At 40.2% G+C, this 214,722-nt stretch overlaps 7 protein-coding genes and 2 long non-coding RNA genes across 19 annotated transcripts; 4 read left to right on the top strand and 5 right to left on the bottom strand.

The window, feature by feature from the left end:
- Positions 1–14,815: 14,815 nt before the first annotated feature.
- Positions 14,816–37,804, top strand: slc16a13 (solute carrier family 16 member 13). 5 transcript variants are annotated; one of them, XM_057327955.1, is made up of 6 exons: positions 14,816–15,004; positions 34,423–34,659; positions 34,775–34,918; positions 35,006–35,262; positions 35,404–35,917; positions 36,038–37,666. In XM_057327955.1, the coding sequence occupies exons 1-6, from the start codon at positions 15,001–15,003 to the stop codon at positions 36,274–36,276; spliced, it is 1,395 nt and encodes a 464-aa protein (XP_057183938.1). In that variant the 5' UTR covers positions 14,816–15,000; the 3' UTR covers positions 36,277–37,666. The 5 variants fall into 5 exon arrangements, with proteins under 5 accessions (XP_057183938.1, XP_057183934.1, XP_057183935.1 ...); XM_057327951.1 differs by lacking the exon at positions 14,816–15,004 and adding an exon at positions 30,977–33,430 and having other exon boundaries at positions 33,526–34,659; XM_057327952.1 differs by lacking the exon at positions 14,816–15,004 and adding an exon at positions 30,977–33,430 and having other exon boundaries at positions 33,630–34,659.
- A 713-nt stretch (positions 37,805–38,517) lies between these two features.
- On the bottom strand, positions 38,518–57,394 carry acap1 (ArfGAP with coiled-coil, ankyrin repeat and PH domains 1). Of its 2 annotated transcripts, XM_057327944.1 has the most exons (24): positions 56,822–57,394; positions 56,394–56,542; positions 54,985–55,042; positions 54,375–54,494; positions 54,187–54,240; positions 54,004–54,062; positions 53,674–53,857; positions 53,480–53,524; positions 53,260–53,355; positions 51,353–51,427; positions 51,140–51,252; positions 50,661–50,712; positions 49,817–49,917; positions 49,535–49,646; positions 48,764–48,969; positions 48,622–48,691; positions 48,405–48,499; positions 48,034–48,227; positions 45,837–45,884; positions 45,535–45,707; positions 45,167–45,276; positions 44,969–45,079; positions 43,590–43,645; positions 38,518–39,399 (listed from the first exon to the last, which is right to left on the bottom strand). In XM_057327944.1, exons 2-24 carry the CDS (start codon positions 56,444–56,446, stop codon positions 39,305–39,307), a joined length of 2,280 nt encoding a protein of 759 aa, XP_057183927.1. In that variant the 5' UTR covers positions 56,447–56,542; positions 56,822–57,394; the 3' UTR covers positions 38,518–39,304. The 2 variants fall into 2 exon arrangements, with proteins under 2 accessions (XP_057183927.1, XP_057183928.1); XM_057327945.1 differs by lacking the exon at positions 56,394–56,542 and having other exon boundaries at positions 56,822–57,389.
- Positions 57,395–58,370: 976 nt separating this feature from the next.
- agfg2 (ArfGAP with FG repeats 2) lies at positions 58,371–81,046 on the top strand. 4 transcript variants are annotated; one of them, XM_057327947.1, is made up of 14 exons: positions 58,371–59,201; positions 59,840–59,933; positions 62,736–62,851; positions 62,960–63,107; positions 68,090–68,210; positions 68,426–68,530; positions 68,984–69,016; positions 69,742–69,930; positions 70,045–70,129; positions 70,244–70,290; positions 78,236–78,319; positions 79,007–79,111; positions 79,777–79,909; positions 80,142–81,046. In XM_057327947.1, the coding sequence occupies exons 1-14, from the start codon at positions 59,035–59,037 to the stop codon at positions 80,173–80,175; spliced, it is 1,461 nt and encodes a 486-aa protein (XP_057183930.1). In that variant the 5' UTR covers positions 58,371–59,034; the 3' UTR covers positions 80,176–81,046. The 4 variants fall into 4 exon arrangements, with proteins under 4 accessions (XP_057183930.1, XP_057183931.1, XP_057183933.1 ...); XM_057327948.1 differs by having other exon boundaries at positions 58,372–59,201; positions 79,777–79,847; XM_057327950.1 differs by lacking the exons at positions 78,236–78,319; positions 79,007–79,111; positions 79,777–79,909; positions 80,142–81,046 and adding exons at positions 71,776–71,887; positions 71,984–72,014; positions 72,791–73,046 and having other exon boundaries at positions 58,372–59,201.
- On the bottom strand, positions 63,116–68,026 carry LOC130550472 (uncharacterized). The gene is made up of 3 exons (XR_008962427.1): positions 67,041–68,026; positions 66,908–66,933; positions 63,116–66,586 (listed from the first exon to the last, which is right to left on the bottom strand). It is a non-coding gene; the product is annotated as an uncharacterized LOC130550472 (long non-coding RNA).
- Positions 81,047–85,088: 4,042 nt separating the features above from the next.
- On the top strand, positions 85,089–175,201 carry si:ch73-335l21.1 (insulin receptor substrate 1-B). Its single transcript, XM_057327942.1, has 3 exons — positions 85,089–85,816; positions 118,373–121,708; positions 173,451–175,201. The coding sequence occupies exons 1-3, from the start codon at positions 85,468–85,470 to the stop codon at positions 173,456–173,458; spliced, it is 3,693 nt and encodes a 1,230-aa protein (XP_057183925.1). The 5' UTR covers positions 85,089–85,467; the 3' UTR covers positions 173,459–175,201.
- On the bottom strand, positions 129,153–133,245 carry LOC130550466 (uncharacterized). 3 transcript variants are annotated; one of them, XR_008962424.1, is made up of 5 exons: positions 132,926–133,245; positions 130,743–130,783; positions 130,225–130,288; positions 129,896–129,949; positions 129,153–129,663 (listed from the first exon to the last, which is right to left on the bottom strand). It is a non-coding gene; the product is annotated as an uncharacterized LOC130550466 (long non-coding RNA). The 3 variants fall into 3 exon arrangements; XR_008962423.1 differs by lacking the exon at positions 132,926–133,245 and having other exon boundaries at positions 129,155–129,663; positions 130,743–131,047; XR_008962422.1 differs by lacking the exons at positions 130,743–130,783; positions 132,926–133,245 and having other exon boundaries at positions 129,155–129,663; positions 130,225–130,736.
- Positions 175,202–179,447: 4,246 nt separating the features above from the next.
- LOC130550464 (uncharacterized) lies at positions 179,448–180,097 on the bottom strand. Its single transcript, XM_057327941.1, has 2 exons — positions 179,903–180,097; positions 179,448–179,668 (listed from the first exon to the last, which is right to left on the bottom strand). Exons 1-2 carry the CDS (start codon positions 180,075–180,077, stop codon positions 179,481–179,483), a joined length of 363 nt encoding a protein of 120 aa, XP_057183924.1. The 5' UTR covers positions 180,078–180,097; the 3' UTR covers positions 179,448–179,480.
- A 5,031-nt stretch (positions 180,098–185,128) lies between these two features.
- On the bottom strand, positions 185,129–187,389 carry si:ch73-335l21.4 (E3 ubiquitin-protein ligase-like). The gene is made up of 2 exons (XM_057327958.1): positions 186,618–187,389; positions 185,129–185,914 (listed from the first exon to the last, which is right to left on the bottom strand). Coding segments are annotated over exons 1-2 (351 nt in total). The 5' UTR covers positions 186,968–187,389; the 3' UTR covers positions 185,129–185,913.
- A 17,009-nt stretch (positions 187,390–204,398) lies between these two features.
- On the top strand, positions 204,399–205,018 carry si:ch73-335l21.2 (RING finger domain-containing protein). The gene has a single exon (XM_057327957.1). The coding sequence runs from the start codon at positions 204,404–204,406 to the stop codon at positions 205,016–205,018; it is 615 nt and encodes a 204-aa protein (XP_057183940.1). The 5' UTR covers positions 204,399–204,403.
- The last annotated feature ends 9,704 nt before the right edge of the window (positions 205,019–214,722 follow it).

Consider the following 214,722-nt stretch of genomic DNA (forward strand, 5'->3'; position numbering starts at 1 on the left):
CCTCAGACGTGTAAAGCTCAAAAGGCTAATGTCTGAAACGATGTAACGTTAGGACATAAATTGTAATCTGTTCTGAGACCAGATTTATGCAGCCCGCGCTATCGTTGTCTGCAGCCTGTGTAGTGCTAGAACGCTAGTTCCCATTACATTTTAAATACGTTAATGTGTTTTTCAAGAACCTTGTTTTTTTACTGACAATGTACATCATATAACACGGATTTGTTGTATTTGCTTTGTTTGCGTGATATTTCTGGTTCGAGTAGTGCTAATTATAAATGAAAAGCCTTTGAGGGTTCTCAGCGTAACGTTACCAGAGAGTGATTGACAGCACGACGTGATAATGTCCCACCACTTATAACGATGTATTAAAATATGGGTGCATTACTAAAAAGCTCAAATCTCAGGACATTACAAAATTTCTCCAGGATTTAAAACCCACTCGGACCCCAGGGGGGTTAAATGATTGATCTGCACATAGATGCAGCTTCTTTGCCTTCATTATGCAGACTACACATAACAGATTGTTCATAAGAGTATATAGTATATACTGTACTTGTCAACTAATAAATCTGTTATTGTGAGGTGATGCATTTTTTAATTGTTTGACATTGAATTGATAGCATGTAGAGTACTCATTTGTGCTGTAAACTATGATGCTGGATATATCAAATAACCGTATTTGTGTTCTTCTGTTACAGGTGTTGACTGAAACCACTGGAGCAAGAGACAGGGGTGAAAAAAGAGCCCTTAGTCTGGACTGTCAGCAGTTTAAGCGTTCAAAATATTTTTTGTTCAGTTGAGTTTAAAGTACCCTTTCTAATCTGAAGTCTATCAAACTATTTTTAATGAATTTAACATTTAAGACTGTTTTTAAGGTTGAGTTAAATATTCTGTGTTAAGGATCAGAAAATTATAATAAATTTGATATTGAACATCAATGTGTTTTTCATTTTCAGAATGCACCTATTATGTTTATGATGTACAGGCAAATATAAAGTAGTAGATTATTCATTTTGAAGACTAACATCTAACAAAGCAACATCCAAATGCTGCAGTTATCATTTAATGAGTAAAAATTGCATTGTATTTGGTAGAGCATAAGAATGGAAAAGGTCAATTACAAATTAGCAATAACAAAAATTGTACTGTTCAGGTAGGAAACCTCAAAAAACATAATCTAGAACCACTCAAGTATACACTATGCAGGGCTCCTCCATTAAACCATTGGTTTAATCCACATGGGCTTTATAAATTGGGACCAATATGGGTCTTATGCATGTTTCCCACTTGGGTCCCACTCAGATTCTACGTAGGATTCATATGGGCTAATTCACATAGGGCCGACATGGAACCCATGGACAAACCCACTTGGGGCCCATGCCTACATTGGCCCCACAAAAAAAATGTTGGCTGGGGAAGTGGTCAAGTAAAACATCTCGTGTGATTTGACATAAATCCTCTGTAGGTTAAAGTATCCAATATAATTTCGTGGGAAAATGAACGACTGTGCAACGTTCGGGAGCAAGAGTAAACTTTCCGCTGCTGACAGGTGGACAGACTAGAGAATAATGATAGCGGGCGCGGTTTTCTGTGAAATTGTACCGGTAAATGTAGATAAACTGTCTGGATTGCGTTTACATTACACTGAGATCCGATCACAATGCGTCCTCGACTACCTCTGGATCAGGACACGCTGATCGGATGACATACACTTGTCTTTTCAATGTGTATGTGGACAACATCCAGATACAGGTCGCATGTTAATGCCAAGTGTAAACGCACCCTTATATAGTCTTACAGTTACAACCGGTGTTCTGCCAATTTATGCATCCCTATCAAATTTTGCCCTTTGAGAGCTACCATAATACTGATGTGGCCCGGGATAATATCGAGTTTTAACACCCCTGGTCTAAGCGGACGAAATCTTTGAGATGCATATACACACAACAGTCACGAAACAACACGTAACGGTGTATATATAACCAGTGTGCAGCATATTCCATCCCCACATTCACATACCGTGGATTTAATGTCCACTGCTTTTCCAATGGCTATTTAAGTCCACCACTTGTATCATACACGCACCCAGATCGGCTCGATAACTACCACAAACACATAGTCATAAAACCAACCATGTACCATCACAAATATAAACCAAACAACCAGACTCTTTTAAAAGACCTACCGCCGCCAGCTTCTTCCAGAGACCAACCACCACCAGCACGCCAACCAATTTAACTATGGCATAACAAACGGCCACAGAGGCGGCGTATATAACAGGCCCAACGCTCCTTCTACAACTGCTATCGCATGCAGTGACAGTCCAACAGCACCGCCTACTGACTCGGTTACACTGGGATAACGAGAAATTTTTTTGTTATATATAGTTTTTCTGTTCTGTTAATCTGTTATTGTTACTATTTTCCAGTAATAATTTGGTGCAAAGTTCATGTTTGCAAATTCGATTACAGGAATAAATAACTAAATAAATAGATTTATTTGGTTTAAATTATGTCCAGTGTTTTAACATCTACATGATTAATTAGCCTACAGGCACATTAAGAGCACAAATCACAAAATATTTTAGTGGTCATAAAAATGTATTCAGATTTAGCATATTAATGATGCATTCATCTGATAAATCATGACATTTCATTTACAGGAAAGTAAATGTAAATTCAAGTGAATGCTTTTTAAAAGTAAAAAGTATTGGTATCGGTATCGAAATCGGCAATACTGGCCCTGCATTTACTTGGTATCGGATCGATACTAAATTTCACAGTATCGCTGACAAATCCGAGTACGTGTTTATATCCGTCATTGCGGTAAAACACGTCATCAGAGTGTGTGGCGCTTATCACTGTATTTACGCTAATAGAGAAGCTGCGCTATTAGAGCTTTTCATCAAGTTGCCAAAGTTATTTTAAACGGTTTACAGGTGAGAATACTGCGTTGTTATGTTTATCAGTAGTGTCTTTCTTTAAAGACCCCTTCAAGCAGTCTGTAGATATCAGGCAAGACCTTTAATTGCAAGTGTCACCTTATGAATTTTTTTTACTGAGAAATATTTCATATACACGTTAGTTCAATGCATTAATACTTTTTAGGAAGTTAAACTTTTGCATTTAAAGTAATTCTCACTATAACTACTGTAGGTTAACCATAAAATATGTAATAATTTTGAAGCAAAGTCCTACGTATTACATACCTAAATAAACATTTTTTTGTCAGAACCTCTAGTAAATTATGTATTACTTTTAGTCATCATTCAGAATCGTAAAAGAATCGCAATCTCTATTTGAAACAAAATAATCGGGATTCTCAATTTATCCAGAATCGTGCAGCTCTAGAAGTCCGCGATCAGAGACTGGTCCAGGATGTCCCGAGATGGTACCCAACTTCTCTCCTCTGCATTGAGCGCAAGTAGGGCAGGCCAACACGAACTGTCTGACATCAGTAGCCAATGACGGCCACCAAAAACGTTGACGGATGGCAGCCAACGTTCCCGAATACCTGGATGGCAGACCAGTCTGGACGAATGACCCCACTGAAGGACATCAGGATGCAGAGCAGCCGGCACCGACAACCTGCCCCTGGGCACTCTGCCGGCACTTGCACCCCTCGACCAGCCTCCGCCATTTGTCAATGCCCCAGGAGAGAGCCTCACCATTCCCTTAGAGGAGGATGGCCTCGGCCGAGAGCTCCCCCCCAGCGGCCTCGAGCTGACGAGAAAGGGCGTCTGGTTTGAGGTTCTTAGACCCGGGCCGGTACGAAAGGGTGAAGTCGAAACGGCCAAAGAAGAGTGCCCAGCGGGCTTGGCACGAGTTCAGCCTCTTGGCTGAAGGATATATTCCAAGTTCTTATGATCCGTCCAGACCAAGAAGGGCTGGGTGTTTACCTGGAGGGAGGGGGAAAAATTAGTATGTCATCTAAGTACACAAAGACAAATCTATTAATCATGTCACCCAGAACGCTATTGACAAGGCCCTGGAAGACGGCTGGAGCATTGGTTAGACCGAAAGGAAGAACCAGATACTCGAAATGTCCCGTGGGTGTGTTAAATGCCGTCTTCCACTTGTCTCCTTCCCGGATGCGGACGACGTGATAGGAATTGCGGAGGTCTAACTTGGTGAAGACCCGGGCTCCCTGCAAGAGTTCGAAAGCAGAAGACATGAGAGGTAAGGGGTACCTATTCTTAATAGTGATGTCATTCAACCCTCGATAATCAATACAGGGCCGCAGGGAGCCGTCCTTCTTCTGAACGAAGAAACCCACACCAGCCAGGGAAGAGGAGTGACGAATGAGCCCAGCTAGGAGTGATTCCTGAATATATTTGTCCATAGCCTCTCTTTCAGGACCGGATAGGGAGTAAAGGTGACCCTTGGGTGGAGAAGTGCCTGGGAGGAGATCTATGGCACAGTCGTAGGGGCGATGTGGAGGAAGAGAGGTGGCTTGCTGAACACTATGCTGAGATCGCAGTACTCCACCGGGACACCAATGAGGTCAGAGGGCTGCACCTGCGGAGCACAAAACACAGAAACAGGAGAAGAGGCAGGACCCAAACAAGACACATGACAAGACTAGCTCCAGGCTAGAATAGAACTGTTCTTCCAGTCCACGTGAGGATTGTGCTGTACAAACCATGGATGTCCCAGAACTACTGGGCTCTTAGGGGAATCAATGATGTACAGCACAATGTTCTCACTAGTGTTGTCACAATACCAAACTTCGGTACTAGTCGGTACTAAATGTGAAGATACTTGCATTTCCCACTACCATTTTGAGCGCTGTTGAACAGATTATGAAAGACCTCTGATTGGCTATTGTGTTTCCAAGCTCATCGGATATGTCTTTGAATGGCTCCTTACCGAGCGCTTGCGCAACCAAACCCGGAAGTGCTTGGAATGATCATTGCATCGCACTCTCTACCGAGCGCTTACACAGATACACACGGAAGCGTTTGAAATTCTATCAAAGTAAAAATTTTGTACCGACTGGTACCGAAGTTTGGTATCGTGACAACACTAGTTCTCACTATGGTTTCCAGATAAGAGCAGACTTACACTGGGTGTGATGTGAGTGATGGTGGTGAGGAGACTGCCCGCCAGCGACCTGGTTTCAATGGGTTCGGTGAGAGGTATGGCTGGGATCCTACACTCTTGAGCCATGGCGGAGTCGATGAAATTGCTCTCCGCCCTTGAGTCGAGTAGGGCATGGCCGGTGTGGGAAACGCCCTGGAAGAGCAGCTTGAAGGGTAACTGGGCACAGCCAAAAGGAGAGATTGAGCAAGGGATGGCGCCCACCAGGACTCTCCATCTTACTGGTGAGCACGGCCTTTTAGTGGACACCGGAGGGCAAAATGGCAAGCCTTCCCGCAGTACAGGCAGAGACTGGAGAGACAGTGTTGCTGCTGCCGTGCAAGTCAGCTCTCTACCTGAAGGGCAAGACTGCTGATTGCCTCGAGTTCGCCAGGCATGTCAAGAGCGGCCAGCTCGTCAGCAATGGCATGATTGAGACCCTGCAGGAAACGTGCACGCAGCGCGCTCGCATTTCAATCACAAGCCGACGCCAGAGTCTTGAGGCGAATGGCGTAGTCTGTCACTGAGCCCCCCTTCTGTGTTAGATGGGATAACAGAGCGGCCGCTTCATCCCCTTGAGCCGAGCGGTCAAACAGCTTCACCATCTCCGCTCGAAAGTCCTCGAATGCGGAGCAGAAGGGAGCCTTGGCATTCCATACGGCCACTCCCCACTCACGAGCCTGACCAGAGAGGAGGGTCAGCACGTAAGCCACTTTAGATGTCTCAGAGGCGTAACAACGAGGCTGGAGGGTGAAGACCAAGGCGCACTGAGACAGAAACACCTGGCAAGAGATCGGATCGCAGTCATACACCGGGGGGTTATTGGCATGGGGCTCACGGCAGGCGGCTGCAGCGGCGGCAGAACCCAGTAAAAGTTCATCGAGTCGGGCCACGAACTCCGTTATCTGGCTGTTGATTGCCCCTGCCTCTTGGACGGTTGCGTTAAGCTGGGTGGCCTGCTGTTGTCCCAGTAAAACCCCTTGTTGGGCAAGAGTGGAGCGGAGGGGGTCTGGCCCTGCTGAATCCATACTGGTCAGTCCTTTCTGTTGTGATGTAAAGGGCAGGAGTCGGATGCAAGGTCAAAAAATTATGTGTTTATTCAAACAATAGCAGCCACAGCACAAAAAGGTCCCAAAAACTCAAAAGTAAAAATATAGACAGGGCTCGAGCACTCGGCCAGGGGGAAGATAAGTAAAGTGGCCAAAAGAAACAAATAATGGTCCTTAATAAACTGGAACGAGTCCGTAAGAATCCAGGGTGACAGATGTTAAACCCTGCAGAGAGAGCAGTGGAAGATTCTGTTTAACAAGATTCAAGAAAGATTCGCTTGAACAGTCCCGTGGGGGGGGAGATGAATGCTCCGTTAGAACAATCCCATAGGGAGAGGTGAATACTCCGCTTGAACAACCACGTAGAGAAAGATGAATACTCCACTTGAACAGTCCTGTAGGGAGAGATGAATACTCTGCTCGAACAACTGCATAGAGAGAGATGAGTACTCCACTTGATCAATCCCGTAGGGAGAGAAGAATACTCCACTTGAACAATCCCGTAGGGAGAGATGAATCAGATCCCGAGTCCCCGAAGAGAGACGCCAGTGATGAGGACGAGAGCCTCTATCCGCCTGGGGAAAATCCTCCGAACAGCCAGCCAGAGAGAGTACCAAGGTCGCGGGGGCAGCAATCTGATGCCAGGTGATAAGAGGATAACGAGGAGGGCGGGGAACACACGCGTGGACTCCGAGCACATGGAGAGCTGTCAAAACAACCCCCCATGTGCTCGACAAACTCCAACACATACACCACGAAACAAAACAAGCAGGTGATCAGACCCGGGACCTGACAGATCAGACACTAAAAATTCCATGCAGAATTTTTGGGGGTTCCTCTAGATACTGTCTTGTACAAGAGAGATTCTCCAGGAACCACTTACAAGTTTACAGATCTTACAAGAACCATTTTGTAGGATTTGAGTTCCTTCAATAACCTGCAAAGCACTTTGAGGTCCCTTTGTAGTGAAAAGGTGACTCCAGAACTTCAGAACTGAATATGGGGTTATTCAAAAATCTTATAAATTCCTGGAAGAACCACAAAGACTATAGATGGTTCCACCAATAACCCTATTATGAGAAAAGGAGCTTTGAAGCACTTAAAATACAGTTTAAGGTTGTTTGAGTACACAACGGGATATTTGAGGCACCTTTTATTTTTTACAGTGTATCAGGCCTTTATTGCGTGCAGTTTGGATTATATCATATGGTAGGTTATATTATGATTTGTAGGGTCACTTGAATGAAATGTTGTTCATTAATATAAACCTCTTAAAATCAGCTATGTGAAGAGAAATACTTCTTTCAATTAAAAACATATATATATATATACATATATATATATATATATATATATACACATACATATATATATATATATATATATATATATATATACACTCACCTAAAGGATTATTAGGAACACCATACTAATACGGTGTTTGACCCCCTTTCGCCTTCAGAACTGCCTTAATTCTACGTGGCATTGATTCAACAAGGTGCTGAAAGCATTCTTTAGAAATGTTGGCCCATATTGATAGGATAGCATCTTGCAGTTGATGGAGATTTGTGGGATGCACATCCAGGGCACGAAGCTCCCGTTCCACCACATCCCAAAGATGTTCTATCGGGTTGAGATCTGGTGACTGTGGGGGCCATTCTAGTACAGTGAACTCATTGTCATGTTCAAGAAACCAATTTGAAATGATTCGAGCTTTGTGACATGGTGCATTATCCTGCTGGAAGTAGCCATTAGAGGATGGGTACATGGTGGTCATAAAGGGATGGACATGGTCAGAAACAATGCTCAGGTAGGCCGTGGCATTTAAACGATGCCCAATTGGCACTAAGGGGCCTAAAGTGTGCCAAGAAAACATCCCCCACACCATTACACCACCACCACCAGCCTGCACAGTGGTAACAAGGCATGATGGATCCATGTTCTCATTCTGTTTACGCCAAATTCTGACTCTACCATTTGAATGTCTCAACAGAAATCGAGACTCATCAGACCAGGCAACATTTTTCCAGTCTTCAACTGTCCAATTTTGGTGAGCTCGTGCAAATTGTAGCCTCTTTTTCCTATTTGTAGTGGAGATGAGTGGTACCCGGTGGGGTCTTCTGCTGTTGTAGCCCATCTGCCTCAAGGTTGTGCGTGTTGTGGCTTCACAAATGCTTTGCTGCATACCTCGGTTGTAACGAGTGGTTATTTCAGTCAAAGTTGCTCTTCTATCAGCTTGAATCAGTCGGCCCATTCTCCTCTGACCTCTAGCATCAACAAGGCATTTTCGCCCACAGGACTGCCGCATACTGGATGTTTTTCCCTTTTCACACCATTCTTTGTAAACCCTAGAAATGGTTGTGCGTGAAAATCCCAGTAACTGAGCAGATTGTGAAATACTCAGACCGGCCCGTCTGGCACCAACAACCATGCCACGCTCAAAATTGCTTAAATCACCTTTCTTTCCCATTCTGACATTCAGTTTGGAGTTCAGGAGATTGTCTTGACCAGGACCACACCCCTAAATGCATTGAAGCAACTGCCATGTGATTGGTTGATTAGATAATTGCATTAATGAGAAATTGAACAGGTGTTCCTAATAATCCTTTAGGTGAGTGTATATATTAATAATATAACAAATTTAAGTAAGCAATGAAAAAATATAAACCAAATAACCAAAGAAACAGATTCAATATCTAAACAGTATGTATGAACTATTGTTTAACTGTGTAGAACTTTATCATAAATAAAGTACAGTATTGGCTGAAAATAGTCTGAACTTTTAAATAAATATAAAAATTTATAATATAGAATTTATTGTTATTCGAACTTATCGTTTGAATGGTAGCTGTTGTGTGTTTACCAATGGCAACTGCATGATATACCATGCTATGGGAGCCTACACTGTAAAAATGAAAGGTTCTTTGAGGAACCATTTGGGGTTCTTCACATTGCCACCCGGCAGAACCCTCAGGGGAAACTCAAGGCACCGCTTATGAAGGGCGGTTCTCTGAGGAACCCTCAAGGCTTCTTGGGGATCCCTCTTATTAAAATGGTCTGGAACCATCTTGGGTGCTTCAGGCACCATTTCAGTTTATATTGCTATTCACAATATTTTAATATGCAGAAATACTAAAAGAAATACAAAGCAAACAGTTTATTGATAAACAACAACAATTTACATTGAATAAATATTCACAAAAAGTAAATATTGTACATTACAATTCTAAATTCATGAAATCAAATGTATAATTAATACTGTGTTGGTGATATTTTATAAATGAAAACAACATCTTAACAAAACTAACCAAATAATTTGCCTTAACTTTAAATATAAATACAGAAATATTTCAGGTACTTTGTACAAATGTACAATTGTAAAAAAGTCCAGCAAAAAAGTAGTCTCTATAGCAAGGCCTACACCAATGGTAAAGTTGTAATTTGCCAAAAAGCAAATCCTTGCGAGCTAGAGAAAACAATGCTGTTCTCTCCAAATGGGTTTCCTGCTATTACCAGGTGGTGTGAGGATCCAAAGTCAAAATAATTTCTATAGTGCATTTCACAATTTTGTATTGCTAAAGTAGATATGTATTTATGGCAAAAAGAGAACAGGAGCTGCGCCTGTTGGCCTTAGGTGTCCCAGGAAGTGCAAGGATGAGCATCAGGGCGGGCTGGAGCTGGGTCTGTTGGCCTTGGGTGTCCCTGGGAATAAGACATGGAGACCAAAAAGAGGGATTTAGATAACGTCTCATAAAACATTACATTTAATCATTTAGCACATCACAAATTGGTTTACAAATGTAACAATAAACAAAATATTACAATGCCTGTTAGTCACTGCTTTGGTCTATTTGGTCTGGTTAAGGAGTACAGTAGGCTATTTATATCAACAATCCACTTTATTCCGATTTTTTCATTGTCAGTGATAGGGTTGCACGGTGTTCCGGTGCTACGGTAGCATCGCGATGCTAAAGCTTCAAAATACCGGTAGTATCGTAGTACCGTAGTTAATGTTGCATATGCGCATTAATATTTATTTGAACACTTACATCTGCCTTTTTGCGGTGTTTATCTCCTAAATGAATGTGTGTTTTAAATGTCTCGGGCGAGTTGATGATTCAAATTGGCGATTTGAACGAGTTGGTTAAATGATTCACTAACTCAGTGGAAAATTGACGCCACCTACTGGCCGTTTTAGTTCTGCATTTAAAGTAAGCCTAATATTTCCCTTTATAAAGACTGCTGTATCAATTAAATTTGTCCAACATTTGAATTAGTTCCTACGTGAAAAATGATCTAGTGTACTTTAGTATTTACTACAGTAAACTACTAAAACTCATAGATACTAGTGTTTTTGAGTCTTATCATAGTAAATATTTAAGTATACTACAGTATTTACAAATGACTAAATGTAAATGTATTTGCTACAATTTATCAAATTACTACAGTTAATACAACAACATATTCTAGTGCAAAGTATAATACAGTTTACTTAGTAAATACAAAATGTTAATCTAAATCTGTGTTTTTTGTATAGATTTGAATTATATGGCACAGCATCGTGATACTACTTGGTATCGAGATACTTCAGCTGGTATAGTATCGTAAGACATGTTTATGGTACCGTGACAACCCTAGCAGTGAGTGTTTTTACATGTGCAAATATAACAAATAACATAACAATAAAAATATCATAATAAATATAATACTTACTTTTTTTGTCTACTCAACTGGAAAATACTGAAAATTCTGAGGAAAAAGGATAAAAACAGAACTGAATGATAAAAATATTTAATTACAGGCAATTTATGTAACATGGGTGGGGAAACCATTATGGAGGACTAAACCTGCAAAAATTATAAATAAATAAATGTATAAATAAATAAATATATAAACGAATAAATGTAATAATATGAAAATAAATAAAGGAATGAATGGTTTGATAAAACAAAATAATTCGTTTTAGCTATTATTGATCTTAGCTTTAACTTTTCTTTTCATTTTTTAAATTGATTTATTATTTTTTGTGTCCATTTTTAATTATTTTTAATTATTATTATTTTTTATTTTTAGATTATTTTATTTATCATTTCCTTTTATTTTTACATTTATTTATTTATACGTTTATTTATTTTTATATTTATTTATTATCGCATGTATTTATTTCCACTTTTATTTATTTATTCTTGTATTTATTCTTACTTTTCTGTGTCTTGTATGATAATTAGATGGGTTGGTCTTGCCTACTATTGGTTCAGCGTAGATTGAAGCGTTTGATCGATTACTCTTGACTTGTTTTGGACTAACGTCACGTCACTCACTGATCGTTTGCTTCGTGTATAACGTTAAGTAACTATGGCGGGCGCACAATTAGCTAGAGAGTTACAGCATTTAGCCAATGAAGTCGATAACCATGCATCAAATGACTTGTGTCATTCAGATTAGATGCACTTATTGATGATTTATTACAGATTGACGGCGAGATAAATGACAAAGTTCTCCCTCGGTTGTTAGCCTCTTTGCAGCACATTCAAAGTCTGTGCGAGTCAGAGGGTGCTATGGTGGCGTTACAGTTCAACTGGTGAAAATCATAAAGCACAAAATGTAATAAGGTTTAACTACACAGATGACTTGTAAACCGAAGTCGCAAGCTAACGCTTTGTCAAAGTGATAGTTATAAGCAGCCTTTCGGTTAGAAAAAGCGTAAAGATTTAATGTAACATGATGTAACATAATGTAAATGAATTGAGACATAGTGAACTTAAGTCACAAGTTAACACGGTAGTAATGAGCATCGTTCTTTCACTACAGGGGCCATCAAATGGAAACCATTCCTTCTAAAAAGACGTGGTTACTAAACGGTACTCGTAAACTACATTCCATAAGAGATAAATAACACAGAGGTCACAAGTTAAAACGGGCATATTCCCTTGATTCATCCAGCTGCATATTGTTGTGTGACATCTTGATATTATTGCAAAGATCCGCAGCAGCTAGCATTGCGAAATAGCTTAGTGTGATTGTTACCGTAGTGACACGCTGCCTCGCTTTATTGTATGGGTACGAATCCCGTGTCAAATCGCTTTATTTATTTTTTCACCTCGCTTCAGCCGTTACGGGCGATCATACCAATAATTTGCAATCTTAACAAGAATGTCAAAATCATGTAACAAGAAAGTCTGTGTTTATTAGACATCTTAATATCAAGTCGTCTTGTGCTTTCAGAATCGACGAATCTGCTGAGGTCGTTCATGCACCTCTTTGGCAGAGGACCTGTAACCGGAACTTGGTCACCACCTTAGCACCCCTGACTCGCACAGATTTTGAAGAACTTGTCATTTATCTCGCCGTCAATCTGTAATAAATCATCAATAAACGCACCTAATCTAAATGACACACAGTCATTTGATGCATGGTTATCGACTTCATTGGCTAAATGCTGTAACTCTCTAGCTAATTGTGCGCCCGCCATAGTTACTTAACGTTATACACGAAGCAAACGATCAGTGAGTGACGTGACGTTAGTCCAAAACAAGTCAAGAGTAATCGATCAAACGCTTCAATCTACGCTGAACCAATATAGGCAAGACCAACCCATCTAATTATCATACAAGACACAGAAAAGTAAGAATAAATTCAAGAATAAATAAATAAAAGTGGAAATAAATACATGCGATAATAAATAAATATAAAAATAAATAAACGTATAAATAAATAAATGTAAAAATAAAAGGAAATGATAAATAAAATAATCTAAAAATAAAATAATAATAATAAAAATAATTAAAAATGGACACAAAAAATAATAAATCAATTTAAAAAATGAAAGAAAAGTTAAAGCTAAGATCAATAATAGCTAAAACGAATTATTTTGTTTTATCAAACCATTCATTCCTTTATTATTTTCATATTATTACATTTATTCGTTATATATTTATTATTTATACATTTATTTATTTATAATTTTTGCAGGTTTAGTCCTCCATAAACCATTCAACACAAACATCAATAAGTTAAAAAAGAGCTATACATTCACTAAAAGTGAACATAATAGCTAAAAGTGGCTAAAAGTCATTGTTTGTCATTTAACACCAATTTAACGTTAGCCCCACAAGCTTCATCATTAACTTATATTCGTTAGCATCTCGGCTAAAACAAGCGCTGTCTACACTGTATAAAATAAGTAAACGGTTTAAACAGCCAAAAGCGGCCATACAATTAGACGTGTCAGAGTACACATTTGTATAAATAGTATATAGTTAATATATTTCAGTTATTTATATATTTTTACTTTACTTACCTCCAGTGGGACAGTCGAGAGGTTGTTGCCATCCGTTATTTTGAATTCCCGCCTGTGGCGCGAGAGGACACCGGTGAAAACTCGTACACCTCGTGTGTGCCAGTCAGATGTTTGATCGCAGACGGAACGTCGTATGACATCAAAGCACAGTGAGAGCTATTTGTGAACTGACTGCTCTGTATGCTTTAGAGATGTTATTCTAAGTCCGTATGCTTTTTGTCATAAGGTGATCGGTCTGCGCAGAGCTGGAAAAAGTTAAACACACATACTAACGAAAGCGCCACATGGCACATGCCTTGACGCTGCGACATTGGGCCAACAGCGCCACAGTACTGTGGAGGGCGAGACTGCACAATAAACACACAGAGCAGCTGCAGTTTGTTTGGATGGAAAACACCAACAACATTACATTTTCAAAAGATTTCAGTGATTTAGGATCTTATGGAATGAATAGTTATTGAATGATAGTTTTGTCTCCAGTTAATATAATATCAATATTAATAAATATAAAAGAATTAAAAGCTTGCTGAAATTTTTCAAAATAACATTTAGCCTTTTCTAATCATGTGCATGATTTTAAAATGTGTGTTCACATAGCAGGGGCCACAAACCAAACTTTGGCCTATTCTTATAAAGCATCAAAATGATCAGTCTAAAAATCCCCATTTCATGCAGAATTTTGGGGGTTCCTCTAGATACTGTCTTGTACAAGAGAGATTCTCCAGGAACCACTTACATGTTTACAGATCTTACAAGAACCATTTTTTTAGAATTTGAGTTCCTTCAATAACCCGCAAAGCACTTTGAGGTCCCAGTGTAGTGAAAAGGTGACTCCAGAACTTCACAACTGAATGTGGGGTTATTCAAGGATCTTATAAGTTCCTGGAAGAACCACAAAGACTATAGATGGTTCCACCAATAACCCTATTATGAGAAAAGGAGCTTTGAAGCACTTAAAATAAGGTTTAAGGTTCTTTGAGTACACAACAGGATATGGGCACCTTTTATTTTTACAGTGTACTTCAAAGAAAGGCATTGTTATGATACACGGATTTATGGTGTCCGAACAACATGATAATATAATAGCATTTTGCACGAAAAGCAAAAACAAAACACTCCATCTATTATAGTTACATTTGCTACAGGTGGGTGGTTGTTCACAACACGTCGCTAGAGGGCTTTATTTCAAACAACAAGGTATGTTAATCTTCTTTGCCTAGTTAAATGTTTTTCAGCATGCTGTAGTTTACCTGGTCTTTTAAACTAAATCTGCACGTTTAGTTTATAAGTAATCAGACCTGATCAAAGTACAATACAGAAAGACAACAGGAAAGTTTAGGTCTAGCAACTAGCTCGTGCACGCGCTGACGGGGCGGGGCTTCGCTGAATCCACTCCAGCACTTGCGAGTGATAGATTAGCTGTTCGTGTGGGGTCAAAAGCAAGTGACTGTCACAGTGTGACAGCGTTGAGTTTACCGAACGATAAAGGACGTATGCTTTTATAAAGAAGGGGGTTTTCTTTGATTTATTTTAAAGAAACATGACTCGACAGGAAAAAGGGTGATATCGGGTTATGGGTAAGTCTTCCGGATATTATATTTAGTCTAATAATCTGCATTTTTAAATATTTTATACGTATTTTTCATATATTTTACCGCCAATGAATGCATTTTGTTAAAGCTCATTGAAAACAACTGCTGCGCGAGAATGCACTACTGCTAATGCTTGTGTCACAGCGACGACCACGGTGAAATGATAAAACATAACGTTACATATAGACACGGACAGTACACATACCTATGCGCGAAATAAGTGAATGCTTGAATCCACCATTTTATTGTTACTGTATTGTGTCAATGGTGACAACCGTAGTATTTATTCATTTTGTCTTAGCCACACATGCGCGGAATTAGGCTGCATAGCAATGTGAGTACTGTATGTTGACAAATTAAAGGGATACTTCACCCAAAAATGAAAATTATGTCATAATTTACTCACCTTCGAGTTGTTCCAAATCTGTTTAAATTTCTTTGTTCTGATTAACACAGAGAAATATATTTGGAATAGTGCTTATAACCAGACAGATTTTGCACCCGTTGACTACCATAGTAGGAAAAATACAATGATAGTCAAAAGTGCCCCAGAACTGTTTGCTGTCCTACATTCTTCAAAATGTCTTCTTTTGTGTTCAACAGAAAAAAAACCAATAAAGTAAGGCCGATAAACGATATCATATCGAATCGCGATAGAATTTATGTCGATAACGATGATAAACTATTGGCATTTTGACTCGATATGGATTCATCTTAAAGTCTAACAGACAGCAGAAACAAACAGCAGCTTTTAGCATGCGTGTCAAAGTAGGGCTGTGCCAATAAACGATATCATATCGAATCGCGATAGAATGTATTTCAAAAACGATCAGAGATGGGAAGTACTTAAGTAGATTTTTCTGGTATCAGTACTTTACTCCACTATTTATTTTTCTGACGACTTTTTACTTTCACTTCTTACATTTTTACGCAAATACCTGTACTTTCTACTTCTTACATTTTCAAACCAGGCTCGTTACTTTAGTTTTAATCTGTATTTGATGCACAATCAATATTATTTCTTGTCATTGCGTGACTTTTTCAACCTAATGATAGGTCTGCCTAAAAGCCGAAGCGCTGTGTGAGGTGGCCACTAGCCAATCAAATGTAAGAAGGCGGGAGTTACTGTTTACAGAGCAAAGCGGTGACCAATCAAATCAAAGAAGACGGAGTAACTGTTCTCAGATCTCGAGCGTGATATTCTGCATCATGTGGTGACTCGTGAATGGTAGGGTTTTTTAGCGCGAAAGGACCAGATTTTAAATATGTACTTTAGCTATTCGCATGTTCTACAAACATATACTTCACGAAAGATGTACTGTAGTTCTGTCAGAAGTTAAGGCAGCTCGTTAAGGTAAGCGCATTATTGTTGCTGTTGTTCATTAGTATGTATGAATTGCATGTTTTTTGCTATCGTGGTGTGTGCGTTAAGTTCATGAACGAGTGAAAAATACCTGCTCATTGCGTTGCTTTCGATGAACTAATTATAGTGGGCACTTTTGCACAAAAATGCGCTAATTTCCTGATTGCCATTTGAAGTGGTTTCTGGACATATCCTATTAGTCTTATTTTCTAATTTTCTTAATGCATTTGCCTTGTTTGATCTGTTTGATCTATTTTCCTGATTTTTATTATATTTTTTCATCTTGTCATGATTAAAATTATAAGGAAATAAAAAACGATCCTTATCAACGTTGATTGACATTGCAATAAAATACTATCACATTATTTTGGAAGTTAAAATTTTGGGCTGGTTTTTGTTGGAGTGAGTAGGTTTTAGTGAGCCTTTGGGCTGGAAATCATCCACCTAATCTAGCAACACTGACATCAGTTTTAATGTTGAACGAGTGTAACGTACAATGTAAGAGGCTAAACATTTAATATTTTAAAGCGAGGCATAATTTCAAGAAATGTGTTTAACCAATCGAGAAAAACAGTAATGGTTACCAAGTAAATTGACTTGCCTAATTAATTATCTCTTTATTTCTCAGTTTTCTCTTTTTGACAAGATCTCCCAAGTGTCGTCAACCTTTGTATAATGATATGTCCATGAATGGTCTGTGCTTAAAATTTAAAGGGACAGTTAATCTAAAATTGAAAGCAGTGAAATTCTGTTATAAAATGTTTTGACAATCACAGTACCAAACAGTCATTTCCTGGCTATTACGCATCGCAGACATAGGCTAGTAGTCTAAGAAGCTGCCACGGACCAAGGCGGAAGGCAACACAAAGAATAGCTAAAATTATGGTTGAGAACTTGAGACAAAGGGAATTCTGTCACAATTATTATCAATACACTACCTAGGTAGTGGCAAATAGATTTATTCCATCAGTCTTTTTTATGCTTGTGTTCTACATAATGGTAGTTCAGTTGTGAGGTACGAGCGTGACTCTAAAACAGGTAGTAGTATTGGCTACTTTTTACTTAAGTACATTTTAGAACCCATACTTTATACTTTTACTTGAGTAAACAAGTTTAGTCAGTACTTCAACTTTTACTTGAGTACTTTTAAACATGAGTATCTGTACTTCTACTTAAGTAAAGGATGTGTGTACATTTGCCATCTCTGAAAACGATGATAAGCTATTGGCATTTTGACTCGATATGGATTAATCTTACAGTCTAACAGAACGCAGAAATAAACGCAACAACAGTCAGTCAGCGTGCAGCTTTTATCATGCGCGTCAAAGTACAAAGTCCATTTCATACTGCACTTGGCAAAGAAAACTCAACATGAGGAGGAAAACATTACTGGAAGCGGAAACAAAGGTGAAACTAACCCCGAGTTGTCATCACGCGGTTTATCAAGTGTCTTTTTTTTTCGCAATCGCCGGCTAAACAAAACAAACTTGAGGCGCAATTGCAAGCGAGTTACTTCGAAACTCAAGCACAAACGTTTTTATATCCATCGTTAACATATCTGCTAACATGAGCTGGTGCATATGAAACAAACCAGCGCTGCCCTGTACAGATTAGAGATGTAATGAAGTGAGTTCGTTTGCACATTAAAAGATTGAACCTTGTATGTAAGATGATTGCATGATTAAAGAAATGTACTACAGTTTATGTGAGATGCCTTTTTAAAGACTAAGGTTCATTGAATGCATTGAATAAAACCCACTACTCGAGCAAGACATTATTGCAGCGTTATGTATGTGCGCAGGTGCTGAGCCAATAGCGTTCGAATGTACGCAGTAACGGAGCCCTTTCATTGGTTGAATGTACTGAATGAACACTCCCTTTACTTAACGAGTCAACTGAGTCAAAATGAGACTGAATGAACTGGTACATGTTGTTTATGGCCTAATATCCTCTGTGTTGCAACAGTGCATTCATTTAATTGAATTTTAACTGGTTAAAGGTTAACTTTTGTTAATAAACTGTATTTAAAATAGATTATTTTAAATACAGTTTTTTAATTAAATATATATCGAAATAAATATCGTTATCGATCAATATTGAAAAAAACTACCGAGTTTACTTTTTTGCCATATCGCCCAGCCCTATGTCAAAGTACAAAGTCCATTTCATACTGCACTTGGCAAAGAAAACTCGACATGAGGAGGAAAACATGACTGGAAGCGGAAACGAAAGTGAAACTAACCTCGAGTTGTCATAACGTGGTTTCTCAAGTGTCTTATTTTCCTTCGCAATCGCCGGTTAAACAAAACAATCTTGAGGCGCAATTGCAAGCGAGTTACTTCGAAACTCAAGCACAAACGTTTTTATATCCATCGTTAACATATCTGCTAACATGAGCTGGTGCATATGAAACAAACCAGCGCTGCCCTGTACAGATTAGAGATGTAATGAAGTGAGTTCGTTTGCACATTAAAAGATTGAACCTTGTATGTAAGATGATTGCATGATTAAAGAAATGTACTACAGTTTATGTGAGATGCCTTTTTAAAGACTAAGGTTCACTGAATGCATTGAATGAATCCCACCTACTTGAGCAAGACATTATTGCAGCGTTATGAATGTGCGCAGGAGCTGAGCCAATAGCGTTCGAATGTACGCAGTAACGGAGCCCTTTCATTGGTTGAATGTGCTGAATGAACACTCCCTTTATTTAACGAGTCAATTGAGTCAAAATGAGACTGAATGAACTGGTACATGTTGTTTATGGCCTAATATCCTGTGTTGCAACAGTGCACGTCCAGGGTTTTTCCTGCATAAAGAAATTGGAGGCGGCCGCCTCAGTCAAATTTCGTGCCGCCTCAGACTAGTCAAAAATATGTCGAGTGTCTTCACAAAAAATACTGCGTGCATTAAACAGATTGTCATTTGTAACTGCAGTTGCAGCATTACGCCACAATGGAGGCGCTGTTTCTTTACCAGCACAATGAGACGCTGAAAAGTTCAGTAAAAGAGCTATACTAGGAGCTGTATTAGCTGTGTTTCACGGCTGTTCTGGTGTTTTACGTTAAATTTCTTGAAAAGGTTTCCTAAATTAACTTGCTGTACATCATTGTAATATTTTTAGCTGTGAAGTTGGCTCGTTGAATCAGCGTTATTCTGTACACAGCGAGTTCGCCAGTATGAACGCACATTGCGATCAGAACGACTCGCAAACAAATGACTCCTTTGAACCAATTCGTTTACAAAGAATGTAAGAGATCAGTGAATCGTTCAAAGCTCAGTGAACTACAAGAGAACGTGGGGTGTGAATGAGCTTTGCTCATATAGTTACACGGGTTACTTATGGGCTAAAAATCTTATAAAAAAAGTCTTATATTCAAATTTTCAACTTTTCTGTTTGATTGAATAAATTTAAGGCTTACACGCGAGTTGCACCACCTCCGCCTCATTTTGAGCCAGGAAAAACCCTGATGTCTAATGAGGTAATATCAATGACTCGGTTTAATTTAATTTTAACTGGTGTAAAGTTAACTTTTGTTAGACTGTTTTGTTAATAAACTGTATTTAAAATAGATTATTTTAAATACAGTTTTTTAATTAATTATTTATCGAAATAAATATCCTTATCGATCAATATAGAAAAAAACTATCGAGTTTACATTTTTGCCATATTGCCCAATAGGCGATATAGCAAATAGGGCTATTTGACAACCTCAATCTCCAGACTGTGACCACTAGGTTTTACAGATGTTTTTTTCATTTGATCAAGCCATTTGATGTCTTGGGACCTGTTGTTCATAGGGGTGTTCGGTTCTGGGTTTTTTGGAGTCGACTCCAATTCTCGACTCCCACTTTTGGAGTCGATGGAATCGACACTTCGACTCCATTTACTGTCATTCAAAACGGGCTCAGGAATACGAATACGAATATAAAATAAATGAATGAACTTCAGCTTGGGAACTTTGGACTGGCAACCAATCTCCAAAGTCACTAGCAAATACACATGCATTTGTGTAACGAACACCATTACAGAGAGTTTTTGTGCTGTCAGACCAGTTACTCCTTTCTGGTCCTAAACCGATGTGGTTTTCCAAGCGCACGCAGCGCAAGGACATGACGGCCCAGGTCTAACCGTAGCTGTAGACTTATGGTAAAGCTAAGACATTTCGTTTCCTTTATTATTTTTATAATTTTTGGATTTTGGAGAGTTACAGTTATACAAATGAATATGTTTTGTACTTAAAGACACCGCGTTTCATTGTTTTGAATTGAGGTTCCGTAAATGTGTGCTAAACAAGCCTAAAACATTTTTTATTCATTTTCGATTAAGAGTTTATATATTCACCCTAGGCTAAGTTCAACACATTTTTTTAAAAAGGCGTTGAGCCTACCTTGTGTTCTTTTCTTAATGTAACTCATTGCCTTTCTGTGTTGGGCATTTAACAATAAAAAGTATTTAAAAATATCAACATGTCATTTTAAATCCAACAAATATGCAATAATAAAAACCCAGCAACAAGAACTTAATATATGATTTGTGACTTCCTGGCTGTTGCTGATTTTTTAAGTTTTTAAGTTTGATGAAACGCTTTATAATTTGTTTCCACAAACTTGTTTTGATTTGTGTCCAGTTATGCGCACAGACTCACATTTAAGCATAGCGCGACACTTTCATTTAAAGCAACTTATAAAGTCTTAACAGTCATTTAGAGAAATAGAGTTTTTAATAAGAATTTGAGAATTTAATGTGATCAGATTTAAGGTGAAGAATGAACGGGAAATATTGCATGCCCTTTTGTGAGAGAACCAGTAGATGTCGCTCATGCTCTGATTAACGCAGTGTTTTGGATCTGATGTAAACGTGTACAATCAGAGAGAGTGGAGGTATGAATTTTACCTGATTGGTTTTTAAATGTTATTCGTTGCTTTGCGCCAATCACAAAGACAATTTAACCGATTTGAGTCAATGACAACATTAAAAATTACGGAGTCGACGAGAGTCGATTCCTGTCTTGGAGTCGACTCCCCGTCCCTTGTTCATACAGGCAAAAAGAAAACAGTAAGACACAGGCAGTTTAAGTCAATCAAATAATGGGACTGTTTTACTCCTATATGACTACACTGAATATTATTTACCTTGAACTAACTTTACAAGGATTTTGTCATTAGGATGAAGTTTATATTTTCTGCATGACTAAGCCCCGGTTTCACAGACAAGGCTTAAGACTAGTCCCAGACTAAAATTAATTTTGAGCTGTCTTAACTGAAAATAACTTGCCCTGACATATCATAACCATTGTTTTGTTGTCTATGAAACTGGGCCAAAACGCGCTAACCATATTTTTAACACTTGTTAGGTCAGAAGCATAACCTAAATTGGTGTTAAAGGTCTCCTCAGACGAGCACTTTCAACAAGTTGGTATGATTTATTAGGGTCTTCATGAAATGTCTGGAATATATTTTGCTTAAAAACACTCAATGGCGGTGTAAACAAAACCCTTCTTGCCTCGTCAAAAACAGCTATGCTCACAGCAACCCGTTTTGGTGCATGTCTCTTTAACTGATAATGAGTTACAGAGAACCCCACCCCCCTTCTGTCCTGCGTGTCAACACAACACACGTGTAGTACTGCCATGGCAATGGTTTAGCTAAATATATAGCTAATATTTCCTGAATTCCTCTGCGGTTAGTTTCGTCTTAAACGTCTCAAATCATTCGTCCGGAGACAAAAAAAAATAAGTCTCAGCAAATCTTGTGCATGTATGCTTACCTAAAATCCACGAAATCCACTGCAGATCTCAGCGGGAATTACATGGATTTTAGCGCTTGTCGTTGACAAGTTATAACGTTACACACACAACGTGAGAGCTAGTTTGCTGTGACAGATTTTTCAGCCTAAACGCGAATGATTTGAGACGGTTAAAACGAAACTAACCCCAGTGTTCGCCCCTGTTCATTAGCAAAACAAACAGCTTGCCGCAGCTAAACATATTAACGCACATAATGTATTAACATTCATACAGCTAAACTCCAAGTGTCCATCTGCACTTATATACAGTAAGTTTAACACTGGCTTTGAATGTTCTATTTAGCCCGTGACTGACTTAGCTCCCTTCGCTATCATATGCTAACGTTATCTTCCTATATATACGGTACATGTACGTCAATTCAGACTGTTGATAAATATTACTTACATCGGCAGCTTTGTCTCGTTCAGTTGGTCTCGATCCCGCTTTAGGAACAACTTTGAAGCTAATCCTGCTTGTACTGTCCCAGGTTGATAAAGCACTCCGTCTTGAAGTGATTCGCGCAAACAAGCAGGTTTTTACTCATGGTTTCTGATGGATTTCCACTAAAAATAAAATAAATCCACTCCCGTCTCTTCCTAGGTTTGGACTCTGTGCAGCGACTACATTGCATGTTATCCACGAACTTTAGCCATGGCGTCACGTACACCGCTGTCGCTTGTGAAAACAACAATGGCGGAGCGTGGTGGGTGGAACTGTGTAGATTAAGGGGCGGTAACATTATAATAAAATCAGCTTTGGACGTCACAATCGGAGTGAATTCTGAACGGCTCGATTTCTCACATGCTTGCAGGGAAAGGCACACCAAAACAAACTTACTGGGTTCTTATTTTTCACGTTTTCTGGGTTGCTAGATGCACCGGGGACCCGATTATAGCACTTAAACACAGAAAAAGTGGGGTTTTCATCTGATGTCTCCTTTAATGTTTGCTAATTCTGAGAAGCACATTTCTTCGAAGACAAACAAATTGAACTGGCAGTAGGTCAGACTGTTATGACAGTTCAAAGTCTAAGTCTATCTAAAAAATTCATATGATCAACTAATTTGACGGATAGATAGAGGTGGCAGCTTGTTATGCAACTGCAGTTTATTTGCTAGTTCCTATCATCTGTTACTGGGGTAATAACTGATAAGATCCACATGAAGAAACTCTGTAGAAAGCTCTGCCTTGGACTGTTTAGGACATATTTATTACATATTACATAAACATTTTTAAATTACGGTTGCTGCATATAATAAGATCATGGGACACCGTGTTTAAATTATGTTCAGTCCCACAGATTTTACCCAAAAATAAGTGCAGACAATGTGCAAAAAAGGCAGCAAATGATGTCAGGTCTGCTGGTAACTTGATAGCATAACTAGGCTGTAGCAAATACTGTGATAATGATAAATCAAGAGCATATCCAGCATGAACCCATGGGAACAACCTTAAATAAACCCAATTCATTTCATTGTGTGAAGATGTTTTAATGCTTTTCTTTGGTCAAAAACTGCACTCTTAAGGTTCATTCACATTGATCGTGATGCAAAAAAGCAAAGCAAATGGCCGACAAACTGATCTTTTCACATCAAGGGTAAAATGATTGACTGTCAACAGATATTTCACTCTTGTGAGATAGGTGGCGCTGATGGCCAAGCCCTTGTTTTCATTCTGACGTGTCATAGTGTCTCATAAGGGATGTGCGATACTGGCAAAAAATGATATCTAGATATTTTCTGGGATTTCCCGATAACGATAAGCAGGCGATATTTTGCATCCTATAGTCTTATGTTGTATTAGCTCCATCTTACATGTTACCAGGATAGTCATTGTTGATATTATTAATAGAGAATGAGAAAGATTTTCTCATCAAATCCTGTCATAATTTACTTATTCTCATGTCAACCTTTGTGACTATTACTTGTGCAGAACTTAGAAGTTCTTCTTTCACAGAAGAGTCATATACAGGTTTTCAACAACATAAGGGTAAATAAACGATGTTAGAATAAATTATATTTGAATGAATAGAAATGATGATATTTTGAGTAAACTATCCCTTTAACCCTTATGCGGTTTTCGGGGTCTTTTTGACCCGCAAATGACGTTCGCTAAAGTAAAAAAAAATCTTTGTCCAAATGGCATGATACTTTGGAAATGGTCAACACTTTCTAGATCTACCAAAAAAATTTGGAATGATATCTTGATTTTATGTTGGTGTGGAAAAAAATTCACACTCATGGGACCCCGCTTAGAAAATGGACAAAATTCATCCTCAAAATCAGAAACAACGCAGATCATACATAGACAGGAATAAAGTGGCACACTTCCAACAATGCAAAAAACATCCATAATGCAAAATGATCATGCTCACACGCACATAGAGAGAGAGAGAGAGAGAGAGAGAGAGAGAGAGAGAGAGAGAGAGAGAGAGTGATGAAAGGATGAGACGAAACAATTTAGTATAGACACACAGTTCTCTTACAGTTAGTAACTGATGTTTAGATTAAATTTGTAGCATTATATGAAAAACAGATGATTAAAATAAATTATAAACTCAAAAGACTGCAACTTTTCTCTTTGTAACATCTTGTTCAGGTTTGATTCTAAACATAATTTAACAATATTGAAAACTAATGCTAAACTTTGACAAAAAGTAATTTTTAATGGATATAATTGTGATTTCATAATATGTATGAATGATATGAATCCAATCCATAAAATGATTCCAACTGAAAAAAAAACGTATAAAGATAACTTTCAGTTGGTCTAATAGCACATAGGAAATAGTGTAGCTCTGCAGTACACCCCAAACGAAGACCGCATAGGGGTTAAGGAAATGGTCTTTAAATGGAATCGTTCAAGTAGAAACGCAACGCATCACGGTGAACTGTGCATGCAGCATACAAGCAAGAAGCACACTGTAATAGAAAAGTAGCCTACCAAAAGCAAACTTGTGTGGGATGCTTATGTTTTACATTAAGTTAATTGTATTGCTCTTTTCTTTGGAACAGTTTTTTCAAAGTAGAACAGCTCGTTCACGCATGCTCTCATTTGGATTTAAGCCTTATTTGTTGTAAGGTATTCAGAAGCAATAAAAGAATACGAAAACACGTGGATTACTTATGAACTGAATCCTTCTTTACTACTGATCAACACGTAGCACACGTTAAACATACACACATCTTCTTCGTTTTTACTTCACCACTCTATAGAACTCATCTCTATCTCCCTCTAGTGTTCGTACCTTAAAACAATATAATGTAGACACAACATCTCCCCTCAACGTAAGATTTTGACCTTTCTTTCTCCCGTTTATAATAACAGAATATGCCCACATAATCACACAGAATTACAGATCATGCAATCAACCATAATATCCACCTAATGCAAGTATTACGAACATTCAATGAGTTTTTCCTTTAACTTATCGAACAGGATATATTTAACTCAACAATCAACGTATAACCAGCACAGAATAGCATATATGAATGTTGTATATAACAGTACATTATGTCTGAAAGTCTTTAAGCCAAGAGGGAGCTCTGCGCATTCTTAACGGTCTACCCTCGTCACACTCTGCTGAGGTTTCCTCTACTATCGCAGGTGCCTGAGGAGGCAGTTGCACAGTTCTGGCCAATTGTGAAGAATGCCATTTTCTTCCATCCTCAAGTAAGTACGTGTTCGGACCTACTTGTTCCTCGATTACCACAGGATTTGAGAATTTGCAATGTCCCTTTGGAACGTGAAAAGGCTTCCGTACTCGCACCCTGTCCCCGGCTTTCAACACCACTGGTCGTGCACCACGCTTTCCATCCGTGTAGCGCTTCATCTGTAACTGCTTGCGAACCACTCGTGAGCGGACAGACGCAGGCTCGAGAGTGCTGCCAGAAGCATTAAGAGTCACATGCAATTTCGTTCTCATTTTCCGTCCATGGAGCAATTCAAATGGCGAAACGCCTGTAGTGGCATGTGGCGTAGAACGGTACACTTGGAGAAAGTCAGTAGCAGTACGCTTCCACGGTGTAGACTGAACAACAGCCGACTGTACGCAGTTTTTAAGAACCCTATTGAAGCGTTCAATGGCACCATTCGCCGCTGGGTGGTACACTGCCGTGCAAACTGGTGTGATTCCTCTTTCTCGCAAAAATGTCACGAATGCATCCGACGTGAATTGTGGCCCGTTATCCGTAACCAACTCCGTGGGGTAACCATGCCTACTGAAGACGCTCGTGAGGAAATCAATCACTACAGCAGTGGTCACAGACGATGTAAAAGCAACTTCAGGCCATTTGGAATGGTAATCAATTAAAGTGATAGCGTACTTACAGTCCCAAACAGCGGTATCGAACGGACCCACAATGTCCATTCCCAGTTTACTCCATGGCACAGCTGGAAATGGCACCGGTTGGATAGGGGCGGTAACCGTCCGAGCTGTTTTGTCCAGCTTTAGACACAACTCACAGGAGGAGACTTGGGCGTGAATTGCTTTATCCATTCCCGGAAACCAGTACAGTTCTCTTAAGCGCTCCTTAGTCCGCACGATTCCCTGGTGGCCTTCGTGCGCGAGCGTTATTACAGTGTGCCGTAACGATACGGGCACTACTAAGCGGTTGTCTCTGAAGATCACATTGCTTTTGACACAGAGTTCGTTCCTTAGGTGAAAGTAGGGTCGTAGATCGGCATGCACAGCTTTTGCAGAGCCCGGCCATCCTTTATTGATGTGAGCACGCACCAAGGTCAATTCCGGACACGCAGCCGAAGCTGTTTCAAACTCTGTAGGCGAGATCGCTGTTAGAGCAGTAGACAACAGAGCAACCAGCTCTGGTTCCTCATCGGAGTCGAAAGCAGAAGTGCACTGAAGAGGTAACCTTGATAGTCAGTCAGCAGCATGATTCAATGAGCCAGCACGGTACACAATGTCGTAAGTGAAGCACAGAAGACGGGCGGACCACCGCGCAATGCGCATCCCGGCCCGTCCAGCACCCCGTGTTGACAGCAGAGTGGTCAGCGCCTGATGGTCAGTGCGTAACGTGAAACGCCTTCCCCATAGGTATGTGCGCCATTTCTCGACTGCCCAAACGCATGCAAGAGCCTCTTTTTCCACAGTCGAATAGCGTCGTTCAGCATCAGTTAAAGTTCGTGAAGCAAATGCCACTGTGCGTTCGCTATGATCTGGCTGTACTTGCGCTAGTATTGCCCCCAGTCCATAATCTGACGCATCCGTGGACACTATAACTGGCAGTTCGGGGTTAAACAAAGCAAGCGCTGGACTGTCAGTTAAACAGGTCTTGACTTCCGCGAAACTTTGCTGTACCTCGGCAGTCCATTTGAATTCAACTTCGGGGCGCATGCATGCACGCAACGGTTCCACCAGAGTGGCTTAATTGGGTATGAACTTGTTGTACCATGACAGCATGCCCAGAAGAGAGCGCAGACTAGTAACATCCGTCGGCGCTGGAGCCCGCGTAATAGCGAGTAAATGTTCTTTATCAGGTTGGATACCGTCTCCGTTTACCATGTGTCCCAGAAAGCGCAGACAAGACTGGCGAAAGTTGCACTTTTTCTCATTCATTCGTAGGCCAGCCTGTCTGAGGCGTTTGAGAACTGTGTCCAGAGCAGCGTCATGTTCCTGTTGTGTATGGCCGAAGCAGATGATGTCATCTAAGTAATTCTGCACGTTAGGAATGCCTTTAAGTATGATTGACATCATTTTCTGGAATGCAGACGGAGCCGATGCGAGGCCATATGGAACCCGGCAAAAGCGAAACAATCCTTCATGTGTGATAAAGGCTGTAAGATCACGGCTGTCTGGATGGAGCGTAACCTGATGGTAAGCATTTTCCAGATCTATAGTGGAAAAGATTGTGGCACCTGATAAAGCAGCTAGAGTCTCATCCATATGTGGCAGTGGGTAGGCATCAACTATTATGGCTTTATTAGGCTCCCGCAAGTCAACACACATACGAATTCCTCCCGATTTCTTTTGCGTCACCACGTTCGGTGAAATCCAGGGCGAAGCATCCACTCTCTCTATTACACCTGCGCTCAGAAGGCGATTCAACTCCTCACTCACGGCAGCACGAACTGAGAAGGGCAGGCGCCGTAATTTTTGTCGCACCGCAACAGCTGAGGGTAAGTAGTTAACTTTGTGCATAAACCCTTTTGCACAGCCTACAGTGGCCTGAGGTGCAGACGCGGAGATTTGCATTACTGGTGTCGCGGGAAAAGAAGTAGGTGCCTGTGCCTCGGATGTTCGTGCAGAAGTGACGGAACTTCCTTCAATGCAAAGGTGGAGAGAAGTTATTAAGTCCATCCCCATTAGGGCTGTTCCTGATTCCACAATGAAGAATGTGGCGGGGCAAGTGGCATTGTCTTTTAGAACTGTCGCAGGCATACATCCAAGCACAGGAATAGGCGAACGTGAGTAAGTAACCAATCGAGCAGTCGCTGGCTGCAGATGTGTACTCTTGAATTTGTCCTCATACACAGATCGAGGCAACACCGACACTGAAGCACCTGTATCCACTGTTAAATCCACCTTTGCAAATGAGTCCGTCTTTTGAATGCCCACAGCACACTGGATTTTATGTGAAGCGCTGCATTCTCGTATTAACAGCACTGTGTACTCCGGCAATTCAACTTCTCTAACAGTGTGTGTTGGTGTTGAACGACACACCCTAGCAAAATGTCCTTTCTTTGTACAGTTTTTACAGGTTGCTCTCGATGCAGGGCAGTCCCTTGAATTAGCTAAGTGTTCGCTAGAACCGCAACGAAAACATAAACGTGCAGATGCCACAGGTACCTGGAACTTTTGAGAACTCCTTGCAGTAGACGGGGCTCTGTGCTGTTTGCGTTGAAAGACGTTCGGTTGAACTTGAACGGCTTGCACAGGAATGCTGTTCCCTTGCATGGCTCTCGCTTGTTCCGCCGCCGACTCGGCTTGGGTCGAAATCGCAATTGCGTCTGTCAGTGTGAGGCTAGATCTTAGGAGCAATCTTTCACGGATTCGGGAGTCAGACACATGCTCGACTAGTTGATCTCGGATCATATCATCTGAGTTAGGAAAATCTCACGTTGATGCTAGCTGTCGTAGCGCAGCAATGTAGTTCACTATCGACTCCTGAGCTCCTTGTGCTCATTTGCGAAAGTTATGACGTTCCACTACGACATTTATGGCAGGCGTAAAGTGTGTACTCAAAGCAGAAATAGCAGAGTCCAACGTGTCTCCGGCGTTCGGTAAGGTATAAAAAATCCTTTGCCCTTCGGTACCCATGCAATGAAGGGGCAGAGCCCTTTTCCTCTCCTCGGGCCAAGCATCACCTGTTGCTCCCACTACTAGGAGGTAATTGCGGAACATTCTTATCCACGTTGCAAATGAAATGCTAGGCTCACCTGGGCATGGCAGAAATAAATCTGGAAAAGGAACATTTAGTGTAGCCATCTTGCTGTAGATGAAGTCCGCCTCGTCGCCAATTTGTTGTAAGGTATTCAGAAGCAATAAAAGAATACGAAAACACGTGGATTACTTATGAACTGAATCCTTCTTTACTACTGATCAACACGTAGCACACGTTAAACATACACACATCTTCTTCGTTTTTACTTCACCACTCTATAGAACTCATCTCTATCTCCCTCTAGTGTTCGTACCTTAAAACAATATAATGTAGACACAACATTATTGTTCCAACATCAGAGCTCTGCATTGCGACTTTGGAAATCAAAATGGATTTATTCTTCCTGATTTACAGTATTCATCAGGAAAACCCTAATTAACTCCTCGAGTAACATCATACCTCTGCGCCCCGCACCATTTAACTGTGGGTTCACACCAACAGCGACAAAGCGAGGTAGAGCTGCACGATTCTGGATAAATTGAGAATCCCGATTCTTTTGTTTCAAATAGAGATTGCGATTCTTTAACGATTCTGAATGATGACTAAAAGTAATACATAATTTACTAGAGGTTCTGACAAAAAATTAGGTATGTAGGACTTTGCTTCAAAATTATTACATATTTTATGGTTAACCTACAGTAGTTATAGTGAAAAATTTCACCTGTAAACGTTTAAAATAACTTTGGCAACTTGATGAAAAGCTCTAATAGTATGGCGTTATTATAATGACAAATGTCGCGAGCGCATTATTACAAGGCGAGAGCGCATTCTTGTCATACGAGCGCGCGAATCTCTCCGCTCGCACGCCGATTTCCTTTGCTCGTGCACAAAACTGGACGCGCGCTTTCAACTATACGCTGCTCTCTTATGAATTTTCTCTGCTCTCGCTCAGTGAGCGTGTGCGCACTCAAAATGCGTTCCGTGCGTCCACGAATCCTTCGGTACTCTTGCTCTCGAGAGGTCCTCCTGTGTGTTCCAGGCATTATAGGCTGTCAAAAGTAGTCAACCAATCAGGGATAGGCTTCCACGGCGGGCCAATGAAAATGCGACCTCTTAACTACAGTAGGCCTAATTGTTAAAAATGCTTGATGAAGAGTTGTTTTTCGTGTTCTTTTCTACAAAAGTGTCATGTTAATGTGTAATTCTTGTAAAATAGTATATTGTAAATTGCTGAGTTTCATTCTTATAAAATCTTTTAATATATAAATCTTTTAATGAGTGGATTCTTGCGTGTGGGTAGGTGGGTGGATGGGGGGCACCATGAGGTCTTAATACGCCTCTGGATCCACCACGTTCTCAGGTAACAATTTTAATATATTTGATGCAACATTATTAATCAAATGTATATTATAAATGAACGGTAAGGGAGCGTTTGGTATATTGCATAGAAGTTCAGTTTTGTGCCCTGAACTTCTGGAACACTGAATGCAGAACACTTACAGTGTCTGTCTGCAAACGCATTAAATGCATAACCAAATAGGTATAGAATATTATATGATATTTCCAAATGCTCCAGTGCTATTATTGTTTTGATATGTACCGTTACTTGTAGTAAATATTATTTTAGAATAAAGCTAACTTAAGACACCAATCTAAATTGTTCGGTAATCAATTTAGTACTATTTTGACAATACTATGTTTAGTGTAGGACATGCATGAGGACCACATGAACTTGAGGGTGTTGGCCTGTTTTGTCTGAATAACATGGTAGTTAAACTGACGTTTATATGTAGCCTACAAAGCATCCTAATGCCCCGTTCATTTCTAATACACATTTGACTAATAATGTTGCATCAAATATATTAATATTGTTACCTGAGAACGTGGTGGATCCATCTTGCTTCGTTGAAAACGTCGAGTCACTTTCAACCAATAAGATGCCATGTAAGAGGTCGCGTTTTCATTGGCCCGCCGTGGAAGCCTATCCCTGATTGGTTGACTACTTTTGACAGCCTATAATGCCTGGAACACACAGGAGGACCTCTCGAGAGCAAGAGTACCAAAGGATTCGTGGACGCACGGAACGCATTTTGAGTGCGCACACGCTCACTGAGCGAGAGGAGAGAAAATTCATAAGAGAGCAGCGTATAGTTGAAAGCGCGCGTCCAGTTTTGTGCACGAGCAAAGGAAATCGGCGTGCGAGCGGAGAGATTCGCGCGCTCGTATGACAAGAATGCGCTCTCGCCTTGTAATAATGCGCTCGCGACATTTGTCATTATAATAACGCCATATAATAGCGCAGCTTCTCTGTTAGCGTAAATACAGTGATAAGCGCCACACACTCTGATGACGTGTTTTACCGCAATGACGGATATAAACGCGCACTCGGATTTGTCAGCGCTACAAACTGTCTGCAATCGATAGTTTCGTTTCAAACCTGTCTAGTTAAGATGTGAAGCATATTCAGAACAATGTAAGAAAGACACTCATAAGAGCAGTTTTGTTGTCAGGCTGTATTTACTCTATATGTTGGTCTGTTGTTTGGTGTGAGATTAATTTGGGCAGCGTAGGAGTTTGTAAACGCGTCTCATGCGTGTGAGTTGGCAACTCTCTGCTTTAATCCCAATACTTCTGTGATCATTGGACACAGAAATAATGATGGTGTGTGGTTGAAAAGACTGTTTTTGACGTCGTTACATACCTTATGATAATAATGCTATCTCTGCTTATGCGGCAGCACCAGCACATATTGAAGCGTTATGATTTTAGTCCGAGGTAAGTTAGACAGGAGAATCGTTGATTTTCATTAATGAGATCGCGTGGGTGTTTGAATCGAGATCGTGATCTTTTAACGATTAATCGTGCAGCACTAAAGCGAGGAGATGTCATTCATTTCAATGGAGAGCCGGCAACTTCCAGGGACCCGAGTGGTGAGTGGGTGTGTCTCGACGCGACAAAGTTGAGATTTGCTCAACTTTATGCAAATGATGAGCGACGTTCGGTAGCGACTACCAATAGGAGTAAAGCAGCGGAGCTCACGTCATCCGACTCTTGTCAGTTACACAGAGTTTGTTTTTAAATGTTACTAGAGCAACCAAAGCTAGGAACTCAACTCAACTTTATTTATATAGCGCTTTTTTACAATTTTCATTGTTACAAAGCAGCTGTACATGAGACATATTGACTATAAGCAAAACAATTAAAGTTATACCTGTAAAAACAAGAAAAATGTGAAAACACAGAAGACAGATATACCCACATACAAAACACTCCACACACACAATATGCACACGTACTAACACACATAGACACACACACGGACACGCAGACACGCGAACGCACACACACACACGTCTGGTTTACTATCCCCGTGGGGACAGTCCATAGGCGTAATGTTTTTTATACTGTACAAACTGTATATTTTATCCCCTATCCCTATCCCTAACCCAACCCCTAAACCTAAAGATCATAGAACACTTTTTGCATTTTTAGATTTTTTAAAAATATTGTTCTGTACAATTTATTAGCTTTTTTGCCCGTGGGACCTCAATTTTGGTCCCCACGGTGACACGAGTCCCCATGTGTTGGTGTGCATTCAGGTTTAGGTCCCCACCGGGATATACAAACATGAACACACACACACACACACACACAGACACTATACACAGACTATAAATTCCTATATGCAATATTAATTAACTAAAACTTTAAAATTCTAAAGCAGCCTCCCCCGGCCAGGCAAAACAGTATGCAAACGGTGGTGAGGAACCCAAAACTCTAATCGAGAAAAAAAACCTCAGGAGAACCCAGGCCCAACCAGGGGATTCCAGTTCCCCTCTGGCAAAAGCTGCTGCCTCTGCACAAGCTCGACAATGCTTGCACAACAAGGCTAAATAAAAATAAATAAACTTACTAATCAGGTAAATTATAGATTTAAGATTATCATTAATAATCTAATAGCATTTGAAATTTTGTAGTGAAGACGTGTCAAGTCACCGCGTCCTTCTTTATCCAGCTCTATCATCTCAGCTCTTGTCAGGTCGCCGCTTCCCATTCTCCGCTCTACCATCAGGTCAGGCCATGAAGACGTGTCAGGTCACCGCGTCCTTCTTTATCCAGCTCTATCATCTCAGCTCTTGTCAGGTCGCCGCTTCCCATTCTCTGCTCTACCATCAGGTCAGGCCATGAAGACGTGTCAGGTGACCGCGTCCTTCTTTATCCAGCTCTATCATCTCAGCTCTTGTCAGGTCACCGCTTCCCATTCTCCGCTCTACCATCAGGTCAGGTCATGAACTGCATCCTGCTCGCTGTGGTAACCTTGGAACAATGAGACAAGACTGGCTGAGAGTAGAGTACTGTTCTGCACTCTTTGATGCAACAAGTACATCAGTTGTGTTTTTGGTTCCGGTTGATCTAACTAATGCAGCCTAAACCCTCAGAGGATTTATATTATGGAAGTGTAGTGTATGTGAGATTAAAAAGATGCGTCTTTAGTCTAGATTTAAACTGACAGAGTGTGTCTGCCTCCCGGATAGTGCAGGGAAGACTATTCTAAAGTTTAGGCGCTAGATAGGAAAAGGATCTACCACCTGCACTTGATTTTGAAATTTTGGATTATAATTGGTGATTTTGAAATTTATGATTATAATCGGTTTTGTTGTCTTTCGTCGCATCATGCCGCTCCACGGCGTCCAGTGTAGACGGGGTATAAGTGTAGTATTTCTAGCCTAGCCTGTGGTTACACAAATGGTAATCAGTCTGCCAAAAAGTTGTTACTACACTTTTTGCTATAATAAAACCATGAATACTTTTGACACACAGTGTGTCAGTTGAGAATTACACAATCCTTCTGATTTATTTATGCTCTCTGTCTGTCTTTATCTGTTTCTGTTGTTATGTCTCTTAAACGCAGTGATGACTACGCCCCAAGAGAAACAGGAACAGCAGCAGTCCTCCCCTCAGGTGATGGCTCCTGATGGGGGTTGGGGCTGGGTGGTGGTAGGGGCTCTTTTCGTGGCTTCTGCCCTGGTCTTTGGGCTCATCCGCAGTCTGGGCATCTTTTTCGTAGAGTTTGTGCAGTACTTTGGGGAAAGTGCCCAAGCTGTATCCTGGATTACATCCATTGGGGTGGCAGTACAACAGCTTTTTAGTAAGTTCTAATGTTCTAATGAATTTATTAATTCATGTCTATATCAACATAAAATACATATTTAGTTTGTTTGCTAAAAACCATTACTCTGGTTTTCTCTTAATTATGTGTGTAGGCCCAATAGGCACAGCAGCATGTAATGTGTATGGAGCTCGGCCAGTTGTTATGATTGGAGGATTCCTCTCAGGTCTAGGGTTTATTCTGGCTTCACAGGCAACGACTCTTTCACATCTTTACCTGACCATGGGACTCATCTCAGGTAAAGAATGATGCCCTTATATGGTCTGTCCTTTAGACTATTCAACTGCAAAATTGAAGTTTTTGCTCTTATGTTTATCTTTGTCAGGTATAGGATGGGCTTTGGTCTTCACCCCTATTATTGCATCAGTAATGCAGTATTTTACCACACGACGATCTCTAGCCATGGGCCTGGGCTTCACTGGCATCGGTCTTGCCTCTTTTGCCTTCTCCCCACTTTTTCAGTATCTAGTAGAAGTTTATGCTTGGCGTGGAGCCTTGCTCATCCTGGGAGGCCTAAGCTTTAACATGATCGCCTGCGGGGCTCTCATTCGACCTATATGGAATCCAAAAGCTGTGGTAAAGGTTTGTGGTTCATTGTTTAGATCTATGGGAATGCTGCTGTTTATTAAAGTGTAAATAACATACATTACCTTTATCAGTAAAGTAGTTCTATGGTGTATGTTTTTATCTGTATCCTGACATGCTGTTTTGTGCCCTACTTAGGCTAAAACTTCATCCAACCATAACAAATGCTCCCGTATACATGAGTGCTTTGAGATCTCCCTGCTTTCACACCGTGGCTTCCTCACTTACACCCTGGCCATCACCTTCTTCAATGCGGGCTACTTTATCCCATATGTTCATCTGGTTGCCCACAGCCGTCACATCGGCTTCAGTGAGTACCAGGCAGCGTTTGTGATCTCTGTCACCGGTGTGGCAGACATAGTGGGTCGTGTTGTATCCGGCTGGGCCTCAGACCTCGGTAAAATGCGAATGCTTCACATGCTGACGGTGTGGACTGGGTTACTGGGTATATTTCTGCTGCTTATTCCTCTTGGTGTGACTTACTCTGGACTGTTGGTAGTCAGCCTTGCTTATGGGTTCTGTGCGGGAGCAATGACCCCGCTGGCCTTTGCAGTGGTACCAGAGATCGTAGGCATGGAGCGGATGCTAGGGGCCCTTGGCCTCCTGCAGTTTTTAGAGAGCATCGGAGGGCTGCTGGGAGCTCCACTTTCTGGTAAAATCCACTTACACACAATAAAATCACAGTGATATTTGTAAAAATTCTGCTAATATTTTATCAGCTATTAGATTATTCAGCGTTTCAACAATTGTCTCTTGTATTTTTTCCTCCCAGGCTGGCTGAAGGACTATACTGGGTCATATACAGTATCTTTTGTGGCTGCGGGAAGTTTCCTTGTGTTAGGTACATTGATCACATCGACTCTTCCACATTTTTGGTCCTGTACGAGCCCTTCACCTCCATCACCAAAGTCGTCACAGGATGCCTCCATGGAAGATGGACTACTGAAGCAACCTCTGCCTTCTGTTCCTGAGAAACTGTGTCCCCTGGATGATATACCTGTACTCAGATAAAGAGTGGTGCGACAGCCATCTGACGGAACTAGTGCACAAAGAAGAAGAAAAGACAGGAAATGCCATTCCATGAAATTAGCACAATTTTATAAGTCTACTACTGATATTTGACATTACGTCAAATATGATATTCGCACATGCAGAGGCATTGGAACCAAAAGTAGTTTTATAACACATTTTTATAAAGCCACAATACGTACGATTGTTTTGAACACAAAAGAAGAATGTGGGTAACTAAACAGTTCTGGGGCACCATTAACTACCATGGTATTTTTTTCATACCATGGAAGTCTGTGGTTCCCCAGATATGTTTGGAAACATTCTTCCAAAAATCTTAGGTTGTGTTCAGCAGAACAACAAAATTTACACAGGTTTGGAACAATGTGAGGGTTAGTAAATGATGAAAGAATTGTTACATAGTTTTGTTGTAGAATTTGTAGAATTGTTACAAGTGTTAGAAGTTAACATTTAGCTAGGTCTGTTCTACTAACATTTTTTCCCATTTACACTTTAACACAGATTTGTCTTACCTTGAATACAGCTGGTCTGTTGTAAAAAGCATGCAAGAATATAACTGGATTACTGTTTGCAAGGTGTTAATGTAACATTACCCACTCCTCATGAAAGGTCCTAGTTGCCTTTAGATTCATAATGCACACAATGCTGCCTTTACACACTGTTTTTACATTCCTTAAATATAAGGATGGATGAAGTAAAAAGGCAGTAGCAATGTTAAGGCCATGCAGGGATTCCCAGGGAACACATTAAAACAATTTACTTGTACTATAAAGTGCTGAAAAGAGAAAAATTGCTATAAATATGCTGCTATAAATATTGCATAACAGCAATGATTGATTACAAAAGCAAGTGGTAAATAAACATGAACATGCTTTTTGAACTTTGGCAGAACAATTGGCAGGTTAACATTTCACTCTTGTAGAAATGATCTTGTCAAGTTGTCAGAACTGTAAAGGGCATGAAGTTGCATAGTCCATAAGGCACAAATTTGATGTTAATTTATATCAACATAGTAGCTATAATAAAATGCAAAATGGAATTTGTCCATCTAATCCAGGTAATTTTCCTCTTTATCAGGGTACCACCTAATATTACAAGTCTCTACTTTGATGCTTTAATTTAAAATTTTACTTTGATGCTTTAATTTAAAAAAAGAGGCTTACAGTGTGGGTTCCAATCCAATGACACTTTGTATTTGAAGTAGGTAAGATTTGTGTTTAATATGGTTAATAAATGTTATATTTTTCCATCTTTTTGTTTTGATTATGCTTGTTCTTCTTAAAATGGACATCCTGCACTGATTTAAGTGTACAGTATGGTCGCTTAGTATAATTCAGTGACATTATTTGCGGTAACAACTAGTTGAGCCATGATACGTGACAGATGCTGTTATGATGCCACACAGAACATGATCATTTGCTGCATTAAGAATATTCAACTGTTGAATGATTGGTGCTTAGATTTTGTAGTTTAAAGACATTCAGAATAACAACTATTTCAGTGCAATCAGTTTATGTGTATAGTCAGAGACCTAATATAATTCCAAGACTTCAGGTTACAGATTACAATTTCCACCTAATCATTATGAATAATGAATATTAACTTGAAAATAAATTTTATTTTTAAGCAAATGTGTCCTGCACATTATACTCAGTACAAATAGGCTATAACATGTAAAATTTAAAACATTTATAAGAACCTAAAACACTAAAAAACATGTACCCTTTATGTCTCCACTCTTACTACCTCACAATGAAGTAATGTGATTTAATCCTTCGGAATTTTACTTGTTTTACTCAGTCCTGTTACCCTAAACATCCCCCTTTTGGTAACCTTGGAATATAGCACAAGACACATTGTCAAAAGGAAATTGTGTCATCTGGATGTTCTAAAGGCTATTAGTAAAGTAAATAAAAATTCTCATTTTGTTTTATGACATTGGAGCTATGACTGAGAGTTTAAGCCCTTTTACAAATATTTCTTAGACATTGTGCGTTTTAAAAATACAGATTTTGGTAAATGTCCTGCAATTAGCATGATAAGGGTGTGGCTATATATCATGCATTTATTAATTCTATACTAAAAATGCAGTCCTATTACAAAAATGTGCCCATCTTCTGTTAAAACATGTAAAAAAAATGAACAGATTGACCAATAAACCATTTAGAATAGTAAAATGTGTTATCAGATTCAGTGTAGTAAAAATAAAAAAGAAACAAGTCACGCAATAAGAAGTATTATTTATTTAGCTACATAAACTACCAACTACAGGGTAGTTCATTTGTACAGTAAATGTTGCTGAGAACATTGCATAGGCCTATTTATAAAATAGCAAGCAAACACTTTTTTCGGATGTTTTGCTTGGGTCTTAAAACAACAAAAAATACAATTCCATTATAAAGAACAAGTTTAAAAAGATCTCCCACCCAAACAACAGTTTACATTCAAGTTGCATTAACACTGTGGCTCTCAAAAGAATGAATTAGAGAAACTTTCATTTACATTTAAAATCATTCAAATGAGAAATGAATTCCATGGCTTGAATTCTAATTTAAAAGCATTTAAAGGTACACTTCACCTCTGGCTTGCTTAGCTATTTGTTACTTCCTTAGCATGAACCTGAAAACTTGCTCAGTTATAAATTATCAGAAGAACAAAAGTCCCTCATTAGATAAATAATGGCAATTTTGACCACAGAAATAATTGACTGTAAATAGCAGTTAACTACATGCTATGCACCGCATAGGTACAATACTAAAGCCAGAACTAGAATAAACAGCCTACGTTAAAAATCTGAATGTTTAGATTCACGCTTAAATTCTCACTTAAGGCAGAAAAACCAAACGAAGCAGCTTTTCATAGCAGGTTACAGTTTTCTGTGGTGTCGTGGTCCGCCACATGATGATTCAGCATAAAAACCATAATGAATTTATCTTGTCCTCTGATATGTGCAAGTGTGTGTGTGTGTGTGCTTGTGAGGCGTAACGCTGACATCTAGTGGCCGAATGGTTTATTTCATGTCGGTGCTACGTCGTTTAAGCTTCTCTGGGTTGTTGGAGGCCATTTGTGAGAAATCCCTGAAGATGTCATGGTAGGTATCGTCACCTGCAGTAAGAGATATGCAGATATAGAGAGAGCAAGAAATGATTAGCATTAAACAAATCTAATAAGAATAAGAATAACATCTGCACCGCAGTACATTTAATGCAATCATTTAATTATCTTTCCTTATACACTATCCTGCAATAAAAACTGTAAGAACAAGAACATGCATACATTAGACTGTACTACACTCAATGATGAAAGACAGAAAATCTGTGTGTAGCTGTTACGCATACAGTAGAGCGTACGGTAGCAGAGGTTTACCTGTAGCCTGCAGCGCAGAAGACACACACTGCAAGCAGTACAGTAGACACCTGGCCACCCATCTCAGGACATGCACATATATACACAGACACACAGACCAACAGCTAAAACAGTTTTGTATACAGAGACACAGACACAAACTACACTGAACAAGCCCCAGACCATAAAAAAACACAAGATGCAAAAGCCATAAGCACCAAAAGAGAGCTGTAAACATCTGGCATTGTGTATTTGATTCAGAGTAACAAAATCCTATTACATGTTGTGTTTGGTTATATTGATCGTAGTATCTGGAGTAATGATCTCTATTTGACTGCATTAATGGTGAGTTAATTGTAAAGATTGATTGGTGGTGATACTCCATTCAATGCCACATGTTAATGCTTATTCTATAATAGCTGAATAAATAGAAATACTTGTACTTGCAAGGCATAAAAATAGGTGTTATAAGGTTTGGAAAAATAATAAGGTCCAATAATAGAACAGAAGTGGAGCAGAACAGAAGACAGAGATTAATGATAATACAATATAGATGCATTAATAGTTAAAGGAAGCTATGAAGTTTATAAATGGCGGTGAACAGTGGTGAACATTCTAACAATGAACAGAATGAAAAACTGGTAGTACAACTAAGAATGAATTTATGTACAACAGTACGTTTGGGTAATTATAGATGATTATAAAGAAGTAAAAGTAGTAGTAATAGAGTTTTTAATACAATGTTGCCTTGCAAGCACTGCTATGACCTGCTGATGAATTAAAAAAATGTATAATTCCTTTAAATCAAGTCCCAGATGAACCTGAATATTCTAAAACGTATAGCTGTAAAGCAGACTAATGCCCCTTGCAAAAAACAAAGGTCTATAACAGATCTAGAGTGTCTTTCTATGGAAATGGTGGATGCTTTAAAACTGCTAAAATATAACTTTGGTTCATGTTGAAACTTCTCTGATTTAAAAAGACAATTTCAGAGTTACATTTGTGCGACGATGTATTTGAAGTGTAACTGTATCGCTGAATAAAACTAGCCATGATGAAGATAAGATTTGTGTAAATACACACTGCCATACTGTGATTTGAGCAATAACATGATGTAACAGATATGTAACATAAAAGTCACTGAGATGAGTCGCTGTCAACCCTTTTTACACTGCTCGTTTAAATGTGGATGATATAAGACATCAAAATACCATAACATGAAATAATATACACATGCATGGTTTACTTCTATACACAATGCATTACAATAATAGGTTCAATAAGAGAGATTCATGACTACTTGTGTTCTCATGTTGTGCTACAATGTTGCTTTATATTTTGTTTTAACTGACTTTGGTTTAAGAGTTTCCAACGAAACCATATTTTTCTACTGACATATGAGCTTTTCTGTTAACATTCAGGGGCGGTTTCCCAGACAGAGCTTAAAGTCCCCGTGAACTGGAAGTTGCAATTGTTTTTACTTCCGTATTCTGACACGTTTCCGAGTGAAAAGGAAATTTAAAGGAGAAAATTAGTGGGTGTGGCTTGCATTTTTCACTGTGAATTAAAGGTGCAGTTCTTGATTAACAGCGGCCACTAGCGATGTATTATAGAGTTGCCACAAATCGCTCAGTCCAAACACGACGGTGGCCACCACAGTACAAAAAGATGTTGTTCTCATGTTGATGCAGGGAAGAGATTTTGCGGGCATTAGAAAGACTGTAAGAGCTATGTCTTATGTATTACATAATATAAAAGGTTTGTGGATTTTAAGTTTAAAAAGAAGGATAAAAGTCAGGCAGGAGCTAGGACCTGTGTTAATACTATTAAGACCCGCGGTACTAGGGCTTTTAGCAGATATACTCATAGATATCTATATCTCTTTTACTCAATGATGAATAAACTTTCAGTTAATCCGCGGGTCACATGCGTGATCCGTACGGATCACGGATCTTCCCGCGATCCATTTCACCACGATACCACAGCGGAGAGGAAACGCGCATTGTAGAGTTGTTTGTCTGTTTAGGGCTGCTGCACAAAACATGGCAACGAATTCAATGTATGTAGGGCCGCTCTGTATGTAGATATAAACAGCTTATTCTAAGGTATTACAAACATAATGGTTCATTACGTAAGGTCTTTATACACCTCTGAAGAAATAGTTTTTTATATTATATTGCATTTCCGTCAATAGATCCTCCTAAAAACGCCGTATTGTTCCTTTAATTGGATGTGTAAAAACAGCTGTTGCATTGATTTTGAAATGAAACTGGCAGCAAACTGACAGCAGACCTGAAGGGGAGGAGTAAACGGATGCTCCTCCCAAGCAGTCTAATTTACGTCATTTGAGATGGATACTCATTTCAGGGTGGAAGTGCATTTTCAGATTTTAACTGAAGATTATGAGGGTACATGAATTTTTAAAAGAAAATTACCCACATTGATAAGCTATTTACAATAAACGCTGCAATATTACAATTTTAATTTCACTGGGACTTTAAAACTAGTCCCAGACTAACTTCAATGTTAAAGGTGTCTTTATCGAAAACAATTTACACTGACATATCTTAAAAAAGATCATTGTCATTGTTTTGTCTCGAGATGCACAGCAATAATGTTTTTGTAAGGTAAGTTTTTTTAAAACAACTTAAATATCTCAATTTAACTAAGGCCTAGTCCTGGCTTAAACTAATCTCTGTCCGGGAAACCACCCCTAAATGTTTTAAAGATCGGGTTTCATGCTATGTGTATGCATTCTAACTTCTTTACACTGTTAAACGTGCTGGCTTCTCATGCTTAACATGGTCAACTTGTTAAAAAATGAGTTGGACGTACGACATAGTATTTCTGTACTTGAAACACTACAACTTGTTTCGGAAAGTTTTTTTTATAATTCTGGATCCCTGTGTCGTCAAAGGGATCCTATTCCTTTTATTGGCCATTCTCCCGGAAAAGCACGGCAAGGTGAAAGAAAGAGCCTGCCCACGAGTGAGAATGCTTTCCATCAAGTTTATCTGCGCTGCGTCAAGATGGGCTGCGCTGCGCTGCAGCTCGTTACTCCAGTTTCACACCGCACACGTAAGCAGTGCGTAAGCAGCGCCTATTTTTTTCAGTGCACATGTTAACAGATGAGAGCATTCATACTGCACGCGTAAGCAGCGTGTGCTCGCAGAGCAGAAGCGGCGCGTAAGCAGCAATGTAGCGATCATTTTGGCGCCGAGTATATTTTCCCTACGTGCTGCTCTGCCTACGCACTGCTTACGCGTGCGGTGTGAAACGGGAGTTACTCTTGCGATAGTGAAGTTTATGTGTGTCTGTTTGTTCATGACATTTCAGTGATAGATGTTATATAAACGGTAGATATAACGCTGTATTTGAAGATCGTTTGAAACTGATAAGATGGTGAGATCCCAGTGCTAAAAGATGCCAGACATGAACTGCACGTGGTAAGTCAAACTAAGTCATACGTCTGTGTTTTGTTGGCAATCGGCGTGTACGTGCATAATGTACAAAACACGAAGGGATTAATGTGATGATGTGTTGCTTGCTCGTGGTGTAGTTCCATCCCACTCTCCCCACTAGTCCCACCTCCAGCAGCTCATGTTTTTCCGGAAATAATCGTATAGCTGTATCTCTCTTTTATAAATTTGATCAAACTAAATATTCTTCGAAGATACAATGTATGCAATACTACTGTATAGGCACTCAAGATTCATATGAGATTGGCAGAAATTGCCTGTGATACGCGATCATTAAAGTATTATACCAAAGTGCACAAATCCATATACTGTCTTTTATTTCCTTCTCTAAATCATCTAAATTTACAGCCAGTTAATTCTGGCCACCTTTTACTCGACCACTTAGCTGGTTCTTGAGAGACTGAAAGGTTTTTTTTGTCTGTCCAATCACAGCCCCAGTCCCACCACCATATCCCCACCCCTCAGAATGACCTGATGGAGTGCCGTCCATCTCCCGCATCTCCTTGTTCATCTTGGCTATCCGGAGTCTGTAAAAACCACATAAGATGACTGGTTAATGAAGTTATTTGCAGAAAATACATCATCATATGGACTGTAAGGCAATTATTGTCCTCTGTAACTGTTAATTTAATCAGCTATAGACCATTTTGCAACACTGGTCCAGAAGCACTTCCTGTTTTAGTTTTTTAACACTACACAAATGTTAGAACAAAATACAACTGAACTAAATTCAACATTTAGAACTGAATGAAAATGTTGATAGTTCACCCAAAAATGAAAAATCTGTCATGAATTACTCACCTTCACCCAAGTTGTTTCTAAACCTATTTAAATTGCTTTGTTTTGAATACAAAGAAAGATATTTGGAAGAATGTTAGCAACAGAGATTTCTGGGGCACCATTGACTACCATTAAAATGGTTGTCAAAGGTACCAGAGCTGTTTTCCCCCTAAATTCTTTAAAATTATACAAAAATGATTTGTACTATGATAGTCAATGGTGCATCAATGGTGAAGCATTCATCCAAATATCTTTCTTTGTGCTCAACAAAACAAAGAAATTTATACAGGTTTGGAACAACTTTAGGGTGAGTAATTAATGACAGATTTAACATTTTTGGGTGACCTATCCTTTTAAGACTTAATTATTTACAGTACATAAAATAAAATGCAATAAATAAAAAATACATGTGCTTCTGGCACTCAATGTAAAAAGTGCATTGAAAGAATGCATGAATTTGTATAGTCATGTGATGCTTTCTTCCACACAGACTAAAACGATTTAATAATTTTTAAACATTTCAGTTTAGTGTTGACGTACATTTGGAAAATGTCTGAATTTGAAAAATGCTAATGTGGATGTAAAAAAGGCTGTTTTCAAATGCATTTGAATGAATGTGAACCAAACCATAGTCTCACCCATTGGATATCTCCTTTTGCTGATTATTTTACCCATAATGCATACAGTTTACACAATTTAAGTAAGTTAGTGTGCACAGGCTTTGGATGGGAAATAAATTCAGACAATAGGCTGCAAAAATAGCAGTAGATTTTAACTGAATTTGACAATGTTTTGTCAAACAATCAAATCTTTGAAAGATAGTTTTGTTTGAGACACTCAGTAAACAAGCCAGTAAATGAGATCCATGAGCAATGAGCACCCCTGTGATATTCACTTTGTCATTGTTTATTTTATATTCATGATAATGACTTTATAATACTAACACACAAACATGTCAGCCATTCTTTTCCTGTGTAAACAGGAACGTTCTCTATCAGAACAAGTAAATTGCAAACACATCTGTCAAAAAAGTAAATAAATAAAAAATCTGGCTCTCTGACACTACTTACAGAGTGACGATGTCGGCATTGGCATTATCTATGGCTATGCCGATTGGGTCTTTCCCTTCATTATCTTTTGCGTTGTAGTCTGCTGCTCTCTTCAGAAACAGACATACCAGCCTATAACAAACCAACAACACATGCACGTTAGGTCATAGAACAGTGTTTGGTCGCACATTGTTTGTAATACGTCTAAGTGTGTATTACCCTGTATGTCCCAGTATGGTAGCATGGTGTAGTGGTCCTTTCCCATTGGAGTCCACCTGGTTAACATGAGCTCCGTTCTGCAGGAGGAACTCACAGGCTGCCAAGGAGTTCTGTAGAAATAAACACACAACCAAATCCAACACAATTCAAACACAACCAAACAGGCTGTTATAATGTTCTTCTTTTGAATTTAATCATCACTAGATGAGTAACTGCTGTTATATTTGTAATATTTGTAAAATCCACAAACATTTTTTAAAGGTTTTCCCAGCTTTCCGTGGGTGGTAACACAAGATTAACTGCACCAGGAAAACTGGGCAATCTATAATAAGCCTAATTGAAACACACACACATACAGGCACACTTACAGCCATAGCGGCTTGTATTAGTGGAGTTTTGCTGTCTTCTGCCACGTTGACCCAGTTGACGTCGGCGCCGTGCGCTAGAGCGTCTGCCATGAGTGGGAAATGTTGCATAGCTGCAGATCGATACAGCAAAGCCCCGGGATGAAGGCCACTCAGATCTTCCTCTTCATCATTCTCTGCAGAGAGAGAGAAAGAGAGTAAGTAAACATTTGTAATTCTATGCAGAATGTGAGAGATTCTGAAGTAAAGAATTCATCATTTTCTGCAGCTGTCTTTTATTTATCATATTTATGTGTGTGTCGAACCTTTATGAGAGCTGGAATTGTTCTTCATTATGTCACTTGGGGTCAAGCCTACAAGAAAAAACACAAATAACAGTCAACTGATTAGATCAGTGGCAAATGAAACAGACACTCATTCAGAAATCCTTCATGGCTTCTGTTTACTAGTCCATTTACTATTATTAAACTATTGTTATGTTCCAGTTCTCAAATTTGATGGGCTGAGAAGTGTTGATATTTAGTCAAACAGCACTATGACATTACATTTTACTGTTCTGCATCAGTATGTCTGCAGCGTTCCAAACTGGCTGTCAGTCAGCTGCAATGTATAGCAACAGTTTATTACTTTTCTTCTGGGCTTCTATTTGTGTTCAGTGGATCAAAGCAGTCATAAGAAACAGGAACTATTCTTAATTATTTACTGATTTTTTTAACCAGGTTAAAAAGGACTGCCTACCTATGCTGACATTGGAAGCATTTAAGGAACATATCCTCTGACCCATAAAACAGTACTATGCATTCACCATAATGCAATGTGGGGTTTAATCTGCGTGATAATATCGGATTACTGTAGTTCAACTGTTAAAGCTTTGCGCTATAGCAAGATATATACCAGAGAATAAATGGACCGATAAAATGCACAGTAAGTCTCTTATTTAAAGAATGAATGTCATAGCAACAGCAAGTTGAAAAAATGGTGGGTAAGGGACCATCTAAAAAGTTCACACATTGTAATATGACAGCAAGAGGGAAATTCCGAGAGCACGTGAAGGCAGCATAAACTGCCTGAAGACTCCATTTAAATTGATAGTTCACCCAAAAATGACAATTCTGTTACTTTTTACTCACCCTCAAGTTGTTCTAAAACTGTATAAAATTCTTTGTTCTATTGAACACAAAAGAAGATGTTTGGAAGAATTTGGAAAACTAAACACTTCTAGGGCACCCTTGACTACCATAGTAGTTTTACAAGCATACTTCTAAATATCTCTTTTTGTGTTCAGCGGAACAACAAAATTTAGACCGTTTTGGAACAACTAGGGGGTGAGTAAATTATGACAGAATTTTCACTTTTGTGTAGTATTCTATCCAGTGTTGGGGAGTAGCTAACTACAAGTAGCGACGCTACTAACTTAACTACATTTTTCTGTAGCTTGATGGTAGTTAAGTTACTTTTAAAACAGTGTAGCTTTTCCGGTAGTTAAATACTTCCACAAGCAAGTAGCGGTGTAGCATGTCGAAACGCTACTCGCTACATTCCATTGTGACAAACTTTTAAGCAATAAGCAGCGCACAGACAAAAACTTGGTCAATTGGTCAAAGACTAAAGATTATAGACAAACCGTTTTATTTACAGGAAAAAGGTCTAAAAGGCATTAAAATAATACATAATTAAAAGTTGTAGACAGCGAGTTTTCACAATATACAGCAATAATAATGCAAACATTCTTAAAGAAAAAAATGCCTCAATTACGACAAAAATGAGATATTCTAAACGTAAGACAAGAAATATGCTATTGACAAGAGACACGGATCCTCATCTAAATAAAGCATTAAAAGCGGCGTTCCTGGAATTTACCGTAAACCACTCAATATCCGCGCATCCGAATGGCTTGACCGCAGTGATTAAGAGACATGAACTTGGACAAATAAGGCTATGGGCAGTTAAAGAAGCAAACAGTAATATTTACACGTTTGTATGTATTCTGTGCAAACCAAAAATTTAAACGCTGTCTGCATCAAAGACTTCAAGCACAAATTTAAGGAAACACATACAGGTGAGTTATTTGGCCCTTTGCAAAATATATAAGTTGCATACATTTGTTCTTTTTGTTGTTATAATTATTCACATTGTCTACATTTTGCAAACTGTTAACTTGAGATAAATTTGAGTATTCAACTTGACTGTATAACTTTAACTTGAGTACTGTGTAGTTTACAAAATAAAATAACACTGAAATCATAACTGTATTGTATTACATTGTTTTAAACAGTGTTTTCTTAAAACATTTTTCATTAGCTAACTACTTTTTCAGATGGGTAGCTAAGCTGTAATTGAACTACTTTTATTGATGAGTAGCTTAGCTTATCTAACTACAGTTTCAAAGTAGCTTCCCCAACACTGATTCTATGTAGTGTGTATGTAGATTTCACAGCTGGAGTGAAATAAAAGGAATGGTTTTGTGCTTATTGAGTTTTTAGGATATATGGGTCTGTGTACCTGTAAGTCTTGGAAGAGTGGCTCGAGTGGGTTTGGGTTTAAGTGCGGGACGTGCGGTCTGTCTGTCTTCTGTGGTCGCTCGATTACGTCGAGCACTGGAACGTCGCAGGAGCGGACCTCTACCAGTCTCTGGGAGCTTGTGGATGAATTTCTTCTCCACATATTTCGAGCGAATCCATGATTCCTTATCTTGTCTGAGAGATGATCAATTGGGTTACACAGAGAGAACCACCACTAATGTTGCCAAATATAAATATCTTTAAAAAAATCACAAATTATGTTGTGAGCACTTGTATATATTTGTTCATAAAATAACTATGCAAAGGCTTGGTAGGAAACTCAAATTGTGCATGTCAATACAGAGCACCTACCTTGGACTAGAGGGGTGGGGCTTCTTGATGGTGATCTCATCTATACGCGCCTCATAGATCTTGTTTATAGCTGTGTTTCCTAACTCACACATGAGCTGAAGACAGAAAGTGATGAAGAAACAAAAGATGACAGGGCAAGAGAAGAGACTAAACAAATCGTAAAGAGTAAAAATTCCATATGATTGAGAAATATATGAAAATGTGTGTGTAGTCTTACTTTGATGAGCTCAGGTTCCCAGGAGTCCAGCGTAAGGGATCGTACCTTTGAAAAGTGGACACCTAAACTCCTGTAAACACAAAACCAAAATTTTAGGTGCACATTCACAAGATACAGTATAATGCGTATGTGTGTGTATTACCTGTGTATACCAGAGCAGGTGATGCACAGTGTGATACCCAGATTAATAGAGGCCCAGTCAGGTCCAGGTTCCCCGCAGTCACAGCACTGCCTGTTCCCCGGAATGGCCTGCACCTCTTCCAACGCCTCCCGACCAGAAGTTTCTGACTCCCCTCCACTTCCACTCAAACGCACATTTCCCCCGGACACTGAACTACAGCGATCTCTCTGAGAAACACATAAATGTTCATTTAAACATTGAGTATCAGTAAAAATCAGATACTTTGCTCATGGTCTCCTTAGTCTGCTGATCATTACGCTACTGTAAAGAAAATGAACTCGATATCTAATAAGATGGGAAAATTCGGGACTTTAAATAATTAACCATTTGCTTAAGACATTTACGTTGTAAGAATGTACTGTGAGACTTTAGATATAAAAACGGGCACTGGTGAGTTATTGTTTTATCATGAATATGTGATAACTCCCTATTAATTTAATAGAACGTTTGGGCATACCGGTAGCGTCAGTGTAATGACGTCATGAGCAATCCAGTTATTTATATAGATCAGTGGTACAAGCCAATGGTTCCCACAATAAATAACACCCTAATACATACAGCAGTAATAAATAAACACACAAAATAACGTTTACTGATTATTTCTAAAAATGGTGTAGGTGACGTGTAGGTATGTGATAGAAGACATCAGTAAGCTCAATATTCAAACAGCTGAACATAATGGAAAGTCCCCACCAAAACAAAAACAAACGTGTGAATTTGTGTATGTTTTACAGGGCTTAGAGTGTCATCTCGTCTCTCTTGGAACGCTGAGGCTATGCTGTTTTGAACGGCGTTGATCCAGCCTTGCTGCTGGCACTCTGAATCAGCCTGCAGCAAGCAGCTCCTATGGACAAGCACACATACACATTGGTATTTAGAGTTTCGGTAGGTTATGTAAATACAGAATAACATTTACAAAATGTCTACATTGGCATATACAAAAAACAAACAAACAAAGTATTGCTCTAATATACATTACATTTTAAAACACCAGCCCCACACACATAGACTCACTTAGATGGAGAGACGACCTCAAAGCAGAAACGTCTTTCTTGTTCAGTGCAGTGCTTTACTGTGCATAAACGCAAGTCCTCCACAACAACAGTGGGCTGCTCCTGTATGCAGAAAAAAACAATATGTGCCTTCTGTATGTGGTGCATGTTTATGAGGTTACAGAAAAGAACATGCAAGAACTGTGGTTTGTGTGTAGGCATATATTTGTCTCTATGTACAGTAACCATGTTTAAAGGATGCTCTTTCATTAGATTAGGAGATTTAATAGAGGTTTTGTATAAATACCGTATCAGCTAGGTCTCTTTACATTTATTCATTTAGGAGACACAGTCCAAAGCAACTTTAAAATGAGACGGCATTTAACATTTAATCAACGAAAATGATAAATGCTGATGCGCTCACTTCTTTTAAATTTAGGTCTAATGTTTTGTAAATACCTTAGTAGAAAAATAATAGAAACAAATCAGACATTTTTAACCAAATTATCTATAAAATGAAACGCTATAAAATTATCTATAAAATGAAACATGAAAATATCCAAAAAAGATGATTTGTTTTTAGAATAAATTGCTAAACATTCTTGAAGTCTTCTTTTCTTAGAATCAAATGTGAGAACAGTTGAAACATTGTTGGGATCTTCTAAAATGCTAAAAATCAGATGCAGTATCTCAGGAAAAATATAGAGACTCAATTTGCTCTTCAATTGGTTCAGTTGTTGTCTAGGATAGACAGATAATTTTAAGAGATCTCATTTTAATTTCCCGTGGGTATGTTTGTGTGAAATATGTTGTGATTTTTGTTGTTGATAAATGCTGCCAACTTCTTGTTAGACGTCCATACTTACATTATGTTTCTTTTGGTAAACCAACTGGTTTTTCTGAATGGAAAACCAACGCCTGCAACATGAACACACAGATGCACGTATCATCGCCATGTGAGGTATTAATAATGCATTTAGACTTGTACTTATGATTCACCTCCAATACCACAGAAATTCTACCTCCACAATGGACACAAGTGTAGTGAAAAAATAGGTGAAAGTGCAAATTCGTCCTCATAGACAAAATATAAAGGTATGACAAATGTTTAAAAGACTCCATGAAATGATAAATTAAATTAAAGCAAATAACTGAAACTGTGCATGGATAAAGAATTTCAACAAGCCACAACAGTACATCTATTGAATTAAAAGAATATAAATAGTTCCTAAAGGGACTAATAAACAGTAAAATGTTTGTTAAAATGTGTATGTTGTCTGACCTTAAACAAAATCAAAAAATTATTAAACTGCTCTGGAATGGGATAAAGAGTGGAAACATGTACCTGCTCCATGTTTTGAAAGCATTGCTGGCTCTCTTGTACAGGTAACCTTCCATTACGATGCCATTGGGTGCATCTGGGCTGAAGTCCATAATGGAGTCATCATACGTCACGTCCTAAGGATGCCGATACAAATAAATCTTACTTTAGAAGTGTCTTTGTGTATATTATGTACAGTGCCTATGTGTACAAATACAATAGTCTGTTTGTTACTACCTTTTTCTTGACAGCAGCATGTCTTTGCTCCATGTCTCTTTTCTCTCTTGCTGAATTCAGGACCAGTTGAGTGTACTGAGAGACAATAACACATCTATGTGACATTTCATAATTTAAGTATTATTTTAAACAGAATGTATTATCAAATTTGTACAACGTTTTAATAAACAAAACAAACTTTAACTTTCAAAATGTAGGACTTGTCAGACCAGACAGAAAATCCTGAAAAGCTAGAAACTCTTGGAGACTGAGGTTTGGATCATCTCCAGCTATGTGCTGTGACATGCATTTAGCTAGATCTTGAGCTTGGTTGTATATCATACATTTATAAACACATGGCTTAGCCATAATCACCACTTTTGTACATAGTTATTAAGAGACTCATCCAGTCATGAGCTATGACGGTGAGTGCATTATAATTGCAGTCTATTGATGGTGCTGCAGATTTTCGGACCACAGTCAGAACACATGTCAAAGTACACGTCACTCAAGGCTTAACTGAACAAGAAAGTCTGTAGGACATGCTGGGTCTTGCTTAACTTCCTGACCTATATTGAGAGAAGGCCATGAAGATAACCTCTATGTCCACCTTCACTTGTTATTCTGACTTTCCTGTTCTCTCCCATGCTTTGTTCGAGTCTGTCATGTGATTTCATCAAAACACATTTCCCTGTTTCCTTGGCTCTGTTACTACTTTTAAAAACACTCTTTATATCGTTTGAAAACATTTACATTTTCTCTTTTTTCAAATACTGTGGAGCAAAGTAATTCTTAAAAACCCCACTGCTATAGGCTCTTGACATCTCTTGACATTTGTCATGCTTAGCGTTTCACCATTTCCTTTGCTTACAGGAAGTTATGAGCAGGTTTTGTGGTTTTCGCAGGCCAGTAGAAGGTGAGTAAGTTTCCTGTCTAAAACGTCTACATTACAACTTCATGTTCCACAGCATCAAGTAACTACTTAAAAACGGATTGTTTTTCTTATTACAATATGAACATATTATTAAACTGACAACCATGCACAATTACTGTACGTTAAGAAGTAAATAATCCATGTACTTAATAATCAAAGATAACACACGTTGTGTTTCGCTTGAATTTTTACTGTTTCTTTATGAAGTTTAACATGCTGAATATGAAAATCACATTTTTTTTACCATCGACGGTACTCACAAAAAAACTAAATTTTTTTTTACACATTTATACATTTCAGTATTATTACTTGTACGCAGAAATGACATGGTACTGGCATAACATTGAGCTCAAAACAACAGTCGTCCAAAACTTCAGAAGTGTACATTTGATCGTTTTTGTTTTTTATGACTAATACTGTCCTCACGAATAAAGTTCCAGAAATGTCTAGGATTTTCTGACGGTGACAATTAGAAAATTTCTAAAATACAATAAAACATTGATACTACATGAAAATAAATATTACCACAATAATTAGCATCGCAGAATTGTATAAAAACTATAAAAAGGTCAGGTGAAACAAAATTTGTTAATAAGTTGCATGAAGAGATCTTGCACTATTAAAATCAAAATGCAGCAGTGTTTGTTTTTACTAGTAACATCGTTACGTTTTGTTCTAGCATTTTACTGTTCTGCTATCTTGAAAGTATGTGCCAACACATAAACCAGCGTGTGATGCGTACTGTTTCCTGTTGTTGCTCTCTCTGGCAAACAACTTCCTGTCATGATGTGCCGTCATGTGATCCCTCAATATGCCATCATATTCCTCTCATTAGACCCTGTTGTTTAATTCAACCTTTCCACTATTTTTACGTGACTACGTGTCAATTTCCTCTTCCGAACAACTCTGCCTTCGTCTATCAACCAGCTTGATATTTGATACACTTTTACTTTCCTTTCTGGTGGCTTGTGTATGTAGACAGATCACCTCTCACCTCATCCTTCAACTGCTTGCGATAGTTTTCCAGTTCTGTGAGTGACTGGTAACCCTGCTGGAAGAACAGAGCCTGGGCCTCCATAAGAGAAAGCATCTGACAAACCACACACACACATAAAACAACAAAGAAAAGTGACTATTCATTTCCATTTAGTCTACATTATTATCATAGAGCTCTACATTTTAATGCCTACATCACCGTATTCTATGACACATACCGCCATAAGAATTTCGGTCTTCTTCCTTGACTCTATGACATTAATCTAGATGGAAAAAACAGGAACAATAAGTGACTGGTAGCCTTGCAGTTGTTGTATTATAGAATGAGAGCATATAACATTGCTTTTATATTGTATATAATTTATGTGTGTAAATGAAAGAGTCTGTAAATGCAAGTATACAGTATGTTTACCTGTAACACATAGTCCAGTGCTCCTGATCTGAATGCTCTCCTTGCGTTCAACAGGTTATTGCTGGCATCTTCCACCTCATGCTGTTTTCCCCTTGGTGCCTGAGCGTTCCTGCCCACTGCTGCCTCCAGGTTTTCACTGTTGCGCTCAAATTCCTTACGCACATCCTTAAAACGTTTCACATCGCTTAGAGGAGGGTTGCGAAAGACATTGAGAGATTAAAAAAATGACATTTCTATTTTTTATTCAATTTTTTATTCATGCTTCAGTCTAACCCTACATCCATGCATACATTTATTCATTTACTGGCTGAATAGAAAAACTCCACTTACTCTTTCACAAAATTCTGCAGTTTTAACTTCACAGACTTCTGTGTGGTTTCAATCACCTCCTGATGGGAGAGACAGAATTCACAGAACAGTGGAAAGCAAGCCAAAAGGAAAAGTAGAGGAACACATCCACACAGACTGTTGGCATTTAGGTTGCTATGAGTAACGGTAAAAAGTAAGACTTACCTCTTGAGCACCAAGGATGTTTGACAGTTTTTTGGAAAACTTGTCTAAACACTCCTAAAAGAAGGAAACCTGTATTAAAGCTTCTGTTAAGAGCAAAACTCTTAATGTGGTGTGGCTAACCCTACATGGGTTTTTGTGTATGTGATTCTATTTTGAAATCACTTACAGTTGACTGCGAAGACACTTACCCCTATAGTGCTGTCCTCAGAACAGTGATGTCCCAGCTCTTTCAGGCCATTTACAAAGCTTTTACTGTTCTGGCAATACACTCGACCCGTCTCCAGCATAGTGTGGCACTGTTTCACCAACTACACAAACACACAGAATTTTATAGTAAGTCATAAAAAATAAAAAAAACTCCAAAACACACACACACACACATTTAATTTTGTAGGAGCTAAAAACAACTAGTAAAATTATAGAAAAGAAGAGAATGAGCTCTGTGGTTTGAAACAAGCTGGTCTAATTTATTCAAGGGAAATTGGTGCTTGTGGTCAACAGCTTTTCAATTGGTAATTCCTCTTTGTAGTTCCTCTCAGGACACGGCATTACACTGTATCTTTTTCACAAAATTTATAAAAGACGTGGCAGGAGAGAGGAACAGTAACAACAACTTCATCGCAAATTGGGGAATTGAACCTTTCAATTTTGATTTAATAAACCTTACCTGCAGCAACTGTATTTCAAATGTTATTTTATGGTGTTGGTGTAAGTACAGTATGAGGGTCTTCTCTGTTATGGTTTAAAACAATAGGCAGAATATAATTATGTGAGTCTCTCAGCATCTCCGGGTCTCACCTTTTCAAGTCTTGACTCCAATTCATTAACATTAGCCTCCACCTTGTCAATTTCTGCCCTGTTAAAACATAAAAACACATGCAACAGAATAAATGAATTAAAAGGCCTACTCATTCTAACTCAAGCTGTTTAACAACAAACCAGTATGTACTTTTTTTGCACAAAACCTGACAAATTAATGTAACACTTAATGTTTCAACTTAGAGATCAAAAACATATGTACAACATGTTTGACAACTCGGCAAAAGGGCACAGTAATTCGTTTTATATATCTATGTTTTATATACAACAGACTATTAATGCATGTTTCAGTGAGTCATCATCTTATCTGTTTTGATTCTCACAGCAAACACAGAATAACGGCTTGTGGCTCTTTGTGGTTTTTCTCTTTTTTTTACAAACAGCAACAGCATAAATGCTTCTATTCTTTCTAACTTTATAAACTCACCTCCTCTTATTAACAAAGAACAGGTGACTGAAAGGCATGACATCACTTTAAAAAATATTAAATAAAAGGCTAGTCCTTTTGAAGATACTATGCAGGTTTTACCATGCATAATCTAAGGATTGTGCACCGTGTGCTTGGATGTGGGTTTAAAATGAATGTATATATTTGTAAGTGCACAAAATGTGCATGTCTGAGAGAACTTTCCGCAGCAATCCACCCCTGAAACACACTTCCTGTCTCCTGTTTATCATTTTAGTATCTCTCCTCTTCCTGCTCCCCCACCACCATCCAGCTGTTACTTAGCAACCTGAGGCAGCTTTGGTCTGAAGTAAACTACTGTAGGCCTCAACAGTGTTTATTTCACTGGCCCTTATGCATCTTGCTTTGTGAATTTTCCTTTTCAGTTGCTTTCTGTATCTGAAGATCCAAAAATGCCCTTACATTCTGTACATATAGACTAGATCAAACCACATGTCTTGTATCTGTATTTGATAGATGAAAAGGATACTATGCGTATTTATATATGTGCAGTACTGTGACCTAATTTGCGAACTCGCTAAACCCTGCGTCTGCTCTCTCTGCAGCCACGAAGACATAGCACATGTCTTACTTTGCATTATGTGCCCACAAGTAGGCCTAAGTAGAGAGCCAAACCAAAAAAAGACATTGATGAAAGAAAGAAAACTACAAAAAAAAGACAAGTAACCGCATGGAATTATTCCTCTGTGTGAAAAATATCAGACAGCCTTCCATTCATTCCTCCTTTAGGACTCCAGTGCCGAAAGATATGTACCACACTAAACGTTGAGACGGCATTTCACGCTGATACGAGACTAAGTTAAGCACACCAATACAGTAACTAGTGAGATGAATTTTTTGAATTGTGTTACATTATTTGGTGTAGTTTGGTAGTCCTGAAAACAAATTGTATTATGTATTGACATGGTAATAATTAATTTACCTGAATCTCGGGGAGTCTTTCAGGCACTCTTCAAAGTCGAGTTTAACCGTCATTTTGGAAGAATTCAAAACGACACAACTTTTTAATTCCTTAGTGGTGGACCCAGAAAGAGATAATACACCACTTCTTCAAGATTTGTATATCCAATGCTTTGAGATCAATGGTGTGAACAGCACCAGGGGTCATTCAGAAACAAAGAATTACAACAGTATCCATTAGATGGTTTCGGTATAAACATCTGTCAGGGTGTTGATTTGTGAAAGCAAAGAGCATCCTTTAAAAAGTACCATAAATTTGTTTGATTTTTCAGGAAATTCACTGCGTTCTCAACACAACGCGAAAGAAATTATATAAATATATACTAAAATGATGAATACAATTTTATAAAAATCAAAGATCGATTGAAAAATAAATTTAGATAACCATACCAACAACTACGGCCTCAACTCTTCCTGAAATTTTAAGAGCGCGCTTTTATTATACGTCCCATTTCGTGTGTTTCGTCCATTTGTTAGTCCAGAGATTCACGGGTTTATCGATGTTCGTTTCAACTCATCAAACACCTTGTACTTGCAGATCTCCCTTGAGGGACTGGAACTTTTCGCACTTCGCAGATGAACACTTTTTCCGCCCTTGCATTTGCAGTTGGTCCGCCTCCTTAGCGCGCACTTTATTTCCGGGTTTGGTTTGATGCACCATAAACAGCAGTGGCTCTGTCTGTATTTTTTTGTTTCAAGCAGTTTGTTTAGCGGATCAACGATAAGGTCTTCAGTTGAAGAAATTAGTTTTGTTTTTGCTTCATATAGTACAAGATCAGTCAACTATTAGTTTTTGCGTCCACATCCCAGTTTCCCTTGAAACTTCTAGGGAGTGTTCTCCACATTTTCCAACATTCGTCATTAGATCTGCTAGTGTATTGTGCTTGGGTAGACCTGGTTTAACCTGTTGTTCATAAGAAAGCCCCACCTGTCAGCTGTAAAAAATCACAAGCCAAAGCCAAACAGAATCGCAAAAGCTGTGAGTCAGAGATGTAACCTTAAAGGGATACTTCACCCAAAAACGAAAATTCTGTCATCATTTACTCACCTTCGAATTGTTCCAAATCTGTATACATTTCTTTGTTCTGATAAACAAAGAGAAAGATATTTGTAAGAATGCTTATAACCAGACAGATTTTGCCCCCGTTGACTACCATAGTAGGAAAAAATACAATGGTAGTCAAAAGTGCCCCAGAACTGTTTGCTACATTCTTCAAAATGTCTTCTTTTGCGTTTAACAGAACCAAAAAAAAAGGATAAAGTAATTTTTCCTACTATGGGAGTCAATGGGGGGGGGGGAATCTGTTTGGTTATAAACATTCTTCCAAATATCTTTCTCTGTGATAATCAGAACAAAGAAATTTATGCAGATTTGGAACAACGCGAAGGTGAGTAAATGATGACAGAATTTTCATTTTTGGGTGAAGTATCCCTTTAATATAAGCCTATGTCCCACACTAACTGTACACCCACCACATTGGCACAAATACGTAGAAATAAACAAGTCTCTAAACATAATCTAACATAGTGTTGTCGTGCCATATATATATATTTATCCAACAATGCATTTAGTGTAGTGATAATTGTTGAAGCGACAATACATAAAGATATAAAGAAATCGAGAACAAATAAATTTTGCTTACCGTTAGATAATACATTGATACATTGGACAACTGCTACCTCTGGTGGTAGAAAGTTGCCATGACATTACATCTTTTACACTGCAAAACCAGCTTACAAGGCCAAAATCACATCAGCAAAACGGGAGATGCCTCAGTTAATCCAATATAATACACCAGCATCATAGTTAAATTACTTGTAAATGCGTTAGGTTTATTTAGCTGACGTTTCCAGCCAACGATCCACAAGGGATAGTACAAGCTAATTTAAGTACTTCATACAAAGAGTTAATAAACACACGAAGAACAAAATTTTTTATTTCAAACGTCACACTGAAGGGCGTGATAAAGCCTAGTAGTGTCCACGATAAGTTCTCACGTTGCTGAGTAAACCTGAAAATAAATTAGCACAAAATAATGGCAACATAGCCATCATGAACAAAAAATTAGTTAAGGAGCTTAGTGCCTACTTTTCCTGCGTCTTTTCGCTTTCCCGGGTACACTAACTAGGATCTTTCGTCTGGGTTTCTTTTCTCTACCCTTGAGATTCTGTTAATGGAAAGAAGGGTGCGCAACAGCATGGACTGTGCGCCCTGAGCGATTTTATACTCTATACATGCGAACGGATGTGAATCAACAGAACGCGTAACAAGAAGGATGCTGTGGCCGTAAACACGGATTTTTGCGCCTAGAGAAAACCGCAACAATGAATAAATAAATACGGCGGTTGTAAAACGCGCAGCGGACAGGCTGATCGCCCAGTCGTGACCACGTTAACGCGGGGGACTACGCATGTAAGATTTGTTTCATGGCATTTCAAGCCAGTGCATCAAATATCAGCCGCATAGGCGCTTTTATAATGCGGGCGTGAGGAACATATTGGATTAAAAAGGCTGTGGGGCTTAAAGTGCAACGGTGGGCCAGTTAACTGCTCTCCGACAACATCTTTAGTTCCGGGGGTGTGTGCGACACTAGGGCACTGGCATGTCGAACCGAAAGCACCGGGACAACCAGGAGATATGCGCCCGAAAGGTCCGAGAGCTCGCCCAGACGGGGGTGAACAAGCATTGCTTTGAGTGCAATCAGCCCGGGGTGACTTACATCGATATCACAGTGGGCTGCTTCGTATGCACATCATGCTCTGGAATGCTGTAAGTAATAATACACACTGTGATTTTGCACTGACATACACAAATATTACTTTCTGGTTACTCTTAAGTTATTATACAACAACTCTCGACTTGCACTGGCGCCTAAAGAGCTGTATTGTAACATTTTTTTGTGAGCCAAGAAAACGCAGAACTGTAAACGTCTGTCGAGTAGATATTTGGTGGTTGTGTTTACATTCAAGATCGCTTGTAATTACTACTTTGTCATTTTCAGGCGTGGCCCAGTCTCGCTTGTGTTACGTATCCTTTCGTCGTGATATCAGGTTTGGCATCAGTATGCCTCTTGTTTTTTGCATGTCAGCAAAGGAACTGTGCGATTGCACCAAGCGATGCTATATGGTTAGTCTGCAACTGCAAAAAACGTGTAAATGTTTTTAAATGATTGTTTGTCACCAGCACTGAAGTAAATACCTGTCTCCTAGTAAATATGCCTCCTTCACGGTTGTTTTGTGTTGTTGCAGAAGGTTGCATTTTCTACAGTTCACACAGTCCTGGCGCCCCATCACATACTGCACCATTTAATTATTTTTGTATTTCACAGGTTTTATCGTTTAGTACAAAATGAATAACACGATGAATAATGCCGATCTTAATCAAGCCGTTTGCGGTTTCTCTTTCAGGAGAGGACTAAATCCACCCCACAGAGTTAAGTCCATTTCCATGACAACCTTCTCCCAACAGGAAGTGGAGTTTTTGCAAAACCATGGCAACGAGGTGAGTGGCAGGTCTACTACACTGTAGCACACATGTGTTGCTGCATGAGTTATGGGCAAGAGACAGTTGGTATGGTATCTAATTTGTGACCCTGGATCACAAAACCAGTCTTAAGTAGCACGGGAACATTTTTAGTAAAAGACAAAAATACATTGTGTGGGTCAAAATTATCTATTTTTCTTTTATGCCAAAAATCATTAGGATATTAAGTAAAGATCGTGTTCCATGAAGATATTTTGTAAATTTCCTACCTTAAATATATAAAAACTTTATTTTTTGTGAGTGGATGGTCTGCCACAGTGCCCCCGATTAACAACTTCAAAGGCAATTTTCTCAATATTTTGATTTTTTTGCGCTCTCAGATTCCTGAGTTTAAACGGTTGTATCTCAGCCAGATATTGTCCTATTCTAACAACTCATATATCTATAGAAAGTTTATTTATTCAGCTTTCAGATTATGTAAAAATCTCAATTTCGAAAAATAGACCCTTAAGACTGGTTTTGTTGTCCAGGGTCCCATTTTATATTGGTGAAGACAACAACTCTCATAATTTCAAGCTCCTTCACAGCATCATCAAGCTATGCCTTTGTTATTGTTTTGCAACCCCTAGTAGCAAAAATTACCAATTGTACCCCTGTTTCTTTAGGCATATGTAACAACTAGTCCAGTTGTGCCTTGAAATACGCAGCTTTCTTCAATGCACTGATTTCTTCTGAAACAGGACACTAGCTTGGTTACTTACGTTTCATAAATTCTGTTCACTTATTCAATTCGTGGCCCATCATGATATATTTAATACAACCTAATTGTGCAAAATCTAGCTTTTTTAATCATAACCATCACTCAACAAATATCGGCATGCTGGTTCATTTGTATTGAAGCCTAAATGCATTTTTGGATAAAAAGACGAAGAATGGGAACAAAAGAGGAAGGAAGAAGCTACAATGCTTATTAATTTTTAAATAATAAAAAATACAGATATTGTATGTAAACTGTGACTTTGTTAATCAGGTAATGTGGTATTTATTTATTTACTTAAAGATGTTTTGATTGCTGGTAGCTCGAAATTATGTCTCCCTCATGCTGTCCTGTAAATGTCTTCCTTTCTTCAGCTGAACTTAATCAAGAGTTATATTGTGGGGATCATTTTTATTCTGGAGTGAACAATTCTTTTCATTTTAAATCCTGACTGTACCTTTTAAATTCTAATACTTCATAAATATACATTTTGTCAATGTTTTGTAGCCTTAAAGGTCCAGTGTGTAATTTTTGGAGGATCTATTGCAGAAATGCAATATAATAAACATAACTATGTGTTCCGATGTGTATAAAGACCTTACATAATGAAGTGTTATGTTCTTCTTACCTTAGAATGAGCTATTTCTATTTACTCAAAATGTTGTTGCCATGTCGCCATGTTGTTTCTACAGTAGCCCTAAATGGACAAACTGCTCTACAGAATGCATTTCGTAAACACGTTATCTCATTTGGGAAAGAAGCGAAAACGTGAAGACATCTTTGTCCTCTCTCAGCCTCCGTAGTACTTCTGAAGGGAGAAGTGGAGTGAGCTGTTGGTTGCAATTCGCAACCTCACCAACAGATGCAACTAAAAATCACACAATGATCCTTTTAGGCAAACATAATATTCAATATAAGAAAAACTTTAATTTAGATTTCTTGGGGTCTTCAAAAGCAAAAAAGTGGGCTAACTTAATGCATTGTACAAAGAGTGAGTTCTTACTACATTGCAAAGTATTCACACAAAGGTATGAGTGAACCTGTCTTTCTGGTCACTATATCTGAATAGAGTTTAAGTATAGGAACCACTCTTTCACTCCCTAACCAATTAACACACATTCATGCACTCACATTCACACCCATCATTGGCACCACAATCTTCTCCCTCAGTGTAACCGGCGTTAGACCTTGGCAAAAATCTGCTCTGACTCATTCCTCCTTTCCTGTTTCAGCAAAGATGTTCTGTATGAGATGAACAGGCAGACATGGCAAATATAAATGCTGGCAAATACATAAAATTGAATGATGAATTAAAAACTACACTTCTAAGTTACCACGAATCCACATGAAAACAAACAACGTGAGCCTGCAAAATAAGGTTATAGATGTTTGAAATGTATGGCACTTAGTTTGGATATTTTTTAATGTATGTCACGTAGCATCTGGGTCACAGTCTAATATGTTGAAATACACATCATATTAGACCACACTGTAATTAAGCTATTTGACATGCTGCTATTAAGTTAAACTGTTTTAATTTAATTAAAAACACAAACCCATTAAAACAAAATGCTAATTTAATATTACAGCAAACATCTCCCCTGAGAAGTGGATTAATATGTCATTTCCTTAAGGAAGAACTCATTAGAATGTCAATTACAGCTCGACCTGATTTTGCCAAGTGGTTGATGTCCTCAGGGCAACATATTTTGTTGACCGAAGGACAACATTTTTATAAATAAAACCTAAACCCACACCGAACCCCAACCCTAACCATAACCTACCCCTAAAATCAGAGGGAAATGATAAGTAAAAAACAATGGTCTAGAAGCACCTAATCCTGGTTGTAAAATTACATTTAAAATAAACTGTAAACTTATTTCTGAAATCTGATTGGTTGATTTAAATGTTGTTCCAGGGTCAACATGATGTTGTCTAAGGACATCAACCACTTGGCAAAATCAGGATAGCCGTCAATTACATATGCATCACAATGATTAGTAAATTTGTTACAGATTAGACCTTGTTATTGAGGATTTATTCTTGGCTGGTGGGGACTTTAGGTTGGAAGGAGAACTTGGCTCTGCATATTTGACCCAAAAACAGACGGCTGTTTTGATGCACATGACACACAGAAGCTAAAAGAGTTCCTCCAGGAAAAATATGAGAGAAAGAAATGGTGAGTACAGCACCTTGAAATTTCACATCATACCTTCAGACATCCATCCTCTGACTGCTGCTGTTTTTCTAAGGTCAAAGCATGTTATAAGTAGTGTCTGTTTTCCAGGCATTTTTCTAAAAGCAAGATTCGCAGGGATGCAGAGGCTCCATGGGGTTCAGGTGTTCAGGCTGTTCCTGCTTCACATGGGCCTGCTCAAAATCAGCCTCCATCTGGACATTCTTATAATCCCACAATCCGGCCCACTCGAACACTGGTGAGAAAAAGAAAGAAAAAATCATATGATGAAAAAAAGTACATGTATGTTATGTTAAATTTTAGTCTGGGTAAAGTTTAGTAAACCTTACTATTGATGTTTTGACAATACTATGCACACTGTAAGCCCGGATGAGTTGAGTTTACTTAAAAAAATGAAGGAAACCTGTTGCCCTAAAAAAATTTAAGTAATGATTACTTAACAACTTGAGCGAAGTTTACTTAAACATATCAGCTGTTCTAATAACTATTTTAAGTTGAATAGACTTAATGTTTTAATTTCTACTAATATCTCTGTCCAATTATTCGACTTATCTTTTTAATTGCATTAAATTATATACAAAAGCAATCAAACAACAAAAATATTTTTCTTGTACTTTTATTGAAAACTTAAAACAAGTTTGCACTCCAGTTTAAGAGAATAAGAATGCATAGTCCAAGTGCAGGTCATAAATGAGTCCAAACAGAAGATATAAGGCCTGAGGCAAGTTGTCCGGTTCCATCGCTGAATTCCCCTCCAAGAGGATACACACTCTGGAAGGGTTTAGCTGTGGACTTTCTGCATCAACGCAGAGGACTCCTACTGGAATTTGGTGGTACGAGTCCTCATCACTGACATCCTAAAAAGACAGAAACATATTCACAAGGTCATGCCAGTTAAATCATTCTATGTTGTCAACTAAAATGTATAAACTGTACAACAATAAAATCAATCACCATATCATATATTTTGCACAAAAATGTATAAAGAAAAAGCAAGTCATTGCATAAAAAAATAATGTTCTCCTTAGCTGTCAGGCCACATTTATGGCAGTTTTGCAACCAGTACTTGTAATGTATAAATACAATTATGGTAGCACTGTTCTTTAAACTCAAACTACATATACATTATTAAAGTAATCCATGTGTCTCCAGTGGTTAACCTCATTTTTAAGAAGCAACACCAAATCTGTGTCCAATAAAAGAATTAATAATAATGACACTTAAAAAATTTAATAGCTTACAGAGCAGGTCTTAAAGAAGGCAGAAGGGTCATCCCCTAAAATGACTGGCAGTCCATGAAGGCAAAGGGACCTAACATCTGTTGGCTCAGTGGTCTGGAAGATATGGCAGATATTTTACAAAACAGTTTGGTTGAGATACAGAGAAAAAATATTAAATTAAGAAATTTAAGCATGGAGAAGAGAAAAATAAAGTTACAAACAAAGTAGAAAAATGTGCACAGACAAGAAAACAATGCAAAGAAGAAATGAGAAGAAACGGGTGACAACAGGAAAGAGAAGGGGTAGATTGATGTAGACAAATAAACCCACCTTTGTTTGACGTAAAAGCTCAGCCAAAAGCTAACCGGCAAGGCCTTTCTTCTTCCTGGAGATGTTCATTAGATTTGGACAGAAACGGTCAAGATCATCAAAGAAGCTCTCTCTGAGATTTTTCCCCACAACTCTGCTGAACTCGTTATAAACCTGAAATATAAAACATGGCAAACCATATTAGGCCATGGTCAACACTCAATGATTAGTGTGACAGTACTGACCAACCCAATTGGTCATAAATATTGTCTGTCATGTATTGTCTGTTATGTATTCTAAACTAAAGTCTATGGTGTAATCTATACTAAAGTTTAAAAAAAGTAAAACAATCAAACATACTGTACCTGACTTTCTGTAAACAGAGCTGGCCATCGAAGAATCATATGAGTGATGCGTGTAAGGCACCACCCGCTGGTCCAATGACGGTATCCAGAGGCGTGGCGAAGGCTTCACACATGTTCTTGTCTTCTTTTGTTTAGTGAAACAGTATTTGCATGAAAGCACATTTCACTTAATTACCTCTATTTTATCTGACTCCAATTTAATATCTCGACTTCTCATTTAGTTTACATTTAACTTTTATCATTAATAATTGTGAAATTTGGACGGATGTCTGATTCCTCTGTTTTATTCTAAATTACACTCCTTCATCCGATTCTCAATGTCGCTTAGAGTCTCGCGCCGGCCGTTATACGTGGATCTCACGGTCACAAACTCACCAGTCTTGGTCACTGCCAGAGGTTTCTATGACTAGTAATGCTCAGATGGCCGTCTCCAACCAGCACTTCCTGAAACATTATTTGATCTAGTCCCCTTAGACTATTGACAACTTAATTAAAGTAATGATTTTTCCAACCAGAGGTAATGACCACTCCATAGAGATAAATAGACCAATCTTACTTCCTCTGATGGTAGTTTTATATAATCATGCCATAGTTTCCTATGTACACTTAGTTAGAATAATATTACAATAACCAGAGGTTTTGGTGACTTGCCCTATTTAGATTGGTCAGACAACCCATGTGCTGTTCTAAACGGAAACGATAGCCCCTACGGTCTAATTACACTTAAACTATTGCCAAGCAGTTAGCCGGAGCTCTAAAATCTCAGCTGGCGTGCCCCAATGCTCCACCTAATACAGGATTCTAGTCCGTCACTAACCTGAACGTAGATTTGCGGTAACAAAGGATATAGCGTGATCTACTAAAGTTTATAAACTCAGAACAATACAGAATGAATTCAAACATAACAATTAATTAGCCAGGTACGCATAATTCAAAATCCAGTTCAATAATCAATGGCAATCAATATAATTCAATAACAAATAATAGAAAATCATAGGAAATAAAGCAAAGAGAAGTTCAATGTTGCATACCTGGCAAGAGACGACACACAGGAATTTGTGCGGGAGATCTGGCTACAGATTCCTGATATTTTTGTCAACTTCCCTTAAATACCAAACCAGAACAAAGCATTATGTAAATATTCTTTAGAGTTAGGAATTTGGCTGTGATTGGGTCTTGTGATCCCTGGGGCTGTACTTAATCTGCATACAGTAGGTGATTGGTGAAAGTCACCAAATGTGTGAGAAATGTTCCAGCACTGAGGGAAGTTTGTTAAGTTCTTACAAAACGTTGTCATTACATTCTGTTGTTATGGGAGTGAGACCATTGTACCAGTTGCACTGAGACCTTTTGGATGATACCAAACATGTGTATGTTTTTTGTGTATGTGTCGTGTTCTTTTCTTGTGTACGGTCCTCAGAGCTTTTGGGTGTCCTGCGTTGAGTGAGAGGGGAGGAAAGGAACAGTTGGGGGTGCAGGGTGAGGTCTGCATCTGTGATTCACTTGTATGCGTCGTTTGAGATGTAGGTGTTAGCTCAGTAGGGAGTTTGCTGTACTGGAGGGAGTCCGTTGTTTCTCAAAGGAAGGTGTCCTTTTGGCTCAGGTCTGTCACTGTACTGAGAGATGCTCTCTGTCCTTTTCCCGAGATGATTATCTTTTGATCAGGAATCGGTGTGTTGTTCTTTCAGGAAGGGGCACCCTTTTGGCCTAGGTTCTCCACTGTGCTTAGAACCATTCTTTGTTTCTCAGGAGAAGAATAGTCTCTGGTCGAGACATCTTGGCTCCGACCTTACATGCGATACTTGTCGTTAACAACTTATTTTCTGCAAAGAGCAAATGTAATAGCAATTATTAATGTCCATGTGTTTCTTGACAAGTGAATCAAGTAATCAGCCTCAGAACAATACTATGCAAACCCACAAGACAGACAGCTAAACTTAACTGGTGCATTACTTGGCTGCTGACCAGACAGTTTGGTGTGAAAGTTAGATAAGTGCACTTTTAAGGCATTAAATGATTTACAAGTGCATAGACATTCCTGATGAAAACATGAAAATGGCTCATTTCTAACATAACTACCATGTTTCAGTCTATAATGTATAAATAGCTGTGATCATTTTTCACAGTAAAATAACAGTACTTACACTTCCAATGCATACCTTCTTGCCACCTGAAACACAATCAAACGTATTGTTATAAAGTGTCCAATTATGTCTGAACTTAAACATTAATGGACTTCAACTTCTATATAAAACCCTAACGTTTAAATTCACTCACCAGATTGATTAAATTGGTCGTCCTCCTGTCGCACTCTCTGCTCCACTAGATCCACAGCATGCATGTCTAACTCGAATGGGTTAAATGGGACAGTGTCAGTCGCAAGCCAGTGACTTAAGTTAACCAATGAACTGACATCTGAAAAGACAACAATCTGTTTAAAGTATGTTTTCTACGCTCGCAAACAACCTCTCGATGAAACAGCTAGAAAATACACAGACGAGAAAGACTTGCGCCGTATCCGTGTCGAACTCGCAGGGGTTAAAGAAGACCATGTAACGTTACTCGCCAAAGTGCGTAAATAGTTGCAGGTGAAAATACCACACCCTGTCTGACGTGTGTTTTCAGTGCTCGGAAAACAGCTCCTGGTCAATAACAGGGAACAATAAACAGATGGAAAAAAGGCCACGGAAACGCCACACAGATAAACAAGTGTGACCGTGTCCACCGCACGAGAGTTAACGTTAGGCGGTAACGTCTTGCAAGATGATAAGCGAAATACCCTAAATTGTTCAAAATAATTTGTATTGCTCAAAATCACCACTTTGATAATAGGAAAGAGGAAAATACAGACGAACAGCCGTTGTCATGACTATGCCTTCCTGGCGAAGTCGCCCGTTATTTCAGGTGTTCAAGCGAGTATAAAAACGAAACATACGTTACTTAATATATAAGTTTTTAAACACTTAGCCTCTCTGTGAAAAATAGACAAAAATGTTTATTACTCACCAACAACTCAACTTTGCTGCAACCACAAGACAATGGCATCGTCCAAACCCTCGCAACTGCTAACCAGCGAGGCGGTAGGGTGGGGTAGGGCGTGGTCAGTCGAAAACTTTTTTTATTGAACCCATTACACTTAAAGTTTTCCGCTCATTCGACTTTGTCTGCAGAAGTAGTAGAATATACTTACATTTTTACAGTACTGCACTAAATCTTAAATAATTTAAGTATGTTGCAATTAAACAGTTTAATTAGAAAGTGCATCTGGGCTTACAGTGCATAAATGCATATGTTTTAATAAAAAATAAAAAAACGTATTCCCACAGTCCCAGACTCAACTATCAGTATGGGACAGAGCTCCTGCTGTGTCTCCAGCTGATAGCCGTACTGAAGTGTTCACTACCAGACCCACCCGCTCTCAAAGCTTCAGAGACCCTCCCATTAAAGGTAGAGTACCACTTTAGCACTTCCTATCAACCCTCCTAAATTCTAACCTCAATCTTTTCTTTCTCTGCTCACTTCTCTAGTTACTTCTTTCCCCTTTTCTCCACTTCCATTTGTTGCATTTATTTTTTCTCATGTCCTCTACACCTGTGTACTGTAGAGTGAGTCATAATTAGAGGTTTTTTCCCTTTTAATTCTTGCTTTACTCTCTTTCTAAGACACCTTGTTGAGTGGAATGGAGAGACAGAGACCAGGGACCATTTCTTCAGGAGTTGGACCCCAGAGTCATCTCTCCTCCTTCCCTGCCCTTCCACGTCCTTCAGGTACACAGAGACACACATATGAACACACGTTCATTTAAATCACTTTCAGTCACACGTGTTCTGACTCCATCACAAAAAAGCGTGAGATCACATTGAAAATCTTAAATTTCTGTAATGTGTATTTTTTTAAACATGCTAATTTGTTAGAATGGTGTCCTACAGATCAGGCCACATCTAATGGATCGATCGTAGAAATATTATTTGGGAATCAAACCCAAGATAGCTTTTTTTTGCACAAACTTGTCAATAAAGCAAGAACTAAGAGTTCATTAAAAATCTTTAAACTAGTTATGCTATAATGTAAAGAATTTAAAAAATAACAATTTACTATTATACAAAACATAAATAGTATGTAGGGGTCCAAAATTATTTTTTTTGCAAATGAATTGGCCATCAAGTTTTTTTGCCTTGTGCCATAAGTTTCCTTTTAATTTGATATCCTTTATTCCACAGCAAGCAGCACTTTCAAAAACAGCTTCACTTTAGGTAAGTCTTATGTCATTTTGAGTTATGCTTTGCAAAAACTACAGTTATTCAGACCACCTTACTGTAATGTTGAGTAAACTAGCCATGAAATGCAAAAGAAAAAAGTGCACATGCATTAGTGTGCAATTATAATGAGTTTATGTGTGGGCTATGTGTTCAAAGAGAAAGAAATAAAAAGGTAGAGAGGCTTAAATCTCATTCGATACAATGCAAAATTCAACCCCCATGCTGTTTGTAATAAACCTAAATATGCACCATTCACATGTCAGCATCTTGTGGCCACAGTATCATATAAGCTAGTGGGCCTAAAGTAAAAAACAGGCATACAAAATATTTTCTGTTTCAATAAAATAGCGAGTATATTTAGCTCGTTACTATGTCTAGTTCAAGGAATTTTCTCAGTAAATACCAGCAGTGCCAAGCTTAATTCACACAACGATATTGAATATGTCCTGAACCCGCTTTAGCCAGCTACTTCAAAAGCCCTTACATCACAGCTCTGCCAGGTCAAGGCAGACAATCTGCTCTTTGATACTGAAAAAAGCAAAGGCTTTAAAGTGGACGTAAATTTAGAAAATAGCTCACACCAGCATCTGCTTTATCTCACTTCTCGAACATGTAACCTGTTTATGTGAAAAAATGTGTGAAACTGATGCATGTTTTATTGTTTGCATGCATTCAGAGTAAACTTGTTGATAGCCTCCAGACTCATCTCTCTGGTTTAGGTCGCACTTTGTCTACTGGGGGTGGTGCTCCATTCAGATCCTTCCCTAAATCACTTAGTTTGGATTTTGGAGGTCTAAGCCACACCCACAACACGCTAAGTACTGCTGCTCCGCCCACTGCCACTCAGGATAAATACGCAGCATTATCACAGCTTGACAAGGTGTTCTCAGACAACACTCCTATCACAGGTAAGACTCTTATGATGATGAATGTTATCAGTTTTCTTGGCATGGTGGAAGTCTATGTGCAGGATATGTTTTGAGATGCTTTTGAGCCAAGGTTTTCTCCTACATTTGTTGTAGCTGTTTCAACAACTCCCTCTGATGGACCCCCTCAGTATAGCACCCTTTTTGGTAACCGGCTGTCTTCAAGTTCCACCCCTGCAAGGTGAAGGTTTTACCACAGTATAAATAAACATGTTAAGATCTTGACTGATATCTTCATAGTCAATTTCTGTTTACTGGTATATGCATGTGATATTTATTGTCCTCTTATTTTCAGTTCCCCAGGAGTTCCAGAGGCCACCTCTGGATCTCAAACATTTGCAAGTAAGCAGTTAAAAGATACTTGTTAGGTTTTCGTTCCCCACACAAATAAATATAGCCTATTGCAGTGGTCGCCAACCCATCGATCGCGATCTTTGAGACGTTACATGTGGATCCCCGAAAGTAGGCTAACAGGAAAATGAATAGACAAATATATTGTTCCTGATCAGTGTTCAGTTTTGCAAGCGCATCTCTCTTTCTCTTCATGGTTGTATGTTTTTAAGTTCTGCATGAATCCTTTCATGGCTGTGTAAATAATGAGTTTTTAATGCGACCGTTATCATTAATCACATTTCATTGTGATGCGCGACTGCGTGTGATCGATCTTCAGTGTTTCTAATTTCGGTGGTCAGTGATCAAACGCAAAATGATTCACGCATGCAGTGGCGTCTATATCACTATAGGTCACTATACTGTAACAAACCTTAGCCACCACTAAGGGCACTAGGCCGCTTCCAATAATGTTGCTGCCACCACCTTTAATTCTAAACCGGTAAGGTCCGGAGGGAGCACTACAGAAACGCCAACCACTCAAGGATACCAGAGAAAAATATTATATTTATTTCAATAAGAGCAGCTCTGCAGCATTTGTCAACTTAATTCACAATAACACACACTGGTTATCCCCTATAACAGCCAACTACCCCAAATTGGCATAGCACACAGTAAAGATTCACAGCAACAATTCATAGTGCAAACCAACAGCACACGTCATAAATACCAGCTTGCACAGCACACGTTATAAATGTTCTTAAAACATAACCCATGCACATACGTGAAGTTAACCATCCTATAAAACGAGCATATGGCCTTGGGAGAAAATTAATTATGTCTACAAAGGAGCACAAGCACATTAACAAACACACATCATGTAAAGCACATCAATTACCCAGCCAACATTGGTATGTGGGCCCCATGTGGGTTATATCTGGGCGACATGGGCTCCACATAGGCATGGGATAAAAAAGGGCAAAATATATGGGCCCCATGTGGGATTACAAATGTGGGTCCCACATGGGTAGTTATGTATTTAATGCAAATGGAGTTTCAAATGGAGGAATATTTTTGTTAATTAATTCAGTAGGCCTGTATCAGTATTTTCTTCCTTTCACTGTCCTAACTGTATGAAAATCAACCACAATAGATAAATGTAGAAATCCAGGTCAATTTACACGAGTCTCACAAGCGACGTTCTTGCTCAATGTGATAGATACTTTCGACTTCGTACTTAGCTGCGCAGACCGACCGCCGTACGTCACACTACCGCGAGATTGATCACGAAGCACTTGCCTAGAAATGATGTCGCGGTATCTTGATGTCATAAACCGATTGCTTTGCGCAGGTGATGCATGGAGTCGAGCACACCCCTGACCGAGAACACTTTGTTCTGCTTGACAAAGTAATATACATACATAATTAAATATTATTTTGTTGAAAATGTTTAAATGACAGCTATGATTTAAATCAAATAAATAAATCAAACTGCAGAGGAGTTTCTCTATCGGCGGAAGGATATCTTTGGCAGAGCAGTGGCGCGCTGGCAACTCCACCGAGCAGCAAGTTTATCGAGTCGGGACTGGAAATAATCAAAAATAAGAAGGTAAAATTCATATTTTCTGAAGCGTGTTTTTGTTATCCGTGTTATCAAGCACCGGGAACCCTGTTTTGACCGGTATTTTCCTTTGCATTTTGTAAGCCTGCGTGTACCTGCCATTTTTCCACCTGAGGTAAAATTGAATTGAATTTACCACAGCCTATGACGAGTGACACTAATTTACTATATTTAATGCCATTCTTTTTCATTCCTCAGACGTCTAAAGCTCAAAAGGCTGATGTCAGAAACGATGTAACGTTATGACATAAATTGTAATCTGTTCTGAGACCAGATTTATGCAGCCCGCGCAATCGTTGTCTGCAGCCTGTGTAGTGCTAGAATGCTAGTTCCCATTACATTTTAAATACGTTAATGTCTTCTTCAAGAACCTCGTTTTTTTTTACTGAAAATGTACATCATATAACACGGATTTGTTGTATTTGCTTTGTTTGCGTGATATTTCTGGTTCGTGTAGTGCTAATTACAAATGAAAAGCCTTTGAGGGTTCTCAGCGTAACGTTACCAGAGAGTGATTGACAGCACGACGTGATAATGTCCCACCACTTATAACGATGTATTAAAATATGGGTGCATTACTAAAAAGCACAAATCTCAGGACATGACAAAATTTCTCCAGGATTTAAAACCCACTCGGACCCCAGGGGGTTAAATGATTGATCTGCACATAGATGCAGCATCTTTGCCTTCATTATGCAGACTACACAACAGATTGTTCATAAGAGTATATAGTATATACTGTACTTGTCATCTAATAATTCTGTTATTGTGAGGTGATGCATTTTTGAATTGTTTGACATTAAATTGATAGCATGTAGAGTACTCATTTGTGCTGTAAACTATGTGATGCTGGACATATCAAATAACCGTATTTGTGTTCTTCTGTTACAGGTGTGGACTGTAACCACTGGAGCACGAGACAGGGGTGGAAAAAGAGCCCTTAACGCAGTCTGGCACAAAACATCAGACTGTCAGCAGTTTAAGCGTTCAAAATATTTTTTGTTCAGTTGAGTTTAAAGTACCCTTTCTAATCTGAAATCTATCAAACTATTTTTAATGAATTTAACATTTAAGACTGTTTTTAAGGTTGAGTTAAATATTCTGTGTTAAGGATCAGAAAATTATAATAAAATTGATATTGAACATCCATGTGTTTTTCATTTTCAGAATGCACCTATTATGTTTATGATGTACAGGCAAATATAAAGTAGTAGATTATTGATTTTGAAGACTAACATCTAAGAAAGCAACATCCAAATGCTGCAGTTATCATTTAATCAGTAAAAATTGCATTGTATTTGGTAGAGCATAAGAATGGAAAAGGTCAATTACAATTTAGCAATAACAAAAATTGTACTGTCCAGGTAGGAAACCTCAAAAAACATAATCTAGAACCACTCAAGTATACACTATGCAGGGCTCCTCCATTAAACCATTGGTTTAATCCACATGGGCTTTATAAAGTGGGACCAATATGGTGCTTATGCATGTTTCCCACATGGGCCCCACTCAGATTCTACGTAGGAGTCATATGGGCTAATTCACATAGGGCCGACATGGAACCCGTGGACAAACCCACTTGGGGCCCATGCCTCAAGCCCATATGGGGCCTACATTGGCCCCACAAAAAAATGTTGGCTGGGTAAAACCGGACTTCCCTGTCCGTCTGACGACACCCCGTCGTCACGTTCAGCAGGTAGCCGTCTCTCGGCCGACGGGATTGAGGAGAATTATTCAAACAGTCCGCCGGTGTCCACCTATAGTCCCTTTCCTCTCTCTCACTACTTATTTTCCACTATCTACCTCCGGGCCAATAAGTGGACCCCTGGTTTTCTTCGGCGCCGGTGGTGCTAGCCAGCCACGAACGCCACAATTTCCCCGTGGACTCTACTGGCTTACTTTTCCGTGTCTCACAGTCTTAGCTCCTCCTCCTCACTCTCCTTGTTGCTCTTCTTTCTCCCCTTTTTAACATGTTACCGCCATCACTCATTGTCCACAGGTGCGTTTATCAATAACAGCCCCCTCCTTCATTGCGTCACTTATACATGACATCACTATCACTCCGGTTATATGCATTACAATACTGTTGCGGTGCATTGCAACACATTCTCACTCCCGACTCGTCACATATTTACGCTCGGTCAGCGCCCTTCGGCGTCACTTTTGAACGCGCAGGGTACCCCTTTGGGCTTTGGCGTCATTTTTCGACGTGAAGGGCACGCGAATTTTACCGTTATTATGAAAATGTATATTAGTTATAATTTGCAATGATGATGATGTTTCGGGGTTTAATTTAAGTTTAATGGCCAGGATAATTGCGTTTACATGACGCTATTCAGACAGTTTCACAGTTTGAGCAAGTAATGTAACAGTTTATTTATCGTAATATAAAACACATAATACAAGCAGCCACAATGTCGTTCAAAAATACAGATATTCCAAGGGTACGTGGAGGAACGCACATTCTCACGTTAATTTCACTGTTAGTACATCCGACCGTGAGCGTGAAAGCTGGCGTACGGAAAGGTTTTGTGTGTACGCAACATTGATATATGAGGCCCCAGGACCGCTTTCTACAAAGATCCTTACAAGTTCGTCAGTAGCATCTTTAGCAAGGAGAAAACTGGGACCCTTAAAGTACCTATAACAGATCTGGAGGAACACCTACGGAAAATGTATTCCGACAATCAGAGGCATGAGCCAACCTCCATTCCAGAGGACATGCCACCAATTCAGCTACCAGAACACCAGATGGACACAAGGCCCCCAAAATGGAGTGAAGTTGAGAGTGCAGTAAAACGGGCAAGATCAGCTTCAGCTCCTGGACCCAGCGGTATACCATACAGGCTCTACAAGAAAGCCCCTGGGGTGTTGAGGTACCTTTGGAGATTAATGGCTGTGGCATGGAAAAGCAGGTGATACCAAAATTCTGGAGAAGGGCAGGAGGCATACTGATCCCCAAGGAGAAAAACTCCTCAACTATTGACCAGTTTCGCCAAATTAGCCTCTTGTATGTGGAAGGTAAGATTTTCTTCAGCGTTGTGGCCAATAGACTCTCAGGATTCCTGAAGTGAAATAACTTTATTGACACTTCAGTGCAGAAGGCAGGCATAGGGGGTTTCTCTAGATGTTTGGAACATGCTAACATCATCTATCACCAGTTGCAAATGGCAAAAAAAAGGAGAAGAAAGGCCTGCATGTGGTTTTTCTAGATCTTGCCAATGCCTTTGGATCAGTGCCACATGAGCTGCTGTGGACAGCCTTTGACTTCTTCCACATTCCAGAGCAGGTAACAAAGCTGATTAAGGCATATTTTCAGGATCTCCAATTCTTTATTACCACACAGGATAGTACCACCGTGTGGCAACAGCTGGAGGTTGGCATAATGGCAGGTTGCACAATTTCACCACTGGCTTTCACAATGGCAATGTAAATAATAATCCGGGCATCGTGTTGGGTGGTTGGAGGAAAGCGTTTGAAAAATGGGTTGCGCCTACCTCCAATCAGGGCATACATGGATGACATGACAACCATCACAACAACCAAAGTATGTACAAAGCGGCTGCTGAATAAGCTCCAGGAGAACATTAGTTGGGCACAAATGGAGGTCAGACCCAGCAAATCCCACACCATTTCTATTGTCAAGGGCCGGCTTACCAATGACAGGTTCTGTATAAAGGGTGAGCCCGTACCAACGGTCACGGAAAAGCCAATCAAAAGCCTTGGATAGTGGTACACCACAGACCTTAAAGACGCAGAACAACTCAGGCAAGAGGCAGCCAGTGGACTCAAAAATATTAATAATACAGCTCTTCCTGGGAAGCTGAAACTCTGGCGCTTCCAATTTGGCTTGTTACCACGCCTGATGTGGCCAATTTCAATGTATGAGCTCATGGTGTCTCAAGCCAAGAACCTGGAGAGATTGGTGAGTACACAAGTGAGGAAATGGCTTGGGCTACCAAGATGCCTTAGCAACATAGGGCTGTACAGGAATGGAGCTCTCTCTCTTCCCATTTCAAGCCTTGTGGAGGAATATAAATGCACCAAAACAATGTTAGAGATGACACTCAAAGAATCCTGTGATCCCTGTGTAAGAGATGCTGCTCCAACAGTAGCAACAGGGAGGAAATGGAACCCAACAACAGCGATAGGAGATGCAAAGGCAGCCCTCAGACATAAGGACATCGTGGGACAAGTTCAACATGGCAGAGGGGGACTTTATTTACATCAACCACACCCACATGGCGAAAAGCGACACCAAAGGAACAGCGTCACCTGGTAGTGGAGGAGGGTCGGTGTCAAGAGGAAGCAAGTAGATGCGCCAGAGCGCTCAAGCCCAGCAATGCCGTTGGATGAGATGAGAAGGCATTGAACGACGCAAAATCACTTGGAGTGAGCTGTGGAGTATGGAAACAAACAGGCTAAGTTTTATCATAAGAGCTACATGTGATGCGCTGCCCTCACCAACAAATCTGCATGTTTGGTGCAGCCTGCAACCCATGTGCAGCTCCAGCAAACCTTAAACATATTCTTGCAGGTTGTAAGAAGAGCTTGACACAGGGGAGATACACATAGCACCACAATCAAGTACTAAAGTGCTTGGCTGCAGCAGTAGAGACCAAGAGTGGCAGCAAATGCCATCCCCCAAAACGTCCAAGCTAACTCACTAAAAAGGCAACCCTTTATTCGGGAGGGGCAGAAAACGTGGGCCAAGCCCTTAACCCCAGATTCAGGTCTGCTGAGTATAGCCAGGGATTGGGAAATGCGAGTTGATTTAAACCACAGACTTACTTTCCCCTTGGAAACCGCAGCGACCAACCTGCGGCCGGACATGGTTCTGTGGTCCAGCTCCAGTAGGACAGTCCTCATAGTTGAGATGACTATTGTGGCAAGGGGGGCGTGGTTCAGCACAGTCTGCACCGAGAGGGAGAGCCGGGAGAAGAACAGTAAGCAGATCAAGCGCATATTAAAAACACCTGCTTCTCATTGTAGTATTTGGCGAGGAGACGGTTAAAAGCCGGACAACAAGAGACGGGAGGCAGAGAGAGACTGGCTGGGAACCGAGAAAATGTTGCTGAGAGGAAGCCGCTGAGACGTTGCGTCCAGGATTGGAATATTGAGAGTGCTTACTGAAGAAGTTTACAGTGTTTTTGTTATGGTTCAGCAGCACCATTAAGATTTGTTGTTAATAAAGTCTGACCTCGGTTTCCCAGCCACGTCGACCCCGACTCCTTTCTTCCGGTATTATTGAACCTTGTTACAACTATACCTTGGGAAGAGGCTATTAACGAAGCATTTGAAAGAAAGAATCTCTGGTATGCCAACTTGGCAGCGGAGGCTGAAGATCGGGGATGAACAGCGGAAGTGTTGCCATACAGGACCGGCGGCACTGAGCATACATTAACGGTGCCAGTGGGACTATAACAGCCTTAGCCAACGGATTGGCACGCATGATTGCATTGATTTTGGTAATGTGTTCTAATGTTATGCCATACGGGACCGGGGGCACTGAGCACGCATTAACGGTGTGGGTAGTCGTGGCCTAATGGTTAGAGAGTCGGACTCGTGACCAGAAGGTTGCCGGTTCGATTCTCAGGGGCCGGAGGGTAATGACTGATGTGCCCTTGAGCTGCAGTGATAGCTGCCCACTGCTCCGGATGTATATGTGTTCACGACTTGCAGTGCGTGAGTTCACTACTCACTGGACGGTTTAAATGCTGAGGTCACCATAGCTGACAAATAGGTCACTCTCAGAGGACAGGTCCAGTGGAGGATAATCAAGAACTCACCATTGGTGCAGAAAGAAGAAGCCAATGGCTGTGGTTTAGGCGGATGGACACAGCATGGGCTGCCAGATGACCTTGTAACAATGCGACACACACCCAGGTCTGATCAACCTGTGGTGGGCCTGGCTTGGGTGTCTTGTGATAAAGGGCCGAAACACCCAATGAGGCTGAGGTGCACAACTGACGATGTGTCACATTGATGGGAACCATACAAAGGGCATTATCAGCAGCACCTCACCAAAGGAAAAGAAAAGAAGTCAATTGCAACTTCCGTTTCATGGTGACTTTAAGCTGCTTCTTGAAACTATACAAATAAAAGTTTATTTCTTTATACTTAACTATATTTGTCTCAGCTCTGTGTGGAACATACAGTATATAAGATCATACAGTGTGACCTCAGATATTCTCTGACCAAAGAAAGTCTGTAGGCTGTAAATGTCTGTAAATTCACAATAATTAAATCAAAAGAAGACTAAGATCCAACATGCATTTGGTGCTAATGACAGGCCTTCTGTGCAGTAAGACATTCTCTTTTTTCTTCCTGATTCAGATTTCCCAAACCCTTTCAGTTCTACAGCCAGTTGCACCCAGCCTGTTCTCTCTCCCAGTAACCCCTTCAAAAGCACAGCCACAGGTAAGAAGTTTGTGCTCCTGCCCTGTTCATGATTTGGCTTTCAGAGAACAGGAAGACTCGAAACAAGAGAGGAATTTTTTGCAATTGTATGATTTCCACATTTATGGAAAGAAAAGTTTATGCTAGATCAGCAATATTCTCTCTGAAACTTTACACACCATGTTCTTCTATTGACTTTGTCAACATTAATTTGATTCTTGGTCACAAACCCTTAGTTGTTTATTATGAAGGAAACATTGTTGCAATACTATAAATCTGACGGCGTGTGCTTGGCTTTAAAGGAACTTAATCCATAAAGCGATGAATTTGTTAATTGGAAATGTTTGTCTTCCTGTGCAGAACAACTAGACCCTACTCATAATAAATCAAACAAAATACGTACTCCTACAAAATCTAAACACTATGCCAACGCAAACAGTGAGAGTGGTTAGTTAGACATATAGGAGGATGAAGTCATGTATTTATTTATAAAGTATTTTGTATTAACTTGGACACTAAGTAATTAAAAACACATGCAGTACAGGTATGCAATAACTAATATAGTTACACGTCAAGATGGAAACACAAGTTTACATTAGAGTAGGTAAGACGAGCACACACGTTTGAGAATGAAGTCTTTGTAAGTTTCTTGAGGACATCTCAGGTTTGAGATTGATTTGAACATTTTAATCTGCATTTGATTGACAGATGACACCTCCTCCTCAACTGTGTTTCACCAGTCTGTCTCTTTTCCTGCTCCCACCACCCAAAGTGCTTTCTCACACCAACAGTCTAGTAACCAGGAAGCCAATGGTGAGTATAGCAAGCTTACGTAAATCTTTAAATTGGCTTAATGGCAGCGAACCCCTTGTCCTTAAAATACTTCACTAATCAATTAAAATATTAAGCCAGGAATTAGCACTTAAGAAAGACAATGGCCAGGGCTTCTCAATGCCACGTCCGTCTCTTTATATAGATTAATCGGACATGCGCGCCTGGACTGCAGTTAACTTCCGGTCTGTGTACGTTTATCGGTCTGGCTAGTGTATAATAATGTAACTATTTATGTTAATATTTATTTATATTATAATTTTATTGTATAATAATTGTATTAAATAAACGATTTGTTGAATTTTGTTGTATGTTAATAATTATTATTGATTAAACAATTTGTTGAATGGGTCCTGTAGTTTTGTTGCATTTAAAGAAACCGTATGGGACATTGACATCTAGCGGTTGAGCTTGGTATTGCAGTCTAAATTCAAAATATTGGAGAGACAAGTAGGGCCAAGTAACGGTTCGGTTTCTTTTGCTTGTTATCAGAAATCTACATGCACTCTATTATTTGCGAATGTGTACCAGAAGTTAAGGGCAGTCCACGAAAAAAAAGCTGATTCAACTAATTTGCTACAAAAACTTAGAAAAAATGTGTGCATATTTGAAATGAAATATGTTGATTTCATCCAATTTGTTTGTAGGTTTTAACTCGTTTCCTGTGCCTGAGTCCAAGCCCAAAGTCCCACGACCAATGTCTGTCAACCCTTTTACTGTAAGCAAGATCTTTACCAGTGTACTAACTCAGGACTGTGTGCTAAATAACCCTGTGTCTAGGTAATATAAACAATTCGCAGGTCATAGTTAGTTTGCTTGGCAATTTCATGATTAAATTACATTTAATAAATTATGTTTTCTATACCATGTTTGTATAAGCACTAAACAAGTGTGTGTGTGTTTGTGTGTCATTATGTTTATGGAAAGTCCCTACAATATATAAAAACAACGTGTGTGTGTTTTTGGGAAGGGTAGTTATGGGAGTATTTAACTTTTTCTTGACTTTTCCTAGGGGAATGTTTACCCTAGCAGAGGAGCTTCGTTGAACCCCTTCATCTGATCCTGAACCAGAGGGGGCTCAACCAGATAATAACAACACCCAACACCTGTCTGATTTTTGACTTTTGAGTTTATTGTATATGTCTGTCTGTCTGTTCATGTATGTTCAACGGGGTGGGTGTTTGTTATCATATATTGTACATGTTATTGTTTGTACAAGCTTTGTGTGTGTGTGTGTGCTCTTTTTGTACCAGATGCTAGAAAATAAAGCTGTATATGCGTGTGTGTTTGTGTGTGTGGGTTTTGCCAAATATCGGAATGTTTTCTGATAGCAGGAGAAACTCAGGTGAAAAGTTGTTTATTAGAACTATTATCAATTAAACACACACACAAGCCACTGCTTTAACTTTCAGTTACTGCCAAATGATAGAGCTCCTTGTGCCAACATTTCCCTAATCGCCTGAGTGTCTTACTTCAGCAAACAATGAGGTTGACATAACAAAAACAGTAGCATATTTAAGCTTTGGATTATGTCAGTAATGCATTTTTGCTAATTTGGTTTTTATGATCCAGTTGCATGTTAATGAGACGGCATAAATGACGTAGACGTTCCCTCACTTATCTGTCTGTGTATCTATGCCGGGTTTATTTCTATTTATTTTGACGTTGATGTTTTTCTTTACATGTTTTTAATGTAATTGTGTGTGTATTGTCGGACTGCATGCGCTTCACAAGAGCGGGAAGCTGCTGAATGTACTGCAATTTCAGTTATTATGAGGGATAAGTGTATGGACCAAAAACTGTCTAATACTGTCATGCATCCTGTATAATGTAGAGATTGTTTATTTGAAAACGGATTATATAGAATGGTCTTGTATTGAGCTGTATCCATATACATAAAGCTAACTGTTGTGTCAATGTGTTTCTGTCTATGTGATGCAAATCAAATTGAATTTGCTGCTTTTGGATTTTAATGCAATATCTTTTTAAAACAAACAGCATCATTTATATTTTTCTGTGAAGATCAATATCGCATTATGAATGTATATGCACTCTATGAACATTAGGGCTTTCAAGTATAAATTAAAAAAAATATTCATTTCAGCCAACGTGACCTAGTCTAATTTTTATGTCCGAATCATCATAGTTTATAATAATATAGTTGCAATTACTGATTGACATGATATGTCCTGCAGTGTAATAAGTACTTAGATTCCATTTTATTACTTGCCAAACCACAGGACAAATAATAGTTAACTGATAAAAATGAAAAGGCATTAAAAATGGCCTAACATCTAAGGGTGGTTAAGGGTGGTATCTAATATGCTCTGTTCTCTTATTTGTGTAGGATAAGATCAACTAAAATGGACCACTTTTTGGTTATTATCTAAAAACCTACAGCATCAAATTAAGTGAGGATCAAATATAGTGTGACAATATATAGTAGGACAATATTGTAATGATAAAGTTATGTTAACATTAGAAAGCATTAGGTCACATTAGAAAACAGTATTTACCCATAAGCAAAAAATAAAGATGATTTCTCTTTAATAGCTCAGTTATTTCTACACATCAATGAAGAAAAAAAATTAACCTCCTTAATTCTCATGCATCTCAGATATTTCTTATAAGAAAAAGATACAGAAATCTAACAAATGCCACAATTGTCACATGCAATTTGAGCAACTGTCTCATTTGTTTCTATTTTTATTTCTCTTAAGAAATCAATAAAATGAAACAATATGAGAATACTTAAATTAAACACAACTGAGCAATTATGACCAATAAAATATTCCACATGATACAGATGTAGCTACTGTCGTTTGTTCTTTTTATTTGGATTTTATTCTGTAAAAATAAACTTTGTCAATACACATTTATATATGCACATTGTTAACAAGTCAAATCGGACCCCATTTTAACTGAAAACTGGTTGCCCATTTTTATTTGGCAACCACATAAACCACATAAAATTTCACTTAAATATATACACAACTATACATTAAAAATATATAAAAAATCTGTCTGGAAGGCCGGGACGTCGGCTGCACCGCTGAACTGGACACCGGCTGCACCGGACTGGACACCGGAAGCACTGGATTGGACACCGGACTGGACGCCAGCTGCACTGGACAGGACATCGGACTGGACACCGGCTGGATCGCCAGCTGGATCGCTGGCTGCACCGGATTGGAGGCCGGCTGCATCGCCGGCTGGGACGCTGGCTGCACCGGCCTGGACGCTCCTCTGCAATGCCTCTCCCCCTTTTTCCGGACCACCGGGCCCGTGGCCGACTTGGTCGGAACCATGGAGGACGGAGGGAGTTCCACGTCGGAGGAGTCCGCAGACGTCGTTCCCGAATCTCTCCTCCCCTGCTTGCCATGGGCGCCACCAGGAGGACCGGGGGCCGTGGAGCTCAAGCCAGAGGGTACTGAGTCCCCCCGGGTGACGGCAGCCAGGACGAGGTCTTCTGGTACGACCAATCGCGGGGCGGGAGTTCCGACTGGGACCTCACTCCCGGGATCGTCCCGGTTGACCACGTACCTGACCATATCCGCAAACCCTAGAGGTCCCAGCAACCTCTTCTCAGTCGAAAATGTCTGCCTCCCGGACAGTGCATGGAAGACTATTCCAAAGTTTAGGTGCTAGATAGGGAAAGGATCTACCACCTGCACTTGATTTTGAAATTCTAGGTATTACCAACTGACAGGACGCCTGAGAGCGTAATGCACGTGAAGGACTGTAATACAAAAGGAGTTCATTCAAGTATTGAGGAGCTAAACCATGTAGGGCTTTATAGGTAATGAGCAAGATTTTAAAGTTAACACAATGCTTTATAGGTAACCAGTGCAAGGTTGACAGAACCGGGCTAATATGTTCATACTTTTTTGTACGTGTAAGAACTCGAGCTGCCGCGTTTACCTTCAACAGTCCAATAGATTAAATTCGTGAGAAAAAGTTGTGTTGAGATGTTGTGAATTTCAAAACATTCTTGATTTAAACTTATTTTACCTCACACAATAATGGTAAAAACAGTATATAGAATACTACCTTTCATGAATAACATATTTAAAAGTAGATTAATAAACAAATGCTGTTTAAAACAATACAGCCTACTTAATGCAATAATAAATGACATGCAATATGGGTGATTTCATTTTACTGCCAACCGCCAATTAAATAAAAAGAAGATTATTTCATTTTGACGTGCACAACACAGGCAGATATACACACACAGAGGCGCGCTAGGACAGTTCGTGTTAGAGCAGTCAACAATTAAATGTCATCACATAATGTTCTCTATTTTAAAAGGTAAGTGACTGTAAATGTCAGCATTATCATGTGTGTAAATCATTGAAGAATGTCGAGTGAAACAAGAGCTTATTCCGTTAGGAGGCTACGGTAAATATTTAGTTTATACATAACATTACGCTTCAACTAAGTTGAATGGTGCAACTCAAAAATACCGTTTAAGTCAAAACTACAGTAGGCTAAGTTGTAACTTATGCACAGCTGGTGCAGCCGGCTCCAGGTCAGTAAAATCAGTCTTGTTTAACTGGATTTCATTCATTCATTATGTTTTCGCAAAAGTTTAAGTTGGGGTACTGCAATGTTTATTAACTTACTTAATAAATGTTATGTTTATTAAATGTTTATTTTAACTTACTGCAAATGATAGGTAGAAAATTATTTTAAAATAATGTTAGCACATGAAAGCATTGCAAATAAATTGTTTACTTTACGTTCTTTGTGTATGTTTTTGACCAGCAAACTATGTGTAATGAAGAATTGGTGTAAATTAGAGTAGAAGTTAAAGAATTTCTGTCTGTAAGGATTTTTTGGTCACCCTAATAAAATCACTGGGTATTACCTGGCCACCTCTAAAAAAAAGTTTTGGCTACGCCCCTGCACACAAGTGTATAGTAGGTAGGCACACAAGTGTATAGTAGGTAAGCACACAAGTGTATAGTAGGTAAGCACACAAGTGTATAGTAGGTAAGCACACAAGTGTATAGTAGGTAAGCACACAAGTGTATAGTAGGTAAGCACAGAAGTGTATAGTAGGTAAGCACACAAGTGTATAGGTAAGCACACCATACATGAATACAATGGAGCACAAGGCACAATAGACATGAGGACTATTTAAAGGGAAGGAAATCAAGAAGGGACAGGTGCCTGGCATGAACTAATTAACAATCAATAACGAGGGATACAAGAGGGCGGGGACAAAGACGAGACCTGGAGAGAGCCTGTGGAAAGCCAAGTGGGCCAAAATGCTTCTCTGCACATTAAACAGGGGATCCTGCCGTGATTATGCCATAAGATCAAGAAAGACATGACAACATGAGGCAGAATCATGACATATTATCTGATTTTTAATTTTATCTCATTTTTGTTCTCCCTTTCAAGTTCTAATATTCCCACCTCATACCAAAGATATGACTTTAAACAGAACAGATGAAGTAAGAAATAACAGATTGCAATCGTTTAAATACTTCACAGGGGAAAAATGACAGGTCTCATATATGGTCTACCAGCTTAACCTAAATGTTATATAATACTTACCTGCAATGTACCAATTTTTCCATCAGATGGCGCCATTGTTATGCCATTTCAGTACGCAATCAAAATTCCTTAGCCCCTAAAATAACGGAGACTTACACGTACATTATAGAAAAACGTTCCCCTAGCTAGCTGATGAAATTTATCACAACATTTTAATGACATAAAACAATGTACAGAGTTCTTTTTAAAAATAAACCTTTTGGTTATACAGTCATTCCTATCAATTGTCCGCGATCAGATAACAATGTAATAAGGCTTAAGAAATAACGTTTGTTCAAGCAGTATTGAGTCAGAACAGTCCAGAAGCGAATGAAACCTGATTCTGGTTGGCAGCTTCGTGTTCTACAGCTATAACCTCTCCGCCCTCAAACACACACAGACGCATAAACTACAGAGGACTGATGAGTGACAGACAGCTTCACAGTAGCGCTGTTCGCTGTGAAGGAGAGGAGGGGTGACGGCGAGCTGTCTACTGTATGTTACTGTAAAAAGATTACTGAACTCTTAAAGCTTCTTTTAAACCGTAGTAGTTGCGCTATTTCTTGCACAGCGAACCGCGTGTGCCCATGTGTGCGCGGCCGTGGACTACGCGCTCACCCATTCGGCTTTCCAAAAAAATGACATTATTTTTGGAAAGAAACTGATTGTTGCGACTTTTACGCACATGCATTTTGCAGAGGAACAGAAGACGACGGAGGTTACATTAGTTGTGGTTCGCTATTTTTAAGGCTGAAAACTTTTATTTTCCGCGCTGTAGCGAAAGACACCGAACCATGGAGAACCAGACCGAACCGCAGAGCAGCACCGAGGACGTCCGTAAGAGCGGCTATCTCCGCAAGCAGAAATCCATGCACCGGCGGTACTTCGTGTTACGGACGGCCTCTGAGCGCGGCCCGGCCCGTCTCGAATACTACGAGAGTGAGAAGAAATTTAAGGGTAAAGCTCCCTTGCCCAAAAAGGCTCTGGCACTTGAGACGTGCTTCAACATCAACAAACGAGTCGACTCCAAGAATAAACACATGATCGCGCTGTACACACGGGCTGAGAGTTTTGTTGTTGCGGCGGAGAATGAGACAGACCAGGAGGAATGGTTTCAAGCGATGGTGGAACTTCAATGCAAGAGTAAGTCTAGAAAATAAGCATCAAGCAGTGCTGTGTAACAGTGATATAGCTTCTCAACAGAGTGGGGAACTAACGTGTTAACGTGGCAATTTATTACAGCTTCTGCAGCTGCGTTTATTATCAATTTCTGTAAATTTGTCTATATGTTGAAGAGAACACACGTGCAATTTGCAAATCCGGTCTTTCCCACGAAATTAATATTTGTTAAGTGGTAAAGTCTTTGGATTCTACAGTTGCTGGTGTTGTTGAAATAATAGCACAGTGTTTTCCCTGAGGCCCCCGAGTTGGACAGAGGGGCCTCCTTTGCTTTAGTGTTAAAGAAGGGAAGGACTGTTACTGAATTTCAACTTCTTCCTTATCCACAATGCCACCCTAGGAGCGCATGTTATCGTTTAGAGATCAACTTGCGCAAACAGTTAAAGGAGTAGTTCACTTTCAAAATACATTTTCATGATAATTTACTCACCCCCATGTCATCCAAGATGTTTATGTATTTGTTTCTTTAGTCGAAAATAAATTAAGGTTTTTGATGAAAACATTCCAGGATTTTTCTCCATATAGTGGACTTCAATGGACTCCAAACGGTTGAAAGTCAAAATTACAGTTTCGGTGCAGCTTCAAAGGGCTTTAAACGATACCAGACGATGAATAAGGGTCTTATCTAGCGAAACGATCTGTCATTTTCTAAAAAAAATAAAAATGTATGTGCTTTATAAACACAAATGTTCACCTTGCTCTGTTCTGCGATGCGCGTTCATGACGTCACGTAATACACAATTACGTTGAAAAGGTCACGCTTGACGTAGGCGGAAGTACCGAGTCGGTGTTTACAAGTTGAACGTGCAAGTTTTCAATGTAATTACGTATTACATGAAGTCATGAACACTACCGTTTAAAATTTAGGATCACGGTTAAAATGTTTCTCTTGATCTTACAGATCTTTTGATCTGAAGGTGTATGCTTAAATGTTTGTTTTTAAATATAAAAACATAATCGATAAAACACGTAAGCTTTTTTCATTACAAAACTAACATTTTATTAAAAATAATTATTTTTGCATTAGATTATTTCATATAACAAACAAAAGCAGGCCCAGCATGGGAACTCCTTCAATACTGTTTAAAAAGCATCTCCAGAAATCAGCTGATAAAATCTTTATTTTGGAAGTTGTTTAGTTACAACGTAATTCCAGTTACACTATATACATTGTTATTCCGTGTTATTTAATAGTTTATTGTTACAGCCTACTAATTTGTTGAAAAATATTAATAAGTATATCGTCCCACCATACATTTATGAATATATCACAGTTTCTTTTTACATCTATAAATTTTCATGCTCCATACTTTGAGGAAAGTAATATTCTTTATTAGGTCTCTATTAGGCATATACAGTATTTCCAAAGTAACTTTGCAAGACGTTTAGATGAGAATGATATGCAAATATAACACAACCTACACCTGCAAACATAAGCATGTAGTGTAAAATTGAACAGATTAAAAGTTTATTGTATTAATTGTTTTCTCCGTAATTCTGGTAAATGAACATCTCAAGTGTCTGCATGCTAAAATAATCTCACAATCTCATTGCTTTTCAAAAAGTTTGCATAATTAGCATTATAGCATTATATACTATTTCAAATATTACACAACCTGGCCTAGAAATGGCAGGTACACTAGTAAAGAGTAAACAGAAGAAAAGGGCAGTGACCGTGACTCCTGCAGCAATTATAGGCCTGTGTGTTACTTGGCTCCAGGAGATATGACTGAACCCAACATGTGACGCAACCTTTGCAAACCAATAATAAGAGTCCAAGGTGCTATTACTTAGCTAGCAATTATGTAATGATGGCATAATGAAAGCCCAAGCCATATGGCATGCAATTTTCCATCTTTTTTCTTTCGGAAATGCATACAGGTTGTGAAGATGTCATGTTTGCAAAGAGTTACTACGTTTTATTGATGTATACTTAATGCCTAGTGCATGATTTACAAATGGAACGAAAACTAATGTGTTTTATAGAGTGGGTGCAAAGGAGACGACACCATAAGATGAAAGGGTCAAACTGGATCTTCCAGTTGTCGTCAATAAACCCCCAAATGGATAACAGGCTACATTCACTGATTGGCTGATCACACATTTTGACATCTGTCTTAATTCTGTAGTCACGAGGATTCCTGCTGGGATTGAACTGTTGATGGGACTGTGAGATGACCTGTAACACGCGTTCTGTGCTTACTTTTACATACGTGTTTACTCCTTGTCTATGTTCAACTGAGAAGCCGTTCGACAGTAATCTGTCCTCTGCCGTCCAAATTATTCTGGGGATGAACGTAATTGGGGATTAAAGTAACCACTTTAATCTGCTTTGATTTTTTTTCATTTGGAGTTCAGTAAATTTCTCTTAAATCAATTAATTCATTCATTCACTTGCATCAATGTTAAAACGGCCATTCCCCGTGATGCCAATTTTCAAACTTTAGTTAGTGTGTAATGTTGCTGTTAGAGCATAAAGAATATCTGCAAAATGTTAAAGCTCAAAGTTCAATGCCAAGCGAGATATTGTCTTTAACAGAATTCGCTTTTCAAGGACTACAGAGAACGGCTGGAATCGGACTACAGCCCTATACTTCCTGGGTAAATGATGTCACTATTCTGAGTTTTTGAAAAACCTCCGCCCAAAGGAATACGCCAAAAAAGGGGCGAGGCCTTCCTTAGAGAAGAAGAAGAGCCGCTGGAGTAGTGTTTGGTTATCAGAGATTGTAAACATTTGATTGAGCTGCGCAATTAATTATTTTTGTTTTCATCACAGTCCTACAGCTGGTAATAAGAATTCAGCTACACACATTCTAAGATAACCAACGGTCAAATAACAGCTTCCATGACTTTAACATCGGCTGTGAAAGCTGTTATGTGTAATACACTGATTTTGTGTGTGTGTGTGTGTGTGTGTGTGTGCGCATACCTCTAAAACACTTCAATGAAACGTCCTTTGAAGTCCTGCTTGCAAATGTCTCCTAGTCAATCTGCTTGTTTTATTATCCAATTTAGGTCCCATATAAAAAGGCAAAACTAACGCTTCTGTTATTAGTGTTAATCAATATAATGACCCAATCGGTCCGGTGTCATGTCCCTTTACATAGTAGGGAAAAAATGCCGATCTCTAACAAAGATTGACGTTTGCACATGCACTAGCAGACCTCCGTTACACTTCGATTGAACCGCATGTGCTTACCTGATGAAGTGAAGTTGACGCCATTGTTATTGTTAATTGCTAAAAGCCAAAGCTTATGAATACACGTGCACTGAGAGGGGTACAATCACAACAGCCTGAGAAGCGTAAGCTCGCTGATATGGTATGGGTGGGACATCTTCAGACACACGCTCTAAGCGGGGAACCAATCACGACAGACCTGGTCAGCTTTACCAATCAGAGCGTTTTGGAAGGTGGGATTTTTTATAGACCGGAAGAAATCCAGTCGTTTTGTTAGAAGAGGGACAGCGGTGAACAATAGACTTGAAATATGTGAAATATAAAGTGTTTTTTTGAAACTAGAAACATGAACATCCATTGTTAAACACCCAAAAAACATAATCATAGCTTCAAAAACAGCAAAAGAATGGCTCCTTTAACATATAATGATATTTACATATCATTATTTTTACTCTAGACTTTGATCTTAACCTACATTGTGATTAAATTGGTAATCATAACCTTGCATATTTATGGACCAAGTAGGCCTAAACAATTGTGGCTAGGGAGTTCAGTGATGCAGCCGAATATTTTCCCTTTGACGTTGGTTTTGGACTTCAAACTGTATTTCATCAGTATATTCCTGACTAACCACATATGGAACATAGAAACCACAGTCATTGAGTTCACTAACTGTGGAAAGTTTGTAAAACAACTGAAGAATCTAGCTCAGCTTGAACCTTGCATGTACAGTATGTACAAGCAAAGCTGAATGAAGTTTACATAAACAATATTATCAATGGTGCAATGTATACAGTAAAGAGAATATTTTGAGAAGAACAAGATTCCTGGGATGCATTAGGGAATCCAATTAAACGAATATTGAGACTCGGAGCTGTGACATTTTATGTCGGGTATCTGTGCAAATGCTAACAGTGAGGAGAAGTTAGGGTACAGAAACCGTTTTTCTTACATTGGCACCTCTGACTGATATGATCAATATTTCCAGTTAATGGAATCTTGTATTTCAAGATTAAATTATTAAGATTAAAACCTTTTTTAAATAAATTAATAAGAAGTATTTTATTTAATCAAAAACTGCATCCAGTAGTTAGCAGTTTTGGGAGTAATGCGTTACAAAAGTAATGCATTACTGTAACATATTACTTTTTGATGTAACACAGTAGTGTAAGGCATTACTAATTAATTTTCAGTAATATTTTACTCAGTACATGTTCAGTAACGCTTGCGTTACAACAAACGTTTTGCCCGCAAGATATTAACAAATCAAAAATCCCGCAAGTAAGTTCTATTTCCTGTTCGTGAATAGACGCGTGTGGTGTCATTCATCTCCCTCTGGCTGGTGGAACTTTGTATTTTGTATTGTAACATGGCATGATTTCAGCCTCTGAGCTCGAGGTCCGATGCTATTGGCCCGCCCGGTTCACTGTAAGCCCTAGCGCCAGTGTTGCCAGGGTCTCGGTTTTCCCACACAATTGGGCTATTTTGAAAATGCAGTTGCGGGAAAAAGTATGGAGCCACGGGTTTTGGGGCTACTTTCATAATGTACTGCGGCCGCCAAAATGTTTATTTATATTCTAAGGATAAATGTAGGGCTGGGCAGAATGACGGAATATTCCATTACCGCGGAATAAAATGTCAACCGTAAGAGATTTTTCTATTCCGTGTATAAGCCCTTTTCACAATGACGTCACTTAACTTCCGCCTTTTCGCAAAGCAGTGTATCATAACATCCATCTTGCAACAAACAAGAAGAAGAAGAAGAAGCAGAACTTCCATTTTGCCGTCGCGCTGGAATTTAACAATAGTGAGAAAAAAACTGACAGAACACATATTCCTACTTATCCTAGCACCTTCGCTAACACAAAAAGAAAAGAAAACACTTACCTTCATAATCAAACAGGTACTGTTCAACAAAGAATTTGTATCCTTTCTCTAGCTTTGATCTTGTCGTTAGCTAAAATTTGTCTGCAAGACGTTTGTGACAAGCAGAGCGGGACGAGGGCCGTGAGGGAACTGCGCGTGGCCGGTGACGTGAGTGATGACGAGCATCTCTCTCGTCCCACTCTGCTTGTCACAACGTTGTACATCATCTAGCCGTATTTGTGGCAGATGTGCAAGGGACTTGGTAAACTCCATTCTGAGGCGCTAGCGGAAGTAACTTCTTCTTGAGTTTTACTGGCGGTTGGCAAACCAGCTTATAGGTGCATTACCGCCACCTTATGAACTGGAGTGCTAGCGGAAGTAACGATACACTGCTTCGTAGCAGAACGGAAGATGCGTGACGTCATGTGAAAAGGGCGTATTCCGCAGAACGTAAATAAGTAGGCGTGGTTAAATCGGCGCTCTGCAAATGAGGTGCTATTCTGAAAAAAACTAATGAATTAATCCACCCGTAACAAATGAACATATCAAACATTCTTTTGACCTTCTTTCAGTCTGTAGTTTAGTGATCCGCTCCAGTCCGGTGCTTCTCTCACCCGCAGTGCTCGTGCAGGGATCTGCACCAGCATTTAAAAAAGCTCATTCTCAACACGTATTTCAGAAGTCACTGTTAATAGTTTTATAAAGTTTAACTTCAGGCGAGCCAAGGTGAAACTTGCGTTGAAATGCACGATGATGCTCGCGAGCGCGTGAGCACTTTGATGTGACGCGCTTCTACCTCCAGTTTTGGGAGACGCGTGAGGAGTCACCAGAGACTCGCAGTGCAAAAACAAGCCCGAGAATAAACAAACGGTCCTAAAGACAGAGAGTCGCAACACTAAAATTACTCATCTAATAGAGAGTGAAGAGCGATAAAGACCTACAGTACAGACCCCATGAACACCAGTTTATAACACTAGTCATATACTGTTCTCTCATTGTTTGTGCATATTCATACTTTATTGTTATATATGTTGTCTATCTTCCTACTGTATACATATGATATAGCCAGAAGATAAATATGAATAAATAATACATTATTATGATTATGATTATCAGAACTTAATTTGATATCTTTAGTACATTTTCATAACTTGCCTACATTTTAACTATGGTGAGCATTTAAATGAACTGTAATAAATCAATTGGTTAAATCAATCTAAGAAAAATGAGGTATAAAATATAGAATTATAATGGGAGATTGTTTCATGAAATATATCGTTAAAGTGAAATAAAATTACTCATTCCGTGAAATAGATTTTTGGCCATTCCGTCCACCTCTAGATAAATGTTAATTGATGAGATTCTTAATGTGTATTCATACTCAGATCAATACCTGGCTACTCCAGGACCGGGACCCGTTCTCGAAAGTATGGGGAACGAGCGTCTGACTATGGAAGCATATTGGTTGCTATTTTCAATTTGAAATGCAATACGCAAAATGGCAATGCAGTATGTAAAATGACAATGCAATTGTGTACTTAAATATACATTTTAAATAACATATGCGCAACATTAAGTGCAAAATGAAAATAAAATGTCAATTACATCAATTACATTTGTCAGTTCCTACACTAGTTTTAATATGTTATTCAAATGGATATTTTTAATGCTCTTTAAGTTGCAAAATTAAAATGAAAATGCATTCCCTGGATTGATTATATATATTTAAGATAGTCAAGCAAAACTGTAGCAAAATGAAAATTCTAATGTTATTTTCCCTAAATGCATTAACATTAACAGCTTGAACATTTGGGATTGCATTTTCATTTACACACAGCGCGTTGGGTGTTGCAAAATTCAATGTGGACTTGAAAATGCATTTCGAGCTGGCCACGCCCTCTCCCCGATGCAGCGTCATTGTGTGAAGGCGGAGCCAGCATCGCTCGTTACATGTGTTGTTTTGAAGTGTTGAAAACATATTCCAGAGATGATAAAACCGTTAAAATCGCTTGCACATACACGTTAACATAAACACATTCAGTATTTGTTGTCTTAGTCAATATCTTAACATAATCATTCAGAAACTGTTTTTGTGGCGCAACGTTTCCGTAACTTCAGGAATCGAGTTACAGCGGATTTGTCACGGCCCAAACTGCAGAATCTGGATGAATAAGAAACCAAGCTTACTTTTCGTAAGGGCAGATCTCCACTTTGGCAATGTATTTGTGCATAATCTCTCCCCTTAGACTGCCTCCAGCACGAAAGTAGCACAGTACAGACAGGTGTTTTTTTCACGTGGATGGATCGCGTTTGTGATTGTACAGTTACTGAAGAGTGGTCTCACAAAACGACCATTTCTGAACGATTGTGTGAAGATATTGTGACAAAAAAGACAATAATCAAAATACTGATTGTGTTCATGATGAAAACGCGTGTGAGAAAGTCAACTTAAAGTGATTATGAGACATTCAACAGGCGAGCTCACCGCTTGATAAGGCAGAGAATTCTCTACGAGATGTTCTAGCAATGTAGCTACTAGTTCTATCGTCTACAGACACGTAATAATCGTAAAAAACATGCAAGTAATTTTTTGTCTGTGCTCCAATTTGTGTGTATGCGATTTAAAGAGCAGGTTTCATGAATCTCATAAAATTGCCGGCATTGCAGTGTGTAACGTAGCTTTCCTTCAATTTTAACGATCTGCAAAGTTGTTAATCCAAAAAGTCCGTGATAAATTAAGATATTGGCTTCCAAAGTAAGGAGTCGACTCCGAACCGCCCAAACAAATCGTTAGGCTTTCGAATCTTTTGAGTGTAACATCGATACATCACAGTGTACGCATCAGCACAATCCCCGCCTTCCCGCGAAACGGGAACACTCTGACCTGCCCACTAGCACTTCAGGTAGTGTTGCGTATACAACATGTCGAGGGGACGCTGTGTTTTGTGCTGTGAACGCAAATGTACTTTGTTTTCGCTGCCAAAGGATGACGATGTGAAGGATCAGTGGTTACATTTTTTTTCCACGATACCACTGCAGTACAATTCCAACCTTGTGTAATGTGCTCATTTTACCGACGCGGGATTTGCCAGCCACTTGGCCAGCCACTTGCCAGCCACTTGACCCTGAAAGATAAGTCAATACCAACTTTATTTGGACTAACAAGCGTCTCAGAACCACAAGCTGTAAGTATGATAAATACGTTATGTGTACATGTTAAATTGAGTGCTTACAATATACGTTAAAGTAATTGTGCTAATCCGTGTTGTATATTTAGTACAGCTGTTGGTTTCCAGGTAAACAACGTATAAATTAACAGTGTTACAGTTTTAATAATCCAACTCTTACCTAATAATGTGGCGGTTATTGTAGACTGTTATCATTCTACATGTCGTAGTATTGTACAAACTGTATCCCTTTATCGTTTAGTCACGGTAGCACTTTGCTAACGTGTCTCACATTATGGTTTTGTCAAGTGTGCAAAGTTTAGCTATGGTCACGATCCCCTTCAAACAAAACAGTTTGCTTGTCATTATTTTAAAAACATTATCTTTGGAAGCTCTCGCTAACTTGCTCAGTTACTCCTCTCTGTATAATCAAAGTAATGATCAACTTTTGGATAGAGCCGTTGTTGTTCTCCCACAGCTATGATGAAAAAAGATCAACAGAAAACAATAGTCTGAATGGTTTATGAAGATAAGTTTATGAAGATAAAAAACTTGTGATATGGTAATACTGATGCCATTTTTACACACAGCGTCTTTGTTTACAAAAACCTTCTTGAGATAAGAACTGTGGTAATGGGCGTGTCGTTTCTGACACGCAGTGTATGAAGAAAGACCAATCACCATTAAACCTGCTCTTTAAGAACTATAAGTGATGTAATACAAAAAACGATGAGCTGACTAGGCTGTCTAATAGGTGGAAATTAGCCGAATCTGCTCGCAAACTTACCTTCATGGCTCACGGGCTTCCTTCTGCACCGAAGCATTACAGCTATCGATTTTTAACAAAACAGACCTACTCAAATGTATCTAACCTAACTATTTTCACTCGTTATTGTCTAAAAAAACTTTCAATCAGGAGACGTAATGCCGAGAGTCTCCCGCAGAGTGAAGAAGAGGTGGAGTTACGAGACTTCTCAGACAGTTGAAGTGTCCAATGGAGTTAATAGATTTGCTCTCAAGCTATTTTCAACACTTTAGATTGGTTAATAATTTGTAAAAATAACAGACCCACATGGGGACTGACCAATAGCATCGATTTGTGAAAAAATATGAAATTGACCAAATTTGGACATAACCCTTATGTACCCCATGCTACAATATTACTTGTCCTTCCGCCCGACAGCGACGATATATAATCAATCTGGGGAATGCATTTTCATTTTGCAACTTAAAGAGCATTAAAAATATCAATTTAAATAATATATTAAAACTAGTGTAGGAACTGACAAATGTAATTCATTTACTTTTGTATTGCCTAGTTAATTCAAGAAATCAGCAATCTAATAAAGAGCTTGATTGGCAAAAAGTTTTTTTGTATTTTGAAAATACAAAAATACAAAGACATTTTGTCAAGTTCTACTTCTGTAGTTATTTTGGTGAAAGTAACTCAAAAGTAATACAGGAGTCATGTAACGTATTACAATTCTGAGACAGTAATATTGCAAGGTAAGGGATTACTTTTAAATAACAGTAATAAGTAATCTGTAATGTATTACAGTTTGGAAGTAACTTGCACAACATTGGTAGTTAGTCACACTGTGCATGAAACATAAAGGCTCTTCTGACTTTTCAGAACACTGAAATGTTTGTATAGAAACAGAAGTGACCTTTATGAAATGTTCATTGCTCAATTTGATGCTTCCTACCTTCTTTACATTTTAACCAGCAACATGGCATTGCCCCTGCTGTCCGGGGCAGTGTGTGTTTTTGTGTACACCAGTCTGTAGATGCTGCTCTGGCTCTTCCCTAATGCTCACTCATCTGCTTAATGTGCCGGCAATTATTGTCTATGCGAGATCTTGGACACGCACACGCACTCATGCATGGTAGTGAGAGCTTGTTCTATTTTAACTGCTAAATCTGATGTAACGAAGTGGATAACAGAGGGTTTGAGTCTGCTTTACGGCTGCTTACTCTGGTTTAACCCTTGTGTACCCCATGCTACAATATTACTTGTCCTTAAATGCAATTTGAACAGACTGATCCTGAAGACTGTTTATCTCCCCAACCAGTGACAAAAATATCCTTTAGGCTCCTCTGTGTGTATCAAGCTTTTCTCCTGTAATGGCTCTTGACTGTAAGATGATGTAGTCATGTTATTATAAATATAGTTGTATACACAGTTATTTAAATTTATATAGTAACTTAAATAAGGAGACCACATTTCATGGTTAAGCAAATAGAGGCTGTAAGTCTTACTGATCCATGGGAAACACCTGTAAAGTATACAGTCTGTAAAGTATCTTTACATTAAAAAGTTGGTCAGAAGTCGGCTTGATTTCTCACATCATGCACACAGACATACACATGCAATATGAGCCAAAGCTGACTTCATTTTCAGTTTCCTAATTTTATAAGCACCGTCATGAAATTGACTTCTATTGTGTGTTGTTACGGTTGATCTCTGAAGAATGTGAGGCAAAGAGAGGTTGTTGAGTTTATTTGTGCAGAAATTGATTACTTGAAAACATGATAATCATAATTAATTGATGTCGAAAAAACTAAATTAAACGGCAATTGTGTTGTGTGGAAGAAGTCACTCAGTCGCTGAGGCACCACAGAACATTTCTTGGAAATGACTGGAGTGCTCACGGCTTAACCAACAAAGCGGTACTTTTCGTGGAAATTTGCTCTCATTGTTTTTTATGGCCAATTTTGAGTAAAAAACATTTGCTTTCAGGGTGTTTAACTCTAAATTAGACACATTTCACAATGTACAAAACAGCAGAGTGGTGCTATAATATGTACAATTGCTGGCATAAAAGCAACTACCTCGAGATTCGTGCTTGGGAGAAAATTATGTGAGTGCTCAGTCTCTGGTGCTGGTGTGGACAGCAGAACTCTCGCTTGTTACATCTTTAATCACTCCAGCTCTGGTTTGGCAAAGTAAGAGCCACAAATACATTTCCATGTGGCACTGAAGCTGAAAACCACAAGCTGATTTGGAAATGTCATGATAATGCTGACCAGCAAAGTGTTCATCTGGGTTAAAATGGCAATCCTGGCATTTGTGTGTTTTGTGAGTGTGTACTGTGATAACAGAAAACACATGTGCGAAAGAAACTTTATTACAGATGCCATGTTTGTGTGTAGGGGACACTCCATTTATCTGTTTTGTCTCGGTTTACGAAATAAATAGGTTGCAGAGGGAGACTTGAGACATGCAGGGACACTTGGCTGCGAAAGGCTCTCATGCGCACATTCCCAGCTGTTTCTTTCCTTTCCTTCTTGTTTTGCTTATCTTTAATAGCACCAGGTGAAGGAAAGATCAGGACTGGACTTTGGTCTTACATAGAGCAGTTGGCTATTATTTTAAAACGCTTTGCTCACATGGATAAAAATCTCAATGTAACAGCTCTAGCCAGTTCAGGTTCAAAAGTTTCATACAACGGTTGTCTATTTTTAGCTTTGATCTGTTTAATGTGCTGTTATTTGACCTATTTTACTTTCTCCTATCTGTTTTTACAACAAAAACATAAAATCAATCTTGTGTTCAATATCACATAATTCTGAGTAATTTCAGTAAAATTGTTTATTATTCTTATTTATAGTTGTTTGACTCTTTATTTTGTATGTATAGATTAAAATGCAAGCGTCAGTATAAGGAATTAAATGTCAACATTTTATGTTTGAGTAGAAAACATTTTGAGTCAACATACTTATTTAAGCATTTATGTATGCAGACAGCTGCGGTTGTGCAGCATCTATGCTTTCAAAACAACGCTTATGTAACTGTGCCTTTTCCCCTCTAAACCCCGCTCCCCCTCCACACTCAACCCCTCTGCTGGTGTAAGGTAACACACACACTGCCAGCGCATTCTTCACTCTCCTCCTCAAAAATGCAGAAAGTGAGCATGATGGCAGAAATCTCATAGAGCTTAGCATCTTAAATTAGGTCTAGACTTGGAAATAGAACTAGACCTAGTTGTGGTAAAAAGCTCAGCTTAAAGTGGAAGTTCAACTTTGTGTGATTTTTTTACTCACCCACGTGACATTAAACATGTTTAGAGAACTTCCGGTGTCTTCGGAGCACAAATAGAGATATTTAGGTGACCTCCTCATAGAAAAGTACTAAAGACATCGTTAAATTGGTCCATCCAGGGAAGACTATTCCAAAGTTTAGGTGCTAGATAGGAAAAGGATCTACCACCTGCACTTGATTTTGAAATTCTAGGTATTACCAACTGACAGGACGCCTAAGAGCGTAATGCACGTGAAGGACTGTAATACAAGAGGAGCACACTTAAGTACTGAGGAGCTAAACCATGTAGGGCTTTATAGGTAATAAGCAAGATTTTAAAGTTAATGCGATGCTTTATAGGTAACCAGTGCAAGGTTGACAGAACCGGGCTAATATTTTCATACTTTTTTGTACGTGTAAGAACTTGAGCTGCCGCGTTTTGGACCAGTTGGAGTTTTGTAATATGCCTGCAGGGCAACCACCTAACAATGCATTACAGTAATCTAGTCTTGATGTCATGAATGCATGAATTAACTTCTTTGCATCTGACATTGACAGCATATGACGTAGTTTAGATATATTCTTAAAATGGAAAAACGCAATTTTACAGGTGTTGGCGACATGGCTCTCAAATGACAGATTACTATCGAATAGAACGCCAAGGGTTTTATTGAACATCCGTCAATAGTTAAGCAGTATTCTTGGTTGTTACGTATGGCGGTTTTCGATCCAATAAGTAACACTTCTGTTTTGTCTTTCAGTAATAAAAAGTTGTTACTCATCCAGTTTTTTATATTGACTATGCATTCCATTATTCGATGGAACTGCTGTGTTTCATGAGGCTTCGAGGAAATATAAAGTTGAGTATCATCAGCATAACAGTGAAAGCTTACTCTTGTGTCGCTTTATTATATCTCCTAGAGGTAGCATGTATAATGCAAAGGCCCTAAGACTGAGCCCTGTGGTACACCATACTGGACTTGCGATTTGCGTGACACCTCATTGTTTATTGCTACAAATTGAAAACGGTCGGATAAATAAGATTTAAACCATTTCGAAGCTATTCCCTTAATGCCGACGTAATTTTCGAGTCTATGTAGGAGTGTGCTGTGGTCAATGGTGTCAAATGGAGCACTAAGGTCTAGCAGCACCAATACCGAGATACAACCTCGGTCAGACGCCAATAGCAGATCATTTGTAACTCTGATCAAAGCAGTCTCTGTACTGTGACATGCTCTAAATCCAGACTGGAATTCTTCATTGATGTCATTCCTTTGGAGGAAGGAGCATAATTGAGTTGAAACTACTTTTTCCAGAACTTTAGATATGAAAGGTAGATTCGATATAGGCCTGTAGTTCCCTAGTTCTCTAGGGTCGAGTTGGGGTTTATTGAAAAGGGGCCTTATAACAGCCACCTTATATGCTTTAGGCACATGTCCTAATGTCAGAGATGAGTTAATAATACTAAGAAGAGGATCTAAAATTTCTGGGAGCATCTCTTTCAGTAGATTTGTAGGTATAGGGTCTAGCATGCATGTTGTTGATTTAGATGATCTAATGATTTTAGACAGTTCATCATGATCTACGGTAGAAAATAATTGCAATTTCTCCTTAAGGGCGCTGTAGTTAGTTTGTTCAGCGGGTTTCACTTCTGGTTATATAATTCTTGTTATATTTTTTTTCTCTAATATCTTGGATTTTATTTGTGAAGTGGTTCATAAATTCATCACAGTTATGCTGATATCCAGAATCTGAAGTCGCTGACGATTTATTTTTTGTTAATTTAGCCACTGTGTTAAATAAAAACCTAGGGTTGTGCTGGTTTTCTTCTATTAGTGATGAAAAGTAGGCGGATCTAGACATTTTAGGGCTTTCCTGTATTTTCGAATACTATGCTTCCATGCTGTACGAAATGCCTCTAATTTAGTTTTCTTAAAGGTTGCGCTCCATTTTTCGGGCTGCTTTCTTTAGAGCCTGAGTGTGTTCATTAGGGATGCACCAAATGTTCGGCCACCGAAAATGTTCGGCCGAAAATAGCAAAAAAAAACTCAAGTTCGGTGTTCGGCCGAATATGTGAAATGGCCGAATACATTTAACCGAACATGACTCGTGATATGATCAAGCAGCAACCAGCGCAGAGAGAGAGAGAGAGAGAGAGAGAGAGAGAGAGAGAGAGAGACACGCGTGCGCTTTATTACTGCCGCAAACATTTTGACATTTGTGTATGTGTGTGTGCGTGCGTGTGTGTGAAGCATTTTAAAATGTCAGAGAAAGACACAGCACGGGACTTGCCACACGGAAGTAAATTTCCGAATGAAAGCGTCTTTACCAGTCGGTAACTTTACTTCAGACGGAAGCGGGCGGTTTGACAGTAGCCCCGCCACTCGCGACATCCTTTGACATCATACAGTGGTCGCGTACAGTTCCCTGTACTAAACAACTTGTCAAAGTATGTTCTGTGCACCTTCTGAGAGAACAGTGACAGTCATCTTTTGTGGGCGGAGTTTGGAGGAGAGACGTGAACTGAAATGGTTGTCAGTCAGCATCAGTCAGAATTGCTTGCATTGGATGTTTTTTTTTCTCAAATCATTTTGCAATGTAGCCTATAATAATCCAACAGTTTTAGTTTATTCGTATTTTTAGCTTATAGGCCTAATGTGGAATGACAGTTTTTAATGAAATGTTTTGTTGTAGGGGTACAGAGTAACTTACATTATATTCTTTTAGCAGTCAGTTATAGGCCTAATTAATATAGGCTATTCATGAAGGGAGAGGGCTCAATTTTTTGTTTGAATTTACTTTGTTTTGCTCAATTTTATATTAAGTTGTATTGTATTTTATTGAAAAGCAAGACAAATTATAAAAAGCACATCTTGACTATTCAGTTTGTGCAATAGTGAAAAATATACCTTAATAAATAGAAGAAATGCAAAAAACCATGTTCGGTGTTCGGTATTATTTGGCCTTCGGCCAAGAGTTTCACATCATGTTCGGCTTCGGCCAAGAATTTTCATTTCGGTGCATCCCTAGTGTACATTATACCATGGTGTTGGGCTGCCATTTTTAATCTTCTTTAAACATAGAGCAACCGTGTCTAGCGTTTCAGAGAAGGTGGAGTTAAAATTTTCAATGGTAATGTCAAGATCTTCAACGTTATTTCTCATGCTAGAGATTTGAGACAATTCAGGCAGATTATCGAGAAACACATCATTGGTAGTTATTGTTATACCATATTTGTAACAATGAGTTTTATTTGCAGCCGTAGGCCAGTGAAGCAAACATAATACCAGATAATGATCCGAAATGTCTTCACTCTGCTGAAGGATTTTAACGTTGTCCACATTTATACCGTAAAACAGTATTAAATCTAAAGTATGATTACGATGGTGAGTGGGTCCTGACACATATTGACTAACGCCCATGGAGTTAAGAGTGTCTTTGAAAGCCATTCCTAAGGATTCTGTATCGTTATCTACATGGATGTTAAAGTCACCAACGACAAGGACTCTTATCTGCAGCTAGTACTAGTTCTGATAAGAACCCACCAAATTCTTTAATAAAATCTGTGTGGTGCCCTGGAGGCCTATATACAATAGCCAGAATAAATTTTGACGAAGAAGTGCTCTCGTGAACGCGCGCCATACACTGACAAGACAGAGGAGAATACAGTATATTGATTAAAGTCGGTATTTTGGTTTGTTTTTCGCACATAAATCATTCTCGTCGCTTCAAAAAAATTCAACTGAGCCACTATGCGTGGATGGAACAATTTAACGACGTCTTTAGTACTTTTCTGGACCTTGGCAAAAACTGACACCTTGATGTCTATGAGGAGGCCTGGAAATCTCTCAGATGTCACCTAAATATCTCTATCGTGAGGTAGGGCTGTGCCGATAAACGATATCATATCGAATTGCGATAGAATGTATTTCAAAAACGATGATAAACTATTGGCATTTTGACTCGATATGGATTAATCTTACAGTCTAACAGAACGCAGAAATAAACGCAACAACAGTCAGTCAGCGTGCAGCTTTTATCATGCGCGTCAATGTACAAAGTCCATTTTAGTGATGGGTCGTTCTTGAACGAACGAATCTTTAATGTGACTCGGGAAGAACGAGTCGTCTTAGGGAGTGATTCGTTCAGTCGTGCATGCGCATTGCGCAACATTCTATGGGTCCTGTACTGGAATTCAAGAAGAACGAACGATTCAAACCCGAAGACTCGAGAGGTGAACTAATCAATTCTCTTTCCGGCTCAGACTGCATTGGTTTAGCTTACGACGCTGTCACGTGATGAACGAACGATTCAAACCCGAAGACTCGAGAGGTGAACTAATCAATTCTCTTTCCGGCTCTGACTGCATTGGTTTAGCTTACGATGCTGTCACGTGATGAACGAAGGAGTCAAACCCGAGGACTAGAGAGGTGAACTAATCAATTCTCTTTCCGGCTCTGACTGCATTGGTTTAGCTTACGACGCTGTCACGTGATGAACGAAGGAGTCAAACCCGAGGACTTGTCAGATAAGTGGTGTGGAGCTAATCATAGACTAAAGACCCAGGTAAACAATGAATTAATCTTTTCTGTTTCTTATAGCATTATAGTTTTGTATTGTTTGTAATGTGATCAACATTTGCATAAGTAGTAGATGTGTTAGGAAAGTAACATGTAACATTTTAATTATATTTTGCTAAAATGAACGAAATGAACGATATGACTCGAAAAAAGATTCGTTCATTTTGCTGAACGAGACTCAAAGATCCCAGTCAGTAAAATGATCCAAACTTCCCATCACTAGTCCATTTCATACTGCACTTGGCAAAGAAAACTCGACATGAGGAGGAAAACATTACTGGAAGCGGAAACAAAGGTGAAACTAACCTCGAGTTGTCATCACGCGGTTTATCAAGTGTCTTATTTTTTTCGCAATCACCGGTTAAACAAAACAAACTTGAGGCACAATACGCCCTTTTCACATGACGTCACGCATCTTCCGTTCTGCCGCGAAGCAGTGTATCATTACTTCCGCTAGCACTCCAGTTCATAAGGTGGCGGTAATGCACCTATAAGCTGATTTGCCAACCGCCAGTAAAACTCAAGAAGAAGTTACTTCCGCTAGCGCCTCAGAATGCAGTTTACCAAGTGGCTTGCACATCTGCCACAAATACGTCTAGATGATGTACAACGTCTTGCAGACAAATTTTCGCTAACGACAAGATCAAAGCTAGAGAAAGGATACAAATTCTTCGTTGAACAGTACCTGTTTGATTATGAAGGTAAGTGTTTTGTTTTCTTTTTGTGTTAGCGAAGGTGCTAGGATAAGTACTTGAATACGTGTTCTGTCAGTTTTTTTTCTCACTGTTGTTAAATTCCAGCGCGACGGCAAAACGGAAGTTCTTCTTCTTGTTCTTCTTGTTTTGTTGCAAGACGGATGTTATGATACACTGCTTTGCAAAAAGGCGGAAGTTAAATGACGTCATTGTGAAAAGGGCGTATTGCAAGCGAGTTACTTCGAAACTCAAGCACAAACGTTTTTATATCCATCGTTAACATACCTGCTAACATGAGCTGGTGCATATGAAACAAACCAGCGCTGCCCTGTACAGATTAGAGATGTAATGAAGTGAGTTTGTGTGCACATTAAAATATTGAACCTTGTGTGTAAGATGCTTGCATGATTAAAGAAATGTACTACAGTTTATGTGAGATGTCTTTAAGGTTCACTGAATGCATTGAATAAAACCCACTACTCGAGCAAGACATTATTGCAGCGTTATATGTGCGCAGGTGCTGAGCCAATAGCGTTCGAATGGACACAGTAACGGAGCCCTTTCATTGGTTGAATGTACTGAATGAACACTCCCTTTACTTAACGAGTCAATTGAGTCAAAATGAGACTGAATGAACCGGTACATGTTGTTTATGGCCTAATATCCTCTGTGTTGCAACAGTGCATTAATTTAATTGAATTTTAACTGGTTAAAGGTTAACTTCTGTTAATAAACTGTATTTAAAATATATTCTTTTAAATACAGTTTTTTTATTAAATATATATCGAAATAAATATCGTTATCGATCAATATAGAAAAAAACTGTCGAGTTTACTTTTTTGCCATATCGCCCAGCCCTATTGTGAGGGTTAAATTTAGGGGGAAGGGTGAGGGTTAGGGGACAAAATATACAGTTGGTAAAGTATAAAAGTCATTATATCTGTAGCTGCACTGATCCAATAAATAACGGCCACGAGTCATACAGATGTCTTTTAGATGTTTTATTTTGCTCTCTCTCTCTCTCTCACTGTGGTTTCTGAAGATGCCACGGTCTATGAAAGACACCGTGAAAACTACAAAAAATAAAGACATAAACTACTTAACCACATCTCTCAGTCATTATTCACTTTCACAAATCACAATCCTTCAACAATTAGTCCCATTCACCACATCATTACATATTGTTACAAAGCAGAACACATTACATTACACACGTGAAAGCACATAAACTCTATAACACAAAATATAACAAGAAACAAACACAAACAAATACCGTGTGCGCCTCTTGGACCATATGCAGAGTTTATACGTTTTGAAGAAGCCGCACGTGTAACAGCCTGTTCGCGTCCATATTACTCTCTGACCCACAGTTCCACAGTCCTGCTCTCGTCTGAGTCACGTGACGCATTACGTTGCATTAAAGGAACATTACACACAAGAGAGCTTACTTTTCAAACACAGTTTAAACTATTTTAAATCAACAACTCTCTTTGAAACATTACATTTTTTAAATCTGCATGAACTTATTAAACATGTAGTCAACAAAAATCATTTTAACATGTCTTGAGACATTTACACTCCCACCAAATTACTATGATTTATGATGAACATCATGTAATATTTGAATAAATCTAGTAATTTCCATATCCCAATATCAGAAATCAATTAATGGCGTTTTCTCCAATTTGATTACATCAAATTAATACTTAAAATTCTTTGCATTATCGTGAACTTAAGAGATTTTTGAAACAGAATTTAGTTGTTTTCTACAAGCACAACTAACTTATGAATAGGACGTTCAAGAATAGAAACGTGATTGTGCCTTTTGCCTTCTTTAACTAGCTTTCTTTCTCCTAATTGTATTGTGGCCTTTCGCACCAATCCATCTTCATCCTTACAAACATCAAGCACTCTTCCTAGTTTCCATTCATTGCGTGGAATTCCTTCCTCTTGGAGAATGACAACGTCTCCGATCTTTACATTTCCTTTCGCCAAATGCCAGCGCTGTCTGAGTGTGATGTTTGCCAAATACTCTTTTCTACATCTGGCCCAGAATTGCTCTGTCAAATACTGGACTCTGCACCATCTTTTCCTGGAATACAGGTCTTCCGCTACGAATTTTCCTGGTGGTGGCAGCGGGACAGAAGCTTTCATGGTGAGCAAATGGTTCGGGGTAAGAGGCTCTAGGCTCTTTGGATCATTAATGGTATTGGTGGTAAGTGGGCGGCTATTTATGATGGACATGGCTTCATAGAAGAATGTTCTTAAGGAAGCATTATCTAGTCTGCCCACACTTTGAGAAAGGACCCAGCTTAAGACGCTCCTGATTGTCCTGATCTGCCTTTCCCAAATTCCCCCCATGTGACTGGCATCAGAGGCACATTAAATGTGATGTCACATTGTTTTTGGGCTAGGTAAGCAGTCAGTCTCTCTTTGTCCAATTCATTCAGCGCCCTTTGTCAGTTTGTTCTTCGCCCCGACAAAATTTGTGCCTCGATCCGACCTGATTTCTCTTACAGCACCACGAATTGCTATGAAACACCGCAGGGCATTTATGAAGGCATCAGTGGTTAGGTCTTCCAGCAGTTCTATGTGAATTGCTCTAGAGGGGAGACAGGTGAATATGAGGCCATATCTCTTGTGTTGTTTACAGCCTTGTTTTGTGTGAAATGGCCCTAAACAATCCATGCCACAAAAGGAGAATGGTGGCGAGGGATCAACACGGTTTGCAGGTAGGTCTGCCATCCTCTGTGTTTCTGATGGCCTACGTGCTCTTCTGCACATTACGCACTGCTTGATGTAGTTGGCTACAACTTTACTGCCACCAACAATCCAGTAACCATTAGCTCTCAGTTCATTAAGGGTTTGCCCTCTGCCTTGGTGTTGAGTTTTCTCATGGCAGTGACCAAAAACTAGACGTGTAACTACACCATCTTTTGGGAGGATTATAGGATGCCTCAAGTCGAGGGGTGAGCAGGCTTTCTTTAAACGCCCCCCTACTCTGAGAACACCATCGTGTAACACTGGGTCGAGCTGAAACAACTGATGGTTATTTGGCAGTTTGCCATGACTTAGTGTTTACATTTCTCCTTCGAAGGCATCCTTTTGTGCCAATTTAATAAGCACAACACTGGCTTTCATGAAGTCCTCAACATTTATAGGCTTCTGTGATTCATCTCCCTTTGCTAGTCGCTGGATCCGAGCAACAACATTCAGTGCTGTATGCCATTTTAAGAACCGATTAAATCTCTCCAAAAAATGTCCTTCGCTTTTTAAGTCTGTTTGCAGTACCTGTGTCATTTTGACTTCAGGATCTCCGACCAGGAGCTCTGGAATTGACGTTGGCATGACTATCTCTTTTTTCCACAAGAACTTGGGTCCAGTAAACCAATTTGAACTTATCAACTGTGACACATTGAGGCCTCTGGAGGCATGGTCTGCTGGATTTTGATCACTTTCCACGTAGTGCCACTGTGCAGGGTCAGTTGTTTCTCTAATTCTTTGGACTCTATTGGCCACAAAAACGTGACACCTTCGGGCTTCATTGTTGATATAGCCTAAGACTACTTTTGAGTCTGTCCAAAAATATTCCTGGTCAATTTTGAGTTCTAGCTCTTCCTTTAACATACTGCTGACTGCTGAGGAAACAACTGCAGCTGTTAACTCGAGCCTAGGTATCGTCACGACTTTAGTGGTCGCAACCCTTGCTTTCCCTATGACCAAAGAGCAGTGTACCTTGTTTTCACTCTGCAATCGGATGTATGAGCACTGACCGTACCCGTGGCTGCTCTCATCATAAAAGTGATGAAGCTCAATTTTCTGGATTTTCCCCATCTTTTCGGGTGCTAAGCATCTTGGAATCTGGAGTCCTTGCAGATTCTTTAGATCGTTTAGCCAACCTTCCCATCGTGGCTTTAATTCTCCCGGTAGTGGTTCATCCCATTCAATGCCTTTTCGGCACATCTCCTGTAGTACTTTCTTTCCAAGTAGGAGATAAGGGGCAAGGAGGCCAAGAGGGTCAAACACAGAAGCTATAGTTGAGAGGATTCCCTGCCGCGTTGCTGGTTTCTCATCCAAAGCAACTTTAAAGGAGAAGGTGTCACTTTTTACGTTCCACTTTACTCCCAACACCATTTGGACTGGAAGGTCATCATAACTGAGATCCACGTCATGAACTTCAGTTGCTCTTTCACTGTCAGGAATTGAGTCCAAAACTTCCTTGCTGTTGGAGATGAACTTATGAAGGTGCAATTTTCCTCTAGCACACACAGTTTGTGCTTCCTTTACCAGTTTGATGGCTGTGTCCACATCTTCTACACTGACAAGACCATCGTCAACATAGAAATTCATTCTTATGAAGTTGGCTGCTAAAGGACACTCCCTTTCGTTTTGTCTTGCAAGATACTTCATTCCATAATTTGCGCATCTAGGAGAGGATGACGCTCCAAAAAGATGGACTTTTATACAGTATTCCTTTGGATCAGAATTTGTATCACCCTTCTCCCACCACAAGAAGCGCAAGTAATCTCTGTCCGCCTGGGTTACATGGAACCTGTGGAACATCTTCTCCACATCACAGACGACTGCTATTGGGTATTTGCGAAACCTGCAGAGCACTCTTATTAGCCCGTTTGTAAGATCAGGCCCAACTAGCAAATTATCATTCAGAGCGGTGCCATTATATTTAGCAGAGCAGTCGAACACAACCCTAATTTTGTCTGGTTTTCTAGGGTGGTAGACGCCTTGGTGAGGGATATACCACACATTTCCTGCCTTGGGTTGGTGTTCAGCTCTCTCTGCCTCACCATCCTTGAATACACCTTCCATGAACTTGACATAGTCTTCTTTAAATTTTGGATTTTTCTCAAGCTTCCCTTTGAGATGCTTCAGCCGTAACAGAGCCAACCGTTTGTTTTCTGGAAGATGTGGGCGTGTCTTAAAAGGTAGAGGCATTTCCAGGTGACCATCTGCATTGAAGTTTATTTTTTCATTCAATAGTTGCATGAAATGTATGTCATCTTGTGATATGCTCCTTTCCCCAGGGTTGGTATCTTTGAAATCTGATTCAAGAGCTCTGATGACATTGGCTGGTGTCAATGGTGGAACTTCCTTGACGGATACGCGATGGCATAGACCTATAACCTCAGTCAACTTTGCAACCTGTGTACTGCCAACAATGCTCCACCCCAGGTCTGTCTTGATAGCATAGGGCTCATCGTCACCACCTGTGATGACCTGTCGTGGTGCCAGCGCTCTTGAGCAGTCGTAACCTATCAACAGTCCTACTTTACAACCCATCAGCCTTGGCATTTCCTGCTCTATACTGTTTAGATGTTTCCACCTTTTTGCAGTTTGAGATGTAGGAATGTGGGAACGTTCAAGTGGAATGAAATCTCTGGTATAGGCAGGTGGCAAGTTGACAGGACTTTGAGAGGTAAACCCTTTAACTCTAAGCCCACTAACTCTTTCACTCTGAATAATGGAATCTTTTCCCATCATTGTGGTAAGCTTTAACTTGACCGGCTCTAGACTTGCCCCTATCTCTTCACATACTTCTTTGTCAACAAAGGTGTTGCTGCTTTGGGTATCCAATAAGGCATACACCAGGATTTCTTTCCCAGGAGCTGTGGTCGAAGAAATCCACACGGGAACGATCATGGATGTGCTCCCACCATCACCTCTGTCTACACAGCAAGAGAGGGAAGACGTTTTTTCTTCTGATTGGATAGCATGAGAGGATGCATCTGCTGCCGTAGAAGTACGGTTTTCATGAAGTGGAGTTGGATGACGTTTCTTGCAAATGTCACAAATAGCCTTACTCTTGCAGTCTCTCGAATTATGTCCTCTCCTAAGACAGCCAAAGCAGAGATTGTTATCGAATATGAATCTTTTCTTCTCTTCCACTGGCTTATTGGCAAACGTCTGACATTTGTGGATGGAATGACTTTCTCCACAGCACAAGCATGGAAATTGGTTTGAGTGTGAGGTTGAGACATTTATTTTCTTAGATTCGTTTGATTCGTTTGAGTTGTTTTCAGCAGCACTGTTTGACTTTATCAACGCACCGAATTCATCAGATGCCTTTACATTCGTGATGAACGCATTGGCCCTTTGACGCTTTGCATCTCTTAAGGGCCTTTCTTCAGTAGACTTCAAGGCATTAAAGGATGTTACAGGGTTGCATGCTACTTCTGCTTCTCGTGCCACAAAATCAGCAAACTCTTTGAACTTGGGGTATTCCTCAGTTTCTCTTAACTGCTTTGTGACATGGCGATTCCACCGAGAGGTTACCCAATCAGGGAGTTTTTGTAGCATTCTCTGATTCTCTTCACAGTCATTTAACACCTGAAGCCCTTTGATATACGGCATAGCATTGTTGCAAGCTTTCAGAAAATCACTGAACTGTCTCAATTTAAATAAATCCCTAGAACCAATCTTGGGCCAGTTATTCAGTCTCTCTCGAAATGCCCGTTGAATTACAAAGGGATGGCCATATCTAGAATTCAATGTCTCCCATGCCTGTTCGTAGGCTTTATCATCCTTTCTAAAGAAGCTTCCTTCCAGCACACTTTTTGCTTCGTCACTGACATATTTCTGTAGGTAGAATAACCTATCAACTGGATTTGTGCATCGTCTTTCAATTAATGCTTTGAAACTTGTGCTCCATTCTAAGAATTTAAGTGGATCTCCTGAGAAGACTGAAGGTTCAGGTGCTGGAAGTCTGGAGAGAACCATTGTGTCATGCAAGGCATGTGCTAATGATGTGTCATTGTTAGTATGGTTTGTTTGCACATTTTCAATGTTCCCAAATGTCTGTTCCCCTTTTATTTCTTTATGATACACATGAGGACAATTAGCAACCTCATTGCCTTTGGTTCTGCTTTCTTCGCTAGCCTCACAAGAATCAGCTTCGGAGTACGCTTTTAGCCTTGCATCTATTACTTGAAGATCTCTTTGGTTTTCTAGTCTCTTAAGTTCCTGCCTTTGTGCAGCGATAGCCTCTTCCATCTTTATTTCAACCTGTTTTGCTGCGAGCTGTGCTGCATACTCTGCTCTCTTTTCTGCAATACTTGGCTGTTCTGAACATTTTGAATGGTTACTTTGCACAGTAGATTTCTAAATTGTACTCCCAAATATTGACTGGGCATACTCTCTATCCATTACCATATGAAGTCTGGCATTTTCTGCTTCGGCATCAAATTCCTCTAGTCCGACTTTACTCATACGTACTTTCATTAGCCTCATTAAGTCTGCTGTTACTGCTGTGCAGGAATCCATCTTTCTTCTAATCTCGGTAGAAGGTGCTGTTTGAGATCGAATGTTTTCATACACCTCTCTCACTTGTGTCTCTAGCCCCTCTACAGTACCCATCATGTCGCTTAAATCTTTGTCAGAGCACTCATCCTTTAGTTTGGAACGTGTAACTCTCACTTGATCTTTCCAGTTTTCATACAGCTTGATCCATCTAGTCTCTTTCTGAGAAACCTCTTGTTGCTTAAGTTCCAGCATTTTACACTGCGTTCCAAATTATTATGCAAATTGGATTTAAGTGTCGTAAACATTTAATTTTATATTGTTCAATTAAACTTATGGATGGTATTGTGTCTCAGTGCTCTTTGGATCACTGAAATCAATCTCAGACACCTGTGATAAGTAGTTTGCCAGGTGAGCCCAATTAAAGGAAAACTACTTAAGAAGGACGTTCCACATTATTAAGCAGGCCACAGGTTTCAAGCAATATGGGAAAGAAAAAGGATCTGTCTGCTGCCGAAAAGCGTCAAATAGTGCAATGTCTTGGACAAGGTATGAAAACATTAGATATTTCACGAAAACTTAAGCGAGATCATCGTACTGTGAAGAGATTTGTGGCTGATTCAGAGCACAGAAGGGTTCGTGCAGATAAAGGCAGAATGAGGAAGGTTTCTTCCAGACAAATTCATCGGATTAAGAGAGCAGCTGCAAAAATGCCATTGCAAAGCAGCAAACAGGTATTTGAAGCTGCTGGTGCCTCGGGAGTCCCGAAAACCTCAAGGTGTAGGATCCTCCAGATGCTTGCAGTTGTGCATAAACCTACTATTCGGCCACCCCTAACCAATGCTCACAAGCAGAAACGGTTGCAGTGGGCCCACACATACATGAAGACTAATTTTCAAACAGTCTTGTTTACTGATGAGTGCCGTGCAACCCTGGATGGTCCAGATGGATGGAGTAGTGGATGGTTGGTGGATGGCCACCATGTCCCAACAAGGCTGCGACGTCAGCAAGGAGGTGGCGGAGTCATGTTTTGGGCTGGAATCATGGGGAGACAGCTGGTGGGCCCCTTTAGGGTCCCTGAAGGTGTGAAAATGAACTCTGCAAGGTATGTAGAGTTTCTGACTGAGCACTTTCTTCCATGGTACAAAAAGAAGAACCATGCCTTCCGTAGCAAAATCATCTTCATGCATGACAATGCACCATCTCATGCTGCAAAGAATACCTCTGTGTCATTGGCTGCTATGGGCATAAAAGGAGAGAAACTCATGGTGTGGCCACCATCCTCCCCTGACCTCAACCCTATTGAGAACCTTTGGAGCATCCTCAAGCGAAAGATCTATGATGGTGGGAGGCAGTTAGCATCAAAACAGCAGCTCTGGGAGGCTATTCTGACATCCTGCAAAGAAATTCAATCAGAAACTATCCAAAAACTCACAAGTTCAATGGATGCAAGAATTGTGAAGGTGATATCAAAGAAGGGGTCCTATGTTAACATGTAACTTGCCCTGTTAGGATGTTTTTGATTGAAATAGCTTTTGATTTCAGTAAATATGACCTCCTAATGCTGCAAATTCAACAAATGACCATTTTCAGTTTTTTACAACCTATGAAATGTTTTCAAACTCTGTTGTGCATAATAATTTGGAACAGTGCATTTTGAGTTTTTCATTTTTTAAATAAATACTGTTGTCAGTGGGAGGTTTGTTCAATAAAATTCCAAATGTACCCTAACTGTTGATTACTTGAAAATTATACTGACTGTCATTTGCATCGACAAATTAGGAAAACCAGAGAAAGATATCATTTGCATAATAATTTGGAATGCAGTTTAGAGGTTAACTTTCTATCCCGTGAAGACTTTCTTGGTTCTTTCTCGGAGAGGGCAGAAGTAGACTCCTCCACTACCTGTTGCTTTCTTCCCAATTCTGCCTGACTGGACTCAATTTGCTCATCTTGTAGAGTCTCTTCATTAACTGACATTGTACTAGGCACTTTATCTGTTACCAAGAATTGTTAACTGTGCTTAAACCCTTTAGGACTTTGCGCAATACTAGCAGTAAAAATTTAAGTGATTACTTACTCCAAAAAAAAAACCTTAATGCATTTCTTGACTTTACATTTGAAATATCAGATCCAAAACACCTTTAGAAATTCACAATAACATCACGGTCAGGGCAAGAACAACAATTAAATTGCAAGACAATAATGATAGTTACTGTGACTATAGTGATAATTCAATTAAACCAACTTATGTTTGGATAAATGTTTCCTTTTATCAAAATCCTCTAATTTTCAGTGTCCTTAAATTTGTCAAGGTAGCACAGTCAAACCTGATGTTTATATGGTCGCAATGCCCGTAGAAGGTAACGTAGTAAAGCAACGCTGCACTCTGACGTCTTTCCTGAAGATTTTGCAGCACCGGAGTCTACGCAGGTAAACGATGCCCTCCTTTGGTAAATCGCGGTACTGTCTCCAATGAAGCAGCAAACCGAAGCTCCGCCCACACCAGCGATCTTGTCTTTTCTCATTGAACTGCCGTCGCTCTATACTTCTCAAATCTCGTCGACATTGGCGGTACGTTTTCACTGTAGCTGCACTGATCCAATAAATAACGGCCACGAGTCATACAGATGTCTTTTAGATGTTTTATTTTGCTCTCTCTCTCTCTCTCTCTCTGTGGTTTCTGAAGATGCCACGGTCTATGAAAGACACCGTGAAAACTAAAAAAAATAAAGACATAAACTACTTAACCACATCTCTCAGTCATTATTCACTTTCACAAATCACAATCCTTCAACAATTAGTCCCATTCACCACATCATTACATATTGTTACAAAACAAACACAAACAAATACCGTGTGCGCCTCTTGGACCATATGCAGAGTTTATACGTTTTGAAGAAGCCGCACGTGTAACAGCCCGTTCGCGTCCATATTACTCTCTGACCCACAGTTCCACAGTCCTGCTCTCGTCTGAGTCACGTGACGCATTACTTTGCATTAAAGGAACATTACACACAAGAGAGCTTACTTTTCAAACACAGTTTAAACTATTTTAAATCAACAACTCTCTTTGAAACATTACATTTTTTAAATCTGCATGAATTTATCAAACATGTACTGTATTCATGTAATCAACAAAAATCATTATAACATGTCTTGAGACATTTACAATATCTATAAAGTCTCCACAATTTATAAAAAGAATCAAGTTTTGTGTGATTACATGTGTTCGTGTTTGAAAGGGAAGTATGTGGGGGTATGTGTGTGTGCCTATGTGTGAAATACAACCATGGCAGGGGGAAACAGACCAGGCCAAGGGCTGATCTCATATTTAATCTGATCTCCAGCTAAAGTAGATTAGTCATGCAGACTTGGTGGGCAAGCAAGCGCAGTGTGATTAGATTAAAAATGAAAAAAATATATATTTGTCTTGGCTCTCTGTGTGTTTAATGCATGTGACAATTGTTCTTGCATGTGACAATGCTTCTTGGCTATGTTTAATTAATGTCAATTGACAATAGTTAGAATAAAAATGATTTGTGATTTTTTTTATTAGTGCATTGTGTAATTGTGGGGAAATAGACTATACAGTGGCTTGCAAAAGTATTCATCCCCCTTCATTTTATTCACATTTTGTTATGCTGCTGCCTTATCTTAAACTACTTTAATGATTTTTTTTACATTAATCTACACTCCATGCACAATAATGACAAAACAAAAAACAGATTTTTGACAGCTTTGCAAATTTATTAAAAATAAAAATAAAATAAAAACTCTCTCTGTCCTTTATCGTTCTGAAAAAAGACCCCAAACTCACATTATTGGTTGAGACAGACGTTGACTGATCAGTCAGACCATTTAAGCAAACAGATCAATGTTTTGATAGCAAACAGAGTTTACAGTGTTTCAGAGATTTGAACATATGAAAGACTTGCTAATATTTACCTCTGCATGTCAAGTTGGGATCGCAGAAAGTATCTTAACCTAGAATAAATTAGACACTTCCCTGTGCTATTTTTTAATAGTCTTAAGTAGATTCGTGAAAGCTTTAGTAAAATGCTGATTTATGCAAGACTCTGCTGCTATAATTTTTGGAGGTGTCATGCTAGTGTTCACTAAAGCCCTCGTAATTGTAGAAGTACTGTGAAATTCTCTTCTCATGAGATCAGCAGCCAGTTGCTGCTAAAAGTGACATGTGCACCTATTCTGGCACTAAATACTCAGCTGCTTTATTTGTTGCAATGTTGTTGATCGCCAGATGTGATTTATATACTGTATATCTTTATATTACTTTAATATTTATTGTTTATTTATAGAGAGATCCGGACGTACAGATTTTATGTTCTACAATTAAAAGTGCATTTGGACAGATAAATTAACTACTTTCAAAAAATGAGGGACAGCTGTTAAATGGTGTACACCAGGATCTCACTTTGGTATTTCACTCACGTTTCACTCAACTTTTCATCAGAGGTGTTTGCTAAGGCAAGCAAGCATTACTTTTATTGTTACTTATAGGGGGTGCAAATGTACATATTTTCACGAGTCATTGGGTTATATGCATGACTACGCTAGTTTAGGGTCATGCCCTCCTCACACTGAGCAGACGGATTTCTTAGAAGTTGATCGCATAAGGTGTGTTTGAACATTTAAACACAGCTGAATGGAGCTTAATAAAATGGAACAGAATGCAACGGCCTTTGAGTCACATTGTTTGAAATCTTAAAAGGTTAACTTAATAGCTTAAGTTAATTACACAGTACACATTGGACAGATGTAGTGGCTAAAGATATACAAATATTAGTTAATCACATTGACCTGGTGAGTCAGCACTATTCAAAGTTAAGTGAAAGTTAAATATTCTGTCATCATTTACTCACCCTCTTGTCATTTCCAACCTGCATGACTTTATTCCGCAGAACACAAAAGAAGATATTTTGAAGAATGTTGTTAACTGTCACCCATTCACTTGCATTGGTTTTGTGTCCATACAATAGAATTGAATGGGGGCCAGTGCTGTTGGGTTACCAACTTTCTTCAAAATATATTTTTGTATTTTGCGAAAGAATGAAAGTCATTAAGGTTCGAAATGACAGGAGGGTGAGTAAAAGCTGACAGAAATTCATTTTTGGGTGAAATATCCCTTTGCTTGGGGACAGTTTGGACAAATTTGACGACCTGTTCAATGTGTTGCCTAGAAAACTGTAGAAAACATAGTACCCTTTTCTCTTCCATCTTCTTCCTCTTGAAATAAAATGTAAACTGGACCTGTCTGTGTCTGAAAGCAGCTTTCGGGAGAATGCATGGATAGTCATTAAAGGGGTCATATGGCGCGAATACGTGTTTTTCTGTGTCTTTGGTGTGTTATAAGTTGCCCATGCATGTATTAGACACATAAAATTGCAAAAATTAAAGTGTCGGAACAAAAGATGCATTCTATCTAAAAGCGAATGCTCACCCAGACCTGCCTGAAACGCCTCGTGTAACCACACCCCCACAAATCTACTTCAGTTCGTGGTATGATTTGACAAAGACTGCCCAAATGTATACGCAAGTAAGGTGGGCGTACCTGTCAGTACAATTGCTTTGGAACCTGATGTTCAAATATGGTAAGAGGCGTTACATTTCCATCACATGCTTGCAGTATTCGACCAATCACTACTGGTTAACTGGCCAATCATAGCACGCCTCGCTTTTCAGAGTGATGAGCTTTTTAAAAAATCTGCAGTTTTCAGAGAGGCGGGGCAAAGAGGAGACAAAAACATGCACGGTATGTGGAAAATACAGCGTTTTTGAACCTTAAATTGTGTATACACATTGCATTACATCTAAAACAAACGATAATATTAGTTTTAGCCATGTCATATCACCCCTTTAAATAGTCATATGTCTATAACTCATCTAATGCAGGCTACCAGTTTCACAGCGGCGTACATCATATGAAATCACATACACACACAGTGTGACAAACCACGTTAGAAAGAAACGTCTCGTGTGTTTTTTCAGGACAAAGAACACACACAATTTTGTGACCACAACAGGAAAATTCTGGAAACGGTAACGAATATGTTGGTTAGACAACAGAGGAGGGTGTCCTCTCTTCTGCACGCCACAGTGTGCTTTTTGAACATATGGTTGTAATTGTTTTGTTTGTGTTGGAAGCTTTGTGATGCTTCGATTCACAGTAAGATGCTGGGTACAATGACGTGTAATGCTTCGGGGTACTAGAGCAAGATGTTTCCAAACAGTACTCAAAAATACCTTGGCAGTGTTTGACCACACACACATAAACTTCAAACGTAATGACGTACCCCAGTTTCACAAACACAACAGGACTACTAAATAGATAATATAGTGTATATTAATAAGTTGTATGACTCAGAATGAACTGAACCAGTGAAACACCAGCTTGGCTAGGCTGATATACCAGCTAGATCTGATAAACAGAAGCAAGTGTAAGATGGTTTAAGATGTTTTATTTGTCAGGTATAGGAGTTTACCTCTTGTTTCCTGATGATCTTGGGTGAAAACCTGAGAGAGTGATGGTTTCCATAAGCAAGTCTTTTGGGACAAGCTGCAGCAGATTAAGAAAAGCCCTCAAATGTAAAACAGATTTAAAGAATGAGTTCCTACATGATTATGAACATCTCGTGCTCGTTTCACAGAGCTGTTGGTTGTAGGAGATTCTGGGAAGCTTTGTCAAGACTTTTACCGTGAGAGAGTGTGAGAAAAAGAGAACAGTGAACACCTTGTCAACTGATTTGCACTGTGTAACGTTTTTATTTGGTGATTTGGGTTAGCTTTTGGAAACTTACCTTTAAAAAGGAATTTTTAAACCCTCATACATATGACCGGGAGTTTGAGATTGTATACTTTGTCAGTATGAAGATAATTTAGCAAAACCAAACAAATCAATATTAAGCTATTTCTTCCTCAGAGAGCTAATTGCCCTTAGCATTGTTCCCTTACAGTTTTGTCCAATGACTGTTTATCTTTGTTGAAAAAATCTGAGAGTTTCTTGTCTGATATTTGATATATTTGAATGTTTCCTTTTTAAAAAATTTATGACTGTACACTGTAACAAAGGAGCCTGTCTTGGAGCCTCAGACATTATGAAGTATGCTAGGCTGTTAAGGCTGGTGCACATATTTTAAACAAGCCCTGTAAGGGTGGCTTTGGAAGACTAGAAGAAACGTGTGTGGTTGGGGGGGTTGTGTTAAACAATTTGCATGTTTAAAAAACGCTTCTGGGAAGGTAATTTTGTGTTTTGTTGGAGCGCTGATACATAAATAACTACTTGTTATGGGGTTATAGGCTATTAACATAGTTTATCCTTTTTTATTTTGGTCTTTTCACCCAAAATGTGGTGCTTATGTGGATTCTCTGTACTGGGAACCCACATAAAGCATTCTCTGTCCAACATGACAGAGTTTTAACATGTTTTAACCAACCAATGCAGGTATTATTTGTAATCATTTTATTGACTAATAATGTTGACTAATGGTAGCAAGTTTGCAGATTAGCAATGGTTTATTGACTGCTTTATCAGGGACCTTTGTCCTCTTTTTCGCACTTTCTTTAACAAGTATTTTCACTTTTCTGCTTACTCAGAAATGTAAAAACAAGGAAAAACTTGGTTTGTGGAATTGATATAGTCAAAAAAACGTCATTCAAATATGCTTATTCAAGTACCCATAGTATAAATAATTTGCTCATTTATTATATGCCGTGCTTATACTTATACCTTTTTCTGCAGGTAAAGCACTATGTGACAGTGGAAATGGTGAAGACTATGGAGTGCCATCCCCTGGTCCTGCCTTCAAGGAGGTCTGGCAAGTAAAGGTTTGGCCTAAAGGTCTGGGGCAAGCCAAGAACTTGGTTGGTATCTACCGGCTCTGTCTGACTGAAAAGACAGTGAACTTTGTCAAGCTAAACTCTGATGCAGCTGCTGTTGTTCTCCAGCTGATGAATGTAAGACGTTGTGGTCACTCTGAAAACTTTTTCTTTGTGGAGGTCGGCCGGTCTGCAGTAACTGGCCCTGGAGAGTTTTGGATGCAAGTGGAAGATTCTGTGGTAGCACAGAATATGCACGAAACACTGTTGGAAGCCATGAAGGCCCTGAGTGAGGAATTCCGACAACGTAGTAAGTCACAGTCAGCTGCTGCAGGAGCAGGTGGAGGTGCCACTGCATCAAATCCTATCAGCGTTCCATCTCGACGTCATCACCCAAACCCACCACCTAGCCAGGTTGGATTTACAAGACGTCCACGGACTGAACCACCAGGAAGTACCGGAGGTGGAAATAGCAATAGCACTTCTCCAACTCCTCGACACAGCTTTCCAAGAACTCGAACATCCAGTGATGGTGGAAAAACTGATGATGTAGGTGCGTCCTGTTCAAGTCCTACCACCAATGGATCATGTTCAAATACCCCTATACTGAGATCGGCATCTGTTCGAGCTCCAACCCCAGTTAAGGCACAGCATGCTCTAATGAGATCCACCTCAACTCCAGTTGCTTCAGCTGCACCAAACCTGCCTTCCAGCTCTGAGCCTACATCTGAGTTTTGTGGAACTGTAAATGAGACAGGCAGCAGTGGTGGTAATGGTAGTGTGTATAGTCGAATACCTCTCCGGCAGCTCTCTGTCTCAGGCTCTCTCAGCGACTATGGATCCTCAGATGAATATGGCTCAAGCCCTGGTGAGCACTCTCTGCTAACACCAACAATGCAGACAGGTTCTGCGGGTAGCTCAGGTGGACATTCTCTTGGGGATGAAGCATCTAACTACATTGTTATGGGTCAGAGAGGGGCATCTAAACATCAGCTACCACACAATGCATTACCACAGACTAGGAGAGTTCTGAGACGCTCTTCTAGTAGGGAATGTGAAGCAGAGCGTAGGATAATGAGCAAGCGGGCCTCCCTCCCCCCCATGGCCTTAGAGCGACTGGCAACCCTCCGTCGAGCTGGAGAGGAAGCGTTTGAAGAGGACGACTATGCAGTTATGACCCGTACCACCAGCCAAGAGTCATTTGCTTCAAGGCAGGATTCTGGAGCAGCAGCGGGTGGAACGGGATACTTAGAGGTAGCGCCAGACATCAAATGTGATGCTGGGACAGATGGAACTGCTGGCATTGGTGGCGGTAATGGAGCAATTGATAATGGCTACATGTCTATGTTGCCGGGAGTAACAGCTTCCCCAGTATCCCTTTCACATTCTCTCTCAGTAGCAGTATCAGATCCCGAATCGAAACCTGCAGATGACTACATGGCCATGACCCCCAATAACAGCATTTCACCCCCCCAGCAGATCCGCCAACCTCCTTCTGGCAAAGATGGCTACATGATGATGTCTCCCAATAGTAGCTGTTCGCCAGATCAGCGAGGGGTTCCTTCAGCCTGGATTGGCAGTAGCAGTGCAGATAGCCGCACTGGCAGCGATTATATGAATATGTCACCTATTAGTGCCCGCTCTGCCAATAGCACACCACCACCACCACATGAGCCCTTCACACAATCTGACCTGCATCCTCAGCAGCCTCCACCCAAGATGGTATACTCATACTATTCTCTACCCCGTTCCTACAAACATAATACCACAACACACTTTGAGGAAGGGCAAGGGAGAGGGAAGCTTCTGGTTAATGGAGGTAGAGGGTTTGGTGGAGGTAGAGGACTTAGTAATAGCAAGTCCAGGCATCAGGAACCACCTGTTGGACGACATCTGTCCCTTTCATCATCCTCATACTCCTCCAGTTCAGCTAGCAATGAAAGCTTAGGTGAAGGTGAGGACAAAGCTGACAAGGTGAAAGGAGGAGTAAGTGCTACTGCAAAAGATACTGATCAGGGCCACTTGCAGCAAAGACAAGGGTCTGGAGGTGTTAAGCATTCTGGTCAGAGGGGTCGGCCACTTAGCTTGTTTGTGGACAACTCTAAAGCCAACACTCTTCCCAGAGTTCGTGAGACACCCCTTCCCTCCGAGCCAAAGAGCCCTGGGGAATATGTTAGCATTGAGTTCAAGGGTGAGAGGAACATAAAGACAGGAAGAAATGGAAACAGAGGACATAAGCTTGATACTTCTGTTCTACCTAGTGGCCACCGTCCATTACCTAGGCCAACCTCTTGTGTTGCTGGCTTCTTACCCTTCTCTCATTGCTCCTCCATCCTCCCATCAACTGCCTCTGAGTATGTCAACATGGAGTTAGGAGCCTCTCCTTCCCCCTCACCCATCTCTCTCGCACCACTTGGGTTTCCCTCATTCCCTACCCCTCCTATCACACCTGTAGCAGCCCCTAAAGCCTGTGGTGAGCATAGATCAACAGCTCTAAATGGCAAGGAAGCAGAGGTTGAAGTGGGACATATAAAAAGCAGTAAGTCATCAGTTCTACAGTCTGGAGATTCACCTACAGCTTGTGGTGACTACACAAAGATGGCCTTTAGCCTGAAGTCAGACAAAACTTTAAGTTCTACATCTTCAAAAGCCTCTTTGCCAGATCAACCTGAATCAGTAGTTCCTACCCTAGGATTAGGAATGGGGCTAGATTTTCCCTTTGCCAAAGTTCCAAACCCAGACCACGGAGCTAAAGTAATACGAGCAGATCCTCAAGGTCGTCGGCGACACTGCTCTGAAACGTTCCAGGCTCCTTCCTCACTTCCGCCTTGCTCTACGACATCATGTTTCTCTGCATTCCCTGATCACACCCAAGCTATAGTCCGTCGGCTTGGTTTTGATGGTATACTCTGGGGGAACAGCTCATCAGAACTTTCAACTCAGTACATCAACCCTGGAATACCTAGCATATCTGCTTCACAGACATCCTTCATGGAGCAGGGCCTCAATTACATAGACTTGGACCTGGCTAACAAGGAAAGCCCCCACACTAACACAGATGGGCAAGCAGCTGTCAACACACCTGCTGCTCGTCTCTTTTCCTCTGTGCTAGGTGGTGGGGCTGCAGGAGGCTCCGTGGGAACTGGAGGTTCAGGCAGTAGCACTTCAAGCCTCAACACATATGCTAGCATTGACTTCTACAAGTCAGAAGAGCTACGGACACCTCAAGGCAGCAGCAATAGCAGTAAAGATGGTACAGGTAGGATCAGTTCTAATTACAAACTGTTGTTGATTAAGAACAGTATTAAATGCTAAAATCAACATAGTCTGTATATTCTTTCAGCACAATATCATATGTTACTGTTTTTGTGTCTGATTTCTTTTTAAGCACACAACATATGTGGCTGTATTTGTACTGTTTTTATCTCAGCTTTTATTCCAGTTTAGTCAATAACAAGTTATGATAAACTGGAAACAGGGCACAGTCTGTTCCACAACAAATAACAAAACTTTATGAGGCCATGGTTCATTTTATCCTTTATTCATATTCACCTGGTGTCTCTAGATACACAAGCCGCCTGTCTGGCATTACAGTGCCAACAATACTGATCAGAGAGCTACGGGAAATTCCCTTCCACAAATTGTGTAACCATTGGTTTGTCTGCCGCCTTTGTCATTCTCTGCCCTCTTAAATTTAATTTATCCTTCAAAATGTATTTAAGAAATTTCCAGTGTTTATCTTAGACCTAAAACATTAAAGTATCCTCGATAGTTATGTTTATAGAAGGGTTAAAATATCTGAATATAGTCTTTTTAGTTTTTTTAGTTACGGTCTGTATATATTTGAGTTCCTTATGCATGTCCTTAATTATATGTATGGGATTGTGGCTATGATGTTGCTTGCCATTCAGTGATACCATGTTTGCGTAAATTGCCTTAAGCATGTGTATGAATAGTAACTGTATGTGAAGTGCAGTCTTAAGTCTAAATCTGAGTGTTCAGTTCTTATTATGCAAGATAAAAATTAAAAACTTAAATTTAAAGGAGTAGTTCCCCTTCAAAATTAAAATTCTGTCATCATTTACTCCCCCTCTTTTCATTTCAAACCTGCATGACTTTCTTCTGCAGAACACAAAAGAAGATATTTAGAAAAATGTTGGTAACAGAACAGCACAGCCCCCATTCACTTCTATTGTATCAAAAAAGAAATGCAATTGAATGGGGGCTGTTAACAACATTCTTTAAAATATTTTCTTTTGTGTTCTGCAGAAGAAAGAATAGTCATACAGGTTTGAAATGACAAGAGGGTGAGTAAATGATGACAGAATTTTCATTTGAAAGTGAAGGTGACACTCTGAGGTGTATTGGTAGAAACTTCTGATCTGAGAAAGTTTTGTCAGTTTTTCTTACAGTAGTTAAAGTCTAACTGAGCCCAAGCTTCAGTTGATAATATTGCCATGAAGAACAGAGAATGAAGCAGGCCCATCAGTGGGCGATTCGCAGTTAGTGGTCAGCATGGCATTGGCACGAGGGGGAATGCAGTAAGCTGGCTGTGAATGTTGTGAAGGGGCCAAGACTATGCTGGTCCAACATGGTCACAACTGCGAGCCCCCCTTTGCTGCATGTAATAAATGATCCTTTTGTTCATCGTCTCGCTCCTTGGCTGCCTTGTCCGTGCATGTGTGTGTCTATGCCCTTGCTTGTGTGTTTCTGCTTCAGCAAGCTTGAACTCATCGCTCCCTTGCTCTGTTTCCCCCCCTTGTGAATCGGCCATGTCTGTAATTTGTAAAGTAAAAATTCCCCCGCAAATTACCTACCATATTTTGGCACCTACTCCTTCTGAAGTCCCGGGGATCATTTTGCTCCCCAAAGTAAATAATAGTTAGAACACAACGAGAAGAGATGATATGTTACATGTTTAACACATAAACAAAACCATAGACTATCATCTTGTCATTATGAAGAAAGAATAATGAAAACATTGGAACATCTTGGAAAGAGTAACGTCCTGACCGTCACCGTACACACGCATGCTGACTGGAAATTGACAGACAGCACCAGCAGAGGTCAGAGTTTCTTAATTATGCTATATTGGTTTATTCATCACGTAAAGCTATCGAATGACATAAAAAGTGCATTGGTGGTTTCATGATAGTTAGTCCTTTTTGAAGCTTAAGAGTAATTTAAGCTGGGTCACAATCTGCAAAGGTTCACATACACTAACTTACACTAGTACAATAGCGTTAATGTAAATCATTAATGTAAAGCGTAGTGTTAAAATAAAGTAATTTATTATGAAAGTCTACATCTACGTGCCCCTCTCCCTCCGTTTGTGATTGCGTGTCCATGCTGTGATGATCCCATTCCGGTGGTAACTTAACATTAGGGGGAATTCCTCTTTCCATTCACTAACTTACTGCGTCCAAGGCTTTCGATCGCTGTTTGTTGGGTGTATTATACTTTCTTTTGTTCTGCTGATTAACTTACACACGCCCGGGAACAGAAACTGCTATTACAGCAGATAAACGTAAATAATACGACGCAACGTATTTTAGTAGTCGACTTAATCGACGACGTCGACGTGTCGTTGCAGCCCTAGAAACGTACTTTATGAGAAAATAGTTTTGTTTTACGCACGTGAATTGCTTTTTGTAAATGTATATTTATACTTTGTGCACGTAAATTAGTTTGTATTCATGTTTACGCATGTGTGTACTTGTTTTACGTGTGAATAATTAATGAGACTAAAATCGCTCCATATTTAAATGGTAAGTGACAACAGTCGATTAAAAAAAATTACACAAAATGTTATAATTTAAGTGACTTCCATTTCAATGTTTCGTTTAAAAAACGTTTAAATCACTTACTAAAACAATATGTTTGATAAAATAATTATTAATAGTCTTTAAAAGTGTATCAGGAATGAAATGTTTTAATTTTAGGTCAAATCTAGCATGCGTTTTCAGTGTGCCAATTGCAGCACGCTCAGAAATGACCACTTGAAAGATGAGTTGTGGGGCTGTTTTGAAGGAGGAAAACGGGTAGGTTTTACGCAAACTATGTCATATCAAAGTGGCAAAACAATAATTTCACTGAGCCATGCATAACCATACTGTATCATGTTCTTTTTGGCGCGATGCGGAAAATGCAGACGGAAGTGCGGAATGCAGGCATAAAACGAAAAAGTAGATAATGATCTAAAGCTACATACAGTTATTTTAACAATTACTTAATAATAATTATCAATATGTTCATATTTAAAATGCATGAAAGACAGCCCTTACGAAACTTAACCATGTTTTTTTTTTGTGGTACAAGTGTAGTTTCCATGGTTTTTTGGTGCATTGATTACTTGGGGCAAAACCATGGTTTTACTACAGTAACCATCGTTTACTATGGTTTTTACAAAAAACATGGTTTTCAAAACCACGGTTATTTTGTGATAACCATTATTTTACTATAGTTACCATGTTTTTTGGTTTTAACTGTTGCAAAACCATGGTTTTTCAATTTTAACTGTAGTAAAACCATGGTCAATTTTCGTAAGGGAGATTTACGTTATTTGATGGCAGAATGAACTGTATATGCGGTGAATGCATCTTGAGAACACTCAATAAAACTGAGACGACAATGTCTCAGCTTCTAGATTCACAGAACTTTTAAATTTCTTTGATTATAATGTTTATCACAAAAAAGCACTTGAATAAACATGATCGCTTAGCACTGTTATGCGTGTGCCCATGCAGAGTTTGCGCAGATTCCTCAGACGGAGTTATTGTTCACAAATAGAGCTGACTTTCATCCGAGTATAACGCTTGCATTTCCTCAACAAGAACATGTAAAATAATATTAATCACGGACTCAAGTGTTTAGCCTATGTATGTTCTATAAATTAGCTAATGCTTTATTAGCGGCTTTTACATTCGCTCTGCGCGAGATCAGATGTGTTCTGTACTTTTTGTCCATTGCTTTCTATTCGCTTTTTTGTTTACACACGTTGCTCTTCTTTATAAATAATAAAAACATTATATAATGTAGGCTATTTTGTTGATATGCTATAGGCCTACCCTAATTATAACTTGTAGGCTACTTAAATTGCGACATAATTAAAAAAGCAATATTTTTTCAATCAACATAATTTAAATAAACAAATAATGAAACATTCGTTTTTAAGCTTTAATTAATTGTTGTTAAACATTTTAAGTTTCATGACTTCAGTGTAATAGACACACTTTTACTAAAATTTTATATAAAAGTTCAATTAAATTATAGTAATCAAATTAGAGTCCGAAAAAACAGATTTAAAGGAGAAAATAAAATGTATTTTGTATAGGCTACATATTTTAAGCCCAGGCACAGACCAGCCAAAGCAAACAAATGCTCATCGCGTCACTTCTTGCAGCCGCTAAAACGATCCAGTCAGCAGAGGTGGGTAGAGTAGCCAAAATCTTTACTCAAGTAAAAGTACAAGTAACTAGAGAAATTGTTACTCAAGTAAAAGTAAAAGTCACTATTTTAAAAATTACTTGAGTAAAAGTAAAAAAGTATGCAATGAAAAAACTACTCAAGTAGCTAGTTACTTAGTTACTTTGTATCTGATTATATAGGCCTACTACATAAAATTTATATTAACGCCAATATTTTAATATGACATTTTAATCAATATTTTTAATTATCATAAGCGGATATCTTTGCAATATACTAGTGAGACTAAAGAATAGACAAACACAGAAGAGACAAGCATTTCTGTACATTTCATCTAGTCCTGATGTCAATGTAGTTATTTAGAATAATAGACCATGTCAAACTAAAGCATGAACTAAACTTAGAGCATTTCCTAAGATGATCTAGAACATCTGCAGTGCTCTCTTAAATGAAATACGCATTTTTGAACAAAGCTCGTGTTTTCTCGTGTTGTGTCACGTGTGTGTTGTGAAACGCTCTTACTTGTAAACAAACATTAAACAGTGAACCACACGCCCATCAACAAGTTTTCTTCCTTCTGTTCTTCAAATGTATATTTCTGCAAGCCCACGTCTCTGTGTCTGACAGGTAACGCGCATGTTGCTGTGTCTGACGAACAGGTCGCGCGGGTGCGCGCATATGGCGGGCATTTATCATTGCTGGCAAACAATATGACACATTTGCAGTTTTGATTGTATAGATATAGATTAATATCCACTTCATCCAACGCTCTTTGTGTTCTGCGTGTTCTTAAGTTTCGCGCTACGAGGAGTGAGTAATCCTGCTTCAGATGATTCAGATCGTGCTGCGAACTGAACAAATCATTTGAACTGATTCATTAGCCTATTCAAATGGTTTTGCCCATTGTTCAATTAATGCTTTCAAAAGAATCGACTCAAAAGAATCGATCACTCGGGAATGCCCGTAAAAAGAGACGACAACCTTGAAATAAACAACGCGTTTTAAAAAGCATATTTTAAATTGAAGGAACGAAGGAACGTCACGCAATGTAAGTTATGTAACGAAGTAAAAGTACAGATTTTCTATGAGAAATTTACTCAAGTAAGAGTAAAAGTACACACTTTTAATTTTACTTAAAAAGTACATATTTTCCAAAATGTTACTCAAGTAAATGTAACGAAGTAAATGTAGCGCATTACTACCCACCTCTGATTGCTGGCAAACAATATGACACATTTGCAGTTTTGATTGTATAGATATAGATTAATATCCACTTCATCCAACGCTCTTTGTGTTCTGCGTCTTCTTAAATTTCGCCCTACAAGGAGTGAGTAATCCTGCTTCAGATGATTCAGATCGTGCTGCGAACTGAACAAATCATTTGAACTGATTCATTAGCCTATGAATGGTTTTGCCCATTGTTCAATTAATGCTTTCAAAAGAATCGACTCAAAAGAATTGATCACTCGGGAATGCCCGTAAAAAGAGACGACAACCTTGAAATATACAACGCGTTTTAAAAAGCATATTTTAAAATGAAGGAACGAAGGAACGTCACGCAATGTAAGTTATGTAACGAAGTAAAAGTACAGATTTTCTATTAGAAATTTACTCAAGTAAGAGTAAAAGTACACACTTTTAATTTTACTTAAAAAGTAGATATTTTCCAAAATGTTACTCAAGTAAATGTAACGAAGTAAATGTAGCGCGTTACTACCCACCTCTGCCAGTCAGGGTTGGCTCATCAGCAAATGTAGAAATATTAATGATCATAACGTAAGGAAAGTGGAACACATATGCCTGTTTTATACATTAAATATTGGATATGAACAGTTTGATTAATAGCCTACATTCTTTAGTCTTTAAAATGTATTACATAGGCCCTACGCAAAGTTTTAGACCGCCTTCTGGGCCATTCTTAGTTTTAGACTAGTCGACTACACGGTTACAAAACTTTCGTTTAAACGACTGTCAAATTAGTCGTAGAACACATCCCTAATCCATACCTGCCAACACTGTTGTTTTGGCCAGGAGTCTCCCGTTTTGTAATTTCTCATGGAAACTCTCGTAACACGTGAGACCCGCGATCGCGGTGATCTGTCCGGTCTCAAATGCTGACAGGTATGGTCATATATCATTAAACACCATACAACTATAGGCTATACAAAATACGCAAAGCCCTGCCATCATATCCAGGAAATAAATCCGTAAATTTGAGTAAAATTACAGGCTTCACTTATCCCGTGTGAATGCGCCACATGAAATACAGATGTGGGTAGGTAATTTCTAAATCGCATGCGGTCCCCAGATAATACTAATCCCGTGGGAATAGGGTTTAAGAGTGTGTACAAAAATAGATTTTGGGAGAAACTGTTGAATGGGAAGTTAGCTACCACCCCCCCCCCACCCTTCAATTTGAGGAAGGATTAAAATGAGTGAAAGGAGGGGTGAGAAGGGGGAGAAAGAGATGGCACAATGGGAGTGAGACAAAAAGAGAGAGACAGATAGACTGGATGTGAGAAAGGCAGATGGAGAAGCAACGCGAGGTAGAGAAAGTGCAAAATTTTGTACAGATCAGGGTTAATTTGTTTGGGTTTTACATTTCTTTATATAGCTAGCTCTTTAGCTACCAATTGAGCTAGTTTTCAGTGCTATAGTGGGAATAATAATTAATGAAAGCAGTTTTTTAGCTTTCGTCTCACTGGCAAGTTCGTCCAAACTTCTAGCATTTAAGAGACGAAAAAAGAGAATGAGAATAATTACAAGTTGGATACAGGACTAAATGGATAAAAAGAGAAAGTTAGAGGGTAAAGAAAAGGAGTGGCAACAGAATGCCTATGAAATTAAATGTCTTTGGTTTAGAGTGGTATTTACTACCCAGATAGCAAACTGACTCCGGAACGGATCCGCCCCGGAAGTGTCACAAGCTCCGGAACGGAGGCGCAAAACGGGTCCGGAATGGAGTCCACTTGCACAGCGCAGCGGATCCGGAACAAATAAGGATTGCGGATCCGGACCAGATCTGGGGCAGACCCGCCCTGTATCCGCTGATAAAGCAGCTGATCCGCCACGGATCCGATCAGGACCCGTTTATAAAGCAGCTGATCCGCCACGGATCCGATCAGGACCCGTTTATAAAGCAGCTGATCCGCCACAGTATCCGATCTGGTCATTCTGTCTGGATACCTTTCAGATCCCTCATTTAAAACTAGTATTCTGGTCAAAACTAGCTAAAGAAATATTTCAAATCTAATGGACCGACATTGGATAGACTGGATTGCTCTGTAATATTTAATATGCCTGCCTTTATTAATAAAACATGATGAAATCATTCAAAACTTGTAAATCAAAATTCAGCCATTTTAGCCAGTAACAATTATTTATGTATACAATTAATAGGTATTACAGAAAATGAAATGCAACCATAAATTGTCCAAAGAACATTTTTTATTTAATGAAAAAGAACACTTTTTTAATGTAGCTCAAGAAACATTTATTCTTATTAATGTTGCACTTCTTATTTTTTTGTGTGGAAACTGGGTTTTTTGAAGATGAATAGAAACAAAACTATTTAAAGTAGTAAACTTTATCTCAACTGTTACTACTTAACTGTTAAACGAACACTTCAAAACACAGAAGTTAACTGTGAAACACCGAAACGCTACTGTTGGGTGCTGACAGTGGGACGGCTCCTTGAGTTTCCCCTATCTGCTGCCAAGTTGAACCACCGTATTACGTGTTTTGTAATGTCAGTGGCGGCACAGGAGACATGGCTCTTTCTCACAGCACCTGTGATTCACAAGCAAATTTTCATTAAACAAATTCATGAAATCACATAGGAGATACCAGATTTTTTTAAGGATACACATAACCACTGTCTTTAAAAACAAGAGTGTACAATCTGACATTTATAGGTACACTATGTAACTTTTGGAGCTCTAGCCGTTAATAAACAGAACTGCATGCGAGTTGTGAACCTCCGTGTTCTTTTTAAGTCTGTAGGCAAAGTTTACATACGTACCTTAAAGATGAAATTCTCCAAAAACAGACCAGTGGCACTTGAATGAGCTGTAAACTGCAAGAGAACACACACGCACAGTATCTTAATATGATTTAATATCTTAATATGACATGAAATAATTAGTCTACCAGAACTAAAGTTTACTGATACAAGTGGGTTTTTAAACTACGAAGTAGTTTATAAACCTAAAAACTTTTAACTTTAAATTATTGGTATAAATCTTTTGAAATTGCACATTTATTACATGTTAAAAGCTGTAGTGTGGACCATTATTAGTATTTTGACAAAATAGCTGTCTAAATCAAGTTTAAAACAGTATCAAATCTTACTTTACTCGGTTGTTTGGAAAAGATGAAATACTGCAAGACCAGTGGCACTTGAATGAGCTGTAAGCTGCAAAATAACACACACACAACAGAACACACGCGCGCGCAGTATTTTAAGATTTAATATGATATGAAAATTATCTGAAACAACATTACATGGGGAGGTGGAGAATATATGTCAAAATATTAACAAAAGACTCAAACTATACCAGAAGTTCAGTGTAAAAAAAACAGGTAACGTTAACGTTAGGCCAAACATCAGTTTATCTCGCCTGCTATTTTACTGGAAAGGGGAGAAAACATGCGCTCAGGGTTGGATTAAAATCCGATTGAATCACCCCACCTCCTAGAGAGATAAAGACATTCCGTCCAAAAAGCTTTTACTCAAAAAGCTAATGACAATGTGCTGAAACTTGGCTTGCAAAAATCACTTCAGAATTAAAAACATCAAGCAAAGCAATCAACAGTAATGTTACTGGCTACGTAACTGTACAAATAAAGCATATTTTAACTATTCTTACCGTGTTCCATCCTCACCGACCTGCCAGCTCCAGCGTTTGCACTGTGTGAGGAGATGGATTAAGTGACTGTGATATGGCGTTATTATAATGACAAATGTCGCGAGCGCATTATTACAAGGCGAGAGCGCATTCTTGTCATACGAGCGCGCGAATCTCTCCGCTCGCACGCCGATTTCCTTTGCTCGTGCACAAAACTGGACGCGCGCTTTCAACTATACGCTGCTCTCTTATGAATTTTCTCTCCTCTCGCTCAGTGAGCGTGTGCGCACTCAAAATGCGTTCCGTGCGTCCACGAATCTTTTGGTACTCTTGCTCTCAAGAGGTTCTCCTGTGTGTTCCAGGCATTATAGGCTGTCAAAAGTAGTCAACCAATCAGGGATAGGCTTCCACGGCGGGCCAATGAAAATGCGACCTTTTACATGGCATCTTATTGGTTGAAAGTGACTCGACGTTTTCAACGAAGCAGATGGATCCACCACGTTCTCAGGTAACAATATTAATATATTTGATGCAACATTATTAGTCAAATGTGTATTAGAAATGAACGGGGCATTAGGATGCTTTGTAGGCTACATATAAACATCAGTTTAACTACCATGTTATTCAGACAAAACAGGCCAACACCCTCAAGTTCATGTGGTCCTCATGCATGTCCTACACTAAACATAGTATTGTCAAAATAGTACTAAATTGATTACCGAACAATTTAGATTGGTGTCTTAAGTTAGCTTTATTCTAAAATAATATTTACTACAAGTAACGGTACATATCAAAACAATAATAGCACTGGAGCATTTGGAAATATCATATAATATTCTATACCTATTTGGTTATGCATTTAATGCGTTTGCAGACACGACACTGTAAGTGTTCTGCATTCAGTGTTCCAGAAGTTCAGGGCAAAACTGAACTTCTATGCAATATACCAAACGCTCCCTTACCGTTCATTTATAATATACATTTGATTAATAATGTTGCATCAAATATATTAAAATTGTTACCTGAGAACGTGGTGGATCCAGAGGCGTATTAAGACCTCATGGTGCCCCCCATCCACCCACCTACCCACACGCAAGAATCCACTCATTAAAAGTTTATATATTAAAAGATTTTATAAGAATGAAACTCAGCAATTTACAATATACTATTTTACAAGAATTACACATTAACATGACACTTTTGTAGAAAAGAACACGAAAAACAACTCTTCATCAAGCATTTTTAACAATTAGGCCTACTGTAGTTAAGAGGTCGCATTTTCATTGGCCCGCCGTGGAAGCCTATCCCTGATTGGTTGACTACTTTTGACAGCTATAATGCCTGGAACACACAGGAGGACCTCTCGAGAGCAAGAGTACCAAGGATTCGTGGACGCACGGAACGCATTTGATTGGTTGACTACTTTTGACAGCCTATAATGCCTGGAACACACAGGAGGACCTCTCGAGAGCAAGAGTACCAAAGGATTCGTGGACGCACGGAACGCATTTTGAGTGCGCACACGCTCACTGAGCGAGAGGAGAGAAAATTCATAAGAGAGCAGCGTATAGTTGAAAGCGCGCGTCCAGTTTTGTGCACGAGCAAAGGAAATCGGCGTGCGAGCGGAGAGATTCGCGCGCTCGTATGACAAGAATGCGCTCTCGCCTTGTAATAATGCGCTCGCGACATTTGTCATTATAATAACGCCATACTGTGACGGTTTAAAAAAGGCGCGTTCGGTCAGAGAATTCGCCCAGCGTCAGTTGCGAGTCCGCGAGTTGACAGTGCGTTGTGCGGAGGCGGGGCATATTCTGTGCGTGTGGCCGAATTGAATCTGAGAGTACAGCGGACCAGGCGACTTGAAGGCGGATCCGCCCCGAAGTCTATTGCTATCAGGGTATGTAGAGGCTGATGGATGTTTCTTCTTTGTATGTGGACAAGAAGGAAAGTAACCAAATTCATCAAAGCACCATAGGTATTTGTAATATAGCTCAATAAAACGGAAGGAAGGAGGCGGGAACCGGCGAACAATCAAACATTTTTAATTCAAAATAAATAAACAGTAAACAGCAATAAAACCGGCCGGCAGCCCCTCACGGACAACTGCCGGCCACACAAACATAAACACAAAAGTAACAAGCCGGCAGCCCCTCGCGGACGACTGCCGGCAACACGAACATAAACAAAACAAAACAAAACTTAACTAATGTCCGGGCCCGGTCCTCTCTCGCTGTATTCTCCTGCCGTTCGTCCTTTTATGCTTCCGCTCCTCCGTGAGAGATATGAGGACGGAATGACGCCCAGCTGACACTCTATCAATCGCGTCCCGGCCTCGCTTCTTCCTCCCACGGCTCTCGTCATGCCTCCCTCGTCACAGTATTATACTCAAAGTTTCATACATGCTTAGAGGCACACCTACATATCCATACACACGCACTAAGAATGTTTGAAGCTCTTGCAGGACTCCGTTCTCCTTGTGTGGTAGTGCCACGTGTGTCTGAGTGTGCCTTGAAGAGCCGTGGATTTAGACAGACACGGTTACTGGCACTTACAGAGGTAAATTCCTCTACAGTGCCAGTTTGTTAACAAGAAGAATGAGAAAGATTCTTTCACAAAGACGGCAGTCATCTAAATGGAGGGTTATGGGCAGAATATATTGAAGCTAGAGCATTTTTATCTCTTTTAATTTCATACACAAATACACATAACCTCATAATGTGCCTACGCACAGAGCACAGAGACTTGAACTGTTTTGTAACGGTCCCCTGCACTCAAATAGTTGCTTAACTTGAGTTTTTATAATGTGTTTTTTTACCTCTCTTGGGCTTTTTGCTTAACTGGACCACAGTTTAGATATCCGCTAGACTCCGCACGCAAACACAAACGCACACTTTTGGACACTCCATCCATTTATTAAAAGTCATCTGTTATTCACCCAAAAAACCTATGCATACATTTACTGTAAAAGGTACTTTGGACTCTAGAACATGCACGAATAGCCCACCACATCTGTCTGTAGTTTGATGATTTTGAGAGGCTTTGAATATCCTGTAATCCCACTTTCACAAACACTGAGCAGTAAAAGACCAGAGTCTGCTTATTTTTCGCTCAGGTTTACAGTATAGCCAGCTACATACATAAGTCATATTCCCTGGAATAAATAAAAAAACGATTTTATGATTAAATCTTAAAAACAGATTTAATCAGATATATTTATCTATTTCAAATAATTTTAGACAATAAATGTTTCTTTATTTTATAGCTATTGTAAAATTGAGTTTCCCTGTGACAGCAGCCTGTAGTAGTCCCGAAGGACCCATATTTCCAAATCTGGTTTTTGCTGGTTCAGACTAAAATAGTGGTCAAGCAGATAGAGATGGAAAGTGTGAGTATGCATTAGAGAGATGATGGAAAGAAAGATATAGAGAAGAGATGACGAGGGATTAGATTTGACAGTAATCCATGGTTATTTATGCGAGGGGTGGAGTAATGGTCCCGCAGGACTCTATGTCCTGGGCAGCGTACCCTGTGGAGCTGGAGAGTGGCCATGTAGATGTGCCACTGGATCTTCGAGGCCACAACATGTATCTTGAATAACATTAATAGGACTAAATACCGTTCAAACTACTGTAGCTCTGTCTGCACTGCACTGATACTCTCTATATCTTTATCTTTATTTTATGTTTATTGTATTGTATTTCTTAATTTTTTATACCCACAGGCCCTTATTTAAATCATTGTGTACTGTATTCTATTGTATTATGGTCTCTGTGTACTGTTGTTGCTGTTTCTGTGTTCTGGATGCTCCTGTCACCAAAACAAATTCCTTGTATGTGCAAACATACTTGGCAATAAAGCTCTTTCTGATTCTGATACAACAGTTCAGATGTCATTTGGAAAGAGGATTTTGAATCCATTTTATATATTGTGATTTATTAAATAAAGCCATGATTAAATGGTCTGATGTGCCCTTTTACAGTGTTCTATAAAACACTGCTAAATTAGGTTTGAAATTGAAGTTGTTAAATAGCACTAGTCCAGGAGGGCAGAAAGTAGGACGGGCTAGGTAAGGTAAAATTGGTTGCCCTTGTAAAGCAGCTGAGATGGAGGGACAAGACTGGTGTCTGTATGAGTTCACACCTGGACCTAATATATCTGCTCTTCTCCTGCCTGAGCAAATATGAATTACTTATACATTTACTTACATTTACTAATACTAAGACAAAAAAGTCCCCCATAATTATAATCTCAGAAATAAATGTTCAGGGTTTGGCTGTTAGCCCCTGCGCAGTTAGTCCCTTAACAAACTCTTTTTACAAAAGCTGCAATGTCTACACTCTTTGTGGAAATTACTCTTTATGTTGTCTCTGCAGTCTGTACATTAAACTGAAATGAGTGAAAGTAGACACTAGCCTAGATGAATGGAAAGCGTATAGATACTTCTCTTCAGGTTGTTTGTAACTTCTTGAAGTGCATACTGCACATTATAGCAAATGTTTTTACAATTCAGTTTGGCCAAATAGGCAGTTTATTTATTTAACTCACTTTGCCAGAATGGTCTCATTCTTTTGATTAATTTAATTACATGCAAATTAGTAGTACAGTTTTACAAGTCTTAGATCCTGGCCACTAGTGCGTTTTCATTTGAAAACTGAGTTTTCGTTTTCAAAACGCTCTTCATCCACACTAGCATTTTCAAGCGTTTCCCAAACGCTCTTCATCCACACTAGCGTTTTCAAGCGTTTCTCAAACGCTGCCCATTCACACTGAAACGTCTGAAAATGCTTACATCCATGTAAATTACTGCGCATGAGTAAATCCCAATACACGTCAGCATGTGTCATTTCTGTCAGGCGTTTATTTACTTGCATTATTATGTCGTGTCAATGTGGAGCAAAGACACAGTTTTTTAAATAGACGGACAATGCGGTAACTTAGAGATGAGTCTCCTTCAACACCCTTACAGGGGTGTCCAATGTCGGTCCTGGAGGGCCACTGTCCTGCAGAGTTTAGCTCCAACTTGGCGCAACACACCTGTTTGGAAGTTTCTAGTCTGCTTTGTGAGACCTTGATTAGCTGTTCAGGTGTGTTTGATTAGGGTTGAAGCTAAACTTTGCAGGACACCAGCCCTCCAGGACTGACTTTGGACAGCCCTGCATTAACACAAGACTATAAAAATGCAACAGCGAAAGTAAAACTTAGCTCGCGCTCCGCTGCCAAACAAGAGCTGCGAGTAATTAAATATTCCATCTCCTAAAAGAGACCCGAGCGGGTTCGGATCTAAAAGATTAACGGGTGCCTCGGACACTGGTCGGGGTATAATATTAGTGTCTTTGGGTCTCGGGTAATTTAAAATAAATACATTTTTGCTGAATAGACCCAAGAGGACAAGAACTGTCATGTACATAAACAGTGTGTCGATTGTGTGTGCGTGCAGTTGCCAAGCCCCTCATGACATCGTGTGGCTAATGGTAGGCTAATTTACGTTGAGCCAGACCTGTCAATCAAGAAAACTGGATCAAGCTGCGTATTTATATTGTTTCCGTCTTTATCCTGAGTTTTCTGTTGTGCCATTTGCCAGAGTTGCCAAGTGCAACAAGAGGAGCAAAGATTTATTGCCCTATCAATTTAGTTTTTCATATCCACTGGTTACAACTGAAAGACAAATTCTGAAATCACAATAACACAAAATATGAGCTAATCCATAAATAAAATGAAAATAAACGGAGCAGTGAGACGAACTGGTTACCAGGCCACTGGGATTTGCTTCTGTAGCCTACCTCCAATGGTCAGGCTGGTGAGTGCGGGGCTGCAGACACACATATGTCGAAGACGTTTACATTCGGGTCCAGTCGGGTTTGAAAAAATATGACACTGGTTCGGGTCGGACACGAGTCTAACTTTATTGGGGTCTGTTTCTGGTCGAGTCTTTCTTTAAAAAAATATTTATGCACGTTGGGTTCGGGTAAAAAGTGATTCGGGTCATTTCGGGTTGGGTAAAGATCTTTGGACCCGAGAAGACCTCTACTGTGCACTCACACAGGTGTCCCCGTGTGATATCCTAACACAAATTCTAACCATAATGTATTATTTAACAAATGTAATTATTATTTGCTACAATATCCAATACACATAAAGTAAAATTGTTTGTCCTGGTTATGGAGGCTCTGCTAAACAGATCAGCATAGATGACTATGAAACTAATTTGTGCTGATTTGTGCTAAAGTTGATTCATAAATAAATAAAAAAATTGTGTCGAGACAGAATGGAGTTTGAACTTGAGAACCTATCATCTCTGACTTGACTTTTAAAAGGCCAATGAAGTTGGCGAATGGCATGAGCATGCCAATATCCGCCCTGTACATACGGGTATAAAAGGAAGATGATGTGCCCCATTCATTCAACTTTTGTGCTGAGGAACCTGGGAGGCATGAAGGACAGGAAGGAAGGAAACTCTACCGAACCCAGGCCTGGCAGGGAGCCGATCCGCCCGGCTACTTGCTGGAGAAGTGCTTAGTGATGGATGGGAATGCCTGTGCTTCGCCGAGAAGGGAAGCAGGGAGGCTAGAATAGCACACTGACTCACCCGAGGGGCGAAGGTGCTTTCGCAGGCGTATGCCCAGCCGGTTGCCAGTCTATCTGTTGTACCGTGCAGGACACAGGCTGACACCAGCTCTACACGAAGGTTGTAGAATCGTGCAAATGTATTGGGCATAGCCCAACCCGCAGGTCTGCAGATGTCTGCCAGAGAGGCTCCCTGAGCCAGTGCCAGGGAAATCTTGAAATCGGTAATCCGTAGTGATGGCGTCCACGATCCAGTTCGCCAACCTCTGTCTGGAGACAACCCTCTCTTTCTGCTGAGCTCCAAAGCAGACAAAGAGCTGCTCAGAGCTTCTAAAGCTCTGTGTGCGGTCCAAGTAGAGGCGCAAGGCGCGTACTGGACACAACACGGAAAGGGTTGGGTCTTCCTCCCCAATGGGGAGCGCCTGCAGGTTCACCACCTGGTCCAGGAAGGGAGTGGTTGGAACCTTGGGCATGTACCACTGAGTGACTTACCACTGACTGGATTGTGATGAACGGCAATAGCAACTACATACACTTTCAGCGTGGAAGGGGAGAGATTGTATTCAAGTCTCTCTTGGAGGAAGGACAGCACGACTCTGATCGCACATCTCTGCGGGACTTCTCCTCAAGAAGCACACCAGAATGAGAAGAGGCACCACTTAAAGATGTATAGACGCCTAGTGGCTGGAGCCCTAGCCTGAGAGATAGTATCAGCAACCGCAGGTGGCAGGCAACTCAGGATCTCCTCGTCCCATCCAGGAGCCAGACGTGAAGCTTCCAGAGGTCTGGTCTTGGGTGCCAGACCGTGCCCTTCCCCTGAGAAAGAAGTTCCTTCATCCGGGGAATCGGCCAGGGGGGAGTTGTCGTCAGAGCCACTAGGTCTGAAAACCAAGTCTGGTTGGGCCAGTAGGGCGCAAATAACAGCAAGTGCTGTACATCAAGTGATGCTCCTCTTCCCTGACCTTGCACAGGACCTGTGCAATGAGGCTCACTGGGGGGAAGGCGTACTTCCGCTTGTCCCGCGGCCAGCTGTGTGCTAAGGCAGTGGTTCTCAAACTTTTTTGGCTTAAGTACCACTTTTTATGATTTTTTCAAGCCAAGTACCCCTTGACCAGACAACAACATTTTGCTTTAAAATACAGTGAAATGAGAGTCAGACAGTCATTATATCTGATGCCCCCGAGCAGGTTTAAGTATTAAGTATTAGGCATAACAGTTAAAGGTAAATCAATGTTTTTCAGTTTAGTAAAAGTTCATTGTGATTTTTCATTTTTTTTCAACAGTAATTTTTTTTTCAATGTGTTTCAACTAAGTTTCAGTGTGTTTTAACTAACAGTTCAGTTTTCGTAAATGTCTCTATACAAGTCTAGTATGCCCATTTGTGTCAATTTGTCAGTGATCCTTTCAATGGGATACATGGGCCTGTCCTTCTCTTAAGATCTTTGACATTCTTGGTGGCAGGGAAGCTACTGCTGTTATCAGACTATTTTCAAGGCAAAGTCTGTTTTGTTTTTATTTGAGTCATTGCTGAAAATGAGGTTTCACAGAGGTAGGTAGAGCCAAATGGGAGTAGGTGTTCCAAAGCACTTTTCCCTAGCTCAGGGTGCTCTCGCCTCACACACACCCAAAACTCTGTCAGGGAACAGTTTTCAAAAGTAGTCTGCAACCCACGGTCTGTGGATAAATCCAATAGCTCCTCCCTCAGGTGAACAGGTAGCGTGACACGGTTGCTTTGGGAAAGTGTAAATGGGGTTTCTAACCCAATCCAGTTGCTCAGACTTCTCTCTTACATCAGGGAAGTATGATTTGAAACTAGAAATCACGTTAGCTAAATGTCCATCCAGAAATGCTTTTACTGTGTCTCTCTCCATATTCTCACCTACGACGAAGCTATCAAACTGAGGAAAACAGCTAAAATTGCCCTCTGCAGACAGTCTCTTCCACAGCTCTGCTTTCTTGAGAAAACCACCAACTCGGTCATAAAGTTTCAATATCGTAGTGTCCCTGCCTTGCAGACTGAGATTCAACTCGTTCAGTTTAGTAAAAATATCTGCTAGATACGCTAGTTTGGCAATCCAATTATTGTCCTTAAACAAAGTGGCAAGAGGGGACGCATTGTCTGACAAAAAGCAACATACCTCATTTCGCAGCTCGAACAGCCTATTCAGTACTTTGCCTCTCGAAAGCCAGCGGACTTCGGTGTGTAAAAGGAGTTCGGTGTGTTCAGATCCCATGTCATCACATAATCTCCGAAACAGACGTGCATTCAGTGGTCGCGACTTTATGAAGTTTATTGCCTTGACAGCATCATTCAACACGGAATTAAGCTCTGGGCTCATCTTCTTTGATGCCAGGGCTTCTCTGTGTATAACACAGTGTGTCCACAGGATGTCAGGATTCTTCTGCCTTATGTGCGCGATGAGGCCTTTGATACGACCTGTCATTGCCGCTGCTGCGTCAGTGTACACACTGGTACAGGATTTCCAACTGATTTCATGTTCTGATAAAAACGAATCAACAACGTTGAAAATATCCTGTCCGGTTGTTCTCCCCTCCAGTGTTTTGCAAAAAAGTATGTGTTCGCGAATGTCGCTGGTATCCACATATCTCGCAAAAGCAACCAATTGTGCCTGTCCGCTGACATCAACCGATTCATCCAATTGAAGTGAAAATGATTCTCCAGCCCTGAGTTTATCCACCAGTTGCTTAACTATATCAGTCCCCATCTTGTCAATTCTACGCGAAACGGTGTCATTTGACAGCGGTACAGTTTTGATCTTGTCTGCTGCTGTTTTATCCAGCATGGTCTCAGCGAGCACAGCTGCAGCAGGAATTATCAATTCCTCAGCCAGGCTAAATGGCTTTTTAGCTTTCGCCAAAAGTAAAGATACAGCATACGATGCTTCGAGTGCTTTTGCTGATGCACTTGTGGCCTTTTTCATGTTCTCTTGGCATGATGTAAATTCACGAAATTTTCTTCTGAAAAACTCCAGTGAGTTACCAACCTGATTTGGGTGTTTAGTCTGGAGATGCCGTTGAAGATGAGCTGGCTTCATTGCGCTGTTAGCTAACAGCTCACCGCATAAAAAGCACAGTGCTGAGGGAGGGTTATGTGAAGTAGATGTAAATCCCATCCTTATGTATTCATCACGAAACTGGCGGTATTTTTTAAGCTCTGTTTTTTTCTTCTTTTTAGCATGTTCGTCTTCTGTTGGAGGAGCTTGTCCTCTTTTAAGAAGCCACCTGTCCATTTTATCGCAACCTCTCCACTTACATTATTTCGCGCCCAGACACTGCTCCTGATTCCGGGTCCGGGTCTCAATAAATAACTCTAATAAATTGAAATGCATTTTAAATGGATGAATTTATTTTTAATGCATCTTTGTGTAGTCCTAATTTCATATAAAAATACTATTATCATAATTTACTTGATTTTCATGATTTATTCTTAAATGTCAGTTTCTCTCACGTACCCCTTGCAGTACCCCAAAGTACCCCTGGGGGTGCACGTACCCCCATTTGAGAACCACTGTGCTAAGGCATCCGTGCCGAGGGAGGCTTCGGTCAGGGATACCAAAGCGGGCAATGGGTGGTGTCCAGGGAGTCGAACAGGTCCACCTGTGCCTGCCCGAACAGCTCCCAAATTAGCTGGACTGCGCAGGGGTGGAGTCACCACTCTCCGCGAAGCATGACCTGACGAGAGAGCACGGCGGCTGTCTGGTTCAGGTCGCCCAGGATGTGTGTGGCCCACAGGGACTTCACCACCTGCTGACTCCACAGGAGGAGGCACCGGGCGAGTTGTGACATCTGCCGTGAGCGAATGCCACCTTGGTGATTGATATATGCCACAGCAGTCATGCTGTCTGAATGAACCAGCACATGCTTGTCCTGAATGAGGGGCTGGAACCTCTTCAGAGCAAGCCAAGCAGCCAACAACTCTAGGCAGTTGATGTGCCAATGCAGGCGGTGGCCCGTCCAACGACCCGACACTGCATGCCCGTTGCGCACAGAATGAATGAATGAATGAGGCATTTGTATAGCGCTTTTCTGTGTATTGCTGTACACCCAAAGCACTTTACAATCATATGAGAGGGGTCTCTCCTCAACCACAGCACCCCATCCATGCAGGGAGGCGTCCGTTGTAACCACGACGCATCTCAAGACCTGCCCAAGCGGAACTCCTGTCCGTAGAAAGGGCGGCTTCTGCAACCTTCGTAAAGACTCACAGGGACAGGGCCAGACCAAAGGGCAGGACCTTGTACTGATACGCCTTGTGCTTGAAGTCGCATCCAGCGCCTACATACCACGCATCCAGCCACGAGCATTGAGGGGATGGCGGTGCCGTGCACTGCAACCCGATGCCCACGGCGGCCCAGGCAAACATGGCCGACATCTCCACGTCTGATTCGTCCTGGGCTCGACCACCCGAGGGAGGGAGCTCCAGTGAATCATCCGGGTCTGATGCCAGCAAATCGCCCTCTGATGCCGCGACAGACAGCTCATCCTCTGTGCCGTCTCGTGAGGACGGGTTAGGCGAGCCTGATCGGGTACGAATGGTCCGCGAGCCAGTGGCTGACGGATTAACGTCCATGGGAACCCCCATATCACCCTCGCTGCTCGCCGAGACGGACGGCTGCACCGAAGCGGCAGACGTCGTCGATTGGGAAGCAGACGAGGTGGTGGCTGCATTCAGACAGAATACAGACACCCATTACCGCAACACCTTGATACTCATCTGCTCGCAGTACGGGCAGGCAGTATCCACGAACGCTACCTCAGCATGCCGGAGACCCAAACATGTGATGCAGGTATCATGTGTGTCCCTGTCCAGGATGAGCCCGCCGCATCCACGAGCACAGTGGCGAGTCATGTCGAGAGACACGTTGTGGAGAAGGAAACTTGCTCTTTTAGACACCTCTGCCGAAATGCCCAGGGGAAAGTCGCAGAGAGGGGACGATCCGCTGCATTCGTCGTAAATCCAGCAGTATTTCGCTGTCAAAGATGAATTTGCTCAGCATGTAGCGTTGCAGGTTCCGAAGAACAAAAGGTGAATGAATGGGGCACGCCATCTTCCTTTTATACCAGTATGTACGTTCCGGAGATTGGCATGCTCATGCCATTTGCCAACTTCATTGGCCTTTTAAAATTCAAGTCAGAGATGATAGGTTCTCAAGTTCAAACCCCATTCTGTCTCGAGACAAAGTCGAGCAACCAACAGAAAGGGAACTTGCTGATTAAGCTTGTTAAGAAACCTGGCGTCAGCTGTTCATGTACCGGAATCCAATAATAATAATAATAATAACTTATACAGGTGACCAGCTATCTTTTTTTTAGCAGAATGAGTTTATTTAATGTTTATCATTGTAGTAACACTGTGTGTGCATGACAGTGATTGCATCAATGGCTGTTGCAGTCAGTTACACTACATGATGCCATATCTACAATCCTCAGGGTCTAGGTGCAATTCCCCTCCCCCGTTTCCACTCACATGCCTGCTTTGTGCTTCCACTCATCTGTTCAATGGCCCTGCTTAACTCAGCAGAAGTGAATGAAGAGTTGCAGTTTTTTTAGCGTTAGGCCATGCAGCAGAATAAAACGAACAGGGTAGAATTTAAACCCACACACACCCACAGACTTTGAGTCTGGATGTGTGCCCAGCTGTAAATGTATTATACAAGAGCCCAGCTGTGAGTTGTACTATGTGTGTGTGAGAGAGAGATTAGCATTGGGTAATGCTCAGGGATATTGTCTTTTGACGCTTAATCTCCCATTGACTGCACAGAGAGATAGGAAATGGCTGGATTTCAGATAGTAAAGGATAAATCCCTATTTTAGGCAAAGCGAGTGAAAGAAAAAAAGAGGTATTCTTAATACACGTCAGGGTAGAATGTAACCGCATTCATGCTGTCAGGATCGTGGTGAAGAACCCAATTGCAGGCAGCGTTCAGGGGTAACAACAAGAATATTTATTTTTAAACACAAAAACAAAGACCCACAATGGGGTATAACAAGTCACAAGAATACTAACAGGACGTAGACTAACTAACAATAAACTGGGATAACACACCAGACATAAACTAAACTGACACTTACTAGACTGCCAAGAACAGGAATCACACTCAGGGTACGAGACACGATGAAATACAAGATAACACTCCAACAAGCACATACAACATAATCCAAGAACACAAGACAAAGAAACAAGAGGGTATTTATAGAGAAATAAGAGAAATAACGAGGGATAACGACACAGGGCAGGTGTGGGTAATCAAACACTTAGGGAAAGATAACAAGGAAAGGAGAGGAATGGGGCCAATGACAAGACACTGGAGAGAACGTATATTATTGTCAAACGGACAACAATATGTTTCTCTCCACACATAACCTAAGGACTCTGCCCCGATCCCACCACACGACTAGAATTTCATAAACAAGACTGTGGGACCGTGACACATGCAATGTGCCAAACATTGTCATATGTGTACTTGTGTAGAAGGGCCAGAATGAGAAGTGAATGACCATATGAATCAATTCACTGTCATTACCCATTAGTTATAGTAACAATTGCAAATCCATCTGGAATATTGTGTCACACTTTACCCAGAGTATATACAAATACTCATTTAATGATTCCATTGTGCAACTTAGATCAAGGCCAATGACATGATGTATATATGCAAGTGTTTAGAAGGAGAACCAGAGAGAAAGAAAACGAGAAGGCCACGATGTTGTGGAGTTTAAACTGATGTCTTATTATGTCAAAGAAATTGGGTTACACATCGTTGTCATAGCAACTCTTATAAGCATTCCTCTGTTACCTTTCCTCTTTGACCTCACAAATAATTCTTGCCCAAGCTTTCTCTGCCAAAGAAAAATCTTTTTAAAAACACTTCTTTTCTCATCCACTCTATCTTCTGGCACTTTTCTTCACTCTTCACCATCTTATCACATTGAATTCATGCCATTTTTCTTTTTGCATCTACAGTTTTTGTTACATAATCTCAAACATTTTCAATCAGTCTTTAAAATCGCACAATCTTAGAGATCTCGGTAATCTCTGTACATTTCTATTATGTATGTACATAGATGTGTGGTTTTGATTGTGTCCATATGTGTGTTTGTGTCAGTGTGTGTATATCCACACACGTGTATGCGTGTGTGTTCGTGTGTGTGTGCACTGTAAATAATCTCTTTATCTCAGACCTGCCAGGGCTCATTCTGTTGAAAGTGAGGGTGTCAGCTGAGACAGCAATGACAGAACGATGGGCAGATAAGAAAAGGAAAGCAAGAGTAAGGGAATATAGGTCTAATAAGAGCATTTACTCTTTATTAGTTTGACATTATTGGCGTTAGGATTTATTCATTGTGTTGGGTACAGTCTGTATTTTCTCGTAAGTTTATGAGTGTGAAAAAAACAAGTGTATGCGTGTGTGTTTCTAATGTAACTGGAGAAAACAACACGTCAGATTCAGATCTAGTTTCGCAGGTTAAAGGTAATGGAAAGACCCACTCCCTTTATGGATTCCAGGGCTTGTTTGGGTGTGTGTGCGTGTGGTCTCCAGTCTTGTTCATGTCTCTTTGGGGTCAAAGCATTGTTCAGTAAGCACTTCTGTGAAGGTTCACATAACCTGAGTGAAGAAAATAGATTAGATCAGGGTTCCAATTGAGGGTGGCTGGGGCAGTCCCGGACCCCTCATTAACCTCATAAAGTCTAAAATAATGAACTCGGGGGTCCCCTGGTTTTTCATTAAAACTAGACTACTTAAAACCCAAAATTATTTTAACATAATTTGTCCAAATTTCATAAGACGCAAATAAAAATGACATTTTTATCTGAAAATAGCCTATCCATGCATGCTCAAGAAAACACAGTGTTCAATGAAAACATGTACGGACAGAGATGTCGCACTAAGAGTGACACTTGCAGCATGCGGATCCTCTCATATTGAGAGGAACATACAGGTGGTGGAAAAAATAGGTAGGCTAAGGGAGCGAAAATATTTTAAATCTTTTGCTTTCCCCAAGAACATTGCGTTGCTTTGCAAAACTTTTGCGTTTCCCCAAGAATATTTTTCTTTCATTATTTTTTGCATTCCCCAGAGATTTTTGCGTTCCCTTCTGCAAACATGAGCTCCGACTTTGACAAGAAGGGTACCCATCTTCTCTCCCCCAAAGGAATAACATTAGTTTTTCCTATTCTGCATTGGTTCATATGGATTATTTTCATATACTTGATCTACATTATCAGATTAATCATGTTTAAACCGCTCATACGCTTCTGCATACGATGACTGGCTGGTTTGGCAGCACTGTACAGACAGCCACCATTGACTTGGACGAGTCATCTCCCTCACTCGCTCCAAGGGATTTTTACCTTAATATTCCAAAAAAAGGGAACAGCACTGCAGTACAATAATATAAAGAACGAGAATCAAAGGACAAGAAAACAAATAAATAAAAAAAGGAAAATAAAAGGAAAGAAAAATCTCAATTAGTAAGAAAAATATCATCATAAATTTAGAAAACTTGTTATTCTTGTTATCAATAAGTTTAAGAGATTTTACAATAAGCGAAATCTCAGCAAGAAAGACACATCAAACCTAGGCAAAATCTTAAAGGTGCAGTGAACTAGGACCACAATTTTAACCTGAGCTTTTGTTATATAAGAGGGAATCGTATTCAAGCGAACATCCTGTAAGTGTCAGACCTGAAAACCCTGAAATAACAACTGTTATTGACATGAGGCTCAGTGAACGGCAGGTCCTGGAATGCATATTCTATCTATCATAGATAGGTTGAACACCGCCTCCACAGAAGAATATCAACGCCTACTTCTTGAGCCCTGCCCACTGGTTCGCGCATGACAGTACTGAACACAAGCTGCATGGATATTGTGCAGAGCCTGGTTGTGGAAGAACACAGTCGCTGCATAACCTTCCTTCGGATTCCGACAGTAGGAATGTGTGGTTGAAGTTCATTTTTAAAGACGTTCCAGCTCACGTGGGGAAAACATTGAGCGTTTGTTCGCTTCATTTCAATGCGGATTCCTTGAACAAGTCTTTGCGGAGAGACTAAAATTAAAAAGCAGTGCTGTGCCGTCAATATTGGATCCGATAGGAATGGCGCAGCAATCTTATGTGAGTAAAACATATTTGTACTATGCACTATTGCACTATGCACTATTGCTGTTAGAGATCGCTTGATATGCCATGATAGTATTAGCTGGGGACCTCTAGTCATTTGTAATAATTGTAAAATGCATCTCTGTGATTTGGCGGGCTCATATATAATTTTTCAAGGTTTTATCCACCGTTTGCAAATAATGGAGGCTGTTTTGAAGTGTTTTGATATTATTTCTGGTGCTGGGTCATTTTGGCCTGGAGTCTACCGTTTGTTTATTTATCATGAAAACTATAACATTTGAGACCAGTCATATGTACTGTCATATATCACTAAACACCATACAACTATAGGCTATACAAACTATACGAAAAGCCTTGCCATCACATCCGGGAAATAAGTCCGTAAATTTGAGTAAAATCAAGTTACGTAACGTTACGTGTCTAACCAAATTCACAGAAGGCTCCCACTAAGTCAACTAAGCAAGCTGCTATCCAATCATAGCAGTGGGCGTTTACTTCAAAGTCTTCTATGCGGCCTGCCCTTAAAAACCAAGCGTTTCTCCAGCCGGCCTCAAAACCAGGGTAGAAAATAGCCTATTACTTACTGATTTTGATGTTTTCGAATGTAAAAACCACGCGAACGTCATAAGTAGACACCAGACAATAGTATAAAACAATAAAAACAGCCAGTTCACTGCACCTTTAAGAAATTTGTTTTTGTGAATAAAAGAAGTTAACTTGTCAGGGTGTGGTAGGTAGTGTTGTCACCATACTGGAATTTCTAACTTCGATTCAATACCTAAAAAAAATCGATATTCGATACCATTTTCGATACAATGGGGAATAAACTGCCATAGCAATAAGGCCCTAATTTTTTTTTTTTTTTTTAAGTTAAATTGAACAAGACTAGACAATGAGGTATATATTTTTACATTATTTATTAATTGTTAATCTAATGTTAATTTTACGAATATATTTACTATTTAAAATCAAAGTTGTATTTGTCAGTATTAATGGACCACACCCTGTTGAAAAAACCAGCCTATGCTGGTTTGGTATGTTTTGATGCTGGTTTGTGCTGGTTTAAACTGTTCATGTGCTGGTTTAAGATGGTCATGTGCTGGTTTAAGCTGGTCATATGCTGATTTAAGATGGTTCTTAGCTGGTTTAAGATCAAACCAGCATCGATCAAAACATACCTTACCCAGCATATGCTGGATTTTTCAACAGGGGAGTTTACTTAAATAGTTGTATTTTTTAACTAACATTTAAAAGAGATTAATAAATACTTGAACAAATGTATTGCTCATTCATTGTTCGTTAATGTTAGTTAATAGCCTACATTTTTATTTGGCTAAATTGGCTTTTATTCACATAGGCACACACTATAATCATTGATCAGCGCACATATAGACAGAAACGCAAACTTAAACGCAAGAACTGTTGCAGAGACTCCGCACTGGACATCTTTCTAACATTAACAACTTTTAACCGGAGCGAATGAGACGAGTGGAAGAAATTGTTGAACAGCGCACATACATAGAGCGCTATGGTAAACACTGAAGTGCTGCAAACGTGTATCACACGTGTATCACATTATTTCAAACATCAACTTAACCAGAGCGAACAAGACGAGTGGATGAAATCATTGATGATCGTGCATTAAACATGAGAACAGTCATGGGGCAGTTGCGGAGACTCTGTACTAACATAAACAACATATAACCAGGGCGAATGAAACGAGTGGATAAAATTATTGATCAGCGCACATACATGAAGTGCTATGGTAAACTGATGTGTTACTGAGACTGGCCATCTTTTCTAACATAAACATGATTTAACTGCCACAAACGAGTCAAGTATGTGAGAGGAGGCAGGGCTCTGTTGTTATGCGTTCACGAGAAAGAGAGCGGGAACGCGCAGCTGATATCGATACGTGGGCCATGGGTATTGGAACCGTTTCAGATTCTTCAGTATCGATACTTATCGAAATATCAATATTTTTGACAACACTAGTGGTAGGGAAGAACCTAGATGCAGGCAGCGGTTAAGGGGTTAACAAAAAACAAGATTTATTTAAACACAAAACAAATACCCACGGGGGGGGGTAAAACAACAATAACAAGGAGAAATAATATGACAGGCAAACAGGAACGAAGACTAACTAACACTGGACTAAAACTATACACTTGACAAAACTACACTAGACTAGACTGGGATAACGTACAGACAGGAACAAGACAAAGACATGTCTTCAAAGACATGAATCAACTGCAGCAAACAGCAATCAAACGAAACAAGCAAATGGTACAAAACAAACGAGCACAGGACACAAGGGCATTATATATGGGGGACAGGTGTATATAACAAGGGACAGGTGTCGGGGATGAAACACTAATGGAAAGCTAAACGAGGAAACGAGAGGGGCGGAGCCAAAGACGAGACCGGAGAAAACGCACATTATGTCATAACAGACAATAATGTGCTTTTCTCCACACCAAACAAGAGGTTCTGCCATGATCAGTGTTGGGTGTAACTAGTTACTAAGTAATTTAGTTACTGTAATTTAATTACTTTTCCCTTGAAAAAGTAAAGTAAGGGATTACTCTTATTTTTTTGTAATTTAATTACAGTTACTTCTGATGTAATTAAACTAAATACTCTGTGTAATATATGTGTGTGCAGAAGAGGAATTCGTGATTTAATGTATAAATCTCACATTTGTAATTTGTAATTAATAATAATACTTTATGTAGTTTTATATTATTTATTTGAATGAATTAAAAGAGCCGTTTCATGTCTATCCTTGAATCACTGGGTGCGTTTATATTTGGCATTAACATGCGATCTGTATCTGGATGTTGTCCACATACACATTGAAAAGACAAGTGTAAACGCGCTTCTGATCGGAATGTCATCCGAGTTTTGATGTTTTACTTGACCACTTCAGCTGTATCATCGCTGTATTTGTGACTGCCATGAAGTGAAAGTGAAGTGAAGTGAAAGTGACCTATTAGTCAGATATGGTGACCCATACCCGAAATGTGACCTCTGCATTTAACCCATCCAGAGAGTAGTGAACAAACGCACAGGAAGTCGTGAACACACGTACACCCGGAGCAGTGGGCAGCTATCACTGCAGCACCCGGGGAGCAAGTAGGGGTAAGGTGCCTTGCTCAAGGGCACCTCAGTCGTTACCCGCCGGCCCTGGGAATCGAACTGGCAACCTTCTGGTCATGAAAATAAACAAATGATGCGTTTTAAGCTGGCGCTGTGTGTGCGAGTCAACGCCATTTATTGGGGGCAGTCGTGGCCTAATGGTCACGAGTCCGACTCTCTAACCATTAGGACACGACTGCCCCCAATAAATGGCGTTGACTCGCACACACAGCGCCAGCTTAAAACGCATCATTTGTTTATTTTCATGTCACAGACATGAATGGCAACACTATATCAGCTTGTTTCTAACATACGTGTGTGTGTTTACTGTAGCCTATACGTAGGTATGATGACATAGCAACCACTCATGGCGAACATTCTGTCTCAACAATGTGTTCTAAACTGCGTAGTACTGAAATGTGTGTGTCATTCAATATCTACTCCTGGCCGCCTGGTGGGAGTATGTTTTTCCTGAATACGACGGTAACTACATCGAGTGCAAACCCCTGCAGCGTTGGACACTTTGGGATCTCAGCCCTGAGGTGAATTCAGGTCACCGCGACTTTCGGAAGATTTGTGTGGCTTTCAACCGGTCCGCGGGCTTCATCTAAGCTTTGGACACTACTGAAAGGTAGGTGGACATAAATACATAGCTTTTATCTTAGTACTGACGAAATTCCATCGAAATCCATAGAGGAGAAGGTATTTTACTAAATCGCGGAAATTGGGTAGTCACATTTGTGGCGGGTAGATTAGCGAATGTACTGCAGGCGTCGTTCTAAAAATAAAAAAACATTGTCTGTATTTAACTCATTCTGACTGTGTTTTTCTTGAAATAATTACTGATGCTATGTAGCTTAATATGTATATCATGGTTTTTCTGACATACTTGTCAAAATGGTAACATAGTTTACATCACTTCGAGTTAGATTACTGAGGACTAGCCTGTAACTCTGTCTAAATTAATAGGCTAAGAACACTTGATATGACAGTAGGCCTGGGCAATTGCAATGTGGATTTGACAATGTGAACAAGCATAATATTATTTAGATCTTGTTTGCACTTTTTCATGTAACCTCTAGCTGAATATAGCAAATCTTTGCACATAATTTAAAAGTGGCATTGGATCTATATGAATGTGATCGAAAAGTGATGCTTGCTTGTTGTGTGTTAATTTTGTTTACTCTTTTATCCAAAGTATAATGCAACACATAAGCCATGTTGATTAGAACATTTTATGTCCAATTTTCTTTAATCATGTAGATTATGTAGACTTACAAACATGTAAAATGATTCTCCATGTTTATTAGGCTTCTGGTGCTGCTTATGTTAGAGAAATCCAGTGTTAATCAATGTATGTACAGTTGAAGGGCTTGTTAGCCTAATATTTGATGTGATGTCTTTACAGCTAATTATGAAAAGAAGGAGAAAGGGGCCCAACACACAGGCGGGTCTAGCCAGACAGCACCTCCTGGACAAGTACTGTGATGTACCATCTCCTCATTTTATACAAATTGCATCACAGCTGGAGAATCCAGCAGAACTGCAACTGCAAGAGAAATTATTAGATACATACCAGAAATGACTGAAGATCAGGCGAAAACTAAAGTGAAGCTGCTTGTTGAAAAAACTTTAACAAATACAGAAAGCTAACTAATGAGTGAGAATTTAGTCAGTTTGAAGAAGTATGTAGCCGAAAATTTTGTGGAATCTCCACTACCACCACAGCTCCCCGTGCAAAGTCTCCTTCTGCTGAACAAGTTCCAAAACGTAGTCCTTTGAAGACAAGACAGGTTGCTAGGACCAATTGTCCTTCTTGTACCAGATATAAGGAGTCTCTAAAAAACATGAGGCAGAAACATCTGCAGATGCAGAGAAGCAAGTACCTGGCAATTAAGACACTCAGAGCACGGCAGAAAAATAAGGGAACAATAAGGATACTTAATCAGAAAGTGAAAAGAAAAGAAAAGCAAATATCCAACTTGAAAAATCTGTTGAAATCACATGAAGCTGAAACCATCGCTAAATTAAAAAAGCAATACAAAGTGAAAGCAAGAAGTCATATGCGCCTGAAGAAATCCCTTACACACATGAGGAGAGAAGACAAATCAAAAGCTGTTGATGATGTGGAACAAAGATGCTGCGAATTAGAAGAAAGAATTAATTCAATGGACAGTGAGATTCATGATCTTCAGGTCGAAAATCTTCTTTTGGGAGAAAAAATCCAGGATTTGGAAAGTGAAAAAAAGCTTACAAAAACAGATGCGAAGTCATACTCAAATGAAATGCGATTGATGGTGTATGATGCGATATCCAATCAGGTGCCCACTGCCAACATCCACAATTTGATTAAAAAGTTCGGGCTGCGCTTCAAAATTAGTTTAAGTGATGTGCCAAAAAGGGCTACTGTGGAAGCCATGACCAGAGAACTAGGGGCAATAAGTGACCTCCAGACTGCCGAAGCACTTTTAGTGAACTCACACTGTACCCTGGGTTTTGATGCAACCACACAGGAGGGAATCCACTTAAACAGCATACATTTCACCACCAAAGAGAACTGTTATGTTGTTGCTGTAGATGAACTTCCAGGAGGCACTGCTGAGGATTACCAGATCCATATTTGTGACTCCATCAGTAACCTTGCAAAAATAGGGGTATGAATTTGATGCCCATGACAATGATGTGTCCTTCTATGCGATGGCCGCAGACATCATCTTGGATGACTTGGTTGTACAATAGCCACATTGTACAATAGCCTTTTGTGAATGACAATGAATATTTGTTGTGTACTTGTATGAATATGAATTAGCAATTAATATTGATGTGTATTGTTGTTTTCTCTTGCATTCTGAAAATAAATGTTTATGAATATGAATGAACACTTCCTCAACTGATTTTCACAATTCCGGTGTCCTCGTATAGGGAATTTTCAGCTCTGTCTAGTCATGTGATCCATTTTGAGCTTAGGGGTGTTTGGAAATTTTGTCATTATACCTACTATACGGCGTAATCAACTCTCCGGTTCCCCGAGGGCTGCTGCCGCTTGTGTCTCGTACGGCTCTCACTAAATCCTTGGTGTTTCGAGTCTGACGTCATCACCCTAACGTGTTTTTTCATCAATTTTAACAATCATGGGTAGTTTAGATGGTTAGAATAAGGTTAGGGTTAGGGTGTGGGTTAGGGTAAAGGTTTCGTAAGACTTGAAACACCAAAGATTTAGTCAAAACCAACAAGCCACGCCCACGGATCAGACTCGAAAGTACCGTCCCCGTAAAACAGATTAAGCGGGAGAGGGGTAGCTTGAAACGGAGCTCTGAATACACCGTATATCATTTACACACAGAAACAAGATTGTATAGTGTTGCTAATAGCTGATGTCAGTAAGCACGCTATTTAGGGTGCAGACCAAAGAAACGACGCGCTGTCACTTTCAGCCGAACCAACCCAAATAGACGAGTACGATGTAAGTGATCGCTTTTGATCATAGGAACTTCGGCCTACTTATATGATTATTTTATATGTCCGTGACATGAATAAACAAATGATGTGATTAAAAACACAGTTAGAGTCTGTGTGTGCGCGCTCGAGTGAAACCCGCCACAGCTCAAGTACAAAAGCTTGTGTCATTTTACAAACGTCCTCTGCTTATACTTTCACATATAAGATCATTAATCATTTTAACCGCGGTTTACTTCCCACCGCTGCCTCCAGTTCAACATAGCTGCGTATCAAATCTGTAACATGCTCATTCTCCCTGTTATACGTGTTGTGTGAAATCTCCCTGCACCGGGGCTATTTTTAAATTGCAGGCTTATTAAAATAATGGGCGGGAAACTATAGAGATCCAATCAGTTATCCAGATGTGGAAGCCACTTGTTGACAAGTGTAAACGCGCTGTGTCCTGATTGTCTGAAGATCCGATCTGCTTGTTCGGATCACCGAGATCGCATGTTAATGCCAAATATAAACGCACCCACTTAACTCATCAAGGTTGATGTAGGATATAGAAAGTAATTAGTAATAAGTAATTAAATACTTTTTGAAGAGAGTAACTTGTACAGTAATCTAATTACATTATCGAAAGTGTAATTAGTAACTAGTAATTAATTACTTTTTCAGAGTAACTTACCCAACACTGGCCATGATACTGCCAGAAGACCAAGAAAGACATGACATGAGGCAGAGTCATGACATAACTATGCAAAATCAAAAAAATGAACAGCAAGATTGAGACCATGGTCACTGCAAAAAAATAAAGAAATATATCTTTCAATCTCTTCCTCATATGGATCTCTTTTAATGGATTATCAACATTTTAAGGACATTCATGCATGTAGTGTGATCAAATTACTGTGATCCAAACTATCATGTGATTGATGCTTGTACTGGCAGCTCCGTCAAGTTTTTTTTTTTTTTTTTTTGAGTGCTGGTTTGGGGAACCCCAAGAGCTTTGACACAATTCGAACACTGGATTAGATCCCTTACACACAGAGCATACTGTACCTGAACACAAGACACAGATCTGATTAGTGCTTTTGGCAGTCAGGAAGTCTGTACACAGTAAAATCACCAGTGTTAAAAAGGTCAAAATAACTCTCACAGTGTTTATATAATCCACACTTTGAGAGTGTGGATTATATATACACCGTGACTGTTAATTTGACCATTTTTAACACTGGCGATTTTGCTGTGTAGGAGTATCTAAGCCTATAAGCCTATATATGTTATTGTGTTAGTGGAGTCTTATTTGTAGCAAAGGTTACACTGTAGAAAATTCAGTAAAAAAGTATATTTGCAGTATATTTCTGTAATTTGACATATATTACCCTATTTCAAAAGTACAGTACATGAAAAATCTGCAAAATAAAACAGTAAAATCACAATTTTGTACAGTGCATGCTCTACTGACTAACATGGGTTTTTAACTGTGATCTCGAAAATCAGCATGCCCTCTCTTTTTCGCTATTTCTGTCTTAACCACACATATTTTTTCTTGTCTTAAAGCATTGTTTAGACTTCCTATTTAGTCTTTGTGTGTGGAGGATTTGTAGGTTAAGAAATACACTCACATGCTCAATAAAATGTCCATCTTTTAAAAATGTATAGGCTAATTATATTTCATGACACACCCACTATTTAAGACATTTACCCGTTCTTAAATTAACATCTTTCTGCTGGCTTGCAAAGTTAGTGCTTTGTCAATGGAGAAAAGAACAGAGACAAGCTTATCAAAAACATCTTTTTGATAAAATACAGGCTCCGTTCCCTATCGATACTTCACTCGTACTGCGTAGCAGGACGCTATGGGGGAAAACTCCTTTTTCTCCGATGACTGAAGCTTTACAATAACGCAGTGAATACTGCACGGCCATTGGTGCTTGCAAAGTAAAACTTTGAGCCAATGGCAGCGAAGCTGCACGGACCTATGGCGATGGTGCCCACCAAAATGGGCGAGGCTTATGGCTATATAAGCAGACACATCACCGTAGGGTCCTCAGATTTCTTCTCCTTCAGCGACGACTTCTACCTCGCTACTCGGACTGATAGCTTCGCCGTCGGAAAAAGCACTGCAGCGGACTGGACCTCTCTGCTCAGCGATTCGCTGGTCTCAGCAGCACCGGTTCCTGTTCTCTGCCGCCATCCGGCGAACTCTAAAAGAGCAATTTTTCTGAGCAAATTTCCTGCGGCGTTGTTGCAAATGCCGCGCCGTCACTGTCATTCGTGTGGGATATCCCTGCACGCCGCTGATGGTCACGGCGAGTGCGTCTCATGTTTGGGAGTTTCCCATGCTCAAGACGCACTCAGAGAGACGGAATGCCCTCATTGCGAGAACATGAGTCTCTCCTCTCTGCGCTCGCGGATAGCTTTCTTTTCAGAGAGCGAATCCGCTTCTCGATCCCTCCCGCTTCACTCTACGGAGACGAAGCAGCGGGGTAGAGGAACTAAGCGCTCGGGGAAGCGCGAGTTCACGTCCCCTCGGCGTGCCTCGCCTTCTCCACAGAGAGAAAATTCGCCGGTTTGTTTCTCCCAAGCCGACCAGCGTCCGCCGGCGTCTGCCGTCTATAGAGCACAGCGAACCCGCGCCGGGTCTGGATTCCGAGCTTTTCCGGGTCCTTACTAAGGCTGTGGAGGAGCTGGGCTTAGAGTGGTCCTCTCCGGAGGAACCCGCTCGCAGCCGCCTGGACGAATGGTTCCTGCCGGGGCGCCGCCAAGCCCCTCGTCAACGAACTTCACCGTTCTTCCCGGAGGTTCATGATGAACTCACCAGGTCATGGCGCGCTCCCTACTCAGCCCGTCTACGACCCTCTTCTTCCTCCGCTCTCACCTCGGTCGACAGCGCGGAAGAAAAAGGATATCAGAAGCTACCTCCCCTGGATGAGTCGGTGGCCGCACATCTGTGTCCGCCCTCGGCCATCGGTTGGACGGCAAAAGCGACCCATCCCTCCAAGCCATGCAAAACCACCTCGGCCCTCGCTGGACGCGCATTCTCGTCCGCCGGCCAGGCGGCTTCAGCACTACATTCCATGGCAGTGCTTCAAGTGTACCAGGCCAAACTCCTCCAGGGCATGGACGGGTCCGGTACAGATATCGCGCCCTTCAAAGAGCTGCGGAGCGCGACGGATCTCGCCCTACGCGCCACCAAGGCCACGGCCCAGGCGATAGGCAGATCGATGGCCAGTCTCGTGGTGCTCGAGCGCCATCTGTGGCTGACGCTTACAGAGATCAAGGAAGCAGACAAGGTCCCCTTCCTCGATGCTCCAATATCCGCTACCGGCCTCTTCGGACCAGCAGTGGAGGGTTTTGCGGAACGCTTCACCGCAGCGCAGAAATCTTCGCAGGCCATGAAGCACTTCCTGCCCAAGAGACCCGGGTCCAGACCTGCGTCGGCTCGCCCCAAGCCAACACCAACTCAGCAGCCGGTGAAGGCCACGCCCCCCGCTGCCCAGAAGGTAACAGGAGCTGAGACGCGTCAACGATCTCGCTCCGGGAGACGTTTCCCCCACCCTCAGCGTCAGGGACCCCGGCCAAAGATCACGCTGGACCCTGCGCCTCAGGCACCATCCTGAGACCGAGGAAAGGAAGAGGAAGGGACCGTGTCTCGCTGCGGCTGGACCTCCTTCAAAGAAGGCTCTTTTGTTCGCCCAAACACCCCGTTCTGTTCCAGGTGCCGGCGAAAATGTGTTTTTGTTTCAAAATGTGAATACCGGGTCTGTTCTAACGCCCGCACAACCCACCGCTGTTATAGCGGGCACTTATATAAAACACAAACATTGTCAGAAAAAGAGCAACCTTCCTCTTCCACTCTCCACAGGAGTCAAGCCCCCGAAAGGCGGCATACCTCCCCAATGCATTCAACCCCTTGCCATACGGGCCGAGGCCTGGCGGGCCATCCCCGGGATATCGGATTGGGTAATGGGAATAATATCTCAAGGATATTCACTCCAGTTCGCTCGCAGACCCCCGCGTTTCCGCGGGATGATCACCACCCGAGTCCAGAGCGCGAGTTCACACGTTCTGCGCACGGAGTTGGTGAACTTACTGGACAAAGGAGCCATAGAACCGGTTCCTCCAGACCAAACCGAGTCGGGCTTTTACAGCCGCTACTTCCTCGTACCCAAAAAGGATGGCGGTCTCCGCCCCATCCTCGATCTCAGACATCTGAACCGCGCCCTTATGAAACGGCGTTTCAGAATGATTACACTGAAACAGATCCTCTCGCAGATATACCCAGGGGACTGGTTCTTCTCCCTGGATCTGAAAGACGCATACTTCCACATCCAGATAGCCCCCCATCACAGACGATTCTTGAGATTCGCCTACGAAGGGGTTGCATATCAATACATGGTCCTTCCATTTGGACTGTCTCTAGCTCCCCGCACTTTCACGAAGTGCATGGACGCGGCTCTATCCCCTCTCAGGCAGACGGGAATCCGCATTCTGAACTACCTCGACGACTGGCTTGTTCTAGCACAGTCAGAGGAAGAGCTAAGGTCCCACAGGTCCCTCCTCCTCAGTCACCTGGAATGCCTGGGACTCAGAATCAACCTCGCCAAAAGCGCTCTGTCCCCCAGCCAACGGATTTCGTTCCTGGGGGCGGTTTTCGATTCGAACCGTCTGACGGCCAGAATCACGCCAGACCGTGCCCTAGCCATTCAGCAGCTCGCGGCCTCTTTTACGCCCGGAGCTTCACGCTCCCTCAAGGCGTTTCAGAAGATGCTGGGTCTCATGGCCTCCGCATCTCAAGTACTGCAGTTGGGTGTTCTTCGGATGCGTCCTCTGCAGTACTGGCTGAAACCGAGAGTTCCGCCTCACGCTTGGCGTCTCGGACGCCTACGCATCTGGGTGGATCAGGTCTGCGTAACAGCTCTAGCCCCATGGAGGGATCCTCTTTGGTTGGAGCAGGGTGTGCCCCTGGGCACCACATGCAGACGAAAGGTGGTCACTACAGACGCCTCCAAAACGGGTTGGGGGGCTCTGTGCGATGGCACACCGGCCTTCGGCCACTGGTCGATTCAGGAAAGGGGCCTGCACATCAACTGCCTAGAAATGCAGGCAGTATGGCTGGCTCTTCGCCACTTCCTGCCGGTCTTACGGGACCGCCACGTCTTAGTCCGATCAGACAGCATGACAGTGGTGTCCTACATAAATCACCAGGGAGGCCTCTCCTCAAGACGCCTTTTCTCCCTGGTACTTTGCCTCTTGGAATGGGCTCAGTGCAATCTGCGCTCACTAAGGGCAACTCATGTGCCAGGCAGACTGAACCAGGGAGCAGATATGCTATCTCGGAACAACGTCCCTTCAGAGGAATGGACGCTCCACCCCAAGTCGGTTCAGAAAATTTGGGAAGTCTTCGGCAAGGCAGAAATCGACCTTTTTGCCTCCAAAGACAACACTCATTGCCCAACCTATTTTTCGAAGGACAGGGATGCCTTGGCCCACAACTGGCCCAACCGGCTCCTCTATGCCTTCCCCCCGATCGCTCTCATACCACAGACGATCAGGAGGATCAGAGAACAGGCGCACAAGGTGCTGTTCGTAGCCCCACTCTGGAAGAACCAGCCTTGGGTTGCGGAACTGTCTCAGCTGCTCGTAGCAGCCCCGTGGCCTATTCCCCTGAGACGGGACCTCCTCTCTCAGGCAGGCAACACGATTTGGCACCCCCAGCCAGAGCTGTGGGCTCTGCACCTTTGGCCTCTCGACGGGAGCCTACGGTCCTCCCCGAGAGTGTCATGAACACAATATCACAGGCTAGAGCTCCGTCTACTAGACGACTCTATACCCTCAAGTGGTCTGTCTTCTCCACCTGGTGTACAACCCGCGGCGCAGACCCAGAATCCTGTGACATATCACTAATTCTGTCCTTCCTGCAAGAGCTGTTGGATAAGGGCCGCTCCCCTTCCACGCTCAAGGTCTATGTGGCAGCAATTGCAGCCTCTCATGCCCCCATAGCGGGCCAAGGAGTGGGAAAGAATGACTTGGTCATTCGTTTCTTGAAGGGTTCCAGGCGGCTACGCCCCCCTCGCCCCCTCACCGTTCCCATATGGGATCTGCCCATGGTGTTGAGAGCTCTGAAGGGCCCTTCCTTCGAGCCTCTACAGTCTGCGGACCTCCGTCCCTTAACACTTAAAACCGCTCTGCTGCTAGCATTAGCATCGGTAAAACGTGTGGGCGATCTACAGGCGCTCTCTGTGAGCCCCTCCTGTCTTGAGTTTGGGCCTGACAACTCTAAGGTAGTCCTCAAACCTAGACATGGTTACGTACCTAAGGTGCTCTCTACTCCATTTAGAGCACAGGTAGTGACACTTTCCGCGCTCCCCTCCTCCGAGCAGGACCCGGAGCTGAATCTGCTCTGTCCAGTCAGAGCGCTTAAGATCTACATTGAGCGTTCCGCCCCATTCAGGCAGTCGGAACAGCTTTTTGTCTGCTTTGGCAACCGCACCAGGGTCTCCGGTCACGAAGCATAGACTATCTAAATGGACAATTGAGGCTATCGCGCTGGCATACTCTTCCTTGGGCCTTCTATGCCCCACGGGAGTTAGAGCCCATTCTACTAGAGGTGTCGCCTCTTCCTGGGCATTGTCTAGCGGAGTCTCCATAGCGGATATTTGTGCGGCGGCCTGCTGGGCTTCGCCTTCCACATTTACCAGATTCTACAGTCTGGACGTTCCGGCCTTACAGGCCCGGGTCCTTTCTGTTTAAGACTACTGCTGGGCTGGGGTTGCCCTCAACCACACCAGCACCTAGCACACTACTGGGACGATTAACCGGATTAGGCCACCTATTAGCTTGGCTTTTCCGCCTTCCACAAGATTCCCTGCCCCATACCTATCCTCGAGCCACGGCTTCGGGATTATATGATGTTTTCGTTCCACTTGTAGCACGGCGGGATTATACTGGTTCCCCATAGCGTCCTGCTACACAGTACGAGTGAAGTATCGATAGGGAATGTACTCGGTTACTAACGTAACCTCGGTTCCCTGAGATACGGGAACGAGTACTGCGTTCCTGGCCGTGCTTACAAGCTGCATATGGTCGTCGCTTCAGTCGAAGTAACCTGAGGACCCTACGGTGATGTGTCTGCTTATATAGCCATAAGCCCCGCCCATTTTGGCAGGCACCATCGCCATAGGTCCGTGCAGCTTCGCTGCCATTGGCTCAAAGTTTTACTTTGCAAGCACCAATGGCCGTGCAGTATTCACTGCGTTATTGTAAAGCTTCAGTCATCGGAGAAAAAGGAGTTTTCCCCCATAGCGTCCTGCTACGCAGTACTCGTTCCCGTATCTCAGGGAACCGAGGTTACGTTAGTAACCGAGTACGTTTTCTTTTAAAACGCAGTACAATTCAGTCAATATTTATGCACCTTCACATTCAAAATTTTGAACAATTTCCAACTAAATGTTTCCATATAATAGTTTACCAAACTTCAAAATGATCATAAAACCACCATGAAATAGTACATACTTCTATATTCCAAGTCTTCTAAACCAATATACTTTATATGATGAACTCTCTAAATACTTATGCAGCTATGTTTTATGTCATAGTATTTATATTGATTTGACAGCTGCATACTTGGTCTATAAGCATTTTTGTTTTATTGCTTAAAGCAGCTCCCAAATCTGTGAAAAGTTACTCTTAATAGTCACTAGGACAAGTCTCAAACAAACCTAAAATGGCTGTTGCTGGTAATTCACCACTGAACAGAAATGTTTTAGAAACATTTCACCATTATTAAAAAAGAAAGGTATCACCTGTAAGAACCAAGATACATTTGTCCTCAAAAGAAAAAGGGAGGACATGGTGATATCAAACACGCCAAATAGACCATATAACACATTTCTGAAACTTTTTTGTAGAACTGTTTTAAGGCCTTTACACCTGATGTGTCATATGTCACGGCCAAATCGTTGTTTTAAAATCTTTATTTGAATATGGCAATATGATATGTCGTTCTACAATCCTGCCCCTTCTCTAAGCTTAAGATTCTCCCCATTTTTTGTCCTTTCTGGAGCTTGCCACACAAGTTTGTATGTTCTGTTACAGTATGGAGAAAATCTGTATAAAGATTCTAGTTCAAGTCCTGACTTGTGTCCTGGGCATACCTATAGAGCTATACGTATATAAAACACTGCTGTAAAATTGCTGACTGAAGTGAGATCTTTGACACATCTTAAACTTATTTAGTACTTTTGCTGTTTTTCCTCTTTTGCAATGTTTGATAGTGCTTAATGTTTCTAATTCTATTTCACTGTTCAGTTGCTCAATACTGTCTTTAGGCATGATGACTGTTGTACTCGTACTCTGGAGAGGGGATCTTGCCTTCTCTGCACAAACACATAAACATGAGCTCACGTGCACAAACACACACACACACGCATGTATGTTTTATTATCTCCGTGGGGACAGTCCATAGACGAAATGAGTTGTATACTGTACAAACTGTATATTTTTCCCCTAACCCAACCCCTAAACCTAAAGATCGCAGAAAACTTTTTGCATTTTTAGATTTTCAAAAATTATCGCTTTTGTGCCCCTGGGGACCTCAATTTTGGTCCCCACAGTGATATCACTGCATTCACACCAACTCATTTAGGTCCCCACTAACATATAAAAACCAATCCACGCACACACACGCACGCACGCATATTATATGTTAGATCTTAGCGTCCAGTTCCTTTGCTAACTAAGTTTGTGTGTAAAGAGCTTATGGGTATTGGGCCTCTGGGAAACTGGGAAACTGATTAAGGTTTGCAAATGAATAATTTTTCCCATAGCCTGGATTTTCTGTGTGTGTGCGTGCGTGTGTGCGTCTGTGTTTGATGAATGGAATAGGATCAGGAATTAGACAAAAGTATTAAAGCACCAAACATGTTATCTAAACAACAAAAACATTATGAGTAGTAATAATAATAATAACACATTTTGTAACTAATACTCTTGAATTATACCCATCAAGGGCAATGTCAACTAACCACAAATATTTGTACATGCTCATGCATGTAATCTGTTTGCACACTTCCACATTGTGTCTATGCAGCTGTGTAAGAATAACTGTGGACAGTTTGTGTTCAGTGAATCTAGCCCTCTAGGACTGGTTTAAGCTTGTTAGGGGCTGTTTACAGAACATACTGGGCCTCAGGCTGAGTTATGTAACACTCACATACATTGAATTAACTAAATCAACCTGTATGTGCCCTTATCTGCAGTCAGAATGTGACAACTCTCCCACAGAAGCTGCTTTTTCTCAGAACCATGGCTTTGAGTACAGTGTGCTCGGAGTATCCTGTCAACCTATCAAATACTTCATAAAGATTGATGAGCTGCATATGCTCTTCACTCAGGACTCGTCTTTTTGGTCTTTTTCTCTTGCTCTATGTTTTTAACTCGGGCTTTCTGCATTATTTCAGACAGCCAAGCACCTTTGTCATTCAGTATTTTATTACTTTTCCTGCCTGTTTCTATTGTTCTAGATGTCTTTTTCGATTCCTTCACCGTACTCTGTCTCATTTCGAATAGGCAGCTAGCCGCTTACCTCAATATTTGCGTCATTCTAGCTCATCTCTATTTTTTTCCCTTTAAGCACTCTTGCTCTCCATATTTACACCTCTCCGTCCGTTCCGTAATTACATTCAGTGTTCTCTCTAAAACATCTTGTTTCTCTTGCCTGCACGTGTTTGTGATTAAAAAGGGAATAGCAAGGCTAGATTTTTTCAAACCCATGCATTTTAACACGTGCACACACTAAAGCACATGCAGGTTTAAATTTATATATTTGGCAGACACTTTTATCCAAAGCAAATTACATTGCATTGTACTCTACATTTCTATCTGAGTATGTGCAATCCCCTAGGATCGAACCCATGTCCTTGGCGTTGATAGTGCCATGCTCTAACCACTGAGCCAGAGGAAAGGTTTGATTCATAGAGATGAATAAATGGGCTTGCAGCATCTCACCATCTAGTCCTACGTGTAAGTCACTGATCTATTTAAATGACTGGATTGCACCTAGAACACTAAACCAACGGCAAGAGGTGAAGCCCCCAGAAGCGATCGCGCCGCCATTTTGGTATGCCCAGCTGACAGCGAGCGCTATTGACTTACAGTCAAAATAACGATCTAAAATAACCCGGTTTTCAGCTTAAGTTTTTAGTTCACATGTGTGTGTAAATTAATTGTTACTTATGAAGTTTTTTTCCATTGTTTATGTTTATTTCGGGAAGAATAGCGACGTATATAAATCAATGTGTAGAAGGTGAGTGTGTATTGCACACTGTTGTAATGGCACATGTGTAAATGTTTAGAAATAAGGCTTCATGACTTGAAGAACATATACAGCCTGTATTTATCTGTATTTAGATTTCAGAATAAACACATTTGTCATATGTTGAGGTCTCATAGTGTGCTGATCTCATATGTACGGTACTGTAATAAAATTGAATGTAACTCACTCTATAACTAATAAAACGGGAAAATTCCCAACTTTTAATAATGAACCATTTACATGCTTAAGACATTTGCGTTCTAAGAATGTTCTGTGAGACTTTAGATATAAAAACGGGGACTGGTGAGTTACTGTTTTATCTTTAAGGAATGGATAATGCACAGGCAGCCGGTTGTTATCGCAGAAATAATCCCTGACAGTGTGATTAGGATTTTGTATCTTGCAATTGTCGCAACTGGCCAATCAGATTCAAGCATTCCAACGAGCCGTGTAATAATATGTGATAACTCCCTATTAATTTAATAGAACGTTTGGGCATACCAACATGGCGGCACGGTAGCTTCAGTGTAATGACGTCATGAGCAATCCAGTCATTTATATAGATCAGTGGAACAAGTGCAGATTAAACCCAGTGACCCAAGAAGCGGCACATGCCATACTTGGGCATATTCTGTCTACTGTGTTTTTATCTAATCTATGTTACATTGTCTACCTGTTTGTGTTGAATGATGACTGTGTCATTCATCAGGTGTGTTTGTGGGTTTGTGTTCTTGTCCGTGTGTGTTGGCAGGTTAAATACTGCAGGGCGCATGTGACATGCTTTATGACTCACCCGACAAGATGAAAAAAATCTGATTTCATTACCACCCAGTTTTCTGCTCTCTTTAACCCTGTTTCCACACACAGGCTTACAATACAGTGGGTCTCAAAAGGATTTGGACCACATTTTAAAATGTGTGAATGTCATGCATTATATTAACAAAATATTAAACAATAATATTTATTTTGAAGACAAACAGCCCAAGCATTTCACAAAAGAAGTTTGTTGGGTGGGAAACGGTTAGAATAGCTCAATATTAAAAAGGCAATTGGACATTTTGGTCTGATGAATTTCATGTGGTTACTACAGCTCATGTGAATTTGAGGATAACTATATCATCTACTAAAATGATCTCAAGACCAACTAATGCAGTAAAATCACATTTTAAAGTGTAGCTTCAAGTTCCCATATCCTTTTTGGGCCATTGCATTTAGCATTAAATAGACACCTAGCATTAGCATTTAACCTGCCAGTTAAGTTCTTCTGAAACTTAATAGAAAACAAAACAAACTTGAAATCGAAGCATTAGTAGGCCTAAAGGCCTCATCTAGACATGTGATGGCTGTTAAAGAGATAGATACGTATAGTTGAAAAGAACAAGTGTCAGAGAGTTTGTCTTGGTTCTTTATTCCTCTTTCACAGACAAGCCACAGAGAACACATTTTTCTGTTTTTCTGTCTTTTCTGTTTTGTTCATGAATAAATATTTGTCACTGACTATTGCCTGGTGCGTGCGTTGAGCAGACAGGCTGTTAATCTGAAGTACTGAAGCAAAGTCCTGTGAATCAAAGTACTGGAGTTACATAGTATAACCTTAAACTTGCAAACGGAAAATTAGAGAGAAAGCAAGAGAAAGAAACTAATAATAACTTGTCAGTTGGTAAGTTGACATCTGTATTTTGGTTATGGTTTTTTAAGTTGGAGGGTCATGTATAAAAGCTAATTCTGTCTAAAACTCTGAGTTCATGACTGTACGCATACGCACACTTTTACTGCATTGTCTAAATAAACCCATCCCATACACTTATCTTGTTTTTGAAATCGTTCCTGAATTTTCCAAAGGAAGGTTTTGTCAGATTTAGCTTGGCCCCTCACACACACTGTCTATAAAAGTTTTCAAGACAGATTGTACACACTTATTATGTCTAATGACTTGACTTGCGCTATTTTATTACAAATGTGGCTACCTTTCTGTGCTGTATCTTTTTCTGGCATTCATTTCAAGGTTCAGTTTGCAGCAATAGTTGTGCAAAAGTGCAGTAAGCACATGCAGGTCGGTCCCTTTGAAACAGCCTGGGGTTACATGTCAAGCCTAAGGACACATCAGTGATCACAACTATGATCTCAGATCAGTTACTATTCAGGGTACTGCGTATGCTATGTGACGGTTATGTGATAGATGTAATTTAATTTTAGAGGGCTTCATGGGGATATTTAATGTATTTTAATTATAGTGACATTTTTGCTGTGCTATATTATATCCTGCCTGGATTACTGGAGAGAGAGAGAGAGAGAGAGAGAGAGAGAGAGAGAGAGAGATTTGCATGTATTTTTAAAGACTTTGGTAAAAGCGGTTGATCTTAAGGAGCAAGTTAGAGGTTACAGATGAGTCAGCAAAGTGTTTGCGTTTCGTGTTCATTGTGGGTTTTGACCTGCTCTTTTTTGCTCTAATAGAGTACTTCTGTTTCCTTCTCGCTTTACAAGGGCGTCGCAAAACTAAAGCCAGTATATTCACACAAGCAGACATAAGATTTGTACCTTGTTAACATTTACTTACAAATACTGTTTCTAACCTACAGGGAACACAATGTATTAGCAGTGCCATTATTAGCAGGACCATTTTACCCTGCTTTGATGTGTCATTTGTGTAACTTTTTTATTCTTTTACTCATTCACTTGATCTTGCACTTTATTTTGTGGACTACAACAGTGTGCTTTTGCTGAAGGAATTCTCTATGTTTTTGTGTGAGTGGGTCAATAGTGTGAGTGTTGGTGTGTGAGTGGGTGCAATTGAGTCTTACAACACTGACATAAAACAACAGCTGTGGAAAGAACACAGACACACTCTTGTGCACACACATACAGTACATACATATTCCAAGATGAACACACTATGTCACTCCAAAGTTTGATGTGAATCTGTTCAGTGATTAACAACCTCAGGTTGTAAAAAGGAACATCACTGACATACTATCATAAGAGTTTGTCACATGCTAACTTTCTCTCGCTCTCTTACGCACAGTCGCACACACGTAGCTGTCTATACATGCTTTTGTATACTGGATGCATTACATACTAAATGCCAGTATGCGATTTAAGGCCTCTCATCAGCTTTTCTTCCTGTGCACTGACGTGCACACGTGCACAGACATGCACACACTCACAGTCTGTCCCTGACTGTACTCTCTGCCCCACTGAACTAATGTGTGTCGTGCAGACAGGCGGATAAAACATCAAACATGTCACAAACCAGGCAGAGAGAGATGAAGAAAAAAGGGAGCGACAGAGAGACAGAAGGGGAAGGATGGTCCCAGAGGCATTGTTAAATTAATCAGATGAAAGAACACATGATGAAATAAGAGATGGATGGATCTGTGGTCCATCTCATTACTGTACTTGCTGCAGGAAATCAGTTTCACCTGCAGCAATGCAGCCGGGCCGCAAGCGTGTGTCATTAACATTACGTTTACAAATCCAATTATTATTCTAAGTTCTAGAGTTGGAGTTTTAATCCCCATGTTGTCTTATATAATACAAATAATACAATAATATAGCATGATGTAAATAAGGGTATATCATTTCTCATTTGAATCTGAGTAAATTTCGTATCTGTCTATCTCCATGCCTACCTCTACGATTTTCATTTGCATGTATCTTTAAATGTAAGATATGTTTGTGCATTGATGATAGCCTGATGTTTCCTTTTTTTGATTATTCATTTGGATCTCTCTGTCTCTGTGTTCCCTTCAGTACGACTTGTTCTAAAGGGACTAAATATAGTGCTGCGCTGAGAGGAAGAGAGGTGGAGGGGTCAACCTTTTAATAATTAGAGCCAAGACTAAAAAACTGAGAGAAACAACAAAAAGAACATTAGTCCATTTTCAACTACTTCCCAATGTCACACCATGTCATTTGTGGTACATCAATAACAACTTCATGTCAACTTCACTGAATTCATTTATTAAAATTTTAAAATCCTGAATAAGATGGTTTAACTGTACTTAATTTTCATTCTTAAAACATTTAACTGCATATTCCGTACCTACATAGCAATAAAAAGCAATGTTCTCTACCCCTGAGCCACGTTTTAAATTTAAGCAGGTGTGCTAAACACATGCATGATGATGAATCTATTATAATGTGGTAGTATGAGAATTGACAATTTTAACATTTTCAGCATGTGTTAATATCCATACATTTGACAGTAATTCTCCATTAGCTCAGCTCTGACATCTCATTAAATACTATTTTTCATCAAATATAATTCTTTACTCATGTTCGTTGATCATCTTCAGTATCACCTTTTGCCTTGAATTTGCAGAAATTATTTATTATCATTTTATCAAGCAACTTCTTGAGGTCTCCCCCGGCTTTTTAAACAATTTTGAAGAGTTCCCATTTATTCTGAGCTATTATTGGCTGCTTTTCATTATTCAGTCAAAGTCATCTATTTAAAAAAAAAACATTTATTAAATATAATGTTTTTTAAAGAAAAAAACATTTATGTTTGCAAAAATAACATTTTCTTCCATAATAAACTTTCAGACATTTCAGCATGCACTTCACATCAAAAGTTTTTTTTAAGATAAGGGGAAACTGAAGCGTTCTAAAATTGTTTAATGGTAGTTCCCTTTCTGTCGGTCTCTCGACGTTGTGTCGAACCGACAGAATGGGGTTTGTCTTGAGAACCTATCATCTTCTGAGTATTTAGAAAAGGCCAATGAAAATTGGCGAATGAAATTTGCATGCCGGGCTCCTCCAGCACTTCAGGCAGCCGGCGTGCTCATTCATTCACCTTTTGTTCTTCAGAGCCTAAGCATCTGATGAGCGTTCTCCAGATCTTCGCTGATCTTATCCTGCTGGAAATCTACGACGTGGTGCTGCGGACGGTCCCTTCCTGCAGCGACTTTCCCCTGGGCGTCTCGGTAGTTCCGGAAGTGTCTGAGCAATTCTTTTTTTCTAAAAGAGCAAATTTCTCCAGCGTGGCATGTCCCGCTGTTCTCTTGGGTGCGACGCGCTCATTGAGGAAGGGGATGGACATGATGTCTGTCTCAGGTGTTTGGGTCTCCGGCATGCTGAGCCAGCCTTCGTGGATACATCCTGCCCGCACTGCGGGCGGATGCCTATCCAGACGTTGCGGTCATGGGTGGCGGTATTCTTCATGGATAAAGCCACCACCTCGTCTGTTACTCGATCCGTGACGGCAGTGACTACGGCCCTGCCGCCCGCTTCGGTTAACACCGGGGGTGATATGGGGATCACTGTGAACGTTAACCCGCCAGCCGCAGGCTCACGGACCGTTCACGGCCCGTCTCGCTCATCTGACCGTTCCTCAAGAGACGGTCCTACCCCGTCTTGTTCCTCCGTCATGTACTTGGAGGTGCGTGACGAAGATGAGATGTCGATCGCAGCATCAGAGGGCGACCTCTTGGAGGAGCTCCACGAGGGCAAGACCGACCCAACGGTAATGCAGGAACTCCGTACCGCCACCGATCTCACTCTACGGGTGACTAAGGTGACGGCACGGGCCTTGGGTTGGGCGATGTCCACCTCTGAGAGGCACCTCTGGCTCAATCTTGCGCAGATGCGGGATGCCGAGAAGGTTCGCTTTCTCGACGCCCCCATCTCGCAGGGAGGGCTGTTTGGTGACACCGTTGAGGATTTCTCTCAGCAGTTCTCGACGGTGAAGAAGCAGACGGAGGCCATCAGTCACTTCCTGCCCCGCCGTGACTCGGCCGCCGTCAGGCCCTCGAGATCCCGAGCGGCGTCTGCTTCCCAGCAGCCCCGGCCCTCTTCGACTCCGGTTCCGGCTCCAGTGCCCCCTTCTCAGGCTGCCTCCCGGAAAAGGACGTCAAAGAGGAAACCGCCTCCCCGTCAGCAGCCGTCGTGGAAGCAGAAGCGGCCCTGACGGAGAGACCCCAGGGTGATTGAGACTACCACCGGGCCCGATCCCAGCCACTCCATCGCTGGGTCGGATAGGGATGGTTCCTGCCCCGTCCTACCATCAGCTGGTCCCCCCTGGGGGGCCAGCGCCCACTTCCTCACAAAAAGAGTTTCCTCTCTCTCTGGGTTTTCACAGCCGTTCCCACCCTCTGGTCGATGGTGGACGGCAACTCGACGTTGTGTCACGGCGAAGCGCAATGTCGAGTATAAACACCAGCCTTCAGCACTCTCAGACAGACAGTGCGTTGAGCCGGACAATCGCCAGGCAGGAAAAACAGCAGAGCCGATCTCCTTCCCGTGGGTCCTCCCCCGGCAAGGAATCCGTACTGCTAGCCATCAAACCACCCTCCGCGGGGGCGATGAAGCAGATCAAACCTCTAGTCCCCCTGTCTCGGTTTCTGGGAGCTTGGTCTCAGCTTCCCAGACTGTCAGGCAGGCTGAGGAAGACGATCCGTCTCGGCTACGCGATTCAGTTCGCTACACGTCCGCCCAAGTTCCAGGGCGTCCTTTTTACCTCAGTCAGAGGCAGGGATGCCCCCGTACTTCGCCCCCGGGTACTCAACTATCTCGATGACTGGCTCATCTCGGCTCACTCGCGAGATCTGTTGTGTAAACACAGGGACCTGGTGCTCCGGCACCTAGATCGGTTGGGGCTACAGGTCAACTGGGAAAAGAGCAAGCTCTCCCCCGCGCAGAGCATCTCCTTTCTCGGTATGGAACTCGACTCCGTCTCCATGACAGCGCGACTGACTACAGAGCGCGCCCGGTCAGTGTTACACTGCCTGAAGCATTTCAGGCAGCCAGCGGTCTCCCTGAAACAATTTCAGAGGCTCCTGGGGCACATGGCATCCTCGGCGGGGGTGGTCCCCCTCGGGTTGATGCACATGCGACCGCTCCAACACTGGCTACAGAGTCGAGTTCCTTGGAGAGCGTGGCACACCGGCAGCAGGCGTATGGTCATCACGCCTTTCTGCCGGCGCATCCTGACCCCTTGGTCGTCTATGGCCTTCCTACGGGAGGGGGTCCCCCTAGGGCAGGTATCAAGACACGTCGTGGTAACGACGGATGCCTCCCTCCAGGGCTGGGGTGCTGTGTGCAACGGGCACGCAGTGTCGGGGCGGTGGACGGGCCCCCGCCTGCGTTGGCATATCAACTGCCTAGAGTTGTGGGCTGTGCTACTTGCACTGAAGAGGTTCCAACCCTTCGTGCAGGGCAGGCACGTGCTGGTCCGTGCTGGCACAGACCCTGTGCAAGGTGAGGGAAGAGGAGCATCAAGTGCTACTAGTTGCGCCCTATTGGCCCAACCGGACTTGGTTCTCAGAGCTGGTGCGCCTGACAACAACTCCCCCTGGCCGATTCCCCTGAGGAAGGACCTCCTTTCTCAGGGGAAGGGCACGTTTTGGCATCCCAGGCCAGACCTCTGGAACCTCCATGTCTGGCCCCTGGACGGGACGAGGAGATCCTGAGCGACCTACCCCCGGCGGTGGTAGAGACCCTCACACAGGCTAGGGCCCCGGCCACTAGGAGATTGTATGCCTTCAAATGGCGCATCTTCTCGTCCTGGTGCTCTTCTCATGGAGAAGACCCACAGAGTTGCTCGATCAGGTATGTACTGTCCTTTCTCCAGGAGAGACTTGAGAAGAACCTCTCTCCTTCCACACTGAAGGTGTATGTTGCCGCTATAGCCGCACATCACGATCCAGTTGCTGGTAAGTCTCTAGGACAGCACGACCTGGTCACCAGGTTCCTGAGGGGCGCGAGACGGTTGAATCCGCCTCGCCCGCGCCCCGTACCCTCTTGGGACCTCGAAGTGGTCCTGGAGGGCCTCCAGAGGCCCCCCTTCGAGCCCCTAGGAGAGGCCGATCTTTCTCGCCTGTCGATAAAGACGGCCCTCCTGGTAGCGCTCGCATCCTTCAAGAGGGTAGGGGACCTACAAGCATTCTCTGTGTCCTCGGGTTGTCTAGAATTCGGGCCTGGAGACTCTCACGTTATCTTGAGACCCCGGCCCGGCTACGTGCCCAAAGTTCCCACCACTCCCTTCCGGGACCAGGTGGTGAACTTGCAGGCGCTCCCCACCAGGGAGGAAGACCCAACCCCATCCGTGTTGTGTCCAGTACGCGCACTGCGACTCTACTTGGACCGTACGCAGAGCTTCAGAAGCTCTGAGCAGCTCTTTGTCTGTTTTGGAGGTCAGCAGAAGGGGAGTGCTGTCTCCAAACAGAGACTGGCTCACTGGATCGTGGATGCCATATCCTTGGCATACTGGTCGCAAGATCGCCCCTGCCCCTTAGGAGTTAAGGCGCATTCCACTCGGGGTGTCGCCTCCTCGTGGACACTGGCTCAGGGCGCCTCTCTGGCAGACATCTGCAGAGCTGCAGGTTGGGCTACGCCCAATACCTTCGCGAGGTTCTACAACCTCCGCGTTGAACCGGTGTCAGCCCACGTCCTGCAGGGCAACAGGTAGGACCGGCAGCCGTTTGGGCGTACGCCTGCGGAAGCCCTTCCCCCTCCGGGGGGAGCAGTGGCGATCCCGCCTCACTTCTTTCCCCTCGGGTAAAGAATAGGCATTCCATCCATCACTAAGCACCCTTCCAGGGGACAGGCTGGGCAGAGCAGCCCTGCCCCCTTAGGCCGGGGAACAGTTGAGTTATCTCCCAGATGGCTCTAACCGGACCTAGTGCTCCAGATGTGGTAACCCCCCCCTCCGTGGGCTGTTCCGTCTGATGTATCCTCATGAATGGTTCCCACCTTGGCAACCCATGACCTCCCCAGGTGGACTCCCACCTTGCGGTTAACTCCTGCAGTCCGCACACCCTTCCCATGAGTTCTCCCCTGATGGTGAGACCATGTGGTGTCTCCACTAATTCCTCCCTACGGTAGGTAGTGGCCTCTGCAGCATTTTTCCCCCAGGGGCTGGGCGGCTTCTTGCCATTTAGAGAACTAGGCCTCCGCCCGTGACGGCCGGTGATAGGGGCTTCCCAACTTTGTGTGAAGCTCTGGGTCCCCCTTCCTCTCCACTGGAGGGTCATAATTTCGCGTAGCGTGTTCGTCTGACTCGCCCAGGCCAGTCAACGTCGCTCCGCAGAGATTGTGACGCGGCTCAGTGCTGGGGCGTTTTCCATAGGAACCCCATTCTGTCTGTTCGACACAACGTCGAGAGACCGACAGAAAGGGAACGTCTTGGTTACGGATGTAACCTCGGTTCCCTGATGGAGGGAACGAGACGTTGTGTCCCTCATGCCACAACACTGGCCTCCCACCCCAGCGGTCGGGGGAGGATGCTTTAGGCTCCTCAGACCAAAGGTCAATGAATGAGCACGCCGGCTTCCCTCTTATACCCGGACATCCGGGGAGGAGCCCGGCATGCAAATTTCATTCGCCAATTTTCATTGGCCTTTTCTAAATACTCAGAAGATGATAGGTTCTCAAGACAAACCCCATTCTGTCGGTTCGACACAACGTCTCGTTCCCTCCATCAGGGAACCGAGGTTACATCCGTAACCAAGACGTTAGTTTGGCCAAAACGTTAGTTTTGCTGTGTTTATCCAAATTATTTGTTCTCTTTTTACAAACAGCACAACACATGAAGGGATGTTAGGCAGAGAAACGGGTCTTGTGGAGAGGCTGAGAATGGCTCACGTGTAGGCCTACTTTATGAATAATGATCATCAATCTGATCAGCTCTGTGCTATTCAGTTTTCAGTTTTGAGAGCTCAGTGATTATATTGATTACTGAAAAAAGTTTTTTTACAAACCCACTCCTGATGTACAGTACACCTGATGTACAGTACATCAGATTATTTATATAAATGTGTCACAGAATTACACATATAGATAAATACAACATAACTGAAGTATATTTGTGCTATGTGCTTTTTCTCTTTTGTCATTAGAGGTACTTCACCTCATTTAACTTAAAACAAAAATGTCACAATCCATTTACAAATAGAACATATCTAATGATTTTCTTGCAGCTGCACATGCGTGAATGAGCTAACAAGACCTCAAAATCTTAAAATTCACTTAAAATTACTTTTACTTTTCATATTATTCTAAGATAGATAGACCCAGCAAATTTTACTCTACATTTTTTTACACTATGGTGCGAATGTTAAAGTGAAAATCCCTAATTTAAATAAAAATGTATGACATGTTAAAATGTATTTTTTTCCTTTTCAGAATGTTGATGCCTATTCATGGTACTGTGGATTTCTGGAACAAGAAATGCTGAAGCGCTCTCCTGAATGCCTGAGAAGAAAAGAGAGAGAGGAAGGTGTGCACAAGGCCCAACCAACCTCATGAGCACTTTTTAAAGACTCTTCTGAAATGATTTGTTTCTGCAACAAATGGGAACGTGCCAAAAGAGAAGAGCAACAACACATCTTTTCTGTCCAGACTCATGACAGAATAGCACAATTGACCAGAATCGGTGAGGAGATTGATGTCTGCCAACCTAGAGCCAATGGCTTTGACCCTTGATCTTCATCGGTAACTTGAACAGCGTGTGTCCAGTATTTACAACAGGGATTGAATGATTGAATGAACCCACAAGTGTTCAACATATGTATATACACAAACTGCCTTTTGATCGTAGCTTTTTGAACAGACATTGACTGAAAAACTCATGGGCTTGAAGAGAGAGCTTGATATTATATGTTTATGTAAAAAACTAAATAGGAAAAGGTCTTTACAAGCATGATTGTAAGATAACAAGAGCACTGATAGTGTTTCTGTAAATGATGATGAAAATGAACTAATTCTGAAACTCACATGATGTTTCGCTAATGTAGCATCTCGGTAATGACTTGTACATCAGTTAGCCCACTCTTACCCCAAGCTTGATATGTTCCAGCTATGCTCTAGCACTTAAGTGTCCATCTCGTTCTTTATGTGTCTCTTTTCATCTCTCTCACTACTTTCTGCTCCCTTCACAGTAGCGCCCTGAAAAGAGCCAGTACCAGACATTTGGCTCAGTGACATTAAGGGTCTATTTTTATTCTAAGGGTGGGGCAGTTCTGTGATGATGTCTGCGGTAATTTACCTCGAATGGCACGCAAGGATGCTAGCTGACCCAATCTGCACTGGACTATACCAACAATAGTCTGGAACGGGGGTGTTCATAGTTGACAATCATCCCCACACACTGTATCACAGTGACAACCATTGCTGGCCATCAGTGGTAAAATAAACAAAAATGTGTGCTAAAACTTGTGTCTGAATTTTGTGATTAAATAATAAAAAAATGAATAAACATTTTGAAGAACGAAACATGTTTGGCTCCATACTCAACCTCTAAAGGGCCTCAAACATTGAGAAACTGTGATGAATAAGTGAGTGTTTCAATATTTATGCTTTCAAGTGTGTAAGAGTGTGTGCTCATGCTAGTCTACATTTATACTAATAGTGTGTTTGTTCTTTGGTTTTACTGAACTGTTACTGGGTGTTCTGGTCTGTCTTTTAATTGCTTGGATAGAAGATGTAAAAAATACTGTTTATTGGATCCAGATTGAGCTAGTCGAACAGACAATCAATCTAACTGCATTAGACTGAAAAAGTCTTTCCCTGTAAGGACCATGACTCAAACGCTATAAAGTAACACAGGCTGCTATGCTTGACAGGCTGCTATGCTCACCCTTTTTAACACTGGCGATTTTGCTGTGTAGGTACTAAGCCTGAACATACCCCTAAATCTAAACTTATACCATGTAGTTACCTTATACTACCCAGTACTTTCTTAGGTAAGTACACTATAGGTGCACATACTGTAAAATAAATTGCAACCGGTAGAAGGCTGGGCATTTAGGATTGGAAGTAAGAGCACATATCGCTGCTGTCTCCATTTGTGATTTTTATTTTTTTGCAACCATTATTTATTTATTGCCATAAATCACCCTTTATGTTTGTCACTGGGTTTTTCAAATATCTAACCAATAAAAGTATTAAAAACAGTATTTAATCATTTAAAAGTACAGTGTTTTTCCATATCCTGAAAACAATGAATTTGGAAATTCAAGGTGTCAGTGACTGTCATTATTCAGAACACACAGTGGCCCCAGGATTGCTTTTGAAATAAATCCTAAATATAAGAAGGGCACTTCTTAAATTCTGCAAAATACTTGCCTTAGTAGAACACCCACTTGTAACAAATTTCTCTATACTTCAGCACACACAACGCTATTTAGGGAAAAGGCAGGTTTTAAGGTATGCTCCACCTGCGACCTGGTTGTAATCATTTACATTTATGCATTTGGCAGAGGCTTTGGATGAGTTACATTGCATTGTATTACACATTTGTTTCTGACTATGTGCAATTCCCTGGGATCGAACCCTTGACCTTGGTGTTGCTAACGCCATGCTCTAACCACTGGTCTAAGGCTTCTCATCCTGGTCCCTATGGCCTGTTGTTCAACACAGAGCTCAGGGTTACGGAAGAGAAGTGTGTAACTCTTCAACTTTTAACATTAAAAGAAGTCACATAAATTAATGCAAAATATTAAAAGGTAATAATGGTATATTCTAAAAACAAAACAAGATCACTAGCACATTATTATGGAAGAGTATTGGGGCCAAGCAATAAAAAAATATAAAACCGTTTTGAGATTAAAGTCATTATAATGCGAAATTAAACCCGCAGTTTTTCGGGGGGAAAAGTCAAAATAAAATGTTGAGAATAAACTCAATCAATTTCGAGAATAAAGTCGTTGTGTTTCGAGAAAAAACGTGTTAAATTTCGAGAAATAAAACTCGAAATAAAATGTTGACAATAAACTCACTATAGCCTACTTTGAGAATAAAGTCGTTGTGTTTCGAGAAAAAACTTGTTAAATTTCGAGAAAAAAGTCGAAATAAAATATCGAGTATAAGCGTTTATCCTATATCAGGGTCATGTTCATTGCGTAGTACTGAATGAGGACATGGCAGACTTGTATCACTTAGTCAAGCTATACTTTAGGCTTTCCTTCAGTAACAAAGAAATACTAGCAGCGGCTGGGTCTCTAGAAGAATTTAACACGTTTTTTTTCTCGAAATTTAACGAGTTTTTTTCTCGAAACACAACGACTTTATTCTCAAAGTATAGTGAGTTTATTGTCGACATTTTATTTCAAGTTTTTTTTCTCGAAATTTAACGAGTTTTTTCTTGAAACACGACGACTTTCCCCCCCCGAAAAACTGCGGGTTTAATTTCGCATTATAATGACTTTAATCTCAAAACGGTTTTATATATTTTTTTATTGCTTGGCCCTTCCGTACATTTTAGAAAATTAGTAAATCCGAAAGAAAAATTTAAAACAGTAAAAATATTGAACTAAGTTTAAACTAAGTGCATATTAAAGAGCACATACAAATAGGCTAGTTTATTCTTTATTCATATTATTTCTTTAGGCATAAATACAATTTATTGTAAGTGAAGCTTATGCTTAAAACAGAAAATGTTGACTTTTTTGCAAATGTTTGCAAACCTTTGCAAAAATAATTTTGTCTAGGGTAATGATGATTTTATATAGCTGGAATATATATATATATATATATATATATATAATTATTATTATAAATCATGGAACATGCACTCTCACAGTTCAGCTGCAGGAAGTCTTCCTGCTTTATTACTTCCATTTTGGCTCAGCAATGTATGGGGCCGTTGAGTATGAAAAGAGAGTGATAGAGAGAGAGAGAGAGAGAGAGAGAGAGAGATGCTAGAACTTCTGAACCTATAGGCCTATTTTCTCTTATTAAAGCCTCTGTTTTCTCCTGTTTTATAGGTTTACTTCTGGCACAGTTGTGGAGAATAATGCGTTTAATCCATAATTCTCATTGATTGCTTAGTGGTTTGCTCAGAGAGTTCAATCCAAAGTTCACCAGACGTAGGTCGATTGTCAACAGTAGTTTTGCTGTGCACTCAATGCCCACGGCAAGGAGGGTATTTATGTTTAATGCATTTTAATTCCCAGTCATTATACCCTTGTTGCCTGATTGGTGTAATGTACATTAAACAAAAACAGCTTTCACTCTGACAGTATTCCACTGGTTTAGTTTACTCTGCATCCCAGTAGACATTTAATGTATAAGCATGTGCTGTTTTCACTACAAGTGAAGTTTGGTCAAACTGAGGTTTATTGTCATCTCAGAAGAGTTTTGGAGCTATTTTATGAATGGTTAAGATTGAAGCTATCCGAAGTTGACAGTGCACTATTACACAAAGGCCGCCTGTACCCAGCAGCACCCTAAGCTGTACAGAGTGTGAATAGAACACATATAACACATAGCAGTGAGAGAGGGAAGGGGGGTCACGTCACTGTGGGCCTCTATATTTTATTTTCCCCAAGAGCTGCCTGAGAACCCACATACGCATGCTACAGAATCCCCCAGTCAGAGAGAGAGGAGGGGAAAAAGGAGGGATGAGGGAGAGAAAGAGGGTACGGTGAAAAAATGATCCAATGCAATGTGTGTGCATGCACAGTGGGATTTTTCAGCATGTTGCTTTTAAAGCTTAAAATCTACATTTGCTTGAAATTAAACAAAATTCCAAATATCAAATCCTAAATACAATTTATATCTAATCACTACAATAAGGTTTAGATTATTGCAGGGTTTGCTGCAAACTTTTTAAATAAGTGGACTGTTCCATATATAAATCGGTTTTTTTGGGGGGGGGGGGAGTGTGCTAATCCATTATACAATGTATGCAGTCATGATTGACAGAAAACCCTGCTGCTTTTTGTTTTTGTCCTGGCCTTGTGCTTAGGAAACGTGGAAGGGGTGTAGGAGATTCTTGCTTAGTTCTTTTATTAGGAAAAGTTTAAGGGTCATTCCTACAAAATCTATGCATACAGCTTTGAAACTGGCCAGTTGTAGAAACAAATTTTACATGATTTGGTAATGCAAAATTGCTCAATACAATACTATCAATATATTTCAATGCTTTAGGGAAAATAAGGCATTTTTGGTTTTGCATACACTGTTCTCTGACATCTGTGCCATGAGAACTGAAATTGTTTTTGAAATTTACACACGTGCAAGCTAAGAAATTCTAAAAAAACCTGTAAAAACATTATGTTAAGGAGTCATGAATGTGTGCTTATACATTTAGGAATACTCAAATATGTTTTGTGGTGCTTAATTAACATTGGCAGCACAGTGCTATTTAAAAAAAACACTTGAAGAAAAACACTCCACACTGAACTCTAACCCAATGAGATTGTTCTTGCAGTGCATACACCCCATCTGGTGGCCATCTGAGACATATACACTGTAATGTTTAAACAGCCCTCCTACCTACCATGTTGTAGGCAAAATAATTCATATCAGATAAAAATATAGACAAAAAATATATTTTTGAGGCACAAAAATGATCATGTTTGTTGTAGTTCATTGAAATGGCTAATCTTTCATTTTTTTCTTCATTGACATGCTTAAGATATTTGGAAGAATGTCAGTAACCAAACAGATCTCATCCACCATTTACTGCCATAGTAGGGGAAATAAATACTATGGCAGTAAGTGGGGGATGAGATCTGTTTGGTTACTGACATTCTTTCAAACATCTTCCCTTGTGTTTAGCAGAACAAAGAAATGTATATAGGTTTGGAACAATCTAATAGTGAGTAAATGATGACAGAAGTTTTATTTTGGGGGGAAACTACCCCTTTAATAAGTAAAAAATAATTTAGAAAACTTGGCAACAAAAAATAACCAACAGAATCATACATTGTTAGGAAGCATTTTGCAAAAAATATTTTTTCTTTTTTAGTTTCACAAAATCTACATGGACATTTTCAGAGCAGAAAGCCTTTGTTAGTAAGTTGAAACTTAATTGATGAGCTTTGGATAATAAACTGATGAAAAACATCATCTATCATCTATCAACACAGAAAGAAAAGGAGAGATTCTGTATAGGTATGCCTATCACATTTTTAATTTGACTATGTTAATAATGACAAATGCTTTTCAAAGCAAGTTGAAACTCTTTAAATACTAAATTTGGAGAATTTTTAAATATCATGACAACATATTTAAGTGTAATATTTTGACATGTAAACATTGTTGGAGAGTAAAAGAGAAAACTATAAAACTTAAAACTTGCAAGTTTATTTAGTGAACAAAAAATCTTTCAACAGCTCTTGCGCCATACCTGCAGAAGCATCTTACATTGCTCTGACATATGTAGCCTGGCTGATGGCAAAATACGTAAAAAACCCATGGAGTGAGATTTCAATCGGAGGTCATCGTAACAAGCGTAGTGGTGTTGGGTATCAGGATTCCCTCATAGAATGGAATAATGCTCTCTGCTGTGGGCGTGGTTTGATTCCCAGGATCTGTCTCCAGCTCAGAAGAATAGACTGTTGTTTGAGGTGACGCAGTGACTTCAGTAAATGAAAGCTCAGGGTCTGTGGTGACCGCTGTTGGCATAAATCCAGGGTTACTTATGCTCACTGTACTTTGAAGATCATTTTCAATATTTTCTTGCAAATCTGAAATCACTGTAAAACTGTCTGCTGTCATGGCAAAAAGAAGCTCTGTAATGCTTTCGTCCATCCCTGATGTGTAAGTGGAAATGTTCTGAAAACTCCTGAGAGCCATTTTTGAGACGACAGCAGACAAACTTGGTTTAATGTTACTGAAGGAGGAACTACCTGCTATTTCTGCAAACTGAACTGGTTTAAAATTCTGCAGGCCATTTGTCTGAGATGCATTGAGGTTTTCTTTGGTTGAGGCTTTCTCCAATGCTTTAACAAACTTTCCAACAACAAAGCTGCTCGTGGGTCTTAATGTCTGGGACACCCCAACAGCGCTGAGGTCAATATCCATTCCTGAGGCACTTCTGTCCGCAGAGATCCGGGTTTCATTTTTCATTAAGTCTGGTCCTACATTCGCATTAAAGATTTTGACTTTACCAAAGGGTTTGATCACAGACCTGTGTATAGTTGGCAGGTAAACAGGCTTTGCAGAGCTATTGGTTTTATGAATGCTAGCAGATCGATATATTGCTGACTGTGAAGTTGGCACAGCGTAGATAGAGTTCTTTTGAGAATTTTCAGCCTCTTTGTTGGCTTCAACCCACCTGCCAATCACAACACTGCTTGTTGGTCTTAATCGCATGACACTGTAACTTTCGTTGGTATTTAATTGTGTCAGTTCATCTGCGTTTCTGTTCATGGTTGAATTTGCGTTATTGTTCTTACGCACATCAATACTTTCTGGTTGAACACCAGGATTGAGTGGATATCCAGTCACTTTATTAGCAATAGTAGATCTATGGATGGAAGGAACAAAGTGTGATAGAAGAGTCTTATTGTTGAATTTGTCAGGTTTTAAACTGACAGTCTCATCATTAATTGACCCATGCCTAGTGGGAAGTTGAATGTTACGAGTAAAATCTGCACCTTGCAATAAACCTGTTTTAGGATAAACACTGGGGAATTCAGGGAAAGTATTTGAGATTGCAGCGCCTGTAGCCTCAGTAGAGATGTACGTGTTGAGCGCATTGCTTGCGCTGGAGCTAACAGAACTCACAATGTTAGATTTCATGAACAGGTTTCTGTATGTGTTGGGTCTAGCAAACCTGCTATTTGTAGATCTCTCTGATGTGGTAGCTTGGCTAGATTTCCATAATCCTAAAACTGCCTGACTTGTATCAAAAGCTTGAGTGGTTTGATTCCCCGGATCTGTCTCCAGCTCAGAAGAATAGACAGTTGTTTGAGGTGCTGCGGTGACTTCAGTAAATGAAAGCTCAGGATCTGTGGTGACCGCTGTTGGCATAAACCCAGGGTTACTTATGCTCACTGCATTTTGAAGATAATTTTCAACATTTTCTTGCAAATCTGAAATCATTGTAAAACGGTCTGCTGTCATGGCAAAAGGAAGCTCTGTAACACTTTCGTTCATCCCTGATGTTGAAGTGGAAATGTTCTGAAAACCCATGAGAGCCATTTTTGAGACAACAGCAGAAAAACTTGGTTTAATGTTACTGAAGGAGGCACTGCCTGCTATATCTGCAAACCAAACTGGTTTAAAATTCTGCAGTCTATTTGTCTGAGATGCATTGAGGTTTGCTTTGGCTGAGGCTTTCTCCAATGCTTTAACAAACTTTCCAACAACAAAGCTGCTTGTGGGTCTTAATGTCTGGGACACCCCAACAGCGCTGAGGTCAATATCCATTCCTGAGGCACTTCTGTCCGCAGAGATCCGAGTTTCATTCTTCATCAAGTCTGGTCCTACATTGGCGTTGAAGATTTCAGCTTTACCATAGGGTTTGATCACAGACCTGTGTATAGTTGGCAGGTAAACAGGCTTTGCAGACCTATTGGCTTTATGAATGCTAGCAGATCGATATATTGCTGACTGTGAAGTTGGCACAGCGTAGATAGAGTTCTTTTGAGAATTTTCAGCCTCTTTGTTGGCTTCAACCCACCTGCCAATCACAACACTGCTTGTTGGTCTTAATCGCATGACATTGTAACTTTCTTTGGTATTTAATTGTGTCAGTTCATCTGCGTTTCTGTTCATGGTTGAATTTGCGTTATTGTTCTTACGCACATCAATACTTTCTGGTTGAACACCAGGATTGAGTGGATATCCAGTCACTTTATTAGCAATAGTAGATCTATGGATGGAAGGAACAAAGTGTGATAGAAGACTCTTATCATTGTTGAATTTGTCAGGTTTTAAACTGACAGTCTCATCATTAATTGACCCGTGCCTAGTGGGAAGTTGAATGTTACGAGTAAAATCTGCACCTTGCGATAAACCTGTTTTAGGATAAACACTGGGGAATTCAGGGAAAGTATTTGCATTTGTGGTGCCTGTGGCCACAGTAGAGATGTACGTGTTGAGTGCATTGCTTGCGCCGGAGCTAACAGAACTCACACTGTTAGATTTCATGAGCAGGTTTCTGTATGTGTTGGGTCTAGCAAATCTGCCATTTGCAGATCTCTCTGATGAGGTAGCTTGGCTAGAATTCCATAAACTTAAAACTGTCCGATTTGTAGTAAAAGCTTGAGTGTTCTGGGCTGGAGCAAGTCTTCCTGAAGTCCATCTCTGAGATGTTTCCAATGGACCTTCATTAAACTGGGATTCTTTGGCATAGTTGTATCCTCCTCTTGGGTTGTTCTGAAGATAAAAAGCTTGGTAATTTGACCCAGTGTTTTCTGGTGTATTTGTGATACTTGGATACACTAGAGATGCTTTCATCGCTTGACCTATAACACGATGGTGCTTTGAGGTATTTGTAGAAGAAACTGTATCATGAGCTCCAACAGCATCGAATGGATCCCGACCAGACTGTTTACCGTGAATTTCTGTGAGACTGTTGGATATCAGAGGATTTTGAGCTTGTGTGAGATGCTTCTCTTCTTTTGACACACTTAGGGCAGTACGAGGATGAGCCAAAGCATATTGGACACCATTAGAAAAGTAGCTTTGGGGACGTTTTGGGCCAGAGTATGTTTCTGTTTGTTGTGCAGGTGTCTGCTCTGTAGGGAAAAGTGTAAAGCCTTTAAAAGTATTTGGCTTTTTAGAAGTTAGGTAGTACGGCCGATTTTGGCTAGTAGACATATCAGAATTTTTAAAAGTGCCTTGAATTCCAGACACAGACTGACTAATGCTCTGAGAGATTTTCATTGTGTCACCTGGCACAGGATTCTTAATAAATAATGACTGTGCTGTACTTCGACCTGAAGAGATCACATGTTTTCCTCTTCCTGTACTGTGCTGGCTTGACATCCACAGTGAAGAAGGTACATTGGCTGGGAGTTTGATTTTGGTTTTCACTTCAGTGGTTTCGGGTTCTGAAATGACCAAAGGGATCTTTGCTAGCTGGATTCTCGGAAAATGATATACTGCTTTTCCATTAGAGGCAGTGCTTAGTTTTTGCCGGATGGTTTGGATGCTGCTGGTTTCAGCTGATGGGAACCCTTTGTAAGAGCGGGGGATGTTAGCTGCTGGAGACCTGATGGCAGATGCACCTTCAGCCAAATTATCATACTTCCATTGGCTGTGAAAGTCTTGTACAGTAGGATCCTGACTATGTCCAACATTCTTGTAAGCATCTTGTGAAGCTGTGTGTGAATCATGTTGAAAGCCCTTGTAAGCATTGATGCTCACATTTGTAGGCACAAAGCTGCTTTGCTGATTTTCTTTTGGAGAGAAATTACTATTGTAATCTTGCTGTCCAACCATATCACGTAGATAAGAATTTTTTTTTGCTGTTTTCAGTGGAAGGATACTTTGGGCTCCATCTGAATGTGACTTTGTGAATGCTTGAGGCTTCGGCATAGCTGTTGTTGCAGCAGGGATCTGAGGTGCCAAATCCTTGGAAAGACCCAAAGACCTCATATTATCATTAGAAATTTGAGAAACAGCTGGTGTCCCAGTGGCAGAGGCATGTGGTGATGCTGTGTCCACCTTCTTATTTGCTCTTACAATACCAAGGGATTTGCTCACTGGTATGACTTTCCTTGACGCTTTCTCATTCTGGCCAGTAAGTGGATGGATATTATCATTCAGGATGCTTCCATTGTTTTTCTGCCTCATATCATGGTTCACATTTCTAAACATATAATCCGTAGAAATCCTCCTAGTGTGCCCTGGTCTGATGACTGGCTGGACAGAAATATTTTTCTGGACCTCGACCACATTGAAGTCAAATGGTTGTGAACTGTGGGAGTACATTTCTGATTTTGAGAACTCTCCAGACATATACACCTTTGGAACATACATTCCAGTCACCAGACCTTCTTTTTTTATGATGCCTGAGGCCGAATTAATACCACTAGTGCTTTTTAGGCTCCTTGTAAAATTAAAGACATTTGGTTTCTGTTGAATCTCTTGGAAAGCATATCTGTTCTTTGCATTTGAACGGTCACCTGTTAATTCAAGATTATTTCCACTGTTGACTTTGGGTTGGATTGCATGGTCATGTATGACATCCATGGGATGTCTTGGCTCAATGTTGCTAAAGCTTGTTTTTTTAGCATTGCTATCACTTCTTTGGCTGTATGGGACAAGGTTGACTCTGCTGTGTTGATGGTAACTCCTAAATGCAGCTAAAGTCCTTTGAAAAGTGTTTCTAATTGGAATTTGGCTTGGTGGATTTACACTGTTGGTATTTTCCAACTGTAGCGTTTCATCCACTCTGCGCAGATATTTTTTTCCACTGGCATCTCCTATGGGCATCAGTGGTATAAGGAATTAAAATTTGCCTTTACTATTTGTACATATATACACACACATGTAAAGAGTAGCATTTTACGGGCAGATTTTTTTACACATTGGGGAAAAAAGGTCTAAACTACTCCTTCTGGGATTGATTTACAAAAGTGCTTATATCATTAATGAGCCAAAACTAAATCCTTCTGGCACAAGTCCTCAATGCTTAAAAAGACAAAATCTATATATTAAGCTAATTCTTACCTACTACTGGTAGTTCACTAAAGCATCCCACAACAGAGAGTGTCAAATAAACCAATGCCACTCTAAGAAATAAATAAAAAAACATTTTTCAAAATAATCAACATAACATCATTCCTAAGAACTGTTGCATTTACATGAAGGATAAAGGGACTACCTCAGATTCTTTTGAAGAGACATCATTTAGCCTATGTGGGACACAAAGCTTGTTGCCACACCTGTTTAAAATCACCCCATCCATGTGCGCTCATAACCCTCTAACTCAACCTATTATCAATGATAGGGCACACCTGAATGTGCTTAAACCTAAGGCGCTAATTTCCTTTGCAAGCTAGCATTGAATGTGCAATAAAAATATTTATATATTAAGTCCATGTTTTTAATTTTTTATATAGGCTACTGTAAAATAAAAGAACATTACACATTATATAAATATATACTTTATATAAGTTATACACCAAATACAATACTTCAACAGGAGAGTAATTATGTAAATTATGTAATGGCTGGAATACACTACAAGACTTTTAAAATCTGAACAGATTTTTTTTAACTAGACATCATACACTTGCAGACTTTTTGAAAGTTTCAGATAGAAACACACTAACTGATCAAATTTGCAGACTGGCACAGACTTTCTGCAACAAATCCAGACTGAAAATCTGGGAAAAATCAGAGAAAAAGTCTTGTAGTGTATTTTAGCCTTTACTAATTATGTAACTTGTTTAACAACCAAAACATTTATTCAGTATATTGTTTGTCTTCATTTGATACATTAATAAATTACAGTTATAATAAATATTAATAGTTCATATGAACTCTCTATTTTGGATTTTTGCATATACAAGTTAATACAAGAAAACATGTACACAACTCTTTGAGAATAAAGCCCATAATTTTGCAACAGCAAAATTGCAGCAATGAACAATAATCCAGAATAAATATAATGTAATGTTGTACAAGTTAACCATTAAGAAATGATAAGACATTCATAAATATGTTCGGTAAACTTTTGTTTTGATGTTTGTGTTGAGATATAACAATGTCAAAATTGCTATTGTTAAGGCGAGTCCACGCAACAGCAAAAAGCACTCCTGTGCCCACAGCAATGCTGATGTGGCATGCAGCTTCTTAAGGTGCAACATCATTTTTCCACATGGATCCACTGATTCGTCTTAATTACGTCATGTAACAGGTCATCATTGCCAGGTCCCTCAAATCTTCGTCAGTCATATAGTCTGAAAGCACATAGAAAACAAGAGTTATGGGTTGGAAATTCGTGTATTAAAACATTGATAATATACAAGCCAGTTTACAGAAGAAGGTTATAGGTGAAACTCTCACTTCTTCGACTGTCTCCGATCATTTTTTTGCAGAGGCGTCTAACTAGGGTTGGGAATCGAAAGTCAATTCCAATTTGGAATCGGAATCGAAAGGCTAGGAATCGGATCGGAATCGAAAGGAATAGGAATCGGATACTTGAGATTAAAATTTGAATTCCTCTTATCAATATCTGTGTGCATATTTTCAGAAAAGTGCATGCGTTGCATGATCTGCTGATATCTCAATAAAAGCCCTTATGAAAATTATCGATATTTTTTACTATAGTGAGCATAGTTTAGCTATAGAATTTGCATTAAAGCACAGGAATCACAAATTAACCATAGTTGCATTATAGTAACTGCAGTTTAACCATGATGTAGTTTAACTATGATAATACAAACTGTAATAAATCAGAAAAGGTGTGTTTCTATGTGTAAATATACACAAAACGCTGCTCATAAATATATGTATATATATATATATATTGCAAACAAGTCAATAAGCAGGCTAAATGACCATACAGGTTGATATCTAAATGTTTTACTTCAACTGTGGAATCGAAACTGGGAATCGATAAGAATCGAAACGATTCCCAACCCTACGTCTAACAGATCTCACCAGGCGTCCTCTCGGTGTTGTCGGAGTAAACTCTCTTCTTTACGCTGGTTGGACAGGTCCTCGTTCGGCTCCTCGTCTTCATCCGCGCATTCATCAAAGCAGCCTGCCTTTACCAGCCGCTCCAGAATGTCCTCGTCTACCGGCAGCTTCTCTTTGATCGTCGCCTCTGACAGCGACGTGAAGTGTCGGCACAGCGGACACAGGGTCGCAGGTTCGGGGCTCTCCGCTGCCCGCGCGAGCGTCACCAGGCAGGCATCTTTCACAAAATGTGTGTTTGCAGCTGAGCTGACGGGGACACCGCGAGCCGGCGATGTCTGGTAACAGATTCCACACTCTGCTTCTGAAAACATGTTAGCCAGTTGTTTGTGTTTTGTGTAGTGCAGTCATGCCGATCATTTGTGCCGGGGACTCTTATACAGTTTGTTGTAGGCGTAGGGAAATGCGTAGGAGGAAGGAGGTGACGTTTTTCTCTTTTAGGGGACCGGTTTAAACCATCTTTGGTAACAGTTTACATTTATAAACAAAGGGAGGTCATTGTCTTTAAGCTCGATGATGTCATTACCTAAATGTACTTAAGCCCATCGAAAGCATAATGACTCATTAACTCAGGTCTACATGTGACCTATGAAAGTGAAAGTTTCAATCAGGGATAAACTAAAGCTTTTTTTCAGACATTTAAGATTCATGACTGAAAACGCTCATAGACATTTTTTATCAAGACATGTCTATCATGTTTCTGGGTGTTTGTATTGGTGTCACTATCTCTATTCAGTTTTAGCTAATCATATATAGAATTGTTTTTAACTAAATAATTAAATGTTTACTGTTCTGACAGTTTATTTTCATTTAAATGTCAGTTTGTATAGGTTTTTTTATAACTATAGCTTTAAAATTCATATTTATTGCTGTTGTTTATAAGTGTAGCGTTGTGGTGGGGAAATTTAACAGGACAATGCACCCCTACCAAGAGCACAATGTACTAGATAGAGCTGACTATGCCACCCCGTAAAAGCAGGGAAATAACTACCCAAACTAAGGGCACACAGGTTCGTGGGTCAAGAATGAAGGGGAGACGTGGGTAAAATGTACAAAAGTTTTAATCAAGCCTACGAGGAGTAGATATCCAATAAATATAAAAATATTGATATTCACGAGGTTGCCCAATTGGGCTAAAAATCACTCTTTGCACTTCACACAGGGATCAATAAACAAACAAACCAGGCCAAGGCCTACCAACAGGAGGGTAGGCTAGCTGAAGTGAGAATCCTAAAATTACACACGTGCATACACACAAAAGAGTGAAAAGTGGTTAGAAGCAACACAGCACTCCACTTTAGTACGACACCACCAATAGTCAACATCAGCTAGCCTCCCAACTCCAGGGCCTATCAATGCCTGCAACAAAAGAAAACAAAAAGAATCAAACCTCTTAACAAAAAAACCCAAGATTTATAATAATAATAATAATAATAATAATAATAATAATACAAGACAACTGAAAATAATGAATAACGGAATACAAAATCAATTAAACAAATCAAAAGACCAACTTAGGAAACTAAACAGAAAATCAAGATTTATCATAATCATAATAATAATACTTTTACAAAACAACTGAAAATAATGAATAACAGAATACAAAAAAAACATTACACAAATCAAAAAGCAAACTCAGAAAACCTAAAGAAAACTCGAACAAAAACAAATAACTGGCACAAAGGCTTTCCAATTCGAGCCCAGGAAACCACTATCAAATTGATTGGTAAGTGGCAACGTCACAGAGTAGAAAGACGTTTGAAGTAACGTCAGTAGGGCGACATCACGATCGCCAGTTCACACAGTCAGTAGCGTGGAAATAAGACCAAATAAAGAGACGAGCAACAAAGTAGCGAAGCAACGCAACACAGCAGCAAGGTAAACGGCAGCCAGGTAAACGGCAGAAAAACAACAGCGTCGTTCTCCTATAACAGACATGTCATAGAAGAGCATCAGTTTACTATAAAAGAAACGCAACTTAATAAAAGAATTAAAACCCCGCTCCTATTAATACGAGAAGCGATCGATAAACATACCAAAAAATAGTCGTCACACCACCTAAACCATACAATTGCTCACCGCACAGATCATGGCAGACGAGAGAATGGTACAGCAGAATGGGAATATGAAAACTACAATGAATGAAGCACATGTTAGCATAGCCATTAGCATAGCCCTAATACAAACGATCACAACTACAGCGCGAGGTTAACCTACCTGAGGATAGTGGACAGCCAACCAAAGCATTGAATGAGCTAGACCATCAGCTAGCCCAACAGCTACCAACCAAACAGTGAACGTGCACTCTACGAGGGCCGTTCCAGCAATGACGCACCCCAGGTGACATAACTCCACCCTTAAATAGCCAAGGGACATTTGCTGATAGGCCATCACTAATGGTAGCCACACCCCAAATGCAAAAACACGGATCACATCATCAACACTGCCACATAAGCAAATTGGTTTTAACACAATGACCTTTTAATGGCTTGTTGAGATACATGTGTTAATAATGCAGTTATTATTAATGATGACCGCATGTCCATATACTGTACATTTAGTTTAGTTTCACACAATAAACAAAGGATTTCAGTGCAGGAAATATAATACTCCAAAGCTGTGCAGCACCTTATACGTCTTTCCCAAACAAAACCAATCTACCCCATAGGGATTTCCCAGAATGAATGCCTACCCGCTCCCCCTCCCCATCATTCCCTTATTTGGGCTTGGGTGTGCCTTTGTTTCTAAACTGGCTTTAGCCAAAAAATACACAATCAGATTCACGTGGATATCACGTGTCTACTCCCTTGATCATCGGGCTTCCTGTTTCCTGCAGCGCTGCCGGTGGCTTGTTTGTATCAGTGCACTTACACTTCGCTCTAATATTAGTTTAGCGGCACAAATATTACCAAAGCCGCTAAGGAGCTGAGTGAGGAACTTCGTGACTCGTCAATCATCGTAACTCTTGCATCTTCCTTTTTATTTATCATTGTGAACAAAAGTAGCTACGATAAATACACGGTCAACAAAAAATATGTGCTCCCGCACTCACCCCCATCGTTCCTTCCAAACACATACCACCACAGGTGTTTAAACATGACATAATTAATGACACTCCCCCTTTCCCTTCATCACGTGACATTCATCTCCTGACATGGCTCCTACAATTAGTGTATTTTATTATTGTTAATTATTATTGTCGTTGCTAACTTATCCTGGTATCTCAATAACCCTGTTCTTGTTATTTACTTGAAGATTCTAAACCAAAAGTGATAGTTAACTTAACGCCGTTAGCATAGCAATAGCGTGTTAGCCTGCTTTCTGTTTACACTCTGGAATAACATCTTGCCTCTGGTTTGTCTTGTGTGCTAACTGTTTCTCTTTTTAAGCGAGTATACCACGATTCATCGAGCAACCTTGGTAAATTGGAATTGCACTTCAAATCCGGTGAGTTATGGCTTCTATTCCTATTATTGTTACTTGCACCTCATGTCATATGTTTAGCTTAGCCTTCTCTGTCAGCTGCGAGGGTTTTATATGCGATAAATGCAGGGAAATAGTTAGGCTGACAGAGAAGATCTTAGAATTAGAATCTTTATCTGAGGATATTAAGAGTTTAACGACGATAGAAAACACTTTCGTCGGAGCCAGGTGGTTGAGTGGTTCGTGCTCCGACATGTGGCGCCGGTGCGTCCTGGGCGACGCGAGATCGAGTCCTGGCTCGTGGTCCTTTCCCGATCCTTCCCCCTCTCTCTCATCCACTTTGCATTCTGTCCTCTCTGAAAAGAGTCTCTCTCTCTGTCAAATAAAGGCAAAAAAACGCCAAAAATAAATCTTAAAAAAAAAACTTTGGATGCGAGCAACATTAGCGCACACAGCTCCCCAGCCAACATTTTTTTGTGGGGCCAATGTAAGCCCCATATGGGCTTGAGGCATGGGCCCCAAGTGGGTTTGTCCACGGGTTCCATGTCGGCCCTATGTGAATTAGCCCATATGAATCCTACGGAGAATCTGAGTGGGGTCCATGTGGGACCCAAGTGGACAACATGCATAAGGCCCATATTGATCCCACTTTATAAAGCCCATGTGGATTCAACCAAGGCCCTGTATGTTTAATGGAGGTATATACTTGTACAGTGTATACTTGAGTGGTTCTAGATTATGTTTTTTGAGGTTTCCTACCTGGACAGTACAATTTTTGTTATTGCTAAATTGTAATTGACCTTTCCCATTCTTATGCTCTACCAAATACAATGCAATTTTTACTGATTAAATGATAACTGCAGCATTTGGATGTTGCTTTCTTAGATGTTAGTCTTCAAAATGAATAATCTACTACTTTATATTTGCCTGTACATCATAAACATAATAGGTGCATTCTGAAAATGAAAAACACATGGATGTTCAATATCAAATTTATTATAATTTTCTGATCCTTAACACAGAATATTTAACTCAACCTTAAAAACAGTCTTAAATGTTAAATTAATTACAAATAGTTTGATAGATTTCAGATTAGAAAGGGTACTTTAAACTCAACTGAACAAAAAATATTTTGAACGCTTAAACTGCTGACAGTCTGATGTTTTGTGCCAGACTGCGTTAAGGGCTCTTTTTCCACCCCTGTCTCGTGCTCCAGTGGTTTCAGTCCACACCTGTAACAGAAGAACACAAATACGGTTATTTGATATGTCCAGCATCACATAGTTTACAGCACAAATGAGTACTCTACAATCACATAGTTTACAGCACAAATGAGTACTCTACATGCTATCAATTTAATGTCAAACAATTCAAAAATGCATCACCTCACAATAACAGAATTATTAGTTGACAAGTACAGTATATACTATATACTCTTATGAACAATCTGTTATGTGTAGTCTGCATAATGAAGGCAAAGATGCTGCATCTATGTGCAGATCAATCATTTAACCCCCCTGGGGTCCGAGTGGGTTTTAAATCCTGGAGAAATTTTGTGATTTGTGCTTTTTAGTAATGCACCCATATTTTAATACATCTTTTATCGGAAATTATCACGTCGTGCTGTCAATCACTCTCTGGTAACGTTATGCTGAGAACCCTCAAAGGCTTTTCATTTATAATTAGCACTACACGAACCAGAAATATCACGCAAACAAAGCAAATACAATAAATCTGTGTTATATGATGTACTTTGTCAGTAAAAAAATAAGGTTCTTGAAGAACACATTAACGTATTTAAAATGTAATGGTAACTAGCATTCTAGCACTAACGTTACACAGGCAGCAGACAACGATAGCGCGGGCTGCATAAATCTAACAGATTACAATTTATGTCCTAACTTTAATTTACGTCGTTTCTGACATCAGCCTTTTGAGCTTTAGACGTCTGAGGAATAAAAAAAGAATGGCATTAAATGGTTAAATATAGTAAATTAGTGTCACTCGTCATAGGCTGTGGTAAAGTCAATTCGGGTGGAACAATGGCAGGTACACGCAGGCTTACAAAATGCAAAGGAAAATAACGGTCAAAACAGGGTTCCCGGTGCTTGATAACACGGATAACAAAAACACACTTAAGAAAATATGAATTTTACCTTCTTATTTTTGATTATTTCCAGTCCCGACTCGATAAACTTGCTGCTCGGTGGAGTTGCCAGCGCGCCACTGCTCTGCCAAAGATATCCTTCCGCCGATAAAGAAACTCCTCTGTAGTTTGATTTATTTTATTTAAATCATAGTTGTCATTTAAACATTAAACATTTTCAACAAAAGAATATTTAATTATGTGATATAAGAAAAATCTACCAAAACTCAGGAGAACTACTTTGTCAAGCGGAACAAAGTGTTCTCGGTCAGGGGTGTGCTCGACTCCATGCATCACCTGCGCAAAGCAATCGGGTTATGACATCAAGATACCGCAACATCGTTTCTAGGCAAGTGCTTCCTGATCGATCTCGCGGTAGTGTGACGTAGGCCGGTCGGTCTGCGCAGCTAAGTACGAAGTCGAAAGTATCTATCACATTGCGCAAGAACGTCGCTTGTGAGACTCATGTAAATTGAACTGGATTTCTGCATTTATCTATCGTGGTTGATTTTCATACAGTTAGGACAGTGAAAGGAAGAAAATACTGATACAGGCCTATTGGATGAATTAACAAAACTATTCCAGAAACTCCATTTGCATTCAATACTGTAGCGAGGAAGGCGGGGCGAGAGCCGTGGGGCGGGTAAGGCGGGGCCGGCGGCGTAAGTGGCAACGAGTGTCAGCTGTGCGACCGCCGGTCCCCGCATGCCTCACGGGGGAGCTCGGGAGGATAAGAGGACGAGCGACCGGACCATCGAGAGAGAGGACCCGGGCCCGGAAACAGGTTAAGTTTGTTTATGTGTTCGTGTGGCCGGCAGTCGACCGTGAGGTGGCTGCCGGCCTGTTATTTGCTGTTTATTGTTTATTTATTTTTGAATTAAAGTTTGTGAATGATGCCGGTTCCCACCTCCTTCCTTCCCTACATTGAACTTTTATGTATTACAAATACATAACAAAATCAGCCTAAATATCTGAGATATATTTGGTTGATAATCCTTTTAACATACAAATAAGAACTTTAAAAAGTTTAAATGCTTAATGTATTTTAAGCATGAAATCATATGCCCACTTGGAGCCCATGAAGGTCTCATATGGGCAAAGCTATGTGGGACCCATCTTGCACATATTACAAATGTTCAAATGTACGCATTTAAAGGAGTTTAAAGGCATAATATGTATTTTAATCATAAAATCTGTGTGCCCACATGCAGCCCATAAAGGTCCCATAAGGGCAAACCTATATGGGACCCACATTTTTAATCCCACATGGGGCCCATATATTTTAACCTTTTTTATCCCATGTCCATGTGGAGCCCATGTCGCCCAGATATAACCTACATGGGGCCCACATACCAATGTTGGCTGGGTCGGTTCCGGTTGAAAATCCCCCGCAGCTGGGAAACTTCGTGACTGTGAGACGGCGTAGTCGCAGGACAAAACATCACTCTACCGTTCCGATTACAGTCTCGAACAGGTTTGCCCCGCTCAGTGACGCACCGACTGAGAAACTTGCTGAAAGTGCCCTAGGTATCGGTGATTCTATTGTTCGGAACGTTAACATAGAGGCACCAGCCACCATAGTCCAATGTTTACCGGGAGCCAGAGCGCCTGACATCAAGTCAAATTTAAATGTGCTGGCTAAGGCGAATCGTAAATTAAGTAAGATTGTTATTCACGTCGGCACAAATGATGTTCGACTCCGTCAATCGGAGATCACAAAAGATAACATTAAAGAGGTGTGTGAGCTCGCAAGCAAGTTGTCAGATATTGTAATATTCTCTGGCCCCCTCACTGCTTATCGTGGTGATGAGATTTATAGCAGATTATCATCACTAAATGGCTGGTTGTCTGAGTGTTGCCTGCAGAATGATATAGTTTTTATAAATAACTGGAAGAGTTTTGAGGGCAGACCTGACCTGTTGAAACAAGATGGTCTCCATCCCTCCTGGGTTGGGGCTTCCATCCTGTCTAGAATTTTGACTTGCTGGGGCCCAGGTCAGGGAGCAGACAGTATGGCTTAACCAACTGTCTGCCGTCTCACGTCGCAGAATACACAAAATGTACAACATGTAATAATCCGTTCTCCCAAACATCACAAAATAGAGACTGTGTCTGTCCCCTGGATTAGCAAACATAAAATAATGCGTAAACCTCTTGAAAGTAATTTAATAAACGTTAAACAGATTAAACATGAACAAAATACAGATAATCAACTATTACGACTTGGATTGCTAAATATTAGATCTCTCTCTAATAAAGCACTTTTTGTTAACGATATGATAACAGATCATAAAATAGACATGCTCTGTTTGACAGAAACATGGCTAAAACCAGATGATTATATTACTTTAAAGGAATCTGTCCCCCAAGATTATTATTATAAACACGAGCCTCGTCTAAAAGGCAGAGGGGGAGGTGTCGCAGCACTTTACAATAACTCTTTTAGCATTTCCCAGAAGTCGAACTCTAAATATAATTCTTTTGAAGTCATGGTTCTTCATGTTTCAACACCTAATACTAAGGATAAAACACTTTTAAAATTGATTCTAGCTATTGTGTATAGGCCTCCAGGGCACCACACAGATTTTATTAAAGAATTTGGTGGGTTCTTATCAGAACTAGTACTGGCCGCAGATAGACTCCTTGTCGTTGGTGACTTTAACATCCACGTAGATAACGTTACAGATGCCTTAGGAATGGCTTTCAAAGACATTCTTAACTCCATGGGCGTTAGTCAACATGTGTCAGGACCCACTCACCTTCGTAATCATACTTTAGATGTAATACTGTTTTACGGTATAAATGTGGACGATGTTAAAATCCTTCAGGAGAGTGAAGACATTTTGGATCATTATCTGGTATTATGTTTGCTTCACTGGCCTACGGCTGCAAATAAAACTCATTGTTACAAATATGGTAGAACAATAACTTCAACTACCAAAGATGCGTTTCTCGATAATCTGCCCGAATTGTCTCAAATCGCTAGCATGAGAAATAACGTTGAAGATCTTGACATTACCACTGAAAATTTTAATTCCACCTTCTCGGTAACGCTAGACACAGTTACTCCTCTACGTTTAAAGAAGATTAAAAATGGCAGCCCCACACCGTGGTGTAATGAACACACTCAGGCTCTAAAGAAAGCGGCCCGAAAAATGGAGCGCAACTTTAAGAAAACTAAATTAGAGGTATTTCGTACAGCATGGAAGGATAGTATTCGAAAATACAGGAAAGCCCTAATAACTTCTAGATCCGCCTACTTTTCATCACTAATAGAAGAAAACCAGCACAACCCTAGGTTTTTATTTAACACGGTGGCTAAATTAACAAAAAATAAATCGTCAGTGACTTCTGATCCTGTATATCAGCATAGCAGTGATGAATTTATGAACTACTTCACATATAAAATCCAAGATATTAGAGAAAAAATTATAACAATGCAATCAGAAGTGAAACCCGCTGAACAAACTAACTACAGCGCCCTTAAGGAGAAAATGCAATTATTTTATACCGTAGATCAAGATGAGCTGTCTAAAATTATTAGATCATCTAAATCAACAACATGCATACTAGACCCTATACCTACAAATCTACTGAAAGAGATGCTCCCAGAAATTATAGATCCTCTTCTTGGTATTATTAACTCATCTCTGACATTAGGACATGTGCCTAAAGCATATAAGGTGGCTGTTATAAGGCCCCTTGTCAAAAAACCCCAACTCGACCCTAGAGAACTAAGGAACTACAGGCCTATATCGAATCTACCTTTCATATCTAAAGTTCTGGAAAAAGTAGTTTCAACTCAATTATGCTCCTTCCTCCAAAGGAATGACATCAATGAAGAATTCCAGTCTGGATTTAGAGCATGTCACAGTACAGAGACTGCTTTGATCAGAGTTACAAATGATCTGCTATTGGCGTCTGACCGAGGTTGTATCTCGTTATTGGTGCTGCTAGACCTTAGTGCTGCATTCGATACCATTGACCACAGCACACTCCTACATAGACTCGAAAATTATGTCGGCATTAAGGGAATAGCTTTGAAATGGTTTAAATCTTATTTATCCGACCGTTTTCAATTTGTAGCAATAAACAATGAGGTGTCACGCAAATCGCAAGTCCAGTACGGTGTACCACAGGGCTCAGTCTTAGGGCCTCTGCTCTTCGCATTATACATGCTACCTCTAGGAGATATAATAAAGCGACACGGAGTTAGCTTTCACTGTTATGCTGATGATACTCAACTTTATATTTCCTCGAAGCCTCATGAAACACAGCAGTTCCATCGAATAATGGAATGCATAGTCGATATAAAAAACTGGATGAGTAACAACTTTTTATTACTGAACTCGGACAAAACGGAAGTGTTACTTATTGGACCGAAAACTGCTATAAGTAACAACCAAGAATACTGTTTAACTATTGACGGATGTTCCATAAAACCCTCGTCGTCAGCAAAGAATCTTGGCGTTCTATTCGATAGTAATCTGTCATTTGAGAGCCACGTCGCCAACACCTGTAAAATTGCGTTTTTCCATCTTAAGAATATATCTAAACTACGTCATATGCTGTCAATGTCAGATGCAGAGAAGTTAATTCATGCATTCATGACATCAAGACTAGATTACTGTAATGCACTGTTAGGTGGTTGCCCTGCAGGCTTATTACAAAAACTCCAACTGGTCCAAAACGCGGCAGCTCGAGTTCTTACACGTACAAAAACGTATGAACATATTAACCCGGTTCTGTCAACCTTGCACTGGTTACCTATAAAGCATCGCGTTAACTTTAAAATCTTGCTTATTACCTATAAAGCCCTACATGGTTTAGCTCCTCAATACTTGAATGAACTCCTTTTGTATTACAGTCCTTCACGTGCATTACGCTCTCAGGCGTCCCGTCAGTTAGTAATACCTAGAATTTCAAAATCAAGTGCAGGTGGTAGATCCTTTTCCTATCTAGCGCCTAAACTTTGGAATATAATTTAATAATATAATTTAAATAATAAAATAATATATAATTTACCTTATTAGTAAGTTTATTTTATTTAGCCTTGTTGTGCAAGCTCTCTGGAGCTTGTGCAGAGGCAGCAGCTTTTGCCAGAGGGGAACTGGAATCCCCTGGTTGGGCCTGGGTTCTCCTGAGGTTATCTTAAATGTGTGCTCTCACTGAGCGTGTGTGCGTGTCTGTGTGTGTGTGTGTGTGTGTGTGTGTGTGTGTGTGTTCATGTTTGTATATCCCGGTGGGGACCTAAACCTGAATACACACCAACACATGGGGACTCGTGTCACCGTGGGGGCCAAAATTGAGGTCCCCAGGGGCAAAAAAGCTAATAAATTGTACAGAACAATATTTTTTACAAATCTAAAAATGCAAAAAGTGTTCTATGACCTTTAGATTTAGGGATAGGGTTAGGGATAGGGGATAGAATATACAGTTTGTACAGTATAAAAAACATTACGCCTATGGACTGTCCCCACGGGGATAGTCAACCAAAGCCTGCGTCCGTGTGTGTGTGTCTATGTCTATGTGTGTTAGTACGTGTGCAAATAGTGTGTTTGGAGTGTTTTGTATGTGGGTATGTCTGTCTTCTGTGTTTTCAACTTATTATTGTTTTTGCAGGTACAACTTTAATTGTTTTGCTTATAGTCAATATGTCTTATGTACAGCTGCTTTGTAACAATGAAAATTGTAAAAAGTGCTAAATAAATAAATAAAAATAAAGTTGAGTTGTTTTTCTTTTAGAGCACTTCCTGCGAACTCCAGTATCTTTATATCTTTCTGAACTTCCTTCTATAGGACACTGACCGTGAAGCTTTAGAGTCTGTCAACATTTAAAATTTTCTTTTTCTCTTGAATGCTTGTTTTTACACTGTAAATCCTGTAGGAGTGTGTTGGTGTTTTCCAGTATGTGCTGTGGGACCAAGTAAAAAAGGCCAAAAGTAATTTGAGGGTACAACTGAAAGTCAAGTTCAACCATTCACTGCATACAAGAGCTGTGACACACTCTTATAGTTTTACAATGATTTCACAGGAAATTCATGGGTAACAGTTTAATTATTTACTTGTGCAACAATAAACGTAAAAAAATATAAAAATATCCTCCCCCAATGGATTAATGTTATAATATTGATTCCAGATTCCAGACATAATGAATAATGATATAATGAACATTTATTTATATCCAGCAAAAAAATATTTTAGCTTTGAGGCCATGCTCTTTATGCTAGTGTGCGCCACCAAATGACAAAATGAACTTTTATTTCACTGATGTAGGCTACATTTCAGATTTATAGGTTTTTATTTAAGAAAATAGACTATTATTAAAATAGACTATTAACTGGGAAAAAAGACTGTTGATCCTAACAGCAACTAGATATGTCATAGCTTAAACTTTAAATTAGAAATACATTACAGGGACAAGACTGCACTCTTCAAAAGTGTTTCTTAATAAAACATTAAAGACTATGCACTGTAGACTATTGTAACATTTTCTACTGAGTGTGATGAAGGATTGCTAAAAAAGGCTTATGCAGAATCAGACATCAATCTACAGAAAAATCCTACAAAACAAATAGCTCTCATACTATTCCCTCTCCTAGTAACCAAGTCATCTCTTGATAATAAATGTCAGTGAAACCAGCTCCCACCCCAGTGACATAACATGGCATCAAGGGAGGGAAAGAGACTAAAAGAGAGGGAAAGAGCAATAGACATGCAAACACATGTGCATGCAGAGTCAAAATTAACTGAGTTGAACAGTGACAGGCCGGTGGAGTGTTTTTTGAAAGCTTCCCAGCTGTGACTTTACCTGGAGGATGGAGCTAATGATTATGTTTGTGTGGACTCAGAAGGTTTCACCTTCAATGAAAGCAGAGAGGCTTGACTGGTAAGTGAATTGTTTATCTTTCTGTCTTACAAACTGTGAAGCCAATGAGAGAATCAGCTGTGGCTTTCTAGCTGACAATATAAATGCAAATATTCTGTATAGTCATTAAATGTATGAAGTATACTTGTGATGCTGTGTATCTACAGTGAGAGAAAATAATTATTTGATCCCCTGCTGATTTTGTAAGTTTGCCTGCTTACAAAGAAATGAAGGGTCTATCATTTTATGGTGGGTTTATTTTAACTGATAGAGACAGAATATAAAAGAAAATCAGGGGGAAAATGTTATATAAAGGTTATAAATTGATTTGCATTTCAGTCAGTGAAATAAGTATTTGATCCCCGAGAAAAAATAACTTTGTACTTGGTGGAGAAACCCTTGTTGGCAAGCACAGAGGTCAGACATTTCTGACAGTTGGTCACCAGGTTTGCACATTTGTCAGGATACATTTTAGTCCACTCCTCTGTCAGTCTTTAAGGTTTCTTGCCTGTCGCTCAGCAAATTGGAGTTTTAGCCTCCTTCACAGATTTTATATAGGACTAGGGTCTAGAGACTGGCTAGGACATTTAATGTGCTTTCCTTAAGCTACTCTTTGGTTGTCTTGGCAATATGTTTTGGGTCTTTGTCATGTTAAAGGCACATCCACAACCCATCTTCAGTGATCTAGTTAAGGGGAGGAGGTTCTCGTCCAAGATTTTATGGTACATGGGCCCGTCCCTCATCCCCTCAATGCGGTGAAGTCATCCTGTACCCGTAGAACAGATAAAAAGCCCTAAAGCATAATGTTTCCAACATAATGCTTCTCTGTAGGGATGGTGTTCTTGGGTCATAGTCAGCATTTCTCTCCCTCCAAAAACAGGAGTCAATTTTGGTCTCACAGCAGCCAGCACTTTCGCCAAAGCCTTTTCTGAATCCTTTTGATGTTCATTGTCAAACTTCAGACCAGCCAGGCGGGCCTTCTTGGGCAGGAGGACCTTGCAGGTGCTTCAGGATTTCAATCTATTGTGGCATAGCGTGTTACCAAGGGTTTGCTTGCTAACTGTGGTCCCAACTGTCTTGAAATCATTATATTATATTATATCTCATGATCATCTTTACTCCATTGGGGAAATCTTGCAGGGAGCTCCAGACCAAGGGCATTTGATAGTTATTTTGTATTTCTTCTATTTCCAAATAATCACACCAACAGTTGTCTCCTTCTCACCAAGCTTCTGTCTGTAGCCTATTCAAGGTTTGTGTAGGTCTTCAATCTTGTCTCTGACATCCTTTAAAACCTATTTTGTCTGGACCATGGTGGTGGAGAGGTTGAATTGGTTGATACAGATTCTGTTGGCAGGCATCTTTTATATACATAACAAGCTGATTTAGGAGTACTTTTTTAAAGTGACAGGACTAATCTGCGGTCCATATAGGCACATAACCAATCTTTGGAGCCAGAATTCTTGCTAGTTGGTAGGGGATCAAATACTTATTTCACTGACTGAAATGCAAATCAATTTATAACCTTTATATAACATTTTTTCCCCTGATTTTTTTTTTAATATTCTGTCTCTATCAGTTAAAATAAAACTACCATAAAATTAAAGACCCTTCATTTCTTTGTAAGCAGGAAAACTTACAAAATCAGCAGGGGATCAAATAATTATTTCCCTCACTGTATGTTGTGTCACAGACATTTAAAGTGTGGATTATTTATTTTTACACAGATTTTAACACCTTCTCTGTATTTTAATGCATTCTAAAAACGATAAGGTTGTATAACGAAAAACAACAAGTTGGTTTGTTGATTGTTGTGCAGTGCTTAACAATGACATTTCGCTATTCATAATTTGCATAAACAATGTATTCTAATGATAATAAGAGGTAAAATGATAATAAATGTTTTAAACCAAACGTGCAGTCCTATGATATTAATGCTAATTCTACAGAGACCTGCATTGCTAGGCAGCCCCTCCTGTGAGTGATGGTTGCTTTGACTCTGCCCACTGGAGAGTTGGTTTGAGACTGCAACAATAATATAAAAACAGACAGAAGGTAAAACTGCTAATATGTCTTCCGTGAGAACATGGTTTTTGCAAGTAAATTTACTTCTTAACTTCTGTTAGTCACATTCATGATGTACACTGTAAAAAATAAATGTATTTTTACAGAGAAAAAACAGTAGAATTTAACAGTAACATCTCATTTTAATCAGAACTGTGAAATTCCATAAAAAAGCATACACTGACACCTAATGTACATTTCGCCTGTTCTTTAACTGATTAAGTGTGTTAAAGGGTCTATTTCCTTTAAATTAAAGTAATTGTTGTGTATTGTTAACATGACATGTCCTTTAAAAAATGTTCATGTTTATTTTTTGTCAGAGATGGATAAAGTGTATTTTTACTGAAAGATCCATTAGAATTTCACAGCCATATCACATTTTTATCATAACTTTAAAAAATATAAAAAAAACACACATTGACACCAAATATAGTCTTTATTTTCCCAGTTGAATTTAGCAGTGGCTACATGTACTAGTTGCCTTATATATTCTATTTACACCATGTAGAATTCACAGTTCTTTGTGATAAATGTAAATATTAATTAGATGCTATCTGTACACTGTAAAAAATAAATGTATTTTTACAGGGAAAATGCAGTGTAACGTAACAGTATTTTCACATTTTTTTATTAAAATAGTATAATTCCATAAAACGCCATACATTTACACCAAATTGACATTTTTCCATGTTACTGAAAAAAACGATTTTTTCTTTTAAACAAAAGTAATTATCATGAAATCTGAAAATGCACTTCTGTCCTCTAGTGGTGATCTTTCTCTGATGAAGTGAGTTTGACGGCCTGAGCAGAACATGTTGTTTTTATTCATCCAATCAATCACAGTAGAAAACATGAACCACACTCACTATTCTTCCTCATTCAATATTTATTTTCATTGTGAAATATGTCAGAAAACTGAAGACAATCACTATTTCTGCTTCACAGGGACTTTCACAAATCAACATGCTGCAGAACATGAATGACTTGATGTTTCATTGTTATTTAAAGTCACCATTAATGTGATCAGTGTTTACTTTAGTTGGGCTCTTCGCCCTTGATCTAATATGCTGTGCTTTCTCTTTGGGCTGGAAAATGAAGGACATTCAGAAGAAAAAGTGATCAGATTTATTTGTCTGGTTGATGATGTCATGAATTGTCATCTAGTTGATTGTTGGTATTATGTGATTCATATTTTTGTTGGGTTTTGGTTATATCTGAAAGCACAGATTTCTTGCGATGACTTTCATATGAACAGATTTTGAAAACATAATTTACATTAAAATACTGGAGCTGGTTTTTCACACATAGACATGAATAATCAATGTATGAATCTCAACAGTGGTGACATTAAATGAAAAGCTTCATGTTGCAATGCATGCTGGGAATCATGGATGAGTTGTGTGCTATGATTGGAACCCAGAATGCATTGCATTTATCTGAATAGTTTGTTAGCTATCACCATTGTTGAGATGATCAGGTTGAATCTTGATGTCTGCGTATCTCATGTTTTAGCCATTTTTAATGTGCATGATGTGTTTTAAAGTTCTTCATAATATCATTAAACACTGTAATGTCTGGGAGCATCACAAAAGCACTTATAACCGGTGAATATACATGAATGGGGACAGGCCAGTAGATGACAACTCTCACCATCAGAAAAAACATGAAATCACTTTCTCTCAACTTTTTTTCAGCCATAAAAGCTAAAGAAAACCTGAAGGTCAAAGCAAAGAGTTAAGAGCCTATGTAAAGCAAACACTGATCAGCATAATGGTGACTAAACAACAACCGTCAACGTCTAAACTTGTGTTAATTGTCAATAAGATCTTTTGTAAACCCACAACAGAAATAAAGTGAAGGTGGTGTTGTAATTTAAGGTGGTGATGGTATTTGTAGAGTTTAATGGCGATTTCTTACAGAAAAGACTGGTAGCCAGAACACTTCTGTCATAACTACAGAATTTCTCTGTTAATTTCACAGTCAGTTTGTTCAGATCACGTCACTTCAGTTCACAGTGTACAAACGTTATTTCTGTTGATGGTCAATGTTTGGCACCCTGTGCTGCCATGCAGTTCACTATTTCTTCACAGTGACATCTCTGTAGAATTAAACTGTAAATAACCTTCACATATACTGTGAAAAACTGTAGGACTTTCCCACAATTCCCTGTTTAACTCTGCACAACATGTCATATTTCATTAATCACTTAGTTTCTTTATATATTTGTATTAGCAGCTGTGTACATTTGAGTGTTTTTTAACATTATAAGTTTAGTTAATGTTTATACTATAATTTTCACGTAACGTGTGTTACCCTGATGGTGTTTTCTATTTGTGTATTTGACACAGAGCACCATCTCCATGTTTGGCGAGCTAAAGTTCTATGGTTTGTCCACTTTTGGTGGAGTTTAAGTCTTCATGTGGTTGTGCAGTCTATCACCTCAAAGTCTTTGCTTGCTTTGTACACAATTAAACAAAATAGAATAATAATAGAAATTGTGTAAACAACTCAATTAACAAAGTACTTGTTTAAAAGTAGCAAAACACACACAAAGTTTTGTCAGTGTACTTTTAAAGTTTGAATACTGTTGCTTTTTCATTTTACCAATTTATAAATTCAACCATTTTAATTTAAGTTAATTTTTCATTTAACAGACAAATCATTTCGTACTACAGTGAAAACATGTTATTTTATTGTATGGTAGACACACGTTTTCTTATGTTCACAGTTTAAACACGTTACCTCAGTTCAGGGTGTACCGTTATTTCTGTTAATGGTTTTGGCACCCTGTCCTGCCATGCATTTCACTATTATTTTACGTCTAATTTTTTTACAGTGTATGTGTATTTGTTTAATTTGGTGTGTGTCATTACTGTCACCTTGCCAAAGACAAGAGACTAACAGCAACTTCCTCAAAGCATTTCACATCACAACATTTAATGGTTAACCATCAGTTTAAGAGTATCAGAAAATGGAAGAAAATATTCAAGTGCTTGTTATTGTGAAATTGATGTCCATCCCACTTCTCATTTATAAACTAGATGAGATGTATTTAAGAAGTGTTTTGTTTATGCTTTTTATGTCTCTTTGTGTATCAACATGGTAAGGATTGAATGGCTTTATAGGAAATCAGAACATTATTATGTGTTGCACTAAAATTATAACTTTTTATAATAGGTGAATACAGGACGATTTTGGAAGGCCAAATACCACACTCTCTGTCTTTGCAACATTAAATTATTCTTCATCATGTCAGAGACTCGACTCACTCCTGTAGAAACCGAGGTGCCCAACACTGCAGAATCTCCAGAGGTGGAGTGCCCAGTCTGCTATCAGGAGTATGACCAGGACGGCAAACTCCCGCGGATGCTGGAATGCCTTCACGTCTTCTGCACAGAGTGTCTCAGGAAAATACAGCTAACTCCTCTGCACCCTCCGGACCCCAACAGCACTCATTCAATCTCCTGCCCCCTGTGCCGCCACTCCACCCCACTACAAGGTGGAGATGCACACTCACTTCCCTGCAACTCACGGATTCTCACCCAGCTCCCTCCAATAGCATTTCGTCTGCCTGTGTCAGTTTCTACCCGGCTGGCTACAGTGACCCAAAGGTTAGTGCTGTCTATGGGAGAGAGAGATACCCGCTTCATAATCTTGCCCACTGTTAGTCTGAGGGTGGAGCAGATGGGAGAAGGTACTGAAAGGGTACACCTGCCTGAGGTGCTGCATCAAGAGATGGAGACTCTGAGGAGACACAAGAAGACCTTGATGTGTGTTCAGATGTTGGCTGTCGTCTTTTGGATTATGTTTGTGCTGATTTGTGTGGTTGGGGTTGTTTTTGGACCGAGTCTCTTTCATAATTAGGAGTTGAAGGACTTTTGTGTAAAGCATAAATATGTCTATTCTGCTGTTCTAAAGTTAATGCAATTGACAACATCTGTGGTTACTCTATAGGACACCTTGGTACCAGATGGTTGAAAGTAAGTGCAAAAGTTGCGAACTTCAGAAAAGTGGTGTAGTTCTGAGGAAAGTTCTGCAATTATTTTTTGCAAATGCTGTATGATATTTTGTTTTGAATGCAATACAATGCATACTTTTTTGTGGTGCCTAAGTGTCCAAAGTCTACTGTATGTTAATTTATTTTGTTCTTATTGCACTGTAAAAAAGTTGGTTCAACTAAAAATAAGTTATCTGGTTGCCTTAAAATTTTGAGTTAATTCAACTTAAAAATATTAGTCAACACAACGAGTTTGCATCAAATTAATCGAGTTAACTTAGTTTTTTGAGTTGAATAAACAAAAACAACAATTTTTTTTTACAGTGTAAGATGTCCCTGACTATTTATGTGGATATTTATGTATTTGTGACCCTGGACAACAAAACCAGTTTTATGGGTCAATTTTTCGAAATTGAGATTTTTACATAATCTGAAAGCTGAATAAATAGACTTTCTACTGATGTATGAGTTGTTAGCATAGGACAATATCTGGCTGAGATACAACCGTTTAAAACTCTGGAATCTGAGAGCGCAAAAAAATCAAAATATTGAGAAAATTGCCTTTGAAGTTGTTAATCAGGGGCACTGTGGCAGACTATCCACTCACAAAAATAAAGTTTTTATATATTTAAGGTAGGAAATTTACAAAATATCTTCATGGAACATGATCTTTACTTAATATCCTAATGATTTTTGGCATAAAAGAAAAATCGATAATTTTGACCCACACAATGTATTTTTGTCTTTTACTAAAAATATTCCCGTGCTACTTTAGACTGGTTTTGTGATCCAGGGTCACATTTAGTAAATTAAGGGCAATAATATTCACTAAAAATGTCTTTGTTTTAGCAGCAAAGTTTTTCTTGTGGACGATGAACGTTCACATTGGATGTTTTGGAAATTCATTCATGAATTTTTTTACGTTACTAGCAACATGTATTAAGTAATCAGTTTACTTAGAATACTTTATACAGTTTATATACAGGCTATGTTACAGTACATGGTTGACATTTCTGTCCCCAAGCCATTATATGTATAAAACTGCATAAATATTAACTTTAAAATATATTTTATTATTAAGCAAAGTACCCTGCACATTAAGCTAACTGCAAATTGAAAATGTAAAATTTAAAACAAGAATAAAAACTTGTTTCAGCTAGAACACTGAAAATGGCATTTGTTTAGTGTTCTTTGTTTGTTTAAAGGTTAAATCTTTAAAAAACCATAAGTTTTCTTTTCATTTTTGTGTAATTCCATCTATGCTTTACATTTTTCTGTATATTTTATGATATTTTAACCATGACTGGAGAGGGTCAATTAAAATACACTCCTGTTACCTAAAATTATTTATTGGAAGTAATTTGTTTATTTTAAAATGTATTAATGTTATATTTTTGTGGGGAAAATCACATGTCCTCATGTTATGAACATGTTCGCCATGTGGCTATACTATTTCATGTATGTTAATTTTACGCTTAAAGCCATTTATATATTACTTGGACCCTGGGGTTATAAACATTATGCAGTTTGGTTTTCATTAATAAGTAGTAAATATGTATGTATTGTCCCCCCTGACAAGCTGACATAACATCGGGAACAATGGTCTCCCCGGCCAATTCGGCGCCACCAAAATTACTCTGTGGTTGGCAGAATTAGGGGGATTGCAGGAAATGCATAGAGTGGCACATCTTGCCAAGTATGTGCTAGAGCATCCTGACCCAGAGGGCTGGACCTCCCCGTCCATGTGAACCACAGCGGGCAGTGGGATGACTCTGCTGAGGCAAACAGATCCACCTTTGCTTTGCTGAAATGGTGCCAGATCATCTGAACCACCTCGGGATTGAGTCTCCACTCCCCCGGCAAAGGTCTGTGGCAGGACAGAAAATCTGCCACCCCATTTGATACCCCCCGGTACATGCATTGCCCTGATTCTCTGAAACCAAGGGAAGGCCCATGTCAGAAGATCTTGTGTCACCTTCAGGGACTGACTGGACCTTGTGCCGCCCTAATGGTTGATATGATTGACAACTGATGTGTGGTCTGTCCTTATGAGAATGTGACGGCCCTGTAAGGCTGGTCCAAAGTGCTCAGGAGCTAACCATACTGCTTTTAGCTCCAATGTTTTGATGTTGTTTTTAGTTTGTTCGGGTTTCCAGTTCCCCCTGGCTATCCTGTGTTGCCACACTGCACCCCACCCAGTCAAAGAAGCATCGGTCTGTACTACTTCTCGGCAGGAGGGAATCACCCCCAGAGCTACACCTCTCATCAAAAATGACCTCCTTCTCCAAGGTCTCTAGGTAAGGAGGCATCGCTCCTTCACTTTGACGAGTCTGTTCCTGTGCCATGTAGGGTTCAGGTGTTTGCATACTGTTTTGCACTATTTGCCTGGCCGTAGGGGCTACTTTAGAATTTTAAAGTTTTACTTAATTAATATTGCATATAGGAATTTATAGTCTGTTTAATATTTGACCTGTGTTTCTCTCTCCTTTATCTTAAATGTGTGTTTTCACTGTGCGTGCGTGTCTGTGTGTGTGCGTGCATGTCTGTGTGTGCGTGCTTGTCTGTATGTGTGTGTGTGTGTGTGTGTGTGTGTGTGTGCGTGCCTGCGTGTCCGTGTGTCTGCGCGTCCATGTCCGTGTGTCTGCGCGTCCGTGTGTGTGTCTATGTCTATGTGTGTTAGTACGTGTGCATATGTGTGTCTGTGTGTGGAGTGTTTTGTATGTGGGTATGTCTGTCTTCAACTTTTTCTTGTTTTTACAGGTATAACTTTAATTGTTTTGCTTATAGTCAATATGTCGTATGTACAGCTGCTTTGTAACAATGAAAATTGTAAAAAGCGCTATATAAATAAAGTTGAGGTGAGTTGAGTTGAGTTGAGTGTAGACTGTTCACCAACCTCCGATAAGGGTGTAGTGAAAGAAGACCCAGTGGTATCAATGTGGCTGCTGCCGCCAGCATGCCCATCAACCTGAGCACCCATCTGAATGGAAGCCAGATATTTCTCCGAAAACGTTGAAGAAAGAGCAAACTGAGTGACATGAGAAATCAGATGAATGACCTGTTCTATTGCTTGCTCCCGAGATGGAGCACAGAGAAGGTTATCGTCCAGATAGGGTAGCAATTGTACCTCCTGGGTCTGAATCGGGGATAAGGCAGCCGCCATGCATCTGGTGAACACTCGAGGGGACAGAGATAGGCCAAACGGAAGGACCCTGAACTGAAAGATCTGCCCTTGGAACGCAAAGCGGAGAAACTGTCTGTGCTGTGGTGCAATCGTAATATGAAAATATGCGTCCTTCAGGTCTATTGTGATGAACCACTGTTGCATCGTAACTGCCTGAAGGACATCTGTTGTACGTAGCATGTGGAATGGAAGAACTTTGAGGAACTGATTTAGACCTCAAAGGTCGAGGATGGGCCGCACACCTCCATCTTTCTTTGGTATTAGGTAATACAGTGAGTAAAATCCATTTAGCCGTGCTGACCAGTCTAATGGTTCTATGGCTTTTCCAGTAGCTCCTTTATTTGTTGCGCCAGTGCTAATGCACTGCTGGGGTCTTTTGTAGTAGTCATCTTGACCCCCGTGAAAGCAGGGGCCCGCCGTCGGAATTGCAGCTTGTATCCTTGAGACAACGTTGTTGTGACCCATGGGTCTGAGGTGGTCTCCTTCCAGGAATTGAGCTGCTTGTGAGAGAAACATCCGATAGTTGGTCTCCTGACCTCAGGCTCTGCAAACCTGGCATTTACATCCTTTGGGGGGCATTGACCCGATGCCTTACTCCTTGAAGCCTGGTTTGTTGGATGTCCGGGGGCTCTAGAATACTGAGCAGATCTGTCTAATTGCCCCGATTGACTTCTATAAGTGGTCCCTAAATGTACCAAAGGTTGTGCACGTGTAGGATACCTCCCGGAGGCCCCTTGTCTAAGCTGAGATGGAGGAGCTCTTCTTAAGTCCGTTAGCTCTTGCCTAGTTTTATCCAACTGAAGGCTATGTTCCAAGGTTTCCCGTGCCGCCGACCCAAACAGCTGGCCAGGAACTACTGGGAGGTACCTAAGCGTCCTCCTACAGGCTTCCGATAATGGGGACTGTGCCAGCCACACTTTTGTGGGTGTCGACGTGAATCTACCCAACTCTCTTGATATAAAAGCGAATGCCTGTAGCGAAGCATCGCCTAAGCTTAGTACTGAAGAATCACCCTCAATAGTCTGGAGTGATTGAGAGAGCACCAACATAAGATGGGAAAATGAGTTCCCTTTACGACCCATGCATGCTGCCCAATTATATGCGTGAACAAGATGATCGTCTGTAATTTTGTACTGCGGCCGTGGGCATTGGGCATGAGATCTCCAGGCCTCCTCTGGTGAGAAAATAAATGAGGTCATAAAAGGCTCCACCTTAGACATCTGCCCCAATCCATAAGACTCTGCATCCTGCATTGCCTCAAAAGTCCTGCTTGTACTGGTATGGTGAGTCAATGATTTGAATATTCAATCATTTCTGAAGTTCTGCAATGTAATCTTTAGATGGTGGTATACTCAGAACCAAAGGTTTTGCTGTTCCTCTGAAAAAAGCAGTGGAAGGAGTTACTATGGTAGGAGCAGTGTCCAAGTTTAGGCAAGCCAATGCAATCTGGAGGGCCTGTCTGGCACCGTCCTGGTCCATTTGTCCTCCTTCCACTGACCCCTGTACTGTGTTTATGAGCCATAAGAAATGTGAGAGTGAATTTCCGATGAAGCTTCATCTTCCTCCCCAAACTGACCTTAGGAGGCTGCCATAGACATTTAATATGGGAAAACTCAGAAGTCAGAGAATCCACTCTTTTGGTTAAGACATCTCCCTTAAGCCTTTTACTAGCAGACACACTCACTGTTTCTGCTCTCTTGCGCTTGGATGTTGCCTTGCCATGCCAAGCTCGACTATCTGACATCAAAAGCTCCTCTACACAGCCAACCTGGAGGTCCTCTGTTCCCATGACAAAGTGCACAATTCATACAAGCCTCTGACATGAGGACTTGCCACAGATGTTCTAACCCCAAGCATGACGGGCAGCAGTCGTGTCCATCATACTCCTGTAAGGTAGCTCTGCACTTGTGCATGTCAGGGTACTATTTTCCATATTGATCAATATTAAATAAATCCCAAACGAGAAGAAGAGAAGAAAAGAACCAAGGGCAAAGTGAAGTCACATTAGGAGATAAGGGAAGCTTACTAACCTTATCCAGGCAATAAGAATATTTTCCCTGTGTTTTGAATGAAACACCGTCCAGGGCGTAACAGTTAATGCACGCTGCTGTGTGCAGAATAAACAAACAAAGATTCTTCAACAGAAGAATCTTACTTAGTCCATCGCAACCTCTAGAGCAACGTGCTGCTCCAACAACCTCTAGAGCAACGAGCAACGTGCTGCTTCAACAATAAAACTGTTACAAGGTTGTAAGACGAAGCCAGTGGTACTTATGAATGAACGTTTTCTTCAACGTAAATCTTTACACGTATGCGAGAAGATTATAGAGGCAGTTTGCCGGATGTCACGCGATTAAATAGGGGTGGATCCCCATGACATTCCGGGTCATGTATGACGTTGTTGTTATTAGACTTGACCTGTGCATGAGCAAAGAGAGATAAGATCCAGTATGAATCACTGCCTCTGGCGGTCAGTAAGAATGAAATAGAACCTCTCTCAAGGCGTTTCTCAATATGCGTTCTTATCTGTACTTTTGATCTTGTGGACTTGTGAAACGTCATCAGTAGCAACCCAAGTACTGTTCCAATTCAAAGTTCACATCTAGACAAGAACGATTAAAATCCCCGGATGTGTGCTTGATCTGCCCCTTTTAGAGATGGTCCTCACTGCTGAACACAAGATCCAGGGGGTGAGTTTGGATCCAGATCCAACTCCTCCCACTTTATATACTTAGGCACAATTTGGAGAGTAAGTGGCAACTTGTGGTTGCCAACGTTTGCTCTTATCAATGTCATCATTTAGTGCAGGGGTTCCCAAAGTACGGGTCGGGACCCCCGGGAGGTCGCAAGGCCACGAGGGTGGGGTCGCAAGAGGATTTTCAGAATTTTTTTATTATTAGGAATAGCGTATTTAATCATGTTACAAAACATAAAAATATTAGTTAAGTTAAAAATAAAACCATGCAAATAAAAAGCCATCAGCCTTTGGAATTTTCTCCCCCTCGATTGTGACCCCTGAGGTGATTACATCACATTAGCAACCGTATTAGGTTAGGTGCAGAAGGTCAATTTACAGCACCAGCACCATGTTAAACATTCCCATATGAGATTATGTCCCACATATCCCACACAGATTATTTTTTCAGGCTTTAAGTTTAGGATATTTCTATTTGTCTAAATGAAACTTTGGTTAATATTGACCAGAGACAACGCAGGGAGGCCAGCGGAGGAGGGTGGAGAAGTGCTACAGTCAGAAAGGCTATCGTCCTCAGGTAGTCTACGAAAAGTCGTCGGTGTTTGCATAAAGAGGACATCCATCAACACTCGAATCTGTTTGATGAAATTTGACCATCTGTAGTAATAGTTCAATAGTTCATGGTTATGTATAACAACAAGTAAAATAGTGGGGGTCTCGAGTCCCTGGCACTGTTATTTTGGGGTCGCTGGCTGAAAAGTTTGGGAAGCCCTGATTTAGTGTACGCCTGTATGTAATGATCACAGCTAAATATTTGTTAACTTTGTTAAATCTAATAAAATCCATTATTAAAAATATGCTAATAAATAAACAAACACACTTTCGCATAAACAACTCTTAAAACTACATTTTGTGACAAAATAACCATAATATTATGAACATTGAGCTGGTTTACTGCTCCACTGCAGTTGCTGCGCAATGCCTGTCGGGAAATATAGCGTCATAAGTCCACACAAATCACCTCCCAATGCATCCTCGACAAAAGCCAGTAGGCTTGTTCGACTTGATGCGCCGCCGCAAGACTGGATCTGGATCCAACCTTGCCCCCTGGATGCAAGTAGTCCCTGTCGGTACACGATCCGGGATGCCTGCACGATCCGTTCTGCTCATGCGCATAATGACGTAGTAAACAACGTCACGGTTTCCCTACACTATTGGTATCAAGCATGCGATGAAACACTTGACGACCAGACGGCACAACTGCGGCATATTTTACATTGTGTTCTTCATTTAACAGTTCATGGCGGGTCTATTTTGATGTTTTAAAATGTAGCTTACGCTATGCATTACGATGTGTTTACGTGGTTGCCAATCCAAAATAATAAAGGAGTTGTTACATGAACATACACGATTTTGGTTACTTGTGGAATAAATTCTGAGTCTTGAGAGTCTGTCACTGCAAACCTTCAGTTTCCTCCATACTCCCCTTTGCGATTCATTGCTGCATGGCATTAGGCCTACTTAACTTGCTGTGTTTCGATCAGAGGTCAGTAGTATTGTCAAAGACGGTTTTTATTAAAAGCTGCTAATATTAGTTAACTTTAAATCGACTCATTTTGTATTAGTATGGGTCTATATATAGGCTAATATATCTATCTATATAATCTAAATGAGGAATAATCCCTTCAATGGTGTTTACAGAACACAATAAGGAACATAATATGCATTTCTGCCTAGACTATCTGCACTTACATGAAGAAAGAACTACAAACAAGTCTGGGGAAACGTTACAGAGCATTTCAACGCATAGTGTGCACACAGAAGTGACATGAGACCAGAGGTGGACAGTAGTGAAAGTCGCGGTACAAAGGTGCTCAAGCGTGGAACAGATCGTGCAGTGTCGTCGCTAACCAGAATTATCTACTACGTCATTATGCGCATGCGCGGACGGATCGTGCAGGCATCCCGGATCGTGTACCGACTGCAGACTGTAGCGCGGTGACGTCATGCATTCGACGTCATGCATGTATAAGTGCGCATGCGCAACGTGACGTACTGCATGCCTTTAACCACATGCGCCATACAGACGAAGTTTGTTTACTTCCGTGTATGAACATGTTCAAACAACACAGGGATCGGTTTCGATTTCAATGGTACTAAGTGAATGAGCATATTTATGGTGTCTTTACAATTGTGTCTTTTTGTTTACGGATTTTTATTACACTGCTGTCTTTGTCAAAGTCACAGAGAATGTCAGTAAAAAACGTTATAACATTTTGTGATACGCGTTCACATTTTAAATGGCATGGTTTCTTTTTAAATATGTTTAAAAAAGCCCTTCATTCGTGTGTGTGTGTGTGTGTGCGTGCGTGCGTGCGTGCGTGCGTGTGTGTGTGTGCGCGTGTGCCGCTTTATTGCTCCCTGAACTCTCTGTAAGTCACTTTGGATAAAAGCGTCTGCTAAATGTAAATATATAGATATATCTCGGGGCATTCCCAGACAACACAAGTTCAGATAACTGTGGAGTGTTGTGTTGATAGCAAGTCAGTGTTGTAAACAAAGTCACATGAAAAAGTTAAACTAAATATTTCCTACTTGTCAAATATGTTTGCATGTGGTGTTCTGTTGCTTGGTATTAATCAATACAAAAACAAACATTGAATTTTTCAATGACAAAAGCAATAAGCAAATTAGAGTACTACCATCTCAGAAACATAGCCAGAATCAGATGTTTTGTCTCAAAGCAAGAGTTAGAGAAACTAGTTCACGCTTTCATCACCAGCAGGGTGGATTACTGTAATGGACTCCTTACAGGTCTTCCCAAAAAGACCACCAGACAGCTGCAGCTCATACAGAACACTGCTGCCAGGATTCTGACCAGAACCAAAAAATCTGAGCATATCACTCCAATCCTCAGGTCCTTACACTGGTTACCAGTTACTTTCAGAATCAACTTCAAAGTATTATAAATTATCTATAAATCACTCAATGGTATAGGACCTAAATACTTTCCCAGATATGCTTATTAAATATAAACCAAACAGACTTCTCAGATCATCAGGATTAAGTCAGTTAGGGTTCACTCAAAACAAGGCGAGTCAGCGTTTAGCCATTACGCCACCCATAGCTGGAATCTGCTTCCAGAAGACATCAGATGTTCACAAACAGTAGCCTTTTAAATACAGATTAAAAACACACTTGTTTAGTTGTGCATTTACAACCTGAGCACTGTGCTGGTTTACATCAACTGCACTTCTATTTCTATTTTATTTTTATTTTGTTCTTATTCTTTTTATATATGCACTTATATTTTAATCAATTTTATTGATGTTTTATTGTTTCTTAAAATCTAAAGTTTTATTTGTGATCTTAAATAATTTGCATTTTAAAGATACGTCTTATTTCTCTTTGTCAATAATTTTATGTAAAGCACTTTGAATTGCCCTTGTGTATGTGTATGAATTGCCTTGCCTAAGACGCACTTAGTCAAATACTGGGATAAAGTTGGTTTGACGTTGGACATTCGATATTCGTGAATGTAGGGACCGTCTCTAAAGTTACATACACATTAAAATATTTTTTTAAAAGCTCAATAGCATTTAAAGGGAATGACTTACAGCCACAAAACTTACTGTACTGTGTTCATGTGTGTGTACTCTATGAAGCACACCTTTTAGATTTTTGATATTTAT

The sequence above is a fragment of the Triplophysa rosa genome, unplaced genomic scaffold (genome assembly GCF_024868665.1).
Source record: "Triplophysa rosa unplaced genomic scaffold, Trosa_1v2 scaffold344, whole genome shotgun sequence".
NCBI classification, from domain to species: domain Eukaryota; kingdom Metazoa; phylum Chordata; class Actinopteri; order Cypriniformes; family Nemacheilidae; genus Triplophysa; species Triplophysa rosa.

Coding starts and splice junctions, on each gene's coding strand:
- agfg2 (XM_057327947.1), top strand. CDS start 59,035: ATGTCGAACCGAAAGCACCGGGACAACCAGGAGATATGCGCCCGAAAG. Junction 68,531..68,983: donor TGCCCTTCCACGTCCTTCAG/GTACACAGAGAC, acceptor TTTATTCCACAG/CAAGCAGCACTTTCAAAAAC. Junction 79,112..79,776: donor TAGTAACCAGGAAGCCAATG/GTGAGTATAGCA, acceptor ATTTGTTTGTAG/GTTTTAACTCGTTTCCTGTG.
- slc16a13 (XM_057327951.1), top strand. CDS start 34,371: ATGCTCTCTGTCTGTCTTTATCTGTTTCTGTTGTTATGTCTCTTAAAC. Junction 34,660..34,774: donor GGCAGTACAACAGCTTTTTA/GTAAGTTCTAAT, acceptor TTATGTGTGTAG/GCCCAATAGGCACAGCAGCA. Junction 35,918..36,037: donor GCTGGGAGCTCCACTTTCTG/GTAAAATCCACT, acceptor TTTTCCTCCCAG/GCTGGCTGAAGGACTATACT.
- LOC130550464 (XM_057327941.1), bottom strand. CDS start 180,077: ATGGATATTGACCTCAGCGCTGTTGGGGTGTCCCAGACATTAAGACCC. Junction 179,669..179,902: donor TCAGTTTGCAGAAATAGCAG/GTAGTTCCTCCT, acceptor TTATGCCAACAG/CGGTCACCACAGACCCTGAG.
- si:ch73-335l21.4 (XM_057327958.1), bottom strand. CDS start 186,967: ATGTTTTCAGAAGCAGAGTGTGGAATCTGTTACCAGACATCGCCGGCT.
- si:ch73-335l21.2 (XM_057327957.1), top strand. CDS start 204,404: ATGTCAGAGACTCGACTCACTCCTGTAGAAACCGAGGTGCCCAACACT.
- acap1 (XM_057327944.1), bottom strand. CDS start 56,446: ATGACGGTTAAACTCGACTTTGAAGAGTGCCTGAAAGACTCCCCGAGA. Junction 54,063..54,186: donor ACATCCTTGGTGCTCAAGAG/GTAAGTCTTACT, acceptor CTCTCCCATCAG/GAGGTGATTGAAACCACACA. Junction 50,713..51,139: donor GCTTTCAAAACATGGAGCAG/GTACATGTTTCC, acceptor TTCATGTTGCAG/GCGTTGGTTTTCCATTCAGA.
- si:ch73-335l21.1 (XM_057327942.1), top strand. CDS start 85,468: ATGGAGAACCAGACCGAACCGCAGAGCAGCACCGAGGACGTCCGTAAG. Junction 85,817..118,372: donor GGTGGAACTTCAATGCAAGA/GTAAGTCTAGAA, acceptor CTTTTTCTGCAG/GTAAAGCACTATGTGACAGT.